The sequence below is a fragment of the Ammospiza caudacuta genome, chromosome 35 (assembly GCF_027887145.1).
Source record: "Ammospiza caudacuta isolate bAmmCau1 chromosome 35, bAmmCau1.pri, whole genome shotgun sequence".
Classification (NCBI taxonomy): domain Eukaryota; kingdom Metazoa; phylum Chordata; class Aves; order Passeriformes; family Passerellidae; genus Ammospiza; species Ammospiza caudacuta.
The window spans coordinates 2,372,063-2,596,542 of record NC_080627.1 but is presented as its reverse complement, the minus strand read 5'-3'; the positions used below and the strand labels follow the sequence as shown (position 1 = coordinate 2,596,542).

At 58.0% G+C, this 224,480-nt stretch overlaps 17 protein-coding genes and 1 long non-coding RNA gene across 19 annotated transcripts; 12 read left to right on the top strand and 6 right to left on the bottom strand.

The window, feature by feature from the left end:
* Positions 1 to 3,481: 3,481 nt before the first annotated feature.
* On the top strand, positions 3,482 to 8,486 carry SLC8A2 (solute carrier family 8 member A2). Its single transcript, XM_058822864.1, has 7 exons — positions 3,482 to 5,244; positions 5,829 to 5,932; positions 6,026 to 6,043; positions 6,524 to 6,648; positions 6,732 to 6,831; positions 7,372 to 7,647; positions 8,110 to 8,486. The coding sequence occupies exons 1-7, from the start codon at positions 3,494 to 3,496 to the stop codon at positions 8,484 to 8,486; spliced, it is 2,751 nt and encodes a 916-aa protein (XP_058678847.1). The 5' UTR covers positions 3,482 to 3,493.
* A 2,004-nt stretch (positions 8,487 to 10,490) lies between these two features.
* PSMD8 (proteasome 26S subunit, non-ATPase 8) lies at positions 10,491 to 19,159 on the top strand. Its single transcript, XM_058822861.1, has 7 exons — positions 10,491 to 10,706; positions 11,728 to 11,800; positions 13,467 to 13,569; positions 15,137 to 15,302; positions 16,767 to 16,867; positions 17,390 to 17,501; positions 18,360 to 19,159. Exons 1-7 carry the CDS (start codon positions 10,506 to 10,508, stop codon positions 18,495 to 18,497), a joined length of 894 nt encoding a protein of 297 aa, XP_058678844.1. The 5' UTR covers positions 10,491 to 10,505; the 3' UTR covers positions 18,498 to 19,159.
* A 1,017-nt stretch (positions 19,160 to 20,176) lies between these two features.
* Positions 20,177 to 37,708, top strand: HNRNPL (heterogeneous nuclear ribonucleoprotein L). The gene is made up of 13 exons (XM_058822814.1): positions 20,177 to 20,413; positions 22,016 to 22,134; positions 22,751 to 22,988; positions 23,245 to 23,330; positions 23,812 to 23,908; positions 24,377 to 24,449; positions 29,583 to 29,654; positions 30,702 to 30,997; positions 32,533 to 32,654; positions 33,944 to 34,145; positions 35,236 to 35,293; positions 35,941 to 36,036; positions 36,688 to 37,708. Exons 1-13 carry the CDS (start codon positions 20,177 to 20,179, stop codon positions 36,744 to 36,746), a joined length of 1,755 nt encoding a protein of 584 aa, XP_058678797.1. The 3' UTR covers positions 36,747 to 37,708.
* Positions 37,709 to 38,144: 436 nt separating this feature from the next.
* ECH1 (enoyl-CoA hydratase 1) lies at positions 38,145 to 48,378 on the top strand. Its single transcript, XM_058822848.1, has 12 exons — positions 38,145 to 38,149; positions 38,208 to 38,250; positions 38,332 to 38,443; positions 39,311 to 39,494; positions 40,552 to 40,640; positions 41,097 to 41,221; positions 43,113 to 43,161; positions 44,807 to 44,871; positions 44,987 to 45,057; positions 46,246 to 46,317; positions 47,002 to 47,152; positions 48,082 to 48,378. Exons 1-12 carry the CDS (start codon positions 38,145 to 38,147, stop codon positions 48,184 to 48,186), a joined length of 1,071 nt encoding a protein of 356 aa, XP_058678831.1. The 3' UTR covers positions 48,187 to 48,378.
* A 3,789-nt stretch (positions 48,379 to 52,167) lies between these two features.
* On the top strand, positions 52,168 to 56,135 carry LOC131570493 (homeobox protein otx5-like). Its single transcript, XM_058822847.1, has 5 exons — positions 52,168 to 52,252; positions 53,410 to 53,561; positions 54,965 to 55,198; positions 55,267 to 55,498; positions 56,089 to 56,135. The coding sequence occupies exons 1-5, from the start codon at positions 52,168 to 52,170 to the stop codon at positions 56,133 to 56,135; spliced, it is 750 nt and encodes a 249-aa protein (XP_058678830.1).
* A 231-nt stretch (positions 56,136 to 56,366) lies between these two features.
* On the bottom strand, positions 56,367 to 74,030 carry BCKDHA (branched chain keto acid dehydrogenase E1 subunit alpha). Its single transcript, XM_058822849.1, has 8 exons — positions 73,971 to 74,030; positions 72,962 to 73,048; positions 72,767 to 72,875; positions 72,174 to 72,335; positions 70,407 to 70,613; positions 67,565 to 67,706; positions 58,583 to 58,754; positions 56,367 to 57,582 (listed from the first exon to the last, which is right to left on the bottom strand). Exons 1-8 carry the CDS (start codon positions 74,013 to 74,015, stop codon positions 57,412 to 57,414), a joined length of 1,095 nt encoding a protein of 364 aa, XP_058678832.1. The 5' UTR covers positions 74,016 to 74,030; the 3' UTR covers positions 56,367 to 57,411.
* Positions 74,031 to 76,687: 2,657 nt separating this feature from the next.
* On the bottom strand, positions 76,688 to 96,626 carry LOC131570492 (MAP/microtubule affinity-regulating kinase 4-like). Its single transcript, XM_058822846.1, has 21 exons — positions 96,524 to 96,626; positions 94,535 to 94,765; positions 92,874 to 92,927; positions 92,692 to 92,740; positions 91,901 to 91,966; positions 90,585 to 90,655; positions 90,013 to 90,069; positions 88,812 to 89,048; positions 87,454 to 87,573; positions 85,836 to 85,935; positions 85,642 to 85,751; positions 84,884 to 85,043; positions 83,647 to 83,909; positions 82,959 to 83,050; positions 82,171 to 82,458; positions 81,568 to 81,647; positions 79,977 to 80,021; positions 79,787 to 79,868; positions 78,408 to 79,650; positions 76,965 to 76,980; positions 76,688 to 76,860 (listed from the first exon to the last, which is right to left on the bottom strand). Exons 1-21 carry the CDS (start codon positions 96,572 to 96,574, stop codon positions 76,688 to 76,690), a joined length of 3,588 nt encoding a protein of 1,195 aa, XP_058678829.1. The 5' UTR covers positions 96,575 to 96,626.
* A 1,849-nt stretch (positions 96,627 to 98,475) lies between these two features.
* On the top strand, positions 98,476 to 110,389 carry EXOC3L2 (exocyst complex component 3 like 2). The gene is made up of 12 exons (XM_058822845.1): positions 98,476 to 98,592; positions 98,707 to 98,935; positions 100,021 to 100,687; positions 102,081 to 102,195; positions 103,229 to 103,339; positions 103,858 to 103,958; positions 104,755 to 104,862; positions 104,963 to 105,098; positions 105,929 to 106,051; positions 106,653 to 106,808; positions 107,878 to 107,999; positions 109,254 to 110,389. Exons 1-12 carry the CDS (start codon positions 98,476 to 98,478, stop codon positions 109,492 to 109,494), a joined length of 2,226 nt encoding a protein of 741 aa, XP_058678828.1. The 3' UTR covers positions 109,495 to 110,389.
* Positions 110,390 to 112,842: 2,453 nt separating this feature from the next.
* FOSB (FosB proto-oncogene, AP-1 transcription factor subunit) lies at positions 112,843 to 119,440 on the bottom strand. Its single transcript, XM_058822886.1, has 5 exons — positions 119,144 to 119,440; positions 117,218 to 117,532; positions 115,640 to 115,747; positions 113,306 to 113,812; positions 112,843 to 113,238 (listed from the first exon to the last, which is right to left on the bottom strand). The coding sequence occupies exons 1-4, from the start codon at positions 119,270 to 119,272 to the stop codon at positions 113,315 to 113,317; spliced, it is 1,050 nt and encodes a 349-aa protein (XP_058678869.1). The 5' UTR covers positions 119,273 to 119,440; the 3' UTR covers positions 112,843 to 113,238; positions 113,306 to 113,314.
* Positions 119,441 to 121,999: 2,559 nt separating this feature from the next.
* LOC131570490 (proline-rich protein 2-like) lies at positions 122,000 to 130,689 on the bottom strand. The gene is made up of 9 exons (XM_058822844.1): positions 130,574 to 130,689; positions 129,552 to 129,596; positions 127,886 to 128,335; positions 127,156 to 127,283; positions 125,908 to 126,116; positions 123,764 to 123,894; positions 122,478 to 122,524; positions 122,285 to 122,343; positions 122,000 to 122,208 (listed from the first exon to the last, which is right to left on the bottom strand). The coding sequence occupies exons 1-9, from the start codon at positions 130,638 to 130,640 to the stop codon at positions 122,166 to 122,168; spliced, it is 1,179 nt and encodes a 392-aa protein (XP_058678827.1). The 5' UTR covers positions 130,641 to 130,689; the 3' UTR covers positions 122,000 to 122,165.
* A 1,129-nt stretch (positions 130,690 to 131,818) lies between these two features.
* LOC131570489 (vasodilator-stimulated phosphoprotein-like) lies at positions 131,819 to 140,645 on the top strand. Its single transcript, XM_058822843.1, is given in 16 exon segments — positions 131,819 to 131,920; positions 131,922 to 131,968; positions 133,754 to 133,958; positions 134,729 to 134,836; positions 134,838 to 134,898; positions 136,853 to 136,910; positions 137,578 to 137,614; positions 137,737 to 137,787; positions 137,790 to 137,960; positions 138,802 to 138,917; positions 139,287 to 139,332; positions 139,421 to 139,523; positions 139,678 to 139,723; positions 139,810 to 139,876; positions 140,123 to 140,180; positions 140,316 to 140,645. Coding segments are annotated over 16 exon segments (1,314 nt in total). The 3' UTR covers positions 140,354 to 140,645.
* Positions 140,646 to 140,654: 9 nt separating this feature from the next.
* Positions 140,655 to 144,185, bottom strand: OPA3 (outer mitochondrial membrane lipid metabolism regulator OPA3). Its single transcript, XM_058822879.1, has 2 exons — positions 144,023 to 144,185; positions 140,655 to 141,563 (listed from the first exon to the last, which is right to left on the bottom strand). The coding sequence occupies exons 1-2, from the start codon at positions 144,162 to 144,164 to the stop codon at positions 140,911 to 140,913; spliced, it is 795 nt and encodes a 264-aa protein (XP_058678862.1). The 5' UTR covers positions 144,165 to 144,185; the 3' UTR covers positions 140,655 to 140,910.
* A 1,018-nt stretch (positions 144,186 to 145,203) lies between these two features.
* On the top strand, positions 145,204 to 153,015 carry GIPR (gastric inhibitory polypeptide receptor). Its single transcript, XM_058822842.1, has 12 exons — positions 145,204 to 145,245; positions 145,722 to 145,809; positions 146,303 to 146,619; positions 148,045 to 148,148; positions 148,902 to 149,070; positions 149,589 to 149,742; positions 150,740 to 150,800; positions 150,896 to 150,965; positions 151,089 to 151,177; positions 151,818 to 151,956; positions 152,634 to 152,675; positions 152,893 to 153,015. Exons 1-12 carry the CDS (start codon positions 145,204 to 145,206, stop codon positions 153,013 to 153,015), a joined length of 1,398 nt encoding a protein of 465 aa, XP_058678825.1.
* A 1,619-nt stretch (positions 153,016 to 154,634) lies between these two features.
* On the top strand, positions 154,635 to 156,466 carry FBXO46 (F-box protein 46). The gene has a single exon (XM_058822888.1). The coding sequence runs from the start codon at positions 154,644 to 154,646 to the stop codon at positions 156,366 to 156,368; it is 1,725 nt and encodes a 574-aa protein (XP_058678871.1). The 5' UTR covers positions 154,635 to 154,643; the 3' UTR covers positions 156,369 to 156,466.
* Positions 156,467 to 162,019: 5,553 nt separating this feature from the next.
* LOC131570513 (uncharacterized) lies at positions 162,020 to 163,102 on the bottom strand. Its single transcript, XR_009275884.1, has 2 exons — positions 162,852 to 163,102; positions 162,020 to 162,135 (listed from the first exon to the last, which is right to left on the bottom strand). It is a non-coding gene; the product is annotated as an uncharacterized LOC131570513 (long non-coding RNA).
* Positions 163,103 to 168,239: 5,137 nt separating this feature from the next.
* Positions 168,240 to 193,495, top strand: BICRA (BRD4 interacting chromatin remodeling complex associated protein). The gene is made up of 15 exons (XM_058822840.1): positions 168,240 to 168,280; positions 169,061 to 169,103; positions 169,754 to 169,819; positions 171,490 to 173,256; positions 181,288 to 181,405; positions 182,427 to 182,479; positions 182,571 to 182,579; positions 183,604 to 183,675; positions 184,927 to 184,985; positions 187,112 to 187,260; positions 188,573 to 188,667; positions 189,553 to 189,655; positions 191,889 to 192,210; positions 192,358 to 192,656; positions 192,741 to 193,495. The coding sequence occupies exons 1-15, from the start codon at positions 168,240 to 168,242 to the stop codon at positions 193,058 to 193,060; spliced, it is 3,516 nt and encodes a 1,171-aa protein (XP_058678823.1). The 3' UTR covers positions 193,061 to 193,495.
* Positions 193,496 to 199,586: 6,091 nt separating this feature from the next.
* LOC131570500 (EH domain-containing protein 2-like) lies at positions 199,587 to 209,406 on the top strand. The gene is given in 6 exon segments (XM_058822856.1): positions 199,587 to 200,042; positions 202,909 to 202,961; positions 202,964 to 203,005; positions 205,444 to 205,856; positions 206,900 to 207,058; positions 208,076 to 209,406. Coding segments are annotated over 6 exon segments (1,596 nt in total). The 5' UTR covers positions 199,587 to 199,647; the 3' UTR covers positions 208,610 to 209,406.
* A 942-nt stretch (positions 209,407 to 210,348) lies between these two features.
* Positions 210,349 to 223,541, top strand: NOP53 (NOP53 ribosome biogenesis factor). Of its 2 annotated transcripts, XM_058822881.1 has the most exons (13): positions 210,349 to 210,554; positions 212,381 to 212,445; positions 212,542 to 212,620; positions 213,469 to 213,665; positions 214,435 to 214,505; positions 215,345 to 215,440; positions 216,359 to 216,457; positions 216,690 to 216,866; positions 218,687 to 218,862; positions 220,608 to 220,674; positions 221,910 to 221,986; positions 222,726 to 222,782; positions 223,490 to 223,541. In XM_058822881.1, the coding sequence occupies exons 1-13, from the start codon at positions 210,370 to 210,372 to the stop codon at positions 223,494 to 223,496; spliced, it is 1,353 nt and encodes a 450-aa protein (XP_058678864.1). In that variant the 5' UTR covers positions 210,349 to 210,369; the 3' UTR covers positions 223,497 to 223,541. The 2 variants fall into 2 exon arrangements, 1 of the variants encoding a protein (XP_058678864.1); XR_009275885.1 differs by lacking the exon at positions 218,687 to 218,862.
* The last annotated feature ends 939 nt before the right edge of the window (positions 223,542 to 224,480 follow it).

The window sequence follows — 224,480 nt, the reverse complement described above, 5'->3', positions numbered from 1 at the left end:
ACATTTTGGCCCAAATTCCTGCAGATTTCCCAAATTTTCCCCAAATTCTTCAAAATCACCCCAAAAATTTCCCCGATTTTGCCCAAATTCCTTCAATTCCTTCTTCTCCCCCCAAATTCCCCGAATTTTCCCAAATCCCCCCCAAAAACCCCAAAATTTCCCCCGAATTTCCCTCAAATCTCCCGATTCCCAAAAACCTGCCCCCGAATTTCCCAAATTCCGGCAAATTTCCCCCAAAATTCTGCCCCAAATCCCAGGAATTCCCCCAAATTCCCCCTTTTTTTCCCCCCCCCCGGAAAAATCGGATTTGTCCTAAATCCCGGCTTTTCCCCAAATCCGCCGCTTCTCAAATCCGCAGTAAAAAAAAAACACAAAAACATAAAAACCACAAAAACCACCAAAATCCGCATTTTTCAGGGAAAACCTGCGGGATTTGGGTCGGAGCTGCTCCAAAAAAGGGAATTTTGGGGGAATTTCCCGGGAATTTGGGATCGCCGGGGTTGGGAATTTTGGGATCTCGGGGCCAAAATCCGGGGGGAAATCCCGGGAAATTGGGAAAATCCTCGGGATGGAGGAAAATGAGGAAAATGCCCCAAACTGGGGCGAATCCCGAGGGATTTGGGGAAATCCCCGCGCGGCCCCGCGGGGTTTGGGGTTAATTAATTCATTAATGAGGGGGGAGCGAGGGGCGGTAATTGGATTAATTGGGGGGGAGGAGCGGGGGGGGGAGGGAAGGGGATGTGGGGCAAAAATGGGGCAGAAATGGAGCAAAAATGGGGTAAAAATTGTGAAAAATGGGGCAAGAGTGGGGCAGAAAATGGGGCAGGAAATGGGGCAGGAGTGGGGCAGAAGTGAGGCAAGAAATGGGGGGAAATGGGGCCAGTTTGGATTCGTGGGGCTGCTTTGGATCTCTGGTTCTGGTTCAGATCTGTGGGTCAGGGTTGGATCTGTGGGGCCGGTTCAGATCTATGGGGCTGGTTCAGATCTGTGGGGCTGGTTCAGATCTATGGGGCTGGTTCAGATCTGTGGCATTGGTTTGGATCCGTGGGTCAGTTTGGGATCCGTGGGTCAGTTTGGGATCCGTGGGTCCCATTCAGATCCGTGGGTCAGTTTGGGATCTATGGGGATGGTTCGTATCTATGGGGCCGGTTTGGATCTGTGGGTCAGGGATCCGTGGGTCAGTTTTGGTTCTGTGGGGCCAGTTTGGATTTGTAGGTCAGCGATGGATCTGTGGGTCAGGTTTGAATTCATGGGTCCAGTTTGAGTTGTGGGTCCCATTTGGATCCATGGGTCAGGGATGGATCCATGGGGCTGGTTTGTATCTATGGGGCCGGTTCAGATCCGTGGGTCAGTTTTGGATCCGTGGGTCCGGTTCAGATCTGTTGGTCAGTTTTGGATTTGTGGGTCCGGTTTGGATCTATGGGGTCTGGTTTGGATCTGTGGGGCTGGTTCAGATCTATGGGGCTGGTTCGGATCCATGGGGCCGGTTCAGATCCGTGGGTCAGGGATGGATCTGCAGGTCAGGGACAGATCTATGGGGCCGGTTCGGATCTATGGGGCCGGTTCGGATCTATGGGGCCGGTTCGGATCTATGGGTCACTTTTGGATCTGTGGGTCAGTACTGGATTTGTGGGTCAGGGATCCGTGGGTCCCGTTTGGATCTATGGCCCCAGTTCGGATCCGTGTCTCCGGTCCGGGTCCGGTTCGGATCTATGGGTCAGGGATCTGTGGGGCCGGTTCAGATCTATGGGGCCAGTTTGGATCTGTGGGTCAGGTTCGGATCCATGGGTCAGGTTCGGATCCATGGGTCAGGTTCGGATCTGTGGGTCAGGGTCGGATCCATGGGTCCAGTTTGGATTTATGGGTCAGGGTCGGATCCATGGGTCCAGTTTGGATCCATGGGTCAGGTTCAGATCTATGGGGCCAGTTCGGATCCATGGGTCAGGTTCGGATCTGTGGGTCAGGTTCGGATCCATGGGTCCAGTTTGGATTTATGGGTCAGGTTCGGATCCATGGGTCAGGTTCGGATCCATGGGTCAGGTTCGGATCTGTGGGTCAGGGATCCGTGGGGCCGCTTCGGGTGCGTGGTGGCTCCGCTCCGGCTCCGCTCCGGCTCCGGTTCCGGTGGTTCCGGGGGTCCGGGGGGGTTCGGCTGCGGGGGCGGCTCCGGCTCCTCCTTGGCAACCGCGCGGTTTCCATGGAAACGGGCATGGGGGAGGGCGGGGGAGGGGGCGGGGCCGCGAGCGGCGGGGGAGGGGGAGGGGGAGGGGGAGGGGCCGGAGCGGAACCACGGACCGGAACCGGAGCCGGGGATCCAAATCGGACCCATAGATCTGAACCTGACCCCATAGATCAGAACCGGACCCATAGATCTGAACCTGACCCATAGATCAGAACCGGACCCATAGATCTGAACCTGACCCCATAGATCAGAACCGGACCCATAGATCAGAACCTGACCCATAGATCAGAACCGGAGCTGGGGATCCGAACGGGACCCACGGATCTGAGCCAGACCCATAGATCAGAGCTGGAGCCCGGACCGGAGCCAGGGATCAGAACCAGAGCCGGGGCTATGAACCGAACCCGTAGATCCGAACGGGAGCCAAGGATCCGAACCGGACCCACGGGTCCAAACCAGCCCCATAGATCCCAACTGGAGCCAGAGATCCAAACGGGACCCATGGATCCGAACCTGACCCCACAGATTCAAACCTGACCCACGGATCCAAACCAGCCCCAAGGATCCAGACCTGACCCAGAGATCTGAACCGGAGCCAGAGACACGAACCAGACCCATAGAGCTGAGCTGGACCCACAGATCCGGCCCAGACCCATAGAGCTGAGCTGGACCCACAGATCCGGCCCAGACCCATAGATCTGAACCAGACTCACAGATCCCACCCTGGCCCATAGATCCAAACTGAACCCATAGATCTGAACTGGCCCCACGGATCCAAACCGGCCCCACAGATCGGAACCAGAGCCAAGGATCCAAACCTGACCCATGGATCCAAACCAGTGCTATGGATCTGACCCGGCCCCACAGATCCGTCCCAACCTTAAATCCCAACCCCACATCCCAGCCCCACATTTCCCCTCACAGGCTCCTTGTGGGGCACCATGGCTGTGCCCCACATCCCAAACCCCACATCCCTGATTCCAAATCCCACATCCCACACCCGAAACCCCACATGCTGACCCCAACCCTCCCGCCCCGCAGGCTCCTCCTGGGGCGCCGTGGCTGTGCCCCACATCCCCAGTCCCAAACCCCACATCCTGACCCCAACCCTCCCGCCCCGCCGTGGCTGTGCCCCACATCCCAAACCCCACATCCTGACCCCAACCCTCCCGCCCCGCCGTGGCTGTGCCCCACATCCCAAACCCCACATCCTGACCCCAACCCTCCCGCCCCGCCGTGGCTGTGCCCCACATCCCAAACCCCACATCCTGACCCCAACCCTCCCGCCCCACAGGCTCCTCCTGGGGCGCCATGGCGGCGCTGGGCCCGGCGCTGGCGGCCTGGCTGCTGCTGAGCCCTCGGGGCTGCCCCGCGGCGGCCGCGGCGGCGACCGACGGCCCCAACGGGACGTGCCACGGCGGCTCCACGCGGTGCCAGCCCGGCGTGCTCCTGCCCGTGTGGCAGCCGGACGAGCCGGCGGCGGGCGACAAGGCGGCGCGCGCCATCGTCTACTTCGTGGCCATGATGTACCTGTTCCTGGGCGTGTCCATCATCGCCGACCGCTTCATGGCCTCCATCGAGGTGATCACGTCGCGCGAGAAGGAGATCACGGTCACCAAGGCCAACGGCGAGACCAGCGTGGGCACGGTGCGCATCTGGAACGAGACGGTCTCCAACCTGACGCTGATGGCGCTGGGCTCCTCGGCGCCCGAGATCCTGCTGTCGCTCATCGAGGTGTGCGGGCACCGCTTCCAGGCCGGCGAGCTCGGCCCGGGCACCATCGTGGGCAGCGCCGCCTTCAACATGTTCGTGGTGATCGCCGTGTGCGTGTACGCCATCCCGGCGGGCGAGAGCCGGCGCATCAAGCACCTGCGCGTCTTCTTCGTCACGGCCTCGTGGAGCATCTTCGCCTACATCTGGCTCTACCTCATCCTGGCCGTCATCACGCCGGGCGTGGTGCAGGTGTGGGAGGCCTTCCTCACGCTGCTCTTCTTCCCGGCCTGCGTGGTGTTCGCCTGGGCGGCCGACAAGCGGCTGCTCTTCTACAAGTACGTCTACAAGCGCTACCGCGCCGACCCGCGCAGCGGCATCATCATCGGCACCGAGGCCGAGCGCCCGCCCAAGGACCTGGAGGCCGACGGCGGCTTCCCGGCGCTGCCCGAGCCGGATCCCGGCGCGTCGCCGTCGCCGACGCCCGAGGAGAAGGAGCTGGACGAGAGCCGGCGCGAGGTGATCCAGATCCTGAAGGACCTGAAGCAGAAGCACCCGGAGAAGGAGCTGGAGCAGCTGCTGGACGCCGCCAACTACATGGCGCTGGTGCACCAGCAGAAGAGCCGCGCCTTCTACCGCATCCAGGCCACGCGCCTCATGACCGGCGCCGGCAACGTGCTCAAGAAGCACGCGGCCGAGGCGGCGCGGCGCTCCCCGGCCGCGCCCGGCGAGGACGACGACGAGGACGAGGAGGATGAAGCGTGCAGCCGCATCTTCTTCGAGCCGTGCCTGTACCACTGCCTGGAGAACTGCGGCTCGGTGACGCTGGCCGTGGCGTGCCAGCAGGGCCTGGGCGCCAACCAGACCTTCTACGTGGACTTCCGCACCGAGGACGGCTCGGCCAAGGCGGGCTCGGACTACGAGTACAGCGAGGGCACGCTCATCTTCAAGCCGGGCGAGACGCGCAAGGAGCTGGCCATCGGCATCATCGACGACGACATCTTCGAGGAGGACGAGCACTTCTTCGTGCGGCTGCTGAACCTGCGCGTGGGCGACGCCGAGGGCATGTTCGAGGCCGACTCCGAGGACCACCCCAAGGGCAAGCTGGTGGCGCCGCTGGTGGCCACGGTGACCATCCTGGACGACGACCACGCCGGCATCTTCGGGTTCCGCGAGCGCTCGGTGCGCGTCAGCGAGTGCCAGGGCCACGTGGAGGTGACGGTGGTGCGCAGCTCGGGCGCGCGCGGCACCGTCATGGTGCCCTTCCGCACCGTGGAGGGAACCGCGCGAGGAGGCGGCGTCGACTACGAGGACGCCAGCGGGGAGCTGGAGTTCCGCAACGACGAGACGGCGTGAGGAAGGGCAGGGGGAGGAGGAGGAGGGTTGGGATGGTGGGCGGGGATGGAGGAGGAAGACGAAGAGATGGTTGGGTTGTTGGGTGGGTCGTTGGTTGGGTGGAGAGGGAGGAAGAAGAACATGAGGATGGAGATGGAGGAGGAAGAGAATGGATGGATGGATAATGGAGGTGGAGGAGGAAGAGGATGGTTGGGTTGTTGGTTGGGTGGAGATGGAGGATGGATGGATGATGGATGGATGGATGGATGATGGATGGATGATGGATGGGATGGAAGAGGATGGTTGGGTCATGGGTTGGGCCATTGGTTGGGTGGAGATGGAAGAGGAAGAGGATGGATGGATGGTGATGGCCTTGGATGGATGAAGGATGGATCATGGTAAATGAATGGATGGAGGTGGAAGGTGATGATGATGATGCTGGATGATGATGGTGATGCCGATGATGATGATGACGACAATGGTGGGTGATGATGATGGTGATAACGATGGTGACAACACTGGATGATGATGATGCTGAATGATGATGGTGATGACGATGATGATGACCCTGAGGCCGAGGCCGCCCCATGTCCCGCCCCAGGAAGACGCTGCAGGTGAAGATCGTTGACGATGAGGAGTACGAGAAGAAGGAGAACTTCTTCATCGAGCTGGGGACGCCGCGCTGGCTCAAGCGCGGCATCTCGGGTACGGGGACACCGAGGGGGCACCGGGGAGGGGACGCTGAGGGGACGCTGAGGGGACACCGGGGTCTCACCGCTGTCCCCTCTCTCTCCTCAGCTCTCCTGCTCGCCCAAGGTAGGAGCCTTCGGCCTCGGACGCGCCCCATGACCATGGATGTGCCATGAGCGTGTATGTCGCCGTGTCCCACGCCACGGTGTCCTCGTGCCACCGCCCCGTCAGGTGTCCCCATGTCCCCCCATTGTGTCCTCATGTCCCCCCCATGTGTCCCCATGTCCGTCCACGTCCCCACATCCCCATGGTGTCCCCGTGTGTCCATTGTGTCTCCACGCTATGTCCCCCATTGTGTCCCCCATTGTGTCCCCCATTGTGTCCCCACGGTGTCCCCACGGTGTCCCCATGGTGTACCCCCAATGTCCCCTCCCCGTGCAGGGGACGGCGAGCGGGCGCTCTCGGCCGAGGAAGAGGAGGCGCGGCGCATCGCCCACGTGTCCCCACACCATGTCCTCCATCACGTCCCCGTGGTGTCCCCATGTCCCCACGGTGTCCCCACGTCCCCCCAGTGTCCCCATGTCCCCGCGGTGTCCCCTCGTGCAGGGGACGGCGAGCGGGCGCTCTCGGCCGAGGAAGAGGAGGCGCGGCGCATCGCCGAGATGGGCAAGCCGGTGCTGGGCGACAACCGGCGCCTCGAGGTGGTCATCGAGGAGTCCTACGACTTCAAGGTGACCCTGGGGACACCTCGGGGACACGGGGCACGGCCAGGGGACACGGCCTGACCCGTCCCCGCTGTCCCCGCTGTCCCCAGAACACGGTGGACAAGCTGATGAAGAAAACCAACCTGGCCACCGTCATCGGCACGCACTCGTGGCGAGAGCAGTTCCTGGAGGCCATCACCGTCAGCGCAGGTGCCACGGGGGCCCCAGTGTCCCCACGGTGTCCCCACGGTGTCCCCACGGTGTCCCCAGTGTCCCCAAGTGTCCCCAGTGTCCCCAAGGTGTCCCCTGAGCAACCACGGTGTCCCCCCACCATCCCCAGGGTCCTCAGGGTCACCATCAGCACAGGTGCCACACGGTCCCCAGTGTCCCCACAGTGTCCCCATGGTGTCCCCCAGGTGTCCCCAAGGTCCTCTTGGGGTCTTCCCACCTTACCCAGGATCCCCTTTGGCCACCACCTTGGTGCCACCACCCTGGTGACCCCAACCCTGGTGATGCCACCACCTTGGTGACCCCAACCCTGGCGGTGCCACCACCTTGGGGACCCCAACCTTGGTGCCACCACCCTGGTGACCCCAACCCTGGTGATGCCACCACCTTGGTGACCCCAATGCCACCACCCTGGTGACCCCAACCCTGGTGATGCCACCACCCTGGTGACCCCAACCCTGGTGATGCCACCACCCTGGTGACCCCAACCCTGGTGGTGCCACCGCCCCGGTGTCCCCGCAGGTGACGAGGACGACGACGACGAAGGCCGCGAGGAGCGGCTGCCGTCGTGCTTCGATTACGTCATGCACTTCCTGACGGTGTTCTGGAAGGTTCTGTTCGCCTGCGTGCCCCCCACGGCGCTGCTGGGCGGCTGGGCGGCCTTCGGCGTCTCCATCCTCCTCCTCGCGCTGCTCACCGCCCTCATCGGGGACCTGGCGGCGCACTTCGGCTGCACGCTGGGCCTCAAGGACTCGGTCAACGCCGTGGTGTTCGTGGCGCTGGGCACCTCCATCCCCGGTGAGGGACCCTGGGGACACCCTGGGGACACCCTGGGGACACCCTGGGGACACCCTGGGGACACCCTGGGGACATGGGAATGTGGGAATGGGATCAGGGACCCTGGGCCTCAAGGACTCGGTCAACGCCATCCCTCTGATGTCTCCAATGTCCCCAACACCCCCAACATCCCCAACGTCCCTGCTGTTCCCAATGTCCCCAATGTCCTCAACATCCCCAATGCCCCCAAGACCCCTGATGTCCCCAGTGTCCCCAACGCCCTCAATGTCCCCAATGACCCAACACCCCCAATGTCCCCAATGACCCAACACCCTCAATGTCCCCAATGCCCCCAACACCCCCATTGTCCTCCTGACCTCCCAATGCTCTCAATGTCCCCAATGCCCCCAACACCCCAAATGTCCCCAATGCCCCCAGCACCCTCGCCGTGCCTGATCGTCCCCAACGTCCCCATGTCCCCAGACACGTTCGCCAGCCGCGTGGCCGCGCTGCAGGACCCGTGCGCCGACGCCTCCATCGGCAACGTCACGGGCTCCAACGCCGTCAACGTCTTCCTGGGGCTGGGCCTGGCCTGGTCGGTGGCCGCCGTGTACTGGGCGGCGCAGGGGCGGCCGTTCCGCGTCCCGCCGGGCACGCTGGCCTTCCCCGTCACGCTCTTCACCATCTTCGCCTTCCTCGCCATCGGCGTGCTGCTCTGGCGGCGCCGCGCGCCCATCGGCGGCGAGCTGGGGGGGCCCCGCGCCCCCAAAATCCTCACGGCCGGGCTCTTCCTGCTGCTCTGGCTGCTCTACGTGCTCTTCGCCAGCCTGGAGGCCTACTGCCACATCCAGGGCTTCTAGCTGGGGGCACTGGGGGCACTGGGAGGGACTGGGAGGGACTGGGGACAGGGACAGACGGACAGACGGACAGGAACCAGCCCGGGGGGATCGCTGCCACATCCAGGGGTTCTGGATGGGGACACTGGGAATACTGGGGGGACTGGGAGGGGCTGGGAGGGGTTGGGGACACCGTGGGCACAGGGACAGACGGACAGGGACAGACGGACAGACGGACAGGAGCCAGCCCGTGGGGATCGCTGCCACATCCAGAGGTTCTGGATGGGGACACTGGGAATACGGGGGGCACTGGGGGGGGCTGGGAGGGGTTGGGGACACCGTGGGCACAGGGACAGACGGACAGGGACAGACGGACAGACGGAAAGGAGCCAGCCCGTGGGGATCGCTGCCACATCCAGAGGTTCTGGATGGGGACACTGGGAATACGGGGGGCACTGGGGGGGGCTGGGAGATGGCAGCAGGGGACAGGGACAAGGGGACAGGGCCATTGCCACCTCCCCGGGGTCCCCCCCATGGCCCCCTCCCCCACCCCAGGGACCCTTTGGTCACCTCAGGGACCCCCCAGGACCCCCAAAACTCCCAAATTCCCCCCAAGGACCCCAAATTTCCCCCCTGGAGACCCCAAATCCCTTCAGGGACCCCCAACCCCCCCCCAGAGGACCCAAAATCCCTTCAGGGACCCAAAATTCCCCCCGGAGGACCCAAATCCCCCCCTGGAGGCCCCAGATTCCTCCCGAGGGACCCCCAAATCCCTTCAGGGACCCCCAAGTCCCTTCAGGGACCCCCCCAGCCCCTCTCCCCTCCCCCTCCCGGGTCCGTTTCTTATCTCGCAGCGTTTTTTTAAAGGGTGGGGGAGGGGCGCGGTGGGGGCGGGGCGCGAAGGGCGGGGGTGGGGGGGTGGGGGGAGGGGCGCCCCCCGGGAAAACCAAAACGAGGAAAAAAAAAAACCAAAACAAAACAAAAAAAAAAAAAAAAAAGAAGAAAAATTAAAAAACCAAAAAACTCCAAAAACCGCGCCCCGGCTGTGACTGAGCGCGCGCGAGAGGGACCATGTGACGTCACACACTCGCAGTGACGTCACTCTCAGTCCCGCCCGGGTGACGTCACTCATTTTTTCCTCCACACCGTCACGGCTCCGGCCGTAAAGCGCGCGGGAGGGCGGGAAACGTCTGTCGCAAAGCGCGGCGCGTTGCCATGGCGACCCGCTTGCCCGACGGCGTTCCCATGGGAACCGTCCCGGAAACCCCAAAACCGCCGGAGGAGGCCCCAAATCACCCTGGGGACCCCCAAAATCATTCTGGGAAACTTAGAATCACCCTGGGGAGCCCCAAAAGCACCTCAGGGACACCCAAAATCATCCCAGGGAACCCCAAAATCACTCCGGGACACCCAAAACCACCCTGGGGACCCCTCAAAATCAGCCCGAGATCCCCTAAACGCCTCAAGGACCCCCCAAAATCAACCCGAGAACCCCCAAAATCACCCTGGGGACCCTCAAGCCCCGCGGGTCCCCCTCAGAAGCGGGGCCCGCCGTAAAGCGCCGCGTTACCACGGTAACCCCCGCGCTGCCGCACAGAGCGCGGCGTCGTCATGGCGACGCCCTCACAACCGTAAAGCCGGGAACAGCGGCGTCTCCATGGCGACGGGCCCGAGAGCGGGGAGGTGCCGTAAAGGGCGGAGGGGAGGCGGCAATTGCGGCGTTGCCATGGTTGCCAGCCCGTGAGGCGGGCGCTGCCGTAAAGCGCGGCGGGGAGGCGGCAACAGCGGCGTTGCCATGGTTACCAGCCCGCGAGGCGGGGTCTGCCGTAAAGCGCGGCAGGGAGGCGGCAACAGCGGCGTTGCCATGGTGACCGGCCCGTGAGGCGGGCGCTGCCGTAAAGGGCGGAGGGGAGGCGGCAACAGCGGCGTTGCCATGGTTGCCATCCCGTGAGGCGGGCGCTGCCGTAAAGCGCTGCCCGCGTTGCCCGGACACGGCCGCAAAGCGCGGCCCGGCTCGCGGCAGTGTCGCGTTGGCGCGCAGTCATGGCGGTGCCGAACGGGGCCGGGGCCGCGGCCGGGACGGGCCCGGCGGGAACCGGGCTGGGCCTGGCGGTCCCGGGGCTCCCGGCGGGCTCCGGGGGAGGCCTCAGGGCCGCGGCCGGGCTGTACGAGCAGCTCAAGGGAGAGTGGGGCCGGAAAAGCCCCAACCTGGCCAAGTGCGGGGAGGCGCTGGGCAGGCTCAAGGTGAGGGCAGCGGGCTGAGGGGGGGTTTGGGGGGCGCTTGGGGGGAATTCGGGGATTTCTGGTGGGTCTGAGGGGTTTTGGAATGGCTGAGTTTTGGGGGATTTTTTGGGGGGGTTTGAGGAGGATTTGGGGGATTTTTAGAGGGGTTTGAGGGGGGTTTTTTGGGGATTTGGGGGGGCTCTGAGGGTGCTTGGAGTGGCTGAGGGGTTTGGGGGATTTTTACGGGGGTTTGAGGAGGTTTGGGGAGATTTTGGGGAGGATTTGTGAGATTTTGGAGGGATCTGAGGGGGTTTGGGGTGGCTGAGGGGTTTGGGGGATTTGGGGGGGATTTTTAGGGGGGTTTTTGAGGGGGAGATGGGGGGAATTTGGGGGATTTCTGGGAGAATTTGAGGGATTTCTGGTGGGTCTGAGGGGTTTTGGAATGGCTGAGTTTTGGGGGATTCCCTGGGGGGGGGTTGAGGAGGATTTGGGGGATTTTTAGAGGGGTTTGAGGGGGATTTTTGGGGGAATTTGGGGAGGTTTTTTGGGATTTGGGGGGGTCTGAGGGAGTTTGGAGCGGCTGAGGGGTTTGGGGGATTTTTGAGAGATTTTTGGGGGATTTTTAGAGGGGTTTGAGGGGGATATGGGGGATTTTTTTGTGGGTTTGAGGTATTTTAGGGGGGATTTTTGGGTTGAATTTGGGGGAATTTTGGGGGTTTGAGGGGGAATTTGTGGGTCTGGGGGGTCTGGGGGTGACGGGACCCCCGAGTTTGGGGCAATTAAAGCGAAATTTGGGGTCCCTGGGCTGTGGGGGGGTCCCGGATTTTCGGATTTCTGGGATTTTTGGGGTGTCCCCGCCCCCCTTTGTGCCATTTCCTGTAAACACCAATTAACCCCGAGACATTAATTAACACCAAACCATTAATTAACACTGAACCTTTAATCAGCTGGATGGGTTGGGGGTGGGGGGGGGCACCGAGGCCCCTCTGGGATCCCCCAGATCCCATCGGGACCCCCCAAAATCTCCCCAAAATTCCCCCAGGTGGCTCTGCTGGACCTGAACTTCCTCCCCACCTCCGGCTCGGCCATGACCAAGCAGCAGCTGATCCTGGCCCGTGAGTGTCCCAAAAATACCCCAAAGTACCCCAAAAATCTGTCCAAAAATGGACCAAAATACCCAAGAATTTTCCTGAAAAAATGGCCCAAAATTCCCCCAAAAATCCTCTAAAAATACCCTGCAAAATCCCATGAAATTCCCCCAGAAATCAAAAAGTATCCCCTAAAATCCTCCCAAGTCCTCCAAAAATCCTCCCCAAAAATAAATCCCCCAAAATCCCCTGAAAATCCTCCCAAAACCCCCACAAAAATCCTCAAAATCCCCCCCCAAAAGTCCCTTAAAAATCTCCAAAAATTCCACAAAATCCCCCCCCAAATCCTCTACAAATACCCCCAAAAATGGCCCCAAAATTCCCCAAAATGCCCCCAAAACTCCTTTAAATCCCACCCAAACCCCCCCCAAATTTCACCCAAACCCCAAATTCCCATTTTTTCCCCATTTTCCCCCATCTTTTCCCATTTTTAGGGGACATTTTGGAGATTGGAGCCCAGTGGAGCCTCCTGAGGAAGGACATCCCCCCAAAAACCCCCCCAAAATTCCATTTAAACTCCCCCAAATCCCCCCAAATTTCACCCAAACCTTTCCCAAACCCCAAATTTTCATTTTTTCCCCATTTTCCCCCATTTTTTCCCGTTTTTAGGGGACATTTTGGAGATTGGAGCTCAGTGGAGCCTCCTGAGGAAGGACATCCCCCCCAAACCCCCCAAAATTCCATTTAAACTCCCCCAAATCCCACCCAAATCCCCCCAAATTTCACCCAAACCTTTCCCAAACTCCATATTCCCATTTTTTCTCATTTTTTCCCCATTTTCATGGGACATTTTGGAGATTGGAGCCCAGTGGAGCATCCTGAGGAAGGACATCCCCCCAAAAACCCCCCAAAATTCCATTTAAACTCCCCCAAATCCCCCCAAATTTCACCCAAACCTTTCCCAAACTCCATATTCCCATTTTTTCTCATTTTTTCCCCATTTTTAGGGGACATTTTGGAGATTGGAGCCCAGTGGAGCATCCTGAGGAAGGACATCCCCCCAAAAACCCCCCAAAATTCCATTTAAACTCCCCCAAATCCCCCCAAATTTCACCCAAACCTTTCCCAAACTCCATATTCCCATTTTTTCTCATTTTTTCCCCATTTTCATGGGACATTTTGGAGATTGGAGCCCAGTGGAGCATCCTGAGGAAGCACATCCCCCCAAAAACCCCCCAAAATTCCATTTAAACTCCCCCAAATCCCCCCAAATTTCACCCAAACCTTTCCCAAACCCCAAATTTTCATTTTTTCCCATTTCCCCCCATTTTTTCCTGTTTTTAGGGGACATTTTGGAGATTGGAGCTCAGTGGAGCCTCCTGAGGAAGGACATCCCCCCCAAACCCCCCAAAATTCCATTTAAACTCCCCCAAATCCCACCCAAATCCCCCCAAATTTCACCCAAACCTTTCCCAAACTCCATATTCCCATTTTTTCCCATTTTTTTCCCCATTTTCATGGGACATTTTGGAGATTGGAGCCCAGTGGAGCATCCTGAGGAAGGACATCCCCCCCAAAAACCCCCCAAAATTCCATTTAAACTCCCCCAAATCCCCCCAAATTTCACCCAAACCTTTCCCAAACCCCAAATTTTCATTTTTTCCCCATTTCCCCCATTTTTTCCCGTTTTTAGGGGACATTTTGGAGATTGGGGCCCAGTGGAGCATCCTGAGGAAGGACATCCCTTCCTTTGAGCGTTACATGGCCCAGCTCAAGTGCTACTACTTCGACTACAAGTGAGTCTGGGGGCACTTGGGGGGTTTTGGATGGAATTTGGGGGGTTTTGGATGAAATTTGGGGGGTTTTGGATGAAATTTGGGGGGTTTTGGATGGAATTTGGGGGGTTTTGGGTGGAATTTGGGGGGTTTTGGGTGGAATTTGGGGGGTTTTGGGTGGAATTTGGGGGGTTTTGGATGAAATTTGGGGGGTTTTGGATGAAATTTGGGGGGTTTTGGATGGAATTTTGGGGTTTTGGGGAAGATTTGGGGGGATTTAAGGGGTTTGGGGGCAGTTTCCTTGCTCAGGATGCTCCACTGAGCCCCAGCCTCCAAAATATCCCCTAAAAATGGAAAAAAAAAAAAAAAAAGGGGGGGATTTGGGGTTTGGAAAAGATTTGGGTGAAATTTGGGGGAGTTTGGGTGGGATTTGCGGGGGTTTGGGGGACGTTTGGGGGGTTTTGGGGGGGATTTGAGGGGGTTTTGGGGGGCAGTTTCCTTGCTCAGGATGCTCCACTGAGCCCCACTCTCCAAAATATCCCCTGGAAATGGGGGCAAAAGTTGGGAATTTGGGGGTGGGGAAAGATTTGGGTGAAATTTGGGGGGGCGATTTGGGGTACTCAGAACCTTCTGGAACCTCTCAAAAACATTCCAGAACCCTTCAGAACGTTCTGGAACCTCGCCAGAATGTTCTGGGACCCTCTAGAATGTTCTGGAACCCTTTAGAATGTTCTGGAACCTCCTTGGAACGTTCTGGAACCCTTTAGAACGTTCTGGAACCTCTCAAAACATTCCCGAACCCTTTAGAATGGTCTGGAACCTCCTCAGAACGTTCTGGAACCCTTTAGAACGTTCTGGAACCTCCTCAGAACATTCTGGAACCCTTTAGAACGTTCTGGAACCTCCTCAGAACATTCTGGAACCCTTTAGAACGTTCTGGAACCTCCTCAGAACGTTCTGGAACATCTCAGAATGTTCTGGAACCCTTTAGAACGTTCTGGAACCTCTCAAAACATTCCAGAACCCTTTAGAACATTCTGGAACCTTCTCAGAACGTTCTGGAACCCCCCCTCAGAGTGTTCTGGAACCTCCTCAGAACGTTCTGGAACCTCCTCAGAACGTTCCGGAACCCTTTAGGTTCCAGAACATTCTGAGGAGGTTCCAGAACGTTCTGAGGAGGTTCCAGAAGATTCTGAGTACCCCAAATCGCCCCCCAAATTTCACTGTTCTGGAACCTCCTCAGAACGTTCTGGAACCCTTTAGAACGTTCTGGAAGCCCTCTCGGGGAGGAGCTGCCCGGGTCGGTGTGGCAGCACCGGCTGCCGGGGCTGAACCTGCCGGGGTCGCTGGGAGGGCTCAGAACCTTCCGGAACCTTCCGGGGCATCCCAGGATCTCCTCGGAGCATTCCGGAACCTCTCGGAACGTTCCGGAGCCCCTCGGGGAGGAGGTGCCCGAGGTGGAATGGCGGCAGCAGCTGCTGGGGCTGAGCCACCGCGGGGCTCGGGGGGGCACTGGGGGCACAGGGAACCTTCCGGAACCTCGTGGAACGTTCCGGAACCTCTCGGAACGTTCCGGAACCCCTCTCAGGGAGGAGCTGCCCGAGTCGGCGTCGCGGCACCAGCTGCTGGGGCTGAACCTGCTGTTCCTGCTGTCCCAGAACCGCGTGGCCGAGTTCCACACGGAGCTGGAGCGGCTGCCGGCGCCCGACATCCAGGGGAACCTGTTCATCAGACACCCCGTGTCCCTGGAGCAGGTAACGGGGGGGTTTAGGAACCTGTTCATCAGGTATGGGGGGTTTAGGAACCTGTTCATCCGGCACCCCGTGTCCCTGGAACAGGTAACGGGGGTTAGGGGATTTAGGAACCTGCTCATCAGGTATGGGGGATTTAGGAACCTGTTCATCCGGCACCCCGTGTCCCTGGAGCAGGTAACGGGGGGGTTTAGGAACCTGTTCATCAGACACCGCGTGTCCCTGGAGCAGGTATGGGGGGTTTAGGAACCTGTTCATCAGACACCCCGTGTCCCTGGAACAGGTAACTGGGGGGTTTAGGAACCTGCTCATCCGGCACCCCGTGTCCCTGGAACAGGTAACGGGGGTTAGGGGATTTAGGAACCTGCTCATCAGGTATGGGGGGTTTAGGGGATTTAGGAACCTGTTCATCCGGCACCCCGTGTCCCTGGAGCAGGTATGGGGGGTTTAGGAACCTGTTCATCCGGCACCCCGTGTCCCTGGAACAGGTAACGGGGGTTAGGAACCTGCTCATCAGGTATGGGGGGTTTAGGGGATTTAGGAACCTGTTCATCCGGCACCCCGTGTCCCTGGAGCAGGTAACGGGGGTTAGGGGATTTAGGAACCTGTTCATCAGGTATGGGGGGTTTAGGAACCTGTTCATCCGACACCCCGTGTCCCTGGAACAGGTAATGGGGTTTAGGAACCTGCTCATCAGGTAATGGGGATTTAGGAACCTGTTCATCAGACACCCCGTGTCATTGGAGCAGGTAACGGGGGGGATTAGGGGATTTAGGAATCTGTTTATCCGGCACCCCGTGTCCCTGAACAGGTAATAGGGTTTAGGGGGTTTAGGAACCTGTTCATCAGGTATGGGGGGTTTAGGGGATTTAGGAACCTGTTCATCCAGCACCCTGTGTCCCTGGAACAGGTACAGAGGGGATTTAGGGGATTTAGGAGCCTGTTCATCAGGTATGGGGGATTTAGGGGATTTAGGAACCTGCTCATCCGGCACCCCGTGTCATTGGAACAGGTAACAGGGGTTTAGGGGGTTTAGGAACCTGTTCATCAGACACCCCGTGTCCCTGGAGCAGGTAATGGGGGTTAGGGGGTTTAGGAACCTGTTCATCAGACACCCCGTGTCCCTGGAGCAGGTAACTGGGGGGTTTAGGAACCTGTTCATCAGGTATGGGGGGTTTAGGAACCTGTTCATCAGGTATGGGGGGTTTAGGAACCTGCTCATCCGGCACCCCATGTCCCTGGAACAGGTACAGAGGGGATTTAGGGGATTTAGGAACCTGTTCATCAGGTATGGGGGGTTTAGGGGATTTAGGAGCCTGTTCATCACACAGCCCATGCCATTAGAGCAGCTACGGGGGGACTTTGCCAAACTTTGGGGTGTTTTACCTCATTTTTGGGATTTTTTATCCCCTTTTTGTGGTGTTTTCTCCCAATTTGTGTTTTTCTGAGCCCGTTTTTTGTCCCCAGTACCTGATGGAGGGCAGCTACAACAAAGTGTTCCTGGCCAAGGGCAACATCCCAGCAGAGAGCTACACCTTCTTCATCGACATCCTGCTGGACACCATCAGGTAAGGGGGCCCAAAATCCCCCAAAATCACCCCAAAATATCCTCAGAATCACCCCAAAATCATTCTGAACCCAAAATCCCAAAAATCCCCCCTGAAATATCCCCGAAACTGCCCCAAAACCGCCCCAAACCCCTCACCTGGCAGAGCTGCACCTTCTTCATCGACATCCTGCTGGACACCATCAGGTAAGGGGGCCCAAAATCCCCCCAAAATATCCTCAAAATCACCCCAAAATCACCCCAAATCACCCCGAAATCCCCCAGAATCCCTCTGAAACCCCCAAATCCCCCTGAAAACCCCCCCAAAACCCCCCAAATTTCCCCCAAAATCCCAGGGACGAGATCGCGGGCTGCATCGAGGCTGCAAACCTCCCCAAAATCCCCGTCAAAACCCCCCAAAACTCCCCAATTTCCCCTTCAAACTCCCCAATATCCCCATGAATCCCTCTGAAACCTCCCCAAAATCCCCCTGAAAACCCCCCCAAAACCCCCAAAACCCCCCAAATTTCCCCCAAAATCCCAGGGACGAGATCGCGGGCTGCATCGAGGCCGCCTACGAGCGGATCCTGTTCCCCGAGGCCGCGCGGATCCTGTTCTTCAGCTCGCCCCGCAAGATGACCGACTACGCCAAAAAGGTACCCCAAAAACGGGCTGAAACACCCCAAAAACGGGCTGAAACACCCCGAAATATCCCAGAAACACCCCAAAAACGGGCTGAAACGCCCCGAAATATCCCAGAAACACCCCAAAAACGGGCTGAAACGCCCCAAAATCCCCTTCGAAATCCCTCAAAAATGGTCTGAAATACCCCAAAACACCCTGAAATACCTCCAGACCGTTTTTAAGTACCTCAGAAATGGTCTGGAATACCCCAAAAATGGTCTGAAATAGCATGAAATACCCCTAAAACAGTCTGAAATACCCCAAAATATCCCAGAAACACCCCCAAAATGGTCTGAAATATGCCAAATTACCCTGAAATACCTTAAAAATTGTCTGAAATAGCCCAAAATATCCCAGAAACACCCCAAAAGGGTCTGAAATACCTCAAAATGGTCTGAAATAGCCCTAAATACCCCCAAAATGGTCTGAAATACCCCAAAATACTCTGAAACACCCCCAAAACGCCCCTGAAATACCTCTAAACCACCCTGAAAAGCCCCAAACAGCCCCAAAAATGTCCTGAAACGCCCCAAAAATTGACTGAAAGCCCCCCAAATCCCCTTCTAACCCTCCCCAAAGCCCCCAATATCCACCCCAAATCCCTTTTAACCTCCCCCAACCCCCCTAAATCCCCCCAAAGCCCCCAAATCCCCTTCAAACCCCCCAATTTCCGCCCCACACCCTTTAAATATCCGCCCTAAAGCCCCCAATGTCCACCCCAAACCCCTCTAAACCCCCTCCAGTTCCCCTAAATGCCCCCAATGCCCACCCCAAACCCCTTCTAACCCCATTTTCCCCCCTTTTAACCCCATTTTTGTCCATTTTCCCAGCGGGGCTGGGTGCTGGGCCCCTCCAACTATTACAGCTTCGGGGGGCGGCAGCAGAAGGCCGAGGACCCCCCGATCCCCTCGACGGAATTGGCCACGCAGGTCATCGAGTACGCCCGGCAGCTGGAGATGATCGTCTGAGAAACACAAAATTCCCTCTTTTCCTCTTTATTCCCTTTTCCCCCTTTTTTTCTGCCTTTTTTTTGCCTTTTTTCTGTGATTTTTTCTGCCTTTTTTCGTGATTTTTTGAGGGGTTTCCAACGTTTAAAGTGGTTTTTTTTTTGGAGGGCGTTGAAGTGGTTAAAGATTATTTGGGCCTTTTCCGCCTCCAAAATCTCCCCAAAACCCCGTTTATTCTCCTGATTTGTTTTATTTTATTGCGTTTTTTGGGGGGTTGAAGTATTTTTTTGGGGTGTGGTTCAATATTTAAAAGGGGGTTTGGAGGGGTCTGGATGCTGAGACCCCCAGGACCCCCAAATTCCCCATTTATTCCCATTTATTCCCATTAATTCCCATTTTTCTTCAATTTTGTTGCATTTTTGGGGGGAGTCTCGATGTGGGAACCCCAAAACCCCCTCAGACCACCCCAAATCCCCCTTTTAACTCCCATTTCCCCTCATTTTTGGGAGGTTTCACAATTTAAAGGTTCTTTTGTGAGGGGATTAGGGGAAATTGTCCCCTGTCCTCTCCCCCCACCCCTTTTATGGGCAGAACCGGGGGGCTGAGCCCCCTCCCCAAGAATCCAAACCCCAAAATGTTGTTCCAATAAAGTGCTGGAGCCGGACTGAGGCGGTTTTGGGGGGTTTTGGCGTCGTTTTGCGTCATTTTGGGACCATTTTGGAGCCGTTTCGTTCCTGGGGGGGCTCCGGGACCCCCGAATTGAGCAGGGGGCGGTGCCAACCCCCTCACGCTGAAACCCCGCCCCGTCTCTTCTGATTGGCTGAGGGCTCCAGAGCCTCACGCTGATTGGTCGAGGCACTACCCTCAGCAAAAAAGGCGGGCTTGTGTGCACAGCGTGAATGAAAGGGCTGAGATGATTGGGTGGCGGATGGTGGGAATGAGAGGAGAGCGGTGATTGGTTGGAGTCGCGGGGCGTATGGCCAATGAGCGTGCGAGGGGCGGGGTTTAGATGAGGGGAGGTGGAAGTGCGCACCCTTGCGGCTGGGAGGCCCCGTGTTCCCGGTTACCCCCCGTGCCCTCCCAGTTACTCCTAGTTACTCCCAGTGCCCTCCCAGGAGCTCCTGCACTGAGGAGCGGGGAACGTCCCACACACGCTGGCCAATCACAAACGAAAACGTGAGGAAGTCGACCAATCAGAGCGCGGCGCTGAGAGAGTGGGCGTTGATTGACGTACAGCTCAGCCAATGAGTGAGCGGTATGCCCGGTGGGCGAGACCAGAGGCTGGGGCTCCTCGAGACGAGCCAATGGTGGCCGGATGAGGTTGATGGACGTCTTGTGACGGCAATGGCGGGGGCGCCGCGGCCGAACGGCGCTGTGGGAAGAGGGAGGCGGGATCTGCGGGTTGGACAAGAAGAAGGGCAGAGCCTCGCCCTGACTGGCAACCGCTGCTCCAATCAGCACGGTGGGCGGACGGACCGTTGCGCGCGGCGACGAATGGTATTCTCAGGATAGCGCTGATGGGCAGCTCAGCGGACCAATAGGCGCGGGGTATTTTCTGTGACCGAGCCAATCACAACGGCGTGCGGCCTAGCGGGTGCGGCGGGAACAGCGTCAGCCAATTGGATGGCCGGACAGCCTTGATTGACGCGTGGGCGGGCCAATGGGGGCGTGTCGTGGGCGGGACTTCGGAGCGGGGCGCCATGTCGCGGCGGCGGTGGCGCGGCCCTCAGGGTGCCGAAGGTGGCGGACGCGGAGCCGACATGGGGAAGATGGCTACGGGCGGCGGCGGCGGCGGTTCGGGCCGGTATTACGGCGGCGGTGGCGGCGGCGAAGGCGGGAGAGCCCCTAAACGCCTGAAAACCGAGAGCGCGGAGGCGCCGCCTCATGGGCCCGGTGGGCCGGGGGGCGCGGGCGGCGGGGCCGGAGCCGGAGGATCGGTGAGAACGGAGGAAAGCGGGGTGGGGGTTTGGTGTAGGGAGCGGGGACAGAACAGCTCCTAGAGGGGGGGAAAACGCTGTGAGGGGATTACATGTGGCGGCAGGAGCTGAGGGGGGTAAAAGAGCTTCTGTGAGGGGGCAAAAATGGCGGGAAGGGCTGAGGGAGTAAAAGCTCCTGTGAGGGGGCACAAATAGCAGGAAGGGGTGAGAGGGTAAATGAGCTCCTGTGAGGGGGCAGAAATGGAGAGAAGGGCTGAGGGGGTAAAAGAGTTTCTGTGAGGGGACACAAATGGAGAGCAGGGCTGAGGGGGTAAAAGAGTTTCTGTGAGGGGGCACAAATGGAGAGCAGGGCTGAGGGGGTAAAAGAGCTCCTGTGAGGGGGCAAAAATGGCGGGAAGGAATGAGGGGGTAAAAGAGCTCCTGTGAGGGGGTAAAAATGGCGGGAAGGGATGAGGAGGTAAAAGAGCTCCTGTGAGGGGGTAAAAGTGCTCCTTTGAGGGGGCAGAAATGGAGGGAAGGGTTGAGGGGGTGTAGGAAACCTTCATGAAAAGTTAAAGGGGGAAAGAGGAGCTGAAGGGAGGAAAGAGATTTCAGTGAGGGGGGAAAATGTGGGGAGGAACGTTCTGAGGGGACAGACATGGCGGGAAGGGCTTAGGGGGGGAGAAGATCCCGTTTGAGGGGTTGATATTGGGGGGTAAATCTGAGGGGGGTAAAAGGTTTTCCTTGGGGGGTAAATAGGGAGGGTAAAAGATCCCTCTTGAGGGGGCAAATGTTGAGAAGGAGTAAAAAATTTGCTGTGCGGGAGTAAGTATTGGGGGGTAAATATTGAAGGAGGATAAAAGTTATCTGAGGGAGTGAATATTGAGGGGGGAAATATTAGAAAGATCATCCATGAGAGTGTAAATATTGGGAGACAAATATTGGGAGATAAATATTGGAGGGTAAATACTGAGGAATGAAAAAAGATATTTTTTGAGAGGTAAATAGTGGGAGGTAAATATTGAGGAGCGCAAAAAGATATTTTCTAAGGGAATGAGGTATAAATATTGGGTAGTAAATAATGAGGGATACTGGATATTTTGGGTGTAAATCATTTCTATAAAGGAGTTAATATTTAAGAGCGTTCCAATTTAAAATTTAAAAATTTAGGGGTGGTAGGAGTTCTGTTTTGACTCGGCCTGGCCCCAAAGCTGCGGTGTTTAGGGCTGTCCCCAAACCCATTGGGGCTGTCCCCAGCCCATCAGGGCTGTCCCCAAACCCAGTGGGGATGTCCCCAAATCCAGTGGGGCTGGTCCCAGCCCATCAGCGATGTCCCCAGCCCATCAGGGATGCCCCCAAACCCATCAGGGCTGTCCCCAGCCCATCAGGGATGCCCCCAAACCCATCGGGGCTGTCCCCAAACCCAGTGGGACTGTCCCCAGCCCATCAGGGCTGTCCCCAAACCCATCGGGGCTGTCCCCAGCCCATCAGGGCTGTCCCCAAACCCATCAGGGCTGTCCCCAAACCCATCAGGGCTGTCCCCAGCCCATCAGGGATGTCCCCAGCCCATCAGGGCTGTCCCCAAACCCAGCAGGGCTGTCCCCAATCCCTCGGTGTCCCCAGGAGAACTACGAGGACCCGCACAAGACGCCGGCGTCGCCCGTGGTTCACATCCGCGGCCTCATCGACGGCATCGTGGAGGCCGACCTGGTGGAGGCGCTGCAGGAGTTCGGGCCCATCAGGTGGGACGTGGGGACACCAGGGACACAGTGGGGTCAGGAGGACACTGGGGACACGGGAGTGGGGACACTCGGGTGGGGACATGCAGGGAATTTGGGGCGGACATTGGGGACATTGGGGACACTGGGGTGGGGACAGTGGGAGGGACGGTGTGCTAGGGACACCAGGGGACACTGGGGACAGCGTGCTGGGGACACTGGGGACATTGGGGTGGAGACACTGGGGGGACATGGAGGGGACTTGGGGCACACAGTGGGGACAGTGGGGTGGGGACATTCAGGGGACAGGGGACACAGAGATGGGGACAGCGTGCTGGGGGGACGTGTAAGGGACTTGGGGTACATGGTGGGGACACTGGGGTGGGGACACTGGGGACAGTGTGCTAGGGACACCAGAGGACGGTGGGGACACTAAGGTAGGGACACTCTGGGGACAGGGGACACAGGGGTGAGGACACCGGGGACACTGATGTGGGGACGGTGTGCTGGGGACATTGGGGTGGTGACACCATGGATTGGTGTCCCAGCTACACGGTGGTGACGTCAGGGGTTGGTGGCACCATGGGCCGATGCCACCGTGGGTTGGTGCCACCGCGCTGACCGTGTCCCCGTGTCCCAGCTACGTGGTGGTGATGCCGAAGAAGCGCCAGGCCCTGGTGGAGTTCGAGGACATCCTGGGCGCCTGCAACGCCGTCAACTACGCGGCCGACAACCAGATCTACTTCGCGGGGCACCCCGCCTTCGTCAACTACTCCACCAGCCAGAAGATCTCGCGGCCCGGGGACAGCGACGACGCGCGCGGCGTCAACAACGTGCTGCTCTTCACCATCCTCAACCCCATCTACTCCATCACCACGGTGCCTTTTGGGGCTTTATTGGGGTTTTATTGGGATTTGTGGGGGTTTTATTGGGGTTTATTGGGGTTTGGGGTCACCACCAACGTGCTGCTCTTCACCATCCTCAATCCCATCTACTCCATCACCACGGTCAGTGGGCTTTGGGGTGTCCTAGCTTGGCTTTGGGGGGTCTTTTGCTGTATTCTTGGGTCCTGGGCTGTATTTTTGGGGTCCCGTGTGTGTTTTGGGGTGCCCCTGACCCCCGTGTTCCCCCCAGGACGTGCTCTACACCATCTGCAACCCGTGCGGGCCGGTGCAGAGGATCGTCATCTTCCGCAAGAACGGCGTGCAGGCCATGGTGGAATATCCCAAACACGGCACCCCAAACCTGCTTGGGGGCTTTTGGGGGGTCCCCAGAATCCCAGTGCCCCCAATTCCCCCAGGAATGGGGATCTGAGGCCACCAGAACAGCTCAGGTGGCCCCACCTGGCTCAGAGCGAGGCTGTCCCTGTGTCCCCACCACCCTGAGGTCCCGAAATCCCCCAAATTCCATCAGGAATCCCCCAAATCCCATTGGGAGTTTCCCCTGTCCCAAATCCCTTCAGGAATTCCGGATCCCATTAGGAATTCCCTCAATCCCAAATCCCTCAGGAATTTCCCCAGTCCCAAATCCCATCAGGAATTCTCCGAGTTCCAAATCCCTCAGGAATTGCCCCAATCCCAAATCCCTCAGGAATTGCCCCAAATCCCATCGGGAATTGCCCCAAATCCCTCGGGAATTGCCCCAAATCCCTCAGGAATTGCCCCAACCCCAACCCCAGTTTGGTTTCCTTGACCTGCCCACGTTTGACTCGGTGCAGAGCGCCCAGCGCGCCAAGGCCTCGCTCAACGGCGCCGACATCTACTCGGGGTGCTGCACCCTCAAGATCGAGTACGCCAAGGTGGGCACACCTGGGACACTTGGGGGTACCTGGGCACACACCTGGGACATGGGGGGATACCTGGGCACACACCTGGGTACACCTGGGCGTACCTGAGGGTATTTGAGGACACACCTGAAACACCTGGAAACGGATGGGAATGTACCTGGGCACACCTGGGGGTACCTGGGCACATGTGGGGACAACTGGGCAGACACACCTGGGGATACCTGGGCACACCTGGAGGTACCTGGGAGCACACCTGGGCACGCCTGGGAGTACCTGGGCACACCTGGGGGTAGCTGGGCACACCTGGGGGTACCTGGGCACACACCTGGGGGTAGCTGGGCACACCTGGGGGTACCTGGGCACACACCTAGGGGTACCTGGGCACACCTGGGGGTATTTGGAGACACTTGGGGGTGGCTGGGCACACCTGGGGGTGGCTGGGCACACCTGGGCAGGTGCCAACCCGCCATGCCCCCCCAGCCCAGCCGCCTGAACGTGTTCAAGAACGACCAGGACACCTGGGACTACACCAACCCCAACCTGAGCGGGACAGGTACGGCCGGGCAGCCCCACCTGGGCTGGAAACTGGGGAGAGTTCCTGCAATTTGGGGATGAGCCGGGGGGTCCTTTCCAACACTGGGGGGTCTCACTCCAAAAATCCCTGGGGCTTTTCCTAAAACTGGGGGGGTTCCAGGGTCCTTCCCGAAATTGGGGGGTTCCAGAGGTCCTTCCCAAAAATTTGGGGATCTTTCCCAAAATTGGGGAGTCCCAGGGATCCTTCCCCAAAATTGGGGGGTTCTTCTCAAAATTGGGGGGTGCCAGGGATCCTTCCCAAAACTGGGGGGATCTTTCCCAAATTCAGGGGGTCCCAAGGATCCTTCCTAGAATTGGGAGTTCCTTCCCAAAATTGGGAGATCCCACCCAAATAAAGGGGAGTCCCAGGGGTGCTTCCCAAAATTGGGGAATCTTTCCCAAAACTGGGGAATCTTCCCCCAAATTTGGGGCTGGGGGGGTTTGTCCCGCGCCGGCTCCGCGCCCATCCAGGCAGACTCAGCCTCCTCTTCTTCCTCCTCCTCCTCTTCCTCCCACCTCACACCACACTGGGGGGGGCTCAAGCAACCCCCCAAAAACAAAAATCCAGGAGAAAAAAATCCCAAAAAAAAACCCCAAAAAACCCCAAAATCACCAACACCAGAGGCAGCAGCAGGAGCCCCCGGCGAGGGACGCGGCACCACGGACACAGAGCGAGGACATTGGTAGGAATTCTCCCATTCCCAAGGCACAAACTGGGGGAAATTTAGGAATTTCAGCAACATCAACACAACCCGGGAGCATTTCATGGGAATTTTGGCATTTCCAAGGCACAGTTTGGGTGGAACTTTAGGAATTTCTACATCAGCACATTCCAAGAACATTTTTTTTAGGAATTTTGGCGCCTCCAAGGCACAATTTGGGTGAATTTTAGGAATTCTTTCAACATCAGCACAACCCAGGAGCATTTAATGGGAATTCTGGCACTTCCAAGGCACAATTTGGGGGAATTTTAGGAATTCCAGCAACATACCAAGACACAGTCCAAGAACATTCTGAATCTTTTAGGAATTCTCTCACTCCCAAGGCACAATTTGGGGGAGTTTTAGGATTTCAGCAACATCAGTACAAACCAAGAGCATTTCATGGGAATTCTTTCACTTCCAAGGCACAAACTCAGAGGTTTTTGGGAATTCTTTCAGCATCAACACAACCCAGGAGCATTTCATGGGAATTGCACAAATCTTGATGGTTTTTAGGATTTCAGCAACATGGACACATCTCAAGAACTTTTTTTTTTAGGAATTCTCTCATTTCCAAGGCACAAACTCAGAGGTTTTTGGGGATTCTTTCAACATCAGCACAACCCAAGAGCATTCATGGGAATTTTCTCATTTCCAGGACACAATTTGGGCAAATTCAGGAATTCATCAGCACAACCCAAGAGCGTTTTATGGGAATTTTGGCATTTTCAAGTCGCAGTTTGGGGGGATTTTAGGAATTTCAGCAACATCAACACAACCCAAGAGCATTTCATGGGAAGTCTCATTTCCAAGACACAATTTTGGGTGAATTTTAAGAATTCCAGCAACATACCAAGACACACTTCGAGAACATCCTGATTTTAGGAATTCTCTCATTTATAAGGCACAAAACTTGGTGGTTTTTAGGAATTCCAACAACATGGACACATCCCAGGAACATTTCATGGGAATTCTGGCACTTCCAAGGCACAATTTGGGCGGATTTTAGGAATTCTTTCAACATCAGCACAGCCCAGGAGCATTTAATGGGAATTCTCTCATTTCCAAGGCACAAGCTCAGTAGCTTTTGGGACTTCATCAGCATCACCAGGCACACTCCAAGAATATTCTGGTTTTTTTAGGAATTCTCTCGTTCCCAAGGCACAATTTGGGTGAATTTTAGGAATTCTTTCGACATGGACACAACCCAAGAGCATTTTTTAGGAGTTCTTTCACTTCCAAGACACAAATCTTGATGGTTTTTAGGAATTCCAGCATATGGACACAACCCAGGAGCATTTCATGGGAATTCTCTCATTTCCAAGGTACAAATCTTGATGCTTTTTAGGAATTCCCTCCTTTCCAAGACCCCATTTTTGTCATTTTTAGAAATTCTTTTCTTTCCAGGACCATTTTTGGTCATTTTTAGGAATTCTCTCCCTTCCCAGACCATTTCCTTGGGGTTTTTAAGGAATTTCCTTCCCACACTTGGTCTTCCAAGACCATTTTTGGTGGTTTTAGGAATTCTCTCACTCAGAAGACAGAATCCCAGGGTTTTTAGGAAATCTCTTCTCTTCCGTGACTTGATTTCAGGGGTTTTAGGAACTCTTCTTCTTCCATTACTCAATCTAGTGTTTCTAGGAGTTCTTTTTCGTTCCACGCCAAAATTTGGTGGTTTTAGGAACACCCAGGGCCCTTTTTGGCGCTTTCAGGAGCTCCTGAGCATCCCTGAGGTGCCGACACCTCCCAAAAACCCAAACCCGGGAGGGAACATTCCAGAAACACCCCCAGGAACATTCCAGGAACACTCCCAGGAATGTTCCAAAAACACCCCCAGGAACACCCCCAGGAACATTCCAGAAACGCCTCCGGCAACACCCCCAGCAACACTCAAAGGAATGTTCCAAGAACGTTCCAGCAACATCCCAAAGAACATTCTAGAAACATTCCAGGAACATTTTAGCAACACCCCAAGGAATATTCCAAAAACACCTTCAGCAACACCCTCAAGAACATTCCAGAAACACCTCCAGGAACATTCCAAGAACATCCCAAATGCACGTTCAGGAACATTCCAGCAACATCCTAAGGAACATTCCAAGAACACCTTCAAGAACATTCCAGCAACACCCCAAGGAACTTCCCAAGGACACCCCCAGGAACATTCCAGCAACACGCCAAGGAACATTCCAGCAACACGCCAAGGAACATTCCAGCAACACGCCAAGGAACATTCCTGGAACACCTCCAGGAATGTTCCAAGGACAGCCCCAGGAACACCCCAAGAACATTCCAGCAACACCTCAAGGAACGTTCCAGGAGCATTCCAGGAACATTCCAGAAACACCTGCAGCAGCACCCCAAGGAACATTCCATTAACACACCAAGGAACATTCTGGGAACATTCCAGCAACACCTGCAGGAACACCCAAGGAACACTCGCAGCAACATTCCAAGGAACATTCCAGAAACACCCTCAGGAACATTCCAGAAACACCTCCAGGACCACCTCAGGAACACTCCAGAAACACCCTCAGGAACATTCCAGAAACACCTCCAGGACCACCTCAGGAACATTCCAGAAACACCCTCAGGAACATTCCAGAAACACCTCCAGGACCACCTCAGGAACATTCCAGAAACACCTTCAGCAACACCCTGTGGAACATTTCAGGACCACCCCAGGAACATTCCAAAGAACATTCCAGAAACACCCCCAGGGACATTCACAGGAACATTCCAAGAACACTCCTAGGACCATTCCCAGGAACATTCCAGAACATTCCAAAGAACACTGCAAAGAACATTCCAGGAACATTCTAGAGACCCCTCAAGAGCACCCCGAGAGAGCTCCCAGGAGCATTGCAAGGAACACTCCAGCCGCACCTCCAGGAACATTCCAGGACCTCCACCAGGAACATTCCAGAACGTTCCGGGAGCGCCCCGTGCCCGGGGGCTCTGGGGGTGCCCGTGCCCAGGCCGGGCCCCGTTTCTGGGCCGTTTTGGGCCGTTGTGGGCGCTTTTGGTGACTCTCGCCCTGTGCCGCAGGGCCCGGGGCGCGCCGGGAGAGCCGGGGGTAAGAGCAGCCCCCCAGGAGGGGCCCAAAGGACTTTATTGCCCCCAGGAGCTGTAAGTAGCCCCTCTGCTCTCCCCCTGCCCTTGTCTCTCTTGTTCTACACTTCTGCTCTCTTTCCCCCCTTCTTCTCTCTTTTTTTACACTTTTGCTCTCTTTCCCTCCTTTTTCTCTCTTTTTTTACACTTTTGCTCTCTTTCCCCCCTTCTCTCTTTTTTTACACTTTTGCTCTCTTTCCCCCCTTCTCTCTTTTTTTACACTTTTGCTCTCTTTCCCCCTTCTTCTCTCTTTTTTTACACTTTTGCTTTCTTTCCCCCCTTTTTCTCTCTCTTTTCCCTTTTTCTCTCTTTACCTCTTTTTCTCTCTCTTTCCCCTTTTTCTCTCTTTACCTCTTTTTCTCTCTCTTTTCCCTTTTTCTCTCTTTCCCCTTTTTCTCTCTCTTTCCCCTTTTTCTCTCTTTCCCTTTTTTCTCTCTTTTCCCTTTTTCTCTCTTTCCCCTTTTTCTCTCTTTCCCCCTTTTCTCTCTCTTTCCCTTTTTTCTCTCTTTTTCCCCTTTTTCTCTCTCTTTCCCCTTTTTCTCTCTTTCCCCCTTTCTCTCTTTCCCCTTTTTCTCTCTTTTCCCTTTTTCTCTACCGCTTTTTCTCTCTTTCTCCTTTTTCTCTCTCTTTCCCCTTTTTTCTCTCTTTGCCCTCTTTCTCTCTTTTCCCCTTTTCTCTCTTTATCTCTTTTTCTCTCTTTCCCCCTTTTCCTCTCTCTTTACCTCTTTTTCTCTCTTTCCCCTTTTTCTCTCTCTTTTTCCCCTTTTTCTCTCTTTCCCCTTTTTCTGTCTTTTCCCCCTTTTTCTCTTTTCCCTTTTTTCTCTCTTTTCCCTTTTTCTCTCTTTACCTCTTTTTCTCTCTCTTTCCCCTCTTTCTGTCTTTTCCCCCTTTTTCTCTCTTTTCCCTTTTTTCTCTCTCTTTCCCCTTTTTCTCTCTTTCCCCTTTCTCTCTCTTTTCCCCTTTTTCTCTCTCTTTCCCCTTTTTCTCTCTTTTCCCCCTTTTTCTCTCTTTACCTCTTTTTCTCTCTTTGCCCTTTTTCTCTCTTTTCACCCCAAAACGAAATCATGGCAATTCTGCAGGAGGGGAGGATTTGACCAAAACTTTGGGTTCTGAACCCACCCCTGCCTTCAGTCCTGACCCCCCCCCCATGTCCCAGTGCCGTGGGGGGGCTCATTACCATCCCTAATTAATAATTAATGATTAATCACCGCCTTTGTGCTGATTGGTGGGTGGGGGGTACCCGGGTTCTGTGGGGGGGTTTGGGGGGTTGTGACCCCTCCCCACGTGTGCCCCCCCCCCAGGAGAGCCCGGCGGGACCCCCAACAAACGGCAGCGGCAGCCGCCCCTGCTGGGCGACCACCCGGCCGAGTACGGTACGCACCGGGGGCTGGGGGGCTTGGGGGGCTTGGGGCAGGTTTGGGGGGGCTGGGAGGAGATTTGGGGGCTTTGGGGGGGCTGGGAGGAGATTTGGGGGGCTTTGGGGCAGGTTTGGGGGGGCTTGGGGCAGGTTTGGGGGGGCTTGGGGCAGGTTTGGGGAGGTTTGGGGAGGTTTGGGGCAGGTTTGGAGGGTTTAGGGCAGGTGTGGGGAGGTTTGGGGCAGGTTTGGGGGGCTTTGGGGCAGCTTTGGGGAGGTTTGGGGTAGGTTTGGGGACGTATGGGGGGGTTTGGGGCAGGTTTGGGGCAGGTTTGGAGGGCTTAGGGCAGGTGTGGGGGGGTTTGGGGCAGGTGTGGGGGCTTTGGGGCAGGTTTGGAGGGCTTAGGGCAGGTGTGGGGGGGTTTGGGGGGGCTTGGGGCCGGTTTGGAGCTACCTTTGGGGGGCTTTCAGGGGCTTGGGGCAGATTTGAGGGGGCTGGGAAAAGGTTTGGGGCAGGCTGGGGGTACCTTTGGGGCAGTTTTGGGGGGCTTGGGGCACCTTTGGGGGACTGGGGGCTCGCTTGGGGCAGGTGTGAGGGGGTCTCCTCTCCCTGGGGGTCTGTGCCCCATTGCCGTGACCCCTGTCAGGCTCGGGGGGGGGGGGGTCCCCTCTCCCCCCGGTTTGGGGTCCCCCTCACCCCGGGGGTCTCTTCCCCAGTTTGGGGTCCCCCTCACCCCATTTTGGGCCCGTTCTCTCCCCATTTCAGGGGGTCCCCGCGGCGGGCACCAGCACAACAAGGGCTACAAGCCCCCTCCCCACATTTGGAGTCTCCCATCACCACGGGGGTCTCTCCCCCAGTTCGGGGGTCTCTCCCCCGTTTTTATTCCCCATTTCAGGGGGTCCCCACGGCGGCTACCACCACAACAAGGGCTACAAGCCCCCTCCCCACATTGGGGGTCTCCCATCACCATGGCGGTGTCTCCCCCAATTTAGGGGTCTCTCCCCCAGTTCGGGGGTCTCTCCCCCAGTTCGGGGGTCTCACCCCCGTTTTTGTTCCCCATTTCAGGGGGTCCCCACGGCGGCTACCACCACGGGCACTACCACCACGACGAGGGCTACGGGCCCCCTCCCCCCCATTACGAGGGGCGCCGCATGGGGCCGCCCCCGGTGGGCGGGGGGCACCGCCGGGGTCCCGGGCGCTACGGGCCCCAGTACGGGCACCCCCCCCCGCCGCCGCCGCCGCCCCCCGACTACGGCCCCCACGCCGACTCGCCCGTGCTCATGGTGTACGGGCTGGACCAGGCCAAGATGAACTGCGACCGCGTCTTCAACGTCTTCTGCCTCTACGGCAACGTCGAGAAGGTGGGCTGGGGTCTCCAGTGGGGGCTGGGGGGTCCTCAGTGCGGTTTGGGGGGGATGTGGGGGGTCTGGACCAGGCCAAGATGAACTGCGACCGCGTCTTCAACGTCTTCTGCCTCTACGGCAACGTCGAGAAGGTGGGCTGGGGTCCTAAAGGGGTCCTGGGGGTCCTACAGGAGGTCCCTCACCTGTCCCAGGTGTCACCTGTCACTCACCTGTCCTCACCTGTGCCGTTCCACCTGCGCAGGTGAAGTTCGTGAAGAGCAAGCTAGACATGACCCCTTGTCCCAGGTGTCCCCTCACCTGTCCCAGGTGTCACCTGCCCCCTCACCTGTCTCACCTGTCCCTGTGTCCCTCACCTGTCCATGTCCCTGCCCCCTCTCACCTGTCCTGTCCCACCTGCGCAGGTGAAGTTCATGAAGGGCAAGCTGGGCATGGCCACTGTCCCCGTGTCCCTCAGCTGTCTCAGGTGTCCCTGTCCCCATCTCACCTGTCCGTGTCTCACCTGTCCGTGTCTCACCTGTCCCAATGTCCCTCATCTGTCTCAGGTGTCCCTGTCCCCATCTCACCTGTCCGTGTCTCACCTGTCCCAGTGTCCCTCACCTGTCTCAGGTGTCCCTGTCCCCATCTCACCTGTCCGTGTCTCACCTGTCCCAGTGTCCCTCATCTGTCTCAGGTGTCCCTGTCCCCATCTCACCTGTCCGTGTCTCACCTGTCCCAGTGTCCCTCAGGTGTCCCTCTCCCCATCTCACCTGTCCGTGTCTCACCTGTCCCAGTGTCCCTCACCTGTCCATGTCTCACCTGTCCTGTCCCACCTGTCACAGGTGAAGTTCATGAAGAGCAAGCCAGACGTGACCCCTGTCCCAGGTGTCCCTCACCTGTCCCAGGTGTCCCCTCACCTGTCCCAGGTGTCCCTCATGTGTCCCCTCACGTGCGCAGGTGAAGTTCATGAAGAGCAAGCTAGACATGACCCCTGTCCCAGGTGTCCCCTCACCTGTCCCAGGTGTCCCTCACCTGTCCCAGGTGTCCCTCACGTGTCCCCTCACCTGTCCCAGGTGTCCCTCACGTGTCCTCTCACGTGCGCAGGTGAAGTTCATGAAGAGCAAGCTAGACATGACCCCTGTCCCAGGTGTCCTCTCACCTGTCCCAGGTGTCCCTCACGTGTCCCCTCACGTGTCCCAGGTGTCCCCTCACCTGTCCCAGGTGTCCCCTCACGTGTCCCAGGTGTCCCTCACGTGTCCCCTCACGTGTCCCAGGTGTCCCTCACCTGTCCCAGGTGTCCCTCACGTGTCCCCTCACGTGTCCCAGGTGTCCCTCACGTGTCCCAGGTGTCCCCTCACCTGTCCCAGGTGTCCCCTCACCTGTCCCAGGTGTCCCCTCACCTGTCCCAGGTGTCCCTCACCTGTCCCCTCACGTGTCCCAGGTGTCCCTCACGTGTCCCAGGTGTCCCTCACGTGTCCCAGGTGTCCCCTCACGTGTCCCAGGTGTCCCCTCACCTGTCCCAGGTGTCCCTCACCTGTCCTGTCCCACCTGCGCAGGTGAAGTTCATGAAGAGCAAGCCGGGCGCGGCCATGGTGGAGATGGCCGATGGCTACGCCGTGGACAGAGCCATCACCCACCTCAACAACAACTTCATGTTCGGCCAGAAGCTCAACGTCTGGTGCGGATTTGGGCAACTTTGGGGCAGTTTGGGGCTTTTTGGACAATTTGGGGTCATTTCGAGGGGTTTGGGGGTCATTTTAGGGGGTTTTTTTTGGGGGGTCTCCACCCCATCTCTGCCATCGCCACCTCAACAACAGCTTCGTGCTCGGCCAGAAACTCAGCGTCTGGTGGGAATTTGGGGCATTTTGGGAATTTTTGGGGGTCCCTGAGTGATTTTGGGGGACCCCGAGTGATTTTAGGGGTTTGTAGTGATTTTTGGCCTGGATTTCCAGGGGTTTCTGCAGTGGATTTTTGGGGTTTTCTGACCCGCTTTTTCCCACAGAGATTTTTAGGGTGGGTTTTGGGGTTTTGGGCTTTTTGGGGTGGATTTTTGGGATTTTTAACCCTTTTTTCCCCTCGGCAGCATGTCCAAGCAGCACGCCGTCATGCCGGGGCAGTCCTGTGGGGTCTGTGGGGGATTTTGGGGCGGATTTTGGGGTTTTTGGGGTGTTCTGACCCGTTTTTTCCCGTTTTTTCACCGTTTTTCACCGTTTTTTCACCGTTTTTTCCCGTTTTTTCCCCGTTTCTCCCCGTTTCTCCCCTCGGCAGCGTGTCCAAGCAGCACGCCGTCATGCCGGGGCAGTCCTGCGGGGTCTGTGGGGGTTTTTGGGGCGGATTTTGGGGTTTTTGGGGTTTTCTGACCCGTTATTTCCCCGTTTTTTCACCGTTTTTCACCGTTTTTTCCCCGTTTCTCCCCGTTTCTCCCCTCGGCAGCGTGTCCAAGCAGCACGCCATCATGCCGGGGCAGTCCTGCGGGGTCTGTGGGGGTTTTTGGGGCAGATTTTGGGGTTTTTGGGGTTTTCTGACCCGTTTTTTCCCGTTTTTTCACCGTTTTTTCACCGTTTTTCCCGTTTTTTCCCCGTTTCTCCCCGTTTCTCCCCTCGGCAGCGTGTCCAAGCAGCACGCCGTCATGCCGGGGCAGTCCTGCGGGGTCTGTGGGGGTTTTTGGGGCAGATTTTGGGGTTTTTGGGGTTTTCTGACCCGTTTTTTTCCCGTTTTTTCACCGTTTTTTCACCGTTTTTCCCGTTTTTTCCCCGTTTCTCCCCGTTTCTCCCCTCGGCAGCGTGTCCAAGCAGCACGCCATCATGCCGGGGCAGTCCTGTGGGGTCTGTGGGGGATTTTGGGGCGGATTTGGGGGTTTTTGGGGTGTTCTGACCCGTTTTTTCCCGTTTTTTCACTGTTTTTCCCCGTTTTTTCACCGTTTTTCACCGTTTTTTCCCCGTTTCTCCCCGTTTCTCCCCTCGGCAGCGTGTCCAAGCAGCACGCCATCATGCCGGGGCAGTCCTACGGGCTGGAGGACGGCTCGTGCAGCTACAAGGACTTCAGCGGCTCGCGCAACAATCGCTTCTCCACGCCCGAGCAGGCGGCCAAGAACCGCATCCAGCACCCCAGCAACGTGCTGCACTTCTTCAACGCGCCGCTCGACGTCACCGAGGACAACTTCTACGAGGTGCCTTCGGCCTCGGGGTCGTCCTCAGCTCAGCCCCCTCTTGGTTTTCTCCCCCGTGCTCCTGACGTCTCCTTCTCTCGGCCTCGTCGTCCTCGTCCTCTCCTTCCTCATCATCCTCGTCCTCCCCTCCGTTCTCGGCCTTCTCCTCGTCCTCCCGTCCTCCTCATCCTCCTCATCATCATCCCCTTCATCCTCCTCTTCATCCTCTTCATCTTCCCAGCTCCAGAGCCCCATCCTGACCCCCCAAACCCCTTCCCCACCACCCAAATCTCCCCCTGACCCCCAAAAACCCCCAAACCCCTCCCTGAGCCCCAGACCCCCATCCTGACCCCCCAAACCCCTTCCCCACCACCCAAATCTCCCCCTGACCCCCAAAACCCCAAAAAACCTCCCCAAATCCCCCCAAAGCCCCTCCCCAGACCACCCAAATCCCTCCCAGAGCCCACAAATCCCCCAGACCCCCAAATCCTCCCCAAACCCCTCCCCAGACACCCCAAAGACCCCCCACCAAAATCCCCAAATCCCCATCCTGAGCCCCCCAAATCCCCCCAAAGACCCCCCAAAATCCCCAAATCCCCATCCTGAGTCCCCCAAACACCCCCCAAATCCCCCCAAACCCCTCCCCAGACCCCCAAATCCCTCCAAAGACCCCCCCAAAATCCCCATCCTGAGCCCCCCAAACCCCTCCCCAGACCCCCAAATCCCCCCAAAGACCCCCCCAAAATCCCCATCCTGAGCCCCCCAAACCCCTCCCCAGACCCCTCCCCAGACCCCCAAATCCCCCCAAAGACCCCCCCGAAGTCCCCAAGTCCCCATCCTGAGCCCCCCAAATCCCCCCTGACCCCCCAAAGACTCCCCCAAAATCCCCAAATCCCCATCCTGAGCCCCCCAAACACCCCCCAAATCCTCCCCAAACCCTTCCCCAGACACCCCAAATCCCCCCAAAGACCCCCCCCCAAAATCCCCAAATCCCCATCCTGAGCCCCCCAAATGCCCCCAAACCCCTCCCCAGACCCCCAAATCCCCCCAAATCCCCAAGTCCCCATCCTGAGCCCCCCAAATCCCCCCTGACCCCCCATTTTCCCCCCAGATCTGTGACGAGCTCGGGGTCAAGCGCCCGTCCTCGGTCAAGGTGTTCTCTGGCAAGAGTGAGTGGGGGTCCGGGGGGATTTGGGGGGTTCAGGGTGGGATTTGGGGGGTCCGGGGGGGTGTTTGGGGGGTCAGGAGGGGCGTTCGGGGGGGATTTGGGGTTTTTTTGGGGTCCAGGATGGGGATTTTGGAGGGGAATCGGGTGCTGGGGAAGGGGCTTTGGGGGGGGGGGGGTGTCACGGTGGGATTTGGGGGGGCCAGGGGGTCCGGGATGGGAATTTGGGGGGGTCAGGGTGGGGTTTGGGGTTTTTTTGGGGGGTGTTTGGGGGGTCAGGGGGGGTCAGGGTGGGGTTTTGGGGGGTGTTTGGGGGTCAGGGGGCATTGGGGGGGCTGAGGAAGGGGATTTGGGGGGTCAGGGGGGGTTTGGGGGTCAGGGTGGGGTTTGGGGGTGTTTTGGGGGGTCAGGGGGTGTTTGGGGGTCAGGGGGTATTTGGGGGGTGTTTGGGGGTCAGGGGGTGTTTTGGGGGGTCAGGGGGCATTGGGGGGCTGAGGAAGGGGATTTGGGGAGGGTTTGGGTGGTGGGGAAGGGGCTCGGGGGGGGGTGTTTGGGGTCTGGTTGGTTTTGGGGGGGTCAGGGACCCCCGTGTGACCCCGTGTGACCCCATGTGACCCCGTGTGACCCCGTGTGACCCCGTGTGACCCCCAGGCGAGCGCAGCTCCTCGGGGCTGCTCGAGTGGGACTCCAAGAGCGACGCCCTGGAGACGCTCGGGTTCCTCAACCACTTCCAGATGAAGAACCCCAGTGCGTGCTTCGGCCTCGGCCTCCTCCTCCTCCTCCTCCTGCCCTTCATCCTCCTCCGTCTTCTCCTCGCCCTCATCTTCCTCTTCTGCTCGTCATCCTCCTCATCCTTGTCCTCTTCCTCCTGCTCTTCCTCTCATCCTCCTCATCCTCCCAGCCCCCTCCTCATCCTGCCCTTCATCGTCCTCCTCCTCCTCTTCCTCCTCCTCTTCCTCCTGCTCTTCCTCCCAGCCCCCTCCCCATCCTCCTCCTCATCCTCCTGGGGGGCTGGGGAGGGGATTTGGGGGCTCGGGGGGGGGGTTGGGGAGGGGTCCTGGGGGGTCCTGGGGGTTTATGGAGGGAATTTGGGGGGGGTCAGGGTGGGCTTTGGGGAGGACTGGGGGTTTGGGGGGGGGTCCTGGGGGGGATTTGGGGGGTCCTGGGTGATTGGGGGGGGTCCTGGGGGGGATTTGGGGGCTCCTGGGGGTTTGGGGAGGGGTCCTGGGGGGGATTTGGGGGCTCCTGGGGGTTTGGGGAGGGGTCCTGGGGAGGATTTGGGGGCTCCTGGGGGTTTGGGGAGGGGTCCTGGGGGGGGATTTGGGGGCTCCTGGGGGTTTGGGGGGGGGGTCCTGGGGGGTGCCAGCCCCCCCTGACCCCCATTTCTGTCCCCCCCAGACGGGCCCTACCCCTACACGCTCAAGCTCTGCTTCTCCACGGCCCAGCACGCCTCGTAGGGGACCCCAAAACCGCCCGGGGACCCCCGGGATCACCCTGGGACCCCCAAAAATCAACCCTGGGACCCCCAAAAATCACCCGGGGACCCCCAAAACCACCCGGGGACCCCCAAAAATCAACCCTGGGACCCCCAAAAACCACCCTGGGACCCCCAGGATTCACCCAGGGACCCCCAAAAATCACCCTGGGACCCCCAAAAATCACCCGGGGACCCCCAAAACCACCCGGGGACCCCCAAAAATCACCCTGGGACCCCCAAAAATCAACCCTGGGACCCCCAAAAATCACCCGGGGACCCCCAAAACCACCCTGGGACCCCCAAAAATCACCCTGGGACCCCCAGGATTCACCCAGGGACCCCCAAAAATCAACCTGGGACCCCCAGGATTCACCCAGGGACCCCCGGGATCCCCCCAGGATTGACCCAGGGACCCCCAGGATTCACCCAGGGACCCCCAAAATCACCCAGGGACCCCCAAAACCACCCGGGGACCCCCAAAATCACCCAGGGACCCCCAGGATTCACCCAGGATTCACCCAGGGACCCCCGGGATTCACCCAGGGACCCCCAAAAATCAACCCTGGGACCCCCAGGATTGACCCAGGGACCCCCGGGATCCCCCCAGGATTGACCCAGGGACCCCCAAAATCACCCAGGGACCCCCGGGATCCCCCCAGGACCCTCCAGGAGCCCTGTGGGACCCCCAAGATCAGCCCTGGGAGCCCCGGGCTGACCCAGGATCCCTTGGAGACCCCAAACATCCCCCTGGGGACCCCCGGGATCCCCCCAGGAGCCCCTTGGGGACCCCCAAAGATCCCCCAAGGATCCCAAACCCCCCCTGGGACCCCCTTGGGGACCCCAGAGCCCCCTCTGGGACCCCCGGAATCCCCCCAGGACCCCTTGGGACACCCAAAGATGCCCTTGGGACCCCCCAAACCCCCCCCGGGACCCCCCCCATTTACCCCCATTTTTTTTTAAGGCCGGGGGGTGCAGCCCCCCCCCCCCTTCTGTCCTTCCCCCCCCCCATTTTTAAGGAGAAGGGGTCGGAGCCCCCCGAAATCCCCCCCCCCAATAAAGTTCTTGTTTGGGAAACGAAACTCCGAGAATTTGAGGGGTTTGGAAATTTTTGGGACGATTTTTGGGTGGGATTTGGGAGGTTTGGAGAAATTTTGGGGGGGATTTGGGAGGCTTGGGGAAGATTTTGAGGGATTTGGAAGTTTTGGGATGGTTTTGGGGGGGATTTTGGGGAGGTTTTGGAAGGTTTGAAGTTTTTTTGGGGGGAGTTTGTGGGGGTTATGGGATTGGGGGGGATTTAGGAAATTTTGGGGAGGTTTTGGGGCATTTGGAATTTTTGGGGGGTGATTTTTGGGGGAGTTTTGGTTTTTTTTGGTGGGTTATGGGGTCTGGGGGGAAGCTGTGAGGATTTGAGGGATCCGCAGAGAATTTGGGTTCAATTCAGAAACTTCCAGGACAAGCTCGAGCTCAGCGCTCACTTCCGCCTCGTTACTGCGCAACTTCCGCCTCGTTAGGGCGGCCCCGCGGGCACTTCCGCCTCGTTACTGCGTCACTTCCTCCGCCGTGAGGCGGCGCGGCGCCGCCCCGCGCTGCCATTGGCTGCCGGACCGGAAGCGCGGGGCGCGCCCTGGCGGCGAGCGGAGCCAATGGCGGCGGGGGTCGCGCGGCTGCTGCGCGCACGTGAGTGGGGGAGGGGCGGCCCCGGTTGGGCCCGGTTCGGTCCCGGTTCGGTCCCGGTTCGGTCCCGGTTCGTCCCCAGGGACTCCCCGCTTGTCCCGGTTTGCCCGAGGTTGTTCCCAGGGTCCCCGCACGTGACCTTGGCCCCGTCACGTGACCCCACCAGTTTGTCCCCAGTTTGTCCCGGTTTGTCCCGGTTTGTCCCGGTTCCCATCCCAGCACTCCCACCCCCTCCGTGTTGTCTCCCAGTCCCTCCCAGTCCCTCCCAGTGTCCCGATTTCCATCCCAGTCCCTCCCAGTTCCATCCCAGTTCCATCCCAGTTCCATCCCAGTTCCATCCCAGTCCATCCCAGTTCCATCCCAGTCCATCCCAGTTCCATCCCAGTGCTCCCAGTCCATCCCAGTCCCTCCCAGTCCCTCCCAGTTCCATCCCAGTCCATCCCAGTCCCTCCCAGTTCCATCCCAGTCCATCCCAGTCCCATCCCAGTCCATCCCAGTTCCATCCCAGTCCATCCCAGTTCCATCCCAGTGCTCCCAGTCCATCCCAGTCCCTCCCAGTCCATCCCAGTTCCATCCCAGTGCTCCCAGTCCATCCCAGTCCCTCCCAGTCCATCCCAGTTCCATCCCAGTGCTCCCAGTCCATCCCAGTCCCTCCCAGTCCATCCCAGTCCATCCCAGTTCCATCCCAGTCCCTCCCAGTCCATCCCAGTTCCATCCCAGTGCTCCCAGTCCATCCCAGTCCATCCCAGTCCCTCCCAGTCCCTCCCAGTCCCCCCCAGTCCCTCCCAGTCCCCCCCAGTCCCCCCCAGTCCCCCCCAGTCCCTCCCAGTCCATCCCAGTCCCATCCCGGTGTCTCCGCTCCCCTCCCAGTCCGTCCCGGAGCCGCCCCGGTGCTGTCCCGGCCGGTGTCCTCCATGTCCCCGGTGTCCCCGGTGCCGTCGGGGTCCCCCCGTGAGCTGCAGACGCTGCGGGTGGCGCGGGAGCGGCCGCATGTGCTGCACCTGCAGCTGCACCGGCCCAGCAAGCGCAACGCCCTCAACCTGCAGTGCTGGAGGTACTGGGATGGACTGGGATGGGACTGGGAGAGACTGGGAGAGACTGGGATGGGACTGGGATGGGTTAAATGGGCACTGGGAGGGACTGGGATGGGACTGGGAGAGACTGGGATGGGACTGGGATGGGACTGGGATGGGTTAAATGGGCACTGGGAGGGACTGGGAGGGACTGGGGGCAACTGGGATGGACTGGGATGGGTTAAATGGGCACTGGGAGGGACTGGGATGGAACTGGGAGAGACTGGGATGGGTTAAATGGGCACTGGGAGGGACTGGGGGGCACTGGGAGGTACTGGGATGGGACTGGGAGGCACTGGGAGGGACTGGGATGGGTTAAATGGGCACTGGGAGGGACTGGGATTGGACTGGGATGGGACTGGGATGGACTGGGACGGACTGGGATGGGACTGGGATGGAACTGGGAGAGACTGGGATGGGTTAAATGGGCACTGGGAGGGACTGGGAGGGACTGGGGGCAACTGGGATGGACTGGGATGGGTTAAATGGGGACTGGGAGGGACTGGGATGGACTGGGAGGGACTGAGATGGACTGGGATGGGTTAAATGGGGACTGGGAGGGACTGGGGGACACTGGGGGGACTGGGAGGGACTGGGAGGGAACTGGGAGGGACTGGGAGGGAACTGGGATGGGACTGGGGGGCACTGGGATGGACTGGGGGCACTGGGATGGAACTGGGAGGGGACTGGGGGACACTGGGATGGGTTAAATGGGCACTGGGAGGGACTGGGATGGGACTGGGATGGAACTGGGATGGACTGGGATGGGTTAAATGGGGACTGGGATGGACTGGGAGGGGACTGGGGTCAAACTGGGAGGGACTGGGATGGACTGGGAGGGGTTAAAGGGGGACTGGGGGGGATTGGGAGGCACTGGGACCCACCAGTGCTCCATACTGGTCCGTACTGGTCCGTACTGGTGCAGGGAGCTGGTGCGCACTGGTCTGTGCTGTTCTGTACTGGTCTGTACTGGTCTGTGCTGTTCTGTACTGGTTTTTACTGGTCCGTACCGGTCCATACTGGTCTGCCCTGGTGCAGGGAGCTGGTGCAGGCGTTCCAGGACATCTCTGAGGACCCCTCGTGCCGCGCCGTCGTCGTCTCCGGGGCCGGCAGCGCCTTCACCGCCGGTGGGACGGGAACCGGGGGGTCCTGGGGGCTTTGGGGGGTCCTGGGGGGTCCTGGGGGCTTTGGGGGGTCCTGGGGGGTCCTGGGGGGTTTGGGGGGTCCTGGGGGGCCCTGGGGGGGGGTCCAGGAATGTCCCCAAGCCTCCCATGACCCCCCCAAACCCTCTGTGACCCCGCCAGGGATCAATCTGTACAACCTGGGCTCGGTGCCGGTCCTGGGGGGTCCTGGGGGGTCCTGGGGGATTTTGGGGCTCCTGAGGGTCCCTGTGACCCCCCCAGGGATCGACCTGGCCGACCTGGGCTCCATCGTGGCGCAGCCGCCCGATGGCGACGCCGCCCGCCGGGCCTGGGCCCAGCGCTGGGTTTGGGGGATTTTGGGGGGATTTTTGGGGGGTTTGGGGGCATTTTGGGGTCTCTGTGACCCCCCAGACCCCCTGTGACCACCCCAGATCCCCCCAGGGATCGACCTGGCCGACCTGGGCTCCATCGTGGCCCAGCTGCCCGATGGCGACGCCGCCCGCCGGGCCTGGGCCCTGCGCCGGCGCATCCTGGAGTTCCAGGAGAGCTTCTCGGTCATGGAGAAGGTGGGGACGGCATGGGGGCACCCCCGGGGCACCCCAGAACCCGGCCTGAGCCCCCAGAACCCGGCCTGGCACCCCAGAACCCGGCCTGGCACCCCAGAACCCGGCCTGGCACCCCAGAATTCAGCCTGACCCCCCAGAACCCGACCTGACCCCCCAGAATTCAGCCTGACCCCCCAGAACCCGACCTGACCCCCCAGAATTCAGCCTGACCCCCCAGAACCCGGCCTGGCACCCCAGAACCCGGCCTGACCCCCCAGAACCCGGCCTGGCACCCCAGAACCCGGCCTGACCCCCCAGAACCCGGCCTGGCACCCCAGAACCCGGCCTGGCACCCCAGAACCCGGCCTGGCACCCCAGAACCCGGCCTGACACTCCAAAACCCAGCATAACACCCCAAAACCTGCTCTGACCCCACAAAACCTGGACTGACACCCCACAACCTGGTGTGACCCCATAAACCTGGTCTGATACCCCAAAATCTGCCCTGACACCCCAGAACCCACCCTGACCCCACAAACCTGAGCTGACCCCACAAACCCACCCTGACCCCACAAAACCTGCCCGGGACACCCTGAAACCCTTTCTGATCCCACAAACCTGAGCTGACACCCCAAAACCTGCTCTGAACCCCCAAAACCTGCCCCAGGACATCCTGAAACCCTTTCTGACCCCAGAAACCCACCCTGAACCCCCAAAACCTGCCCGGGACACCCTGAAACCCTTTCTGACCCCACAACCCCAGCCTGACACCCCAAACCTGCCCTGACCCCACACAAACCCCACCCCGAGCCCCCAAACCCAGCCTGACCCCACAAACCCACGCAGGCCCCAGATCCCCCCACAGTGCCCCGGACTCGAGCTGACACCCCAAAAGCTGCCCTGACACCCCAAAAGCTGCCCTGACACCCCAGAAACCCAGCCTGACACCCCAAACCCGCCCTGACACCCCAAAAGCTGCCCTGACACCCCAGAAACCCAGCCTGACACCCCAAAAGCTGCTCCAGGACACCCTGAAACCCTTTCTGACCCCAGAAACCCAGCCTGACACCCCAGAACCCACCCTGAACCCCCAAAACCTGCCCGGCACGCCCTGAAACCCCTTCTGACCCCACAAACCCAGCCTGACACCCCAAAAGCTTCCCTGACACCCCAAAAGCTTCCCTGACACCCCACAAACCCAGCCTGAGACCCCAAAAGCTTCCCTGACACCCCAAAAGCTGCCCTGACACCCCAGAAACCCAGCCTGACACCCCAAACCCGCCCTGACACCCCAAAAGCTGCCCTGACACCCCAGAAACCCAGCCTGACACCCCAAACCCGCCCTGACACCCCAAAAGCTGCCCTGACACCCCAGAAACCCAGCCTGACACCCCAAAAGCTGCTCCAGGACACCCTGAAACCCTTTCTGACCCCAGAAACCCAGCCTGACACCCCAGAACCCACCCTGAACCCCCAAAACCTGCCCGGCACGCCCTGAAACCCCTTCTGACCCCACAAACCCAGCCTGACACCCCAAAAGCTGCCCTGACACCCCAAAAGCTGCCCTGACACCCCACAAACCCAGCCTGACACCCCAAAAGCTGCCCTGACACCCCAAAAGCCGCCCTGACACCCCAGAAACCCAGCCTGAGACCCCAAAAGCTTCCCTGACACCCCAGAAACCCAGCCTGACACCCCAAAAGCTGCCCTGACACCCCAAAAGCTGCCCTGACACCCCACAAACCCAGCCTGAGACCCCAAAAGCTTCCCTGACACCCCAGAAACCCAGCCTGACACCCCAAAAGCCGCCCTGACACCCCAAAAGCTGCCCTGACACCCCAAAAGCTGCCCTGACACCCCACAAACCCAGCCTGAGACCCCAAAGCCGCCCTGACCCACACAAACCCCGCAGTGCCCCAAGCCCGTGATCGCCGCCGTGCACGGAGCCTGCGTCGGGGCCGGTGAGGGAGCGCGGCCGGGCTGGGCATTGGGGTGGGGTGGGGGTCTGGATGGGGTGGGATTGGGGTGGGATTGGGGTGGGATTGGGGTGGGATTGAGGGGGTTGGGATTGGGATTGGGGTGGGATTGGGGTTGGGATTGGGGTTGAGGTGGGCTTGGGGCCAGGATTGGGGTCAGGGTTTGGGGTGGGGTTGGGGTGGGGATTGGGGTGGGGTGGGGGTCTGGATGGGGTGGGATTGGGGTGGGATTGGGATTGGGGTGGGATTGGGGTGGGGATTGAGGGGGTTGGGGTTGGGATTGGGGTGGGATTGGGGTGGGATTGGGGTGGGATTGAGGGGGTTGGGATTGGGGTGGGATTGAGGGGGTTGGGGTTGGGATTGGGATTGGGATTGGGGTTGGGGTTGGGGTTGGGGTGGGCTTGGGGCCAGGATTGGGGCCAGGATTGGGGTCAGGGTTTGGGGTGGGGTTGGGGTGCGGTTGGGGTGGGGTTGGGGACAGGATTTGGGACGGGATTGGGGACAGGATTGGTTTGGGATTGGGTCAGGGTTTGGGATGGGATTGGGGTTGGGATTTGAGATGGGACTGGGGACGGGATTGGGGACAGGACTGGGGACAGGATTGGGATTGAGATTTGAGATGGGACTGGGGACAGGATTGGGGACGGGATTGGGGACAGGATTGGGGTTGGGGACGGGATTGGGGTTGGGGTTGGGGTCTGGATGTGTTGGGATTGGGGTGGGATTGGGCTTGGGGCCAGGATTGGGGTCAGGGTTTGGGACGGGATTGGGGACGGGACTGGGGACAGGGTTGGGGTTGGGATTGGGGACAGGGCTGGGGTTGGGATTGGGGTTGGGGACGGGGTTGGGGACGGGGCTGGGGACAGGACTGGGGACAGGGTTGGGGTTGGGGACGGGATTGGGGACAGGGCTGGGATTGGGGACAGGGTTGGGGACAGGGTTGGGGACAGGGCTGGGGACAGGGTTGGGATTGGGGTTGGGGACAGGACTGGGGACAGGGTTGGGGTTGGGGACGGGATTGGGGACAGGGCTGGGATTGGGGACAGGGTTGGGGACAGGGCTGGGGACAGGGTTGGGATTGGGGTTGGGGACAGGACTGGGGACAGGGTTGGGGTTGGGGACGGGATTGGGGACAGGGTTGGGGTTGCGGTTGAGGTCAGGATGGCATTGGGGTCAGAATTAGGACTGGGATTGGGGCCAGGATTGGGGTTGGGGTGGGAATGATGGGGTGGGGAATGGAAGGATTGGGATGAGGATGAAGATGATGAAGATCAGGGTGAAGATGAGGATGGCGTGAAACAGCAACAGGATGATGATGAGGATGAGGATGATGATGATGAAGACAGTGAGGATGAGGATGAGGAGGATGACAGTGATGATGAGGATGATGAAGACAGCAAGGATAGGATGATGATGATGATGATGATGATGACGATGATTGGATGGGATGATGGTGACGATGATGACGATGATGATGACAATTATGATGAGGATGATGATGATGACGAGAACAAGGATGGGATGGTGATGGTGATGAGGATGATGATAATGAGGATGGGATGATGATGATGATGATGATGATGATGATGATGATGATGATGATGATGACGACGAAGGCTGCACCCCCCAGGTGTGGATCTGATCTCGGCCTGTGACATTCGCTTCTGCTCCCAGGACGCCTCGTTTCAGGTCAAGGTGGGACCCCCAAAATGTCCCCAAATGTCCCTCAGTGTCCCCCCAATGTCCCAAATCCCCTCATTGCCCCCCATGTCCCCCCAGTGTCCCTTGAGTGTCCCCAATGTCCCCACAGGAGGTGGACATGGGGCTGGCGGCCGACGTGGGGACCCTGCAGCGCCTCCCCAAAATCGTGGGGAGCCAGAGGTGGGTGGGGGGCACCCCCTGGGACCCCTCGGTGTCCCCAATGGTGTCCCCCCCTGCCAGGTGCACTTTGGGTGGATTTTGGGTGGATTTTGCGTGAATTTTGGGTGAATTTTGGGTGGATTTTTGGGTGAATTTTGGGTGGATTTTTGGGGTGGATTTTGAGTGGATTTTGGGTGGATTTTGAGTGGATTTTGTGTGAAATTTGGGTGGATTTTTGGGGTGGATTTTGTGTGAATTTTGGGTGGATTTTGAGTGGATTTTGTGTGAATTTTGGGTGGATTTTTGGAGTGGATTTTGTGTGAATTTTGGGTGGATTTTTGGGGTGGATTTTGTGTGAATTTTGGGTGAATTTTGGGTGAATTTTGGGTGGATTTTTGGGGTGGATTTTGGGTGGATTTTTGGAGTGGATTTTGTGTGAATTTTGGGTGGATTTTTGGAGTGGATTTTGTGTGAATTTTGTTTGAATTTTGTGTGAATTTTGGGTGGATTTTTGGGGTGGATTTTGGGTGGATTTTTGGAGTGGATTTTGTGTGAATTTTGGGTGGATTTTTGAGTGAATTTGGGGTGAATTTTGGGTGGATTTTTGGGGTGGATTTTGTGTGAATTTGGGTGGATTTTGGGTGAATTTTGAGTGGATTTGGGGTGAATTTTGTGTGAATTTTGGGTGGATTTTTGGAGTGGATTTTGTGTGAATTTTGGGTGGATTTTTGAGTGAATTTGGGGTGAATTTGGGTGGATTTTGGGTCGATTTTTGGGGTGGATTTTGTGTGAATTTTGAGTGGATTTTGTGTGAATTTTGGGTGGATTTTTGGGGTGGATTTTGGGTCGATTTTTGGGGTGGATTTTGGGTGAATTTTGAGTGGATTTTGGGTGAATTTTGGAGTGGATTTTGTGTGTGGATTTTGGGTGGATTTTGTGTGAATTTTGGGTGGATTTTTGAGTGAATTTGTGGTGCATTTTGGGTGGATTTTTGGGGTGGATTTTGGGTGGATTTTGTGTGAATTTTGGGTGGATTTTTGAGTGAATTTGGGGTGAATTTTGGGTGGATTTTGAGTGGATTTTGGGTGAATTTTGAGTGGATTTTGGGTGAATTTTTTGTGGATTTGGGTGGATTTTTGGGGTGGATTTTTTGGGTGCATTTTGGGTGGGTTTTTGGGGTGGATTGAACGGTGTCCCCGATGTCCCCAGCCTGGTGAACGAGCTGGCGCTCACCGCCCGCGTCATGAGAGCGCCCGAGGCGCTGAGCTGCGGCCTGGTCAGGTGGGGAACAAACCTGGGGGGTTTGGGGCACTTTGGGGGGGTTTCATTGGATTTTGGGTGGATTCTGGGTGAATTTTGGGGGGATTTGGGGTGGATTTTGGGTGGATTTTTTTGTGTGAATTTTGGGTGGATTTTGGTGATTTTTTTGTGTGAATTTTGGGTGGATTTTGGTGATTTTTTTGTGTGAATTTTGGGTGGATTTGGGGGTTGAAATTTGGGGAGATTTGGCTGAATTTTGGGGGGATTTCGGGGAGATTTTTTGGGCACGTTTTGGGATCCGTTGGGCAGGTTTTAGCGTGGATTTGGGTGGATTTTGAAGGGGAGTTTTTGGTGAATTTTGGGGTGGATTTTAGGTGAACTTTCGGGGGCGTTTTGGGTGCATTTTTTGGTCAGTTTTGGGCGGATATTTTGGGTAGATTTGGGTGGATTTTGAGGTGTATTTCAGGGTTCATTGTGCTGTCCCCAGCCGGGTTCTCCCCGACAGGGAGGGTGGGTATTTTAGGATGTATTTTGGGTGTATTTTGGGATCCCTGGGTACGTTTTTGGGTGAATTTTGTGGTGGGTATTTTAGGATGTATTTTGGGTGTATTTTGGGATCCCTGGGTGCATTTTGGGGTGGATTTTTGGGGTGTGTTTTTTGGGGTGTATCTTTCTGGGTTAATTCCGGGGGTTTTCTGTCCCCAGCCGGGTTCTCCCCGACAAGGAGACGCTGCTGGAGGTGGCCCTGGGGGTGGCCTCGGCCATCGCCGCCCGCAGCCCCGTGGCCGTGCAGGGCACCAAGATCAACCTGGTGTACGCCCGGGACCGGCCCGTGAGCGAGGGGCTGCAGCACGTGGTGAGTGAGACCCCAAAAATCCCTGTTATCGCCCCAAAATCCCTGTTATTGCCCCAAAATCCCTGTTATTGCCCCCAAATCCCTGTTATCGCCCCAAAATCCCTGTTATTGCCCCAAAATCCCTGTTATTGCCCCAAAATTACCCTGGTGTACGCCCGGGACCGGCCCGTGAGCGAGGGGCTGCAGCACGTGGTGAGTGAGACCCCAAAAATCCCTGTTATCGCCCCAAAATCCCTGTTATTGCCCCAAAATGAACCTGTTATCGCCCCAAAATCCCTGTTATCGCCCCAAAATCCCTGTTATTGCCCCAAAATTACCCTGGTGTACGCCCGGGACCGGCCCGTGAGCGAGGGGCTGCAGCACGCGGTGAGTGTCACCCCAAAAATCAGTGAAAACACCCCAAAAATCAGTGTCACCTCCCCCAGAAACCCTGTCCCCACGTCCCCATGTCTGTCCCCAATGTCCCTGTCACTGTCCCCAATGTCCCTGTGTCCCCAGTGTCCCCAGTGGCCCCAATGTCCCCAGTGTCCCCCCAATGTCCCCAATGATGTCCCTGTCACTGTCCCCAATGTCCCCAACGTCCCCAATGCCCCAATGTCCCCAATGTCCCCAGTGTCCCCAGTGTCCCCAATGTCCCCAATGTCCCCAATGTCCCCAACGTCCCCAGTGTCCCCAGTGTCCCCAGTGTCCCCAGGTCTCTGTGTCCCTGTCCCCAGTGTCCCCAGTGTCCCCAGTGTCCCCAATGTCCCTGTCCCTGTCCCCAGGCCACGTGGAACATGGCCATGCTGCAGACCGAGGACATCCCCAGTGTCCCCATGTCCCTGTGTCCCTGTCACTGTCCCCAATGGTGTCACTGTCCCCAGTGTCCCCAATGTCCCCAATGTCCCTGTCCCTGTCCCCAGTGTCCCCAATGGTGTCCCTGTCCCCAGGCCACGTGGAACATGGCCATGCTGCAGACCGAGGACGTCCCCAAGTCGGTGCAGGCGGCCCTGGACAAGAAGGGACCCGAGGACGTCCCGTTCGCCAAGCTCTGATGTCACCTCAGTGCCACCAATGTCACCTCAGCGTCCCCGACGTCACCTCAGCGTCCCCGACGTCAATGTCACCTCAGCGTCCCCTTACCCCAGCTCTGGTGTCACCTCAGTGCCACCAATGTCCCCAATGTCCCCACTGTCCCCAATGTCCCCACTGTCCCCAATGCCCCCAATGTCCCCAATGTCCCCAATGTCCCCCAATGTCCCCACTGTCCCCACTGCCCCCACTGTCCCCAATCCCCCCAATGTCCCCCAATGTCCCCAATGTCCCCAATGTCCCCAATGTCCCCACTGTCCCCAATGTCCCCAATGTCCCCAATGTCCCCAATGCCCCCAATGTCCCCAATGTCCCCAATGTCCCCCAATGTCCCCACTGCCCCCACTGTCCCCAATCCCCCCAATGTCCCCACTGTCCCCAATGTCCCCCAATGTCCCCAATCCCCCCAATGTCCCCAATCCCCCCAATGTCCCCAATGTCCCCACTGTCCCCAATGCCCCCACTGTCCCCAGTGTCCCCAATGCCCCCAATGCCCCCACTGTCCCCACTGTCCCCAATGTCCCCAGTGTCCCCTCAGCGTCCCCAATAAATTCCCAGGTTGTCCCCTCATGTCCTTGGCTTGTCCCCGAGTGTCCCCGAGGTACCACCACAAATCTGGGGGAAACTCCCAAAGATTTTGGGGATTTTGGTTTTTTTTTTTTTTTTTTTAATTTTTTTTGAGAGATTTTTTTTGGAGGTTTGGGATGTTTTTGGGGTTTTTCTCCAACTCCAGGGTTAATTAAGAACCAGAGGCGTTAATTAAAAAATGGACAGGTTAATTAAGGTGGGCGTGGCTTCCCCACCTTCCCAAAATAAGGAAATCCCCCCCAAAATCCCAAATTTCCTCCAGTTCCACCCAAATTTTTGGGGGTTTTCTGCAGCTCCGGGGTTAATTAAGGCCCGGGGGGGTTAATTAACAGCGGGGGGTTAATTAGGGATGATCCCAGGGCGTTGATGGGCGCTGACAGCCCGGGATAATTTGGTCCCGATAATCGGGATTAGGGGGGGGGAGGGGAGGGGGGGGAGGGGCGGGGGGAGGGGAGGGAAATTCCTCAGAGGGGCCGAAAATTGGGGAAAATTTAATAAAAAACACCTGGGGGGGGTTAAGTAAAAAAATTCAATTTTTTAATGTTAAAAACAGAGGGGGATTGGATTTTAAAAATCTGATTTTTTTTCTATTAAAATAGGGGAATTTTGAGTAAAAAAACCAGATTTTTTATATAAAAAATAGAGAAGATTTGAGTTAAAAAATCGAATTTTTTAATAGTAAAAAATAGAGAGGATTTGAGTTTAAAAATCCAAGGTTTTTTAAATTAAAGATAGTGGAATTTTGATATAAATATCACTTTTTCACATTAAAAATAGAAGGAATTTGGATGAAAAAATCTAATTTTTAATACTAAAAAATAGAGGGAATTTTTATTTTTAAAAATCCGATTTTTTATACTAAAAATAGGGGAAATTTTTTATTATAAAAATCTAACTTTTAATATTAAAAATAAGGGAATTTCAATATAAATATCACATTTTTTATATCATAAAGCAGAGTGGATTTTGATTGAAATCATCCAATGTTTAATATCTTCAAAAAAGAGAGATTATGGTTTTAAAAATCCAATTTTTTCCCTGTTAAATCACAGAGATGTTTTAATATAAAAGTCCCGTTTTTAGTGTCAAAAACGGAGCATTGGGGGCATTTCCCGAAGGGTTTTTGGGGAGGGGTCGCTCCCCGGCCCCGCCCCCCCCGCGCTGTCCCCAGGTGTCCCCTCGGACGCGGCAGCTGGGCCGGATCAGTGCCCAAGGTCCCCAGTGTCCCCAAATCCCAAATCCCGGTGTCCCCAAATCCCGGTGTCCCCAATGTCCCCAAATCCCGGTGTCCCCAGTCCTGATGTCCCCAAAATCCCAAGGTCCCCAAATCTTGGTGTCCCCAAATCCCGATGTCCCCAAATCCCGGTGTCCCCAGTCCTGATGTCCCCAAAATCCCAAAGTCCCCAGATCTTGATGTCCCCAAATCTTGGTGTCCCCAATGTCCCCAAATCTTGGTGTCCCCAGTGTCCCCAAATCCCAGTTCCAGTGTCCCTGGTGTCCCCAAATTCCAAAGTCCTCAAATCCCGGTGTCCCTAAATCCCGATGTCCCCAAGTTCTGGTGTCCCCAAATCCCAATGTCCCCAAATCCCGGTGTCCCCAAATCCTGATGTCCCCAAAATCCCAAAGTCCCCAAATCTTGGTGTCCCCAATGTCCCCAAATCCCAGTTCCAGTGTCCCTGGTGTCCCCAAATTCCAAAGTCCTCAAATCCTGGTGTCCCCAATGTCCCCATATTGCAGTGCTGGTGTCCCCAAATCCCGGTGTCCCCAGGTTTTGGTGTCCCCAGGTCCTGGTGTCCCCAAATCCCGGTGTCCCCAGGTCCTGGTGTCCCCAAATCCCAGTCCCGATGTCCCCTCCCAGCCCCCCCAGTTTCCTGTCCCCACCCCTTCCCAGTGTCCCCCCCCCCCATGTCCCCTCTCTGTCCCCTTTGTGTCCCCCCCAGTGTCCCCCAATGTCCCTCAATGTCCCCTTTGTGTCCCCCCCAATGTCCCCCAATGTCCCCCCGAATGTCCCCCAATGTCCCCTTTGTGTCCCCCCCTTTTTGTCCCCTTTGTGTCCCCTCTCTGTCCCCTTTGTGTCCCCCTCAATGTCCCCCCAATGTCCCCCTTCTGTCCCCCCCTTTTTGTCCCCCCATGTCCCCAATGTCCCCCCCCCGTGTGCCACCCTGGATCAGCCATTGGGCCACCAATGTCACCTCTGTGTCCCCTCAATGTCCCCTTTGTGTCCCCAGTGTTTCCCCCTATTTTGTCCCTTTTTGTCCCCTCTCTGTCCCCCACGTTCCCCCTTTTTTGTCCCTTTTTTGTCCCTTTTTTGTCCCTTTTTGTCCCCCTCATTGTCCCCCCTTTCCCCCCCCGTGTGCCACCCGGCTTAGCCACCGGGCCACCAATGTCACCTCTGTCCCCTCGGGATTAGGGGGTGACATCACCGGGGGCTACTTAAGGCTCCCCCCGCCCGGGGGTGCCTCCCCTGCCACCGTCGGTGTCACCGCCACTGCCACCGCTGCCACCATTGTCACCGTTGTCACCGGGCCGCCACCGTGCCACCATCGCTGCCACCATCGCTGCCACCATCGCTGCCACCGGGCCACCTGCGCAGGTACGGCCCCGGGGACACCGGGGGGACAAGGGGACAGGGCCACCAGGGCCTTGGGGACATCGGGGGGCACACAGGGGCCTTGGGGACATCACGGGGTTGGGGACATGGGGGACAGGGCCTTGGGGACATCGCTGGGCTGGGACAAGGACACCAGAGCCTTGGGGACATGGGGACAGGGCCACCAGGGCCTTGGGGACATCGGGGGGCACACAGGGGGCTTGGGGACATTGCTGGGGGGGGACAGGGGGACAGGGCCACCATAGGGATGGGGACAGGGGACAGGGCCACCAGGGGGACACTGGGGGGGACATCACGGGGCTGGGGACATGGGGGACAGGGCCTTGGGGACATCGCTGTGCTGGGACAAGGACACCAGAGCCTTGGGGACATCGGGGGGCACACAGGGGGCTTGGGGACATTGCTGGGGGGGGACAGGGGGACAGGGCCACCAGGGGGACACTGGGGGGGACGTCAGGGGGCTGGGGACAGGAGCACCATGGCCTTGGGGACATCCCTGGGTGGGGGACAGGGGGACAGGGCCACCACAGCCTCGGGGACAGGGCCACCAGGGGGACATCGGGGGGGACATCGAGGGGCTTGGGGACACTGGGGGGAACTCGGGGACATTGGGGACATTGTGGGGGGGCTTGGGGACACCGGTGGGACGCTGCGGGGGTCGCGGGGGTCGGTGCCAGCCCGGCGCCGCCCCCGGGTGCCGTCGGTGTCACCCCACTGTCCCCAGGTGTGCCCAGGTGTCCCCGCCATGATGTCGTACCTGAAGCAGCCGCACTTCGGGGGCGTCCCCGGGCTGGGCCTGGAGCTGCTGCCCCCCCCCGTGGGGTACCCGGGTACCCCAAATTGGGGGGGTGGGAAATGAGGGACCCCCCCCCAAAAAAAAAATAAACCCAAAATTGGGAGGGTGGGAACCCCAAAATCCCCCAAAAAATCCCCCAAAAATCCCCAAAATTGGGGGGTGGCACTGCGGGACCCCCCCCGAGGGGTACCCGGGCACCCCAAATTTGGGGAGGTCCTTGGGGGGCGTGGGGGGGTAAATGACCCCGAAATCGGGGGGATCACGGGGGGGGGGGGTGGGGATGAGGGACCCCTCCCCAAATCCCGTGGGATCCCCAAATCCCGGGGGTCCCCTCCCATTCCAGGGACCCCTCCCAATTCCCGGGACCCCTCCCCATTCCCGGGGGTCTCTCCCCATTGCCAGGGACCCCTCCCCATTTCAGGGACCCCTCCCCATTCCAGGGACCCCTCCCCATTCCCGGGGATCTCTCCCCCCCTCCCCATTCCAGGGACCCCTCCCCATTCCCGGGGGTCTCTGTGCCCATTCCCCATTCCCAGGGGTCTCTCCTGCCATTCCCCATTCCCAGGGACCCCTGCCCAATCCCAGGGACCCCTCCCCATTTCAGGGACCCCTCCCCATCTCGGGGGTCTCTCCCGAGCCCGGTGGTCCCGCTGCCCCCAGGCACCCCCCCGGAAGCAGCGCCGGGGGTCTCTCCTCCCATTCCCCATCCCCGGGGACCCCTCCCCATTCCCGGGACCCCTCCCCATTTCAGGGACCCCTCCCCAACCGCGGTGGTCCCGCTGCCCCCAGGCACCCCCTGGAAGCAGCGCCGGGGGTCTCTCCTCCCATTCCCCATCCCCGGGGGTCCCTCCCCATTCCCAGGGACCCCTCCCCATTTCAGGGACCCCTCCCCATTCCGGGGGTGTCTCCCCACTCTCGGGGGTCTCTCCTCCCATTCCCCATCCCCGGGGACCCCTCCCCATTCCCGGGACCCCTCCCCATTTCAGGGACCCCTCCCCAACCGCGGTGGTCCCGCTGCCCCCAGGCACGCCGCGGAAGCAGCGCCGGGGGTCTCTCCTCCCATTCCCCAATCCCAGGGGTCTCTCCCCATCTGGGGGGTCTCTCCCCATCCCCAGGGGTCTCTCCCCATTCCGGGGGTCTCTCCCCACTCTCGGGGGTCTCCCCCAACCGCGGTGGTCCCGCTGCCCCCAGGCACGCCGCGGAAGCAGCGCCGCGAGCGCACCACGTTCACGCGGGCGCAGCTGGACGTGCTGGAGGCGCTGTTCGCCAGGACGCGCTACCCCGACATCTTCATGCGCGAGGAGGTGGCGCTGAAAATCAACCTGCCCGAGAGCCGCGTGCAGGTGAGACAGACAGGTGGGGCACACCTGGGACACACCTGGGACACACCTGGGACACACCTGGGACAGGGACAGTGACACAGGGACAGTGACACAGGTGTGACACAGGTGTGACACAGGGACAGGGGTGACGCGGGGCGCGCTACCCCGACATCTTCATGCGCGAGGAGGGGGGCGCTGAAAATCAACCTGCCCGAGAGCCGCGTGCAGGTGTGGCACACCTGGGACACACCTGGGACACACCTGGGACACACCTGGGACAGGTGTGACACAGGGACAGTGACACAGGGACAGTGACACAGGTGTGACACAGGGACAGTGACACAGGGACAGTGACACAGGTGTGACACAGGTGTGACACAGGTGTGACACAGGTGTGACACAGGGACAGTGACACAGGGACAGTGACACAGGTGTGAGACAGGTGTGAGACAGGGACAGTGACACAGGTGTGACACAGGGACAATGACACAGGTGTGACACAGGGACAGTGACACAGGTGTGACACAGGTGTGACACAGGGACAGTGACACAGGTGTGACACAGGGACAGTGACACAGGGACAATGACACAGGTGTGACACAGGGAACAGTGACACAGGTGTGACACAGGGACAGTGACACAGGGACAATGACACAGGTGTGACACAGGGACAATGACACAGGTGTGACACAGGGAACAGTGACACAGGGACAATGACACAGGTGTGACACAGGTGTGACACAGGGACAGTGACACAGGTGTGACACAGGTGTGACACAGGGAACAGTGACACAGGTGTGACACAGGGAACAGTGACACAGGGACAGTGACACAGGTGTGACACAGGTGTGACACAGGGACAGTGACACAGGTGTGACACAGGTGTGACACAGGTGTGACACAGGGAACAGTGACACAGGGACAATGACACAGGTGTGACACAGGTGTGACACAGGGACAGTGGGGGTGGGGCAGGAGGAGCAGGTGAGTCCCAGGTGGGACACGGGGACACCTCAATGTCGCCGTGTGTCCCTTTGTCCCTTTTTCCCTTTGTGTCCCCCCATTTCCATCGTGCCTCAGTTTCCCTTTTTACCCCATGTCCCCCCGTGCCTCAGTTTCCCCGTGTTCCCCCCCAGGTGTGGTTCAAGAACCGCCGCGCCAAGTGCCTCAGTTTCCCCATGTCCCCCCCGTGTCCCCCCGTGCCTCAGTTTCCCCCGTGCCTCAGTTTCCCCATTTCCCCCCCCCCAGGTGTGGTTCAAGAACCGCCGCGCCAAGTGCCTCAGTTTCCCCATGTCCCCCCCGTGTCCTCCCGTGCCTCAGTTTCCCCCGTGTTTCCCCCCGTGCCTCAGTTTCCCCGTGCCTCAGTTTCCCCATGTCCCCCCGTGTTCCCCCCGTGCCTCAGTTTCCCCGTGTTCCCCCCCCAGGTGTGGTTCAAGAACCGCCGCGCCAAGTGCCGCCAGCAGCAGCAGCAGCAAACGCAGGGAGGGGGCTCGGGCCCCCCCAAACCGCGCCCACCCCCCAAAAAGAAACCCTCCCCCCCCCAGGACCCGCCCCCCGCCCCGTTCCCCGCCCAGAGCCCGCCCCCGCCCCCCCCCGCCCCCCTCTGGAGCCCCGCCCTCTCCCCGCCCCCCCCCCCCGCTCTGCGACCCCTCCCCATCGTGCGGGGGGGGCTCCCCGCCCCCCCCCCCCGTTCCGCCCCTTCCCCACCCCGGGGGGCTTCGCCCAGGGGGGGTTCCCCCCTTATTTCGGGGGGGGGGCGCTCGACCCCTTCCTGTCCCCGCTGCCGCCCCCTCCCCAAATCGGGGGCGGCCTCAGCCCCCTGGGACCCCCCCCCCGGCTTCGGGGGGCCGGGGGCGACCCCCGGGCTGGGGTTCGGGGCGGGGGCGGCCCCGGGGCTCCCGTTTGGGGTGGGGGGCGACGGCCTCGAGCTGAAGGAGGGGCCGGGGGCGGCCTGGAAGGTGAATTTGGGTCTGGGGGAGTGCCTGGAGCAGAGCGGGTGGAAATTCCAGGTGTTGTAGGGGGGGGGGGGCGGCCGATTCTGGGGGGAAATGCCGGGAATTGGGGAGTCCGGAGCGCTGATTAATTATGGATCGCGAGCGTTAATTAATTACGGATCGGGAGCGTTCATTAATTACGGATCGGGAGCGTTCATTAATTCCGGGGGTTTTGGGGTGAAATACCGAGAATTGGAGAGTCTGGATCGTTCATTAATTATGGATCGGGAGCGTTCATTAATTCCGGGCATTTTGGGGTGAAATCCCGAGAATTGGAGAGTCCGGATCGTTAATTAATTATGGATCGGGAGCGTTCATTAATTCCGGGCATTTTGGGGGGAAATGCGGGGAATTGGAGAGTCTGGAGCGGTAATTGTGGATCGGGAGCGTTAATTAAAGCCCGGCTCGGATCGTTCATTAATTCCGGGCATTTTGGGGTGAAATCCCGAGAATTGGAGAGTCTGGATCGTTAATTAATTGTGGATCGGGAGCGTTAATTAAAGCCCGGCTCGGATCGTTCATTAATTCCGGGCATTTTGGGGTGAAATCCCGAGAATTGGAGAGCCCCGAACGGCGCACGGACAATGACGTGGATCGTTAATTAACTGTGGGTCGCGATCGTTAATTAATTGTGGATCGCGGATCGTTAATTAATCCCCGGAGCTCGGATTATTAATGAATTGTCGGCCGCCGATCGTTAATTAATTCCCGGGATTTTGGGGTGAATTACCGAGAATTTCGTTGCCCGGAGCGGCGCACGGACAATTACCGGGATCATCGTTAATTAATTACGGATCGCGATCGCTAATTAGTTCTGGACACGGATCGTTCATCAGTTCTGCATCACGGATCTTTAATTAATTGCCGGGGCTCGGATCGTTCATTAATTCCCGTTCGCGGATCGTTAATTAATTCTGGATCATTGACCGTTAATCAGTCCTGGGACACCGATAATTAATCAATTCTGGATCACGGATCGTTAATTAATCCCCGGAGCTTGGATCGTTAATTAATTCTGGATCACGAACAATTCCCGCGTGGAAATTCCCGGAAAATGGACAAAAATCCCGGAAAATGGACAAAAATCCCGAAAAACCGAAAGTTCCCGAGGCGCGGAGGATCCCAGGATTTTTTGGGGGAATCCCCGAAGTTTTGGTGATCCCCGGATTTTTAAGGAATCCCCGGATTTTTAAGGAATCCCCGAATTTTTGGGAATTCCCAAATTTTTGGGGATCCCCGCCCCCCATTCCCGGAAGGAAAAAAAAAAAAACCCAAAAAGAGAAAATTTCAATTAAAAAATCCCAAAAAATGCAAACATGAGACGGCCTCGTTAATTAACGCTAATGAGGGGAACTGGGGGGCGTGGCCAGAGGGAATGGGCGTGGCTGCAGCGAGGGGGCGTGGCCAAACAAATCCTTCCTTTTCCGTGGATTTGGGGCTTTTTGGGAACTCCTGAAATAAATCTTTTATTTTCCGTGGATTTGGGGTTTTTGGGTGTTTCTGACATTCCCGGAGGTCTCAGATCCCAGGGATCCATTCCCAAAATCCCTGGGATCCATTCCCAAAATATTTCTGTTCCCAGGTGAGTTTTGGGGCGGATTTGGGGCACATTTTGAGGTAAATTTGCGGAATTTCAGCATTTTTCCAAAATTCCCGGTTTTTTTTCCCAAAATCCCCTGGGTTTTTTTCCCCCAAATTCCAGGGATTTTGGGTCATTTTTGGAAGCGCTGCAGCGGGCAGTGCTCCCCGTGGGTCTCCAGGTGAGTTTGGAGCAGATTTGGGACAGATTTAAGGCACATTTTGGGGTTTTTTTCCAGAATTTCAGCATTTTTGCCCAAAATCCCCGTTTTTTGCCCCAAACCCGGGGTTGTTCCCGGCTATTTCTGGAAGTGCTGCAGCGGGTAGTGCTCGCCGTAGGTGTCCAGGTGCCGCTGCAGCTCCTGGCGCTGCCGCCGCAGCCTCGGGGGCATCTCCAGGTAAACGTCCGAGAAGAGGAGCAGCGGCGGCGGCTTCGGCTCCCGCTCCGCCTGCTCGAACGCCTCCAGCACCTGCGTTTCAGACCAAATTCCGCCCTTTTGGACCAAATTCCGCCCTTTTGGACCAAATTCCGGACATTTCAGCCCGAATTGCGGACATTTCGGACCGAATTGCGGACATTTCAGCCCAAATTCCGGACATTTCAGCCCAAATTCCGGACGTTTCGGACCGAATTCCGGCCTTTTTGACCAAATTCCGGACATTTCGGACCCAATTGCGGACATTTCAGCCCGAATTGCGGACATTTCGGACCAAATTCCGGACATTTCGGACCAAATTCCAGCCTTTTCGGACCGAATTCCAGCAATTTCAGCCCCAATTCCGGACATTTCAGCCCAAATTCCGGCCTTTTCGGACCGAATTCCGGACGTTTCGGACCAAATTCCGGACATTTCAGCCCCAATTCCGGACATTTCAGCCCCAATTCCGGACATTTCAGCCCAAATTCCGGACGTTTCGGACCGAATTCCGGACATTTCAGCCCAAATTCCGGACATTTCAGCCCAAATTCCGGACATTTCGGACCAAATTCCGGCCTTTCCGGAAAAAAATCCCCAGTTTACAGCAAAAAATCCCCAGTTTTCAGCTCAAATTCTCCGTTTTTCAGCAAAAATACCCCAGTTTTATCACCCAAACCTCCATTTTTTCCCAAAATCCCCGTTTTTCGCACCATTTTCTGTGAGCTTTTCCTCCACTCCTTCTCCTGCCGCTTGTCCCACCAGCCGCGGTGCCCCAGGCACCGACCCCAAACCCCCCCAAAACCCCATTTTTTTCCCCCAAAACCCCATTAGTTCCCATTTTTTTCCCATTTTTTCCCAAAATCCCCGTTTTTCGCACCATTTTCTGTGAGCTTTCCCTCCACTCCTCCTCCTGCCGCTCGTCCCACCAGCCGCGGTGCCCCAGGCACCGACCCCAAACCCCCCAAAACCCCGTTTTTTTCCCCCCAAACCCCGTTTTTTCCCGTTTTTCCCCGTTTTTCCCCGTTTTTCCCAAAATCGCCGTTTTTCGCACCATTTTGCGCGAGCTTTTCCTCCAGTCCTTCTCCTGCCGCTCGTCCCACCAGCCGCGGTGGCCCAGGTAGTGCCGCAGGCGCGAGATCGGGTGGTCCTGCTTGTCCCAGTAGCTCACCTCGTCCACCGAGCGGTACGCCGAGCTGTCGTCGCTCGTGCTGTGGTGGCCGATCCTGGGGCAAAAAACGGCGATTTTGGGAAAAAAATCCCGGAGAAAATCCGTGGGGAAACGGGGAAAAGTCAGCGGGAAACGGGGGAAAAAAACCCGGGAAAAATCTGTGGGAAAACGGGGAAAAAAGATGGGGGAAATCGGAGCTGTCGTCGCTGCGGTGCCGATTCCAGGAGAAAAACGGCGATTTTGGGAAAAAAAGAACGTGGGGAAAAGGGAGATTTTGGGGGGAAAGCGAAGGTTTGGGGAGGGGGGGAAACAAATCGGATTTTTTTGGGGGAAAAGCAGGTACTTTTGAGAATAAAAGTGGAATGTTGTTTTTTGGGGGGGGAAAAAAGCGCAATTTTTTTGGGAAAAAAAGCAGAATATTTTGGGGAAAAAAAGTGCATTTTTTGGGGGGCCGTAAAAAGCAGAATATTTTGGGGGAAAAATGGATTTTTTTGGAGAAAAAATTCGGATTTTTTTGGGGTAAAAAAAAATTGGATTTTTCAGGGCTAAAAAATCAGATTTTTTGGGGGAAAAAAATCGGATTTTTGGGGCTAAAAAATCGGATTTTTCGGGGGTAAAATTCGGATTTTTTGGGGGGAAATTTTGATTTTTTTTTCGGCAGGGGAAAAAGCAAAAATTTTTGGGGAAAAAAGCGGAATATTTTGGGGAAAAAATGGAATTTTTTTTGAGAAAGAAAAATCTGATTTTTCGGGAAAAAAAATCTGATTTTTCAGGAGTAAAAAATTGGATTTTTCGGGGCTAAAATAATCGGATTTGTGGGGGTAAAAAAATCGGATTTTTGGGGGGAAAAAAATCGGATTTTCGGGGGTAAAAAAATCGGATTTTTCGGGATAAAAAATCTGATTTTTCAGGGGTAAAAAATCGGATTTTTTGGGGGTAAAAAATTGGATTTTTCAGGGGTAAAAAAATCAGAATTTTGGGGGGTAAAAAAATCTGATTTTTCGGGGGAAAAAAAATCGGATTTTTGGGGGGTAAAAAATACGATTTTTCAGGGGTAAAAAATCGGATCTTTGGGGGTAAAAAATCTGATTTTTGGGGGGAAACTTTGATTTTTTTTTCGGCAGGGGAAAAATAAATTTTTTTGGGAAAAAAGCGGAATATTTTGGGGAAAAAATGGATTTTTTTTTGAGAAAAAAAATCGGTTTTTTCGGGATAAAAAATCTGATTTTTCAGGGGTAAAGAATGGGATTTTTTGGGGGCAAAAAAATCGGATTTTTGGGGGTAAAAAAATCGGATTTTTCAGGGGTAAAAAATCTGATTTTCGGGGGTAAAAAATCTGATTTTTGGGGGGGAAACTTTGATTTTTTTTTCGGCAGGGGAAAAATAAATTTTTCTTGGGAAAAAAGCGGAATATTTTGGGGAAAAAATGGAATTTTTTTTTGAGAAAAAAAATCGGGTTTTTCGGGATAAAAAATCGGATTTTTTGGGGGTAAATATCTGATTTTTTGGGGGTAAAAAATCTGATTTTTTGGGGGTAAAAAAATCAGATTTCTCGGAGCTACAAAAATCGGTTTTTTCTGGGGTAAAAAAATCGGATTTTCGGGGCTAAAAAATCGGATTTTTCGGGGGTAAAAAATTGGATTTTTCAGGGGTAAAAAAATCAGAATTTTTGGGGGTAAAAAATCGGATTTTTCGGGGGTAAAATATCTGATTTTTTGGGGGTAAAAAAATCGCATTTTCGGGGGTAAAAAATCGGATTTTTCGTGGTAAAAAATTGGATTTTTTGGGAGTAAAAAATTGGATTTTTCAGGGGTAAAAAAATCGGATTTTTCGGGACTAAAAATATTGGATTTTTGGGGGTAAAAAATTGGATTTTTCGGGGGCAAAAAATCAGATTTTTGGGGGGTAAAAAATCGGATTTTTCAGGGGTAAAAAATCTGATTTTTCGGGGGTAAAACATCGGATTTTTGGGGGTAAAAAAATCGGATTTTCGGGGGTAAAAAATCGGATTTTTTGGGGGGAAACTTTGATTTTTTTTTCGGCAGGGGAAAAATAAATTTTTTTGGAAAAATGCGGAATATTTTGGGGAAAAAATAGAATTTTTTTTGAGAAAAAAAAAATCGGGTTTTTCTAGATAAAAAATCTGATTTTCGGGGGTAAAATTTCGGATTTCTCGGGGCTAAAAAATCGGATTTTTCGGGGCTAAAAAAATCTGATTTTTTGGGGGTAAAAAAATCGGATTTTCAGGGGTAAAAAATCTGATTTTTGGGGATAAAAAATCTGATTTCCCAGGGGTAAAAAATCTGATTTTTCGGGGGCAAAAAATCGGATTTTTGGGGGTAAAAAAATCGCATTTTCGGGGGTAAAAAAATCGGATTTTTCGGGATAAAAAATTGGACTTTTTGGGGGTAAAAAATTGGATTTTTCGGGGGTAAAAAAATCAGAATTTTGTGGGGTAAAAAAATCTGATTTTTCGGGGGAAAAAAATCGGATTTTTGGGGGGTAAAAAATCGGATTTTTGTGGGTAAAAAATCTGATTTTTTTGGGGGGAAACTTTGATTTTTTTTCGGCAGGGGAAAAATAAATTTTTTTTGGGAAAAAAGCGGAATATTTTGGGGAAAAAATGGAATTTTTTTTTGAGAAAAAAAAATCGGATTTTTCAGGATAAAAAATCGGATTTTTCAGGGGTAAAAAATTGGATTTTTTGGGGCTAAAAAAATCGGATTTTTGGTGGTAAAAAAATCGGATTTTCGGGGGTAAAAAATCGGATTTTTCGGGGATAAAAATTGGATTTTTCAGGGGTAAAAAAATCAGAATTTTGGGGGGTAAAAAAATCTGATTTTTCAGCGTAAAAAAATCGGATTTTTCGCGGGTAAAAAATTGGATTTTTTGGGAGTAAAAAATTGGATTTTTCAGGGGTAAAAAAATCAGAATTTTTAGGGGTAAAAAAATCAGATTTTTGGGGGTAAAAAAATCGGATTTTTCAGGGGTAAAAAAATTGGATTTTGGGGGGTAAAAAATCGGATTTTTTGGGGTAAAAAGTCTGATTTTTGGGGGGTAAAAAATTGGATTTCTCGGGGGTAAAAAAATCGGATTTTTCGGGACTAAAAAAATCGGATTTTTGGGGGTAAAAATCGGATCTTTGTGGGTAAAAAATCGGATTTTTTGGGGGGAAACTTTGATTTTTTTTTCGGCAGGGGAAATATAAATTTTTCTTGGGAAAAAAGCGGAATATTTTGGGGAAAAAATGGAATTTTTTGGGGAAAAAAAATCGGATTTTTCGGGATAAAAAATCAGATTTTTCAGGGGTAAAAAATCGGATTTTTCGGGGTAAAAAATTGGATTTTTCGGGGCTAAAAAAATCGGATTTTTGGGGGTAAAAAAATCGGATTTTTCAGAGGTAAAAAATCGGATCTTTGGGGGTAAAAAATCTGATTTTTGGGGGGGAAACTTTGATTTTTTTTCGGCAGGGGAAAAATAAATTTTTCTTGGGAAAAAAGCGGAATATTTTGGGGAAAAAATGGAATTTTTTTTTGAGAAAAAAAAATCGGGTTTTTCGGGATAAAAAATCGGATTTTTTGGGGGTAAATATCTGATTTTTTGGGGGTAAAAAATCTGATTTTTTGGGGGTAAAAAAATCAGATTTCTCGGAGCTACAAAAATCGTTTTTTTCTGGGGTAAAAAAATCGGATTTTTCGGGGTAAAAAATTGGATTTTTTGGGGGTAAAAAATTGGATTTTTCAGGGGTAAAAAAATCAGAATTTTTGGGGGTAAAAAATCGGATTTTTCGGGGGTAAAATATCGGATTTTTTGGGGGTAAAAAATCGCATTTTCGGGGGTAAAAAATCGGATTTTTCGGGGTAAAAAATTGGATTTTTTGGGAGTAAAAAATTGGATTTTTCAGGGGTAAAAAAATCGGATTTTTGGGGGTAAAAAATTGGATTTTTCTGGGGTAAAAAAATCGGATTTTTTGAGGTAAAAAATTGGATTTTTGGTGGTAAAAAAATCGGATTTTCAGGGGTGAAAAATCAGATTTTTCGGGGCAAAAAATCGGATTTTTCGGGGTAGAAAAATCGGATTTTTCAGGGGTAAAAAAATCGGATTTTGGGGGTAAAAAATCGGATTTTCGGGGGTAAAAAATTGGATTTCTCGGGGGTAAAAAAATCGGATTTTTCGGGACTAAAAAAATTGGATTTTTGGGGGTAAAAAATTGGATTTTTCGGGGGCAAAAAATCAGATTTTTGGGGGGTAAAAAATCGGATTTTTCAGGGGTAAAAAATCTGATTTTTCGGGGGTAAAACATCGGATTTTTGGGGGTAAAAAAATCGGATTTTCGGGGGTAAAACATCGGATTTTTTGGGGGCAAAAATCGGATTTTCGGGGGAAAAAATTGGATTTTTTGGGGGTAAAAAATTGAATTTTTCGGGGATAAAAAAATCAGAATTTTGGGGGGTAAAAAAATCGGATTTTTGGGGGGTAAAAAAATCGGATCTTTGGGGGTAAAAACTCTGATTTTTTGGGGGGAAACTTTGATTTTTTTTTCGGCAGGGGAAAAATAAATTTTTTTGGAAAAATGCGGAATATTTTGGGGAAAAAATGGAATTTTTTTTGAGAAAAAAAAATCGGGTTTTTCGGGATAAAAAATCTGATTTTCGGGGGTAAACATTCGGATTTCTCGGGGCTAAAAAATCGGATTTTTCGGGGCTAAAAAAATCTGATTTTTTGGCGGTAAAAAAATCGGATTTTCGGGGGTAAAAAATCTGATTTTTGGGGATAAAAAATCTGATTTCCCAGGGGTAAAAAATCGGATTTTTCGGGGGCAAAAAATCGGATTTTTGGGGGTAAAAAAATCGCATTTTCGGGGGTAAAAAAATCGGATTTTTCGGGGGTAAAAAAATCAGAATTTTGGGGGTAAAAAATTGGATTTTTCGGGGGTAAAAAAATCAGAATTTTGTGGGGTAAAAAAATCTGATTTTTCGGGGGAAAAAAATCGGATTTTTGTGGGTAAAAAATCTGATTTTTTTGGGGGGAAACTTTGATTTTTTTTCGGCAGGGGAAAAATAAATTTTTTTTGGGAAAAAAGCGGAATATTTTGGGGAAAAAATGGAATTTTTTTGGGGAAAAAAAAATCGGATTTTTCAGGATAAAAAATCGGATTTTTCAGGGGTAAAAAATTGGATTTTTTGGGGCTAAAAAAATCGGATTTTTGGTGGTAAAAAAATCGGATTTTCGGGGGTAAAAAATCGGATTTTTCGGGGATAAAAAATTGGATTTTTCAGGGGTAAAAAAATCAGAATTTTTGGGGGTAAAAAAATCTGATTTTTCGGGGCAAAAAAATCGGATTTCTCGGGGGTAAAAAAATCAGATTTTTCGGGGGTAGAAAAAATCGGATTTTTGGGGGGTAAAAAATACGATTTTTCAGGGGTAAAAAAATCGGATTTTGGGGGGTAAAAAATCTGATTTTTCGGGAGTAAAACATCGGATTTTTCGGGGGCAAAAAATCGGATTTTTTAGGGGTAAAAAAATCGCATTTTCGGGGGTAAAAAAATCGGATTTTTCGGGATAAAAAATTGGATTTTTTGGGGGTAAAAAATTGGATTTTTCAGGGGTAAAAAAATCGGATTTATTTGGGGCAAAAAATCGGATTTTTCAGGGGTAAAAACTCGGATTTTTTGGGGGAAAACTTTGATTTTTTTCTTTGGCAGGGGAAAAATAAATTTTTTTGGGAAAAAAGCGGAATATTTTGGGGAAAAATGGAAATTTTTTTGAGAAAAGAAAATCGGGTTTTTCGGGATAAAAAATCGGATTTTTCGGGGGTAAAAAATTGGATTTTTTGGGAGTAAAAAATTGGATTTTTCAGGGGTAAAAAAATCAGAATTTTTGGGGGTAAAAAAATCTGATTTTTCAGGAGTAAAAAAATTGGATTTTTGGGGGTAAAACAATCGGATTTTTCGGGGCTAAAAAAATAGGATTTTTTGGGGCAAAAAATCGGATTTCTCAGGGGAAAAAAATCAGATTTTTGAGGGGTAAAAAATATGATTTTTCAGGGGTAAAAAAATTGGATTTTGGGGGGTAAAAAATCGGATTTTTCGGGGGTAAAAAAATCAGAAGTTTTGGGGGTAAAAAAATCGGATTTTCGGGGGTAAAACAATCGGATTTTCGGGGGTAAAAAATTGGATTGTTTGGGGGTAAAAAATTGGATTTTTCAGGGGTAAAAAAATCAGATTTTTCGGGGGTAAAAAAATCAGATTTTGGGGGGTAAATAATCGGAATTTTGTGGGTAAAAAATCGGATTTTTTGGGGGGAAACTTTGATTTTTTTTCGGCAGGGGAAAAATAAATTTTTTTTGGGAAAAAAGCGGAATATTTTGGGGAAAAAATGGAATTTTTTTTGAGAAAAAAAAAATCGGATTTTTCGAGATAAAAAATCAGATTTTTCGGGGCAAAAAATCGGATTTTTCGGGGTAGAAAAATCGGATTTTTCAGGGGTAAAAAAATCGGATTTTGGGGGTAAAAAATCGGATTTTCGGGGGTAAAAAGTTGGATTTTTTGGGGTAAAAAGTCGGATTTTTGGGGGGTAAAAAATTGGATTTCTCGGGGATAAAAAAATCGGATTTTTCGGGACTAAAAAAATTGGATTTTTGGGGGTAAAAAATTGGATTTTTCGGGGGCAAAAAATCAGATTTTTGGGGGGTAAAAAATCGGGTTTTTCAGGGGTAAAAAATCTGATTTTTCGGGGATAAAACATCGGATTTTTTGGGGGCAAAAATCGGATTTCTCGGGGGTAAAAAATCGGATTTTCGGGGGAAAAAATTGGATTTTTTGGGGGTAAAAAAATCAGAATTTTGGGGGGTAAAAAAATCGGATTTTTCGGGGGAAAAAAATCGGATTTTTGGGGGGTAAAAAATACGATTTTTCAGGGGTAAAAAAATCGGATTTACGGGGGTAAAAAATCTGATTTTTTGGGGGGAAACTTTGATTTTTTTTCGGCAGGGGAAAAATAAATTTTTTTGGAAAAAAGCGGAATATTTTGGGGAAAAAATGGAATTTTTTTTGAGAAAAAAAAATCGGTTTTTTCGGGATAAAAAATCTGATTTTCGGGGGTAAAAATTCGGATTTCTCGGGGGTAAAAAATCGGATTTTTCGGGGCTAAAAAAATCTGATTTTTTGGGGGTAAAAAAATCGGATTTTCGGGGGTAAAAAATCTGATTTTTCGGGGGCAAAAAAATCGGATTTTTCGGGGGAAAAAAATCGGATTTTTGGGGGTAAAAAAATACGATTTTTCAGGGGTAAAAAAATCGGATTTTTCGGGATAAAAGATTGGATTTTTTGGGGGTAAAAAATTGGATTTTTCGGGGGTAAAAAAATCAGAATTTTGGGGGGTAAAAAAATCTGATTTTTCGGGGGAAAAAAATCGGATTTTTGGGGGGTAAAAAATACGATTTTTCAGGGGTAAAAAAATCAGAATTTTGGGGGGTAAATAATCGGATTTTTGTGGGTAAAAAAACTGATTTTTTTGGGGGGAAACTTTGATTTTTTTTCGGCAGGGGAAAAATAAATTTCTTTTGGGAAAAAAGCAGAATATTTTGGGGAAAAAATGGAATTTTTTTGGGGAAAAAAAAAATCGGATTTTTGGTGGTAAAAAAATCGGATTTTCGGGGGTAAAAAATCGGATTTTTCGGGGATAAAAAATTGGATTTTTTGGGGGTAAAAAATTGGATTTTTCAGGGGTAAAAAAATCAGAATTTTTGGGGGTAAAAAAATCTGATTTTTCGGGGTAAAAAAATCGGATTTTTTGGGGGCAAAAAAATCGGATTTTCGGGGGTAAAAAAATCAGATTTTTCGGGGGTAGAAAAAATCGGATTTTTGGGGGGTAAAAAATACGATTTTTCAGGGGTAAAAAAATCGGATTTTGGGGGGTAAAAAAATCGGATTTTTCGGGATAAAAAATTGGATTTTTTGGGGGTAAAAAATTGGATTTTTCAGGGGTAAAAAAATCGGATTTATTGGGGGCAAAAAATCGGATTTTTCAGGGGTAAAAACTCGGATTTTTTGGGGGAAAACTTTGATATTTTTCTTCGGCAGGGGAAAAATAAATTTTTTTGGGGAAAAAAGCGGAATATTTTGGGGAAAAATGGAAATTTTTTTGAGAAAAGAAAATCGGGTTTTTCGGGATAAAAAATCAGATTTTTCGGGGGTAAAAAATTGGATTTTTTGGGAGTAAAAAATTGGATTTTTCAGGGGTAAAAAAATCAGAATTTTTGGGGGTAAAAAAATCTGATTTTTCAGGGGTAAAAAAATTGGATTTTTTGGGGGTAGAAAAAATTGGATTTTTTGGGTCAAAAAATCGGATTTTTCGGGGGAAAAAATCGGATTTTTGGGAGGTAAAAAATACGATTTTTCAGGGGTAAAAAAATTGGATTTTGGGGGGTAAAAAATCGGATTTTTCAGGGGTAAAAAATCGGATTTTTCGGGGGTAAAAAAAATCGGATTTTTGGGGGGTAAAAAATACGATTTTTCAGGCGTAAAAAAATCGGATTTTGGGGGGTAAAAAAATCGGATTTTTCGGGGGCAAAAAAATCGGATTTTCGGGGGTAAAAAATCTGATTTTTCGGGAGTAAAACATCGGATTTTTCGGGGGCAAAAAATCGGATTTTTCGGGGGAAAAAAATCGGATTTCTCGGGGGAAAAAAACCGAATTTTTCAGGGGTAAAAAAATCGGATTTTGGGGGGTAAAAAATCGGATTTTTCAGGGGTAAAAAATCGGATTTTTCGGGGGTAAAAAAAACGGATTTTTCGGGGGAAAAAAGCTGAATTTTTTTTGGGTGACAAAAGCAGATTTTTGGGGTAATTGTGAGGTGCCCACCTGTAGGTCATGGCCTCGATGAGGATGGGCTGGTTCTCGGCCACCGCGCGCCGCCGCGCCTCCCTCGTGGCGTTGTAGACGGCGAAGACGTCGTTGCCGTCGACGCGGATCGAGAGCAGCCCGTAGCCGGGGCCCCGGGCGGCTGCGGGGAAAAGGGTTGGAATTGGGGGAAAAACACGGGATTTGGGGAAAAACACGGGATTTGGGGAAAAACATGGGATTTGGGGAAAAACACGGGATTTGGGGGGAAAAATCACGGAATTTGGGAGCTTCCATCCCCAATGAGAGCAGGGAAAACACTATCGGAATTTGGGGGAAAAACCTGGAATTTGGGGTTTGTGTGAGCAGGGAGAGAGGGGAAAACATGATGGGGTTTTGGGAAAAAAAAACTCCGGAGATTTTGAGGGAAAAAACTCGGAATTTGGGGTTTGTGTCCGCAGGGAGAGAGGGGAAAAACCACTGGGATTTTGGGGAAAAAAATCCCGGGATTTTGAGGGGAAAAGAACGGAATTTGGGGTTTGTGTCCGCAGGGAGAGAGAGGAAAACACGCTGGGATTTTGGGGAAAAAAACCCCGGGATCTTGGGGAAAAAAACTCCGGAATTTGGGGTTTGTGTCCGCAGGGAGAGAGGGGAAACATGATGGGATTTTTGGGGAAAAAACCCCGGGATCTTGGGGGAAAAAATCCAGAATTTGGGGGTTTGTGTCCTCAGTGAGACAGGAGAAAACATGATGGGGTTTTGGGGAAAAAACATCCGGGATTTGGGGGAAAAAACCCCTGAGATTTTGGGGGAAAAATTCCGGAATTTGGGGGTTTGTGTCCACAGGGAGAGAGGGGAAAACACGCTGGGATTTTGGGGAAAAACCCCTGGGATTTTGGGGAAAAACATCCGGAATTTTGGGGTTTCCATCCCCAATGAGAGCAGGGAAAACACGCTGCGATTTTGGGGAAAAAATCCCGAGATTTTGGGGAAAAAACCCTGGGATTTTGGGGTATAAACCACCAGATTTGGGGGTTTATGTCCGCAGGGAGAGAGGGGAAAACACGCTGGGATTTTGGGGGAAAAAATCCGGAATTTGGGAGCTTCCATCCCCAATGAGAGCAGGGAAAACACAATTGGAATTTGGGGGAAAAACCTGGAATTTGGGGTTTGTGTGTGCAGGGAGAGAGGGGAAAACATGATGGGGTTTTGGGAAAAAAAAAAAACAACGAGATTTTGGGGGAAAAAATCTGGAATTTGGGGTTTGTGTCCGCAGGGAGAGAGGGGAAAACATGCTGGGATTTTGGGGAAAAAAATCCCGGGATTTTGGGGAAAAAAACTCCGGAATTTGGGGTTTGTGTCTGCAGGGAGAGAGGGGAAACATGATGGGATTTTTGGGGAAAAAATCCAGAATGTGGGGGTTGGTGTCCTCAGTGAGAGAGGGGAAAACATGATGGGGTTTTGGGGAAAAAACATCCGAGATTTTGGGCAAAAAAACCCTGAGATTTTGGGGGAAAAATTCCGGAATTTGGGGGTTTGTGTCCGCAGGGAGAGAGGGAAAAACACGCTGGGATTTTGGGAAAAAAACCCTGAGATTTTGGGGGAAAAATTCCGGAATTTGGGGGCTTATGTCCACAGGGAGAGAGGGGAAAACACGCTGGGATTTTGGGGAAAAAAACCCGGAATTTGGGGTTTGTGTCTGCAGGGAGAGAGGGGAAAACATGCTGGGGTTTTGGGGGAAAGAACCCAGAATTTGGGGGTTTCCGTCCCCAGTGAGAGCAGGGAAAACACTATAGGAATTTGGGGAAAAAAAACGGAATTTGGGGTTTGTGTCCGCAGGGAGAAAGGGGAAAACACGCTGGGGTTTTGGGATAAAAAAACCCCGGGATTTTGGGAAAAAAAAACCCGAGATTTGGGGGAAAAACACCCGGAATTTGGGGTTTGTGTCCGCAGGGAGAGAGGGGAAAAACCACTGGGATTTTGGGAAAAAAAACTCCGGGATTTTGAGGAAAAACTCCGGAATTTGGGGGTTTGTGTCCGCAGGGAGAGGTGGGAAAACATGGTGGGATTTTGGGGAAGAAAACCCCGGATTTTGGGGTTTCCTCCATGCTGAGGACCCCAGGAGCTGGAAGCCCAAAATCCCCAAAACTGGAGCCCCAAAACCCCAGGGTTTTTTTCCCAAAGCCCCAAGGATCTCCCACCCCAAAATCCCAGGATATTTCCCCAAATTCCCAGGAATCTCCTGCCCCAAAAACCCCTCAAAACCCCTCAAACCAGCCCAAAACCACCGAAACGCCGCAAATCGTCCCAAAATGACCCAAATCTGGGGGGTTTTGGGTCTCTCACCGATGCCGTCGCCCCGGTACTGCTCCGAGGTGGGCGCGGAGATGGCGCAGCCGTTGTTGCGGCAGAAGAAGACGATGGGACCAACCAAAACGCCCCAAAACGCCCCAAAACCACCGAAACGCCGCAAATCATCCCAAAATGACCCAAATCTGGGGGTTTTTGGGTCTCTCACCGATGCCGTCGCCCCGGTACTGCTCCGAGGTGGGCGTGGAGATGGCGCAGCCGTTGTTGCGGCAGAAGAAGACGATGGGACCAACCAAAACACCCCAAAACGCCCCAAAACCACAAAAACACGCGTAAATCATCCCAAAATGACCCAAATCTGGGGGGTTTTGGGTCTCTCACCGATGCCGTCGCCCCGGTACTGCTCCGAGGTGGGCGTGGAGATGGCGCAGCCGTTGTTGCGGCAGAAGAAGACGATGGGGCCAACCAAAACGCCCCAAAACGCCCCAAAACCACCGAAACGCCGCAAATCATCCCAAAATGACCCAAATCTGGGGGGTTTTGGGTCTCTCACCGATGCCGTCGCCCCGGTACTGCTCCGAGGTGGGCGTGGAGATGGCGTAGCCGTTGTTGCGGCAGAAGAAGACGATGGGGCACTCGAGGGTGGCGGCGAAGTTGAAGCCGGCGTGCGCGTCGCCCTCGCTGGCCGCGCCCTCGCCGAAATAGCAAACGACGGCGCGGCTCGCGTCCGCGCGCTTGATGGCGTACGCCGCGCCCACCGCTGGGGCGAAAAACCGCGATTTCGGGCAAATCGGCCGGAATTCGTCATTGGGAGGGATTGGGGGATATCGGGGGGAAAAAAAAAAAAAAAATCGCGAGTTTTTTCGTTGGGAAGAAGGCGGGGAAAACGGGGGGGATGTGGGGTGGGGAAAAAATCCTGAATTTTTTAATTGGGGGGGAAAAATCAGGGCGTTTGGGGGAAAAAATACGGGGTTTTGGGGGGTTAGATTTAGGGGGAAAAGAAATGGGGTTTGGGGGGAAAAAAAATCCTGAATTTTTTAATTGGGGAAAAATCAGGGCGTTTGGGGGAAAAAAAATGGGGTTTTGGGGGGGTAGATTTAGGGGGAAAAGAAATGGGGTTTGGGGGGAAAAAAAATCCTGAATTTTTTAATTGGGGAAAAATCAGGGCGTTTGGGGGGAAAAAAAACGGGGTTTTGGGTAAAAATGAGTGAATCTGATATCGGGAGGGATGGGGGGGATCTGGGGGAAATGGGGGGATTACAGAAAAAAATGACAAAATTTTACATTGGGGAAAACGGATAAAATTTGACGGGGAAAAAATAGGGGATTTTGGGGGAGAGGGATTTGGGGGGAAAAGGGGAAAATTGAGGGGAAAATGAGGGGAAAAAAGAGGGGAAGAATGGTGAAAAAAAAAGGCGGGCAATTTGGGGGAAAATAGGGAAATCTGCGGGAAAAAGGGGAAATTGGGGAAAAAAGGAGGGAAAAAGTGGGGAGTTCAGGGAAAAAATCAGGGGAAATTGGGGAAAAAAGGAGGGAAAAAGTGGGGAATTCAGGGAAAAATCAGGGGAAATTTGGGGGAAAAAAGGAGGGAAAAAGTGGGGAGTTCAGGGAAAAATCAGGGGAAACTGGGGAAAAAAGGAGGGGAAAAGTGGGGAATTCAGGGAAAAATCAGGGGAAATTTGGGGGAAAAAGGAGGGAAAAAGTGGGGAATTCAGGGAAAAATCAGGGGAAATTGGGGAAAAAAGGAGGGAAAAAGTGGGGAATTCAGGGAAAAATCAGGGGAAATTGGGGAAAAAAGGAGGGGAAAAGTGGGGAATTCAGGGAAAAATCAGGGGAAACTGGGGAAAAAAGGAGGGAAAAAGTGGGGAATTCAGGGAAAAATCAGGGGAAATTGGGGAAAAAAGGAGGGAAAAAGTGGGGAATTCAGGGAAAAATCAGGGGAAATTGGGGAAAAAAGGAGGGGAAAAGTGGGGAATTCAGGGAAAAATCAGGGGAAATTTGGGGGAAAAAGGAGGGAAAAAGTGGGGAGTTCAGGGAAAAATCAGGGGAAACTGGGGAAAAAAAGAAGGGAAAAAGTGGGGAGTTCAGGGAAAAATCAGGGGAAATTTGGGGGAAAAACGGGAGGAATTTTTTGGGGAAAAGGGGGGAAATAAGGGGAGGGATTTGGGGGAAAACAGAGTGAATTTGGGGAATAAAAGGTGAAATTTAGGGGAAAAAATGGTGGAAAAAAGCAGAGATTTCAGAGGAAAAAAAAGGGGAAATTTCGGGAAAGCAAAGGGGGGGTTCCCAGGGGGACAGGTGCCACCCCCAGGTGCGTCACCTTGCGGGATCTGCGTGGCCAGCGGGGACGAGATGGTGACGAAGTGGCGCTCGCGGCAGCCGTAGTGCACCGGCATCTGGCGGCCCTTGCCGGGGTCGCGCGCGTTGCCGTAGCACTGGGCCATGAACAGCTCCAGCGGGTACCCGCGGTACAGCAGCACACCTGGGGACAGGTGAGGGCACACCTGTGGCACCTGGGGCACACCTGTGTCACACCTGAGTTACCCATGTAACCATGAACAGCTCCAGCGGGTACCCGCGGTACAGCAGCACACCTGGGGACAGGTGAGGGCACACCTGTGGCACCTGGGGCACACCTGTGTCACCTGTGATACACCTGTGATACACCTGTGTCACCTGGGTTACACCTGGGGCACACCTGTGTCACACCTGAGTTACCTATGTAACCATGAACAGCCCCAGGGGGTACCCGCGGTACAGCAGCACACCTGGGGACAGGTAAGGGCTCACCTGTGTCACACCTGTCCTCACCTGCCTCGCGGTACTGCCCGAACACCAGGTCGCTGCTCTCCAGGGCGGCTCACCTGTCACACCTGGACACACCTGAGCACACCTGAGCACACCTGTCCTCACCTGCCTCGCGGTACTGCCCGAACACCAGGTCGCTGCTGTCCAGGGCGGCGGCGCTGCCCACGTGCGTCCCCTCCTCGCCGTAGTTGGTCATGTAGAACGAGATCCGGCCCTGCGCAGGTGAGACACAGGTGAGACACAGGTGAGACACAGGTGAGACACAGGTGAGTCCCCCAGGTGTGCCCAGGTGAGCCTCACCTGTCGCTGGGACTCGTACAGGATCCTGTCCATGGTGTTGAGCAGCGTCATCGTCTTGTAGAGCTTCAGCACCTGCTCCTTGGGCAGCTGCGGACAGGTGGGACAGGTGAGGGACAGGTGAGGGACAGGTGAGGGACACCTGGGCAGGTGGCACCTGTCCCGTATCACCTGTCCTCCCTGTCTGTCCATCACCCGGTACACCGGGATCCCGGCTGTGTTACCTGTCCCCGGTGTGTGTTACCTGTCCAGGTGTGTGTTACCTGTCCCAGCTGTGTCCCAGGTGTGTGTTACCTGTCCCAGGTGTGTGTTACCTATCCCAGCTGTGTCCCAGCTGTGTGTTACCCGTCCCAGCTGTGTGTTACCTGTCCCAGCTGTGTCCCAGGTGTGTGTTACCTGTCCCAGGTGTGTGTTACCTGTCCCAGGTGTGTCCCAGGTGTATCCCAGGTGTCTGTTACCTGTCCCAGCTGTGTCCCAGCTGTGTGTTACCTGTCCAGGTGTCTGTTACCTGTCCAGGTGTGTGTTACCTGTCCAGCTGTGTGTCCCAGCTGTGTGTTACCTGTCCAGCTGTGTGTTACCTGTCCCAGCTGTGTGTTACCTGCCCAGCTGTGTCCCAGCTGTGTGTTACCTGTCCAGCTGTGTGTTACCTGCCCAGCTGTGTCCCAGCTGTGTGTTACCTGCCCAGCTGTGTGTTACCTGTCCCAGCTGTGTGTTACCTGCCCAGCTGTGTGTTACCTGTCCCAGCTGTGTGTTACCTGTCCCAGCTGTGTGTTACCTGCCCAGCTGTGTGTTACCTGTCCCAGCCGTGTGTTACCCGTCCCAGCTGTGTGTTACCTGTCCCAGCTGTGTGTTACCTGCCCAGCTGTGTCCCAGCTGTGTGTTACCTGTCCAGCTGTGTGTTACCTGCCCAGCTGTGTGTTACCTGTCCCAGCTGTGTGTTACCTGTCCCAGGTGTGTGTTACCTGTCCCAGGTGTGTCCCAGCTGTGTGTTACCTGTCCAGATGCGCCTCACCTGCGGATCCTCGGACTGCCGTATCACCTGTCCCTGCCGGTCCATCACGCGGTACACGGGGATCCCAGCTGTGTTACCTGTCCCAGGTGTGTCCCAGGTGTGTGTTACCTGTCCCAGCTGTGTTACCTGTCCCAGGTGTGTCCCAGGTGTGTGTTACCTGTCCCAGCTGTGTGTTACCTGTCCCAGGTGTGTGTTACCTGCCCAGCTGTGTCCCAGCTGTGTGTTACCTGCCCAGCTGTGTGTTACCTGTCCAGCTGTGTGTTACCTGCCCAGCTGTGTCCCAGCTGTGTGTTACCTGTCCAGCTGTGTGTTACCTGTCCCAGGTGTGTGTTACCTGTCCCAGCTGTGTTACCTGTCCCAGGTGTGTGTTACCTGTCCCAGCTGTGTCCCAGGTGTGTGTTACCTGTCCCAGCCGTGTGTTACCCGTCCCAGCTGTGTCCCAGCTGTGTGTTACCTGCCCAGCTGTGTGTTACCTGTCCCAGCTGTGTGTTACCTGTCCCAGGTGTGTGTTACCTGTCCCAGGTGTGTCCCAGCTGTGTGTTACCTGTCCAGGTGCGCCTCACCTGCGGATCCTCGGACTGCCGTATCACCTGTCCCTGCCGGTCCATCACGCGGTACACGGGGATCCCGGACAGCACCTGGGGCTGGATGAACTCGAGGCGCTCGGCGAACTCGGCCGAGGCTCCGGGGAACTGCGGCCGCTCCTCGGGGGAGCCCTGGGGACATTTGGGGACATTTGGGGACATTTGGGGACATTTGGGGACATTTGGGGACCCTGGGGTGCTCGTCCCCTCATTGTCACCCCCCAATGTCCCCTCGCGTCCCCTCCCCGTCACCCCCCCATTGTCCCCCCCAAATGTCCCCCCAAATGTCCCCCCCGTCGCCCCCCCATTGTCCCCTCAGTGTCACACCCCCCCCCCCAAAATGTCCCCAAATGTCCCCGCATTGTCCCACACCAATGGCCCCAGTGTCCCCTCCCTGTGCCCTCACCGTCACCCCGCAAATGTCCCCCCAAATGTCACCTCATTGTCACCCCAAAATGCCCCCACATGTCCCCCCAAAATGTCCGCGCTGTCCCCTGTGTCCCCTCTCTGTCCCCTCCCTGTGCCCTCACTGTCCCCTCACGGTCACCCCCCAAATGTCCCCCCAAATGTCCCCTCATTGTCACCCCAAAATGTCCCCAAATGTCCCCCCGAAATGTCCCCAGATGTCCCCGCTGTCCCCTCCATGTCCCCTCCCTGTCCCCTCACTGTCAGCCCCACAAAATGTCCCCACATGTCCCCCCAAAATGTCCCCGCTGTCCCCTGTGTCCCCCCTCGGTCCCCCCTCTGTCCCCTCACGGTCACCCCCCAAACGTCCCCCCAAATGTCCCCTCTCTGTCCCTCATTGTCACCCCAAAATGTCCCCAAATGTCCTCCCAAAATGTCCCCGCTGTCCCCCGTCCCCGCTGTCAGCCCCACAAGATGTCCCCACAAAATGTCCCCCGATGTCCCCGCTGTCCCCTCTCTGTCCCTCTCCCTGTGCCCTCACGGTCACCCCCCAAACGTCCCCCCAGATGTCCCCTCTCTGTCCCCTCTCTGTCCCCTCATTGTCCCCCCAAAATGCCCCCAAACGTCCCCCCAAATGTCCCCTCTCTGTCCCCTCATTGTCACCCCAAAATGTCCCCAAATGTCCTCCCAAAATGTCCCCTCCCTGTCCCCCGTCCCCACTCACTGTCAGCCCCACAAAATGTCCCCACAAAATGTCCCCGCTGTCCCCTCTCTGTCCCTCTCCCTGTGCCCTCACGGTCACCCCCCAAATGTCCCCTCTCTGTCCCCTCATTGTCACCCCAAAATGACCCCAAATGTCCCCCCAAAATGTCCCCTCTCTGTCCCCTCACTGTCACCCCAAAATGTCCCCAGATGTCCCCGCTGTCCCCTCCCTGTCCCCCGTCCCCGCTCACTGTCAGCCCCACAAAATGTCCCCACAAAATGTCCCCCGATGTCCCCGCTGTCCCCTCTCTGTCCCCTCCCTGTGCCCTCACGGTCACCCCCCAAATGTCCCCTCTCTGTCCCCTCATCGTCCCCCCAAATGTCCCCTCTCTGTCCCCTCATTGTCACCCCAAAATGACCCCAAACGTCCCCCCAGATGTCCCCTCTCTGTCCCCTCTCTGTCCCCTCATTGTCACCCCAAAATGACCCCAAATGTCCCCCCAAAATGTCCCCTCTCTGTCCCCTCACTGTCACACCAAAATGTCCCCACATGTCCCCGCTGTCCCCTCCCTGTCCCCCGTCCCCGCTCACTGTCAGCCCCACAAGATGTCCCCACAAAATGTCCCCCGATGTCCCCGCTGTCCCCTCTCTGTCCCTCTCCCTGTGCCCTCACGGTCACCCCCCAAATGTCCCCTCTCTGTCCCCTCATTGTCCCCCCGAAATGTCCCCAAATGTCCCCCCGAAATGTCCCCAGATGTCCCCAGTGTCCCCTCCCTGTCCCCTCTCTGTCCCCTCACTGTCCCCCCGAAATGTCCCCAGATGTCCCCGCTGTCCCCTCCCTGTCCCCCGTCCCCGCTCACTGTCAGCGCCCCAAAATGTCCCCAGATGTCCCCGCTGTCCCCGCTGTCCCCTCCCTGTCCCCCGTCCCCGCTCACGGTCCCCCAGGAGCCGCCTCAGGCCCAGCCCCGGGAGCCGCCGCCGCCACCGCAGCGCCCGCAGCGCCGCCATCTTCCCTGAGGGCGTGGCCTAACGCCGCGCCGCGCGCTGATTGGCTGCGCGGGGGGGCGTTGGCGCGGCCCCGGGGATCTGATTGGCTGCGCGGCCTGAGGGGGGAGCCACGCCCCTGATGGGCTCGTGAGGGAATGGTGTGGCCACGCCCACTGAGCCGTTGGGGGCGTTGCGGGGGTTGGCTCCGCCCACTTAATGGCCATATAACGGAATGCGTAATGGCCACGCCCCCCTAAATGGCCATATAAGGGAATATCGGATAGCCACGCCCCTAAATGGCCATATAAGGGAATACCGACTAGCCACGCCCCCTAAATGGCCATATAAGGGAATACCGACTAGCCACGCCCCCTAAATGTCCATATAAGGGAATAGGAATAGCCACGCCCCCTAAATGTCCATATAAGGGAATATCGAATAGCCACGCCCCCTAAATGTCCATATAAGGGAATTTACTGTGCCACGCCCAAAATGACCGTCCATATAAGGGCGGGTGCCGTGTTGGCCACGCCCCTTGAGTGACATCCGGGGCTCCGCCCACCCCCCCCAAATTTCCCCACCCCCAAATTCCCCAAACCCCCGCCCACCACGGGGACCCCCTCAAACCCCGCCCACCCCAAATTTCCCAAACCCCGCCCACCACGGGGACCCCATCCCAATTCCCCCCCCACCCCAAATTCCCCGCCCCCCCCCCCAAACCACCCCAAATTTCCCCCCACCCAAAATTTCTCACCCCCCCCCCCCTTCCCCCCCATTTTGGGGACCACAATCCCCTCCCCAAAATCCCCCCCCAACCCCAAATTCCCCCCACCTCAAATTCCCCCTTCCCCCCCAACATGGGGACCCCCAAATCCCCCCACCCAAATTCCCCAAATCCCCCCTCACACTCACGCCGTGGGTGGGGGTCCCGAGGTTTATTTTGGGGAGGGGTCGGGGGGATTTGGGGGGGACAATTCAGGGCAGGAATAACTTAAAAATGGGGGCGGGGTCTCCGGGGGGGGGTGGGGGCGGGGGTCTGGGGGAGGGGGCGGGTCCGTATTTACATCTGTACAAGGTGGGGGAGGGGGGGGTTTCCAGGTTATTATTGGGGAGGGGTCCCCAAAACGTTGGCACCGGAATTTTGGGACCCCCCAAATTCACCCCCGACCAACCCCCCCCCCCCCCCAAAATGTCCTGGGGGGTCCCAGCGCTGCTGGTCCCGAATTTGGGGAGGGGTCCCGGGGCTCCCGAATCCTTGGGGGGGTCCTGGGGGGTCCCAATTGCCCTGGGAGGGGGTCCTGGGGGTCCCAACCTGGTTCTGGGGGGGTCCTGGGGGGTCCCGGTGCTGCTGCAGGTGTTGAGGGGGGGGTCCCCCAGGCTGGTTCTGGGGGTCCTGGGGGTCCCAATCCTGGTTTTGGGGGGTCCCAATCTGGGTCTGGGGGGGGTCCTGGGGGTCCTGGTCCCGTTCTGGGGGTCCCAGTCTGGTTTTGAGGGGGTCCCAGGGGGTCCTGGTCTGGTTCTGGGGGGGGGTTCCAGTCTCATTCCGGGGGTCCCGATGCAGTTCTGGGGGGTCCTGGGGGTCCTGGGGGGTCCCGTTCTGGCCCCGATCCAGCTCTGGGGGTCCCAGCCTCGTTTTTGGGGGGATCCCGGGGGGTCCCGATGTAGTTCTGGGGGTCCTGGGGGGTCCCAGGGGTCCCGATCCAGCTCTGGGGGTCCCAGCCTCGTTTTTGGGGGGATCCCGGGGGGGTCCCGAGGCAGCTCTGGGGGTTCCATTCCGGTTCTGGGGGTCCCCGGTCTCGATCTTGGGGGGGTCCTGGGGGTCCTGATCCAGTTCCGGGGGTCCCGCTCCGATCCCCATCTGCTTATGGGGGTCCCGGTCTCCTTCTTGGGGGGTCTCGAGGGGGGTCCTGGGGGTCCTGATCCAGTTCTGGGGGTCCCAAGGCAGCTCCGGGGGTCCCCATCTTGTTCTTGGGGGGGGTCCCGGGGTGGTCCTGACCCAGTTCGGGGGTCCCGGTTTCCTTCTTGGGGGGTCCTGGTGCGGTTCTGGCAGCCCCGGAGGGCTCTCGGGGGTCCCAATCTCCTTCTTGGGGGGGGTCCCGGTCCGGTTCCGGGGGTCCCGTTCTGGTTCTGGGGGTCCCGGTCCGGTTCCGGGCGGTCCCGGGTGGGGGTCCCGGTCCTGGGTGGGGGTCCCGGTCTCCATCTTGGGGGGTCCCGATCCAGCTCTGGGGGTCCCGATGCAGCTCCGGGGGTCCCGTTCTGGTTCTGGGGGTCCCGGTCCGGTTCCGGGGGGGTCCCGGGTGGGGGTCCCGGTCCTGGGTGGGGGTCCCAATGCAGCTCCGGGGGTCCCGATGCAGCTCCAGGGGTCCCGTTCTGGTTCTGGGGGGTCCCGGGTGGGGGTCCCGATGCAGCTCCGGGGGTCCCGTTCTGGTTCTGGGGGGTCCCGGGTGGGGGTCCCGATGCAGCTCTGGGGGTCCCGGTCTGGTCCTGGGGGTCCCGTTCTGCTCCCGGTGCGGTTCCGGGGGGTCCCGGGTGGGGGTCCCGGTCCGGTTCTGGGGGTCCCGATCCAGCTCTGGGGATCCCGTTCTGGTTCCGGGGGTCCTGGGTGGGGGTCCCGGTCCTGGGTGGGGGTCCCGATGCAGCTCCGGGGGTCCCGTTCTGGTTCCGGGGGGTCCCGGGTGGGGGTCCCGATGCAGCTCCGGGGGTCCCGTTCTGGTTCCAGGGGGTCCCGGGTGGGGGTCCCGATGCAGCTCCGGGGGTCCCGTTCTGGTTCCAGGGGGTCCCGGGTGGGGGTCCCGATGCAGCTCCGGGGGTCCCGTTCTGGTTCCAGGGGGTCCCGGGTGGGGGTCCCGATCCAGCTCTGGGGATCCCGTTCTGGTTCCGGGGGTCCTGGGTGGGGGTCCCGGTCCTGGGTGGGGGTCCCGATGCAGCTCCGGGGGTCCCGTTCTGGTTCCGGGGGTCCCGGGTGGGGGTCCCGATGCAGCTCCGGGGGTCCCGTTCTGGTTCTGGGGGTCCCGGTCCGGTTCCGGGGGTCCCGTTCTGCTCCCGGTGCGGTTCCGGGGGGTCCCGGGTGGGGGTCCCGGTCCCGGGTGGGGGTCCCGGGGGTGGATGGGAATTGGGGGGGGGGGGTCCCGAAGGAGCCCCTCCCCCCCCCCCATCACAGCCCCCCCCCCTCGGAGCAGCCGGGGGGGCGGCTTCCGCTTGATCCCCAGGTAGATGGCGACTGGGGGGGGGGAGGGGACAGGTGAGACCGGGGTGGGGGGGGGGGTCCCCAAATATGGGGAGGGGTCCCCAAATACGGGGAGGGGGATGGGAGAGGGGCGGGACCCACCTTGTGAGCGCAGGTCCCCCGATTCCCGCAGGTTCGTCTGCGACCCTGGGGAGGGGGCAGAAAGGTGGGGAGGGGGTCAGAGAGGGGGGTGCGACCCCCCCCCCCCCCCCCCAAAAAAAAAAATCCTAATAAAAAAAATAAAAAGCCCCCAAAAACTCCCAGAAAAAAATATATTAAAAAAAACGCTAAAATAGAAAAAAATAAAATAAAATTTAAAAACCCAACCTGCTCCCAAAACCCCCCCAAAAAAAAACCCTACAAATAAAATTTTAAAAAATCCCCCAAAAACTCCCCCACAAAAATATATTAAAAAACCAGTAAAATACAAAAAAATAAAATTTTAAAATCCAACCTCCCCCCAAAAACCCCCCAAAAAACCCCCACAAAAAAAAAAAAAAATCCTCCCACACCCCCCCCACAAATATATTAAAAAACCACTAAAATATAAGAAATAAAATTTAAAAATCCAACCTCCCCTCAAAACCCCCCCCAAAAAAAACCCTACAAATATAATTTTAAAATATCCCCCAAAAACTCCCCCACAAAAATATATTAAAAAAACAGTAAAATATAAAAAAATAAAATTAAATTTAAAAATCCAACCTCCCCCCAAAAACCCCCAAAATCCCCCCAAAAAACCCCCACAAAAATAAAAAAAAAAAATCCCCCCGAAACCCCCACACAAATATATTAAAAAACCACTAAAATATAAAAAATAAAATTTAAAAACCCAACCTCCCCTCAAAACCCCCCCAAAAAAAACCCCTACAAAAATAATTTTAAAAAATCCCCCAAAAACTCCCCCACAAAAATATATTAAAAAAACAGTAAAATATAAAAAATAAAATTTAAAAATGCAACCTGCCCCCAAAATCCCTCCCAAAATCCCCTACAAAAATAAAAAAAAAATCCCCCCGAAACTCCCACACAAATATATTAAAAAACCACTAAAATATAAAAAATAAAATTTAAAAACCCAACCTCCCCTCAAAACCCCCCCAAAAAAAACCCCTACAAAAATAATTTTAAAAAATCCCCCAAAAACTACCCTACAAAAATATATTAAAAAACCACTAAAATATAAAAAATAAAACAAAATTTAAAAATCCAACTCCTCCAAAACCCCCAAAAGAACTCCAAATAATCCTCTCAAAATTAAAAAAAAAATCCCCCAAAAACTCCCCCACAAAAATATATTTAAAAAACCCACAAAAATATAAAAACAAAATAAAATTTAAAAATCCCCCCAGAAATCTGGGACAGGTGACACCGGTGCCCCAGGTGTCCCCAGCTGTGCCCAGATGTGTCCCAAGATACCCCAGGTGTCCCCAGGTGTGTCCCAGGTGTACCCAGGTGTACCCAGGTGTACCCAGGTGTGTCCCAGGTGTGTCCCAGGTGTCCCCAGGTGTCCCCAGCTGTGTCCCAGGTGTGTCCCAGGTGTGCCCAGGTGTGTCCCAGGTGTACCCAGGTGTCCCCAGCTGTGCCCAGGTGTGCCCAGGTGTACTCAGGTGTGCCCAGGTGTCCCCAGGTGTGCCCAGGTGTCCCCAGGTGTGTCCCAGGTGTGTCCCAGGTGTGCCCAGGTGTCACTCACGGATTTTGGTGGCTCCGGGGCCGGGCGTGGCCGAGACGCAGCGATTGGAGCTCTGCCGGCGGGAGGGGTCAAGGGACACCCTGGGCAGGTGAGACAACAGGTGAGGGACAGGTGTGCCAGGTGTGCCCAGGTATGCCCTTGCCTGCAGCTCAGCTTGGAGGTGATCTTGCCCCCAGGTGTATCCAACTGTATTTTTAGGTGTGCCCAGGTGTGCCCCTCACCTGCGGCTCAGTGTCAAGGTGATCTTGCTCAGGTGTGTCTGATCCCTCCCCAGCCGTGCCCAGGTGCCCCCAGGTGTATCCCAGGTGTGCCCAGGTGTATCCCAGGTGTATCCCAGGTGTGCCCAGGTGTGCCCCTCACCTGCGGCTCAGTGTCGAGGTGATCTTGCTCAGGTGTGTCTGATCCCTCCCCAGCTGTGCCCAGGTGGCCCCAAGTGTATTTTTAGGTGCCCCCAGGTGTATCCCAGGTGTGCCCAGCTGTGCCCAGCTGTGCCCGGGTGCCCCCAGGTGTATCCCAGGTGTGCCCAGGTGTATCCCAGGTGTGCCCAGGTTCACCCAGGTGTATCCCAGGTGTATCCCAGGTGTGCCCAGGTGTGCCGCTCACCTGCGGCTCAGTTTCGAGGTGATCTTGCTCAGCAGCGTCGCCGTGGGGCGGGGCCGGGGGGAGGAGGCGGCGCTGGGCGGGGGCGGGGGCGAGGCGGGGGGCGGAGCTCCCGAGGCCCCGCCCCCCCGGCGGCTCGCGGCGGTTCCGGTTCCGGTTGCGGCCCCGCCCCCTCCGTGGAAGGTGCTGCGGGCGGAGCAGCCGCGGGCCAGGTGCGCCAGGTGAGCCCCGCCCAGGTGAGCCCCGCCCAGCGAGTGGCTGGAGGGGGAGGGCGGGGGGCGGGACGGCAGGCTGGGGGGAGAGTGACGTCATCGGTGACGTCAGAGGTGACGTCATACTGGTAGCACCACAGGTGACGTCACAGGTGAGACTTACAGGTAAACGTTACAGGTGACACACACAGGTGACGTCGGCGGTGACATCACACAGGTGGGCATCACAGGTGACACCAGACACAACCACAGGTGACGTCACACTGACAGGTGACATCATACACACAGGTGACGTCACAGGTGATGTCACGCACAGGTGACTCCACCCCCCAGCCCCATAGTGGGAGGGGCACAGGTGGCACTGGGGTGATTTTGGGTGAATTCTGGGTGACTTTGGGAGGGATCTGGGGTATTCCAGGTGTGCCCAGGTGTGCCCAGGTGTGCCAGCCTCACCTGTCCTTGCCGTTGGGCACCACCAGGTGGGTTTGGGGTGATTTTGGGGTGACTTCAGGGTAATTTTGGGTGGATTTGGGGGCGATTTAAGGTTTACTCAGGTGTGCCCAGGTGTGCCAGCCTCACCTGTCCTTGCCGTTGGGCAGCAGCAGGTGCCGCTCCCCCCCCGAGCACACGTAGGTGTTCCTGCGGCCCATCACGCTGGGGGGCACGTGGGGCTGGGGGGCACGGGGGGCACCTCAGCTCACCTGCGCTCACCTGGGGCCACAGGTGTGCCCGGGTGCCCCCCCAGGTACCCCCCAGATGTGCCCAGGTATCCTCAGGTGTTCCCGGGTCCCCCCTGATGTGTGCCCAGGTATCCCCAGGTGCCCCCAGGTGTGCCCAGGTGTGCCCAGGTATCCCCAGGTATTCCCACCCTCTCTAGGTGTGCCCAGGTGTGCCCAGGTGTATCACAGGTGCCCCCAGGTGTGTGCCCAGGTGTGCCCAGGTGTGCCCAGGTATGCCCAGGCGTATCACAGGTGCCCCCAGGTGTGTGGCCAGGTGTGGCCAGGTGTGCCCACCTGTCCGTCCAGGTGTCTCTCGGGGATCTCGGCCTTGTTGGGGTTGTGTGCCCAGGTGTGCCCAGGTGTGTAACCCCCCCAGGTGTCCCAGATGCCCCCAGGTGTGTGCCCAGGTGTGCCCAGGTGTGCCCAGGTGTGTAACCCCCCCAGATGCCCCCAGGTGCGTGCCCAGGTGTGCCCAGGTATGCCCAGGTGTATCACAGGTGTCCCAGGTGCCCCCAGGTGCGTGCCCAGGTGTGCCCAGGTGTGCCCACCTGTCCGTCCAGGTGCCTCTCGGGGATCTCGGCCTTGTTGGGGTTGTGGGCGCTGCTGACCAATGGGCTGCAGGGAGGGGGGAGGGGCGGCCCGGCCCCTCCCCCACCGCCCCTCCCCCCTCCTCCTCCTCCGGAGCCCCTCCTGGGGGGCGGGGCCACGCCCCCGGCCACGCCCCCGGCCACGCCCAGCTCCGAGGAGGGGGGAGGGGCGGCCGAGGGGGGGCTGCGGCGGGGGGGAGGGGCGGCCGAGGGGGTGGGGCCACCTGCGGGGTCAAAGAGGGGTCACGGGGGGGTCACGGGGGGGTCACACCCCCTCAGGACCCCCCCCAATGTCCCCAAATATCACAAAATGTCCAAAAATATTCCCAAAATGTCCCCCAACGTCCCTCAATGTCCCCAAGTGTCCCAAAATGTCCCCAAATATTCCCAAAATGTCCCCCAATGTCCCAATGTCCCCAATGTCCCCCAAGTCCCCCAATGACCCCCCAAGTCCCCCAATGACCCCCCAATGTCCCCAATGTCCCCAATGTCCCCAATCTCTCCCAATGCCCCCGATACCCCCAGTGTCCCCGTTAATGTCCCCAATGTCCCCAATGTCCCCAATTCCCCCAATCCCCCCCAATGTCCCCAATCCCCCCCAATGTCCCCAATGTCCCCCAATGTCCCCCAACCCCCCCAATGTCCTCAATCCCCCCAATGTCCCCAATCCCCCCCAATGTCCCCAATGTCCCCCAATGTCCCCAATCCCCCCCAATGTCCCCAATGTCCCCAATGTCCCCAATTCCCCCAATTCCCCCCAATGTCCCCAATCCCCCCAATGTCCCCAATGTCCCCAATGTCCCCCGATACCCCCAGTGTCCCCGTTAATGTCCCCAATGTCCCCAATGTCCCCCAATGTCCCCCAACCCCCCCAATGTCCCCAATGTCCTCAATCCCCCCAATGTCCTCAATTCCCCCAATGTCCCCAATGTCCCCAATGTCCTCAATTCCCCCAATGTCCCCCAATGTCCCCAACCCCCCCAGTGTCCCCAATGCCCCCAATGTCCCCAATGCCCCAATGTCCCCAATGCCCCCAATGTCCCCAATGTCCCCAATGTCCCCAATGTCCCCAATGTCCCCAATGTCCCCAACCCCCCCAGTGTCCCCAATGTCCCCAATGTCCCCCAATGCCCCCAATGTCCCCAATGTCCCCGATGCCCCCAGTGTCCCCGTCGGTGTCCCCGTTGGTGTCACTCACAGAAGTCGCTGTGCCGCCGCTGCCGGTGGTGGCCGCCCCCGCGCTGTCCCTTGCCGTGCGATGTCCCCGACGACGTCCCCGACTTGGTGGCACCGTTGGGAGCCTCGGCCGAGCCCCGGGGCCGCGACAGGGACAGGGACAGCGAGGTGCCACCCTCGGGCTGTCACCAACGGGGACACAGTGTCACCAGGGCCATTGTCACCCACCCAGGGACAGGGACAGCGAGGTGCCACCCTCAGGCTGTCACCGACAGGGCCACAGTGTCACCAATGTCCCCAATGTCACCCCAGTGTCCCCAATGTCCCCGATGCCCCCAGTGTCCCCAATGTCCCCAATGTCCTCCCCAATCCCCCCATTGCCAATGTCACTCCAATGTCCCCAATGTCCCCAATCCCCCCAATGCCAATGTCCCCAATGTCCCCCCAGTGTCACCAGTGTCCCCAATGCCCCCAATGTCCCCAATGTCCCCCCAATGTCCCCAATGCCCCCAATCCCCCCAGTGTCCCCAATGTCCCCAATGCCCCCAGTATCCCCAATGTCCCCAATCCCCCCAATGCCCCCCAATGCCCCCCAATGTCCCCAATGCCAATGTCCCCAATGTCCCCCCAATTCCCCCAATGTCCCCAATGCCCCCAGTGTCCCCCATGTCCCCAATGCCCCCAGTATCCCCAATGTCCCCAATGCCCCCAATCCCCCCAATCCTCCCAATGTCCCCCCAGTGTCCCCAATGTCACCCCAGTGTCCCCAGTGTCACCCACCTCTCCGCGCCGCCCCAGCAGCAGGTACGTGGCCGTCACCTCGTTGTACTTGTGGGTGCTCAGCGCCTCCTTGATCTCCTCCCGCGTGTAGCCCATGCCCACCATCACCTCTGCGGGGACAGCGGTGTCACCCGCGTCCCCAGGGCGTCCCCAGGGCGTCCCCGAGGTGCCACCCGCCCCCGGCGCCCCCTCACCGATGCGTTTGGTGTCCCCAAAGTCCTCCTGGGGCTCCGTGTAGGGCGTCAGCTCGTCGCCCTCGTAGCCGATGTTGATCCACTTGTCCTTCATGATTTGCTGTTTGGGGACATTGGGGACATTGGGGACATTGGGGGACACTGGGGACATTGGGGACACTGGGGACAGTGGGGACATTGGGGGGATATTGGGGACATTGGGGACACTGGGGACATTGGGGACACTGGGGACATTGGGGACATTGGGGACATTGGGGGACATTGGGGGGATTGGGGACATTGGGGACATTGGGGGACACTGGGGACATTGGGGACATTGGGGGACACTGGGGACATTGGGGACATTGGGGACATTGGGGACATTGGGGGACATTGGGGGGATTGGGGACATTGGGGACATTGGGGGACACTGGGGACATTGGGGACATTGGGGACATTGGGGGACATTGGGGACACTGGGGACATTGGGGGACATTGGGGGGATTGGGGGACATTGGGGACATTGGGGACATTGGGGACATTGGGGGACACTGGGGACATTGGGGGGACACGGTGGGGAAAGGGGGACCCGGGTGCCACCACAGGGGACAGGGACAAAACCCCTCAAAACTGCCCCAAACCACCCCAAAACCCCCTCAAATCCCTGCTGGGAGCCCCCACTCCGTGCCACAACTCCCCAAAACTGCCCCAAATCCCTCAAACTGCCCCAAAACTGCCCCAAAACAACTGCCCCAAATCCCTCAAACTGCCCCAAAACTGCCCCAAATCCCTCAAACTGCCCCAAAACTGCCCCAAATCCCTCAAACTGCCCCAATTCCCTCAAACTGCCCCAAAACTGCCCCAAATCCCTCAAACTGCCCCAATTCCCTCAAACTGCCCCAAAACTGCCCCAAACCATCCCAAAACCTCCTCTAACCCCCACCCCCCCCGCCCAAACTGCCCCAAGCCCCTGCCAGGACCTCCTAAGCTGCCCCAAAACCCCCCTCAAACCGCCCAAAACGCCTCAAACTGCCCCAAAACCTCCTCTAAATCCCCTCAAACTGCCCCAGACCCCTCTGGGGACCCCCCGGTACCTCCAGGGCGCGGCGCTTGGCGGGGTTGAGCGCCGGGAAGCACCGCAGGATGTTCCCGCAGCCCCAAATCCCCCCGAAATCACCCCAAAATCACCACAAAACCCCCTCAAACTGCCCCAGATCCCCCCAAATCCCCCTCAAATCCCCCCAGACCCCTCTGGGGACCCCCCGAGCCCCCCGGTACCTCGAGGGTGCAGCGCTTGGCGGGGTTGAGCGCCGGGAAGCGCCGCAGGATGTTCCCACAGCCCCAAATCCCCCCGAAATCACCCCAAAATCACCCCAAAATCCCCCCAAAATCACCCCAGACCCCTCTGGAGACCCCCAGAGCCCTCTGGGGACCCCCCCAAACCCCTCTGGGGACCCCCCGGTACCTCGAGGGTGCAGCGCTTGGCGGGGTTGAGCGCCGGGAAGCGCCGCAGGATGTTCCCGCAGCCCCAAATCCCCACGAAATCACCCCAAAATCACCCCAAAATCCCCCCAAAATCACCTCAGACCCCTCTGGAGACCCCCAGAGCCCTCTGGGGACCCCCCGAGCCCCCCGGTACCTCGAGGGTGCAGCGCTTGGCGGGGTTGAGCACCAGGAAGCGCCGCAGGATGTTCTCGCAGTCCGTGGACATGTAGAAGGGCACGCGGTATTTGCCCCGCAGCACGCGCTCCCGCAGCTCCTGGGGGGCACGCGGGGGGTCACCCGGGGTCACACGGGGTCACTGGGGTCAGTCAGGGTCATCTGGGGTCACTGGGGTCAGTCAGGGTCAGTCACGGTCGGTTGGGGACATGGGGGACACCTGGGGGTCAGCCGGGGTCACCTGAGGTCAGCCAGGGACATGGGGGACACCCGGGGTCAGCTGGGGTCACCTGAGGTCAGCCAGGGTCATGGGGGACACCTGGGGTCAGCCGGGGTCACCTGAGGTCAGCCAGGGTCACCTGGGGTCAGCTGGGGTCACTTGCTGACCACTGACCAGGTGACCCCTGGGGCAGCTCTGGGGTCACACAAGATGGCCCAGGAGCATCAAGGCCGAGTGACCGCGCGGTGACCACGCCGTGACCGGGAGGTGACCGCGAGCACCAGGAGGTGACTGGACAGTGACCACAGGTGACCACAGGTGACAATCACCTCCAGGCCACGCCCACCACACTGACCGCTGACCAGATGACCCCAAGCTCCAGCCACAGCCCTGAGGGCAGCTCTGGGGTCAAAGGGAGGTGACCCAGCAGCATCGGAGCCGAGTGACCACGCAATGACCAGGAGGTGACCAGGACATGACTGGGCAGTGACCAGAAGGTGACCACAGGTGACAATCACCTCCAGGCCATGCCCACCACACTGACCGCTGACCAGATGACCCCTGTGAGGAGCTCGGGGGTCACAGCAGGTGGCCCAGGAGGTTCAAAACCAAGTGACCACGCAATGACCAGGAGGTGACCAGGAGGTGACCACAGGCACCAGAAGATGACCGGACAGTGACCAGGAGGTGACCACACGGGTTCCCAGCGGTCACCTTGAGGTTGTGCCCCTCGAAGGGCAGCGAGCCGCTGACCAGCGTGTACAGGATGACCCCCAGGCTCCAGATGACCACACAATGACCACGCAATGACCACGCAATGACCACACAATGACCACGCAATGACCACGCAATGACCACACAATGACCACGCAATGACCACGCAATGACCACGCAATGACCACGCAATGACCACGCAATGACCACGCAATGACCACACAATGACCCAACAATGACCACGCAATGACCACGCAATGACCACACAATGACCACACAATGACCACGCAATGACCACGCAATGACCACACAATGACCACACAATGACCACGCAATGACCACGCAATGACCACACAATGACCAAACAGTGACCAGGAGGTGACCACGAGGTTCCGGGCGGTCACCTTGAGGTTGTGCCCGTCGAAGGGCAGCGAGCCGCTGACCAGCGTGTACAGGATGACCCCCAGGCTCCAGATGTCCACCTCGGGCCCGTCGTACTTCTTGCCCTGGAAGAGCTCGGGGGCGGCGTAGGGCGGCGAGCCGCAGAACGTGTCCAGCTTGGAGCCGCGCGAGAACTCGTTGCTGAACCCGAAATCGGCGATCTTGATGTTGGCGTCGGCGTCCAGCAGCAGGTTCTCGGCCTGGGGACGTTTGGGGACATCAGTGGGGACAGTGACACTGGGACAGGGACACCGCCAGAGGGACGGGGACACTGGGATGGGATCTTGGTGTTGGCGTCCAGCAGAAGGTTCTCGGCCTGGGGACATTTGGGGACATCAGTGGGGACAGTGACACTGGGGCAGGGACACCGCCAGAGGGACGGGGACACTGGGATGGGGACACTGGGATGGGATCTTGGTGTCCAGCAGCAGGTTCTCAGCCTGGGGACATTGGGGACATCAGTGGGGACAGTGACATTGGGACAGGGACACTGCCAGGGGGACAGGGACACTGGGATGGGGACACTGGGATGGGATCTTGGTGTTGGTGTCCAGCAGCAGGTTCTGGGCCTGGGGACATGGGGACATCAATGGGGACATGGAGACATTGTCACAGGAACAGGGACACTGGGATGGGGACACTGGGGATGGGATCTTGGTGTTGGTGTCCAGCAGAAGGTTCTGGGCCTGGGGACATTTGGGGACATCATCAGGGACATGGAGACATTGGGATGGGGACAGGGACACTGGGATGGGATCTTGGTGTTGGCGTCCAGCAGCAGGTTCTGGGCCTGGGGACATTTGGGGACATCAATGGGGACAATGACATTGGGACAGGGACACCGCAGAGGGACGGGGACACTGGGATGGGGACACTGGGATGGGATCTTGGTGTTGGCGTCCAGCAGAAGGTTCTCGGCCTGGGGACATTTGGGGACATCAATGGGGACATGGGGACACCAGGACAGGGACACCAGGACAGGGGGATGGACACAGGGACAAGGACACCAGGACGGACACGGGGACATTGGGATGAGGGACAATGACACCAGGACGGACACTGGAACACCAGGACGGACACGGGGACATTGGGATGGACACAGGGACGGTGACACCAGGACGGGGACACGTGGTGCCACCCCCGTGTCCCCGGCCCGTGTCCCACCTTGAGGTCCCTGTGCACGATGTTCTTCTGGTGGCAGTAGTGCACGGCCGAGACGATCTGGGGACACGGGTGGCACTGTCACCGCGGGTCCCCACAGTGGCCCCAACCCGTCCTTGATGTCCCCAAGCCCCCCCGTGATGTCCCCAACCCCTCCCTGATGTCCCCAAAACTCTCCAAAATGTCCCCAACCCATCCTTGATGTCCCCAAGCCCTCAGAGATGTCCCCAACCCATCCTTGATGTCCCCAAATCTCTCCAAAATGTCCCCAAGGCCCCCCTGATGTCCCCAACCCATCCCTGATGTCCCCAAAACCCTCCAGAGTGTCCCCAACCCATCCTTGATGTCCCCAAGCCCTCACAGATGTCCCCAACCCCTCAGAGATGTCCCCAAATCTCTCCAAAATGTCCCCAACCCCTCAGAGATGTCCCCAACCCATCCCTGATGTCCCCAAGCCCTCACAGATGTCCCCAAATCTCTCCAAAATGTCCCCAAGCCCTCAGAGATGTCCCCAACCCATCGCTGATGTCCCCAAATCTCTCCAAAATGTCCCCAAAACCCCCTGATGTCCCCACCTGTCTGAACTTGGCCCGCGCCTCCTTCTCCTTCATCCTCCCGTGGGACACCAGGTAATCGAACACCTCACCTGGGGGGACACACCTGGGTGAGAACACCCCAAAATACCCCCAAAATATCCCCAAAATATCATCCCAAAATATCCTCCCAAAAATCCCCCAAATCCACAGCAGGTAATCGAACACCTCACCTGGGGGGACACACCTGGGTGAGGACACCCCAAAATATCCCCAAAAATACCCAAAAACATTCACAAAATATCATGCCAAATATCCCTCACAAAATCCCAAAATATCCCAAAATATCATCCAAAACACTCCCCAAAATATCCTCCCAAAAATCCTCCAAATCCACAGCAGGTAATCGAACACCTCACCTGGGGGGACACACCTGGGTGAGGACACCCCAAAATATTCCCCAAAATATCATCCCAAAATGTTCCCCAAAATATCCCCAAAATATCCCCAAAATATCCCCAAAATATCCCCAAAATATCATCCCAAAATATTCCCCAAAATATCCCCAAAATTGCCCAAAATATCCCCAAAATATCATCCCAAAATGTTCCCCAAAATATTCCCCAAAATATCCTCCCAAAAATCCCCCAAATGCACAGCAGGTAATCGAACACCTCACCTGGGGGGACACACACACAGGGGTCTTGGCGTCCCCAGGTGTCCCCAAAGCCCCCCCAGGTGTCAGTCTTGGTGTCCCCAATGTCCCCAGGTGTGTCTCAGACTGTCCCCAGGTGTGCCCAGGTGTCCCCAGGTGTGTCTCAGGCTGTCCCCAATGTCCCCAATGTCCCCAGGTGTGTCTCAGGCTGTCCCCAGGTGTGCCCAGGTGTGTCTCAGGCTGTCCATAATATCCCCAGGTGTGCCCAGGTGTGTCTCAGGACATCGCCAGGTGTCCCCAGGGGTCCCCAGGTGTCCCCAGGTGTGTCTCAGGCTGTCCCCAGGTGTCCCCAGGTGTGCCCAGGTGTGTCTCAGGCTGTCCATAATGTCCCCAGGTGTGCCCAGGTGTGTCTCAGGACATCGCCAGGTGTCCCCAGGTGTCCCCAGGTGTGCCCAGGTGTGTCTCAAGCTGTCCCCAGGTGTGCCCAGGTGTGTCTCAGGCTGTCCCCAGGTGTCCCCAGGTGTGCCCAGGTGTGTCTCAGGACATCGCCAGGTGTCCCCAGGTGTCCCCAGGTGTGCCCAGGTGTGTCTCAGGCTGTCCCCAGGTGTCCCCAGGTGTCCCCAATGTCCCCAGGTGTCCCCAGGTGTGCCCAGGTGTCCCCAATGTCCCCAATGTCCCCAGGTGTGCCCAGGTGTGCCCTCACCTGCGCTGGCGTACTCCATGACCAGGTACAGCGTCTTCTCCGTCTCGATCACCTCAAAGAGCTTCACTGCAACGGGGGGGACACAGGGGGGCGTCAGGGACCCCTCCCCAAATTTGGGGGGCACAGGTGGGGCATCGGGACCCCTCCCCAAATTGGGGACCCCTCCCCAAATTACAGAGACCCCTGCCCACCCCTGGGACCCCTCCCCAATTCCATGACTCCTCCCCATTTTTGGGACCCCCTCCCAGGACCCCTCCCCATTTTGGGATCCCTCCCCACCCCCAGGACCCCATTTCGGGGACCCCTCCCCAATTTGGGGACCCCTCCCCAATTCCAGGACCCCATTTCAGGGACCCCTCCCCAATTCCAGGACCCCATTTTGGGACCCCTCCCCATTTCTCTCACCGATATTGGGGTGGTTCAGCCCCTTCACGATCCCAACCCCATTTCCAGGACCCCTCCCCATTTCAGGGACCCCTCCCCATTTTGGGACCCCTCCCCAAATCCCAGGGACCCCTCCCCATTTCCAGGACCCCATTTCAGGGACCCCTCCCCAATTCCAGGACCCCATTTTGGGACCCCTCCCCATTTCTCTCACCGATATTGGGGTGGTTCAGCCCCTTCACGATCCCAACCCCATTTCCAGGACCCCTCCCCATTTTGGGACCCCTCCCCAAATTCCAGGGACCCCTCCCCATTTCAGGGACCCCTCCCCATTTCCAGGACCCCATTTTGGGACCCCTCCCCAATTCCAGGACCCCATTTCAGGGACCCCTCCCCATTTCTCTCACCGATATTGGGGTGGTTCAGCCCCTTCATGATCCGAACTTCCCGAAAAAGCTGAGGAGGGGGACAAAGGGTCGGGGGGGGGGCGGGAGACCCCTCCCCAAATGAGGAGACCCCTCCCCAGCTGGGGAGACCCCTCTCCAAAGCCCCCAGGACCCCTCCCCAAAGCCCCGGGACCCCTCCCCACCTTCTGCAGGCTGGTGGGGTTCAGCTGGGTCTTGTCGATGATTTTGATGGCGACCTGAAATTGGGGAGGGGGCGCTGAGGGGACCCCGCAGACCCCTCCCCAAATTCTCATGGGATCCCCTGAGACCCCTCCCCAAATTCACCTGAGACCCCTCCCCAAATCCACCTCAGATTGTCCCCAAATTCACCTGAGACCCCTCCCCAAATTCACCTCAGATTGTCCCCAAATTCACCTGAGACCCCTCCCCAAATTCAGCTGAGACCCCTCCCCAAATTCACCTCAGATTGTCCCCAAATTCACCTGAGACCCCTCCCCAAATTCAGCTGAGACCCCTCCCCAAATTCACCTCAGATTGTCCCCAAATTCACCTGAGACCCCTCCCCAAATTCAGCTGAGACCCCTCCCCAAATTCAGCTGAGACCCTCCTGGGACCCCCAAATCCCCCCTGAGCCCCCTCCCACAGCCCTCAATCACCTCATAGCCCCCTCCCCATCACCCCGAGCCCCCTCCCCAAACCTCAAATCCCCCCAAATCCTGCCCGAGCCCCCTCCCCAAAACCCTGAGCCCCCTTCCCACAGCCCTCAATCACCTCATAGCCCCCTCCCCAAATGCCTGAGCCCCCTCCCACCACCCCAAATCCCCTCTAAACCCCCGCAAAACCCCCTCAAATCACCCCATAGCCCCCTCCCACCACCCCAAATGCCCCCAGAGACCCCTCCCCAAAGCCCAAATCCCCCCAGATCCCCCCAGAGACCCCTCCCCAAAGCGCAAATCCCCCCAAACCCCACCCGAGACCCCTCCCCAAAGCCCAAATCCCCACAAATCCCCCCCGAGACCCCTCCCCAAAGCCCAAATCCCCCAAATCCCCCAAGAGACCCCTCCCCAAAGCCCAAATCCCCCCAAACCCCGCCCGAGACCCCTCCCCAAAGCCCAAATCCCCCCAGATCCCCCCTGAGACCCCTCCCCAAAGCCCAAATCCCCCCAGATCCCCCCAGAGACCCCTCCCCAAAGCCCAAATCCCCCCAGATCCCCCCAGAGACCCCTCCCCAAAGCCCAAATCCCCCCAAACCCCGCCCGAGACCCCTCCCCAAAGCCCAAATCCCCCCCGAGACCCCTCCCCAAAGCCCAAATCCCCCCAGATCCCCCCAGAGACCCCTCCCCAAAGCCCAAATCCCCCCAGATCCCCCCAGAGACCCCTCCCCAAAGCCCAAATCCCCCCCGAGACCCCTCCCCAAAGCCCAAAACCCCCCAGAGACCCCTCCCCAAAGCCCAAAACCCCCCAGAGACCCCTCCCCAAAGCCCAAAACCCCCCAAAATCACACCCGAGACCCCTCCCCAAAGCCCAAATCCCCCCAAACCCCGCCCAAGACCCCTCCCCAAAGCCCAAATCCCCCCAAAATCACACCCGAGACCCCTCCCCAAAGCCCAAATCCCCCCAGAGACCCCTCCCCAATTGTGTGGGACCCCTCCCCACCTCTCTGCCGGTGAGCACGTGCCGCGCCAGCTCGACCTTGGCCAAGTCGCCCTTGCCCGTGGTGCCCCAAATGCCCCCCGAGACCCCCAAAACCCCCTCAAATCCCCCCAAATCCCTCCAGAGACCCCTCCCCAAAGCCCAAATCCCCCCCGAGACCCCTCCCCAAATGCCAGGGACCCCTCCCCACCTCTCTGCCGGTGAGCACGTGCCGCGCCAGCTTGACCTTGGCGAAGTTGCCCTTGCCGATGGTGCGCAGCAGCCGGTAGTTGCCCACGTGGGGAGGGGGCTCCTCGGACCCCCCCCCCAGAGAGTTCCGGCCCCCCCGCGGCGGGGGAGGGGCGGCTCCGGACCCCCGCCCGGACCAAGCGGCCCCGGGGGGAGGGGGCTTGTCGGGGCGGGCGCTGCCCCCCGGGCCCGCCTGGGGGGGGGGGGGGAGAGAACGGTGAGACCCCTCCCCAAATTTATAGAACAGGGAGAGAGACCCCTCCCCAAATTTATAGAACAGGGAGAGAGACCCCTCCCCAAATTTATAGAACAGGGAGACCCCAATCATCACAGTGAGACCCCTCCCCAAATTAATAGAACAGGGAGAGAGACCCCTCCCCAAATTTATAGAACAGGGAGACCCCTCCCCAAATTTATAGAACAGGGAGACCCCAATCATCACAGTGAGACCCCTCCCCAAATTAATAGAACAGGGAGAGAGACCCCTCCCCAAATTTATAGAACAGGGAGACCCCAATTATCACAGTGAGACCCCTCCCCAAATTTATAGAACAGAGAGACCCCTCCCTAAATTTATAGAACAGGGAGACCCCAATTATCACAGTGAGACCCCTCCTCAAATTAATAGAACAGTGAGACCCCAATTATCACAGTGAGACCCCTCCTCAAATTAATAGAACAGGGAGACCCCTCCCCAAATTAACAGAACAGGGAGATCCCTCCCCAAATAAATGTAACAGTGAGACATTGACCCCAATTATCACAGTGAGACCCCTCCCCAAATTAACAGAACAGTGAGACCCCTCCCCAAATTAATAGAACAGGGAGACCCCAATTATCACAGTGAGACCCCTCCCCAAATTAATAGAACAGGGAGACCCCAATTATCACGGTGAGACCCCTCCTCAAATTAACATATCACAGTGAGACACTGACCCCAATTATCACAGTGAGACCCCTCCCCAAATTATCACAATCCCCAATAATCGCTGTGAGACCCCTCCCCAAATTATCATGGTGAGACCCCTCCTCAAAATACCATCCCTCCCCAAAATACCATAATGAGACCCTCACCCAAATTATCACAGTCCCCAATTTAATGTCACCGTGAGACCCCTCCCCAAATTATCAGGGTCAGCCCCGAGAACCCCCTAAAACATCACCGTGCGACCCCCACCCCAATTACCACAGTGAGACCCCCGCCCCAATTATGGGCTCACCCAAATTATCACAGTGAGACCCCTCCCCAAATCATCACAGTCCCCAGCTATCACTGTGAGACCCCTCCCCAAACTAATATCACAGCGAGACCCCTCCCCAAAATACCACAGGGAGATCCCCACACAAAATATCACAGTGAGACCCCTCCCCAAATTATCACCGTCCCCAGTTTAACATCACAGCGAGACCCCTCCCCAAATTATCACAGTCCCCAGTTCAATATCACAGTGAGACCCCTCCCCAAATTATCACAGTCCCCAGTTCAATATCACAGCGAGACCCCTCCCCAAATTATCACAGTCCCCAGTTTAATATCACAGTGAGACCCCTCCCCAAATTATCACAGTCCCCAGTTTAATATCACAGTGAGACCCCTCCCCAAATTATCACAGTCCCCAGTTCAATATCACAGCGAGACCCCTCCCCAAATTATCATGTCACCCTTGGGACGCCCACCCCAGTTATCCCAGCGAGACCCCCACCCGGATTATGGGGTCACCCCCGAGACCCCACCCAAAATAATCTCAGGGGGGTGAGACCCCCACCCAAAAACCCCTGAGACCCCCCCCAAAACCTCAGAGTGAGACCCCAGACCCCCCCCGGTATCCCCCAGACCCCTCCCGGTCCCTCCCGGTATCCCCGAGCCCCCTCTCGGTACTCCCCGGTCCCTCCCGTTCCCCCCCCGCCCCCGCCAGGCCTACCCCCGCCCGCTGCCCCCTCACGCTCTCACCGTGTCCGCGTTCCGCTCGTTGCCCGCCGCCAGGGCGGAGCGCGAGGACATGGTCCCGGCCCGGGGGGCACCGGAAGGCGGCACCGGGGGGCACCGGAAGGGGCGGTCCCGTTACCGGGGTTGGGGGGGGGGGGGTCCCGTTCCCGTCGCCGTTACCGGGGGGGCCGGGCCGGGGCGGCCATGGCGGCCATGGCGCCGGAACCGGAAGCGGGGCGGTGACGGAGTAGGCGGGGCTTTGACCGTAATAGGAGAGAGGCTCTGCGGGCTTGGCCACGCCCACGGAGGGGAGAGGGCCAATCGGAAGGCGGCGTTGCGGCATGGAGACAGATGGGCCCGCCCCCTGAAGCGGGCGGGGTTAAAGGAGGGGGGTGAGCGGTGATTGGCTGCGCTCTGGCCAATGGGGAGGGAGAGCGGGGTTTGATGGGCGATTGACGGGGGAGGGGTCACGTGGGGCGGGCGGGGGTCACCTGTGTCGCACCTGGGTCACGTGGGGTCACCTGTGGGGTCACCTGTGTCACCCGGATCGCCTCCCTGTCACACCTGGGGTCACCCGTGTCACACCTGGGGGTCATCTGTGCCACCTGTGTCACCCTCGAGGCCACCTGCGTCACTCGCGTCACCTCCGTGTCACACCTGTGTCACACCTGTGTCATCTGTGTCACCTGTGGGGTCACGTGGGGCATACCTGGGGTCACCCACGTCCCCTCCCGAGTGTCACCACGGTTCCATCCCGGTGTCCCCAGGGCCCCATCCCGGTGTCCCCGCTGTCCCCACTGTCCCCATCCTGGTGTCCCCTCCCGGTCCCCGCTGTCCCCTCCGCGTGCCCAATGTCCCCACACTGTCCCCGGGGTCCCCTCTCGCTGTCCCCTGGCTCCCATCCCGGTGTCCCCGCTGTCCCCAGTGTCCCCTCCCGGTCCCCTCTGTCCCCACGGTGCCAACCCCGTGTCCCCGCTGTCCCCGCTGTCCCCTCGGGTCCCCCCTCCCCGGAGCGGAACCGGGGCTTTCCCCGCTGTCCCCAGTGTCCCCAGTGTCCCCAATGTCCCCGCTGTCCCCTCCCTGTCCCCGCTGTCCCCTCCCGGTCCCCTCGGGTCCCCCCTGCCCGGAGCGGAACCGGGGCTGACCCTGCCCGGCCGGGGAGGCCCCTCCGGGGCGGCGCTTCCTCAGGAAACGCGGGCAGCGGCCACGGTGTCACGGCCGGTGTCACCGCAGCACAGCCAGTGTCACCGGTGTCACCGCTGCCACCGCCGGTGTCACCGCAGCACAGCCAGTGTCACCGGTGTCACCGCTGCCACCGCCGGTGACACTGCCAGCACCGCCGGTGTCGCCACAGCAGCGCCGCTAAAGGCACCGGAGCCACCGGAGCCACCGGAGCCTCCGGTGTCACCACAGCCACCGCCGCTAAAGCCACCGGAGCCACCGGGGCCACGAGAGCCACTGGTGTCACCGCCAGCGCCACCGGTGTCACCGCAGCCACCGCCGCTGCCACCGCCGCCACCGCTAAAGCCACCGGAGCCACCGGTGTCACCGCAGCCGCTGCCGGTGCCCCCGGAGCCCCCGCGCCGCTCCCGGGGGTCTCCGTCCTCCCGCTCTGCTGCGTCCCCTCCGCGTCCCCTCCGTGTCCCCTCCGTGTCCCCTCCGTGTCCCCTCGGTGCCATCCTCGGTGTCCCCTCCGTGTCCCCCCTCCTCGCCCCCCAGTCCCCTCCGCTGTCCCCTCGGTATCTCCGGTGTCCCCCTCGGTGTCCCCTCGCTGTCCCCTCCGGTGCCCCCGGTGCCATCCCCGGTGCCCCTCGCTGTCCCCTCCGGTCCCTCCGGTGTCCCCCCGGTGCCCCTCGCTGTCCCCCCGGTGTCCCCTCGCTGTCCCCTCCGGTGCCCCCGGTGCCATCCCCGGTGCCCCTCGCTGTCCCCTCGCTGTCCCCCCGGTGTCCCCGCGGTGTCCCCGGTGCCCCCCGGCCATGCCGCTGCTGCGGAGACCCCCGGAGGAGCCCCCCGCGCTCGGGGGCGCGGACCGGGACCCGTTCTCGGCGGAGCCCGAGGGTCGCCGCCGCCGCCGCGCCACCCTGGGCGGGCTGGTGGGGCTGGGGGGACACCTGGGGGGGCACCTGGGGGGACACCTGGGGGGACACCTGGGGGGGCCCTTCGGCCTCCGCCGCCTCCGCGACCCCCGCGGGCGCCGCCGCTCCGAGGACGCGGGGGTGGCACGGAGAGCCCCGGAGGAGGCGGGGGGCGGCAAGCGGGGGTCGCTGCTGAGGCTGGCCCTGGGCACGTGGGCACAGCGGGGCACCGAGAAGGGGTCGCCGGTGGAGGGAGCGGCGGGGGACGGCGCCGAGGGAGCGGCGGGAGAGCGGCGGGAGAGCGGCGGCGGAGAGCGGCACGGCGGCGGGGAGCGGGAGAGCGACCGGGAGCCGCTGTCCGGTGAGTCCGGGCTTGGGGACATTGAGGGGACATCGGGGGGCCCTGGGGACACTGAGAGGGGCAGGGACCGGGAGCCGCTGTCCGCTGAGCGGGGACACCGGGGACACCGGGGGGATTGGGGACAATGGGGGACAGGGACCGGGAGCCGCTGTCCGCTGAGCGGGGACACCGGGGACACCGGGGGGATTGGGGACAATGGGGGACAGGGACAGGGACGGCGGCGGGGACCGGGAGAGCGACCGGGAGCCGCTGTCCCGTGAGTGGGGACACCGGGGACACCGGGGGATTGGGGACAATGGGGGACAGGGACCGGGAGAGCGACCGGGAGCCGCTGTCCGGCGAGCGGGGACAGGGGGACACCGAGGGGACACCGAGGGGACACCGGGGGGACACCGGGGGGACAGCGGGGGACAGGGGGACACGGGGGGCCTTGGGGACAGGGACAGGGAAAGGGACAGGGAGCCGCTGTCCGGTGAGTGGGGACACCGGGGGGGCTTGGGGACATCAGGGGGGTTTGGGGACATGAGGGGAGCGGGGACCGGGGCAGGGACGGGGAGCCGGGGGGGACATGGCGGGACGGGGGGGCTTGGGGACAACAGGAGGACATTTGAGGACTTGGGGACATGAGGGTAACGGGGGGGCTTGGGGACACCAGGGGGGCTTGGGGACATTGATGGGGACAGGGGGGACAGAGTGGGACAGGGCGGCTCGGGGACATGAAGGGGACAGGGGACGGGGTCACGGGGTCAGGGACAGGGGACGGTGACAAGGGACGTGAGGACAGGGGAGAGAGGGACGGGGACATGGGGATGGTGACAAGGGACACGGGGTTGTGCCCATGGTGGCAGGTGGCACCCCGGTGTCCCCGCTCTGTCCCCGCAGTGCTGGAAATCCTGGAGCTCATCCAGCGCCGGCACCTGGTGACAGGGACACGGGGATGGTGACAGGGACACGGGGATGGTGACACGGGGATGGTGACACGGGGATGGTGACAGCGACACGGGGATGGTGACACGGGCATGGTGACACCAGAGGTGGCCCTGCGCCCACGGTGCCACCCCGGTGTCCCCTCTGTGTCCCCGCAGTGCTGGAGATCCTGGAGCTCATCCAGCGCCGGCACCTGGTGGCCGCGGACGCTCAGATCATCGCGCTGGAGGCCGAGTGCTCGCTGTCCCCATCGCGCCCTCCCTCCCCGCGTCCCCTCCCGTCCCCGTCCCCGCCATCCTCCTCCTCCCCTCCGCCGTCCCCGGTGCCCGCCGGCGGCCGCCGCGCCCGCGACGTGGCCCTGCTGTACCGGGCGCTGCTGTCGCAGCTCTGGGCCGTGGTGGCCGAGTCGGTGGCGTCGCCGCCGCCCGCGCTGGCCCCGCTGCGCGCCGTGGTGGCCGTGCTGGAGCAGGAGGAGGCGGCGGACGCTCGGTGCCCGCCGGGGGCGCGCCCGGGGCGGCCGCGGGCGCTGCGGCGGCGCTGGCACGAAGCGGTGGCCCGGGCGGCCGGGGAGCGGCTGGCGCGGGTGGCGCCGGCGGGCGGGCTCGGGGCCAGGCTGGCGGCGCTGGCCGCGAGGGTCGTGGGAGACCTGGGGGTCGTGAGGGGCCGCGTGGCCCCCGAGTACCCGCCCGAGTGGGGCGCCACGGGGGTCTACGCCCGCGGGTACCACGGCGCGCTGGGGCAGCAGGTGACGGCGCTGGCGCAGAGGCCGCTGGACGTGGGGGAGATGTACCTGCTGCTGGACTGGCTCAGCAACGCCTACCCCAGGTGAGACGCCCGGGGGAACCCCGACAGCGGCTCCTAGAACGGGTGAGACGCCCCGAAACCTGCCCCGCGGAAATGGCTGCCCCAAAATGTGCCCCCTAGCAGCGCCCGCCCCAGGTGAGACGCCCAGAAATGTGCTCACAGACACGCCCACCCCAGGTGAGACGCCCAGAAATGTGCTCATAGACACGCCCACCCCAGGTGAGACACCCAGAAATGTGCTCAGACACGCCCAGCTCAGGTGAGACACCCAGAAATGTGCTCACAGACACGCCCAGCACAGGTAAAACACCCAGAAATGTGCTCACAGACACGCCCAGCTCAGGTGAGACACCCAGAAATGTGCTCACAGACACACCCAGCTCAGGTAAAACACCCAGAAATGTGCTCATAGACACACCCAGCCCAGGTGAGACACCCAGAAATGTGCTCACAGACACACCCACCCCAGGTGAGACACCCAGAAATGTGCTCACAGACACACCCAGCTCAGGTAAAACACCCCAAAATCTGCCCCATGGCAATGGCTGCCCCCAAATGTGCTCACAGACACGCCCAGCCCAGGTGAGACACCCAGAAATGTGCTCACAGACACACCCAGCTCAGGTGAGACACCCAGAAATGTGCTCACAGACACACCCAGCTCAGGTAAAACACCCAGAAATGTGCTCATAGACACGCCCACCCCAGGTGAGACACCCAGAAATGTGCTCACAGACACACCCAGCTCAGGTAAAACACCCAGAAATGTGCTCATAGACACGCCCACCCCAGGTGAGACAGCCCAAAATCTGCCCCATGGCAATGGCTGCCCCCAAATGTGCCCCGTAGCAACACCTACCCCAGGTGAGACACCCAGAAATGTGCTCACAGACACGCCCAGCACAGGTAAAACACCCCAAAATCTCCCCCATGGCAATGCCCATCCCAGGTAAAACACCTGGGAACCCCAAAATCTGCCCCACAGAAATGCCCACCCCAAAATCTGCCCCTCAGCAATGTGGACCCCAGGTGAGACACGTGGGGGGAAACCCCAAAATCTGCTCCTAGCCCAGGTACAACACCCCAAAAATCGGCCCCATAGCAATGCCCGCCCCAAAATGCGCCCCAGAGCCACGCCCAGCCCAGGTGAAACACCTGGGAACCTCAAAGTCTGCCCCACCCACCCCAGGTGATGCCAACCCCCAACATCCCTCCCCCAGTGTCCCCAAGGTGTCCCCAGGGTGTCCCCCAATGCCCCCAATGTCCCCAATGCCCCCAATGTCCCCAATGCCCCCAATGTCCCCAATGTCCCCAATGTCCCCGATGTCCCCAATGTCCCCGATGTCCCCAATGCCCCCGATGTCCCCAATGTCCCCGATGTCCCCAATGTCCCCAATGTCCCCGCTGTCCCCAGGGAGGTTTTGGGGCACCCCGAGGTGGGGGCGCTGCTGCGGGCGCAGGAATTGGGGCCGCTCCTGCCCCCCGAGACCCAGCGGGACCTGGAGAGATCCTGCATTGCCGCGGTGAAGGTGGGGACATCGGGGACACTGGGGGGACATTGGGGACATTGGGGACACCGGGGACACTGGGGGGACACTGGGGACATTGGGGACACCGGGGACATTGGGGGCATTGGGGACATTGGGGACATTGGGGACATTGAGGGGACATTGGGGACATTGAGGGGACATTGGGGACACTGGGGACATTGGGGACATTGAGGGGACATTGGGGACATTGGGGGACATTGGGGACATTGAGGGGACATTGGGGACATTGGGGACATTGGGGGACATTGGGGACACTGGGGACATTGGGGGACACTGGGGACATCGGGGACATTAGGGACATTGGGGGGACATTGGGGACATTGAGGGGACATTGGGGACATTGGGGACATTGGGGGCATTGGGGACATTGGGGACATTGGGGACATTGAGGGGACATTGGGGACATTGGGGACATTGGGGGCATTGGGGACATTGGGGACATTGGGGACATTGGGGGGATTGGGGACATTGGGGACATTGGGGACACTGGGGGGACATTGGGGACATTGGGGACATTGGGGACATTGGGGACACCGGGGACATTGGGGGCATTGGGGACACTCGGGACATTGGGGACATTGGGGACATTGGGGGACATTGGGGACATTGGGGACATCGGGGACATTGGGGACATTGGGGGGACATTGGGGACATTGAGGGGACATTGGGGACATTGGGGACATTGGGGGCATTGGGGACATTGGGGGACATTGGGGACACTGGGGACATTGGGGGACACTGGGGACACTGGGGACATCGGGGACATTGGGGACATTGGGGGCATTGGGGACATTGAGGGGATATTGGGGACACTGGGGGGACATTGGGGACATTGGGGACACATTGGGGACATTGGGGGGATTGGGGACATCGGGGACATTGGGGACATCGGGGACATTGGGGACACATTGGGGACATTGGGAGATTGGGGACACTGGGGACATTGTGGGGACATTGTGGGGACCTTTGGGGACAGCGGCGTCCCCACGGTGTCCCCAATGTCCCCCGGCAGGCCAAGGTGGAGGTGGCCGTGGCGCAGGAGCTGCAGCTCAGCGAGGACAGGTGGCCCGAGGATGTCACCAGCCGGGACATGGAGGATGGGCTGGCCACGCGTGTCACCGGGGTTTGTCCCTGTCCCCTGGGGTGGCAGTGCCACCATCAGGGATTGTCCCTGTCCCCTGGGGTGGCACGGGGTGTGGCAGTGCCACCACCAGGGATTGTCCCTGTCCCCATCTGGGTGTGGCAGTGCCACCACCTTGTCCCTGTCCCCTGGGGTGGCAGCTGGGGACGCGGTGGCAGTGGCAGCCGTGAGGGGACAGCGGTGGCCAAGGGGACGTTGTGGCAGTGGCCGTGTCACCATGCCTCAGGGGACACCGCGGCTGTGTCCCCACACCTGTGGTGTCCTTGTCCCCACAACTCAGGGGACATCATGGCCTTGTCCCCACAGCCATGGTGGCCATGTCCCCAGACCCACGGTGTCCCTGTCCCCATGGTGGCACTGTCCCTGTCCCCACGCTGTCCCTGTCCCCACGGTGTCCCTGTCCCCATGGTGTCCCTGTCCCCATGGTGGCACTGTCCCTGTCCCCACGCTGTCCCTGTCCCCACGCTGTCCCTGTCCCCACGCTGTCCCTGTCCCCGCAGCTGCTGCGGGCGCACGTGGACCGAGCCCCCCAGGTGACCCCCGAGTTCGGCCGGGAGATGGCGCACAGCCTGCTGGGAGTGCTGGTGGCCTTCCTGCACAGGTGGGACACCTGGGGACACCTTGGGGACACCTTGGGGACACCTGGGGGACACCTGGGGGACACCTGGGGACACCTTGGGGACACCTTGGGGACACCTTGGGGACACCTGGGGGACACTGGGAGATGGCGCACAGCCTGCTGGGAGCGCTGGTGGCCTTCCTGCACAGGTGGGACACCTGGGGACACCTTGGGGACACCTTGGGGACACCTGGGGGACACCTGGGGGACACCTGGGGACACCTGCGGGACACCTTGGGGACACCTTGGGGACACCTGGGGGACACTGGGAGATGGCGCACAGCCTGCTGGGAGCGCTGGTGGCCTTCCTGCACAGGTGGGACACCTGGGGACACCTGGGGGACACCTGGGGGACACCTTGGGGACATTGGGAAAACCATGGGAGATGTGGGAACAGCGGGATGTGACACAGAACGGGACATGGGGACACCTTGGGGACGCCGGGATGTGACAGAGGACAGGACCTGGGGACACTGTGGGGATGCCCCTGGGGACATGCAAGGGACATCTTGGGGACACTCCGGGGGACGTGGGGACACCAGGGTGTGACGCAGGACGAGGCCAGGGCTGCAGGGACATGGGGACACCCTGGGGACACCCTGGGGACACCTTGGGGACGCCACGCGGACACCGGGATGTGACGCAGGACATGGGGACGCGCTGGGGACACCCTGGGGGACACGGGGACACGCCAGGTGACCCGAAGGCCGCATCCCCCGCGGGATGTCACCCCCTGGCAGCGCCGCCGCCCCCCGGTGACGCCGCCGTCCCCTCTCAGCTTCCAGCGCAAGGTCGAGCGGTTCCTGGACGCGCCCGGTGACGCGCCACCGCCCGACGCCACGCCCGGCCGCGCCATCGCCCTGGCCAACTGCTGCCCGCCGTTCAGGTGAGGCCGCCGCACCTGTCCCAGGTGTCCCCGCGGATGGGGTGTGACGTCGCCCCGGCGCCACCCGGCGTCACCCGGCGTCACCCGGCGTCACCGGCAGGGCGTTCGCGGAGCGGCTGGCGCAGTTCGGGCACGCCGAGAGCGAGGAGCCGCGGCGGCAGGCGCACGCGGCGCTGGACAGGGTGACCCGGGCGTGCGGCCACCTCCTGACGCGGCGGCTCTTCGAGGAGCTCAAGGTGACACCGGCGTGGGCGGGGGACACCTGGGGACGTGGGGTTGGTGACAACTGTGGGGCGTGGTGGCCGCCGTTGGGTTGGGTTGGGTTGGGTTGGGTTGGGTTGGTGACACATCTGGGACGTGGTGGCCGTGACCTCCTGACGCGGCGGCTCTTGGAGGAGCTCAAGGTGACACCGGGGTGGGCAGGGTGGTGGCTGTCATCATTGGGTTGGTGACAATTGTGGGACGTGGTGGCTGTGGTTGGGTTGGGTTGGGTTGGGTTGGTGACACATCTGGGACATGGCGGCCATGATGAGGTGTCGACTTGGGTGACATTTGTGCGACACGGTGGCCATCATCAGGTGACAATTGTGGGACATTGCTGGATGTTGGCTTGGTGACAATTGAGGGACGTGGTGGCCATCGCTGGGTTGGGTTTGGTTGGGTTGGTGACACTTCTGGGACGTGGTGGCCATCATCAGGTGACAATTGTGGGACACAGTGGCCATCATCAGGTGACAACTTTGGGGCATGGTGGCCATCACTGGGCATTGGGTTGGGTTGGGTTGGTTGGGTTGTGTTGGTGGCACCCATGGGACACAGTGGCCATCATCAGGTGACAATTGTGGGACACGGTGACCATCACTGGGCATTGGGTTGGGTTGTGTTGGTGGCACCCATGGGACACGGTGCCCATCACCAGGTGCTGGGTTGGGTTGGGTTGGGTTGGGTTGGTTGGGTTGTGTTGGTGGCACCCATGGGACACGGTGCCCATCACCGCCGGCGCCACCAGCGGGCGCCAGCCCGGGCGCCCCCCGTGGTGACGTCCCCGCGTGCCCGCGCCCCCCAGCCGCACTTCGGGAAGCTGATGAAGCGCAAGTGGCTGACGAGCTCGGACGCCTTCGACGCCATCGTGATGCTCGTGACCGGCTTCGCGCAGACCCTGCGGCCGCTGCACCCCGAGCCACACCAGGTGTGACACCTGGGGACACCTGGGGACACCTGGGGACACCAGGACATCAGGGGCTGGGTAACAGCTGTGGGACACTGGGACATCAGTGGGAATTGGAGCTGGGTGACATTGTTGGGTGTGGCTCCAGGTGACACCGTGGGCACGGTGGCTGCAGTGCCACCTCCAGGCGTGGCTCCAAGGTGGGCATGGTGGCCACGCCAGGTGCTGCTCCAGGCGACGCCATGGGTGTGGTGGCTGCAGTGCCACCATTGGGTGCCGCTCCAGGTGACACCATGGCCACGGTGCCATTGCTGGGTGCTGCTTTGGGTGGCACCACAGGTGTGGCGCCATCACCAGGTGTGGCTCCGTGTCAGACCGTGGGCACGGTGCCTGCAATGCCACCATTGGGTCCTGCTCCAGGTGACACCATGGCCACGGTGCCACCACCAGGTGTGGCTCCAGGTGGGCACAGTGACATCACCAGGTGCTGCTCCAGGTGACACCGTGGGCGCAACGACCACTGGGTGACACCGAGGGCACAGTGGCCCCTCCAGGTGACACCATGGCCGCGGTGCCACCAGCAGGTGTGGCCCCAGGTGGTGACACCTGTCTCCCGTGCCAGGTGCTGGTCAGCGAGCTGCACCGCCGGGTTCTCATCGAGTACGTGCGGCCGCTGCTGCAGGGGCGCCTGGTGTGCGCCTCGGCCAAGGCGCGCGCCCGCGTGGCCGCTCGGCTCGGGGACGAGGCCCGGCAGCTCCGCGAGCTCTTCACGCGCCTGGTGAGACCCCCGGGGACCGCCCAGGGGGGTGGGAGCGGGGACACATGTGGGTGACACCCGTGGGACGTCGTTGGGTTGGGTGGCACCCGTGGGACGTCATGGGGTTGGGTTGGGTGGCACCCGTGGGACATTGTTGGGTTTTGGGGGACGAGGCCCGGCAGCTCCGAGAGCTCTTCACGCGCCTGGTGAGACCCCCGGGACCCCCGGGGACCGCTGGGAAGGGTGACACCCATGGGTGACATCCGGGGGACGTCATTGGGTGTTGGGTTGGGGGACACCCGTGGGACATCGCTGGCAATTGGGATGGGTGACATCTGTGGGACATTGTTGGGTTTGGTGACACCCATGGGACGTCGTTGGGTGTTGGGTTGTTGGGTTGGGGCGGCACGCATGGGACATTGATCAGTGCCACATTGGGTGACACCTCTGTGACATCATTGGGTGGAGTGACACCCATGGGACATTAACGGGTTGGGTGACATCCCTGGGACCTTGATCGGTGTTGGGTTGGGTGACACCCATGGGACATCGCTGGGTGTTGGGTTTCTGTGTTGGGTGGCACCCACGGGACATCGACCACTGCCACACTGGGTGGCACCCATGGGACATCGCTGGGTGTTGGGTTGCTCTGTTGGGTGACACCCATGGGACATCGTTGGGTGTTGGGTTTCTCTGTTGGGTGACACCCATGGGACATCGTTGGGTGCCATGTTGGGTGACACCCATGGGACATCGACCACTGCCACACTGGGTGGCACCCATGGGACATTGCTGGGTGTTGGGTTTCTGTGTTGGGTGACACCCACGGGACATCAACCAGTGCCACACTGGGTGGCACCCATGGGACATCGTTGGGTGCCATGTTGGGTGACACCCATGGGACATCGTTGGGTGCCATGTTGGGTGGCACCCATGGGACATCGACCAGTGCCACACCGGGTGGCACCCATGGGACATCGCTGGGTGTTGGGTTTCTGTGTTGGGTGGCACCCACGGGACATCGACCAGTGCCACACCGGGTGACCGCCCCGGCCACGGCCGCTCACCGCGGTGTCCCCAACGTCCCCAGGACTCGGCGTCGCCCTGGCTGGACTCGGTGGTGCCGCGGCTGCGGGAGCTGCTGGTGCTGGAGGACACGGCCGCGCTGCAGATGGAGGTCGGGGCCCTGGCCAGGGACTTCCCCGACGTCCGGTGGGTCTGGGGACACGGGGGTGGCACCGCGGGGGTGGCACTGGGGTGACACTGAGGGGACGACGCCACGGGGGCGACACAACCGGGGATGGCACCGTGGGAACCGCGCGGGGATGGCACCGGGGTGACACGGCCGGGTGACGCTGCAGGACCCCCGTGAGGGTGACACAGCCGAGGGTGACACCGCGGGGGGGACACGGATGGGGGTGACACAGCCGAGGGTGACACCGCGGGGGTGACACAGCCGAGGGTGACACAGCCGAGGGTGACACGGACGGGGTGACACGGACGGGGTGACACGGATGGGGGTGACACAGCCGAGGGTGACACAGCCGAGGGTGACACGGACGGGGTGACACGGACGGGGTGACACAGCCCAGGGTGACACAGCCCAGGGTGACACAGCCCAGGGTGACACCGCGGCGCTGCCCCGCCCTTCCCTTCCCGGCGGGCCCGGACCGGACGCGGCCGCTCCCGGGGGGACCGAGCGGGGCCGGACCGGACGCGGCCCCTCCGGCCCTTCCCGGCAGCGCCCGCCCCGCTGCCCCCGCCGGGAAACGGCCCCGGCCGAGCGCCAGCGGCCCCGCCCCGGAGCCGGCACCGGCGGAGCGGGGACACGCGCGGGGACACCGGCGATGGCGACAGCGATGGCCACAGGGGGGACTTGGGGGGTTTGAACCAGAAATGTGGGCGCTGGGACCCCAAAAATCGGGGCAGGGCGAACCCTGGAGGTGCCGGACCCCCAAAATCCGCCCCAGCCGGGGCTCCGGGGGGTTTTGTCCCCGCTGACCCCCGGGTTGTCCCCGTTATTGTCCCCGTTATTGTCCCCCCCGGCGCCATTGTCCCGTTATTGTCCTCCCGGGTTTGTCCCCTCGCTGTCCCCCCCGGTGTGTCCCCGTTATTGTCCCCCCCGGTGCCACTGTCCCCGTTATTGTCCCCTCGCTGTCCCTGTTATTGTCCCTCACTGTCCCCTCACTGTCCCGTTATTGTCCCCTCGCTGTCCCTGTTATTGTCCCCTCCCTGTCCCCTCGCTGTCCCCTCCCTGTCCCCTCTCTGTCCCCGTTATTGTCCCCTCGCTGTCCCTGTTATTGTCCCCTCTCTGTCCCCTCGCTGTCCCCGTTATTGTCCCCTCGCTGTCCCCTCACTGTCCCTCGCTGTCCCGTTATTGTCCCCTCGCTGTCCCCTCGCTGTCCCCTCACTGTCCCCTCGCTGTCCCCTCACTGTCCCCTCACTGTCCCGTTATTGTCCCCGCAGGCGCAGACACGTGGCCGCTCTGCTGGACGCGCGGGGCCTGCGGGCTCAGGGGCCCCGCCGGGAGATCCTGGGGGTGCTGCAGGACCTGGGGGGGGGCTCGGAACCGGAACCGGGCCCGGCCCCGCCCCGGTGCCGCGCGTTCTTCGCCGAGCTGGCGGCGCCGCGCCCGGTGCGCTGCCTCCCGTTCCAGCTGCGGCTGCCGCGGCTCCCGCGCCGCAGCCCCGCCAGGCCCCCGCCGTGACGGGCCCGGCCAGGGGACCCCTCCCCGGTTCGTCCCGGTTCGTCTCGGTTCGTCCCGGTTTGTCCCGGCTCGTCCCGGTTCGTCCCGGTTCGTCCCGGTTCGTCCCGGTGTGTAAATGACGCTGTAAATTAATGGTGGTGGTCTCGCCCTTGGGGACACTTTGGGGACATCCCCCGGCGCGGGAACACCCCGAATCCCTGAGTCCCAGTTCGTCCCAGTTTGTCCCAGTTTGTCCCAGTTCGTCCCAGTTTTTCCCAGTTGGTCCCAGTTTGTCCCAGTTTGTCCCAGTTTGTCCCAGTTTGTCCCAGTTGGTTCCAGTTCGTCCCAGTTCGTCCCAGTGTGTAAACGATGCCATGAACCAACGGTGGTGTTGTTGTCACTTTGGGGACACTTTGGGGACATCCCCCGGCGCGGGAACACCCCGCATCCCTGAGTCCCAGTTGGTCCCAGTTTGTCCCAGTTCGTCCCGGTTTGTCCCAGTTTGTCCCAGTTGGTCCCGGTTGGTCCCGGTGTGTAAACGATGCCATGAACCAACGGTGGTGTTGTTGTCACTTTGGGGACACTTTGGGGACAATCCCCGCCGCGTCCCCTCCCGCGGCTCCTGTCGGGCTTGGGGACAGCCCTGGGGACACTTGGGTGTGTCCCCCCCCTGTCCCGGGTCAGGAATAAATCGGGATCCGGGCAGGAAGAGGCGACAGCGGCGACAGCTAAAAATACCCGGAGTGACCGGGGCCGAGGGCGGGACCGGCACCGGGAGCGGGAGCGGGGGCGCCGGGTCAGCCCCGGAGCGGCGGCGGCGGCGGAAGCGGCGGCCCCGGGAAAGGGAACGGGGGCGCCGGGCAGGGGGGGACGCTTTGGGGACAGTTTGGGACAGTTTGGGGACATTTTGGGACATTTTGGGACAGTTTGGGGACAGTTTGGGACACTTGGGGACAGTTTGGGACACTTGGGGGAGTGTTTGGGACAGTTTGGGGACACTTGGGGGACAGTTTGGGGACGCTTTGGGGACAGTTTGGGACAGTTTGGCGACACTTGGGGGACAGTTTGGGGGCAGTTTGGGGACAGTTTGGGACAGTTTTGGGACAGTTTGGGACAGTTTGGGACAGTTTGGGGGCAGTTTGGGACACTTGGGGACAGTTTGGGGACACTTTGGGGATATTTGGGGAGGGGGTGACAGCCTCGGGAAAGGGAACGGGGGCGCCGGGAAAGGGGGACGACACCGGGGCTGGGAGGGGGCGCGGGACACTTTGGGGACAGTTGGGGACATTTGGGGACAAACAAATTGGGAGAGGGTCCCAAAAACTGGGAGCAAATCCCAAAAACCGGGAAAGGATCCCAAAAACTGGGAAAGGATCCCAAAAACTGGGAAAGGAGTCCCGAAACTGGGAGCGAATCCCAAAAACTGGGAGAGAATCCCAAAAACTGGGAGAGAATCCCAAAAACTGGGAGGGAATCCCAAAAACTGGGAGAGAAACCCGAAAACTGGGAGAGAAACCTGAAAACTGGGATCAGGATCTCCTGAACTGGGAAAGGAGTCCCCAGACTGGGAGAGAATCCCCCAAACTGGGAGGGAATCCCCCAAACTGGGAGAGAATCCCCCAAACTGGGAGGGAATCCCCCAAACTGGGAGGGAATCCCCCAGACTGGGAGGGAATCCCCCAAACTGGGAGAGAATCCCCCAAACTGGGAGAGAATCCCCCAAACTGGGAGAGAATCCCCCAAACTGGGAGGGAATCCCCCAAACTGGGAGAGAATCCCCCAAACTGGGAGAGAATCCCCCAAACTGGGAGAGAATCCCCCAGACTGGGAGAGAATCCCCCAAACTGGGAGGGAATCCCCCAAACTGGGAGAGAATCCCCCAAACTGGGAGGGAATCCCCCAAACTGGGAGAGAATCCCCCAGACTGGGAGGGAATCCCCCAGACTGGGAGCGCCCCCCCCAAACTGGGAGCGCGCCCCGCTCAGTTCCTCTCCCCGCGCTCCCCCTGGCGGTCACTGCCGGAACTGCAGGCGAGCGGGGGGCATCTCCCCCAGACCCCCCAAAACCTCCCCCAGACCCCCCAAAACCTCCCCCAGACCCCCAAAACCTCCCCAATTCACCCCAAAACCTCCCCCAGACCCCCAAAACCTCCCCCAGACCCCCCAAAACCTCCCCAATTCACCCCAAAACCTCCCCCAGACCCCCAAAACCTCCCCCAGACCCCCAAAACCTCCCCAATTCACCCCAAAAACACCACGGGGGCCGCGGGAGCCGCTCAAGCTTTTATTGGCCACGTTTTAGGGGGGGGGGGGGTGGGGGATGGGGAAACGAGCGCGGACCGGGGGGGGGGGGGAGGGAGGGGAGGGGCAGAGACCCCCGAGAGGGGGGGGGAGGGGGGGGGCGGTGAGACCCCCGGGTGGGCACGAACACGGCACGAACAATAATTATCCTCGATATAATTAATAATAAAAAATTAAACATCTCCCGCGCAACAAAAATAGATTTATATACGGGGGGGGGGGGCTTGGGGGGGAGGGGGGCGGAGCCAAGGCCAAGCGGGGGCGGGGACACGGGAGGGGACAGGTGGGACACACCTGGAGGTGGCACCTGGAGGTGCAGGGACCCCCTGAAAGGGACACGGAGGTGACAAAGTCGGAGGTGACCCGCCGGTGGCACCTGCAGGGGACACCCGGTGGCCCTCGGGGGACATGCAGGTGACAAAGTGACACCTGGAGAGGGTGGCGGTGGCCCCTGGAGCCCCTCGGGGGACGCGGGCCAGCGCCAGGGGGACAGAAATGACACAGGGACCTTCTGGGGGTGGGGACGGGGACACACGGTGGTGGCATCTCCAAAGGGGTGGAGACGGCACCGGGACCCTCCTGGGGACCTTCAGCGAGGGCTCGGGGACACCTCGGGTGTCACCAGGGGCGGGCTGGGACATCTCCAGGGGCACAGAGGTCCTGGAGGGACCCTCGTGGTCACCTCGGAGGTGACACGAAACCTCCTGTGGGTGGTGGCACCTCCAGGCACCGCTGAGGTGACAGGGACACCGCGAGAAGGTGCTGAACGGGGTGGGGACATCTCCAGAAGGGACAAAGAATCCCGGAGCGACCCCGCCAGGAGGTGACAAGAACCAGGATCAGCCAAAACCGGCACCAAAAAAAAAAAAAAAAAAAAAACCAAACCAAAAAAAAAAAAAAAATCAGGGGGGAAAAAACCCACGAAAAATAACGAATCCCACCAGAACCGGGGGAAAAAAAAAACAAAACAAAAAATCCCACCAAAACCGGGGGTGGGAAACAAACAAACAAACAAACAAAAAAAAAACACCACCAAAAAAACCAGCACAGGTGGAGGTGACCTGGAGGTGTCACCTGGAGGTGACAAAGGGGACACAGAGGTGACCAAGTGCCACCTGTCCCGTTCACAACGCGAGGGGGAGCTCAGGCGGTCCGAGGAGGAGGAGGAGGAGGAGGAGCCCCGTGAAGGTGACAAAGTGACACCTGCAGGTGACAAAGGGGACGCACGGAGGTGCCCGAGCGCCACCTGCAGAGGGTGGAGGCGACACCTGGAGGTGACAAAGGGGACACACGGAGGCGACAAAGCGCCACCTCTCCCCATTCACAACGCGAGGGCGGAGCTCGGGCGCTCCGAGGAGGACGAAGCCCGGAGGCGGGGGTGACGCGGAGGTGTCACCTGGAGGTGACAAAGTGACACCACCTGGAGGCCACAAAGGGGACACGCGCGGAGGCGGCCGAGCGCCACCTGCAGAGGGTGGAGGTGACACCTGGAGGCCACAAAGGGGACACGCGCGGAGGCGGCCGAGCGCCACCTGCCCCGTTCACAACGCGAAGAGCGAGGGGGAGCTCAGGCAGTCCGAGGAGGAGGAGGAGGAGGAGGAGGAGCCCCGGTGGTCGCCGCCGCCGCCGCCGCCGCTCCGCCGCTGGCGCGAGGCTCCGCGCGAGGAGGATGAGGAGGAGGAGGAGGATGAGGATGATGAGGAGGAGTTTCCCTCTGGGTGGGGGGACACAAACGCGGGGGGCGCCGCGTTAGGGGCTCCCCAGCAGCAGGCGCCGGGGACGGGACCCTGCGGCACGAGGAACCACGGCAGCGGCGGCGGCGGCGGCGGCGGCGGGGCCTCGCCGGGGCTGCTCACCTCGGAGGAGACGGGCGCGGCGGCGGAGGGCACCGCGGGCACGGCCGCGGCGACGTCCTCGAAGGGGACCTTGCAGGCCGGGGCGTGCGCCACCAGCACGAACTCCAGGCGCTCCTTCTCCTTGCGCAGCTCGGCGATCTCCGACTCCAGCTCGGCCTTCTCCTCCTCCAGCTGGTCCGTCTCCTGCGGGGCGGGCGCGGTCAGGGACGCGGCGGCGCCCGCGGGTGGCCCCGGGTGTCCCCACGGGTGTCCCCGGGCGGCGCCGAGCGTCGCCGGGGTCTCTGCGCCATCGTCGCGCCCCCCTGAGCGTCCCCGGGGTCTTTGCCGCCCTCCCGTGTCACTGCGTGCCCTTCTGGGCGTCCCCAAGTCTGGGGACAGCGCCATCGGTGACCTGGCAATGTCCCCAAGTGTCCCTTGGGGTCGCTGTCCCTTCCCGTGTCCCTGCGCGTCCGTCTGGGTCTCCGTCCGTCCGTCCGTCCCTGGGTGTCCCCAGGTGTCCCTGAGTGTCCCCTCAGATGTCCCCAAGCCCGGGGACAGAGACATCAGGGACACGGGGACACCTGCAGGTGTCCCTGAGTGTCCCCTCAGATGTCCCCAAGCCCGGGCACAGAGACATCAGGGACACGGGGACATCTGCAGGTGGCCCTGGGTGTCCCCTCGGGTGTCCCCAAGCCCGGGGACAGAGACATCAGGGACACGGGGACACCTGCAGGTGGCCCTGGGTGTCCCCTCGGGTGTCCCCAGGTGGCACCGAGCGTCACCGGGGTCTTTGTCGCCCTCCTGTGGCCCTCCCGTGTCACTGCAAGTCTGTCTGGGTCTCTGTCCGTCCGTCCGTCCGTCCCTGAGTGTCCCCCTCGGATGTCCCCAGGTGTCCCCAGATGTCGCTGTGGCCCTCCTTGTCCCTCTGAGTGTCACCAGGGTCTCTGTGGCATTGCCGTGTCCCCCTGAGTGCCGCCAGGGTCTTTGTCACCCTCCCGTGTCCCTGCGCGTCCGTCTGGGTCTCTGTCCGTCCATCCCTGGGTGTCCCCAAGTCCGGGGACAGCGACATCAGTGACCTGGCAATGTCCCCAGGTGTCCCTGAGTGTCCCCTCAGATGTCCCCAAGCCTGGGGACAGAGACATCAGGGACACGGTGACACCTGCAGGTGTCCCCCCAGGTGGCACCCGGGCTCCTCGTGGCCCTCCTGTGGCCCTGAGTGTCCGTCTGGGTCTCTGTCCGTCCATCCCTGGGTGTCCCCTCAGACGTCCCCAAACCTGGGGACATCCCTCCTCCTAAGTGTCCGTCTGTCCCTTCCTTTGTCCCCTTGTCCCCACTGATGGCACTGTCCTCATTCTGTCCCCTCGGATGTCCCCAAGCCTGGGGACATCTCTGGGCGTCCGCCTGTCCCCTCCTGATGTCCCCAACTCCGAGGACATCGCCACCATCACCGGTGACACTCCTGTCCTCTCCTGATGTCCCCAAATGTCCCCAACTCCGAGGACATCGCCACCATCACCGGTGACACTCCTGTCCCCGCCTGATGTCCCCAAACGTCCCCAAGTCCGAGGACATCGCCACCATCACCGGTGACATCCCTGTCCTCTCCTGATGTCCCCAAACGTCCCCAACTCCGAGGACATCACCACCAGCTGGTGACATCCCTGTCCTCTCCTGATGTCCCCAAATGTCCCCAACTCCCCTCTCGATGTCCCCAAACGTCCCCAAGTCCGAGGACACCGCCACCATCACCGGCGACACCGCGGGCCCTTGGGGACAACGCCACCCCCTGGCGGCGATTGCTGTCGCGGCAATGTCACGATAACGTCGCGATAACGTCACTGAAATGCCGCCCCCTGGAAGGGATTGCCGTCGCGATAGCGTCGCTATAATGTCGCGATAGCGTCACAATAGTGCCACCCCCCGGCGGCGATTGCCGTCGCGATAATGTCGCGATAACGTCCCGATAACGTCACTCAGATGCCGCCCCCTGGCGGTGTCGCGATGGTGTCGCGATAGCGCCGCGATACTCACCGCCTGCAGCCGGTCCGTCAGCTCGCGGCGCCGGTTGCGACATTTGGCCGCCGCCAGTTTGTTCCGCTCCCGCCGCACGCGGCGCTTCTCCTCCTCCTCGGGGGTCAGCTGCGGGCACGGGGGGCAGCAGCGTCACCCGGTGCCACCCGGTGTCCCCCCGTCTGTCCCCCTGTCTGTCCCCTGTCCCTCTGTCTGTCCCTCAATCCCCTCTGTCCCCCCGTCTGTCCCCTGTGTCCCCCTGTGTCCCCCTGTTTGTCCCTCTGTCCCTCTGTCTGTCCCCCTTGTCCCTCTGTCCCCCTGTCTGTCCCTCAATCCCCTCTGTCCCCCCGTCTGTCCCCTGTGTCCCCCTGTGTCCCCCTGTTTGTCCCTCTGTCCCCTGTCTGCCCCCTGTCCCTCTGTCTGTCCCTGAATCCCCTGTGTCCCCCTTGTCCCTCTGTCCCCCTGTCTGTCCCTCTGCCCCCCGTCTGTCCCTCTGTCCCCCGTCTGTCCCCTGTCCCCCTGTCTGTCCGTCCGTCCCCCTGTCTGTCCCCCGTGTCCCCTCTCACTGTCCCGTCCGTGCCCCTGTCCCTCTGTCTGTCCCTCTGTCCGTCCCCCTGTCTGTCCCCCGTGTCCCCTCTCACTGTCCCGTCCATGCCCCTGTCCCTCTGTCTGTCCCCTGTCTGTCCCTCTGTCTGTCCCCCCGTCCGTCCCCCCGTGTCCCCTCTCACTGTCCCGTCCATGCCCCTGTCTGTCCCCTGTCTGTCCCCCTGTCTGTCCCCCTGTCCCTCTGTCTGTCCCTCAATCCCCTCTGTCCCCCTGTCTGTCCCCTGTCTGTCCCTCTGTCCCCCTGTCTGTCCCTCTGTCCCCCTGTCTGTCCCCCTGTCTGTCCCTCAATCCCCTGTGTCCCCCTTGTCCCTCTGCCCTCTCATGTCCCCCCTGTCTGTCCCTCTGTCCCCCCTGTCTGTCCCCTCCATCCCTCTGTCCGTCTGTCCCCTCTCACCGTCTCCTGTGTCCCCCCTGTCCCTCTGTCTGTCCCCTGTCCGCCTCCATCCCTCCATCCCCCTGTCTGTCCGTCTGTCCCCTCCATTCCCTCTGTCCCTCGTGCCCCCCTGTCTGTCTGTCCGTCCCCTCTCACCGTCTCCTCCGTCCCGTCCATCCCCTCCATCCTACCCTGTCCCTCTGTCCGTCCCCCCGTGTCCCCTCTCACTGTCCCGTCCGTGCCCCTGTCCCTCTGTCTGTCCCTCTGTCTGTCCCCCGTGTCCCCTCTCACTGTCCCGTCCATGCCCCTGTCTGTCCCCTGTCTGTCCCTCTGTCCGTCCACCTGTCTGTCCCCCGTGTCCCCTCTCACTGTCCCGTCCGTGCCCCTGTCCCTCTGTCTGTCCCCCTGTCCGTCCCCCCGTCCGTCCCCCCGTGTCCCCTCTCACTGTCCCGTCCGTGCCCCTGTCCCTCTGTCTGTCCCTCTGTCTGCCCCTCTGTCCGTCCCCCTGTCTGTCCCCCGTGTCCCCTCTCACTGTCCCGTCCATGCCCCTGTCCCTCTGTCTGTCCCTCTGTCTGTCCCTCTGTCTGTCCCCCCGTCCGTCCCCCCGTGTCCCCTCTCACCGTCTCCTCGCGGCCCCGCCGCGCCCGTGCCCTCGGGGCTCTGCCTCCCGGTGCCGCTCCCGGTGCCGCTCCCGGTGCCGGTGCCGGTGCGGCCCCGAAGCCGCCGCCGCCCAAGCCGGGGCCGCCGTAGCTCGGCCCGGGCAGCTCGTAGGGGTCCAGGGCGGGGGGCGGCGGGGGCGGCTGCGCCATGGCGGCCCCCGGGGCCACCGAGGAGATGAGCGTGGGCTGCACCAGCCACTGCAGGTCCTGGCTGGTGGTGATGGCGGTCACGGTGGGCACGAAGGAGCCGGGCATGTCCCCCAGGGCGCTGCACTCCTGCGGGGACACGGGGGGACACGGGGGGACACGGTTAGAGGGGTGACAGCGCCGGGGACACGGTCAGAGCAGTGACACCCATGCCGTGATGGCGGTGACGGTGGCACGAAGGAGCCGGGCATGTCCCCCAGGGGACACGGGGGGACACGGGGGGACACGGTCAGAGCCATGGGGGACACCGATGGGGACACTTGGGGACACGGGGGACAGGGGTTAGAGCCATGGGGACACTTGGGGACACGGTCAGAGCAGTGACACCCATGCCGTGATGGCGGTGACGGTGGGCACGAAGGAGCCGGGCATGTCCCCCAGGGGACACGGGGGGACACGGTTAGAGGGGTGACAGCGACGGGGACACTTGGGGACACAGGGGACACGGGGGGACACGGTTAGAGCCATGGGGGACACGGGGGGACACGGTTAGAGGGGTGACAGCGACGGGGACACTTGGGGACACGGGGGACAGGGGTTAGAGCCATGGGGACACTTGGGGACACGGTCAGAGCAGTGACACCCATGCTGTGATGGCGGTGACGGTGGGCACGAAGGAGCCGGGCATGTCCCCCAGGGGACACGGGGGGGACACGGTCAGAGCCATGGGGGACACGGGGGGACACGGGTTAGAGAGGTGACACCGATGGGGACACGGGGGGACACGGGTTAGAGAGGCGGGGGACACTTGGGGACACGGGGGGACACAGTTAGGCGGTGACATTGGTGGGGACACCGGTCAGAGAAGTGGGGGACACGGGGGGACACGGGTTAGAGAGGCGGGGGACACTTGGGGACACCTGGGGACACAGTTAGGCGGTGACATCGATGGGGACACCGGTCAGAGCCATGGGGGACACGGGGGGACACGGGTTAGAGAGGTGGCACCGATGGGGACACGGGGGGACACGGGTTAGAGAGGCGGGGGACACTTGGGGACATGGTCAGAGCAGCGGGGGACACGGGGACATCGCTGGGGACATCCCCGTCCAGATGCGGGATGTGACACCCTCGTGTCCCTGTCACCCCCAGGGACCCCCAAACCCATCTCGGGCCCAATTTTGGTCGCCCCCTCCCCAAAATCCGAGCCCTGGAGGGGACCCCGAGGGTCCCCAGGTGACATCGCCACCCTCAGGTGGCACCGCCACCCTTTGGGACCCCCCCGAGGTCCCCAAATCCGCAAGGGGGCGTGGCCAAGGCTCGGAGGAGGGCGTGGCCAAGGCTCGGAGGGGCGTGGCCAGGGCTCGGAGGGAGCGCGCCCATCCCCACCAGTGGGCGTGGCCTAACCCCCGTTCACCCCGCTCGTGTGGGCGTGGCTCCGCCACAAAGCGGGCGTGCCCACCGCGAGGTGGGCGTGTCCACCTCCCGTCTCCCTTGGCAACGGCACCAAAGAGCGAGGAGGGGGGGGGGGGGGGGGGGGGGGGGAGGGGACACCCCAAAAATAACCCGCGCGCTCTGCGTGCGTGCGTGCCGCGTCACCGCCGCCCGCGACGTCACTGCGCGCGGCTTACGCACGGCCCCGCCCCCCCGGTGCCGCTCCGCTTCATCCTCCCCCCCTCGCCCTCCTCATCCTCCCCATCCCCTCCTCAGCCCCACGCCCCCGGTACCGGCGGCGCTCACCTGCGCGGCCCCGGCGGCGGCCGCGGGGCTCCCGAAGGAGTCGAGCGGCGACAGGTACTGCGACTCGGCCGAGGGCGACGAGCTGCACCGGGAGCCCGAGTCGTAATCCCCGGGGAACCCCTGGAACATGGCCCCGGGGCCGCGGGGGCCGCCCCGCCGCCACAAAGCTGCGGGGTCACGCCGTTAGCGCCGGCGGCATCACGGGGCGGCTCGGGTCGGTGCGCCGGTCAGGCTCCGGTGAGTGTCCGGCGTGCCCCGGTTCAGCGGTTGTGAGCTCCGCTGTGTCCGTGCCGCGCTCCGGTTGTGCGCTAAAAGCTCCGGTACCGAGCGCCGGTGTGTCCGGTAATGCGATAAAAGCTCCGGTACCGTCCGCTACAAGCTCCGGTTCGCCGGTACCGAGCTCCGGTGCGTCCGGTTATCCGCTAAAAGCTCCGGTAGCGTCCGTCCCCAGCTCCGGTTGTCCGCTAAAAGCTCCGGTAGCGTCCGTCCCCAGCTCCGGTTGTCCGCTAAAAGCTCCGGTTATCCGCTATAAGCTCCGGTACCGTTCGCGTCCAGCTCCGGTTGTCCGCTAAAAGCCCCGGTAGCGTCCGTGCCGATCTCCGGTCGCCCGCTATAATCTCCGGTACCGTCCGTTCCGCTCTCCGGTGCTCCGTTCCAAACCCCCCTCACACTCCCCGCTCCGTCCGCGACCGGCTCCGCTCGCTCCGGTGCCAAAACCCCCCAAAGCTGTCCCGGTACAGGATAAATCCCCGTTTCCGTTACGAGCGCCGGTAAATCCGCGCCGAGCCGCGCTCAGTCCCCTCGGCCGGGCGCCGGTGCCGCTGCCGGCGTCCGGTTTTATGAATGAACGGGCTCGCGGCGGCCCCGCCGCTTTATACGGCGGGGCCACGCCCCCCCGCGCTGACGTCACGGCCCCCTCCGCCGCCGCCGCGGGACCCCCGGGCCCCCCCCGCGCCCACCGGGACCCCCCGGGCTCGGTGCCGTCGGTGCCCGGCGCCGTCTGAGGCTCCCGGAGGCGCCGCCGCCGTTAAGAGGCCCCGGGGAGGGCCGGGAACGGGGGGGATCCCCCGGCCCCGCCCCGCCGGAGTTCCTGTGACGCAATTAGCCATATATGGCCTTGTCTGGAGTGTTTGTTTGGTATCCTAGCAATGACGTCACAGGGATTCCCTCCGCCGCCGCCGCCGCCGCCGCCGCCGCCGCCGCCCGCCCGTATTAATAGAAACGGGAACGGCCCGCCCGTTCTAGAAACGGCACGAAGGGTCCCGGGAGGCGGCGCCGGGAACCGGGAACTCCCCCGAGACCCCCGGGACCCCCAGACCAACGGGGGATCCCCGGTACCTCCCTCCGGTGCATCCCGCGGTGACCTCCCGGTGTCCCCGAGGAGCCTCCGGTAACCCCCGGGACATCCCCCATGAGACCCCCGGGACCCCCAAACCAACCGGGGCATCCCCGGGACCCCCCCCCCCCCCCCCCCACGGTGCTTCCCCCGGTGACCTCCCGGGACATCCCCCATGAGACCCCCGGAATCCCCCCCGGTACTACCGGGACCCCCCCCCCCGGTGCCATCCCGGCCTGGAGCCGTTCCCGGTACCGGGGGGGGTCCCGGTTCGGGGGTCCGGGGGTTCTCCGGAGGGTCCCGCTTTGGGGGTCCCGGCTTGGAGATCCCGGTTCGGGGTTCCGGAGGGTCCCGGTTCGGAGTCCGGGGCTCCCGGTTCAGGGTCCCGGTTCGGGTTCCCGAGGGTCCCGGCGGGTCCCGGTTTGGGGGTCCGTGGGATCGGGGGGTCCCGGTTCGGGGGGTCCCGGTCCCGTTGCGGCACCGGCGCTGAGTCACGGCGGCACCCCCGGTGTGGGGGGGGGGCGGTTCCCACGCCCTCGGGGTCACCGTTCATTCACCGGCCCCGGCCCCGCCCCCGCCGGTGGCTCCCGGTGCTCCCGGGCCCGGCACGGACCGGGGGTCCCGTTACCGGGGTACCGGGGGTCTCGGGATTTTCTGTCCCGTTACCGGTGTACCGGGGGACCCAGTCCCGTCCCGGGGGTCCCTATCCCGTTACCGGTCGGTTCTCGGGGGTCTCGGTCCCGGGATCCCGGGGGTCCCGGTGGGCTCTCGGTGTTCTCAACCCCGTTCCCGGGATCCCGGGGGTCCCAGCCCCGTTTCCGGGGGTTCCGCTCGGTTCCCGGGGATCCCGCTCAGCTTTCCGGGGTCAGCCCCGCTCCGAGGGTCCCGGGGGTCCCTGTCCCGTTCCCGAGGGTCCCGCTCGGGTTTCCGAGGGTTTTTTCCCGCCCCGTTTTCCCACGGTTCCCGCGCTCCCGTCCCGGTAAACACCGCGCGGGTCTCCCCGGTTCCCGGTGGTCCCGGGGGTCTCCGTGCCGTTCCCGGTGTCCCGGGGGGTCTCTCTCGGCTCTCGGTGGTCCCGGGGATCCCTCTGGGGATTTTCCCGCCCCGTTTTTCCCGCGGTTCCCGCGCTCCCCGTCCCGGTAAACACCGCGCGGGTCTCCCCGGTTACGGCGTTCCCCGCCGGTGACGTCAACACGTCCGGCGTCCCGTGTTTACGTCGCGCGGCAACGGCCGCGGCCATGGCAACGGGGGCGGGGCCTGGGCCGGGGCGGCGACCAATCAGGACAGGGGAGGGGCGGGGCCAAAGCGGGAGGGGGGCGGGGCTTGAGGCGCCGCGTTCGCGCGCTTTTGGCGGGGCGGGGCGGAAATTTGGGGACATTTGGGGACATTTTGGGAAAAGTGGGGACGCTGGGGGCATTGGGGGACATTGGGGACATTTGGGCGGAAATCTGAGGGAAAATTCGGGGAAATTTGGGGGAATTTGGGGACATTGTGGGGGGACATTGTCACGTTGTCACCGGTTTGTCACAAGAGTTTTTATTAAATTGGAAGGACAAGAATGAAATAAAATAAACTAAATTAAATTAAATTAAATTAAAAGGACGCGAATGGGGCGTGGCCTCCTCCCCATGGCCACGCCCCCCTCCTCATTGTCACCTCGGGGCGGGGACAGCGGGGACAGCGGTGTCACTGCGGCTTCACTTTGGCACTTGGCAGCTTGGCCAGGACCCTGCGGGGACATCGGGGGGACATCGGGGGGATTGGGGACACTGGGGGGACATTTTGGGGACATTGGTGACACTCACCTGGCTCGCAGGTGGCTCAGGTGGCCCCGGGCCAGGCTCAGGTATTGATCGATCTGGGCCTGGAGGGGACATTTGGGGACATTTAGGGACATTTAGGGACAGACACAATGGTCACCCTCCCCCCCGTGGTGGCAGTGCCACCCTCGGGTGTCACCGATGTCCCCTCAGGTGCCACCCGGAGGCGTGGCCGTACCTGGTGGCGCCGGTAGAGCACGGGGAAGGTGAAGGCGCTGATGACACCTGGGCAGGGAGGGGACATGGTGGGGACACCGCGGGGTCACCAACTGTCCCCCGAGGGTCCACAATGTCCCCTCATCATCCCCTCAGCGTCCCCAGTGTCCCCAATGTCCCCAGTGTCCACATTGGGGACAATGGGGACAATGAGGACAATGTCCCCCAATCCCCCCAGTGTCCCCAATCCCCCCAATGTCCCCAATGTCCCCAATGTCCCCAATCCCCCAATGTCCCCCCAATGTCCCCAATCCCCCCAGTGTTCCCCCAGTGTCCCCAGTGTCTCCCCAATGTCCCCAATGTCCCCCCAGTGTCCCCAATCCCCCCAATCCCCCAATGTCCCCAATGTCCCCCCAAAGTCTCAATGCCCCCCCAATGTCCCCAATTCCCCCAATGCCCCCAATGTCCCCCCAATGTCCCCAATGCCCCCAATCCCCCCAATGTTCCCAATGTCCCCAATGTCCCCAGTGTCCCCCCAATGTCTCCCCAATGTCCCCCCAGTGTCCCCAATGTCCCCAATGCCCCCCCAGTGTCCCCAGTGTCCCCTCTCGTACCCGCTGCCAGCAGTGTCACCCCCGCTGACGGCGGCCCCCACGTAGGTCAGCAGGTTAGAACAGGAAGGCGAAACTGCGGCCCACCAAGGTGACATTGGCACCGTCACCGTCACGGGCGGTGCCACCCACCCCCCCCCCCCCCCCCCGTGCCACCCACAGCGCCCGGTGCCCGCTGTCCCCATTGCCCCCCATGTCCCCATTGCCCCCAATGCCCCTCAATGTCCCAAATGCCCCCAATGTCCCCCCAATGTCCCCAAATCCCCCCATGTCCCCAATGTCCCCCGAAATACCCCCAATGTCACCCACATCTCCCAGTGTCCCCAATGTCCCCATTGCCCCCAATGTCCCCCCAATGTCCCCAATCCCCCCAACACCCCCCAATGTCCCCCCAATGTCCCCAATGTCCCCCACTGCCCCCCAACACCCCCCACTGCCCCCACTGTCCCCAATGTCCCCTGTGTCCCCCCAATGTCCCCAATGTCCCCCCAATGTCCCCAATGTCCCCATTGCCCCCAATGTCCCCTGTGTTCCCCCAATGTCCCCAATGTCCCCCCCAATGTCCCCATTGCCCCCAATGTCCCCTGTGTTTCCCCCAATGTCCCCAATGCCCCCACTGTCCCCAATGCCCCCATTCCCCCCAACACCCCCCCAATGTCCCCAATGTCCCCACTGCCCCCGGTGTCCCCGGTGTCACCTTGAGGGACTCGGGCACGCTGTGCACCAGGAAGAGCCCGGGTGAGCGTCCGGGCGGCCGCCGCCACGTGCCGGGCCAGGAACCGCGCCCAGCGCTGCTGCTGCTCCTCGCTGAGCGACCACGGCTGCGCCCTGGGGACACGGGGGACATTGGGGACACGGGGACAGCCTTGGGGACACGGGGACAGCCTTGGGGACACGGGGACACGCGAGGAAGAGGCGGGGTGAAGGTCACTGCGTGCCCAGCGCTGCTGCTGCTCCTCGCTCAGGGACCATGGTTGCGCCCCTGGGGACATTGGGGACACGGGGACAGCCTTGGGGACATGGGGACAGCCTTGGGGACACGGGGACAGCCTTGGGGACACGCAAGGAAGAGGAGGGTGAAGGTCACTGCGTGCCCAGCGCTGCTGCTGCTCCTCGCTGAGCGACCACGGCTGCGCCCTGGGGACACGGGGACATTGGGGACATTGGGGACATGGGGACATTGGGGACATTGGGGGACATGGGGACATTGGGGACATTGGGGACATAGGGACAGCCTTGGGGACACGCAAGGAAGAGGAGGGTGAAGGTCACTGCGTGCCCCAGCGCTGCTGCTGCTCCTCGCTCAGGGACCATGGTTGCGCCCTGGGGACATTGGGGACACGGGGACAGCCTTGGGGACATGGGGACAGCCTTGGGGACACGGGGACATGGGGACAGCCTTGGGGACACGCGAGGAAGAGGAGGGTGAAGGTCACTGCGTGCCCAGCGCTGCTGCTGCTCCTCGCTGAGCGACCATGGGCTGCGCTCAATGGCTGGGGACACGGGGACATTGGGGACAGCCTTGGGGACATGGGGACACGGGGGACAGCCTTGGGGACACGGGGACAGCCTTGGGGACATTGGGGACAGCCTTGGGGACACGCAAGGAAGAGGAGGGTGAAGGTCACTGCGCGCCCAGCGCCGCTGCTGCTCCTCGCCGAGGGGCTCTGTGCCCTGGGGACATTGGGGACAGCGTCGGGGACATTGGGGACATGACTGGGGACATGGGGACAGCCACGGGGACACGGGGACAGCCCTGGGGACAAGGAAGGGATGGGGACAGGGACAGGAGGACAGTGCCAGGGGAACAGCCACAGGGACGGGGACAGGGGACAGCCATGGGGACAGCGATGGGGACAGAAGGACAGGGACATGGGGACAGGGCTGGGGACACGGGGACAGCGATGGGGACAGAAGGACAGGGACATAGGGACAGGGTTGGGGACATGGGGACAGGGCTGGGGACACGGGGACAGGGCTGGGACACGGGGACAGAAGGACAGAGGGACAGCACTGGGGACAGAAGGACAGTCATGGGGACAGAGGACAAACATGGGGACAGGGATGGGGACAGGGACATGGGGACAGGGCTGGGGACATGGGGACAGGGTTGGGGACATGGGGACAGGGATGGGGACAGGGTTGGGGACATGGGGACAGGGCTGGGGACACGGGGACAGGGCTGGGGACAGGGACAGAAGGACAGAGGGACAGCACTGGGGACAGAAGGACAGTCATGGGGACAGAGGACAAACATGGGGACAGGGATGGGGACAGGGACAAGGGGACAGGGATGGGGACAAAGCCACCAGGGCCACCCTGATCTCTCTTGGGGTGGCAGGGAGGGGACACTGGGGGGTGTCACTCACCCGAGGGGACACTCAGGTGTCACTCACCTGGTTTGGGGCTCCGTGGGCAGTGGCAGGGAGGGGACACTGAGGGTGGCAGGGAGGGGACACTGGGGGTGGCAGGAAGGGGACATCTGGGTTGTCACCTCACTGGGGGTGACAGGGAGGGGACACTGGGTGTGACACTGGGGGGGACACTGGGGGTGGACACTGGGGGGTGACACAGGGGGGACACTGGGTGTGACACGCAGGTACCCTCCCTCAGGTGCCACTCACCTGTCCGGGGTGACATGGGGGGACACTGGGGGGGACACTGGGGGTGACACGGGGGGGACACTGGGGGTGACATGCAGGTACCCTCCCTCAGGTGCGACTCACCTGGCCGGGGGTGGCACGGGGGGACACTGGGGGTGACACGGGGGGGGACACTGGGGGTGACAGGGAGAGGACGCTGGGGGTGACACGCGGGTACCCTCCCTCAGGTGCCACTCACCTGGCCGGGGGCCCGCTGCCCGGCGGCCGCAGCGCGCTCAGGGCCAGCCGGCGCCAGGCGCAGGGGCACGGTGACGGCCAGCACGGCCAGGGCCGCGTGCGCCAGCACGGCCACGGCGCCGAAGCGGGACACGGAGCCCAGCAGCAGCAGCGCCGCCAGCAGCGCCAGCGCCGAGCGCCGCGGGACGCGCCACAGCAGCAGCTCCCACGCTGGGGACGGCCGGGGGACAGCCGGGGGTCGCTGCCACCGTCACCTCCCCGGTGTCCCCCCCGGTGTCCCCCCGGTGACTCCCAGTCTCGCCCAGTTCAATTCCCGGCGCTCCCAGTTTATCCCAGTTCCCCCCCCCGGTACAAACCAGTAACCCCGAATGCGCCTTTAACCCCTTTACCAGTCCCCCCCAGTCCTCCCCAGTCCCTCCCAGTTTATCCCAGTCCCTCCCAATCCCCCCCAGTTCCCCCCCAATCCCCTCCCAGTCCCCCCCCAGTTCCCTCCAGTCCCCCCCAGTCCCCCCCCAGTCCCTCCCAAGTCCCCCCCCAGGTTTATCCCAGTCCCCTCCCAATCCCCCCCAGGTCCCCCCCAAGTCCCTCCCAGTCCCTCCCAGTTCCCCCCCAGTTCCCCCCCAGGTTCCCCCCAATCCCTCCCAGTCCCTCCCAGTCCCCCCCAAGTCCCTCCCCAGTTCCTCCCAGTTCCCCCCCCAGGTTCCCCCCCAGTCCCCCCCCAGTTCCTCCCAGTTCCCCCCCAGTTCCCCCCAGTTCCTCCCAGTTCCCCCCCAGTTTATCCCAAGTCCCTCCCAATCCCCCCCGAGTCCCCCCCAGTCCCTCCCAGTCCCCCCCAGTCCCCCCCAGTCCCCCCCAGTCCCTCCCAGTCCCCCCCCAGTCCCCCCCAGTCCCCCCCAGTCCCTCCCAGTCCCCCCCCAGTTCCCCCCAATCCCCCCCAGTCCCTCCCAGTCCCCCCCCAGTCCCCCCCAGTCCCCCCCAGTTCCCCCCAGTCCCTCCCAGTCCCCCCCCAATCCCCCCCAGTCCCCCCCCAGTTTATCCCAGTCCCCCCCAGTCCGCACCGGTTCCCTCCATGTCTCTCTCCCGTTCTCTCTCCCGGGGTTATTTTGGGGGGTCCCGCGTTATTTTGGGGGGTGGGGGGGGGGCGGGGGGGGGGGGTCACCCCCTATTTTTAACCCTCCAATGGCGCCGGGGGGGCGGCGCGACCCCTCCCCGCAACCGGAGCCGCCGCGCGCTCCCATTGGCCGCTCACCCTGTCCGTCAGCGCCCGCGGCGGCCGGTGATTGGTCGGGAGCGGCGGGAGGGGGCGGGGCCGAAGCTCGGGGGGGGCTCCGGGCGGGCGCCCCCTGGCGGGGGGGGAGGGGAGCGGCGCGGGGCATGCTGGGAGGGGGAAATGGGGGGGGCAGGGGGGTAAAGGGGGGGTCTGGGGGTCCCAAATACCCCCGGGGACCCCAAAATACCCCCTGGGACCCCCCAAATACCCCCGGGGACCCCCAAATACCCCCTGGGACCCCCCAAATACCCCCGGGGACCCCCCAAATACCCCCGGGGACCCCCAAAATACCCCCGGGGACCCCCAAATACCCCCTGGGACCCCCCAAATACCCCTGGGACCCCAAAATACCCCCGGGGGACCCCCAAATACCCCCGGGGACCCCCCAAAATACCCCCGGGGACCCCCCAAATACCCCCGGGGACCCCCAAATACCCCCGGGGACCCCCAAAATCCCCCCAATTTCCCCCCAGACCCCCCCTCAATTCCCCCCCCCCCCCTCCTCAAATTTCCCCCTTGGGACCCCCCCCCAAATCCCCCCTAATCCAAACAGGGACCCCCCCAATTCCCCTCTGGGACCCCCAGACGTCCCCCAAATCCCTCCCGGACCCCCCCCCCCCCCAGGGACCCCCAAATTCCCCTTCAGACCCCCCCAAATCCCCCCCTGGGACCCCCAAACCCCCCCCCAAATCCCCTTCCCCATCCTCACCCTTCCTCCCTTGGCTCTCCTCCTCCTCCTCCTCCTCCTCCTCCTCGCCCCCCCCCCAAATCCCCCCTCGCCCCCTCCCCAATTTTTTTGGGGGGGGGGGTTTGGGGTCCCCGGGCTCCTTTTTGGGGCTGGGGTCCTTTTTGGGGGGGGTGGGGGAGGGGTCCGGCCCCCCGAGGCCCCGCCCCCCCCCGGGCTCAGGCGTGGGGGAGGGGCGCGACCCCTGCGGTGGGGGGGGTGGGGGTGGGGGGCGTGGCCGCCCCTCCCCCCCCCCGTCCCCCTGCCCCTCCCCCTCCCCCCCCGAAGGCGATGTAGGAGAAGGTGAGCTCGTGGGGGGAGGGGCGGCAACGCAGCGCCGCCCCTCCTCATTTTCTTCATCATCATCGTCATCATCATCATCATCGTCATCATCCTCGGGGGGCTCCGGGAAAGGGGGGGGGTCCTCGGGGCCGCCTGATGGGGGGGGGGGTTTGGGGTAAATTTGGGGGGGTTTGGGGTAAATTTGAGGTAAATTTGGGGGGGTTTGGGGTACATTTGGGGGGATTTGGGGGAAATTTGGGGGGGTTTGGGGGAAATTTGGGGGGATTTGGGGGAAATTTGGGGGGATTTGGGGAGGTTTTGGGGTGGGTTTGGGGGGATTTTGGGGTGAGTTTGGGGGAAATTGGGGGGGGTTTTGGGGTAAATTTGGGGGGTTTGGGGTAAATTTGGGGGGTTTGGGGTAAATTTGGGGGGGGTTTAGGGGAAATCTGGGGGTTTTAGGGAGGTTTAGGGTGGATTTGGGGCAAATTTGGGGGGATTTGGGGGTGTTCAGGGAGGTCTGAAGCGAAACTGGGGTAAAATTGGGGGGGGATTTTGGGGGGATTTTGCGGTGAATTTGGGGGCGATTTAGGGAGGTTTTGGGGTAAATTGGGGGGGATTCAGGGAGTTTGGGGGACTTTGGGTGGATTTGGGGTAAATTGGGGGGATTTGGGGTAAATTGGGGGGCTTTGGGGTAAATTTGGGGGTATTAGGGAGGTTTGGGGTGGATTTGGGGTAAATTGGGGGATTTGGGGTAAATTTGGGGGGTTTGGGGTAAATTTGGGGGTTTTAGGGAGGTTTGGGGTGGATTTGGGGTAAATTGGGGGGTTTCAGAGAGATTTCGGGGGATTTGGGGTGGGTTTGGGGGATTTGGGGTTAAACTGGGGGCAGATTTCGGGGGCTTTGGGGCACTTTGGGGTGGATTTGGAGAGGTTTGAGGGGGATTGGGGTAAATTGGGTGGGTTTGGGGTAAATTTGGGGGGGGGTTGGGGGGATTTGGGGTAAATTGGGTGGGTTTGGGGTAAATTTGGGGGGGGATTTAGGAGGCCTTTGGGGGGGATTAGAGTGGTTTGGGGCAGTTTGAGGAGTTTTGGGGGGTTTGGGGTAAATTTGGAGGGGATTTGGGGCGCTCTGGGGTTCGTTGGCCAGGGCTGGGGCAGATTTGGGGGTTTTGGGGTTCCTTGGGGGGTTTGGGTTGGTTTTGGGGAGGGGTGTGGGGTGAATTTTGGGGTGAATTTTGGGGTAAATTTTGGGATAAATTTTGGGATAAATTTTGGGATAAATTTTGGGGTGAATCTTGGGAGATTTGGGGTTCACTGACGGGATTTGGGGTTTTTGGGGTAAATTCGGGGATTTTGGGGGTCCCGCTCACCCTCGGTGGAGTCCGGTGTGGTGGAGGCCGTGGACGGAGCCTCCTCTGAGGGGGGGACCCCAAACTTGGTCCGGGGACCCCCGGGACCCCCGCCCGGGAATCCACGGTGCTCCCGACCCCGGTTCCTCCCCGTTCCCGGTGCTCCCGGTCCCGGTAATTCCCGTTCCCGGTGCTCCCGGTGCTCCCGTTCCCGGTAATTCCCGTTCCCGGTGCTCCCATTCCCGGTAATTCCCCGTTCCCGGTGCTCCCGGCCCCGGTTCCTCCCCGTTCCCGGTGCTCCCGGTCCCGGTAATTCCCGTTCCCGGTGCTCCCGGCCCCGGTTCCTCCCCGTTCCCGGTAATTCCCGTTCCCGGTCCCCCCATCCCCAGCGCCTCCCGGTCCCGTGGCCCCGGATATCTTTGTCCCCGGTGTCCCCGGTGTCCCGGTTCCCGCGGTCCCGATCCCTCCCGGTAACTCCCGGTCCCGGTAACTCCCGCAGCTCCGGTCCCTCCCGGTGCTGCCGCGATCCCCCCATTCCCGGTACCGGTTCATCCCCGCTTCCCGGTGCTCCCATCCCCGTCCCGGTTCCCGGTACCGGACCCATCCCCGGCCACACCCGGTTCGCCGTTCCCCGGTTCCTCCCGCATCCCGCAGCCCCTCCCCGTTCCCCGCGCCCCGTTCCCGGTACCCGGTACCCGGTACCCCGTCCCCCACCCCCGGCCCCTCCCGCTTCCCGGTGCCGCTCCCCGGTTCCCGGTGCCGGTTCCCGGTTCCCGGCGCCGCTTCTCGGCCACTCCCGCATCCCGCAGCCCCTCCCCGCGCTCCGTTCCCCGTTCCCGGTGCCGCTCCCCGGTCCCGCATCCCCGGCCCCCTCCCGGTGCCGCTCCCCGCTCCCGGTTCCCGGTTCCTCATCCCCGATTTCCCCAGCCCCGGCCTCTCCCGGTGCCGTTTCCGGTACCCGCTCCTCCATCCCGGCCCCTCCCCGTTCCCGGTGCCGCTCCCCGTTCCCGTTCCCGGTCCCGGTTCCCGGTCCCGGTCCGTACTGCAGTGGGCGAAGCCCAGGACCTGCCCATGGCCGCGGCCCCCGCATGGGGCTCCCGGTGCCGCCATCACGGGGCCGCCATCGCCGGTGAGCGCCGCGCCCGGGGCCACGCGCGGACACAAAGGGCGGCGGCGGCGGCGGCGGCGGCGGCGGCGGCGGCGGAGAGGGCGGGGCCAAGGGGCGGGGCCAAGCGGAGGGGCGGGGACGGAACGGAGCGGCGGGAACGGGAACGGGGGGAACGGGAATGGGGAATTGGGACCGGGAACCGGGACCGGAGAGGCGCGAATGGGGAAGGGGAACCGGGAATTGGGACTTGGAATGGGGGGACCGGGAACCGGGAATGGGGGACCGGCACCGGGACCGGGCACCGGGGCTCCCCAGTTCCCCTCCGGCGCCTCCCAGTGCCCCCGGTGCCCCCGGTGCCCCCAGTGCCTCCCAGTAACTCCCAGTAAATCCCAGTAAATCCCAGTGCCCCCCAGTAACTCCCAGTAAATCCCAGTAACTCCCAGTAACTCCCAGTAACTCCCAGTGCCTTCCAGTGCCTCCCAGTAACTCCCAGTAACTCCCAGTAAATCCCAGTGCCCCCGGTGCCCCCAGTGCCTCCCAGTAACTCCCAGTAACTCCCAGTAAATCCCAGTACATCCCAGTAACTCCCAGTAACTCCCAGTAACTCCCAGTAACTCCCAGTGCCCTCCCAGTAACTCCCAGTAACTCCCAGTGTCCAGGACTGGAGAGTTCGGGGGGGACACTGGGAGGGCACTGGACATTACTGGGAGGGCACTGGAGGGCACTGGGAGTTACTGGGAGCTACTGGGAGTTACTGGGAGTTACTGGGAGCTACTGGGAGTTACTGGGAGGGCACTGGACGATACTGGGAGGGCACTGGGAGGGCACTGGGAGCTACTGGGAGGGCACTGGGGGCTACTGGACATTACTGGGAGTTACTGGGAGGGCACTGGACATTACTGGGAGTTACTGGGAGGGCACTGGACGATACTGGGAATTACTGGAGGGCACTGGGAGGGCACTGGTCGTTACTGGGAGTTACTGGGAGGGCACTGGGTCGTTACTGGTCCCGCGAGCCCCCCCCCGGTGCCGTTTCCCGGCCGCCGTTCCCGGGAGGGGCGGGGCCGGGCGGTGGGCGTGGCCCGGCGGTGGGCGTGGTCATACTCATGGGGGCGGGGCATGCTTCGGGGGCGTGGCCATGTCCGTGTGGGGGCGCGGCCATACCCGTGGGGGGCGGGGCATGCCTTGGGGGCGTGGCCATGCCCGTGTGGGGGCGTGGCCATGCCCGTGGGGGGGCGGGGCCTCTCGCCGGGACCGGCGGGTCCGGCCCCCCCCCCCCCTCCCCGCCGCCACCGGAAGGGCCCGGACCGGGCACGGCCGCCAGCATGAGGTGAACGGGGACGGGAACCGGGGGAACCGGGAGCGACCGGGAGCGAACCGGGGGCACCGGGGGCACGGGCACCGGAGCTGGGGGCACCGGCGGAAGCGTTAACGGGAACCGGGGGAGCGGCACCGGGAGAACCGGGAAAGGGAACTGGGACGAACTGGGACGAACTGGGAGGGACTGGGAGCGAGTGGGATCGGTACTGGGAGGCACTGGGATGAACTGGGGGTGAACTGGGAGAGCCGGTAACGGGCGGCGGGCGGTCCCGGGGGTGCCGGTAACGGGCGCTGGGGGCAGCGGGCGGCGCCGGTAACGGGTGCGGGGAGCAACTGGGAGAACTGGGAATCGATACTGGGAGCACTGGGAGAACTGGAACCGGGGGCTGCGGGTACTGGGAGCGGCACTGGGAGCGCCGGGATCCGGAACTGGGAGCGCCGGGAAAACCGGGAAGTGGCACTGGGAGCACTGGAATCGATACTGGGAGAGCCGGGATCCGGAACTGGGAGCACTGGGAAAACCGGGAAGTGGCACTGGGAGCACTGGGAGCACTGGGAATTGATACTGGGAGCACTGGGAGCAATGGGAACACTGGGAATTTATACTGGGAGCACTGGGACCCGGAACTGGGGTAACTGGGAACTGGAACTGGGAGCGCTGGGAGCACTGGGAATCGATACTGGGAGCACTGGGAGCGCCGGGATCTGGAACTGGGAGCACTGGGAATCGATACCGGGAGCACTGGGAGCACTGGGATCCAGAACTGGGAGCACTGGGAGCACTGGGAATCGGTACTGGGGTAACTGGGAACACTGGGAATGGATACTGGGAGCGCTGGGAGTACTGGGAGCACTGGGATCCGGAACTGGGAGCACTGGGAGCACTGGGAGCACTGGGAGTGCTGGGAATCGATACTGGGAGCACTGGGATCCGGAACTGGGAGCACTGGGAGCACTGGGACTGGGGTAACTGGGAATTGGTACCGGGTTTACTGGGAGCGCTGGGGATTGATACTGGGAGCACTGGGAGCACTGGGAGCACTGGGAATACTGGGAAGTAGGACTGGTGTAACTGGGAATGGATACTGGGAGCACTGGGAGCGCTGGGAGTCGATACTGGGACGGATTCTGGCTTTACTGGGAGCACTGGGAGTGGGGGAGGGGCGGCCCCGGGGGAGAAGAGGAAGGAAAAGGGGGGGGGGGGAGGGGGGGGGGGGGCGGTTTTGGGGTTCTCTCCCAATTTTTGGGGCTCCTCTTCCCTCTTTTCTGGGGTCCCCAGCCCCAATTTTTGGGGTTCTCTCCCCGTTTTTTGGGGTCCCCAGCCCCAATTTTTGGGGTTCTCTCCCCGTTTTTGGGGTCCCCAGCCCCAATTTTTGGGGTTCTCTCCCCGTTTCTGGGCTCGGAATCCCCCCAGGGGAGGGGGTCCCCAATTTCGGGGGGGGGGGGGGGGGGGTCTGAGCCCATCGGGGGCAGCCCCCACCCCCCAGTTTTTGCATTCCCAGCCCCATTTTCCCGAGGTTTCTCCCATTTTTCGGTGTGGTTTTTTTTCCCGTTTTTTGGTGGGTTTTTTTTCCGCCGTTTTTTTCGGGATTTCTCCCCATTTTCGGGGCTCCCCAGTACCGGGGGTCTCCAACCCCGCGGCCCCCTCCCCAGCGAGCTCTCTGGGGCGGTTTAACCCCGTTTTTTGGTGCTTTTTCGCCGTTTTTTCGGGGTTTTTTCGCCGTTTTTTCGGGGTTTTTCCCAATTTCGGGGTTTTTTCCCCCAATTTTGGGTTAACCCCGCTGTGCCCCCGCAGCGAGCGCGCCCTGTGCGCGGCCCGGGCCGTGGTGCTGCTCTATGACGAGGCGCAGAAGCTCTGGGTGCCCGCGGGGGGGGTCCCGGCGGGCGGGGCTGGGGGCGCGCCCCCCCCCCACGGCCCCCCCAGCTGTGTGCAGCTGTTCCACCAGCCCGGCTCGCTCGCCTTCCGCATCGTGGGGCGGCGCCCCCCGCCCGAGCAGCAGGTGGGGGCACCTGGGGGGCACCTGGGGGGGCGTTTGGGGGCATTTATGGGGCACCTGAAGGCGTTTGGGGGGGCGTTTGGGGGCACCTGGGGGGCGTTTGGGGGGGTTTGGGGGCATTTATGGGGCACCTGGGGGGGAGTTTGGGGGCATTTATGGGGCACCTGGGGGGGCGTTTGGGGGGGTTTGGGGGCATTTATGGGGCACCTGGGGGGGGGGGGTTGGGGGCATCTATGGGGCACCTGGGGGGGCGTTTGGGGGGGTTTGGGGGCACCCTGGGGGGGCGTTTGGGGGCATTTATGGGGCACCTGGGGGGGGGTTTGGGGGCATTTATGGGGCACCTGAGGGCATTTGGGGGGGGTTGGGGGCATTTATGGGGCACCTGGGGGGCGTTTGGGGGGCGTTTGGGGGCACCTGGGGGGCGTTTGGGGGGGTTTGGGGGCATTTATGGGGCACCTGGGGGGGCGTTTGGGGGGGTTTGGGGGCATTTATGGGGCACCTGGGGGGGGGTTTGGGGGCATTTATGGGGCACCTGGGGGGCGTTTGGGGGGGGTTTGGGGGCAGCTGAGGGGCATCTGGGCAGGTTTGGGGGGGTTTGGGGCATTTATGGGGCACCTGGGGGGCGTTTGGGGGGGGGTTGGGGGCAGTCAGGGGGATGGGAGGGACACCTGGGGGTACCTAGGGGGGGTATCTGACCCCAGGTGGTGCTGAACTGCCCCTGCCCCCCCAGGTGGTGCTGAACTGCCCCTGCCCCCCCCGTTTTGCCCCCCCAGGTGGTGCTGAACTGCCCCCTCTCGCGGGGGCTCCGCTACAGCCAGGCCACCCCCCAGTTCCACCAGTGGCGCGAGGGGCGCCGGGTCTGGGGGCTCAGCTTCGGCGCCCCCCCCCGAGGCCGCCCAGTTCGCCGCCGCCGTGCTGAGGGCGCTGCAGGCCATCGAGCAGGGTGAGAGGGGGGGGCTCTGACACCCCCAGACCCACACTGACACCCCCAGACCCTCCTGAGCCCCCCATGTCCCAGCCGTGCTGAGGGCGCTGCAGGCCATCGAGCAGGGTGAGAGGGGGGGCTCTGACACCCCCAGACCCACATTGACACCCCCAGACCCACACTGACACCCCCAGACCCCTGTGAGACCCCCAGACCCTCCTGAGCCCCCCATGTCCCAGCCGTGCTAAGGGCGCTGCAGGCCATCGAGCAGGGTGAGAGCGGGGGTCCCCAAATCCCGTGACACCCCCAGACCCACATTGACACCCCCAGACCCACACTGACACCCCCAGACCCACATTGACACCCCCAGACCCACACTGACACCCCCAGACCCTCCTGAGCCCCCCATGTCCCAGCCGTGCTGAGGGCGCTGCAGGCCATCGAGCAGGGTGAGATTGGGGGGGCTCTGACACCCCCAGACCCACATTGACACCCCCAGACCGACCCGGACCCCCTGTGTGACCCCCAAATCCCCGTGACACCCCCAGACCCATATTGACACCCCCAGACCCTCTGTGGGACCCCTGTGGGATCCCCAGACCCACATTGACACCCCCAGACCCACCCGGACCCCCCTGTGTGACCCCCAGACCCACATTGACACCCCCAGACCCACATTGACACCCCAGACCCACCCGGACCCCCTGTGTGACCCCCAAATCCCCGTGACACCCCCAGACCCACATTGACACCCCCAGACCCACCCGGACCCCCTGTGTGACCCCCAGACCCACATTGACACCCCCAGACCCACGACCCCTTCTTGTGTACCAAATCCAGCATAAATCCCCCCAAAGTCAACCCCCAAAACCGCCTTAAATTCAACCCCCAAACCCCAAAATCCATTCCGAGATCCCTCAAAATCAAACCCCAAAAACCCCTTAAATTCAACCCCCAAAACCCCCTTAAATTCAACCCCCAAATCCCCCCCAAAGCCAACCCCAAAACCCCCAAATCCATTCCGAGGTCCCTCAAAATCAAACCCCAAAAGCCCCCCAAATCAACCCCCCAATCCCCCCCCCCCAATCCAGCCATAAATCACCCCCAAAATCAGTCCCAAATCCCCCCCAAATCCCACCCAAACCCAACCCCAGACCCTCCCCAAATTCCGCCATCAATCCCCCAAAACCAACCCCAAATCCCGCCCAAAGCAACCCCAGATCCACCCAAATCCATCCCCAAAATCCCCCCCAAATCCCGCCATAACCCCCCCCCCAAAACCAACCCCAAATCCATCCCCCCAAATCCGGGCATAAAGCCCCCCAAAAATCAACCCCAAATCCGGGCATAAAGCCCCCCCAAAACCAACCCCAAATCCCCCCAAACCGCACCATAAACCCCCCCCAAAATCAGCCCCAAATCCGGGCATAAAGCCCCCCAAAACCAACCCCAAATCACCCCCAAAATCCCCCCAAATCCAGCCATAAAGCCCCCCAAAATCAGCCCCAAATCCGGGCATAAAGCCCCCCAAAATCAACCCCAAATCCCCCCAAATCCGGGCATAAAGCCCCCCAAAAATCAACCCCAAATCCGGGCATAAAGCCCCCCAAAACCAACCCCAAATCCCCCCAAATCGCGCCATAAACCCCCCCCCAAAAATCAACCCCAAATCCGGGCATAAAGCCCCCCCAAAATCAACCCCAAATCCCCCCAAAATCCCCCCAAATCCAGCCATAAAGCCCCCCAAAATCAACCCCAAATCCGGGCATAAAGCCCCCCAAAGCCAACCCCAAATCCCCCCAAAATCCCCCCCAAATCCCAGCCATAAAGCCCCCCAAAATCAGCCCCAAATCCGGGCATAAAGCCCCCCAAAACCAACCCCAAATCCCCCCAAATTCAGCCCCCAAATCCCCCCAAATTCAACCCCAAATTGATCCCCAAATGTCCCCAAACCCCCCCAATGTCCCCCCAGGGACCCCCCTGGCCTGGCCGGACCCCGATGGCTCCGCCCCCCCTGAGCCCCCCGACAGGTGAGAACCGGGGGGGGGGTCCCCAAATTTTGTGGAAGAAACCCCAAATTTTAAGGGTGGGGACCTGAATTTTTAGGGGCAGAAAACCCCCAAATTTTGAGGTGGGCGGGAACCCGAAACTTTAAGGGGGCGGGTCCCAGATTATGGGGGAGGGGCCCCCAAATTTTGGGGGAGGAACCCCCAAATTTTAAGGGTGGGAACCCCAAATTTTGAGAGGGGAAATCCCAAATTTGAGAGGGAAAATCCCAAATTTTTGAGGGAAAAGCGCAAATTTTAAGGGTGGGAACCCCGAATTTTTTATCCCAATTTTTTGGGGAAAAGCGCAAATTTTAAGGGTGGGAACCCCGAATTTTTTATCCCAAATTTTGCGGGAAAAGCGCAAATTTAAGGGTGGGAACCCCGAATTTTTATCCCAAATTTTGGGGGAAAAGCGCAATTTTAAGGGTGGGAACCCCAAATTTTGAGAGGGGAAAATCCCAAATTTTGAGAGGGAAAATCCCAAATTTTGGGGGAAAAAGCGCAAATTTTAAGGGTGGGAACCCCGAATTTTTTATCCCAAATTTTGGGGGAAAAGCGCAAATTTTAAGGGTGGGAACCCCGAATTTTTTTTGGGGTAAAAACTCCAAATTTTGGTGCTGACCCCTCCCCTCCCCTCCCCCCCCCCCAGGCCGGGTGATGGAGGAGCCCGAGGCGGCGCGGGTCAGGTGAGGGGGGAGGGGCTTCACCGCTGGCCCCGCCCCATACCCGGAGACCACGCCCCCTCCCCTTTAAAACCCCGCCCCCTCCCCCCAATTTTTTTTCTATTTTTGCCCCCCCAGGACCCCCGGCCGCCCCTCCCCCCCCGCCCCCCGGGCCCCCGCCCCCCCCGGGGCCCCCTCCCCCCCCCCCGGGCCCCCTCCCCCACCCTCGGGGGTCCCCCCGGCCCCGCCCCTGCCGGGCCTGGGGGGAGGGGCGGGCCCGGAGGGGGGGGGAGGGGCCGGGGGGGTCCCCGGGGGGGTCTCGGGGTTCGCGGCCGCTATCGCGGGGGCCAAGCTCAGGAAAGTGCCCAAGGTGAGTGATCGTTAATTAATTAATTAATTAATCGTTAATTAAGCGAATTAAGTAATTAATTTAGCTTTTTTCTTTTTTTAAAATTTTTTTTCTAAAATTAAATCCCTTAAATTAATTAAATTATTTATGGAGGGGCGTGGCGGCGGAGGGGGGGGGTGGTCCTGGGGGGATAATAAATTAATTAATTAATTAATTAAATTTATTGGTTAAAGAAACATTTATTATTCATGTTTTTAAAATTAAATTGTTTAAACTGATTAAATGATTAAGTAAAAACTGCGGGGTGGGTCCATCAAGGTGAGTGTGTGTGGAGGGGTTAATAAATTAAATTAATTGTTAAATTAATTGGTTATTGGAACATTTATTAAATAATAACCTCTTAAAAATTAAATTAAATTAATTAAATAAACAGCATGGGGGCGTCCCTCAAGGTGAGTGTGTGGAGGGGAGTAATTAACTAGTTAATTAATTAATAATGTGGGTTTGGAATTAATGGGGGGAGCCCTTCAAGGTGAGCTTGGGATGGGGAATTAATTAATTAACAGGGTGGGGAGGTAATTAATTCATTAATGAAGAGGGTGGGGGTAAATAATGTGGGTAATTAATAGGGCGAGAGGATTAATGAATGGGGTAATTAAATTAACAGCATATAAGGGGGAATTAATGGGGGGGTCCCTCAAGGTGAGAGCGGGGCGGGGTTAATTAATTAATTAATTATCAACACCGTGGGAGGCGCAATTAATGGGGGGAGGGTTCCTCAATGTAAGTGTGTGGGGGGGCTAGTTAATTAATTAATTAATTAATTAATCAATCAATCAATCCTCCTCTTCCCCCCCTCCAGGACGAGCCCCCGAGCGGGGGCGTGGCCGGGGCTGGGGGCGGGGCCGCCCCCTCGGCCCCTCCCCCAAAGTCGGGGGCGGGGCTGATGGAGGAGATGAGCGCCATGCTGGCCCGCAGGTGAGGGGGGGCCCCAAAAACCCCCAAATCCCCAAAAATCCTCAAATTTCCGAAATCCTAAAAATTCCCCAAAAAATCCCCAAATTCCCCAAAAGTCCCCAAAAATCCTCAAATTTCCAAAATCCTAAAAATTCCCCAAAAATCCCCAAAAGTCCCCAAAAGTCCCCAAAAATCCTCAAATTTCCGAAATCCTAAAAATTCCCCAAAAATCCCCAAAGTCCCCAAAAATCCTCAAATTTCCAAAATCCTAAAAATTCCCCAAATTCCCCAACTTCCCCAAAATTCCCCAAAATTCCCCAAAAATCCCCAAATCCCCCAAATTCCCCAAATCCCCCGCGCCGACCCCTCCTCTTTTCCCCTCCCCTTTAGGAGAAAAGCCGCGGAATCGCCCAGAAGGGACGATGACGTCACCGCCGTCAGTACCGACCCCCCCCACCCCGTTCCTAATTTGGGGAGGGGTCTCCGCCCCTCCCCCACCCCCAATTTTGGATCTCCCCCCGCAGGAAGAGGCGGAGCCCGGCGAGAGGAGGGCGGGGCCGGCGCCGGGTGAGCGCGCGGACTCCATCCCCCAGCATGCAGCGCGGCGGGGGCGCGCGGCGGGGCACGGTGCGGGCGCGCGGGGCACCACGGGAGTTGTAGTTCTTAAAGGGGAAACGCGGCGGATTTGCGCTTTTTTGGGGAGGGGGCTTTTTTGGTGGGGGCTGGGGGAGGTTTAAGGGTCCAACCCCTCCCCCTTCACCCCCTTTTTTTAACCCCTCAGAGCCCGTCCCGAGGCCGTGGCAAAAATCCAGCTCCACCTTGCCCAGGTGAGTTTTGGGGAGGAGCTTCTTTTTGGGGAGGGGGTCCTCAAAGCAATTATTTTAAGTATTTTAATTATTTACCACCCCCACAGGATGAAATCGGCCACTCCAGCCACCCCCGAGCCCCACAATGAGCTGGACCTGGAGCGGTTCAAACTGGTACCGGTTTGGGGGGGGGGGGGTCTGGAATTTGGGGAGGGGTCTGGGGGGATCCGGAATTTGGGGAGGGGGTCTGGAATTTTGGGGAGGGGTCTGGGATTTTGGGGAGGGTCCCAAATTTGGGGAGGGGTCTGGAATTTCGGGGGGGGGGGGGGGGGTCCTAAATTTGGGGAGGCGTCTGGAATTTGGGGGGGGGTCCCAAATTTGGGGAGGGGTCTCTGACGCCCCCTCCCCACCCCCCCCCAGGAGCTGCTGGAGGAGTTTCGGAAGGAGCTGCACAAAATGAAGGAGGAGCTCATCCAAGGTGGGGGAGGGGAATTTTGGGGAGGGGTCTCCGTGGGGGGAGGGGTCACAATGACCCCTCCCCCCACGACCCCTCCCCCAATTTTTATAATTTTTTTTTTTTTTTTTTACTTTTTCTTTTTGCCCCCTCCCCCAGCGCTGCGGACGGAGCTGAGGAAGCCGAACCGGCCCTGACCCCGCCCCCCCCCCACCAGGCCACGCCCACAATTTTGGGGAGGGGTGGGGGAGGGGTCGGACCCCTCCCAAGCCCCTCCCCCACCCCATCTCACCCCCTCCCCCCCCACCCCCAGGCCGTGCCTTACCCTCACTAATTAATTATTAATTGTTAATAATTAATTAATTAGTGCCACACTGTGCCCCTCCCCCCCCACGCACGTCACCGTGGGGGGAGGGCGGAAAGGGGAGCCCCTCCCCCCGCTCGTCCCCCCTCCCCCACCCCCGTTTTTGGGGTGTTTTTTTAAGTCACTTTTGGGTTTTTTCACTTTATTTGCACCAATAAACGGTTTTTTTTTACGGGAAAAATTTAAATTAAATGTAAATGATTTTGTTTGGGGGGCGTGGCTTGCGTGGCCACGCCCACTCCACGGGGCCACCAGCACCCTCCCACCAATCAGGGCGCTCCTTCTTGCCGGGCCCCGCCCCATCGCGTTGGCCACGCCAAAAGTGGCCACGCCCACCCTCCGCGTTAGCCCCGCCCCTTAAAGGCACAGAACAGAACACACAGAGCGGGTTTAATGCGGGGGGGCGTGGCCTGTCACAGCAGGGGCGTGGCCTGATCCGGCAGCGCCATTCACAGCTTTGCTGGGGGCGTGGCCTGAGCTTCCGTGGGCGTGTCCAGCTCCACCCTGGGCGTGTCCCGCTTCACACTGGGCGTGTCCCGATCTTACATGGGCGTGGCTTGAGGTTCCCTGGGCGTGTCCATCCTTTCCCTGGTTCTGCCCCGCCCCTCCCTGGGCGTGTCCCTGGTTCTGCCCCGCCCCTCCGTGGTTCTGCCCCGCCCCTCCCTGGGCGTGTCCAACCCCTCCCTGAGCACTTCCAGCTCCACCCAGGGCGTGTCCCGCCCCGCCCAACTCAAGCCCCGCCCCTCCCTCGTCAAGCCCCGCCCCCGCCCGCCCCCGCAGCGCCTCCAGGTCCCTGCGGAGCTCGTCCAGGTGCTCGCGGAGCTCGGCCAGGGCGCGGTCCAGGTGCTCCTCGCGCCGCCGGCCCTGCCCCGCCTGCCGCAGGTACTCGAGGTAGAGGCAGAGCCCGCCCACGCCGAACACGAGCGCCTCGCCCAGCAGCTCCGCCCCCAGCTCGGCCGCCGCCTCCTCGTTGAGCGGCTTCACCGCCGCGCCGCGGAAGCCCAGCAGGCGCATCTTGGTGCGCATCTCCACCCAGTGGTAAACTGAGGCACGGAGGGAGAGAAAAACGGGGGGGAAACTGAGGCACGGGAATGGGAAACTGAGGCACATCTTGGTGCGCATCTCCACCCAGTGGTAAACTGAGGCACGGAGGGAGAGAAAAACGGGGGGGAAACTGAGGCACGGGAAAGGGAAACTGAGGCACAGGGAATGAGTGACAGCATCTTGGTGCGCATCTGCACCCAGTGGTAAACTGAGGCACGGAGGGAGAGAAAACGGGGTAAACTGAGGCACGGGAATGGGAAACTGAGGCACAGAAAACATCCGCACCCAGTGGTAAACTGAGGCACGGAGGGAAAAACGGGGTAAACTGAGGCACAGAAAACATCTGCGCCCAGTGGTAAACTGAGGCACGGAGGGAGAGAAAATGGGGTAAACTGAGGCACATCTTGGTGCGCATCTCCACCCAGTGGTAAACTGAGAGAGAAACGGGGAAACTGAGGCACGGAGGGAGGGAAACACGGGGGGTAAACTGAGGCACAGAAAACATCTGCACCCAGTGGTAAACTGAGGCACGGAGGGAGAGAAAACGGGGTAAACTGAGGCACATCTTGGTGCGCATCTCCACCCAGTGGTAAACTGAGGCACGGAGGGAAAAACAGGGGGCAAACTGAGGCACAGAAAACATCTCCAACCAGTGGTAAACTGAGGCACAGAGGGAAAAACAGGGGGTAAACTGAGGCACGGGGAATGAGTGACAGCACCTTGGTGGGCATCTGCACCCAGTGGTAAACTGAGGCACGGAGGGAGGGAAACACGGGGGGTAAACTGAGGCACAGAAAACATCTCCACCCAGTGGTAAACTGAGGCACAAAAAAGGGAAACTGAGGCACGGAGAGAGGAAACGGGGAAACTGAGGCACAGAAATGAGAGAGAGCACCTTGGGGCGCATCTCCACCCAGTGGTAAACTGAGGCACAGAAAGGAAATGGAGGAAACCGAGGCACAGGAAACATCCCAGCCCGGTGGTAAAGTGAGAGAGAAACGGGGAAACCGAGGCACGGGGAAAGGGAAACTGAGGCACAGAAACGGGAATGAGGGAGAAACTGAGGCACAGAGAGAGAAACGGGAAACTGAGGCACAGAAAACATCCCCCAGCCAGTGGTAAACTGAGGCACGGAGAAACACGGGGGGGGGAAACTGAGGCACGGAGAAACACGGGGGGGGAAACTGAGGCACAGAAAACATCCCCCAGCCAGTGGTAAACTGAGGCACGGAGAAACACAGGGGGGAAACTGAGGCATGGGGAATGGGGAGGGAAACTGAGGCACAGCAGAGGGGGAGTGGTGGTAAATCTCCCCCAAATCCAGCCCCAAATCCCCCCCAAATCAACCCCCAAATTCCCCCCAAATCCAGCCCCAAATCCCCCCAAACCAACCCCAGATCCCCCCCCCAAATTAATCCCCAGATCGCCCCAAATTCACCCGTAAAATCCCCCCCAAATTCACCCATAAATTCCCCCCAGATCCCCCCAAAGACCCCCCCCGGTGTCCCCAGGTGTCCCCCCATGTCCCCAAGTGTCCCCAGGTGTCCCCAGGCCCCCATGACCCCTCCAAGGGGGGGTCGCACCCCCCAAATGGTGCCTGGAGCGGGGTCCCCCCGTGTCCCCCAGGTGTGTCCCCAGGTGTGTCCCCAGGTGTGTCCCCCCCCCCGTGTCCCCATGTCCCCAGGTGTGTCCCCCCCCCCCCCAGCCCAGGTGTGTCCCCAGGTGTGTCCCCCCCCCCGTGTCCCCATGTCCCCAGGTGTGTCCCCCCCCCCCCCCAGCCCAGGTGTGTCCCCAGCCGTGTCCCCCCCCGTGTCCCCAGGTGTGTCCCCAGGTTTGTCCCCCCCCATGTCCCCAGGTGTGTCCCCAGGTGTGTCCCCCCCCCCGTGTCCCCAGCCGTGTCCCCAGGTGTGTCCCCCCCCCCCAGCCCAGGTGTGTCCCCCCCCGTGTCCCCCCCCGTGTCCCCCCCCATGTCCCCAGGTGTGTCCCCCCCCCCCCAGCCCAGGTGTGTCCCCAGGTGTGTCCCCCCCAGCCGTGTCCCCAGGTGTGTCCCCCCCCGCCCAGCCGTGTCCCCAGGTGTGTCCCCCCGTGTCCCCAGCCGTGTCCCCAGCCGTGTCCCCCCCAGCCCAGGTGTGTCCCCCCCCCCAGCCCAGGTGTGTCCCCAGCCATGTCCCCCCCCGTGTCCCCAGCCGTGTCCCCCCCGTGCCCCCCCCATGTCCCCAGGTGTGTCCCCAGGTGTGTCCCCCCCCCCGTGCCCCCCCCATGTCCCCAGGTGTGTCCCCAGGTTTGTCCCCCCCCCGTGTCCCCAGCCGTGTCCCCAGGTGTGTCCCCCCCCCCAGCCCAGGTGTGTCCCCAGGTGTGTCCCCCCCGTGTCCCCCCCCCGTGTCCCCAGGTGTGTCCCCCCCCCCCCAGCCCAGGTGTGTCCCCGGGTGTGTCCCCCCGTGTCCCCGGGCGCACTCACGCTGCGCGGGCGGCAGGCAGATGTACGTGCGGAAGAAGGGCGACGCGCGCGCCCCCGCCTTGATGCGCGCGGCCAGGGGGCGGCTGAGCTGGCGCGCGCCCAGCGTCAGCAGCTTGGCCAGCGGGAACGCGCCCGCCACCATCGCGCCGCGGCCGGCCGGCGGGGGCGCGCCCGGATGACGTCACCGGGAGAGCGGGGAGGGGGCGTGGAGAGCCGGGACACGCCCACCCTTCTTCCTTCCGTCCGTCCGTCCTTCCGTCCGTCCGTCCTTCCGTCCGTCCGTCCGTCCGTCCGTCCTCTTTGTCGGGGTTGGCGCCCCCTGGCGGGCGGGCGGACCCCGCTTTCAATGAGGACACGCCCCCTCTGTGTTATGGGCACGCCCCCCTCCTGCTGGGACACGCCCCCTTGCTGTTGGGGACACGCCCCCTTCGCCCTGGTTGGCGCCCCCTGGCGGACGGGCGGACCGCGCTTTCAACGAGGACACGCCCCCTCTGTGTTATGGGCACGCCCCCCTCCTGCTGGGACACGCCCCCTTGTGTTTGGGGACACGCCCTCCTGGGTATTGGGGACACGCCCCTTTAGTTTAGGGCCACGCCCCCTTGCTTTGGGGGTGCTGGGGGACACTGGGGGACACTGGGACAGGTGTGGGGGACACTGGTGACGCACCTGGGTGACACTGGGGGACACTTGGGTGACACCTGGGGCCCCCCTGGTGACGCTGGGTGACACCTGAGTGACACCGAGACCCCCGCGGGTGGCACTGGGGGACACTGGGGATCCCCTTGGTGACATCCAAACCCCGGTGGGTGACACCGGGTGACGCTGAAAACGCCCTGGTGGCACCGGGTGACATCCGGGACCCCCGCGGGTGACACCGGGTGACATCGGGACCCCCCCCCCTCGGTGACATTGGACCCCCTGTGGATGGCACCGGGACCCCCGTGGGTGACACCGGGGGACACGGGGGACCCCCCCGGCGACAATGGGACACCCCCGGGTGGCACCGGGTGACACCGAGGCCCCTCCCAGGGGCGGTGCCCGCCCCCGCCGGTGCCACCCGGGGGTGACAGAGCCACGCGCGGAGCCACCGCCGGTGACACGGGGACACCGAGGGGACGTCGAGGGGACACCGGCCACACTCCGCGGCCACCAGGGGCCACCGGAGGCCACTCAGGGCCACCATGGGCCAGCAGGTGGCGACCCCCGGCCCGCCGGGAGCAGAGGTGAGACCCCCGCGCTGTCCCCTGATGTCCCTCGGTGTCCCCTCCATGTCCCCACCATCCCTCCCTGTCCCCCTCGATGTCCCTGCGTTGTCCCCCCCGTCCCTCGATGTCCTTGATTGTCCCCACGATGTCCCCTCTGCTGTCCCCTCTGTCCTCACTGATGTCCCCACTGATGTCCCCCTTCATTGTCCCCTGTGTCCCCTCTGCTGTCCCCATTGTCCCCTGTGTCCCCAGGAGCGCTCCGCCCCTGCTCATTGCTGTCCCCACTGCTGTCCCCATTGCTGTCCCTCTGTCCCCATTGCTGTCCCCGCTGCTGTCCCTCATTGTCCCCTTTTTGTCCCCCCCTCATTGTCCCCTCACTGTCCCCCGTGTCCCCAGGAGCGCTCCGCCCCTGCTCATTGCTGTCCCCTCTGTCCCCATTGCTGTCCCCACTGCTGTCCCCCCCGATGTCCCCTCACTGTCCCCCGTGTCCCCAGGAGCGCTCCGCCCAGGCCACCGTTGTCGCGTGGCGCCAGTACCGCCAGGCGTGCGAGCTGCACCTGCGCCTGGCCCCGCCCCCGGCAGGTGAGACCCCGCCCACACCCGCCCACACCTCGGCCACACCTTGGTGACACTTTGGCGACACTTTGGCGGCACTTTGGCGGCACTTTGGTGGCACCTTGGCGGCACTTTGGCGGCACTTTGGTGACACCTTGGCGGCACCTTGGTGACACCTTGGTGACACTTTGGCGACACTTTGGCGGCACTTTGGCGGCACTTTGGCGGCACTTTGGCGGCACTTTGGTGGCACCTTGGTGGCACTTTGGTGACACCTTGGCGGCACTTTGGTGGCACCTTGGCGGCACTTTGGCGACACCTTGGCAGCACTTTGGGGGCACTTTGGCGGCACCTTGGTGGCACTTTGGTGACACCTTGGCGACACTTTGGCGGCACTTTGGTGACACCTTGGCGGCACCTTGGTGACACCTTGGCGGCACTTTGGCGGCACTTTGGCGCCACTTTGGTGACACCTTGGCGTCACTTTTGTGGCACTTTGGTGGCACTTCTGTCCCCTCAGGGCCCGTGTGCAACCGCAGCTTCGACCTGTACGCGTGCTGGGGCGACGCCGTCCCCAACAGCACGGCCACCGTCCCCTGCCCCTGGTACCTGCCCTGGCACCACCGAGGTACCCCCGGGGAGGGGACCCCGCGGCGGCGCCGGGGTGGCACGGAGGTGACACGGAGGTGGCACGGAGGTGACAGCCGTGTCGCAGTGCAGGGCGGGCTGGTGGCGCGGCGCTGCGGCCCCGACGGGCAGTGGGTGACAGACGACAGCGGCAGGACGTGGCAGGACAACTCGCAGTGCGAGGACGTGGCGCAGGTGACACCGCTGGAGGTGGGGACAGCGAGGGGACAGCGAGGGGACAGAGAGGGGACAGGGAGGGGACAGAGAGGGGACAATGAGGGGACAACGGAGGGGACAGAGAGGGGACATTGGGGGAAACAGGAAGGGGACAATGAGGGGACAAGGGAGGAGACAGAGAGGGGACAGGGAGGGGACAATGGGGAGACAATGAGGGGGGACAATGAGGGGACAGGGTGGGGAAATTGAGGGGACAGGGAGGTGGCACTGAGGGGACAGGATGGGGATGTGGCGGGGATAAAGGGGGGACAGGGAGGGGACAATAAGGGGACAGGGAGGTGGCACTGAGGGGACAGGGCGGGGATGTGGCGGGGATAAAGGGGGGACAGGGAGGGGACAATAAGGGGACAGGGAGGTGGCACTGAGGGGACAGGGAGGGGACAGGGCAGGGATAAAGGGGGGACAGGGAGGGGACATTGGGGGAGACAGGAAGGGGACAATGAGGGGACATTGGGAGGGACAAAGGCGGGAAAGAGAGGGGACAATGAGGGGACAGGGAGAGGGACAGCGAGGGGACAATGGGGGGACAATGGGGGAGGACAGGGAGGGGATGTGGCGGGGACAGGGAGGGGACAACCAAGGGACAGGGAGGGCACAGCACGGGGCCGTTGTGGCGCTGCAGGTGGCAGCGAGGTCACAGCGCGGTGACACCGCGGGTGCCACCCCCGTGGGCGGTGCCACGCGCCCGTGCCCGTGTCGCGCTCCGTGTCACCGGGCGTGTCACACTGCGCGTGTCACACGGAGCGCAGCGTGACACCGGGTGGCGCCGGTGCCACGCTGTGCCGGCACATTGTCACCCCCCGTGTCACCCCCCGTGTCACCCCCGGTGCCACGCTGTGCCGGCACATTGTCACCCCCCGTGTCACCGCTGTGCCCCGCGTCCCGTGTCCCCGGTGCCATGCCGTGTCCTCTGTGCCATGCCGTGTCCCCTGCCGCGTCCTGTCCCCCTGTCCCCTTGTCCCCATGTCCTCCGTCCCCCACTGTGTCCCCCTGTCCCCATGTCCTCCTGTCCCCTGTCCCTGCGTCCCGTGCTGTTCCCATGCCATCTCCCCCTGTCCCCTTGTCCCCCTGCCCCGTGTCCCCCCACCCTGTCCCCGTGTCCCGCGTCCCCTGTGCCATGGCGTGTCCCTTGTCCCCATGTCCTCCTGTCCCGGTGTCCCGTGCTGTTCCCATGCCATCTCCCCCTGTCCCCTTGTCCCCCTGTCCCCATGTCCTCCTGTCCCCTGTCCCGGTGTCCCCCTGTCCTCGTGTCCCTGTGTCCCCGTGTCCTGTGCTGTTCCCATGCCACGTCCGTTGTGTCCCCGCGTCCCGGTGTCCCCCTGTCCCCTGTCCGGTGTCCCCCTGTCCCCTGTCCGGTGTCCCCCTGTCCCCTGTCCGGTGTCCCCCGTGTCCCCTCAGCGCCAGGTGTGGCTGCTGGAGCAGTTCCGCCTCCTCTACACCGTCGGCTACTCGCTGTCCCTGGTGGCGCTGCTGGTGGCGCTGCTGCTGCTGCTGCTGCTCAGGTGGGGACACACCTGGGGACACACCTGGGCGGTGTGACACACCTGGGGGACACTGACGCACCTGGGGGACACTGACACACCCTTGGGTACTCGCTGTCCCTGGTGCTCAGGTGGGGACGCACCTGGGGACACCTGGGACACCTGGGGACACCTGGGGACACTGTCACACCTTGGGGCTGTGTCCCCGTGTCCCCATGTCCCCGTGTCACCAATGCCCCCAGTGTCCCCAATGCCCCCCGTATCCCCCAATGCCCCCAATGTCCCCAGTGTCCCCAATGTCCCCAGTGTCCCCAGTGTCCCCAGTGTCCCCAATGCCCCCAATGCCCCCAATGTCCCCAGTGTCCCCAGTGTCCCCAATGTCCCCAGTGTCCCCAGTGTCCCCAGTGTCCCCAGTGTCCCCGATGTCCCCAGTGTCCCCAATGTCCCCAGTGTCCCCAGTGTCCCCAATGTCCCCAGTGTCCCCAGTGCCCCCAGTGTCCCCAGTGTCCCCAGTGTCCCCAATGCCCCCAATGCCCCCAGTGTCCCCAATGTCCCCAGTGTCCCCAGTGTCCCCAATGCCCCCAGTGTCCCCAATGTCCCCAGTGTCCCCAGTGTCCCCAATGTCCCCAATGCCCCCAGTGTCCCCAGTGTCCCCAATGCCCCCAATGCCCCCAATGTCCCCAGTGTCCCCAATGTCCCCAATGCCCCCAGTGTCCCCAATGTCCCCAGTGTCCCCAGTGTCCCCAGTGTCCCCGATGTCCCCGATGTCCCCAGGCGCCTGCGCTGCACGCGGAACCTGATCCACGCCAACCTCTTCGTGTCCTTCGCTCTTCGCGCCGCCGCCATCCTGAGCCGGGACGCGCTGCTGCCACACCCGGGCCACCAACAGGGACAGCAGGAGGGACAGCACCCGGGCCACCCCCTGCAGCTGCTGGGACAGCAGGTGGGACACTGGGGACACCTGGGGACAGCATGGGGACAGAGGGACAGCACCCGGGCCACCCCCTGCAGCTGCTGGGACAGCAGGTGGGACAGTGTGGGGACACCTGGGGACAGCATGGGGACAGCATGGGGACAGAGGGGACAGCTGGGGACAGGCAAGGGACACCAGCAGGGACACCATGGGAGGGAGGGGACAGCCACACGACCAGGGGACAGCGGTGGGGACGCTGAAAGGAGAGAGGGGACACTCGTGGAGGCGGCCGTCCCCTCGTGCCGGTGTCGGGGAGGGGACAGCAATGGCCGCAGAGGGGACGGAAGGGGACACCGCGACGGCAGGGAGGGGACAGAGGGGACACAGAGGGGCACAGAGGTGGCCGGGGAGGGGACAGAGGGGACACAGAAGTGTCCAGGAGGGGACAGAGCGGTGGCCGGGGAGGGGGGCGCCGGCGGCCAGGGAGGTGACACGGGTGGCACGGGTGGCACGGGTGGCACGGGTGGCACACACGGGCGTGGCCGCAGGCGGGCCCCGCGTGCCGCGTGGCGCAGAGCCTGGCGCAGTACTGCGTGGGAGCCAACTACGCCTGGGCCACGGCCGAGGGGCTGTACCTGCTGCGGCTGCTGCTGGCCACGCCCGCCCGGAGCCGCCTGCCCGCCTTCCTGCTGCTCGGCTGGGGTGAGGGACGCGGCCGCGTGTCACCTGTGCCGCCTGTCACCTGTGCGTGCCACCCTCACCTCTGTGCGGCGCTGCGTTACCGAGTTATCGTGTCACCTGTGTCACCTGTGTGTCACTGTGTCACTGCGTTACCGAGTTATCGTGTCACCTGTGTCACCTGTGTGTCACCTGTGCCGCCTGTCACCTGTGCGTGCCACCCTCACCTCACTGCGGCGCTGCGTTACCGAGTTATCGTGGCACCTGTGTCACTTGTTACCTGTGTGTGCCACCCTCACGTTACCGAGTTATCATGTCACCTGTGTCACCTGTGTGTCACCTGTGCTGCCTGTCACCTGTGCGTGCCACCCTCACCTCTGTGCGGCGCTGCGTTACCGAGTTATCGTGTCACCTGTGTCACCTGTGTGTCACCTGTGTGTCACTGTGTCACTGGGTTACTGTGTTATTGTGTTACCTGTGTCACCTGTGTGAGGCCACGCCCACCCGGAGCTGCCTGCCCGCCTTCCTCATCCTCGGATGGGGTGAGACACCTGTCACCTGTGCCACTGTCACCTGTGTCACTGTCACCTGTGTGTCACCTGTGTGTGTCACCGTTACCGTGTTATTGCGTTACCTGTGTCACCTGTGCGTCACCTGTATGTTCTGTGTCACCTGTGTCACCTGCCGAACCTTTGTGTCCCCCCGCCCCTCCCCAGGTGTGTCCCCGCCCCCCCCCCCAGGTGTGTCCCCCCAGGTGCACCCCCCCAGGTGTGTCCCTGCCCCCCCCAGGTGTGTCCCCCCAGGTGTGTCCCCGCCCCCCCCCAGGTGTGCCCCCCCCCAGGTGTGTCCCCGCCCTTCCCCAGGTGTGTCCCCGCCCCCCCCCAGGTGTGTCCCCGCCCCTCACCATGTGTGTCCCCCCAGGTGTGTCCCCGCCCCTCCCCAGGTGTGTCCCCGCCCCCCCAGGTGTGTCCCCGCCCCCCCCAGGTGTGTCCCCGCCCCTCACCAGGTGTGCCCCCCCCAGGTGTGCCCGTGCTCTTCGTGGTGCCCTGGGTGATCCTGCGTTACCTGTACGAGAACGAGGGGTGAGTCCCCGCCCTCACCCGCCCCGTCCCCCCCCCCACACCTGTCCCTCAGGTGAGCGGGGGGCGTGGCTGAGCGAGGCCCCGCCCCCCCGCAGGTGCTGGGAGCGCAATGAGAAGGCGCCCGTGTGGTGGCTGATCCGCTGCCCCATCCTGGCGGCCGTGGCGGTGCGTGACGTCAGCCAGGTGTGCCGCACCTGTGCCCGCACCCGTGCCGCGCCCGTGCCACACCTGTGCCGCACCCGTGCGCGCGCGTCGGGGTCACGCCCGCGTGTGTCGCACCTGCGCCAGGTGAACTTCGTGGTGTTCGTGAGGATCGTGCGCATCCTGGTGGCCAAGGTGCGCGCGCAGCAGGTGCCGCGCGGGGACACGCGGCTCAGGTGGGGACGCACCTGCACAGGTGGGGACGCGGGGGGGGGGGTGGGGACACTGGGGGGGACACGCGGCTCAGGTGGGGACGCACCTGCACAGGTGGGGACACCTGGAATGGGTGGGGACACTGGGGGGGAAGGGGACACAGGGACGCGCGGCTCAGGTGGGGACGCACCTGCACAGGTGGGGACACGGGGAGGGGGGGGGTGGGGACACTGGGGGGCACACCTGCACAGGCGGGGATTTTGGGGGGAACACACCTGCACAGGTGGGGACACCTGGAATGAGTGGGGACACGCGGCTCAGGTGGGGACGCACCTGCACAGGTGGGGACACGGGGGGGGGGGGGGTGGGGACACTGGGGGGCACACCTGCACAGGTGGGGACATCGGGGGGGACACACCTGGACGGGCGAGGACATCATGGGGGACACGGGGCTCAGGTAGGGACGCACGCTCAGGTGTGGACATTGGAGGGGACACCTGGACAGGCGAGGACACTGGGGGACACCTGGCGAGAGTGGGAACACCTGGTCCCCAGACCTCCTTGGGCGTGTCCCCAGGTGTATCCCCGCGCCCCGGGGCTGTCCCCAGGTGTCTCACCTGTCCCCAGGTGTCTCACCTGTGCCACCTGTCCCACCTGTGCCAGGTTGGCGCGCTCCACGCTGACGCTCATCCCCCTGCTGGGCGTGCACGAGGTGATTTTCGCCCTGGCCGGGGAGGGCGAGGGCGGCGGCGGCCTCAGGTTGGCCCGGCTGTGCCTGCACCTGCTGCTCACCTCCGCTCAGGTGAGGGACACACCTGGGGCGTTAATCAGGGTGTTAATGAGGTGTTAATGGGGTTAATTTGGGTTAATTTGGGTTAATTTGGTGTTGTATTGGTTAATTGGGGAGGGTCAGGCTGGCCCGGCTGTGCCTGCACCTGCTGCTCACCTCGGCTCAGGTGAGTGGCACACCTGGGGACATTGGGGCACACCTGGGGGCACACCTGAATGGTTAATGAGGTGTTAATGGGGTTAATTGGGGTTAATTGGGGAGGGTCAGGCTGGCCCGGCTGTGCCTGCACCTGCTGCTCACCTTGGCACAGGTGAGTGACACACCTGGGACACACCTGAGGGGTTAATCAGGGTGTTAATGGGGTTAATTTGGGTTAATTGGGGTTAATTTGGTGCTGTATTGGTTAATTGGGGAGGGTCAGGCTGGCCGGGCTGTGCCTGCACCTGCTGCTCACCTTGGCACAGGTGAGGGACACACCTGGGACACACCTGAGGGGTTAATTTGGGGTTAATTTGGGGTTAATTTGGGTTGATTTCGGCGAATTTGGACTAATTGGTGTTAATACGGGTTAATTTAGGTTGATCTGGATTAATTAGGGTTTATTGAGATTAATCAGGGTTAATTGGGGTTAATTGGAAGCGCCAGGCCCCCCCCCAAAAGTGTCGCCGTGTCCCCCCTCCCCCGAGCAGGGCCTGGTGGTCAGCGTCCTCTACTGCTTCACCAACAAGGAGGTGCGCCATGTCGCGACATGGGCGGGGCCTATCGCGGCGTGGGCGGGACCTATCGCGGCGTGGGCGGGGCCTATCGCGGCGTGGGCGGGCCCTATCGCCGCGGGAGGTGCCTATCGCGGCGTGGGCAGCGTCTATCGCGATGGGCGTGGTCTATCGCGGCGCGGGCGGGGCCTATCGCGGCGGGCGGTGCCCCATGTCGCGACATGCCGCCCCGCAGGTGCAGGCCGAGGTGCGGCGGGGGTGGCAGCGGTGCCGGATGGGGGTCCCCGGCCCCCCCCGGGCCCCCCCGAGGGCTCAATCGCGACGGGGGCGGCGCCCGGCGGCCGAGAGCGGCTGCTGAGGGGGCGGGGACACCTGGGGGGCACCTGGGGGGCACCTGGGGGCACCTGAGGGGGCAATTGTGGGTCTGGGGGGCAACTGTGGATCCTGGGGGGGCGACTGTGGGTGCTGGGGGGCCAATTATGGGTCTGGGGGGTCTTGGGGGGGCACCTGTGGGTGCTGGGGGGGAAGAGCCCTGAGAGTTTTGGGTGCTGGGTGTGAATTTGGGGTGAAATCCGGGGATTTTGGGTGTTTGGGGAGGCGGGGGGGGGGGGGGTGACACCTTGGGGGGGGGTCTCCGGGGTTTGTACCCCAAAATAAACCAACCACGTGACACCCGGCGGTGCCGCCCAGTCATTTTTGGGGGGGTGGGGGCCGGGAACTACAACTCCCAACACGCCCCGCGGCGGGGAACGAACTACAGCTCCCGCGATGCCCCGCGCGGGCCGCCCGGAACATGGCGGACGCGAACTACATCTCCCGTGATGCTCCGCGCAGCCGCAGGCGCGCAGCGCGGCGGGCCCCGAGCGCATGCGCGGCGCGGCACCCCGGAAGCGGCCGGAGAGGCGGAGCGGCCGCGCCCGGCACGGCCCGGTGAGCGGGGGAGGGGCGGCGGCACCGGGCGGGGCCCGGTCGGACCGGGACGGGTCGCGGGATGCCCCGGGGAGCGGCCCGGGCCTGCGGGCGGGTGGCTGGGAGCGCGCATGGCGCCTGACGGAGGGCACGGCGGGGGGATCCCGGTGCGACACCGAGCACCGGCGCCGCTCGCCCGGCGGGCGGGTGGGTCCGGTGGTGCCCCCAGACCCCGTCACCGCGTCCTGCCCGCCGGGCACCGGCGCCGGTTCCCCCCCTCCACCCCCGGTTCTCCCCCGCACCCCCCCCACGGGGCCCACACGGGACCGGGGGCCCGCCTGGCCACGCCCCCCGTGGAGGCCACGCCCCCCGCGCGCCGCGCGCGCCGCCGTCCATATATGGGCACGGCCCGAACGCCGCGCGCTGATTGGCCGGGCAGGGGGAGCGGGGCGGGGCGTTAAACGGGCGGGGCGGGGCGGGGCCTCCGCGGGAGGGGCGGGGCGTGAGGAGGGGCGGGGCTTGCGGCGCGGGAAAGGTGGGGGGGGGGGGCGGCCCCGCGATGTCCCCAAAGGTCCCCCCGGTGTCCCCAAGCGCCCTCCTGGTGTCCCCAGGTGTCTCCAAGCTTCCTCGTGGTGTCCTCAATGGTCCCTCTGGTGTCTCCAAGGCTCCCCTCAATGTCCCCGAGGGTCCCCTCCGTGTCCCCAAGGGTCCCTCCAGCGTCCCCAAATGCCCTCTTGGTGTCCCCAAAGGTCCCCTCGGTGTCCCCAAGGCTCCTCCCAGTGTCCCCAAATGCCCCCCGAATGTCCCCGAGGGTCCCCCCTGGTCCCCCAACGTCTCTCTGCAGGCCCGGGTCTCCCCAGGTGTCCCCCCACTGTCCCCAAACGCCCCCTGAATGTCCCCGAGGATCACCCCAATGTCCCCAAACAGCCCCCCACTGTCCCCAAACACCCCCCCACTGTCCCCAAACAGCCCCCCAGTTTCCCCAAGTGCCCCCCCCAGTCACCCCCCGTCTCTCCGCAGGCCCGGGCGGCCCCGGCGGCCCCGGCGGCGGCACCGGCCCCGGCGGCGGCGGCGCGGATGGAGCCCCCCAACGCCTTCCCGCAGCTGCAGCTCTGGTGCCCGCGGCCCTTCGGCACCTTCTCGCAGAACAAGCCATGCCCGTCCCCCGCCGCCATCGCCGGTGCCACCCCCGGTGCCCCCCGGTGCCCGCCGGGCTGCCGCCCCTCCGAGAACACCCCCCCGGAGCCCCCCGAGCCCGGCCCCGCCGGCGCCGCCGGTGCCACCACCGAGGACGGGCGGGTGCTGCTGGACACGTGGTACGTCATCAAACCGGGCAACACCAAGGAGAAGGTGGCGTTCTTCGTGGCGCACCAGTGCGGCGCCACCGCCGGCACCGCCGGCACCGCCGGCCGCGCCAGCACCATGAAGGTCAAGGGCAACTGGGGCAGCGACAGCTCCAAGGCCAAGCGGCGCCGGCGCTGCCACCACGAGCCCAAAGGCGCCGCCGGCCCGCCCTGGGCGGCCGGGGACGCGCCCAAGGGTGACGATGGCGGCGGCGCCGCCGGGGACGGCGCGGACCTGCTGTCGGTGGCGGAGATGGTGGCGCTGGTGGAGCGGCGCGCGGCGCTGGCCCTGCAGGGCCTGCCCCGCTCCGCCTGCGACGCGCCGGCCCCGCTGGTGCTGCTGGAGGCGCCGGGCGGCCCCGAGTGCCGGCGCGTGGCGGCCGCCGTGGCGCAGTTCGAGTCCCAGAAATCCCAAAATCAGCGCCGCGGGGAGCGCGGCGGCGCCGTCAGGCCCAACGGCGTGTGCCGGGGCGGCGCCGGAGGCGGCGGCGCCGGGACGGACGGGGGCGGCGGCGCCGCGGCCGCGGGCAGCGCGGCGGGGCCGGGCGAGGTGAGGATCGCCTTCCGCATCTCGAGCGGGCGCGAGGCCGCGGCGGCCGCCAGCGCGGAGCGGCAGAAGGACCAGATCACCTGCGACCTGTACCGGCTGGTGAGCCCGGCGCGGCTGCTGCTGGCCGCCAAGGGGGACAAGGACGGCGCCGACGAGGCGGCCGCGGCGGAACAGAGCGGCGTCGGCGTCGCCGAGGGTCCGGCGGCGCCGCGGGACTGCGCGTCCGGCTTCCACGTGGACGTGGTGGTGACGGGCGTGGTGGACCAGTGCGTGTTCTTCGGCAAGGACAGCGCCAAGCAGGTGACCGAGGAGACCGTCAGGCTGCCCGAGGAGCCGCCGCCGCCGGGACAGCTCTTCCTGCTGCCCGAGGAACCGGCGACGGCCGCGGCGGCGTCGGCGTCGTCGTCGCCGGGCAAGGACGGCGGCGCCGGCGACCCGGCGCTGTGCCGGCTGTACCGGCACGTGTCCCACGACTTCCTGGAGATCCGCTTCAAGATCCAGCGCCTGCTGGAGCCGCGGCAGTACATGCTGCTGCTGCCCGAGCACGTGATGGTGAAGATCTTCAGCTACCTGCCCACGCAGGCGCTGGCCGCCCTCAAGTGCTCCTGCCACTACTTCAAGTCCATCATCGAGACGTTCGGCGTGCGGGCGGCCGACTCGCGCTGGAACCGGGACCCGCTCTACCGCGACGACCCGTGCAAGCAGTGCAAGAAGCGCTACGAGCGCGGGGACGTGTCGCTGTGCCGCTGGCACCCCAAGCCCTACCACCACGACCTGCCCTACGGCCGCTCGTACTGGATGTGCTGCCGCCGCACCGACCGCGAGGCGCCCGGCTGCCGCACCGGCCTGCACGACAACAACTGGGTGCACCCGGCCGGCGGCGGCGCCCGCAGGGACGAGGGCAGGTGAGGGCGGGACGGACGGACGCACGGACGGACGGGCACGGCGGACGGACACACGGACGGCTCGCGGGGCGGCAAAAGCGCCGCCGCGGATGCGGATGGGGAAAAAAAACGGAGAGGAACGGAAAGGGTCGAGTGTGGAAGTGTGGGATTGGGGGTGGCACCAGCTGGGCTGGTGGCACCGGGGAGGTGACAATGTTCTCCAGGGTGGCGGCCCCATGGGATTAACCCAATGGGAATGTCCCCAGCTGGGCTGGTGTCACCAGGGAGGTGACAATGCTCTCCAGGGTGGTGGCCCCATGGGATCAACCCAATGGGAATGTCCCCAGCTGGGCTGGTGTCACCAGGGAGGTGACAATGTCCTCCAGGGTGGTGGCCCCATGGGATCAACCCAATGGCAATGTCCCCAGCTGGGCTGGTGGCCCCTGAAAGGACAATGTCCCCGAGAAGGTGACATTGCTGTGCAGGAGAGTGTCCCCATGGAGGACAATGGGATCAGCCAGCGGTGGTGTCACCAGATGGGGTGGTGGCACCAGGGAGGGTGACAGTGTTCCTCAGAGGATGGTGTCCCCATGGAGGACAATGGGATCAACCCAATGGCAATGTCCCCAGCTGGGTTGGTGGCACCAAGGACGTGACAATGTCCTCCAGGGTGGTGTCCCCCATGGAGGACAATGGGATCAGCCAGCGGTGGTGTCACCAGATGGGGGGGGGTGGCATCAGGGAGGGTGACAGTCCCATGCAGAGGGCTGTCCCCATGGAGCACAATGGAGACAGCCCGTGGTGATGTCCCCAGCTGGGCGGTGGCCCTGCGGAAGGGTGATGACCCTCAGAGGGTGACAATCCCCTCCAGGTTCACATTCACACAATGGGGACAACCAGTGGTGATGTCCCTCAGAGGGTGACAATGTCCTCCAGAGTGGTGTCCCCATGGAGGACAATGGCATCAACCCAGTGGTGATGTTACCAGGGAGGTGCCAATCCCCTCAGGGTTCATGTCCCCATGGAGGACAGTGGGGACAACCAGAGGCGATGTCCCTCAGAGGGTGCCAATCCCCTCAGGGTTCATGTCCCCATGGAGGACAGTGGGGACAGCCCATGGCGATGTCCCCCAGCCCAATGGCCATGTCCCCAGCTGGGCTGGTGGCCCTAAGGACAGTGACAATGTCCTCCAGGTTGGTGTCCGCGCAGAGAAATGGGGACAGCCCGTGGCAATGTCCCTCTGTCCCCTCCATGTCTCCCTGTGTCCCCTCCGTGTCCCTCTGTCCCTCCCGTGTCCCTCTGTCCCCTCCATGTCCCCTCATGTCCCTCCCGTGTCCCTCTGTCCCCTCCATGTCCCCTCATGTCCCTCTGTCCCCTCCATGTCCCCCTGTCCCTCCTGTGTCCCTCCCGTGTCCCTCTGTCCCTCCTGTGTCCCCCTGTCCCCCTCATGTCCCTCTGTCCCTCCCATGTCCCCCTGTGTCCCCTCCATGTCCCCGTGTCCCTCCTCTGTCCCTCCCGTGTCCCTCTGTCCCCCTGTGTCCCCTCCCCGTGTCCGTCTGTCCGTCCGTGTCCCCTCCCGTGTCCGTCTGTCCGTCCCTTTCCGCCCCACACGGGCGCGGCCTCCCCAATCCCCGCCCCCTTCCCCACAATCCCCGCCCCCCCTCCCCACAATCCCCGCCCCCTTCCCCACAATCCCCGCCCCCCTCCCAATCCGCGCTCTCCTCGTCGCCCCGCCCCTCCTCCCCCATTGGCCCCTTGAGGCCCCGCCCCCGCCATGCGCCATCTCCCGGCCGGGCCGCGCCGCCCTCGGGCCGCGGGTTCGAGTCCCGGCCCGGCCCCGGTGGCGCCGCCGGTACCGGAACCGGGCCCGGGCTGGGTCTGGGGGCTCCTCCCGCGCGGGGGGGGGGGTTACCGGGGATAACGGTGAGCATATCGGGGGGGGGGTTAATGGGGGGGATAACGGGGAGGGAAACGGGGGGTTAATGAGGGGAGATAACGGGGGGGTGAAGGGGGGTTACCGGGGGGGTTAAGGGGGGCGTTACCAAGGATAACGGGGGGTTAATGGAGGGGATAACGGGGAGGTTAAGGGGGGGTTACCGGGAATAACGGGGGGGGGGGGTTAATGGGGCAGTTAAGGGGGGGTAATGGGGATAACGGGGGGGATAACGGGGGAGATAACGGGGGGAGGGGTTAAGGGCAATTACCGGGGGTTACCGGGGGGTTAAGGGGGGGGGGGATAACGGGGGGGTTAATGGGGGAGTTAAGGGGGGGTAATGGGGATAACGGGGGGGTTAATGAGGGGAGATAACGGGGGGGGGGGGGTTAAGGGGGAATTACCGGGGGTTACCGGGGGGGTTAATGGGGCAGTTAATGGGGGGTAATGGGGATAACGGGGGGGGGTTAAGAGGAATTCCCGGGGGTTACCGGGGGGTTAGTGGGGGGGATAACGGGGGAGATAACGGGGGGGGTTAATGGGAATTCCCGGGGGTTACCGGGGGGTTAAGGGGGGGGGGATAACGGGGGGGTTAATGGGGGAGTTAAGGGGGGGTAATGGGGATAACGGGGGATACCGGGGGGGGTTAATGGGGGGAGATAACGGGGGGGGGGGGGGTTAAGGGGAATTACCGGGGGTTACCGGGGGGGGTTAATGGGGGGGGATAACGGGGTTAACAGGGTGGTTAACGCGGGGGGGGGTTAATAGGGGGGGCAACGGGGGGGTTAATGGGGGGGGATAAACGGGGGGGGTTCGGGGGGGGGTACCGGGGATAACGGGGGACGTATCGGGGGGGGGGGGTTAATAGGGGGGATAACGGGGAGATAACAGGGGTATTACCGGCGGTATGTGGGGGGGCTTAACGGGGGATTACCGTGGAAGATAACGAGGGGTTAACGGGACACCGCCCCCCCAAACTCCTCGGGACCCCCCAAAACCACTCCAGGACCACCAAAAATCACTCTGGGACCCCCAAAACCATTCCGAGACCCCCCCCAAGAACTCCCCCAAACCCTTCGGGACCCCCCCAAAATCACTCCGGGACCCCCAAATCCACTTTGGGACCCCCAAAAAACCACTGCGACATCCCCAGATCCTGCTGGGACCCCCACCCAGGACCCTCTGGGACCCCCAAAAATGCTCCAGGACCCCCCAAAACCATTCTGGGACCACCCAAACCCAAAACTGCTTTGAGACCCTCCCCATAACCACTCAAGGACCACCCAAAATCCCCCCAGGATCGCCCAAAACCCACCAGGGACCCCCTAAAATCCCCCCAGTATCCCCAGACCCCTTTGGGACCCCCAAAATCGCCTCTGGGATCCCCCAAATTTCCCCCAGGACCCCCCAAAACCCCTCTGGGACCCCTTGGAGCGCCTCCTCCAGACCCTCCTGGCCCAGCTGGACCCCCCCCAGACCCCTTTGGGACCCCCCCAAATCTCCCCAGGACCCCCCAAAATCACTCCAGGACCCCCCCAGACCTCTTTGGAACCCCCCAAGAGCCCTCCGGGACCCCCCAAAATCACCCCAGGATCAAAAAATCCCCCCCGGGACCACTTGGACTGTGCCCTCCCGGCCCAGCTGGACCCCCCAGGAACCCCCAGACCCCTTCGAGACCCCCCAAAATCCCCTCCAGGACCCCCCAAAACCCCTCGGGAACCCTCTAAAACCACTCTGGGACCCCCCAAAACTGCTTTGGGACTCCCCCGTAACCCCTCTGGGACCACCCAAAACCCCTCCGGGTCCCCCCAAATTGCCCCCGGGACCCCCCAAAACCCCTCTGGTACCCGCTGAAACAACACTGGGACCCCCCAAAACTGCTTTGGGACCCCCCCCCCCCCCAAAACCCCTCCAGGACCCCCCGAAAACCCCTTTGGGACCCACCAAAATGCCCCCAAGACCCCCCAAACCCCTTTGGGACCCCCTAAAATCCCTCCAGGACCCCCCAAAATCCCCTCTAGGACCCCCCAAAACCTCTCGAGGACCCTCTAAAACCACTCTGGGACCCCCCACAACTGCTTTAGGACCCCCCAAAAATCCTCCAGGGCCACCCAAAATCCCCCCAGGATCCCCCAAAATGCCCCTTTATGGCGCCTTCTGCGACAGTCGCGATTCACGGCCGTCTTTACGACAGTCGCGCTTTACGGCAATGTTTACAACAGTTGCGCTTTACGGCACCTTTTACGACAGTCGCGCTTTACGGCACCTTTTACGACAGTCGCGATTCACGGCACCTTTTGCGACAGTAGATTTTCCTGGGGATTTTTCCAGATTTTTTTTTTTTTTTTTTTTTTTTTTATTTTTCCGGGATTTGTGCAGGATTTAATGGATTTTTTTCCCTGGGATTTTTTGAGGGTTTTCATGGGATTTTCCAGGATTTTGTCCAGGATTTTCCCAGGGATTTTTTTCAGTATTTTCCAACATTTTGGTTTTTTTTTTTGTGATTTTTTTTTTCCAGGATTTCCTGTGATTTTTCCAGGATTTTTTTTCCTGGGATTTTCCCATGATTTTCCCAGGTTTTTTTTGGAGAATTTTTCTGTGTTTCTCACTTTCTCAATGTCCAGCAGGTCGCATTCGTAGATCTCGGCAATGGCTGCGATGGTAAAACAGCCCTGGGGGAAAATGGGGAAAAAATGGGAATATCCCATGGAAAAATAGGGAAAAATGGGAATATTCCATGGAAAATGGAAAAAACCACGGAAATAATGGGATATTCCGTGGGAAATGGAAAAAAAACATGGAAATAATGGGAATATTCCATGGAAAAATGGGAATAAACATGGAAAAATGACAAAAAAAAAAGGGAATATACCATGGAAAAATGGGGGAAAATGGGAATATTCCATGAAAAATGGGAAAAAAACCCCATGGAAATAATGGGAATATTCCATGGAGAAATGGGAATAAAAATGGGAATATTCCAGGGGAAAATGGGAATAAAAATGGGAAAATGGGAATAAAAATGGAAAAATGGAATTTTCCAGGGGAAAATGGAAAACACTTGGAAAAAATGGGAATTTCCAGGGAAAATGGGAATAAAAATCAAAATATTCCTGGGAAAACGAGAATGAAAATGGGAATAAAAATGAGAATATTCCAAGGGAAAATGGGAAAAAACGTGGAATAAATAGGAATATTCTGTGGGATAAATGTGAATTTTCCAGGGGAAAATGGAAAACATACAGAATAAATGAGAATAAAAATGGGAACAAAAATAAGAATAAAAAAGGGAATATTCTTGGAAAATTAATGGGGAATAAATGGGAATTGATGGGGTCAATAATGGGGCTGGTGCAGCTGAGCTGCCTCTGGAAATCAGGGAAAAAACCTGGAAAATTATGGAATAAATATGGAAAAGCATGGATTAAATATCCAGAATAAATTAATAATTAATGGCAATTAATGGGAAATCAATTAGGTATTAATGGGGAATTGATGGGGTCAGTGATGGGGTTGGCGTAGCTGAGCTGCCTCTGGAAAACAGGAAAAAAAAACCTGGAAAAAATATGGAATAAAGATGGAAAAAACAGAATAAATATGGAATTAACCCCTGGAATTATTGATAATTAATGGGATTAATGGGGAATTAATAGGGAATTAATGGGGTCAGTGATGGGGTTTGCTCTGGAGCTGCAGCTGCAGCTGGGCTGGTACTAGAAAACTGGCAATAAAGATGGAAAAAATAGGGAAAATATGGAATAAATATTAGGACTTAATGAATAATTAATATTTGGCCATTTTGAAGAGGTTGGCAGCGCGGGTGTAGCACTCACAGGCCTCCTCCAGCCGCGGGGAACCCCTGGGAAAATGGGAAAAAATGGGAAAAATTAAATTATTCTGGGAAAAATGGGATTTATTCTGGGAAAGCTGGGAATTCTGAGAGTTATTCTGGGAATTCTGGGGGAAAAAATGGAATTATTCCATGAAAAAAGGAGTTTTTCTGGGCAAAACCAGGAATTACTTTGGGAATTCTGGGGGGTGGGGAAGGAACCGGGGTGGGAAAAGGGGAATTGGGGCAATTTTGGGTGCCCCCCTCAGGAAAATCCCCAAATTCCCCCTCAGGACCCCCCAATTTCCCCTCATAATTCCCCCAATTCCCCTCAGGACCCCCCAATTCCCCTCATAATCCCCCCAATTCCCCTCAGAACCCCCCAGTTCCCCTCTGGACCCGCCAATTCCCCTCATAATTCCCCCAATTCCCCTCAGGACCCCCCAATTCCCCTCATAATTCCCCCAATTCCCCTCAGGACCCCGCAGTTCCCCTCATGATTCCCCAGTTCCCCTCCCCCACCCCACTTTTCCCTCACAATTTCCCCAATTTTCCCCCAATTCCCCTCCCCCCCATTCCCCTCACGACTCCCCCAGTTCCCGCCTTTTTGCCCCCCCCCTCATTTTCCCGCCCTTTTCCCCCCTCAGGCCTCCCCCTCTCCCCTTCCCCCCCGTTCCCCTCAGGCCTCCCGCGGCCTCCCCGGCCCCGCCGCCCGCCCCGTTCCCCCTCCCCGGTACCGGACGCACCCGAAGAGGCCCCCGAGGAAGGACTGAGCCCCCCGGACCTTCCGCTCGGCCTCGCTCAGCAACCGCTGCGCCTCCGCTTCCTTCTCCGCCGCCATGGCCGCCATGACGGCGCCGCCGCCGTCCCGCGTGACCCCCGCGCCGCGTCACGTGACGGGGAGCGCCCCCCTCAGCAGCGCGGGGCGCCCCCTGGCGGGCGGGAGGACTGAGGGGAGCGCCGTGTGGGCGTGGCTTATGCAAATCGGGACGCGCGGCGGGGGTGGGCAGAACTCGCGGGTGGGGGCGTGGTTTGTGGTGATTTACGGCGTGTGTGGGCGTGGTGTATGCAAATTAAGAGGGTTGTGTTTGTTGGTTTTGTGACGGGGCGTGGTTTATGTAAATGAGAGACTCAGGCTGGCGCGCTGCGCATCGGGGCGTGGTTTATTATAATATCAAGTGTAGTGGGCGTGGTTTATGCTAATCAACGCCCTGCTAGGCGTGGCTTATTCAAATGAGAGGTCCCTCACGGGGGGGGCTTGGCCGCTGAGGCGCCAGCGCGGGGGCGTGTCTATTCTAATGCCTGTCCGGGGGCGCGGTTTATGCTAATCAATTCCTCCCCGTCCTTTCGCGGGGGGGGCCCGGTACAGAGAGGGGCGATCCCGTTAAACCCCCCGTGACCTTTCCACGTCCCCTCCCGGTGGTTTCCGGTCCGCGTCGAACGGCGGCGATGCGGCGGCCGCGATCAGGCACCGCCGCGAACCCCTAAGCGGCGGGGCCCGGCGGGGTCCTGGCGGCGTTGCCCGTGCGGGGGCGCCTGGGAGACCCCGCGCCGGGCGCCGCTGAGGCCTCACGGTGAGTCCGCCACAAAAAAAAAAAAAAAAAAAAAAAAAAAAAAAAAAAAAAAAATTAAAAACGAAAAATCCCCAAAATGCCCGAAACGGCCGCAAGGCCCGAACGGCCCCGGACGGGCCCGGATCGCGGCTCTGTCGCGACAGCGGCGGCGACAGCGCGGCCGCGCCCCCTCCCCCCCCCCCGCTTCCCTCAGGCCGGGATTTCCCCCCCCCCCCTCCCCCCTCAGGGGCCGCCGCGCCCCCTCCCCCCCCCTCCCCCCCCGCACCGGGACGGGCGGGGCCCCTCCCCCACCCCCACCGGGAGCACCGGGAGCACCGGGAGGGGGGAGGGGAGCGGGTGGGGCCTTCGGCCTCATCCTCCTCCTCCGCTGCTGCTGCTCTTCCTCTTCCTCCGGCTGGGGCGGGCGGGGCGGCCGCAGCCTTCCTCGGCCTCCTCTTCCTCACCCTCATCTTCATCACCCTCCTCTTCCTCACCCTGCCCTGTCCCTGCCTCTTCCTCACCCTCATCTTCATCACCCTGCTCTTCCTCACCCTCATCTTCATCACCCTCCTCTTCCTCACCCTGCCCTGTCCCTGCCTCTTCCTCACCCTGCTCTTCCTCACCCTCATCTTCATCACCCTCCTCTTCCTCACCCTGCCCTGTCCCTGCCTCTGCCTCCTCTTCCTCACCCTGCTCTTCCTCACCCTGCTCTTCCTCACCCTGCCCTGTCCGTGCCTCCTCATCCTCCTCTGCCTCCTGCTCTTCCTCCCCTGTGCCTTCCTCAGCCTCCTCATCCTCCTCTTCCTCACCCTGCCCTGTGTCTTCCTCATCTTCCTCTTCCTCACCTTCCTCTTCCTCACCCTCCTCTTCCTCTTCCTCAGTCTCCTCTGCCTCTTCTTCCTCCCCCTGCTCTGTGCCTTCCTCACCTTCCTCTGCCTCCTCTTCCTCCTCTTCCTCCTCATCTTCCTGTGTCTGCTGCTCTTCCTCTTCCTCCTCTTTCTCGCCTTCCTCTTCCTCCCCCTGCTCTGCCTCCTCTTCCTCCTGCTGGCAGTGGAGCCTTCCTCCCCCTCCTCTTCCTCTTCCTCGCCCTGCTTTTCCTCCTCTTCCTCCCCCCTGCTCTGTGTCTTCCTCCTCTTCCTCATCTTCCTCTGCCTCTTCCTCCCCCTCCTCTTCCTCCTCCTCTTCCTCCTCCTCATCTTCCTCTGACTCCGGCTCTTCCTCCTCTGTGCCTTCCTCCCCCTCCTCTTCCTCTCCCCCGTTCCATGCCTGTGTGTGCGGCCTTCCTCCCCTTCCTCCCCTTCCTCCCCTTCCTCCCCTTCCTCCCCTTCCTCCTCCTCCTCCTCAGGGCTTTGGTGCGTGGCCTTCATCCCCTCCTCCTCCTCCTCCCTGGGGAGCTGCTCCTGCTGGGGTTGGTGCTGGAGCTCTCCTGCTCTTCCTCCCGCTCTTCCTCCTCCTCTTCCTCTTCATTTCCTTCTCCTCCTCATCCTCATCTTCCTCCCGCTCTTCCTCCTCCTCTTCCTCAGGAGCTGCTTTGGGAATGTCCCGGCTCTGGTTCTGTGTGTGGCCTTCCTCCTCCTCCTCCTCCTCCTCCTCTTCCTCCTCCTCTTCCTCTTCATTTCCTTCTCCTTTTCCTCCTCCTCCTCCTCCTCCTCTTCCTCCTCTTCCTCTTCATTTCCTTCTCCTCTTCCTCCTGGTCTTCCTCACCTTCACCCTCCTCATCCTCAGGGTGCCCCTGGCCTGTTCCCCCTTTCTGCTCTTCCTCCCCTTCCTCCTCTTCTTCCTCTTCGTCGTCTTCCTCCTCATTTCCTTCTCCTCATCTTCCTCCTCATGCTCAGGGTTCAGTTCTGGAGCTGCCCCCGGCCTGTCCTGCCCTTCCTCCCCTTCCTCCTCCTCCTCCTCCTCCTCCTCCTCCTCCTCCTCCTCCTCCTCCTCCTCCTCATCTTCTCCTATTCTTCCTCCTCCTCCTCTTTCTCCTCTTCATCTTTTCCTGCTCTTCCTCCTCCTCTTCCTCCTCCTCCTCTTCCTCCTCTCTTTCTTCATCTTTTCCTCCTCTTCCTCTTCTCCCTTCCCCCCCGCTCAGGTTCAGGATTTGGGATTTCCCCTCCCCCATCCCAGGGCCCCAGAGTCCCAAAAATCCCAAAGTCCCAAAAATCCCAAAAATCCCAAAGTCCCAAAAATCCCAAAAATCCCCAAAATCCCGGATTCCTCAGAACCCCCAAATCCTGAAATCCAGAATTTCCCAAAACCCCAAAATCCCCAAATCCCCAAAATCCCAAATTCCCCAAAACCCCAAAATCCCAAATCCTGAAATCCTGAATTCCCCAAACCCCAAAATCCCCAAATCCCCAAAATCCTGAATTCCCAAAACCCCAAAATCCCAAATCCTGAAATCCTGAATTCCCCAAAACCCCAAAATCCCAAATCCTGAAATCCTGAATTCCCCAAAACCCCAAATCCCCAAATCCTGAAATCCGGAATTTCCCTGAACACCAAAATCCCCAAATCCCCAAATCCCAAATTCCCCCAAAACCCCAAATCCTGAAATTCTGAAATTCCCAATTTCCCTGAACACCAAAACCCCCAAATCCCGGGAATCGACCCCTAAATCCCCAAAAATCCCCAAAAATCCCGGGAACCCCCAAAATCCCAAAAATCCCCAAAATTCCTGGGAACCCCCAAAATCCCAAAAATCCCAAAAATCCCAAAAAATCCCTGGAACCCCCAAAATCCCCAAAATCCCCAAAATCCCAAAATCCCAAAATCCCCGAGCTGCCCCAGAGCCGGCGCTGCTGCTCCTCCCTCGGGCCCTTTCCGGGATCTTTTCGGGAATTTTGGGATTTTCGGGAATTTTGGGGATTCCGGGGATGTTTTGGGGAATTTTGGAGATTTTTCGTGGAGTTTTGGGGTTTTTTGGGGGGGGATTCTGGAGGATTTTTTGGGGAATTTTGGGGGAATTTTGGAGGTTTTTTTGGGGAATTCTGTGATTTCTTGGGGGGATTTTGGGAGGTTTTTTGGGGAATTTTGGAGGTTTTTGGGGAGTTCTGGGGTTTTTTTAGGAATTCTGGGATGTTTGGGGAATTTTGGAGGTTTTTTGGGGAATTCTGGGGTTTTTTTAGGAATTCTGGGATTTTTGGGGAAGTTTGGAGGTTTTTTTGGGGAATTCTGGGGGTTTTTGGGAATTCTGGGATTTTTGGGGGATTCTGGGTTTTTTGGGGATTTTGGGGATTTTTGGTATTTCCGGGGAAACTGAGGCACGGTGAGAGGCAGAGGGGGAGGGGAATTCTGGGGGTTCCGGCCCTCGTTGGACGGGGCTGCGGCCTGGAGTAACCTGGGAGTAACCTGGGAGTAACCTGGGAGTATCCCTGGAGTTGTGGTGCTGTGTTTGTGGGCTGACCTTGGAGTATTCCTGGAGTAACCCCTGAGTATTCATGGGCGGGACCCAGGGTGACCCCAGAGCAACCTCGGAGTAACCTCGGGGTAACCTCGGAGTAACCTCGGGGTAACCTCGGGGTAACCTTGGGGTAACATTGGGGTAACCTCGGAGTAACCTTGGAGTAACCTCGGAGCAACCTTGGGGTAACCTCGGGGTAACCTCGGGGTAACGTGAGCTATTGCTGGAGCAAGCCCGGAGCATTGCCGGTGTAACTATGGAGTAACCCTGGAGTATCTCTGCAATGTTCTTGGCATAACCCCAGAGTATCCCTGGAGTACTTCCAGGGTGTCGTTGGTGGATTCACGGAGTAACCCTGGAGTAACCTCAGAGCAACCCCAGGGTAATCCTGGGGTATCCGTGGAGTATCCCCTGAGTGTGGGATGGAATCTGTGCCGTGTGTAACCCCTGAGTAGGAGCTTGGGGCTGGAATTCCAGCCTGGAGTAACCCTGGTGTAACTGCAGAGCATTCCTGGAGTATTAATGGAGTATCCTCGGAGTATGTCCTGAGTATGGGGTCGAGTTTGTGCTGTGTGTAACCCCTGAGTAGGAGCTTGGGGCTGGAATTCCAGCCTGGAGCATCCCCAGAGTATCCCCGGAGTATCCCTGGAGTATCCCCGGAGTAAATTCCAATCCGGGGCCGTTTCCTGTGATTTTGGGGCTCAAACTGGGACTGGGAGTCCCAAACTGGGAATTTTTCCCCAGGAATTCCCTCCCAAGAACCACAGCAAAAATGGAAATTTTGCGGTTTTTATCCCCAAAACCAGAACAAAAATGGGAATTTTGGGGTTTTTATCCCCAAAACCACAACAAAAATGGGAATTTTGCGGTTTTTATCCCCAAAACCACAACAAAAATGGGAATTTTGGGGTTTTATCCCCAAAAACACGACAAAAATGGGAATTTTGCGGTTTTTATCCCCAAAACCACGACAAAAATGGGAATTTTGGGGTTTCAAAAATGAGAATTTTGGGATTTTTGCCCCCCAGAACTGTGACAAAAATGGGAATTTTGGGATTTCAACCGGGGAATTTTGGGCTTTCCCCGGGTTTCCATGGAATAAAGGGGCAGCAGCCCCAAAGTGGGGATTTTTCCGGAACGTTCCGCGCCGTGACGCCGCCGCTCTCTCTCTCTCTCTCCCTGCAGTTGTCATGGATGATGAAGACGGCCGGTGCCTGTTAGACGTCATCTGGTGAGTCCGGAACGTTCTGGAAATCTCGGGAATTTCTGGGGAAAATGGGGAAAAAATGGGGGGAAAAATGGGGGAAAGAAAGGGGGAAAAATTGGGGGAAATGGTAAAAAATATGGGGGGGAAAAAAGGAGGGAAATGGTAGAAAAAATGGGGGAAAAAGGGAGGAGAAAATGGTAAAAAAATGGGAGGGAAATGCGCAAAAAAGGGAGGGAAATGGTCCCCAAAAAAGGGTCAGAAAGGGGAAAAAAAGGGGGGAAATGGCCCCCCCAAAAAAAGGAAAAAAAAAAAGGTGCAAATAGGGTGGGAAATGCCTCAAAAATAAGTGGGAAATGCCCCGAGAAAAGGCAGAAAATGGTAAAAAAAAAGGGGTGGAAAATGGTGCAAAAATGGGTGGGAAATGCCTCACAAAAAAGTGGGAAACGACCCAAAAAGGGAGGGAATGGTGGGAAAAAAGGAGGGAAATGGACCCAAAAAAAGGAGGGAAATGGTCCCCAAAAAGGGCAGGAAAGGGAAAAAAAAAGGTGGAAAATGGCCACAAAATAAGGAGGGAAATGGGCAAAAAATGGAGGAAAATCACCCCAAAAAAAGGAGGGAAATGGGAGAAAAAAGGAGGGAAAGGGCCCCAAAGTAAGGAGGGAAATGCATCAGAAATGAGGAGGGAAATGGATAAAAATCCTGGTGGGAAATGGTGCAAAAAAAGGGAATTCTGGGACCCCGAGGGGGGGAAATCCCAAATTTTCCCGGAATTCCCTCCTGAGGCTCCTCCCCCTCTGTCCCCAGCGATCCGCAGGCCCTGAACGATTTCCTCCATGGATCCGAGAAGGTGAGCGCCCCAAAAATTCCCATTTTCCATCCAAAAATACCAATTTTCCTTAAAAAATCCTGGTTTTCCTAATCCCCTCTATTTTCCATAAAAAATCCCGTTTTTCCATCAAAAAAACCCCCTTTTTCCATTAAAAACCCCATTATTTTCCATTAAAAATTCCCATTTTTCCATAAAAAATTCTATTTTTTCCTTAAAAACATTCTTATTTTTCCATTTAAAAATCCCCCCATTTTTCCCCCATTTCTTCCCCATTTTCCATTTTTTCATTTTCCCTATTTTTTGCATTTCCCCCCACATTTCCCATTTTTCCCCCATTTCCCCCCTTGTTTTCCCAACTTTTCCCCCACTTTTCTCCATTTCCCCCCATTTTCCCTGATTTTTATCCCATTTTTTCCCTAATTTTCCTGCATTTTCCCCCCATTTCCTCTCCCATTTCTTTTTCATTTCTCCCCCATTTTTTCCAGCCATTTTTCCCCCCTTTCTTCCCCAATTTCCCCCCCATTTCCCCCCCATATTTTCCCATTTTACCCCATTTTTTCCCCCCATATTTCCCATTTTCCCCCATTTTTCCCCCCGTATTTCCCATTTTCCCCCATTTTTCCCCATTTTCCCCAGATTTTGCAGTAATTTTCCCATTTTCGTTGCAGATTGACAGCGATGATCTCCTGGACAACTCCGGGGACGCCGCCAGCGCCTTCTTCGAGGGGGCCGGGGTGGGTGTGGGAACCGTTGGCTTCCGTTGGGTTCCGTTGGCTTCCGTTGGGTTCTGTTGGGTTCCGTTGGCTTCCATTGGGTTCCGTTGGGTTCCGTTGGGTTCCGTTGGGTTCCGTTGGCTTCCATTGGGTTCCGTTGGGTTCCGTTGGGTTCCGTTGGCTTCCATTGGGTTCCGTTGGCTTCCGTTGGGTTCCGTTGGGTTCCATTGTGTTTCCCTGAACCCCTCTGAGCTCTCTTGGGTTCCGTTGGGTTCCGTTGGCTTCCGTTGAGCTCCATTGGGTTCCGTTGGGTTTTGTTGGGTTCTGTTGAGCCCCATTGGGTTCCGTTGATCTTCACTGATCTCCACTGGGTTGTGTTGAGCTCAGTTGGGTCTCCTGAACCCCTCTGAGCTCCATTGGGTTCCGTTGGGTTCCTTTGAGCTCCGTTGGGTTTCCCTGAACCCCTCTGAGCTCTCTTGGGTTCCGTTGGGTTCCGTTGGGTTCCATTGGGCTCTGTTGGGTTCCATTGGGTTTCCCTGAACCCCTCTGAGCTCTCTTGGGTTCCGTTGAGCCCCTTTGGGTTCCATTGATCTTCACTGAGCTCCACTGGGTTGTGTTGAGCCCAGTTGGGTTCTGTTGGGCTCCGTTGGGTCTCCCAAACCCCTCGGAGCTCCACTGGGTTCTGTTGAGCTCGGTTGGGTTTCCCCGAACCCCTCTGAGCTCCGTTGGGTCCCATTGGGTCCCGCTGAGCTCCGTTGTGCTCCGTTGGGTCCCATTGATCTCCATTGAACTTTGCTGGGTTCCATTGAGCTCCATTGGGTTCCGTTGGGTTCCATTGGGTTCTGTTGGGTTCTGTTGGGATCTGTTCGGTTCCATTGAGCTCCATTGGGTTCCATTGGGTTCCATTGGGTTCCGTTGGGTTCTGTTGGGATCTGTTCGGTTCCATTGAGCTCCATTGGGTTCCATTGGGTTCCATTGGGTTCCGTTGGGTTCTGTTGGGATCTGTTCGGTTCCATTGATCTCCATTGAGCTCCATTGGGTTCCGTTGGGTTCTGTTGGGATCTGTTCGGTTCCATTGAGCTCCATTGGGCTCCGTTGGGTTCCATTGGGTTCTGTTGGGATCTGTTCGGTTCCATTGAGCTCCATTGGGTTCCACTGAATTCTGTTGAGCTCAGTTGGGTTCTGTTGGGTTCCGTTGACCTCCATTGGGTTCCTTTGAGCTCTGTTGGGTTCCATTGGGTTCTGTGGATCCTCATTGAGCTCCATTGGGTTCCATTGAACTTCATTGGGTTCCACTGAACTCTGTTGAGCTCAGTTGGGTTCTGTTGAGTTCCATTGACCTCCATTGAGTTCTATTGAGTTCCATTGAGTTTCATTGAGTTCCACTGAGCTCCATTGAGTTCCATTGGGTTCCATTGAGCTCCATTGGATTCCGTTGAGCTCCATTGAGCTCCATTGGGTTCCGTTGAGCTCCATTGAGCTCCATTGGGTTCCATTGAGTTCCACTGAGCTCCATTGGGTTCCATTGACCTCCATTGAGTTCTGTTGGGTTTTCCTGGGTTCCACTGATCTCCACTGAGCTCCGTTGGGTTCCATTGGGTTCTGTTGGGTTCCGTTGGGTTCCATTGAGCTCCATTGGGTCCCTCAAGGCCCGCCTCCATCTAAGCCCTCCTTCTTTCCCATCCCCGCAGCTCCACGGCCAGGAGGCCTCGGGGAACCCTCTGAGCTCGGAGCCCAGCCAGCCGCCGGCCAGCGTGGACCTGGACTTCCTGGAGGATGACATCCTGGGCTCGCCGGGCGGCGCCGGCGCGGGCGCCGAGCAGCCGTGCGACATCCTGCAGCAGAGCCTGCAGGAGGCCAACATCACCGAGCAGACCCTGGAGGCCGAGGCCGAGCTGGACCTGGGCTCGTTCCAGCTGCCGGCGCTGCAGCCGGTGGTGCAGGCGGCCGACGGGACGCCGCAGATCTTCTCCGGCGGCGCCGACCTGCTGGGGCTGCAGCCGCCGGCCGTGCTGGCGCCTCAGGCGCTGGTGCAGCCCCCGGACGTGGTGAACAAAGCCATCAGCGTGCAGCCCTTCCTGCAGCAGGTGGGGCTGGGCAACGTCACCATCCAGCCGCTGCCCAACCTGCCCGGCCTGCCCAACGGCAGCCCCGGCGGCGCGCTGGGGCTGGGCCCCATCCAGGTGGTGGGCCAGCAGGTGATGGCCATCAACCAGCCGGCGGCGCCGCAGCTCCTGGCCAAGCCGGCGCCGGTGGCGGCCGTGGGCGGCTACATCGCCCAGCCGGAAGCGGCGGCGGCGGCGCAAGGGGCGGGCTTGGTGATCCAGAAGAGCCTCCCGGCCGCGGCCGCCACCACGCTCAACGGCAGCTCCGTGTTCGGCGGCGTCTCGGCGGCGTCGGCGCAGCCGCTCGCGGTCACCTCGGGCTTGGGCGGCTCCTTGGTGCCGGCGCCCAACGTCATCATCCACCGCACGCCCACGCCCATCCAGCCCAAGCCGGCCGGCGTGCTGCAGCAGAAGCTCTACCAGATCACGCCCAAGCCCTTCGCCGCCGGCGGAGCCTTGGCGCTGCCCGAGGCGCCGGCGAAGAGCCAGCAGAACCTGACCTTCATGGCCGGCAAGGCCGCGCCCAACGTGGTGCTCCAGGGCTTCTCCCCCAACGTCTTCAAGCCGCCGCCGCCGCAGCCGCCGGCGCTGGGCAAGTCCATGAGCGTGCACGTGCTCAACCAGGGCGGCTCCATCGTCATCCCGGCGCAGCCCTTCCAGGGCCAGAACCAGTTCCTGCTGCCGGGCCAGCTGGCCGGCGCCTCGGCCGTGCCGCTGCCGCAGCCGCTCTCGGCGCTGCCGGCCAACGTGGGCGGCCAGCTGCTGCCGGGGGCCGGCCAGGCCCACATCATCGCCGGCCAGGGCGCCGGCGCGCAGCTGCTGGCCAACCCCGCGCTGCCGGCGCAGCTGCTGAACCAGAACCTGGCGGGGCAGCTGAACCTGGGCCCGGTGCTGGCGTCGCCGGGCGCGGCGGGCGCGGCGCACATCCTGTCGGCGGCGCCCATCCAGCTGCAGCCGGGCCAGCCGGCGCCGGCGCTCTTCCAGATGCCGGTGTCGCTGGCCGGGACCCTGCCCAGCCCCGGCTCGGCGCCGGCGCCCACGGTGATCCAGGGCGTGACCCTGGCCGGCCCCGCGGCCGCGCTCGGCGCCGGCGACGGCTTGGGCGCCGCCGTCAACGTCCCGGCGGCCGCCGGCAGCCCCGGCGCCGATCCCGGGCCCGGCTCCGGCGGCTCCGGCGCTTCCGGCGCCGCCGCGCGGCCCCCGGGGACGGTGACGCCGAGCCCGGCGCCCGCCCAGCCCCAGCCCAGCCCCGGCCTGGCCGCCAGCCCCGAGAAAATCCTGCTGGGAGCCACGGGCGCGGCGGCGGGCACGGCCGTCGTGGGCCAGGACGGGGTGCCCGTGTTCCTGCAGCAGGTGAGGGCAGAACTGGGACTCCTTGGGGTTTATTGGGGTTTATTGGGGTTTATTGGGAATTTATTGGGCATTTATTAGGATTTGTTGGGGATTTATTGGGGATTTATTGAGGTTTATTGGGATTTATTGGGGGTTTATTAGGATTTATTGGGGATTTATTAGGATTTATTGGGAATTTATTGGGGATTTATTGGGATTTATTGGGGTTTATTGGGAATTTATTGGGGATTTATTAGGATTTGTTGGGGATTTATTGGGGATTTATTGGGGATTTATTGAGGTTTATTGGGAATTTATTGGGGGTTTATTAGGATTTATTGGGGTTTATTGGGAATTTATTGGGATTTATTAGGATTTGTTGGGGATTTATTGAGGTTTATTGGGGGTTTATTAGGATTTATTGGGGATTTATTAGGATTTATTGGGAATTTATTGGGGATTTATTAGGATTTGTTGGGGATTTATTGGGGATTTATTGAGGTTTATTGGGATTTATTGGGGGTTTATTAGGATTTATTGGGGATTTATTAGGATTTATTGGGGATTTATTGGGATTTATTAGGAATTTATTGGGGATTTATTAGGATTTATTGGGGATTTGCTAGGATTTATTGGGGATTTAATGAGATTTTATTGGGATTTATTGGGAGGCTATTGGGATTTATTGATATTTATTGGAAGTTTTTTGGGAGTTTTTTGGGATTTATTGAGATTTGTTGAGGTTCTCTGGGGTTTATTGAGAGTTGTTGAGATTTATTGGGGATTTATTGGGATTTATTTGGATTTATTGAGATTTATTGGGGTTTATTGGGATTTATTTGGGTTTGTTTGGATTTATTGAGGTTTATTGGGACTTTATTGGGAATTTATTAGGGATTTATTGGGAGTTTATTGGGATTTATTGAGAGTTATTGAGACTTATTGGGATTTATTGAGATTTATTTGGGATTTATTGGGGTTTATTGGGGTTTATTGGGGTTTATTAGGAGTCTTTGCTGATTTATTGGGAATTTACTGGGAGTTTTTTAGGGGATTTGTTGGAATTGTTTTACAATTTTTTTTGAGATATTTAGGGGATTTTGGGGGGATTTTTGAGGATTTGTTGAGGAATTTATTGGGATTTATTGGGAGATTTTTTGGGGACTTTTTGGAGAACGTTTTGGGATGTATTGAGGGCTTTTAGGGATTTTTTGGTGAATTTTTTGGAGATATTTTGGGAGCATTTTTTGTGAACTTTTGGGGGATTTTGGGGGCAGTTTTTGGAGATTTTTTGGAGGATTTTTCAGGGATTTTTGGGGGCATTTTTCCAAATGTTTTGGGGATATTTGGGGGATTTTTGGGGAGTTTTTTGGGGGATTTTTTTTTTTGTGAATCTTTTTGGGGGGGTTGCGAAAAGTTTCGGTGATTTTTTGGGAATTTTTGGGGGAATTTTATGTGGATTTTTTTTGAGTTTGGGGGGATTTTTTGTGAATCGTTTGGGGGTATTTGACCAAGTTTTTGGGGATTTTTTTTTGAGAATTTTGGGGGGATTTTGTGGGGTTTTATTGGAGGGATTTTTTTTGTGGATTTGGGGGTTTGTGGGGTTTGAGGGTTCAGGGCATTTGGGGGCTCTTTGGATTCCGGCATTTCTTGGATTTGGGGATTTCCAGGGGTGGAAAATTGGGATCCAAGGTTGGAAATTTGGGATCCAAGGTTGGAAATTTGGGATCCAGCAGCAGAAATTTGGGACTCGGGGTTGGAGAATCGGGATCCAGAGGTGGAAATTTGGGATCTGGGCCTTTTCCAGCCCTTTTGTTCCCAAAATCCCAAAAGTTTTTGCCCAATTTTTGGCTGCTTCGCTGGCTTGGCGCTCACTAACCCCCAACGCTGCTGCTGCTGCCCGCCCGCGCCCCAAAATCCCCAAATTCACCCCAAAATCCCCAAAATCCACCCCAAAATCCACCCCAAAATCCACCCCAAAATCCCCCAAATCCACCCCAAAATTCACCCCAAAATTCACCCTAAAATCCCTGGAATTCAACCCAAAATCCCCAAAATTTACCCCAAATTCACCCCAAAATCCCCAAATTCACCCCAAAAGCCCCAAAATCCACCACAAAATTCACCCTAAAATCCCTGGAATTCAACCCAAAATCCCCCAAATCCACCCCAAAATTGACCCCAAATTCACCCCAAAATCCCCCAAATTCACCCCAAAATCCCAGGGATTTACTCCAAATCGGAGAATTCACCCCAAAATCCCCCAAATTCGCCCCAAACCCCCCAAATTTCACCCCAAATCTGAGAATTCACCCCAAAATCCCAGGAGTTCACCCCAAATCAGAACTGGGGCACAGTTGGGGTTCTGGGGATGAATTTGGGATCCTCTCCAAAAACTGAAAATTCGGGGCTGCATTTGGGGTTTTTGGGGCTGAATTTGCCGTTTTTAGGGTGGTTCCAAGGCGCTTTTTCCCTAAATTACCCAAAACCTCAAAATTCGGGGCTGGATTTGGGGTTTTTGGTTGGTTCCAAATCGCTTTTTCCAGAAATACCCCAAACCCCCCCAAAAAATGTGAATTTTGGGGCAGAATTTGGCTTTTTTGGGGTGGTTCCATACCCCCAAAAATGTGAATTTTGGGGCAGAATTTGGTGTTTTGGGGGCGTTCCCGAATCGCTTTTCCTGGGAATCTCCCCAAAACCTCAAAGTTCGGGGCTGGATTTGGGGTTTTTGGTTGGTTCCAAATCGCTTTTTCCCAGGAATACCCCAAAGCCCCCCAAAAATGCGAATTTTGGGGCAGAATTTGGCATTTTTGGGCAATTCCTGAGCTGCTTTTTTCCTGGGAATTGCCCAAAACCACAAATTTGGGGCTGGACTTGGCTTTTTTGGGGCGGTTCCAAACCCCCAAAGATTTGAATTTTGGGGCTGAATTTGGTGTTCTCAGCGCATCCCCGAGATGCTTTTTCCCCAGAAATTCCTCCAAAAAAAGCGAATTTTGGGTCTGAATTTGGCGTTTTCGGTGCGCTCCCGACCCGCTTTTCCTCGGGAATTCCCCAAAAACGTGAATTTTGGGGGCACAACTTGGTGGTTTTGCTGCATCCCCGAGATGCTTTTTTTTTCCCACGGAAACTCCGCCAAAAAAAGCGAATTTTGGGTCGGAATTTCCCGCGTTTTGGGGTCAGGATTTGGCGTTTTGGGTGCGTCCCCGCTCTGCCCGCCGTGCCCGCCGTGCCCGCACTAACCGAGCTCTCCCTCTCCTTCTGTTGCAGCCGAAGCTCTCGGGCGCCGCCCCGGGGGATCCTCCCGGCCCCCCGGCCCCCCAAATGTCCCAAATCCCCCAAATTTCCGCCCAAATCCCCCAAATTTCCGCCCAGATCCCGGCCCAGGCGCCCCCGGCCCGGCCGCCCTCGGAGCCGCCCCCGGGGCCCTTCCAGGGCCCGACGGAGCCTCCCCAAATGCCCCAAATTTCCCAAATCCCCCAAATCCCCCAAATTTCCCAGCTTCCACAGCAACATTCCCAAATTTCCCAACATTCTCAACATTCCCAAATTTCCCAACATCCTCAAAATTCCCAAATTTCCCAGCAACATCCCCAGATTCCCCAGCATCCCCAAATTTCCCAGCAACATTCCCAAATTTCCCAGCAACATTCCCAACATTCCCAAAATTCCGAAACTTCCCGACATCCCCAACAAATCTCCCAACACTCCCAGCAGCGCCCTCAGCTTTCGCAAGATCCTCAGCACTCCCGGATTTCCCAGCAGCATTCCCAGATTTCCCAGATTTCCCAAATTTCCCAAATTTCCCAAATTTCCCAGATTTCCCAGATTTCCCAGCCGTCCCCGTCCCCGTCCCCGTTCCCGCTGGGGGCGCTCAAGGGGCCCCCGGAGCCCCCGCGGAGCTTCGCGCCCGTCCCGGCGCCCAAGGGCGGGGCCGACAGGTCCCAGCAGGTAAATCCCGGAATTCCCAAAAAATCCCAAAGATCCCAGGTGTTCCAAATGCCAAAAAAATCCCAAATATCCCAAAAATCCCAAAAAATCCCAAATATCCCAGGTGTTCCAAATCCCCAAAAAAATCCCAAATATCCCAGGTGTTCCAAATCCCGGCAATTCCCAAAAAATCCCAAATATCCCAGGTGTTCCAAATCCCAAAAAAATCCCAAATATCCCAAAAATCCCAAAAAATCCCAAATATCCCAGGTGTTCCAAATCCCGGAATTCCCAAAAAATCCCAAATATCCCAGGTGTTCCGAATCCCAAAAAAATCCCAAATATCCCAGGTGTTCCAAATCCCAAAAAATCCCAAATATCCCAGGTGTTCCAAATCCCCAAAAATCCCAAAAAATCCCAAATATCCCAGGTGTTCCAAATCCCGGAATTCCCAAAAAATCCCAAATATCCCAGGTGTTCCAAATGCCAAAAAATCCCAAATATCCCAGGTGTTCCAATTCCCAAAAAATCCCAAATATCCCAGGTGTTCCAAATCCCAAAAAAATCCCAAATATCCCAGGTGTTCCAAATCCTGGGAATTCCCAAAAAATCCCAAATATCCCAGGTGTTCCAAATCCCAAAAAAATCCCAAATATCCCAAAAATCCCAAAAAATCCCAAATATCCCAGGTGTTCCAAATCCCAAAAAATCCCAAATATCCCAGATGTTCCAAATCCCAAAAAAATCCCAAAGATCCCAGGTGTTCCAAATCCCGGCAATTCCCGAAAAATCCCAAATATCCCAGGTGTTCCAAACCCCAAAAAATCCCAAATATCCCAGGTGTTCCAAATCCCGGAATTCCCAAAAAATCCCAAATATCCCAGGTGTTCCAAATGCCAAAAAATCCCAAATATCCCGGGTGTTCCAATTCCCAAAAAATCCCAAATATCCCAGGTGTTCCAAATCCCAAAAAAATCCCAAATATCCCAGGTGTTCCAAATCCTGGGAATTCCCAAAAAATCCCAAATATCCCAGGTGTTCCGAATCCCAAAAAAATCCCAAATATCCCAGGTGTTCCAAATCCTGGGAATTCCCAAAAAATCCCAAATATCCCAGGTGTTCCGAATCCCAAAAAAATCCCAAATATCCCAGGTGTTCCAAATCCTGGGAATTCCCAAAAAATCCCAAATATCCCAGGTGTTCCAAATCCCAAAAAAATCCCAAATATCCCAAAAATCCCAAAAAATCCCAAATATCCCAGGTGTTCCAAATCCCAAAAAATCCCAAATATCCCAGGTGTTCCAAATCCCGGCAACTCCCAAAAAATCTAAAATATCCCAGGTGTTCCAAATCCCAAAAAAATCCCAAATATCCCAGGTGTTCCAAATCCCGGAATTCCCAAAAAATCCCAAATATCCCAGGTGTTCCAAATGCCAAAAAATCCCAAATATCCCAGGTGTTCCAATTCCCAAAAAATCCAAAATATCCCAGGTGTTCCAAATCCCAAAAAAATCCCAAATATCCCAGGTGTTCCAAATCCCGGAATTCCCAAAAAAATCCCAAATATCCCAGGTGTTCCGAATCCCAAAAAATCCCAAATATCCCAGGTGTTCCAATTCCCAAAAAATCCCAAATATCCCAGGTGTTCCAAATGCCAAAAAATCCCAAAGATCCCAGGTGTTCCAAATCCCGGCAATTCCCGAAAAATCCCAAATATCCCAGGTGTTCCAAACCCCAAAAAATCCCAAATATCCCAGGTGTTCCAATTCCCAAAAAATCCAAAATATCCCAGGTGTTCCAAATCCCAAAAAAATCCCAAATATCCCAGGTGTTCCAAATCCCCAAAAATCCAAAAAAATCCCAAATATCCCAGGTGTTCCAAATCCCAAAAAATCCCAAATATCCCAGGTGTTCCAGGCGTCCCTGAGGGGTCCCGGCAGGTAAATCCCAAAAAAACCCAAAAAATCCCAAATATCCCAAAAAATCCCAAATAATCCCAAAGAATCCCAATCATTCTTGAGCGGTTCCTGCAGGTAAAGCCGCCCCAAAAAATCCCCCCAAAATTCTGAGTATTTCAAATATTCTGTATTTCAGACATTCTAAATATTCCTCAGCGGTTCCGGCAGGTAAACCCCGGGAATTCCCAAAAGTCCCAAAGTTTTGGGCTGGGATTTTTGGGATTTCAGGGATTGGATCCCCCTGGATTTGGGATTTTTGGGATTTCAGGGATTGGATTTGGGATTTTTGGGATTTCAGGGTTTGGATCCCCCCAGATTTGGGATTTTTGGGATTTCAGGGATTGGATCCCCCCGGATTTGGGATTTTTGGGATTTCAGGCCTTGGATCCCCCTGGATTTGGGATTTTTGGGATTTCAGGGATTGGATTTGGGATTTTTGGGATTTCAGGGCTTGGATTTGGGATTTTTGGGATTTCAGGGATTGGATCCCCCTGGATTTGGGATTTTTGGGATTTCAGGGATTGGATTTGGGATTTTTGGGATTTCAGGCTCTGGATTTGGGATTTTTGGGATTTCAGGCCTTGGATCCCCCCGGATTTGGGATTTTTGGGATTTCAGGGATTGGATTTGGGATTTTTGGGATTTCAGGCTCTGGATTTGGGATTTTTGGGATTTCAGGGTTTGGATGCCCCCGGATTTGGGATTTTTGGGATTTCAGGGATTGGATTTGGGATTTTTGGGATTTCAGGGCTTGGATCCCCCCGGATTTGGGATTTTTGGGATTTCAGGGCTTGGATTTGGGATTTTTGGGATTTCAGGCTCTGGATTTGGGATTTTTGGGATTTCAGGGTTTGGATCCCCCTGGATTTGGGATTTTTGGGATTTCAGGGCTTGGATTTGGGATTTTTGGGATTTCAGGCTCTGGATTTGGGATTTTTGGGATTCAGGCCTTGGATCCCCCTGGATTTGGGATTTTTGGGATTTCAGGGATTGGATTTGGGATTTTTGGAATTTCAGGGTTTGGATCCCCCCCGGATTTGGGATTTTGGGGTCCATTCCTTTTGGGATTTGGGTTTTTTGGGGCCGTTTCGATGGAATTTGAGGGTTTTGTGTTCATTCTTTATGGGATTTGAAGTTTTCGGGGCAGTTCTGACAGGATTTGGGGTTTTGGGGTTCATTCCTTACAGGAATTTAAGTTTTTTGGGTCCGTTCCTTATGGGATTTCGGGTTTTTGGGTCCATTCTTTATGGGATTTTGGGTTTTCGGGGCCATTCTGATGGGATTTGGGATTTTTAGGGCCATTCCTAACAAGATTTGGGGTTTTGGGGCCATTTTGATGGAGTTTAAGGTTTTGGGGGCAGTTCTGACGGGATTTGGGGTTTTTGGGTCCATCCTGACAGGACTTGGGATTTTTAGGGCTGTTCTGTCGGGATTTGGGATTTCTGGGGCCGTTCCTTACAGGATTTCGGATTTTTGGGGCTGTTCTGACAGGATTTCAGATTTTTAGGGCCGGGATTTTTGGAAATCTGTCAGGAATTGGGGTTTTTGGGTCTGTTCCTAACAGGATTTGGGATTTTTAGGACGGTTTAATGGAATTTGGGGTTTTTGGGTCCGTTCCTTACGGGATTTGGGATTTTGGGTCCATTCCTGACAGGATTTGGGGGTTTTGGGGCCGTTTTGAGGGAATTTGAGGTTTTTGGGTCCGTTCTGACGGGATTTGGGATTTTTAGGGCCAGGATTTCTGGAAATCTGTCAGGATTTGGGGGTTTTGGGTCCGTTCCTGACAGGATTTGGGGTTTTGGGTGCATTCCTTATGGAATTTGGGGGTTTTGGGTGCATTCCTGCCAGGATTTGGGATTTTGGGTCCGTTCCTCACAGGACCTGGGGTTTTTGGGTCCGTTCCTTATGGAATTTGGGATTTTGGGTCCGTTCCTGACAGCATTTGAGGTTTTTAGGGCCATTCTCTTAGGATTTGAGGTTTAGGGCCGTTCCTTATGGGATTTGGGATTTTGGGTCCGTTCCTAACAGGATTTGGGATTTTTTTAGGGCCGTTTAATGGAATTTGGGGATTTTGGGTCCGTTCCTGACAGGATTTGAGGTTTTTAGGGCCATTCTCTCGGGATTTGGGGCTTTGGGTCCGTTCCTGACGGGATTTGTGGTGTTCCAGGTGCCCCAGGGGCTGCTGCTGCAGCCGAAGCCGCCCCCGTCCAGCCCGGCCCCGTTCCCGGCTCCGGCCGCTCCCGTCCTGGTGCCGGCGGCACCGGCAACGCCCGGCCCGGCCTCAGGTGGGTCCGGGACCCCAAATTCCCCAAATCCCAAAATCCCCGTGTGCCAAAATCCCCATGTCCCAAAATCCCGAAATCCCCATGTCCCGAAATCCCGAAATCCCCGTGTCCCAAAGTCCCAATGTCCTGAGATCCCGATGTCCCCAATTTCCCGTTTCCATCCCCAATTTCCCGTTTTACCCCAATTTCCCATTCCATCCCCAATTTCCTGTTTCCCAATTTCCCATCCCCAATTTCCCGTTTTCCCCCAATTTTTCCGTTCCATCCCCAATTTCCCGTTTCCATTCCCAATTTCCCATCCCCAATTTCCCGTTTTATCCCCAATTCCCCGTTTCATTCCCGTTATTTCCCGGTCCCAATTCCCTGTTCCATCCCCAGGTTCCCATCCCCAGGTTCCCATCCCCAATTTCCCGTTTTATCCCAAATTTCCCATCCCCAATTTCCCATTTTATCCCAAATTGCCCATCCCCAATTTCCCATCCCCAATTTCCCGTTTTCCCCCAATTTTCCCGTTCCATCCTCAATTTCCCATTCCCATCCCCAATTTCCCATCCCCAATTTCCCATTTTATCCCAAATTTCCCATCCCCAATTTCCATCCCCAATTTCCGATCCCCAGTTTCCCACCCCCAATTTCCCATCTCCAATTTCCCATTTTATCCCAAATTTCCCATCCCCAATTTCCCATCCCCAGTTTCCCACCCCCAATTTCCCATCTCCAATTTCCCATTTTATCCCAAATTTCCCATCCCCAATTTCCCGTTTCCCCCCAATTTTCCCGTTCCATCCCCGATTTCCCATCCCCGATTTCCCGGTTTCACCCCAATTTCCCGTTTTCCCCCCAATTTCCCCGTTCCATCCCCGATTTCCCGGTTTCACCCCAATTTCCCGTTTTCCCCCCAATTTCCCCGTTCCATCCCCGATTTCCCGGTTTCACCCCAATTTCCCGTTTTCCCCCCAATTTCCCCGTTCCATCCCCGATTTCCCGGTTTCACCCCGGTTATTTCCCGTTTTTCCCGCAGGCGCCGCCGTTGCCGCCGCCGAGGCCCCGAAGCCGCCGCCGTTCTCAGGCCCCGCCCCCGGCCCAGGCCCCGCCCCCGGCCCCGCCCCCGGCAAGGCGGCCCCGCCCCCCGGGAAAGCGGCCCCGCCCCTCCCCCCCCCCGCAGCCCGCCCAGGTGAGCGCCCCTCCCCCCCCTTGGTTTGTCCTGCTTTTCCCAAGGTTTTCCCTTCATTCTGGGGTTTGCCACTTTAATTTAATCTTTTCCCATTTAAAATCCATTTTTTTCCCATTTAAAATCCATTTTTTCCCATTTCAATTCCATTTTTTTTCCCATTTAATTTAATTTTTTCTCATTTAAAATCCGTTTTTTCCCTATTTTAATTCCATTTTTTTCCCATTTAAATTCCATTTTTTCTCTACTTTACATCCATTTTTTTCTCATTTAAAATCCATTTTTTCCCTATTTTAATTCCATTGTTTTCCACATTTAAAATCCATTTTTTCCCTATTTTAATTCCATTTTTTTCCCCTTTAAAATCCATTTTTTTCCCATTTCAATTTAATTTTTTCCCTATTTTAATTCCAATTTTTTCCTGTTTAAATTCCATTTTTTTCCCATTTTAACGCTCTTTCTTTCCCTCCCTTGATTCCGTTTTTTCCCCCTTTAATTCAATTTTTTTTTCCATTTTAATTCCTTTTTTCCCACTTGACTTTCAAGGTTTTCCCCCTTTAATTCAGTTTTTTCCCCCACAATTCCACTTTTTCCTTTAGTTCCATTTGTCCTTCTTTAATCCCAGTTTTTCCACTTTTAATTCCATTTTTTCCCCCTTTAATTTAGGTTTTTTCCTTAATTCAAATTTTTCACCTTAATTCCCATTTTCCCCCTTTATTTCCACTTTTTTCACTTTAATTCCAGTTTTCCCCCCCTTTAATTCAATTTTTCCCACCTTCATTTCCAAGGTTTTTTCCCATCTTTTCCAGTTTTCCCAATGTTTCCGTATTTTTCCCATTTCACCCCAATTCTTTCCCTTTTTTCTCCAATTTTTTTCCTGATTTTTTTCCCAATTCTTTCCCAATTTTTCCCCGATTCTTTTTCATTTTCCCAATTCTTTCCCATTTTTTTTCTGATTCTTTCCCATTTTTTCCCAATTTCCTGATTTTTTCCCATTTTCCCAATTTTTTTCCCCATTTTCCCGCAGGCGAAGCCGCCGGGGCTCAAGGGCCCCCCCCAACCCTCGGGGGGGGGGAAGGGAGCCCAGGCCCCGCCCACGGTGAGTCCCAAATCCCCCAAATTCACCCCAAAATTCACCCCAAAATCCCCAAAATTAATCCCAAACATTCACCCCAAAATTCACCCCAAAATCCCCAAATTTCACCCCAAACATTCACCCCAAAATCCCAAACGTTCACCCCAAAATTCACCCCAAAATCCCCAAATTTCACCCCAAACATTCACCCCAAAATCCCAAAATTCACCCCAAAATTCACCCCAAAATCCCCAAAATTCACCCCAAAATTCACCCCAAACATTCACCCCAAAATTCACCCCAAAATCCCAAACGTTCACCCCAAAATTCACCCCAAAATCCCCAAAATTCACCCCAAACATTCACCCCAAAATCCCCAAAATTCACCCCAAAATCCACCCCAAAATCCACCCCAAAATTCACCCCAAAATTCACCCCAAAATCCCAAATGTTCACCCCAAAATTCACCCCAAAATCCCCAAATTTCACCCCAAACATTCACCCCAAAATCCCAAACGTTCACCCCAAAATTCACCCCAAAATCCCCAAATTTCACCCCAAACATTCACCCCAAAATCCCAAAATTCACCCCAAAATTCACCCCAAAATCCCCAAAATTCACCCCAAAATTCACCCCAAACATTCACCCCAAACATTCACCCCAAAATTCACCCCAAAATCCCAAACGTTCACCCCAAAATTCACCCCAAAATCCCCAAAATTCACCCCAAACATTCACCCCAAAATCCCCAAAATTCACCCCAAAATCCACCCCAAAATTCACCCCAAAATTCACCCCAAAATCCCAAATGTTCACCCCAAAATTCACCCCAAAATCCCCAAAATTCACCCCAAAATTCACCCCAAAATCCCAAACGTTCACCCCAAAATTCACAAAATTCACCCCAAAATCTGGGGATTGCCCCAAAATCCCAAACATTCACCCCAAATTTGGGAATTTTCCCAAAATCCCATAATTTCACCCCAAATTTGGGAATTTCCCAAAATCCCATAATTTCACCCCAAATTTGGGAATTTTCCCAAAATCCCAAACATTCACCCCAAAATTTGGGAATTTTCCCAAAATCCCATAATTTCACCCCAAATTTGGGAATTTTCCCAAAATCCCAAACATTCACCCCAAAATTTGGGAATTTTCCCAAAATCCCATAATTTCACCCCAAAATTTGGGAATTTTCCCAAAATCCCAAACATTCACCCCAAAATTTGGGAATTTTCCCAAAATCCCCGGATTTCACCCCGATCTCTCCCCAGCTGGAGGCGAAGCTGCCGCTCAAGAAGGCGCCGCTGCTGCAGCCCAGCAAGGAGGCCTGGTAGGGAACTGGGAGGGACTGGTTTGGACTGGGAGGGAACTGGGATTGAACTGGGAGGGACTGGTTTGGACTGGGTAAACTGGGATTGAACTGGGAGGGACTGGGAGGGACTGGGTAAACTGGGAGGGACTGGGATTGAACTGGGATAAACTGGGATTGAACTGGGAGGGACTGGGATTGAACTGGGATAAACTGGGATTGAACTGGGATTGAACTGGGATAAACTGGGATTGAACTGGGATTGAACTGGGATAAACTGGGATTGAACTGGGATTGAACTGGGATCAACTGGGATTGAACTGGGATTGAACTGGGATAAACTGGGATTGAACTGGGATTGAACTGGGATAAACTGGGATTGAACTGGATAAACTGGGATTGGACTGGGATTGAACTGGATAAACTGGGATTGAACTGGGATAAACTGGGATTGGACTGGGAGGGACTGGGATTGGACTGGGATTGAACTGGGATAAACTGGGATTGAACTGGGATAAACTGGGATTGGACTGGGAGGGACTGGGATTGAATTGGGATAAACTGGGATTGAACTGGTAGGGAACTGGGAGGGACTGGTTTATACTGGGATTAACTGGGATTGAACTTGATAAACTGGGATTGGACTGGGATTGAACTGGATAAACTGGGATTGAACTGGGATAAACTGGGAGGGACTGGGATAAACTGGGATTGAACTGGGATAAACTGGGATTGGACTGGGATTGAACTGGGATAAACTGGGATTGAACTGGGAGGGACGGGGATTGAATTGGGATTAACTGGGATTGAACTGGGATTGAACTGGTAGGGAACTGGGAGGGACTGGTTTATACTGGGATTAACTGGGATTGAACTGGGATTGAACTGGTAGGGAACTGGGAGAGACTGGTTTATACTGGGATTAACTGGGATTGAACTTGATAAACTGGGATTGGACTGGGATTGAACTGGATAAACTGGGATTGAACTGGGATAAACTGGGAGGGACTGGGATGGACTGGGATTGAACTGGGATTGAACTGGATAAACTGGGATTGAACTGGGATAAACTGGGAGGGACTGGGATTGAACTGGGAGAGAACTGGGGGCGTCTGAGAGGGGATTGGGGGTTACTGGTTTATACTGGGATGGACTGGAATTGAACTGAGAGGGACTGGGATTGAACTGGGATAAACTGGGAGGGACTGGGATTGAACTGGTTTATACTGGGAGGGACTGGGATTGAACTGGGAGGGACTGGGAGGGTCTGAGAGGCGGTTGGGGGTTACTGGTTTATACTGGGATGGACTGGGAGGGGATTGGGGGGACTGGGAGGGACTGGGATCAAACTGGGAGGGATTGGGATTGAACTGGGGGTTACTGGTTTATACTGGGATGGGCTGGGAGTGACTGGGATAGAACTGGGAGGGACTGGGGGGGGACTGGGATAAACTGGGAGGGAGTGGGATTGAACTGGGATAAACTGGGATTGAACTGGGAGGGACTGGGAGCGATGGGGGAGACTGGGATCAAACTGGGATTGAACTGGGATAAACTGGGATAAACTGGGAGGGACTGGGAGGGACTGGGAGGGACTGGGATTGAACTGGTTTATACTGGGAGGGACTGGGATCAGACTGGGATTGAACTGGTTTATACTGGGAGGGACTGGGATCAGACTGGTTTATACTGGGAGGGACTGGGATTGAACTGGTTTATACTGGGAGGGACTGGGATCAGACTGGGATTGAACTGGTTTATACTGGGAGGCACTGGGATTGAACTGGGATAAACTGGGAGGCACTGGGATCAGACTGGTTTATACTGGGAGGCACTGGGATTGAACTGGGATAAACTGGGAGGCACTGGGATCAGATTGGTTTATACTGGGAGGGACTGGGATCAGACTGGTTTATACTGGGAGGCACTGGGATCAGACTGGTTTATACTGGGAGGCACTGGGGTAGCCGTGGGATTTCATCCAGAACCGCTCCAAACCCGTGAATTTTTGTCGCCGTTCCGTCCCGAGAACCGCGAGCTCTCCTCCGCGTTCCTCCCGACACAGCGCGGTTTTCTCCCGGGGCTCCGGAGCTCTCTCTGAATTTGCCCCAATTTGCCCCAATTTGCCCCAAATTTGTGTCTTTCAGCCTCCTGGAGCAGCTGCACAAGCACCAGGGCGCCGTCCTGCAGCCGGAGCTGCGCGCGCCCTTCCGCTCGCTGGGGGACGCGCTGCGGCGCCTGCTGCCCTACCACGTCTACCAGGGCGTGCTGCCCGGCCCGCAGGAGTGCCAGCGGGGTGAGAATGTCGCGAGAGTCGCGATAGCGAGCGGGGATATCGCGATAGCGAGCGGGGATTCGCGATAGCGGGCGGGGATATCGCGATAGCGAGCGGGGACAGCACGATAGTGAGCGGGGATTCGCGATAGCGAGCGGGGATTCGCGATAGCGGGCGGGGATTCGCGATAGCGGGCGGGGGTATCGCGATAGCGAGCGGGGATATCGCGATAGCGGGCGGGGATTCGCGATAGCGGGCGGGGATATCGCGATAGCGAGCGGGGATATTGCGATAGCGGGCAGGGGTATCGCGATAGCGGGCGGGGATTCGCGATAGCGGGCGGGGACAGCGCGATAGCGGGCGGGGATATCGCGATAGCGGGCGGGGATATCGCGATAGCGGGCGGGGATTCGCGATAGCGGGCTGGGGTATCGCGATAGCGGGCGGGGGTATCGCGATAGCGGGCGGGGGTATCGCGATAGCGGGCGGGGATTTGCGATAGCGGGCGGGGGTATCGCGATAGCGGGCGGGGGTATCGCGATAGCGGGCGGGGGTATCGCGATAGCGGGCGGGGATTTGCGATAGCGGGCGGGGGTATCGCGATAGCGGGCGGGGACAGCGCGGTGTCGGGGACGGTGGGCACGCGCCGAGGCGGCCGCTGCCCTGCCGCGCGTCAGAGGCGTCGTGACGTAGGAACTATCGCGATAGTCGAGGGCGTGCAGCGCTAGTTAATGGGGACAGTGGAGTTAATTAATTCCCCGTTAATTCCCCGTGAATTCCCGTTAATCCCCCGTGAATTCTCATTAATTCCCTATGAATTCCTCGTTAAATAATTCCCCGTTAATCTCCCGTTAATTCCCCATTAATATCGCTTTAATCTCGCAATAATTTCGCGTTAATCTCCCGTGAATTTCCCCGTTAATTCCCCACCAGTCTCTCATCACTTCTGCATTAATTCCCATTAATTAATTCCCACTAATCCCCCATTAATTCCCCATCAATTCCCCACTTATTAATTCCTCATTAATTCTTCACTAATCAATTTCTTATTAATTAATTCTCTATCAATCCCCCATTAATTCCCCATCACTTCCCCACCCATTCCCCATTAACTCCCCACTAATTATCCATTAATTGTCCACTAATCTCGCATCAAGTTCTCATTAATTTCACCTTAATCTCACATTAATTCCTCATTAACCTCCCATTTGTTCCCCAGTAATTCCTCGCTAATTTCCCATTTGTTCCCCATTAATTCCCCGCAAACACGTCATTAATTCCTCCCTAATTGCCCCCATTAATTAATTAATTAATTAAGCAATCCCCGTTGCAGTGGACGAGGAGTTCGAGGCGGTGTCGGAGCAGCTCCTGCGCCGCACCCGGGCCATGCTCAACAAATACCGGCTGCTGCTGCTCGAGGAGTCCCGGGTGAGACCCCTGAGAGCCCCCCCAAAATATCCCTGAGACCCCCCCAAATATCCCCCAAATATCCCCCAAATCCCCCCGAGCCCCCCGAGACCCCCAGGGACCCCCAAATTCCCCCCTGAGCCCCCCAAATCCTCCCCGGGCCGTGCTGAACGAAGAGCGGCTGCTGCTGCTCGAGGAGTCCCGGGTGAGACCCCTGAGACCCCCCCCCAAAATATCCCTGACACCCCAAATCCCCTCCTGGGACCCCCCAAATATCCCCCAAATCCCCCTGAGACCCCCACTGAACCCCCAAATCCCCTCTGGGACCCCCCAAATCCCCCTGAACCCACCTGGGACCCCCCAACTCCCCCCCCCCGGCTGCTGCTGCTCGAGGAGTCCCAGGTGAAACCCCCAAATCCCCCTGGGACCCCCAAATCCCCCTGGGACCCCCTGAACACCCCCAGGACCCCTCAGGACCCCCCAAATCCCCCCTGGGACCCCCTGAACGCCCCCAGGACCCCCCAAATCCCCCCTGGGACCCCCTGAACGCCCCCAGGACCCCTCAGGACCCCCCAAATCCCCCCTGGGACCCCCTGAACGCCCCCAGGACCCCTCAGGACCCCCCAAATCCCCCCTGGGACCCCCTGAACGCCCTCAGGACCCCTCAGGACCCCCCAAATCCCCCCAGGGACCCCCTGAACGCCCTCAGGACCCCCCAAATCCCCCCTGGAACCCCCTGAATGCCCCCAGGACCCCTCAGGACCCCCCAAATCCCCCCTGGGACTCCCTGAACACCCCCAGGACCCCCCAAATCCCCCCTGGGACCCCCTGAACACCCTCAGGACCCCCGGGACCCCCAGGACAATCTCGGGGACCCCCCAAAGTGACCCCGCGTTGTCCCGGCAGCGCTCGAGCCCCTCGGCGGAGATGGTGATGATCGATCGCATCTTCATCCAGGAGGAGAAAACGGCGCTGGCGCTCGACCGGCAGCTGGCCCGGGACAGGCCCGGTGAGAGAATCGGGATAAACCGGGATAAACGGGGATAAATGGGGATAAACCGGGATAAACCGGGATAAACCAGGATAAACTGGGATAAACAGGGATAAACAGGGATAAACCGGGATAAACTGGGATAAACTGGGATAAACTGGGATAAACTGGGATAAACCGGGATAAACTGGGATAAACCGGGATAAATGGGGATAAACCGGGATAAACCAGGATAAACCGGGATAAACCGGGATAAACGGGGTGGGATCCATGGGAATGGGATCCATGGGACCAGCAGCTGGCCCGGGACAGGCCCGGTGAGAGACCGGGATAAACCGGGATAAACCGGGATAAACCGGGATAAACCAGGATAAACCAGGATAAACCGGGATAAACGGGGTGGGATCCATGGGAATGGGATCCATGGGACCAGCAGCTGGCCCGGGACAGGCCCGGTGAAAGACCGGGATAAACCGGGATAAACCGGGATAAACTGGGATAAACGGGGTGGGAATGGGGCAGGAATCCCGGGAAATGGGATCCATGGGACCGGCAGCTGGCCCGGGACAGGCCCGGTGAGAGACCGGGATAAACCGGGATAAACCGGGATAAACGGGGTGGGATCCATGGGAATGGGATCAGTGGGACCGGCAGCTGGCCCGGTGAGAAACCCGGGATAACGGGGGCAAAACCCCGGGAAATGGGGCGGGATCCATGGAAATGGGGCAGGAATGGGGCGGGAATCCCGGGAATGGGGCGGGAATGGGGGCGGAGTCCTGGGAATGGGGGCGGGAATGGGGCGGGATCCCGGGAATGGGGGCGGAGTCCCGGGAATGGGGGCGGAGTCCTGGGAATGGGGGCGGGAATGGGGCGGGATCCCGGGAATGGGGGCGGAGTCCCGGGAATTGGGTTTGGGGGGGGGAATGTTTGAGGTGGAGTTTTTGGGGTTCAGGGTGGAAATCCCGGGGTTTGGGGTGGAATTTTTTGGGGTTCGGGGTGGAGTTTTTGGGGTTCGGGGTGGAATTTTTGGGGTTTGGGGTGGAGTTTTTGGGGTTCGGGGTGGAATTTTTGGGGTTTGGGGTGGAGTTTTTGGGGTTCGGGGTGGAATTCCTGGGGTTTGGGGTGGAATTTTTTGGGGTTCGGGGTGGAATTTTTGGGGTTTGGGGTGGAATTTTTGGGGTTCAGGGTGGAATTCCCAGGGTTTGGGGTGGAATTTTTGGGGTTCGGGGTGGAATTCCCGGGGTTTGGGATGGAATTCCTGGGGTTTGGGGTGGAGTTTTTGGGGTTCAGGGTGGAATTTTTGGGGTTTGGGGTGGAATTTTTAGGGTTCGGGGTGGAATTTTTGGGGTTCGGCGCCAAATTCCTGGGAATTCACCCAAAGGCCTCTGAAAAAAAAAAAAAAGAGGGTCAATCAAAAGTTTATTTAGGGCCAATTAAAGGTCAATTAGCGGTCAATTAAAGGGGTTAATCAAGGGTCAATTAAAGGTCAATTAGCGGTCAATTAAAGGGGTTAATCAAGGGTCAATTAAAGGTCAATTAAGGGTCAATTAAAGGGGTTAATCAAGGGCCAGTTAAAGGGCAATTAAGGGTCAATTAAGTGTCAATTGAAGGGGGAAATCAAGGGCAAATTAAGGGCCAATTAAAGGACAATTAAGGGTCAATTAAAGGTCAATTAAAGGCCAAGTAAAGGGGAAATCAAGGGCAAATTAAGGGCCAATTAAAGAGGTCAATCAAGGCCCAATTAAAGGGCAATTAAGGGTCAATTAAGTGTCAATTGAAGGGGGAAATCAAGGGCAAATTAAGGGCCAATTAAAGGAGTCAATCAAGGCCCAATTAAAGGGCAATTTAAGGGTCAATTAAAGGTCAATTAGGGGCTGAGTAAAGGGGAAATCAAGGGCCAATAAAGGACTAATAAAGGGTCAATTAAAGGGGTCAATTAAGGGTCTCTGCAGAGTCCTGCTGCAGCCTCTGGATCTTTGGGATTTTTGGGATGAATCCCGCGGGGGGGGAAAAGGGGAATTTTGGGCAGAGGGAAGAAAAAAGGAAAATTACCCTCATTAACATGCATTAATTAATTAACGGCCCTTCTCCTTTTGCCTTGCAGACGAATACGTCACCTCCTCCTCCTCCTCCTCCTCCTCCTCATCCTCCTCATCTTCCTCCCGCTCCCACCCCCTCCCCCCCTCCTCCTCCTCCTCCTCCTCGTCGCTGCCCCTCCCCCAGCCCTCGCCCGCCCCTCCCCCTCCCGCCCCTCCCCCCCCGGCGCCCCCCAAGCTGCTGATCAAGCACGGGGGGGGCTCCCCCAGCGTGACGTGGTTGGGGGAATCCCGGGATTCCCCCGCGGCGCGGGCCGGGGGCGGGGCCGGGGGCGGGGCCCGGGCGGAGGAGGAGGAGGCGCTGCCGGCGCGGAGCCGCCCGCCCATGATGAAGACGTACGAGGCGCGGAGCCGCATCGGCCTCAAGCTCAAGATCAAGCAGGAGGCCGGGCTGAGCAAGGTGATCCACAACACGGCGCTGGACCCGCCCGGGATCCCCCCCGGGCCCGGGATCCACCGGCAGCAGCCGCCGCCGGGGCCGGGCCCGCAGCAGCAGCAGCAGCAGCAGCAGCAGCAGCAGCAGCAGCAGCTGAACGGCTCCCTGGAGAAGAAATGCCCGGTGCCGACGGGAAACGCCGGGGGCGGCGCGCCGGGGGCGACGGCGCCGTGCCGGCTGCCGCTGAGGAAAACGTACCGGGAGATCAACCGGGACGTCAACCGCGACATCCGCCGGGAGCACCACCGGGACGTGAACCGGGAGCGCCACCGGGAACACCGGGAGATGAACCGGGAGCACCGCCGGGAGGCGAGCCGGGAGATCCGAGACCGCCGGGAGCATCGGCGGGACGTGAGCCGGGACGCGCCCCCCGAGCCCCCTCCGCGCTCCGAGCGCCGCCCGGCGGTCGCGGCGCTGCGCCGGGAGCCCGGCTGCGCCGCCCGCGCCGTGCGCGCCGGCAAGGGCCCCCCCGAGGAGCCGTCGGACGGCGAGGACGAGGAGGAGGACGAGGAGGACGAGGAGGAGGACGAGGACGAGGAGGAGGAGGAGGAGGAGGAGGAGGAGGAGGAAGGCTGCGGGACGTGGGGCGGGAAGCGGCGGCGCGCCGAGGCCGAGGTGGACAAGGCGTCGTTCAGCAGCGACAGCCCCCAGGACGATTCGCTGAGCGAGCACCTGCAGAGCGCCATCGACAGCATCCTCAACCTGCAGCAGCCCCGCGGCGCCGCGCCGGGAACGGCACCGGGAGCGGCGCCGGGAGCGGCGCCGCCGGGAATGACGGCAACGGCGGCGCCGGCAATGACGGGAACGGCGGCGCCGGGAACACCGGGAGCCCTCGTGCCCCCCCCCAGCCACAACGGCGGCCTCGGAGCCGCCCGGACGTGCACCAGATGACGGCGGGGGTGGGGAAAGGACACCGGGATGGGGACGCCGGGATCGCGCCGGGATCGCGCCGGGATCGCGCCGGGATCGCGCCGGGAACGGGATCTGACCGGGGTCTGACCGGGATCCAGGACGGACGGGACACCGGGGTCTGACCGGGATAACGCCGGGGTCGGGTCACCGGCATCGGGAGCTGACCGGGACGACGCCGGCAACGGGATCGGACCAGGAATGGGACACCGGGAATGGGACCTGACCGGGATCCAGAACGGAACGGGACGCCGGGATCGGAACGGGACTGGGACGCCGGGAGCGGGATCGGGATCAGGAGAGCCAGATCCAACCGGGACGCCGGGAACGGAACGGGATCCAACCGGGATCCAACCGGGACGCCGGGAACAGACTGGGATTGGGACACCGGGAACGGAACGGGATCGGCAATGGACTGGGATCGGGAATGGGAATGAGAACGGGAATGGGACTGGGATGGGACTGGGATCGGGAACGAGAACAGGAACAGGAACAGGAACAGGGTTGGGATTGGGCTGGGATCGGGACACCGGGAATGGACATTGGGATCGGGACATTGGGATCAGAACGGGACCGGGACACCGGGAATGGGATCGGGATCAGGAGACCCAGATCAGACCGGGATCAGACCGGGATTGGGATCGGGATTGGAATTGGGATCAAACTGGGATTGGGAATGGGATTGGGATCAGACCAGGATCAGCAATGGACTGGGATTGGGATTGGGAACGGAAACGGGAACAGGAACAGAGCGGGAATGGGATTGGGATTGGGATTGGGATTGGGATTGGGATTGGGATTGGGATCAAACTGGGATAGGCAATGGACTGGGATTAGGAATGGGAACGGGATCACACCGGGATCGGGATCAGGAACGGGATCAGGAACGGGAACGGAAATGGACCAGGATGGGGATTGGGAACAGGATTGGGATCAGGAATGGGAATGGGATCGGGATTGGGAACGGGATTGGAAGTGGGAATGGGATGGAGATCGGGAACAAGATCAGGAACAGAGCGGGAATGGGAATGGGAATGGACCAGGAACAGGATCGGGATCGGGTTTGGGAATGGGGTTGGGATCAGGAATGGGATCAGGATCAGGATCAGACCGGGAATGGGATCAGGATCAGGAATGGGAATGGACCAGGAACGGGGTCGGGATCGGGATCAGGTTTGGGAATGGGATTGGGATCGGGAACAGGATCAGGATCAGGGCTGGGATCGGGAATGGGATCGGGAACAGGATTGGGATCAGGATCGGGAACGGGATCAGGAACAGGATCAGGATCGGGGCTGGGATCGGGAATGGAAATGGGAATGGACCAGGAACGGGGTTGGGATCGGGATCAGGATTGGGATCGGGATTGGGATCGGGAACGGGATCAGGATCGGGATCAGGATTGGGAATGGACCAGGAATGGGATCAGGATTAGGATCGGGATTGGGATCGGGAATGGGATCAGGATTGGACGGGAATGGGATCGGGATCGGGATTGGGAATGGACCAGGAATGGGATTGGACGGGAATGGGATCAGGATCGGGATCGGGAATGGGATCAGGATTGGGATTGGGATCGGGATTGGGATCAGGATCGGGATCAGGATTGGACGGGAATGGGATCGGGATCGGGATTGGGAATGGATCAGGTTTGGGATCGGGATCGGGATCGCGGCCCCGGCGCCGGGGAGAGCAGCGGGAATTTGGGAACGTGGGATCGGCCCCGGGATGGGAAAAACCCCAAATCCATCGGGAATGGGATGGGAAAAACCCCAAAGTCCCAAAATCTCCTGTTTTTGGCCCAAAATCCCAATTTTCCTCAAAAACCCCCAATTTTAGTCCCCAAAATCTCATTTTTAAATCCCAAAATCCCATTTTTGGCCCCAAAAGTCTCATTTGAAATCCCAAAATCCCTTTTTTTTTTTTTTTTTTTTTGGCCCCCCACCCCAATTCCCACTTTTAACCCTTTCCCTCCCATTTTGTTTCCCAAAACTTGAGGGGTTTTTAACCCTTTTTTCCCCAAATTTGGGGATTTTTTGGATCCCTTTCCATCTCAAAACTTGGGGTTTTTTTTAAACCCTTTTCCCCACAAAATTTGGATTTTTTTAACCCTTTCCCTCCTATTTTTCCCCAAAATTTGAGGATTTTTTGACCCTTTTTTCCCATTTTTATCCCAAATTTGAGGGGTTTGTAACACTTTCCATCCCGAAATTTGTTTGGTTTTTTTAACCCTTTTTACCAAAATTTGAGGGTTTTTTTTACCCTTTCCATCCCAAAATTTGGAATTTCTTTAACTCTTTCCCTCCCATTTTTATCCTGAAATTTGGGGGTTTTTTTTTAAACCCTTTCCATCCCAAAATTTGGGGGATTTTTTTAACCCTTTTTTCCCATTTTTATCCCGAAATTTTGGTGTTTTTTAACCCTTTCCATCCCAAAATGTGGGTTTTTTTTTTTCATCTTTTCCCTCCCATTTTTATCCCAAAATTTGGTTTGTTTTTTTTTTCCCATTTTTATCCCAAAATTTGGGGGTTTTTTTCCCATTTTTTTCCCCAAAATTGGGGCTTTTTTTAACCCTTTCCCTACCGAAATTTGGGTTTTTTTTAACCCTTTCCCTCCCACTGTTCCCGGCCTCCCTGGGGGGATTTTTGGGGTCGTTTCCCGGATTTTTTGGGCCGGAGGGAAATTCCCGGAATTTTCCCGGCTGGAGTTTTGTACTGTATTTATTGTCCATAGCGCGTTTTTTAAGGAATTCCGGACATTTACTATTTCTGTGTAAATTAAAATCGCTTTTAATTAACCAACGCCTCATTCCTTACATCATTAATTAAAGGGTTAACGGAGGAAACCGCGGGAAAGGGAAAATTCCCAAAAAAAAATGGGAATTTGGGGGAGGGGCTGGGGGGAATTCGGGGTTTTTGGGGTTTTTGGATTTTTGGGATCTTTGGAATTTTGGGGTTTTTGGAGTCTGAGATTTTTTGGGATTTTTGGGGTTTGAAAATTTCGAGATTTTTGGGTTATTTTGATTTTTGAGGTTTGGGATTTCTGGGGTTTTTTTTGATTTTGGGGTTTGGGGATTTGGGGGATTTTTGGTGGGTTTGGGATTTTTGGGATTTTTGGTTTTTGGGGTTTTTAGCATTTTGGAGGTTTGGGAATTTTCGGGGTTTTTTGAGATTTTCAGGATTTAGGGTTGAAATCTTTGGGGTTTGGGGGATTTTTTAAGTTTTGGGGATTTTGGGGTTTGGGATTTTTTTGCTATTTTGGGGGTTTTTTATTTTGGGGGTTTTGGGATTTTTGGGCTTTTTGGACTTGGAATTTTTGGGGTTTTGTGGGATTTTTTGAATTTTTGGGATTTTTGGGGTTTGGGATTTTTTGAATTTTGGGGATTTTGGGGATTTAGAATTTTTGCGATTTTTGGGATTTTTATTTTTGGGGTTTGGGATTTCTGGGATTTTTGTGATTTCTGTGATTTTTTGGGTTTGGGATTTTGGGGACTTTTGGGGATTTTTTGGCATTTTGGACATTTTTGGGATTTTGCTGGGGGTGGAGATTTTGGGGGTTTTGGGGATTATGGGGGGTTTTGGGGGATTTTTGGAATTTTGGGATTTTGGGGTTTGGGATTTCGTGATTTCTGGGATTTTTCAGATTTTTTGGGTTTGGGGTTTGATATTTTGGAGGTTTTTGGGGTTTTTTCGGAGTTTTGAGAGTTTGGGATTTTGGGGAGTTTTGGGTTTGGGGGGATTTCTGGTGATTTCGGGGATTTTTTGGTGACTTTTGGGGATTTTTGGGAGCCCCTGGAAGGTTCTGGAACCCTTTGGGTCCCTCCCGCTCGTCCCTCGCTCCCCCCCCAGGGCCCCCCCAGCTTTAATTAATGAATTCATTAATTAACCCCGCCCCACTCATTAACTCCCGCTGCTCTTTTACGGCGCAGCGCGGGCGGCGGGCTCGCCCTATGGTAATTTATGCTAATTTATGCAAACGAGAGGAGTTTTTCCAGCCCCTCCCGGAGGTTTTGGCGCCTCAGAGCGGCGCCCGCGGCTTTGGGGCGAAATCGGCGGAAAAAGGGAGCGGGAAAAGCGCCGGGAAAAGGTCAGAAAAATCAAATTAAAGGGGGGGGAAAAAGGGGGAAAAAACGGGGCAAAATCTGGAGGAAAAAGCCGGAAAAAAATTAAAGAAAAAACGGGAAAAAAAGGAGGGGAAAAGGGGGGGGGGGGGGGGAAAGGAAAAAAAAGTCCGGGAAAAGAAAATTTCAGGAATAAAAAAATCCCGGAAAAAAAAAAAAAAACAAAAAACAAAAAACTTTGGGCAAAACAAATTGGGAATAAACAAACTGGGAAAAAATCCGGAAAAAAATAAAACAAAAAACTTTGGGAAAAAAAAAAAACTCCGGGAGCGGCGCCGGCCCCGCCCCGGCCGCGCCCAGGGGGAAAAAATGGGAATTTTGGGGTGGAAAAAGAAGAATTCTGGGGTGGAAAAAAGAAGAATTTTGGGTGGAAAACCGGGGAATTTTGGGGTGGAAAAATGAGGAATTCGGAGTGAAAAAAAAAATAGGGATTTTTTGGGCGGAAAATACGGGGATTTTTGCGGTGGAAAAATGGGGATTTTTGGGCACAAAAATGGGGATTTTGGGCACAAAAATGGGGATTTTGGGCACCAAAAATGGGGATTTTCCCCCGGGCAGGGAGGGCAAAGGGATTTTTTGTGGGATTGGGAGCGAGGAAATTCCGGGAGCTTTGGGGTTTCCGCCTCTTTGGTGGGGGGAAATTTGGGATTTCTTGGTTTTGTTTTCCTGGGGATAAATCCCCAAAATTCCCTTTTCCGGCAGGGACCCCCAAAAACTTCACCTTTTAGATTCACTTTTATATTAAAAAATCCCTTAAGGTTCCCTTTTCCGGCTGGGATTTGCGGGTACAAAACCCGGAATTTGGGTTTTTACGGGAAAATCCCCCCAAAATCCTCATTTTTCACAGGGAAATCTCTAAAACTTCATTTCTTTGCTTATTTTGACAGGAAAACCCTCCCAGCGCCCTCATTTTCCCTCAGTTTGCGACAGCTCCACCCTGAACTTTCACTTCTGGCTCCGATTCATGGAAAAAATTCCTCTGGCTCTGTTTTCTCCCTCCTTTTAAGGGAAAAGCTGCCGAAAACTTTGTTTTTCTCCCCATTATTGCACAAAAACCCCTCAAATCTTTGTTTTTTCCCCTCATTTTTCCAGCCCAGCTCCCAAAATCTCCTTTTCCCCCTCCTTGATTCTCTTTTCCCACCTGGATTTTTGAGGATAAATCCCAAAAATTTTTTTTTTTTTTTTTTTTTTTTTTTTTTTTTGCTTCGGTTGCCACCCCAAAAGCCCCCAAAATTCTCCTTTTCCCGCCCCATTTGGGGGATCCAGGTGGGAATCCCTCCCCTCCCCCCCATGGCTCCGCCCTCCCGCTGAGCCCCTCCCCCTTTTCCCATTTTTCCCATTTTTTTTCCAATTTTTCCTCTGTGGTTTTTTTTTTTTTTTTTTTCCATTTTTCCTGGTGTTTTTCTTTTTCCCATTTCCCCCCCCTTTTTTTTTTCCTATACTTTCCCTAAAATCCCCTAAAAATCAAAAAAAAAAAAAACCAAAAATCCCCCTAAAACCTCCGAAACCCCCCTAAAAATCCCCTAAAAACCCCCAAAAAATCCCCCTTAAGACCCCATAAAAACCCTCTAAAATCCCCCAAACCTCCCCCAAACCCCCCCAAATCCCCATTAAACCCCCCCAAATCCCCCCAAACCCCCCATTAAACCCCCCTAAACCCCCCTAAAACCCCCCAAATCCCCATTAAACTCCCCCTAAACCCCCAGTAAACCCCCCCAAACCCCCCCTAACCTCCCCAAGTCCCCGATTAAACCCCCTCAAAACCTCCCCAAACCCCATTAAACCCCCCCCAAATCCCAATTAAACCCCCCCAAACCCCCCCAAATCCCCATTAAACCCCCCCAAAACCCCATAAAATCCCCCCAAATCCCGATTAAACACCCACAAACCCCCATTAAACCCCCCCCAAATCCTGATTAAACCCCCCCAAACCCCCATTGAACTCCCCCAAGTCCCCATTAAACCCCCCCAAACCCCCATTGAACCCCCCCAAACCCCATTAAACCCCCCCAAACCCCCGCAAACCCCCATTAAACCCCCCCAAACTCCCCATTAAACCACCCCAAATCCCCCCAAACCCCCATTAAACCCTCTCAAAAGCCCCCAAACCCCCATTAAAGCCCCCAAACCCCCCCAAGCCCCCATTAAACCCCCCCAAAACCCCCCCAAGCCCCCATTAAACCCCCCCAAAAACCCCCATTAAACCCCCCCAAACTCCCCCAAACCCCCATTAAACCCCCCCAAACCCCCCCAAACCCCCCATTAAACCCCCCTTAATCCCCCATTAAACCACCCCAAATCCCCCCAAACCCCCATTAAACCCCCCCAAACCCCCATTAAACCCCCATTAAACCACCCCAAATCCCCCCAAACCCCCATTAAACCCTCTCAAAAGCCCCCAAACCCCACCAAAGCCCCCCAAACGCCCCAAGCGCCCCCGAACGCCGCCATGTTCCGCCGCCCGCGCCGCGCCCGCCACGCGCCCGCCGCGGCGTCGCCGCTGGCCGAGTGCCTGGCGTCGCTGTACCGCTCCAAGCTGCTGCCCACCGAGGAGCTGCTGGGGCGCGCGGGGCTGCGCTGGCCCCCGCTGGGCCCCGGCGACTTCCAGGCCAAGCCCATGGTGCTGGTGCTGGGCCAGCGCTCGAGCGGGAAGAGCTCCCTGGTGCGGTACCTGCTGGAGGAGCCGCTGCCCGGCGCGCGCCCCGGGCCCCAGCCCGGCGCCGACGGCTTCGTGGCCGTCATGCACGGCCCGGCGCCGGGGCTGATCCCGGGCAACGCCCTGGTGGTGGATCCCAGCAAGCCCTTCCGGCAGCTGGAGGCCTTCGGGAACGGCTTCCTCAACCGGTGAGTTGGGAACCACATTGGGGTGGGTTCCTCAGCCGGTGAGGTGGGAGACACAGGGAACGGGTTCCTCAACCGGTGAGGTGGGATCCATTGGGATGGGTTTCCTCAGCCGGTGAGGTGGGATCCACATTGGGGTGGGTTCCTCAGCCGGTGAGTTGGGAGACACCGGGAACGGGTTCCTCAACCAGTGAGTTGGGATCCATTGGGATGGGTTCCTCAGCCGGTGAGGTGGGATCCACATTGGGATGGGTTCCTCAGCCGGTGAGGTGGGATCCACCGGGAACGGGTTCCTCAACCGGTGAGGTGGGATCCACCGGGAATGGGTTCTGGGCTTGGATCCACCGGGAACGGGTTCCTCAACCGGTGAGGTGGGATCCACATTGGGATGGGTTCCTCAGCCGGTGAGGTGGGATCCACCGGGAACGGGTTCCTCAACCGGTGAGGTGGGATCCACCGGGAATGGGTTCTGGGCTTGGATCCACCGGGAACGGGTTCCTCAGCCGGTGAGTTGGGAGACACCGGGAACGGGTTCTGGGCTTGGATCCACCAGGGATGGGTTCCTCAACCGGTGAGTTGGGATACACGGGAATGGGTTCCTCAGGCGGTGAGTTGGGATCCATCAGGAATGGGTTCTGGGCTGGGATCCACCAGGAACGGGTTCCTCAACCGGTGAGTTAGGAGACACCGGGAATGGGTTCCTCAACCGGTGAGTTGGGAGACACCGGGAATGGGTTCCTCAACTGGTGAGTTGGGGTGGAATCAACCTTGGGATGGGTTCTGGGCTGGGACCCATCAGGAATGGGTTCCTCAACCGGTGAGTTGGGACCCACCGGGAACGGGTTCTGGGGTGGGATCCACCGGGAATGGGTTCCTCAACCGGTGAGGTGGGATCCACATTGGGATGGGTTCCTCAACCGGTGAGGTGGGACCCACCTTGGGATGGGTTCTAGGGTGGGATCCACCGGGAATGGGTTCCTCAGCCGGTGAGCTGGGACCAACCTTGGGATGGGTTCTGGGCTGGGATCCATCAGGAATGGGTTCCTCAATTGGTGAGATGGGTGGGAACCACCAGGAATGGATTCCTCAACCGGAGAGTTGGGACCCACCTTGGGATGGGTTCTGGGCTGGGATCCACCGGGAATGGGTTCCTCAACCGGTGAGCTGGGGTGGAATCCATCAGGAACGGGTTCCTCAGCCGGAGAGTTGGGACCCACCTTGGGATGGGTTCTGGGGTGGGACCCACCATGATCCACCTTGAGATGTGCGGTGGAATCTGGGCTGGGTTCTGGGCTCGGATCCACCAGGATCCATCCTTGGATCTGGGCTGGGACCCACCAGGGACGGGTTCCTCCTCTGGTGAGGTGGGACCCACCTTGGGATGGATCCACCAGGACGCACCTTGAGAGCTGTGGTGGGATCTGGGCTGGGATCCACCGGGAATGGGTTTGTTGGGGGTTTGTTTGGGGTTTGTTTGGGGTTTGTTTGGGGTTTGTTTTGGATTTTTTTTTTATTTATTTTGGGTTTATTTTGAGGTTTATTTTGAGGTTTATTTTGGATTTATCTTGGATTTATTTTGGGTTTATTTTGGGTTTATTTTGAGGTTTATTTTGGTGGGGGTTTTTGGTTTTTTCAGGTTTATTTGGGGTTTTTTGGGGGCTTTATTTTAGGGGGTTTTGGGGGTTTGTTTTGGGTTTGTTTTGGATTTATTTTGGGTTTATTTTGAGGTTTATTTTGAGGTTTATTTTGGATTTATTTTGGGTTTATTTTGGGTTTATTTTGAGGTTTATTTTGGTGGGGGGTTTTTGGTTTTTTCAGGTTTATTTGGGGTTTTTTTGGGGCTTTATTTTGGGGGGTTTTGGGGGTTTGTTTTGGATTTATTTTGGGTTTATTTTGAGGCTTATTTTGGATTTATTTTGGGTTTATTTTGAGGTTTATTTTGGTGGGGGGTTTTTGGTTTTTTCAGGTTTATTTGGGGTTTTTTGGGGGCTTTATTTTGGGGGGTTTTGGGGGTTTGTTTTGGGTTTGTTTTGGATTTATTTTGGATTTATTTTGGGTTTATTTTGAGGTTTATTTTGACGTTTATTTTGGATTTATTTTGGGTTTATTTTGGGTTTATTTTGAGGTTTATTTTGGTGGGGGGTTTTTGGTTTTTTCAGGTTTATTTGGGGTTTTTTGGGGGCTTTATTTTGGGGGGTTTTGGGGGTTTGTTTTGGGTTTATTTTGAGGTTTATTTTGGATTTATTTTGGGTTTATTTTGAGGTTTATTTTGGATTTATTTTGGGTTTATTTTGAGGTTTATTTTGGTGGGGGTTTTTGGTTTTTTCAGGTTTATTTGGGGTTTTTTGGGGGCTTTGTTTTGGGGGGTTTTGGGGGTTTGTTTTGGGTTTGTTTTGGGTTTATTTTGGATTTATTCTGGATGAATTTTCAGTTTATTTTGGTGGGGTTTTTTGTTTATTTTGCGTTTATTTGGGGTTTTTTGGAGCCTTTATTTTGGCGTTTTTTGGAGGCTTTGTTTTGGGTTTATTTGGGGTTTATTTTGGGTTTATTTTGGGGTTTTTTTGGGTTTTTTTTGAGTTTGTTTTGGGTTCATTTTGGATTTATTTGGGGTTTAATTTAGTTTTTTTTTGGTTGGTTTTTTTGAGGGGGTTGGATTTATTTTGGATTTATTTATTTTGGATTTATTTTGGATTTATTTTGGTTTTTTGGGCTGGATTTTTCGGGGGGGTTATTTTGGGTTTATTTTGGGTTTATTTTGGATTTATTTTGGTTTTTTGGGCTGGTTTCTCGGGGGGTTATTCTGGATTTATTTTGGGTTTACCTGGGGATTATTTTGGGTTTATTTTAACTTTTTTTTGTCCCTCCCCAGGTTCGTTTGTGCCACGCTGAACAATCCGGTGCTGGAGAGCATCACCCTGATCGACACCCCGGGATCCTGGCGGGGCCCAGGCAGAGGCTCTGCAGGGGTAAGGGGGCCCCAAAATGGGGAGGGGTCCCCAAAACGGGGAGGGGTCCCTGGAACTGGGGGGAGCCAAAAAATCCAGAAAAAAAAACCCCCAAAAATCCCCAAAAAAAAAAAAAAAAAAAAATCCCACGGGAGGTGATCAGAAATCTGTCCGTGAAGGGGAGGGGACCCCGAAATTGGGGAGGGGTCCCCAAAACCGGGGAGGGGTCCCTGGAACTGGGGGGAGCCAAAAAAATCCAGAAAAAAACCCCCAAAAAAATCCCACAAAAATAAAAAAAAAATCCCATGGGAGGCGATCAGAAATCTGTCCGTGAAGGGGAGGGGTCCCCGAAATTGGGGAGGGGTCCCTGGAACTGGGGGGAGCCAAAAAAATCCAGAAAAAAACCCAAAAAAAAATCCCCAAAAAATCAAAAAAATAAATAAATCCCATGGGAGGCGATCAGAAATCTGTCCGTGAAGGGGAGGGGACCCCGAAATTGGGGAGGGGTCCCCGAAATTGGGGAGGGGTCCCCGAAATTGGGGAGGGGTCTCTGGAACTGGGGAGGGGGGGGCTGAAAAAATTTGGGAAAAAAAAAAAAAAAAAAACAAAAAAAATCCCCCAAAATCCAGAACTGAGGTTGGAAATTTGCCTGCGGATAAAAGGGCGGGGGTCCCCGAATTTGGGGAGGGGTCCCCAGAACTGGGGAAGGGAATTTATGAAATTTCGGATATTCGGGGGATTTGGGGGTGTTTTAGGGATATTTGGGGTGTTTGGGGCAGATTTTGAGGCATTTTGGGGGGAATTTTGGGGTATTTTAGGGATATTTGGGGTTCTCAGGACAGATTTTGAGGTGTCTTTTGTGAAATTTTGATATTTTGGGGTGCTTGGGACAGATTTTGAGGCGTTTTTCGTGAAATTTTGGAGATTTGGGGTGATTTTGAGGTAATTTTAGGGGTGTTTTGGGGGATTTTGGGGTGTTTGGGGCAGATTTTGAGGCGTTTTTGGGGGTAATTTTGGGGTTTTTTGGGGTTCTCGGGCCGGATTTTGAGTCATTATTTTGAATTTCGGGAATTGTGCCCGGTGGGGGCGTGGCCGGGGCGTGGCCCCCCCAATTCCCGGGAATTTCGCCAAATTTCCAGGCGGGGCCCAACCCCCCCCCCCCCGCCCCTCCCCCACCCCAAAATCCGGAACCGCCGGGGGGGGGAGGGGCGGGGAAAGGGGGGGGAAGGGGGGGGTTGGGAATGGGGGGAAAATGGGAAAAAATGGGGGAAAAATGGGAAAAAATGGGGGAAAAATGGGGGGAAAATGGGAAAAAATGGGGGAAAATGGGAAAAAATGGGGGAAAAATGGGAAAAAATAGGGGAAAAATGGGGGAAAATGGGGAAAAATGGGGGAAAATGGGGAAATTGGGAATTGGGGGGGAAAGAGAAAGAAAAGGAAAAAATGGAGGAAAACGGGGGAAAAGGAGAAAAGGGGGAAAAAGGGGATTTGGGAATGGAGGAAAAGGGAAAAAAGGGGGAAAAGGAGAAAAGGGGGAAAAAGGGATTTGGAATTGGGGGAAAGGGAAAAAAGGGGGAAAAGGGGGAAAAGGGGAAAAAGGGATTTGGAATTGGAGGGAAAGGGGGAAAAAGGGAGAAAAGGGGAAAAAGGGGATTTGGGAATGGAGGAAAAGGGAAAAAAGGGGGAAAAGGGGGAAAAAGGGGATTGGGGAATGGAGGGTGGTTTGGGGGCTGGATTTGGGATTTCCATCACAATTTCGGGATCCAGCCCCACATTTTTCCCCAGGCTACGACTTCCTGGTCCTTGCAATGAATTATTTCAGAATTAGGGCTGAGATTTGGGATTAGGGCTGAGTTTCGGATTGATTACAATTTCCATCAGGATTTCAGGATCAAATCCCATTTTTGTCCAGGCTACGACTTCCCGGCGGTGCTGCGCTGGTTCTTGGGTTAAGTTCAGGATTTCCATCAGAATTTCAGGATCCAATCCCCTGTATTTTTTCAGGTTACGATTTCCCAGCTGTGCTGGTCTTTGGGTTGAATTTAAGGCTTTCTATGAGAATTTCAGGATCAAATCCCATTTTTTCCTCCAGGCTACGACTTCCCGGCGGTGCTGCGCTGGTTTTTGGGTTGAATTTAAGGTTTCCTATAAGAATTTCAAGATCAAATCCCATTCATTTTTCCCCCAGGCTACGACTTCCCGGCGGTGCTGCGCTGGTTTTTGGGTTGAATTTAAGGCTTTCTGCGAGAATTTCAGGATCCAATCCCCTGTATTTTTTCAGGTTACGATTTCCCAGCTGTGCTGGTCTTTGGGTTGAATTTAAGGCTTTCTACGAGAATTTCAGGATCAAATCCCATTTTTTCCAGGCTATGACTTCCTGGCGGTACTGCGCTGGTTTTTGGGTTGAATTTAAGGCTTTCTGCGAGAATTTCAGGATCAAATCCCATTTTTTTTTCCAGGCTACGACTTCCCGGCGGTGCTGCGCTGGTTCGCCGAGCACTCGGACCTGGTGATCCTGCTCTTCGACGCGCACAAGCTGGAGGTGTCGGAGGAGCTGTCGGCGGCGCTGGCGGCGCTGCGCGGCCACGAGGAGAAGCTGCGCGTGGTGCTCAACAAGGCCGACGCCGTGGGCGCGCAGCAGCTGCTCCGCGTCTACGGCGCGCTGCTCTGGGGCCTGGGCCGCGCCCTGGAGGCGCCCGAGGTGCCGCGGGTGTTCGTGGGCTCCTTCTGGGACCGGCCCCTGCTGCAGGACGGCCACCGGCGCCTCTTCGAGGCCGAGCAGCGGGCGCTGTTCCGGGAGATCCGCGAGCTGCCGCGCAACGCCGCGCGCCGCAAGCTCAACGACCTGGTCAAGCGGGCCAGGATGGTGCAGGTGAGGGGTTTGGGGGGCGGTTTGGGGTGATTTCAGGGGATTTGAGGGGGTTTTGGGGTGGTTTGAGGGGGATTTGGGGGGATCTGCTGCCGCGCAACGCCGCGCGCCGCAAGCTCAACGACCTGGTCAAGCGGGCCAGGATGGTGCAGGTGAGGGGCAAGCAGGGGGGTTTGGGGGTTTTGAGGGGGTGATTTGGGGGGATTTGAGGGGATTTGAGGGGATTTTAGGGGGTTTTAGGGTGATTTGAGGGGAGTTTCAGGGAGTTTTGGGGTGGTTTGAGGGGGATTTGGGCGGATCTGCTGCCGCGCAACGCCGCGCGCCGCAAGCTCAACAACCTGGTCAAGCGGGCCAGGATGGTGCAGGTGAGGGGCAAGCAGGGGGGTTTGGGGGTTTGGGTTGATTCGGGATGGTTTGAAGGAGTTTGAGGGATTTTGGGGTGATTTGAGGGGTTTTGGGGTGATTTGGGATAATTTGAGGGGGTTTTGGGGTGATTTGAGGTAATTTGAGGGGGATTTGGGGTGATTTGAGGGTGATCGAAGGGGATCTTGGCAGGGTTTGGGACGGTCCTGGAGCTCCCTGTGGCTTTGGAGGATGTGGGGGATCTTTGGTGGATCCCAGTTAATCCCAGTTAATCCCAGTTAATCCCAGTCGCTCCCAGTCACTCCCAGTTAATCCCAGTTACCTGTTTGCTGCAGGTGCAGGCGCTGCTGCTGCGGCGGCTGCGGGAGGAGCTGCTGGGGGCGATCATTGGGGGATCTTTGGTGGATCCCAGTTAATCCCAGTTAATCCCAGTTAATCCCAGTTAATCCCAGTCGCTCCCAGTCGCTCCCAGTCGCTCCCAGTTAATCCCAGTAACCTGTTTGCTGCAGGTGCAGGCGCTGCTGCTGCGGCGGCTGCGGGAGGAGCTGCTGGGGGCGATCATTGGGGGATCATTGCTGGATCCCAGTTAATCCCAGTTAATCCCAGTTAATCCCAGTCGCTCCCAGTCACTCCCAGTCGCTCCCAGTCGCTCCCAGTTAATCCCAGTTACCTGTTTGCTGCAGGTGCAGGCGCTGCTGCTGCGGCGGCTGCGGGAGGAGCTGCCGGCGCTGCCGGGCGCCCGCAGGAAGCGCCTGGAGCAGCGGCTGCCGGCGCTGCTGGGGCGCATCCAGAGCGAGCAGCGCCTCCCGCCCGGGGACCTGCCCGACTGCCGCCACATCCAGGTGGGACCCGGCCTCGGGGCAGTTGGGGGGTTTTTTTGGGGGGGTTTTTGGTGGTCTGAAGTGAGTTTGGGGGAGGTTTGGGGGGTTTGGGTGAGTGTTTGGGGTTTTTTTGGTGGTCTGCAGCGGGGTTCGGGTGAGTTTTTGGGGTTTTTTCATGATCTGAAGTGGGTTTGGGGGAGTTTTTGGAGGTTTGGGTGAGTTTTTGGGGTTTTTTTGGTGGTCTGAAGCGGGGTTTGGGTGAGTTTTGGGTTTTTTGGTGGTCTGCAGCGGGGTTCGGGTGAGTTTTTGGGGTTTTTTTGGTGGTCTGAAGCGGGGTTTGGGTGAGTTTTGGGTTTTTTTGGTGGTCTGAAGTGGGTTTGGGTGAGTTTTGGGGTTTTTGGTGGTCTGAAGCGGGGTTTGGGTGAGTTTTTGGGGGTTTGGGTGAGTTTTTGGGGTTTTTTTGGTGGTCTGAAGTGGGGTTTGGGTGAGTTTTTGGGGTTTTTTGGGGATCTGAAGCGGGGTTTGGGTGAGTTTTTGGGGGTTTGGGTGAGTTTTTGGGGTTTTTGGTGGTCTGAAGCGGGGTTTGGGTGAGTTTTTGGGGTTTTTGGTGGTCTGAAGCGGGGTTTGGGTGAGTTTTTGGGGGTTTGGGTGAGTTTTGGGGTTTTTGGTGGTCTGAAGCGGGGTTTGGGTGAGTTTTTGGGGGTTTGGGTGAGTTTTTGGGGTTTTTTTGGTGGTCTGAAGTGGGGTTTGGGTGAGTTTTTGGGGTTTTTTGGGGATCTGAAGCGGGGTTTGGGTGAGTTTTTGGGGGTTTGGGTGAGTTTTTGGGGTTTTTTTGGTGGTCTGAAGCGGGGTTTGGGTGAGTTTTGGGTTTTTTTGGTGGTCTGAAGTGGGTTTGGGTGAGTTTTGGGGTTTTTGGTGGTCTGAAGCGGGGTTTGGGTGAGTTTTTGGGGGTTTGGGTGAGTTTTTGGGGTTTTTTTGGTGGCCTGAAGCGGGGTTTGGGTGAGTTTTTGGGGACGACGTTGTTTCCCCTGGCGCCAGGAGCAGCTGCTGTCGCGGGACCTGTCGCGGCTGCCGCGGCCGAAGCGGCGCCTGCTGAGCGGCCTGGAGGAGCTGCTGTGCCGGGACCTGCCGGCGCTGGGCCCGCTGCTGGAGCAGGAGGCGCCCGGCGAGCCCGGCGTGCGCGGCGGCGCCCTGGACGGCGCCCTGGGGCCCTTCGGCGCCGGCTCCGACGACGAGGACGACGACGGTGACGACGACGACGACGACGAATGGGTGGTGACCAAGGACAAGGCCAAGTACGACGAGATCTTCTACGGGCTGGCGCCCAGCGGGGGCAAGCTGAGCGGCAGGAGGGCCAAGGGCTGGATGGTGGCCAGCAAGCTGCCCAGCTCCGTGCTGGGGCGCATCTGGCAGCTCAGCGACGTGGACAGGGACGGCATGTTGGACCACGAGGAGTTCGCGCTGGCCGGGCACCTGATCGGGGCCAAGCTGGAGGGCCGGGGGCTGCCCGCCGACCTGCCGCCGCGCCTGGTGCCGCCCTCCAAGAGGAGGCACAAGGGCTCTGCCGAGTGACCCCAAAAACCCAAAAAAACCCACCCAGAAATGCCCCAGAAGTATCCCAAAAATAGCATCAAAAAATCCACCCAGAGAAACCCCAAAAATCCACTCAGGAATCACCCAAAAATGCCCCAAAATCAGGGATTCAAGAGGAGGCACAAGGGCTCTGCTGAGTGACCCCAAAAACCCAAGAAACCCACCCAGAAATGCCCCAGAAATAGCAAAAAAATCCACCCAGAGAAACCCCAAAAATCCACTCAGGAATCACCCAAAAATGCCCCAAAATCAGGGATTCACAGACACCGCCGCGCCTGGTGCCGCCCTCCAAGAGGAGGCACAAGGGCTCTGCCGAGTGACCCCAAAAATCCCATTATTAACCAAAGAAAATCCAGTCAGAAATATGCCAAAAATAGCAAAAAAATCCACCCAGAAAAACCCCAAAAATCCACTCAGGAATCACCCAAAAATGCCCCAAAATCAGGGATTCAAGAGGAGGCACAAGGGCTCTGCTGAGTGACCCCAAAACCCCCAAAAAATCCATCCAGAAATACCCCAGAAATATGCCAAAAATAGCATTAAAAAATCCACCCAGAGAAACCCCAAAAATCCGCTCAGGAATCACCCAAAAATGCCCCTGGTGCTGCCCTCCAAGAGGAGGCACAAGGGCTCTGCCGAGTGACCCCAAAAGTCCCATTATTGACCCCAAAAATCCACCAAGAAATACCCCAGAAATAGCAAAAATATCCGCTCAAGAACCAGCTAGAAACACCCCAAAATTCAGGGACCCCCAATAAAGGCAGAGCGAGGCTGAAGGAGTGTCCTGAATTTTGGGGTGAGGGGGAAAAGGGGCAAATTTGGGGGGTTTGGGGCCAATTTTGGGGAATTTGGTGTTCATTTTTGGGGGTTTTTACGTTCATTTTTGGGGGCATTTAGGGTTCATTTTTGGAGAATTTCGGGCTCATTTTTGGGGATGTTTGGGGCTCATCTTTGGAGGTTTTTGGGCTCAGTTTTGGGAATATTTGGGGCTCATTTTGGGGCATTTAAGGCTCATTTTTTGGGGGATTCGTGGCTAATTTTTTTGGGGTTTCAGACTCATTTTTTGGGATATTTGGGACACATTTTGGACGAGTTTTAGGTTCATTTTGAGGGGATTTGGGGCCCGTTTTGGGGAGATTCGGGGTCACTGAGTCCCCTCAGTGTTGATGGCCCCCGACCTCACCAAGATGGCGTCAGGACCAGTCCAAGCCCTTCCCAAAATGGCGGCCCAGCTCTTCCGGTCCTCCCAAAGATGGCGACGCCTCCACTTCCTGCCCTTCCCGAACCGGCAACGACCCCATTTCCGGCCCTTACAAAGATGGCGGCGAGAGCATTTCCGGTCCTGTCCGTAAGGGCGCCAGGACTTTTCCCTTCCTTCCCAAGATGGCGAAGGAAACATTTCCGCCCTTCCCAAAGATGGCGGCCATGTTGTTTACGGTCCTCCACAAGATGGCGGCGGGGCTTTTCCTCGTCGCGTTGTTCTGAGACGTCTTGAACGGAACTTGGGGCACATCTGGGAGGACTCGTGGAAATTTTTGGGAGGTTTAGCCACATCTGGTTGTGGTTTTAACACATTTTAAACTAACTTTTTGTTCATATTTCTACCCCGCGACCTTCCCAAAATGGCGGCGCCACGTTGTCACCCCTCTCTAAAATGGCGTCGCTCATGGCTTCCCGCCCTTTTTCCGGCCTCAGCCCATTTCCGGTTCCTTCCCGCCCTCACGCGGCTCCCTCACGAAATGGCGGCGGCCGAGTCGTTCCTCGCCTTCAACCCCGCGGGCGCCGCCGCCGCCTCCCGGCGCCGCTGCCGGGGCCCCCGGAACCGCAAGAAAGGCTGGAAACGCTGGAGCGGCCCCGAGGCGCGGCTGGGCCGCGAAATCGGCGATTTCCTGGAGGATGTGGGGCTGCAGGAGCGAGCGGCGGGGTGAGGAGTGGGGTGAGCGGAGTCCTGAGGGGATTTGGGGGGGTCCTGAGGGAATTTGGGGAGGTCTCAGTGGGACTTTAGGGGAGCCTGAGGGGGTTTGGGGCGTTCCGACTGGATTTGGGAGGTTTTGAGGCGATTTCAGGGTGTGCTGAGGTGATTTCAGGGGGTTCTGAGGGGATTGAGAGGGTGTCAGTGGGATTGGGGGGGGGTCCTGAGGGGATTTGGGGGTTCCTGAGGGGATTTCAGAGGATCCTGAGAGAATTTGGGGGATCTTGAGGGGATTTTGGGGGCTCTGAGGAGATTTGGAGGGTTCTGAGGAAATTTTGGGGGCTCTGAGGAGATTTGGAGGGTCCTGAGGGGGTTTTGGGGGCTCTGAGGGGATTTTGGGGGTTCTGAGGAGATTTGGAGAGTCCTGAGGGGATTTCAGGGGATCCTGAGGCGGTTTGGGGCGTCCTGAGGAGATTTGGGGGGGATCCTGAGGGGGATTTGGGAGGTTCTGAGGGGATTTGGGAGGTTCTGAGGGGATTTGGGGATTCTGAGGGGATTTGGGGAATCCTGAGGGGGTTTGGGGAATCCTGAGGGGATTTGGGGGGTTCTGAAAGGGTTTTAGAGAATCCTGAGGGGGATTTGGGAGGTTCTGAGGGGATTTGGGGGATTCTGAGGGGATTTGGGGAATCCTGAGGGGGTTTGGGGGGTTCTGAAAGGGTTTTAGAGAATCCTGAGGGGGATTTGGGAGGTTCTGAGGAGATTTGGGGGGATCCTGAGGGGATTTGGGGGCTCCTGAGGGGGTTTGGGGAATCCTGAGGGGATTTGGGGGGTTCTGAAAGGGTTTTAGAGAATCCTGAGGGGGATTTGGGAGGTTCTGAGGAGATTTGGGGGGATCCTGGGGGGATTTGGGAGGTCCTGAGGGGATTTGGGGGGTCCTGAGGGGATTTGGGGTAATCCTGAGGGGATTTGGGGGGTTCTGAAAGGGTTTTAGAGAATCCTGAGGGGGATTTGGGAGGTTCTGAGGGGATTTGGGGGGTCCTGAGGAGATTTGGGGCGTCCTGAGGAGATTTGGGGAATCCTGAGGAGATTTGGGGGGATCCTGAGGGGATTTGGGGAATCCTGAGGGGGTTTGGGGGGTTCTGAGGGGATTTCGGGGGTTCCTGAGGGGATTTGGGGATTTCTGAGGGGATTTGGGGGGTCCTGAAGGGATTTGAGGGGCTCTGAGGGCGTTTGGGTGAGGAATTTGTAGTTTTGAGGAGGATCTTTCAAATTTTGGGTGAATTTCTCATAATTTTAGGCACATCTCATTAAGTCTTTATAATTTTGGGGTGAATGTTTAGCCTTGGGGTGAAATCTCTGATGTGAGAGGGGATATTTAATTTTGTGACGGTAGCATTTCTAATTCGGGTTTTTTTTGTGTGAATATTTGGTTTTTTTGAGGCGAGTCTCTCTAATTTTGGGATGAATCTCTAAGCTGGATATAATCCCTAATTTTGGGCTGAATATTTATTTTAGTGAGGGTGAAATTTTGAATTTTGAGGTGAATCTTTTATTCTTGGGGTTAAATTTCTCTTATTTTGGGGTGAATCTCCCACTTTGGGGTAAACAATCTAATTTCAGCTTGAATATCTGACTTACTGAGGTGAATTTTTCATTTTTTGATTGGAATTTCTCAATTTTGAGGCGAATCTTTCTAATATCAGAGCGAGTCTCTAGGTTTGGGGTAAAGCCTTAGTTTTAGGATGAATCTCTCGTGTTTTAGGGTAAATATTTCATTTTTTGAGGTGAATTTCTCATTTTTTCAATATAAATTCCTCAACTTTTTCCCTTTTTTTCAGGGGTTTGATCTCAGAGCAGCCCAACGAGGACCTTTTCTTCCTGGACAAGGGGACCACCCCCAAAAGTGAGATTTTTTTTTTCCCCCCAAATTTTGGGGTTTTGGGGCACCCTGACCCCTGCGAGGGTTTTGGGGTGCCCTGACGCCCCCAAACCCCCCCAGGGAAGAAGAAGCCCCCCCAGAAGCCCCTGCACGTGGACCTGGTGCTGCAGCCCCTCTCCAAGGTGCCTCCCCCCAAAAAGTGAGTCTGGGGGCTTTGGGGGGCTCCTCACCCCAACAATTGGGACTGGGGGAGGGATTTGGGGGGGGTTCCACCACAAAAATCCCCCCCAGGACCCTCCAGTTCCTCGCAGGACCCCTTAAATCCCCTCAGGACCCCCAAATCCCCTCAGGACCCCCCAAATCCCCCTCAGGATCCCTGAAATCCCCTCAGGACCCCCAAATCCCCCTCAGGACCCCCAAATCCTCCTCAGGATCCCTGAAATCCCCTCAGGACCCCCAAATCCCCCTCAGGACCCCCAAATCCTCCTCAGGATCCCTGAAATCCCCTCAGGACCCCCAAATCCCCCTCAGGACCCCCAAATCCCCCTTAATTTCTTCAGAATTCCCCAAATCTTCCTCGGGACCCCCCAAATCCCCCTCAGGATCCCCAAAATCCCCTTACGGACCCCCCAAATCCCCTCAGGACCCCCCAAATCCCCTCAGGGACCCCCCAAATCCCCCTCAGGGACCCCTAAATCCCCTCAGGGACCTCAAATTCCCCTCAGGACCCCCAAATCCCCCCCCCAGATCCCCCAAGGACCCTCAAATCCCCCTCAGGACCCCTCAAATCCCCCCCAGGATCCCCAAATCCCCCCCCCCCAAATCCCCTCAGGACCCCCAAATCCCCTTAGGGACCCCCCAATTCCCCCTCAGGACCCCCCAAATCTCCCTCAGGACCCCCAAATCCCCCTCAGGGACCCCTAAATCCCTTCAGGACCCCCCAAATCGCCCTCAGGACCCCCAAATCCCCCTCAGGACCCCCAAAATCTCCCCCCCCAAATCCCCTCAAGGACCCCTCCCCTCACTTTTGGGGTCCCCCTTCCGCAGGTGCCGTTCTGGGGAGCCCAAGGCCCAAACCAGGGGGGTCCCGCGGGGGCTCGGGGAGCCCCGAAAGGCCCCCGGGGTGCCCCGAGAGGCGCCCGAGCCCCGAGAGGCGCCCGAGGCCCCCGGGGTGCCCCGAAAGGCGCCCGAGCGCGGCCGCTCCGACCCCCAGCGCGGCTTCTACGACATCTGGGGGGAGCACGGTGAGCCTGGGGGGGCCCCCGAAATCTGGGGGGATTTGGGGAGGGTTTTTGGGGGAGTTTGTTAAAGTTGGGGGGGATTTGGGACAATTTGGGGGGGGGTTGGGGGAATTTCAGGGGTTTTTGGGGAGGGTTTTTGGGGGAGTTTCTTAAAGTTTGGGGGGATTTGGGACAATTTGGGGGCATTTTGGGGGGATTTGGGGGAATTTTGGGGGGGGTTGGGGGAATTTGGGACAATTTCAGGGGTTTTTGGGGGGGTTTCTTAAAGTTTGGGGGGATTTGGGACAATTTGGGGGCATTTTGGGGGGATTGGGGGGAATTTCAGGGGTTTTTGGGGAGGATTTTTGGGGGAGTTTCTTAAAATTTGGGGGGATTTGGGACAATTTGGGGGCATTTTGGGGGGGTTTGGGGGAATTTCAGGGGTTTTTGGGGGAGCTTCTTAAAACTTGGGGGGATTTGGGACAATTTGTGGGGCGTTTTGGGGGGAATTTGGGACAATTTCAGGGGTTTTTGGGGGAGTTTCTTAAGATTTGGGGGGATTTGGGACAATTTGGGGGCATTTTGGGGAAATTTGGGGGCATTTTGGGGGGGGTTGGGGGAATTTGAGGAGGTTTGGGGGGGGATTTAGGATGATTTTGGGGGGTTGGTACAATTTGGGGAGGTTTTGGGGGGGGGATTTAGGATGATTTTGGGGGGTTGGTACAATTTTGGGGGGGTTTTGGGGCTGGGGGCATTTTGGGGACCCCCTCATTGAGGTCCCTGTGCCCCCCAGACCCCCTGGACGCCCCCCTGGCCGGGCAGGACCCCTGGTACCTGCAGCAGACCAAGAGGCTCAGGGTGCAGGTGGGACCCCAAAAACGCCCCAAAAACACACCTGGGAACCCCAAAATCACCTTGGGAGCCCCAAAATCCCTCAAAATCACCCCAAAAACACCTTGAGACCTTCCAAAAACATCCCCAGGATCCCCAAAACCACCCTGGGAGCCCCAAATCACCCCTGGGATCCCCAAAATCACCCTGGGAGCCCCAAAATCACCCCAAAATTGTGCCCCAAAACACACCTGGGAACCCCAAAACCATCCTGGGAGCCCCAAAATCACCCCTGGGAGCCCCAAAATCACCCTGGGAGCCCCAAAACACACCTGGGAACCCCAAAACCACCCCAAAATCCTGTTGGGACTCCCCAAAACACCCCTGGGACCCCCCAAAAATCCCCTTAGGAGCCCCCAAAACCCATCTAGGACCCCCAAAACCCATCTAGGACCCCCAAAATCCATCTAGAAACCCCAAAACCCATCTAGGAACCCCAAAATCCATCTAGGAACCCCAAAACCACCCCAAAATCCTGTTGGGATTCCCCAAAACACCCCTGGGACCCCCCCAAAATCCCCTTAGGAGCCCCCAAAACCCATCTAGGACCCCCAAAACCCATCTAGGACCCCCCAAAACCACCCCAAAAGCAACCCTGGGACCCCCCAAAATGCCCCTGGGACCCCCAAAACGCCCCTGGGACCCCCAAAAAGCCCCTGGGACCCCCCCAAAATCCCCTTAGGAGCCCCCAAAACCCATCTAGGACCCCCCAAAACCACCCCAAAAGCAACCCTGGGACCCCCCAAACCCCCTCAGAGCCCCCCCCAGTGCCGGGCTCTCATTTTGGGGTGTCCCCCCCCCCCATTTGCCAGCGCCCCCCCCGGCTCCAGGCCCGGCCGTCGCCCCTCCCCCCCGTGGAGGTCATCGGCCAGGGGGGCTCCTACAACCCCCCCTTCCAGGAGCACCAGGTTTGGGGGGTCTGGGGGCTTCTGGGGGGCTTTGAGGGGTTTGTGGGGGGATTTGAGGGGATTTGGGGGGGCTTTGAAGGGATTTTGGGGGGTTTTTAGGGTTATAAGGGGGTTCTGGGGGGGTTTTGGGGGGATTCTGAGGGATTTTGGGGGGTTTTTGGGGAGGATTTGGGGGGCTCTGAGGGGTTTTGGGGGGTCTGGGTTGGTCTTTGGGAGGGTTTGAGGGGTTTTGGGGGGGCTTTGAGGGGATTTGGGGGGGCTCTGAGGGGATTTTTGGGGGTTTTTAGGGTTTTAGGGGGGTTTTGGGGGGATTATTCTGAGGGGTTTTAGGGGGTTTTTGGGGAGGATTTGGGGGGCTCTGAGGGGTTTTGGGGGTTTTTAGGGTTTTGGGGGGATTCTGAGGGATTTTGGGGGGGTTTGGGGGAGGTTTTGGGGGGCTCTGAGGGGTTTTTGGGGGGGTCTGGGTTGGTCTTTGGGAGGGTTTGAGGGGTTTCTGGGGGGCTTTGAGGGGATTTGGGGGGGCTTTGAGGGGATTTTTGGGGGGTTTTTAGGGTTTGGGGGGATTCTGAGGGATTTTGGGGGGCTCTGAGGGGTTCTGGGGGATTTATGGAGGTTTGGGGGGGGATTTTAGGGGTTTTTGGGGGGTCTAGAGGCATTTGAGGGTCCCAGGGGGGGATTTTGGGGGGGTTTGGGGTTCCCAGAAAGTTTTTGGGGTGTTTTTGGGGTCGTTTTGGGAGGGTTTTGGGTTTGGTTTTGGGGTGGTTTTAAGGCAGATTTGAGGGTGACTTTTGGGGCAGTTTTGGGTGGTTTGGGGGCAGCTTTGGGGGTATTTTTGGGGAGCTTTTTGGGGTATTTTTTGGGGTGCTTTGGGGTGCTTTGGGGGCAGTTTTTGGGGTGACCCCGTGCCCCCCTTTCCAGGATCTGCTGCGGAAGGCGCTGGAGGTGGAGATGAGGAGGAAGAGGGAGGAGGAGAAGGTGGAGAGGAGGCTGAAGGTCACCGAGGCGCCGCCCTCGCAGGTGGGGACACCCCCAAATCTGGGGGCTGGGTTTGGCATTTGGGGTCTGGGACCCCAAATTTGGGCTCTGGGTGTGGAATTTGGGGTCTGAGTTTGGGAATTGGGGTCCGGGCCCCAAATTTGGGCTCTGGGTCTTGAATTTGGGGTCTCACCTCGGGATTTGGGGTCCGGGCCCCAAATTTGGGCTCTGGGTGTGGAAGTTGGGGTCCCACCTCGGGATTTGGGGTCCGCAGGAGGCCGTGCTGCGGGAGCAGCTGCAGGGGCTGCTGGAGGAGGAGGAGGATGATGAAGGTGAGGATGAGGAGGGGCAGCAGCAGGAGGATGAAGAGCGGCCCCGGCCCCACAGGCGGGAGCAGCCCGGGCGGAAAACGGAGAAACAGCGGCGGAGGGAGAAGGAGCAGAGGGAGAAGGTGAGAGCGGGGCCGGGATTGAGGGGAGTGAGGGGATTGGGATTGGGATTGAGGGGAGTGGGATTGGGAGTGAGGGGAGTGAGGGGAGTGGGGTTGGGATTGAGGGGATTGAGGGGATTGAGGGGATTTGGATTGATTGAGGGGATTGAGGGGAGTTGGGATTGGGATTGAGGGGAGTGGGGTTGGGATTGGGGGGAGTGGGGTCGGGATTGAGGGGAGTGGGGTTGGGATTAAAGGGATTGAGTAGTGGGATTGGGATTGAGGGGAGTGAGGGGAGTGGGGTTGGGATTGGGATTGAGGGGAGTGGGGTTGGGATTGAGGGGAGTGAGGGGAGTGGGATTGGGATTGGGATTGAGGGGAGTGGGGTTGGGATTGGGATTGAGGGGATTGAGGGGATTTGGATTGATTGAGGGGATTGAGGGGAGTTGGGATTGGGATTGAGGGGAGTGGGGTTGGGATTGAGGGGAGTGGGGTTGGGATTGAGGGGAGTGAGGGGAGTGGGATTGGGATTGGGATTGAGGGGAGTGGGGATTGGGATTGAGGGGAGTGGGGTTGGGATTGAGGGGATTGAGGGGAGAGGGATTGGGATTGAGGGGAGTGGGGTGGGGATTGAGGGGAGTGAGGGGAGTGGGATTGGGATTGGGATTGAGGGGAGTGGGGTTGGGATTAAGGGGATTGAGTAGTGGGATTGGGATTGAGGGGAGTGAGGGGAGTGGGGTTGGGGTTTAGGGGATTGAGGGGAGTGGGATTCGGGTTGGGATTTAGGAAAGTGGGATTGGGATTTAGGAGAGTGGGATTGGGATTTAGGGAAGTGGGATTGGGGTCAGGATTGAGGGGAGTGGGGTTGGGGTTTAGGGGATTTAGGAGAGTGGGGTCGGGATTGGGGTCACAGTTGGGGTTGGGATTTAGGGGAGTGGAGTTGTGATTGGGGTTGGGGTCGCAATAGAGGGGAGTGGGGTAGGGATTGAGGTCAGGATTGGGGTCAGGATTAGGATTGGGATTTAAGGGGAGCGGGGTCAGGGTTGGGGTTGGGATCAGAGTCAGGATTGGGGTCAGGATTGGTATCAAGGAATGGGATCAGGATTAGGGTTTGCATTGGGGTTGGGATGGAGAGCATTGGGATTGGGGTTGGGATTGAGGGGAGTGGGGTTGGGGTCAGGATTTAGGGGAGTGGGGTTGGGATTGGGGTCAGGATTGAGGGGGTTTGAGGTTGGGGTTGGGGTTGGGATTGAGGGGAGTGGGGTCAGGAGCGGGGTTGGGATTGGAACTGAGAGCAGTGGGACAAGGGAGGGATCTGTGGGGTCAGGACGGGTCAGGGATGGATTGATGGGATCAGGGATGGATCAGTGATGGATCTGTGGGGTCAGGGATGGATCAGTGATGGATCTGTGGGGTCAGGGATGGATCAGTGATGGATCTGTGGGGTCAGGATGGATCAGTGATGGATCTGTGGGGTCAGGGAGGGATCAGTGATGGATCTGTGGGGTCAGGGAGGGATCTGTGGGGTCAGGGATGGATCTGTGGGGTCAGGGCTGGGTTTATGGGATCAGTGATGGGATCAATGATGCATTTATGGGATCCATGATGGATTTATGGGATCAGTGATGGATCAATGATGTTTTTATGGGATCAGTGATGGATCAATGATGTTTTTATGGGATCAATGATGGATCAATGATGTTTTTATGGGATCAATGATGTTTCTATGGGATCAGTGATGGATCAATGATGTTTTTATGGGATCAGGGATGGATTGATGGGATCAATGATGGATCGCTGATGTTTTTATGGGATCAGGGCTGATTTTATGGGTTCCCCAGGCCGGTGCCCGTGCCCGTGCCCGCCTGGCCGTGCGGCGGCGCCAGGGGCTGTTCCAGCTGCGCTCCCTGCGCCGCTCCCTGCTGCTCCGGGAGCTGCAGCTGCAGCACCGGCGCCTCCTGCGGCAGCGGCTGCGGCGCCTGCGGGAAACGGCCCCGAAACGGCTGGGACGGCTCCGGTACCGGGGGAAATGGGGGAAAAAATGGGGAAAAAATGGGGATTTGGGGAGTTTGGGGTGGGAAAATGGGGTTTGGGGAGGGAAAAATGGGGATTTGGGATGAGAAAATGGGGATTTGTGGGGGAAAAATGGGGATTGAGGGGGGTTTGGGGAGGGGAAAATGGGGATTTATGGGGGAAAATGGGGATTTGTGGGGGAAAAATGGGATTTGGGGGGACAAAATGAGGATTGAGGGGGTTTTGGGGAGGGGAAAATGGGGATTTGTGGGGGAAAAATGGGGATTTGGGATCAGAAAATGGGGATTCATGGGGGGAAAATGGGGATTTGTGGGGGAAAAATGGGGATTTGGGGGGACAAAATGGGGATTGAGGGGGTTTGGGGAGGGGAAAATGGGGATTTATGGGGGAAAATGGGGATTTGTGGGGGAAAAATGGGATTTGGGGGGGAGAATGGGGATTTGGGGGGACAAAATGGGGATTGAGGGGGGTTTGGGGAGGGGAAAATGGGGATTTGTGGGGGAAAAATGGGGATTTGGGATCAAAAAATGGGGATTTGTGGGGGAAAATGGGGATTTGTGGGGGAAAAATGGGATTTGGGGGGACAAAATGGGGATTGAGGGGGTTTTGGGGAGGGGAAAATGGGGATTTATGGGGGAAAAATGGGGATTTGGGATCAGAAAATGGGGATTCATGGGGGGAAAATGGGGATTTATGGGGGAAAAATGGGGATTTGGGGGGACAAAATGGGGATTGAGGGGGGTTTGGGGAGGGGAAAATGGGGATTTATGGGGGGGAAGCTGGGGAAAATAGGGTTTGGGGTGGGGAAAATGGGGTTTGGAGTGGGGAAAATGGGGTTTGGGGTGGGGAAAATGGGATTTGGGGTGGGAAATGGGATTTATGAGGGGAAAATGGGGATTATGGGGGGAATATGGGGATTTATGGGTGGGAAATGGGGATTATGAGGGGAAAAATGGGGATTGAGGAGCAAAAAATGTGAATTTGGGGGTTTGGGCTGGGAGAAATGGGGTTTGGGTAGGGGGAAATGGGGATTTGGGATGAGAAAATGGGGATTTATGGGGGAAAAATGGGGATTTGGGGGAACAAAATGGGGATTGAGGGGGGTTTTGGGAGGGGAAAATGGGGATTTATGGGAGGAAATTGGGGAAAATGGGGTTTGGGGTGGGAAATGGGATTTATGAGGGGAAAATGGGGATTATGGGGGGAATATGGGGGTTTATGGTGGGAAATGGGGATTAATGGGGGGAAAATGGGGATTGAGGGGCAAAAAATGTGAATTTGGGGGTTTATGGGGGAAAAATGGGGTTTTGGGGAGGGGAAATGGGGATTGAGGGGGAAAATGGGGATTTGGGGTGGGAAGAGGGAATTGGGGAGGAGGAAAAAATGGGAATTTGGGATTCGGGGGGGCAGAATAGGGATTTGGGGTGGGAGAAATGGGATTTGGGGGGAAAATGGGCATTTGGAGAGGGGGAAATGCCAATCTGGAGGTGGGAAAAAGGGACGGGATTTGAGGAGATCCCCCCGTTTTTGAGGCCAAACCCCAATTTTGGTCCTTGTGGGATTTTGGGGTGATCTCTCCCATTTTTGGGGCCAAACCCAATTTTGGTCCCTGTGGGATTTTGGGGTGATCTCTCCCATTTTTGGGGCCAAACCCAATTTTGGTCCCTGTGGGATTTTGGGGTGATCTCTCCCATTTTTGGGGCCAAACCCCAATTTTGGTCCTTTCAGGTACGAGGAGCCCGAGCTGGAGGTGCAGCTGAGCGAGGAGATCCCGGAGTGCCTGAGGAGCCTCAGGGTGGGTCTGGGGCAAAATCCCAAATTATGGGGGAAAAAAAAACCCATTTTGGGAGAAAAATCTCCATTTTAGGGAAAAAATCCCATTTTTTTGGGAAAATCCTCATTTTGAGGGGGGAAAAATGTCAGGTTTAGGAGGAAAAAAATCTCTTTTTCTTTGGGAGAAAAAAAATCCCGTTTTTTGGGGACAAAAGAATCCTCATTTTTGGGGAAAAAATATCACCATTTTGGGGGCGGAAATCCTAGGTTTTGGGTGGAAAACTCCAACATTTGGATGAAAATCTCCATTTTTTTGGGGAAAAATCTCAAATTTTGCAGGGAAAAAAAATCAATTTTGTTTTTAATCCCCATTTTGGGGTGAAAACCCCAAATTTTGGGCGCGGCAGCCGGTGATGAAGCCATCCTTGCGCTGGGAGGGTTCCCAGTTTGGGAATTCCGTGAAGGTTTTGGGCTCCGGGGTTTTGTCGCGTGGACGAGGCCCCGGCGAGGCTGAGGCTGCTCCCAGCCCCAATTTGGGGTCAAATTCTCTGAAATTGGTAAAAAATGCAAAAAAATTGCTTTAAAATGCTAAAAAGTGCTAAAAAACGGTAAAAAAAGTGCTAAAAAACGGTTTAAAATGCTAAAAAAGAGATTAAAAATTATTAAAGGTTGCTAAAAAATGATTAAAAATGCTAAAAATGATAAAAATGATAAAAGAGGTAAAAAATTATAATAAATGTTTTAAAATTGCTGAAAAGATGCCCCAAAATGCTAAAAAAATGCTAAAAATTTGTTGAAAAAATGTTTAAAAATGCTAAAAAAAATTGCTAAAAAAATTGTCAAAAACTGATACAAAATGCTAGAAAAATAGCTAAAGAATGATAAAAAATTGTCATAAATTGGTAAAAAATGGTAAGAAAATGCTGGAAAAATGCTAAAGAAATGATAATAAATTATTAAAAATGCTAAAAAATGCTAAAAAATGGTAAAAAAATGCTGAACAACCTAAAAAATGCTAAAAGTTGCTAAAAATGCTTTAAAATGCTAAAAAAATGGTGAAAATGTTTAAAAATGCTAAAAAAATTGCTAAAAAATTGCCGAAAAATGCTGGAGAATGTTAAAAAAATGCTAAAAAATTGCTAAAAAATGCTGGAAAATGCTAAAATGTTCCTTAAAAAATGGTAAAAAATGTGTAGAGAATTGCTTCAAAATGCTGGAAAATGTTCCAAAATGGGAATTTTGGGTTGTGTTGGGCAGCCCGAGGGGAACCTGCTGAGGGATCGATTCCGCAGCCTCCAGAGGAGGAACATCCTCGAGCCGCGCCTCAGGGCCAAGTGAGTCACAAAAAATGGGCAAAAACCACAAAAAACTGGGGGGAATTAGGAAATTCGCACAGAAAAACCCAAAATTTACCCAGAAAAACAAAAACATTTGGGGAAAAACCCCACAATTGACACAGAAAACCTCAAAGTTGACACAGAAAAACCCCCAAAAATCAGGAGGGAAATGCAAAATTTACAGAGAAAATCCCAAAATTCAGGGCAAGAAAGCCCCGAAATTTACACTGGAAATGATAAATGTGGGGGAAAACCCCCCAAAATTCACAGGGAAACCCCCAAAATTCACAGGAAACCCCCAAAATTCAGGAAGGAAATGCAAAATTGGCACAGGAAATCCCAGATTTGGGGGAAAACCCCAAAGTTTAGGGAAAAACCCCTAAAATTCACCAGGAAAGCCCCAAAATTCACGGGGAAATCCCAAAATTTTCACAGAAAACCCCAAAATTCACAGAGAAAACCCCAAAATTCAGGGAAAAACCCCCAAAATCTGTGGGGAAACCCCCAAAATACACCAGAAAAATCCCAAAATTCAGGGAAAAAGGTTCCAAAATCCACAGGAAAAACCCCAGAATTTCGGGGGAAAACCCCAAAATGAGCAGAGAAAACCCCAAAAATTCACAGAAAAACCCCCAAATTAATGGGAAAACCCCATGAATTTATGAGAAAAACCCCAAAAATTCACAGAAAAACCCCAAATTTTGCTTTTTTCACCCAGTTTTGTTGCTTTTCTCAGGTTTAAGAGGCGCTACAAGGTGAAGTACGTGGAGAAAAGATCCTTCAGGGCCGTGACGTGAGTATGGGGCACCCCAAACTGGGCACCCCAAAACTGGGGGGACCTCGAGGTTTGGGGACCCCAAAATTTGGGACGACCTTGAAATTTGGGACCCCAAAATTTGGGGACCCTGAAAATGGGGATGCCAAAATTTGGGACCTTGAAATTTGGGGACCCCAGAATTGGGGGGACTCTGAAATGGGGACCCCAAAATTTGGGATCCCCCTGAAATTTGGGGATCCCCAAAATTTGGAGACCCTGAAATTTGGGGACCCTGAAATTTGGGATCCTGAAATTGGGGACCTCAAAATTTGAGACCCTGAAATTGGGGACACCAAAATTTGGGACCCCGAAATTGGGGGGACCCTGAAATTTGGGACCCTGAAATTGGGGACCTCAAAATTTGAGACCCTGAAATTGGGGACACCAAAATTTGGGACCCCCCTGAAATTGGGAACCCTGGAATTGGGGGGACCCTGAATTTGGGACCCCAAAATTTGGGCTCCTGAAATTTGGGACCCCCCTGAAATTTGGGAACCCCCCCCAAAATTGGGGCCCCTCCTGAAATTTGGGGACCCCGAAATTGGAGACCCCCCCCTGAAATTTGGGACACCAAAATTTGGGGACCCCAAAACTGGGGGGGACTCAGAAATTGGGGGGACCTCGAGATTTGGGACCCCAAATTTGGGGGCCCCCCCTGACCCCGTCCCCCATTTCTGTTGCAGGCTCTGACCCAGGACCCCTCCCCAAAATAAAACCTTGGAGCAGCCTCAGGGCCTGGGGGGATTTATTGGGGGGCTGGGGGCATTTGGGGGGGTCTGACCCCAATTTTGGGGGGCTTTGACCTCATTTTAGGGGGGGGTTGGGAACTTGAGGGTCTGGCCTCATTTTGGGGGGCTCTGAACCCATTTTGGGGGGCTTTGAACCCATTTTGGGGGGGCTTTGAACCCATTTTGGGGGGGCTGTTTTGGGAATTCGATGGGGTCTGGGACAATTTTGGGGGATCTGAACCCACTTTGGGGGGCTCTAAACCCATTTTGGGGGGCCTTGAACCCATTTTGGGGATTCTGACCCAAATTTTGGGGGTTCTGAACCCATTTTGGGGGGCTCTAAACCAATTTTGGGGGGCTTTGAAATCATTTTGGGGCGTCTGGGACAATTCTGGGGAGCTCTGAGTCCATTTTGGGGGTGTCTGATTTCATTTGGGGGGGATCCAAACCCATTTTGGGGGGGTCTGAACCCATTTTGGGGGATTCTGACCCCAATTTTGGGGGGTCTGAACCCATTTTGGGGTCTCTAAATCCATTTTGGGGGATTCTGAACCCATTTTGGGGGATTCTGACCCAAATTTTGGGGGGTCTTGAACCCATTTTGGGGTCTCTAAATCCATTTTGGGGGATTCTGACCCCAATTTTGGGGGTCTGGGCCCATTTTGGGGGGGCTTCGACCTCATTTTGGGGGATCTGAACCCATTTTGGGGCTCTAAACCCATTTTTGAGGATTCTCACCCCATTTCTGGGTTTTTTCACCCCATTTTTGGGGGTTCTGAGCCCATTTTTGGGTTTTTTTCACCCCATTTTGGTGTCTCTAAACCCATTTTTTGGGTTTTTTCACCCCATTTTTGGGGATTCTGAGCCCATTTTTTGGTTTTTTCACCCTATTTTTGGCGGTTCTGAGCCCATTTTTGGGTTTTTTCACCCCATTTTTGGGGATTCT

Excerpts from the sequence above, each read along its gene's own strand:
- HNRNPL (XM_058822814.1), top strand. The coding sequence starts at position 20,177 with ATGTCGCGGCGGCGGTGGCGCGGCCCTCAGGGTGCCGAAGGTGGCGGA. Across the intron at positions 20,414-22,015 it reads GGGCCGGAGCCGGAGGATCG|GAGAACTACGAGGACCCGCA; the intron begins GTGAGAACGGAG and ends CGGTGTCCCCAG. Across the intron at positions 35,294-35,940 it reads CAAGGTGTTCTCTGGCAAGA|GCGAGCGCAGCTCCTCGGGG; the intron begins GTGAGTGGGGGT and ends TGTGACCCCCAG.
- NOP53 (XM_058822881.1), top strand. The coding sequence starts at position 210,370 with ATGGCGGCGGCCGAGTCGTTCCTCGCCTTCAACCCCGCGGGCGCCGCC. Across the intron at positions 213,666-214,434 it reads CGACATCTGGGGGGAGCACG|ACCCCCTGGACGCCCCCCTG; the intron begins GTGAGCCTGGGG and ends TGTGCCCCCCAG. Across the intron at positions 214,506-215,344 it reads CCAAGAGGCTCAGGGTGCAG|CGCCCCCCCCGGCTCCAGGC; the intron begins GTGGGACCCCAA and ends CCCATTTGCCAG.
- BCKDHA (XM_058822849.1), bottom strand. The coding sequence starts at position 74,015 with ATGGACCGGCAGGGACAGGTGATACGGCAGTCCGAGGATCCGCAG. Across the intron at positions 73,049-73,970 it reads GGCAGTCCGAGGATCCGCAG|CTGCCCAAGGAGCAGGTGCT; the intron begins GTGAGGCGCATC and ends ACCTGTCCGCAG. Across the intron at positions 72,336-72,766 it reads CGGGCAGTACCGCGAGGCAG|GTGTGCTGCTGTACCGCGGG; the intron begins GTGAGGACAGGT and ends ACCTGTCCCCAG.
- LOC131570493 (XM_058822847.1), top strand. The coding sequence starts at position 52,168 with ATGATGTCGTACCTGAAGCAGCCGCACTTCGGGGGCGTCCCCGGGCTG. Across the intron at positions 52,253-53,409 it reads CCCCCCCGTGGGGTACCCGG|GCACGCCGCGGAAGCAGCGC; the intron begins GTACCCCAAATT and ends CGCTGCCCCCAG. Across the intron at positions 55,499-56,088 it reads GGCCGGGGGCGGCCTGGAAG|AATTGGAGAGCCCCGAACGG; the intron begins GTGAATTTGGGT and ends TGAAATCCCGAG.
- OPA3 (XM_058822879.1), bottom strand. The coding sequence starts at position 144,164 with ATGGTGGCGGGCGCGTTCCCGCTGGCCAAGCTGCTGACGCTGGGCGCG. Across the intron at positions 141,564-144,022 it reads CTGCCTGCCGCCCGCGCAGC|TTTACCACTGGGTGGAGATG; the intron begins GTGAGTGCGCCC and ends TCCGTGCCTCAG.
- ECH1 (XM_058822848.1), top strand. Across the intron at positions 41,222-43,112 it reads GCTTCTCGGTCATGGAGAAG|TGCCCCAAGCCCGTGATCGC; the intron begins GTGGGGACGGCA and ends CAAACCCCGCAG. Across the intron at positions 43,162-44,806 it reads CGGAGCCTGCGTCGGGGCCG|GTGTGGATCTGATCTCGGCC; the intron begins GTGAGGGAGCGC and ends TGCACCCCCCAG.
- FBXO46 (XM_058822888.1), top strand. The coding sequence starts at position 154,644 with ATGGAGCCCCCCAACGCCTTCCCGCAGCTGCAGCTCTGGTGCCCGCGG.
- LOC131570492 (XM_058822846.1), bottom strand. The coding sequence starts at position 96,574 with ATGTCCTCGCGCTCCGCCCTGGCGGCGGGCAACGAGCGGAACGCGGAC. Across the intron at positions 85,936-87,453 it reads CCAAGCGCTGCACCCTCGAG|CAAATCATGAAGGACAAGTG; the intron begins GTACCGGGGGGC and ends GTCCCCAAACAG. Across the intron at positions 79,651-79,786 it reads GTGATGGGGGGGGGGGAGGG|AACCAGAACGGGACCCCCGG; the intron begins GCTCCTTCGGGA and ends CGGGACCCCCAG.
- BICRA (XM_058822840.1), top strand. The coding sequence starts at position 168,240 with ATGGATGATGAAGACGGCCGGTGCCTGTTAGACGTCATCTG. Across the intron at positions 168,281-169,060 it reads TGCCTGTTAGACGTCATCTG|CGATCCGCAGGCCCTGAACG; the intron begins GTGAGTCCGGAA and ends CTCTGTCCCCAG. Across the intron at positions 184,986-187,111 it reads CAGCCCAGCAAGGAGGCCTG|CCTCCTGGAGCAGCTGCACA; the intron begins GTAGGGAACTGG and ends TGTGTCTTTCAG.
- SLC8A2 (XM_058822864.1), top strand. The coding sequence starts at position 3,494 with ATGGCGGCGCTGGGCCCGGCGCTGGCGGCCTGGCTGCTGCTGAGCCCT. Across the intron at positions 5,245-5,828 it reads TTCCGCAACGACGAGACGGC|GAAGACGCTGCAGGTGAAGA; the intron begins GTGAGGAAGGGC and ends GTCCCGCCCCAG. Across the intron at positions 6,649-6,731 it reads AGGAGTCCTACGACTTCAAG|AACACGGTGGACAAGCTGAT; the intron begins GTGACCCTGGGG and ends CGCTGTCCCCAG.
- FOSB (XM_058822886.1), bottom strand. The coding sequence starts at position 119,272 with ATGTTCCAGGGGTTCCCCGGGGATTACGACTCGGGCTCCCGGTGCAGC. Across the intron at positions 117,533-119,143 it reads CCGCCGCCGGGGCCGCGCAG|GAGTGCAGCGCCCTGGGGGA; the intron begins GTGAGCGCCGCC and ends GTGTCCCCGCAG. Across the intron at positions 113,813-115,639 it reads TGACGGACCGGCTGCAGGCG|GAGACGGACCAGCTGGAGGA; the intron begins GTGAGTATCGCG and ends CCCGCCCCGCAG.
- PSMD8 (XM_058822861.1), top strand. The coding sequence starts at position 10,506 with ATGGCGGTGCCGAACGGGGCCGGGGCCGCGGCCGGGACGGGCCCGGCG. Across the intron at positions 10,707-11,727 it reads AGGCGCTGGGCAGGCTCAAG|GTGGCTCTGCTGGACCTGAA; the intron begins GTGAGGGCAGCG and ends AAATTCCCCCAG. Across the intron at positions 17,502-18,359 it reads TGACCGACTACGCCAAAAAG|CGGGGCTGGGTGCTGGGCCC; the intron begins GTACCCCAAAAA and ends CCATTTTCCCAG.
- EXOC3L2 (XM_058822845.1), top strand. The coding sequence starts at position 98,476 with ATGCCGCTGCTGCGGAGACCCCCGGAGGAGCCCCCCGCGCTCGGGGGC. Across the intron at positions 98,936-100,020 it reads CGACCGGGAGCCGCTGTCCG|TGCTGGAGATCCTGGAGCTC; the intron begins GTGAGTCCGGGC and ends GTGTCCCCGCAG. Across the intron at positions 106,052-106,652 it reads TGCACCCCGAGCCACACCAG|GTGCTGGTCAGCGAGCTGCA; the intron begins GTGTGACACCTG and ends CTCCCGTGCCAG.
- GIPR (XM_058822842.1), top strand. The coding sequence starts at position 145,204 with ATGGGCCAGCAGGTGGCGACCCCCGGCCCGCCGGGAGCAGAG. Across the intron at positions 149,743-150,739 it reads CTTCCTGCTGCTCGGCTGGG|GTGTGCCCGTGCTCTTCGTG; the intron begins GTGAGGGACGCG and ends TGCCCCCCCCAG. Across the intron at positions 150,801-150,895 it reads TACCTGTACGAGAACGAGGG|GTGCTGGGAGCGCAATGAGA; the intron begins GTGAGTCCCCGC and ends GCCCCCCCGCAG.
- LOC131570490 (XM_058822844.1), bottom strand. The coding sequence starts at position 130,640 with ATGGCGGCACCGGGAGCCCCATGCGGGGGCCGCGGCCATGGGCAGGTC. Across the intron at positions 126,117-127,155 it reads CGCGGGCGCTGACGGACAGG|CGTGGGAGCTGCTGCTGTGG; the intron begins GTGAGCGGCCAA and ends GGCCGTCCCCAG. Across the intron at positions 122,525-123,763 it reads GCGTGCCCGAGTCCCTCAAG|GTGTCATCAGCGCCTTCACC; the intron begins GTGACACCGGGG and ends CTCCCTGCCCAG.